At 36.3% G+C, this 288,358-nt stretch overlaps 1 protein-coding gene and 1 pseudogene across 5 annotated transcripts; one reads left to right on the top strand and one right to left on the bottom strand.

Annotated features, from left to right (window-relative positions):
• The first annotated feature begins 60,015 nt into the window (after nucleotides 1-60,015).
• On the top strand, nucleotides 60,016-272,966 carry NIPBL (NIPBL cohesin loading factor). Of its 5 annotated transcripts, none has more exons than XM_047766921.1 (47): nucleotides 60,016-60,442; nucleotides 154,618-154,760; nucleotides 156,707-156,872; nucleotides 159,439-159,566; nucleotides 165,254-165,353; nucleotides 166,118-166,269; nucleotides 170,820-170,980; nucleotides 171,915-172,011; nucleotides 175,491-176,117; nucleotides 182,303-183,928; nucleotides 198,117-198,299; nucleotides 202,658-202,855; nucleotides 203,096-203,167; nucleotides 203,264-203,353; nucleotides 205,349-205,452; nucleotides 209,256-209,342; nucleotides 212,969-213,200; nucleotides 213,973-214,124; nucleotides 214,788-214,868; nucleotides 215,313-215,413; nucleotides 216,920-217,058; nucleotides 219,053-219,135; nucleotides 219,717-219,849; nucleotides 221,374-221,517; nucleotides 224,227-224,316; nucleotides 226,673-226,887; nucleotides 226,999-227,101; nucleotides 227,724-227,822; nucleotides 228,181-228,327; nucleotides 230,639-230,773; nucleotides 231,678-231,776; nucleotides 232,723-232,776; nucleotides 247,479-247,587; nucleotides 249,086-249,222; nucleotides 252,914-253,054; nucleotides 253,176-253,269; nucleotides 253,836-253,990; nucleotides 254,643-254,733; nucleotides 257,463-257,636; nucleotides 258,007-258,197; nucleotides 260,148-260,255; nucleotides 260,744-260,944; nucleotides 263,930-264,076; nucleotides 266,713-266,987; nucleotides 269,312-269,486; nucleotides 271,230-271,418; nucleotides 271,981-272,966. In XM_047766921.1, the coding sequence occupies exons 2-47, from the start codon at nucleotides 154,697-154,699 to the stop codon at nucleotides 272,344-272,346; spliced, it is 8,415 nt and encodes a 2,804-aa protein (XP_047622877.1). In that variant the 5' UTR covers nucleotides 60,016-60,442; nucleotides 154,618-154,696; the 3' UTR covers nucleotides 272,347-272,966. The 5 variants fall into 5 exon arrangements, with proteins under 5 accessions (XP_047622877.1, XP_047622895.1, XP_047622887.1 ...); XM_047766939.1 differs by having other exon boundaries at nucleotides 60,026-60,442; nucleotides 271,230-271,459; XM_047766931.1 differs by lacking the exon at nucleotides 263,930-264,076 and having other exon boundaries at nucleotides 60,032-60,442.
• LOC125119663 (cytosolic 5'-nucleotidase 3A-like) lies at nucleotides 77,738-78,623 on the bottom strand (annotated as a pseudogene).
• Nucleotides 272,967-288,358: the final 15,392 nt, after the last annotated feature.

Genomic DNA, 288,358 nt, shown 5'->3' with positions numbered 1-288,358 from the left:
AAATATCCACCTCAGAGTACATTTCCCAGGAAACAGATCGAAGATACTAAACCAAGATAATGGGTACCCGTAGGAGACCCAGGAAACAGACCCTTAGGCTGGGATTTGGGGAACGGATCACTCAACAGCCATTAAGACCCCATTCCAATTCTTGAGACTCTTAGTTGCAAGAGATTGAGATGAAGTGCAGGTGGAAAGCAAAGAGCTGGGACCGGCTGTAGCTGCACTTCTTTGTGTTGGTCATGTTCAGGATCGTGATTGTCATGTGGCCCCAACTGTTTTGGATTTGAAAGGTTTTGTAAGGGTTAAATAGGCAGATTGTACAAGATATCATGAATTTTTTAGGTATATCCTGAATTCTTTAAATATTGATGAAGCAAAGTCTGGTCACTGCATTTTTCTCTACAGTGGATATTCTGATTCAGTGTCTTGGCTAAGGGGTTGGAGGACAGTTTCAGAGGCTTACAGAGGGACTGGTCTATTAGCACAGCAACTATCCCACCATTACCTCTCACCAAGGGACCCATTTTAAAAGTGGTGTTTCTGTGGATACATGAGCAGGAGACACACTCATTTTGTCAGATACCCGTTTGCCCCCAAACATCTAATTTATTAGATGGTTAAATGACCTTTTAGAGACACAGGCAATTCTCTAGTTCAAGGATAGCGTTCTAAGAAGGCAGAAGAGAGCACAGTCCCAAAAAATGTTGAGGAAAGCTTTGGACCAGTGACCTTTATTTGGTGCTAATCCCCAAAGGTTGGCATGCATTGAGCCAGAAAACAAGAGGTAAAAGTGAAATTAGTCCCTCGCACCATCATCACCAGTGACATCTCTTCAGATTTTGTGCTCCATCTTTCTGAAATCTTGGACTTTATCAGGTCAGATTCTTATTCTCAAGAGAACACTTCTGCTAGGATATGCAATAAGAATTTCACTGAGTTCCTGTCGTTGCTCAGCGGAAACGAATCTGATTAGCATCCATGAGGATGCAGGTTCGATCCCTGGTATCACTCAGTGGGTTAAGGATCCCGCATTGCCGTGAGCTGTGGTGTAGTTCGCAGATGCAGCTCGAATCTGGTATTGCTGTGGCTGTGGTGTAGGCCAGCAGCTACAGCTCCAATTCAACCCCTAGCCTGGGAACTTCCACATACCGCAGATGCAACCCTAAAAAGACAAAAAAAAAAAGAATTTCACTGAAATTGAAACTATGAATACCTTCTGGTGTCTTTGTGCTCCCAGGGCCAGTGCACCAATAAAGACAGAGGTTACTTTAAGGTTAGAAAAAATAGACAAAGCTCGACGTGAGAAGCCAGGCAGGATTTTTTAGCTCAAAGGATTCGTGGGGGGCATCTCCTGATTCTTCCACGCCTAGTAATACTTGTGTAGGTGACTGTAGCACCCATAGGCCACTGAGGCCATTGGTCAGACCCCTCAAGGTGGTCTTCATCCCCCAACCCAGTCAAGCAGCCTGGACTAGCTGTGGATATACAGATGGCAAACCAATATGTGAAACATCAGTAATCATTAGGGAGGTTTACATCAAAGCCACAGGGAAATACCACTCATATCCATTAGGATGGTTATTATTTCAAAATGGAAAATAAGGGAGTTTCCATCGCAGTACAGCAGAAACGAATCCAACTAGGAACCATGAGGTTGTGGGTTCGATCCCTGGCCTTGTTCAGTGGGTTAAGGATCTGGTGTTGCTATGAGCTGTGATATAGGTGGCAGACACAGCTCGGATCCTGCTTTGCTGTGGCTGTGGCATGTGGCTGTGGCGTAGCTCTGGTTAGACCCCTAGCCTGGGAACTTCCATATGCCGAGGGTGCGGCCCTAGAAAGCAAGAAAAAAAATACACAAATAAAAATAAGTAAATAAAATGGAAAATAACAAGTGTCGGGAGGATGTGAAAAAATTGGAACCCTGCGCATTGTTGATGGGAATGTAACATGGTGCAGCCACTATGGAAAATATTGTGGTGGTTCCTCAAAACATTAAACATAGAATTACTACATCCAGTAATTTCATTCCCAGTATATAAACAAGAGAATTGAAAGCAAGGACTCAGATGCTTGTACACCATTGTTCATAATAGCATCGCTCTTAATAGCTAGAAGGTGGACACAACCCAAATGTTCATCAACATATAAATGGATAAACAAAATTACGAGTGTGTGTGCACGCACATGCGCACACATGTATAATGGAATGTTAGCCTTAAAAAAGAATGATGTTGGGGTTTTTTTGCTTTGTTTTTATTTTTTTTGCTTTTTTAGGGCCGCACCCACGGCATATGGAGGTTCCCAGGCTACACGTCCAATCAGAGCTGTAGAATATCAGTTACAATGTAGATAATAGGATTCCACTTACCTGGCTTTATCTCTTCATGTGAATATGCTACATACTATTAGAATGTCATTGTATAATTAAGGTTGAAACTGATAGCAGCATTATTCACTGAACCATTGTGTATTTTATTACTCACTAATCAGCTGTGGAAGTTATACATACCAGATGAGTATAAATTTTACCAGTTTTGCATCTTTGAGGACATAGGCAGTGTTCCAAATAATTTCCATGAATAATTATCTCCTTCTGATTTAAATGCAATATGGTAAGTTCTTAGTCTAAGTGCATCATTATATTCCTCGGGAATCCCCACAGAGATTGACAAAAATGATAAACTAGCTGTTGACACAAGATCTGTTATTTTTCTTTTATGTAATTCCATAAGAAATTTCAAGGATAAAACTCTGCCCTATAACTTGTAATAGTGGAAAATATCCAGATGCACTTATAAACTAGTGCAGAGGATATGTAATTAGATCAAGTGGAAGAATTGATAAACAATATTAAAACTATGTTTTCATTTTTATTACTTAACTGAAATATTCACAGTGACACAAACATTGCTTTCGCAATACGTGGAAATTATTGCTTCTGTCTTTAGAATCAGCAATTTAAGTTATGGAATATTGATTATTATTTCCCCTGAGCTCATATAAACCATTTTAATATGGCAATATGGTTCATATTTCACTAAGATAATACTTACTTCTTTCACAATTATAACTTAGATAAATTACTCTATTTACCATCTTCCTTAGTCATCTTATTCTGTGCAATTTTACTTTAAAATTACTGCCATCCTTTGTTTTTTTCTGATAACTCTATCTTTTCTTTTGACTTTACTTTCTTACATAAAATACATAGCATATAAACTAAAACATGAAATAAAGGATTGTTCATGTCCCAGTGATGACCATGTATTATGATTAAGTCAATTCTGTTTACCTGTGATCCAAACAAAACATATATAGATAGAAATCAATGAAAGAAAGGATCAATTACTTCCAAACTGTAAGAATAAACAAGTAATAAGAGGGAAAGGAGAAAAGCACCCCCCAAAATCTATTACTATTTTCAGTTTTTTTTAAATATATATTTCTCTTCTCATTGCAGACCAGAGAAAATTTCCTCATGTGTCAGTTACTGAAAACTAGTGACCTAGACCGAGCCCCCCAGAATCCCAAAAGGGTTGGAATCTCATCCCTCAGGTTCACGTACTGTCTTTGGAATGGGGGCAAAGGGTTTGCGTTTGTCTTGACCGAGTCCATGTTCTTGAAAATTCCAGTGACCATTAGCATTATTGCTATTGCACCTCAGAAACACATGGCTTAAGCTGCATGTTAGCAGGAACCAGTCTGAAGATGTCAGTCAACAAAAACATTTCCAGAAGCTTAGCACTTAATTGGCCTTATTAGCACCATCTGCTCATCAGCCTTGCTTGTGGAAAAGTGTTTTCATCGGATAGCAACAAGTTGAAAACAAGGCACATCACCACACTTTGTTTTGAATGTGACACCACATTTTGCCTGCCTCTTATCACAGTTTTAAATCATCAAATTAAATAAGTGTGTCGAATCAGAGCACTTGCATTACAAGTTAGGCCCTGGTTTTCTCTGATCCCTCAGGCATGTACATATGTCCAGAAATCCTTTTCTTCCCAGACCTGCCTTCATCGGATTGCTGAGCCAGACCTTCGGAGAAATCTTTTAAGAGTAATATTGGAGCCAATTTCTTCATGCCCTCCATTTTTTTTCATTCTACAATCCAGTTAGGTGTAGAAGATCATATAGAAATTAAAATCAGATGCTGGGTGAAGATTTGAACTAAAAATTACTCATATTGTAAAGGCATTTTGACAACTAAGCCCTAATAATAAGAGAGTTTACTGTATAGATTTCCTGCCTTTTATTTTATTTTAATATTATGAATTTATCCATAATTTATTTAAGGTATTTGCATAATAAACTAAAGAAACACTGTAGTTAATCTTTATAGCATTCATTTCAGAATTCGATTTAAAATTTAGAAGTTAAAGTTAAGTCTTCGCATCATTTTTTACGTGGAAAAATGTGACCAAAAAAAGGATAATTTGTCAAAATGGCAGTTTAGCCAAAACACACATAACTTTTATTAAGAAAGAGAATGTAAACAGTAGCTCTTTTCTTAGCCATCTTGGCTGTTGGTGTAACTGCTTACATTATACCAAATTAGTACTTTTTATTGAAAAAGTAAAATAATAAACAAGAAAAATATATTATCCTCAACGCTCTATCCGGAACATAAAAAACTCTACCAGGAGACAACAGTAAAAAAGTGAAATTTACAAAGATGTAAATTTAAGCTTGTTCTCTTTTTTCATAAAAAAAAAGAGACACACACATTCCCAAACCCTGGACTTTAGATTATACTATGCCATCAATCATGGCAATAAAACATAGCACTTTCACAAACTGATAAAACAAAATGGATTTAGAATAATAGTTAAAAATTGCTTTGTTTCCAACCTATAAAATGTGAATAATTATATCCTCTCCTATGATTGTTGTGCTAATTACAGGAGATACTTGTAAAAGATCTGGCACATATTCAGTAAAGAGCAGCCTTTGTTATTATAAGCCATGCGTTAACGGTTTGTAGATAAATATTGTAAATAAGCATTAGGCTATTTCAGGAGACTTTCTCTACTTCCTGTTGCTATAATTTACAATTTTGGCGTTTTCTCACCAAACACCTTGCTAGTTTTACTCCACAGTGCAGCAGAGACTTATTAAGACTTACTAAAAAAGTTCCCATTACCAGAACTTCATTAACACCTAGACAAAAATAATATGGTGCACGTATTAGTCTTTACATGGTAAATACCTAAGTATTTTAAACCAATTACATTCACACATTTTAGCTTGCATCATTCTTAATTTTAAAATTTTAAAATGAGAGTACATTTCATCTCATATTAACAGCTTTGACAAAAATTGTATTACAAGCAAGAAAAGTTTTTATGTACATGTAAATTATTGAAACAAAACACAGTTATGGTAATATATTTATTAAGAGAATTTGTTAAAAAGTCAGGGAGTTCGCTTCATGGCTCAGCAGTTAACAATACTGACTAGGATCCTTGAGGATGCGGATTCAATCCCTGGCCTCGCTCAGTAGGTTAAGGATCTGACGTGGCTGTGGCTGTGGCTGGCAGCTGCAGCTCTGATTCAACCCCTAGCCTGGGAACTTCCAAAAAAAGGGGGGGGGGGGAATTCCAGTTGTGGCTTGGTGGAAATGAATCTGATTAGCATCCATGAGGATGCAGATTCAATCCCTAGCCTTGCTCAGTGGGTTAAGCATCTGGCATTGCATGAGCTGTGGTGTAGGTCACAGACATGGCTCGGATCCCGCGTTGCTGTGGCTGTGGCTCTGGTGTAGGCTGGCGGCTACAGCTCCGATTGGACCCCTAGCCTAGGAACCTCCATATGCCACACGGGAGTGGCCCTAGAAATAGCAAAAAGACAAAAAAAAAAAAAGAAAGAAAGAAAAAATCTAATTTAATACCTAAATTGAGGAACAGTCTACCAAACAACTGGCCTGGACTCTATAAGATCAGTGTCATCAAAGACAAAAAGGGCTGGGCAAGTGTTCTAGACTAAGGGAGACTACAGAGACTTGACAACCAAATGCAATGTAGAATCTGTGATCAGATTCTAAAGCAGAGTTTAAAATGATTTATATTGCATATTATTGGGACATTGGGACAATAGGGTTGATTTGAAAATAGACTTCATATTAGATAATAATAATGGATTCATGTCAAATTAATTAAGTATGATAATAGGGTTATTATTATGTAGAAAAGTCCTTTTTTCTTGAGAGATACACACAAATGGATCAGGATGTCTTCAATTAACTTTTAAAATAAGAGTAAATAAATAAATACAGAGAGAGAAGTAAATATGGCAAAATGTTAACAATTTTTGAATCCTTAATAATACATTGTTGTTCATTGTACTATTTTTTTGGCTTTTCTATGTGTTTGAAGATTTTCAAAATATTAAACTGAAAGTAAAAAAACTAAACCACCTCTTTTAAAAGTATACTGTATCTAACAACAACTGGGTGCTCCCTCCCCCTTTCTCACCCGTGCCCTCTCGCCCACATGTCCCCTAATGGTACCAGTTGTCTGTTGGCTAAATTGTCCTGTCATTGCCCAGGGTTTCTAGTGTCATGCAGAAACCGCTCACACAATAAATCCACTGTAGCCACTGACATATCCTCTTTCATAAGACGGTTCATTCTCAAGTGCACATGATTTATTTAGTTCAGACCATCTGCGCACATGCTTTTTTTCTCTTTGACCATTCAAGTCAGAACTTTTATATTATTCCAATTAAAATAAAAATCATAAAATGTATGGGGAAGGACTTTATTAAAGGTAAAAAATTCTTTATTTCTCAAATTTCCACCTTTAGAATTTAAAGGGATCACTCCCCGCCTCACAGGATTGCTGAGAGGATTAAATGAATGTACAAAAACTCAGGACCAAGAGTCTAGAATTCAGTAAATGTATTCACATCTAATAAATTATGGTGATTATTATTACCCTAACCTTAATTTAAGGAGAAGAGTCTTCTCTGTTGTTTGCAAGGAAGTAGCCAGGTATTGTGCATGGAATTCATGATTAAGTTCAATTATCATATCTAGTCACAGAAAGTGTGTAAAACCTCATAAAATCTTCTACTCTGAGCAAAAGGACCTTGATTATAGATATCATCTGGTCAATAGGAAGCTGTCATTATGAAAATTCACAAGTAATATTAAAGTACTCTAACTCGTTATATCTATAGTCTTTAATCCTAAAATTAGCTCTACCTCTGGCCTGTAGAGGTAATATGCAATGATTTTTTTTCTTGTTCATGACTCCAGCACTAGTAGATGCTCAATAAATGCTTCCAGATTAAGGTAAAGATGAGAGAACAAAGAGAATATTTGTGTGCTAATGGGAATGACCATGAAGAGAGGGAAATATTGATAATGTAAGAAAGAGAGGGAGAATTTCTGGAGATGTACTTAAACAGACCAAAGAAGACGAGATTGGCCTTTAAAGGAGCCTGTTTTGTTCATCTAAAAATAATACTTCATTTGTGTGAAGATACGAGAGGAGAGATGACGGAGGCTTAAGGAGCAAAGAGCAGGTATGAACTTGTCATCTAAGACAGTGAATGAACTAGGAGAACATGAGACAATTCTCAGAAAAAATTAAGGGCTTGATGAGGTTAATAGTCATGAATTTCAATTGAGACCAAAAGTACAGTTGTGTGTTCCCTAGCTATGTTCAGATAAGTGGGGGCAGGACTCCAGCAGCAATGGCTGGATTAACAATGGTTGTGGTTTCACAACGGCAGTAGGATGAATAAGAGAAAATCACTGCATTGGTAGTGATTTACATAGTGATTATATAGGATCAATGGACTGTATGTTCTGATTGGATCCAAAGCTTGTTAGAATTACTGTACAGAGAGATAAGTTAGAAAAGTGGAGGTCAGACAATAGTATGCAGCAAATGGAGATTATGAAGCTGTTGAAATGATTGGTAATGAGAAGGTCTATGATATAATCATAGGATGAGGAGCTAAGGTAGGATGGAAGTCAAGAATATTAGAAGAGAGATATGAAAGAACTAAGTGACAGGAAGACCTTCCCAAGAATTAAGATAGGAGTAGTGTGTGGTGGATCAGGAGATAAAACTAAGAAACAAAGGGCAGTGACTCAAGGGGTCAGGAGATGGAAGGTAGCAGGGAGAGTCTGATGATACGAGACTCACATCCAAGAATTTTTTAAGTGAAGAAAGAAAGAGAATGCTCTAAAAGCGGTGATCGGAGTTCCCGTTGTGGCACAGTGGTTAACGAATCCAACTAGCAACCATGAGGTTGCGGTTCGAACCCTGGCCTTGCTCAGTGGGTTAAGGACCCAGTGTTGCCATGAGCTGTGGTGTAGGGTAGGTCGCAGACACGGCTCGGATCCCACTTTGCTGTGGCTGTGGCTCAGACTGGCACTACAGCTCCGATTGGACTCCTAGCCTGGGAACCTCCATGTGCTGCAGGAGCGGCCCTAGAAAAAGGCAAAAAGACAAAAAAATTATTTAAATAAAAAAAAATAAAATTGGTGATCAGGAATAGGGCACATATTCCCCTCCCAACCCCAATCCTATGGGAGAAAAAAACATACTCTCACTCAATAGTATAGTAGCAGACTTGAGAAAGAGTCAGGTTTTGACTAGAGCAAGGAAGTGAGGGGAACCTTTAGAGAAGGTTGAGAATATAGAACAATTTGTTGATGATGGATCTGTAAGTTTCAAAGGACACAGTGTTAAGAAGTCAGGGAGAAGTGGGAGCAAGGAACTGAATAGAGGGTGTGAAAAGAGTAGGAATTCAATTAGGAAATGACTAGGAATGGGAGTCTGGGGCTATTTGCAGTTTTTATTTATTTAGTTATTTTAAAATTTTCTAGTTTTTTTCTTTTTTGACCACCCCGAGTCATATGGAATTCCCGGGCCAGCGATCAGATCTGAGCCACACTTTCGACCTACAGGGCAGCTACAGCCATGCCGGATCCCTTAATCCACTGTGCCAGCCTGGGGATCAAACCTGCCTCCTGGCTCTCTGCAGAGATGCCACTGATCCCGTTGTGCCACAGTGGGAACTCCTACTTGCAGTTTTTTTTTTGCACTTGCAGATTTTTGGTTTTGTTTTGTTTTGTATTTGTTTTGCTTTTTAGGGCCGAACCCACGCAGCACATGGAAGTTCCCAGGCTAGGGGTTGAATCAGAGCTGCTGCCGGCCTACACCACAGCCACAGCAACACAGGATCCCAGCTGCATCTGCGACCTACACCACAGCTCACAGCAATGCCAGATCCTCAACCCACTGAGAGAGGCCAGGGATCAAACCCGCAACCTCATGGTTCCTAGTTGGATTCGTTTCTGCTGCACCAAGACCAGAACTCCGCCTTCTTGGTTTTAGTAGATTAATTTTAGTGAGCTCAAAGCAGACACCAGTGGCAAGGCTATGATCAAGGCTTCCTCTTTAAAGATGAAAGCAAAGACCTCTAAGAAGGAATAGTATTACTGCAAACACAAGATTGCCCTCTTGGCGTCTGACGACAAAGGTTGGATTCACTGTCCTTAAAATTGCATCATGTCTGTACAATGACCTGGAGAAAATACTAGGTGCTCAATAAAATGCTAACTAATGAATGAATGAAACGTAGATGATACCTTCCTTTTCAGTCTCTCAGAGGCATTAGCCTGTTTACCCCTGAGGATACTTCTGTGTATTTCCCAAAGCTCTGACCTTGACACCCATGGGATCTCTTTCTTTCTCCTTATTGGATTTGGAGATTTGTGAGCAAGTGAATACCACTTAATTTTATCAAACAGATTTCTCTTTTAAATAAAACGCAACTCTGAGGAGGAAGGGAAGTTTTGTGACTTCTCGGTTCCTGTTCTTGAGAAAGTTAGATGTTAGTAACTTCCTGAAACGTTCAAGCTCCCACCACTGACCCACACTTCTCCCAATGCACCACACTAGCCCTAGCCCAATCTTGTGAAATGAATGCTAATTCATAATCCATTTCTGTGATCATGTTACTATTGTTGCATAAAGATCAGGTAGCATAATACAATTATAGCTATCATCACATATTTATTAGCTGAAATATGAAATAAGACTTTTTTTTTGTCTTTTTAGGGCTGCACCCACGGCATTTGGAGGTTCCCAGGCTAGGGGTCAAATCGGAGCTGTAGCTGCCAGCCTACACCACAACCACAGCAATGCTAGATCCAAGCCGCGTCTGTGAACTGCACCACAGCTCACAGCAATGCCGGATCCTTGACCCAATGAGCAAGGCCAGGGATTGAACCCGAAACCTCATGGCTCCTAGTTGGATTCCTTTCCGCAGTGCCACAACAGGTACTCCTGAAATAAGATTAAGATTACAATACTAACTTTTAGTATAACCAGACTTTGCAATCACATGATTCACCGGTCCAAAAATCATTAGATAGAAGAATAATCACTATTGCATCTGACATTCTGGACAAACCTCTCTTCAACAGTTATATCATATTTCCTCTGTTTCCCAAATGTTTTCTTCATTTCCTTATTTTATTTTATTTTATTTTTTTGTCTTTCTGTCTTTTTCTAGGGCCGCACCCATGGCACGTGGAGGTTCCCAGGCTAGGGGTCTAATTGGAGCTGTTGCCACCGACCTACGCCTGAGCCACAGCAATGCCAGATCCTAGCAGCGTCTGCAACCTACACCACAGCTCATGGCAATGCCGGATCCTTAAACCACTGAGTGAGGCCAGGGATCGAACCCACAACCTCATGGTTCCTAGTCAGATTCGTTAACCACTAAGCCATGACAGGAACTCCACCTTCATTTCCTTAAAGTAAAGCATTGTCAAATAACTGTAATAAAGTGACTGCCCTTCAGTTATAGTGATATTACTATCATTATTAATGTTCAAGTTGTTTATTCAAAACTAAGAAGAGCTGTATCTGCTACACAAATTAACCTACCATATTCGTTCATTTCCAATAAGTATTTATTATGCACTTACTATGCATCAGTCACAATGGTATTCTTACCCTACGTGTATTTACCCAAGAACCTTGTTAGAGAGCAAATTTTCCTATCCTTTTTTCCCCTTTTCCAAACTAGAACTTTTAATAAAATACTTATATTTCAAAAATTTTTTTTTTTTTTTTTTGCTTTTTAGGGCCACTCTTGTGGCATATGCAGGTTTGCAGGCTAGGGGTCTAATTGGAGCTACAGCTGCCAACCTACACCACAGCCACAGCAGCGCCAGATTCTAGCCCAGTCGGCGATCCACAACACAGCTCATGGCAATGCTGGATCCTTAACTCACTGAGCAAAGCCAGGGATCAAACCCGACACCTCATGGTTCCTAGTCGGATTTGTTTCTGCTGCACCACGATGGGAACTCCCATTACAACAATATTACTAAATGAAATGATAAATATGATGCACATACATTTTGAAGAAAACAAATATATAGACACTTTAGGACGCTTCTTATTAACATTTAACTCTCGAGTAGTGCTTAATCTATTTATTTGCCCAGACTTGATTAGAATGATGTTGTTTTTTGCTGTGGTTTTTTTTTTCTTTTTTTTTTTCTTTTAGCCTTTTGAGGGTTGTTGCCGTGGCATATGGAGTTTCCCGGGCTAGGGGTCAAATCGGAGCTGTAGCCACCGGCCTATGCCAGAGCCACAGCAACTTGGGATCCAAGCCACATCTGCAACCTACACCACAGCTCACGTCAACGCCAGATCCTTAACCACTGAGCAAGGGCAGGGTTCGAACCTGAAACCTCATGGTTCCTAGTCAGATTCGTTAACCACTGAGCCACGACGGGAGCCCCTGATGGTTTGGTTTTTTTTTTTGTCTTTTGTCTTTTTTGTTGTTGTTGTTTTTGTTGTTGCTATTTCTTGGGCCGCTCCCGCGGCATATGGAGGTTCCCAGGCTAGGGGTTGAATTGGAGCTGTAGCCACCGGCCTACGCCAGAGCCACAGCAACGCGGGATCCGAGCCGCGCCTGCAACCTACACCACAGCTCACGGCAACGCCGGATCGTTAACCCACTGAGCAAGGGCAGGGACCAAACCCGTAACCTCATGGTTCCTAGTCGGATTCGTTAACCACTGCGCCACGACGGGAACTCCCTGATGTTTTTTTTTTAACTCAACTTCTGTAGCTTAAGTTTTTATGCCATTTGACTTATGTGCTTTGGGTGTGCCAAATCAATTGCCTAAATAATTTTAAAAACCCTTGAATAAATGAGAATTAATCAGATAGTTATTTTAATTAATTCACTTTTTAATTCTTCAAAATCATATTTCAAATGATGTGAAAATTTCTCTAATCTCTCTCTCACACACACACATACTCATACAAACATAAAGACACTGCAATTTTGATTGAACTGGTTTTTCATTAAAGAGGGCAGTATAAATTTTTTTTTCTTTGTCTTGTTCAGGGCCGCACCTATAGCATGTGGAGATTCCCAGGCTAGGGGTTGAATCGGAGCTATAGCCACAGGCCTACGTCACAGCCACAGCAAGGCCAGATCCGAGCCGGGTCTGTGACCTACACCACAGCTCACAGCAATGCTGGCTCCTTAGCCAGCTGAGCGAGGCCAGGGATCAAACCTGCATCCTCATGGATGCTAATCAGATTCTTTTCCATTGAGCCACGACAGGAACCCCCAGTATGAAAAAATTAATTCTAACTATTTCAAAATGCTTAAGGTTAAAATTTTAGAACAATTAACACAGATGGAATGTTTTTTGTTTTTGAAGGAAAGAGATTAAAATCTTTACTGTTGTTTAATGGAAAAAAATTTCATGAATCCCTATAATTGGGCCATTTTCTAGGATTTATTTTCCAAAGGCAATGTTTTAGTTTAAAAAGATTGTATCACAGAATATTGTCTGTTTCTTTCATATTTCAAGATTATTGTTTCAATATATTTCAAGATATACTTAGAAAAGTTATTAATGTTGAAGTGTTTTGCATTGCATTATTTTGAAGCAACAATAATTTCCAAATTACTTAAATGAAATTTAACTTCCTCATAAAAATGTTGAAATATATTTATTAAGATATTATAATCTAGAGAAACCAATACCTATTTCTTCAATATTGTACATATCGACTTTAAATGTTTAAAATGTCGATAGTTATTGAATATACTACCTATGAAATAGAAATTCAATTTTTATAAAGTAAAATTTTCAATAACTATTAAGTATATTGACATGAATATTAATGTTTAAGTTTATTATTCTAAAATTGTTACAGGAGTTCCTGTCATGGCTCATTGGTAACGAATCTGCTAGTATCCATGAAGATGCATGTTCAATCTCTGGCCTCACTCAGTGGGTTAAGGATCTGGTATTGCTGTGAACTGTGGTGTAGGTCACAGACGTGGCTTGGATCTTCCATGGCTGTGGCACAGGCCAGCAGCTATAGCTCCAGTTCAACCCCTAGCCTGGAAACCTCCATGTGCCGTGCTGCAGCCCTAAAAAGACAAAAAATAAAATAAAATGAAATTGTTACAAAAGAAAAAATTCTTTTGTTTAAAATAACTCTAATGAGAACCAAGTTGAAAGCAAAACTTCCCAGTTACAATAATTTAGATTTGAATTTTGAAATAATGATCCTTGAATGTCTAACATTAGTTTCAGAAAATGTTAAATTCATTTTTCAACATTTTGCATTGCGTGTAATTAAGAAATTGTAACTTTGTCCTACTTAGGTGATAGCCTGACATTTCCACTTATTATTAACTGTATTAAATGCATTCTTTTAAACTACTTCAAGTATTTTTGGAAAAAAGCAAAACATAAACAAATACATTACATAGATGGTTAATATTTTTTCCCCAACTTATCTAAAATTCTTGTGTGGTCTCCAGAGTTGAAGATAAAAGCAAACACTACACAGAACTATTTACTGTAGTCTTTCAGGTGAGTGGTAAGAAACTGAAGCAATATTTTGTTTTATATTTAAGTAGAAGGTGGTAAGATACCAAATTTTTTTAAACTGATGTATAGTTGATTTACGATGTTGTGTTAATTTCCATTGTACAGAAAAGTGATTCAGTTATACATATACATACATTATTTTTAAAAAATATTCTTTTCCACTATGGTCTATCACAGGATATTGATTATAGTTCTCTGTGCTATACAATAGGAACTTGTCCTTTATTCATTCTATATATAATAGCTTACGTCTGCTAACTCCAGCCTCCCATTTCAACCCTCCCCCAACACTCTCCCTTTTGACAGCCACAAGTCAGTTCTCTTTGTATGTGACCTGTTTCTTTTTCATAGGTAGGTTCATTTGTATCCTATTTTACCTTCTACATACAGGTGATATCATACAGTATTTGCTTCTCTTTCTGACTTACCTCACTTAGTGTGAATTTTTTTTTTTTTTTTTTGCTTTTTAGGGCAGCACCTGTTGCATGTGGAGGTTCCCAGGGTAGGAGTCGAATTGGAGGTACAGCTACCTTCCTACACCACAGCAGCCACAGCAACGAGGGATCTGAGCCTCGTCTTCGAGCTATACCACAGCTCTCAGCAATGCCAGATCCTTAACCCACTGAGTGAGGCCAGGGATTGTATCCACAATCTCACGGTTCCTAGTCGGATTCATTTCTGCTGAGCCACGACGGGAACTCCTAGTATAATAATTTCTAGGTCCATCCATGTTGCTGCAAATGGCATAATTTCATTCTTTTTTATGGCTGATTAATATTCCATTGTATATATGTACGACATCTTTTTTTTTTTTCTTTTTTGTCTGTAGCCACAGCACGTGGAAGTTCCCGGGCCAGGGATCAAACCCCTGCCACAGTTGCAGCCTATACCACAGCTGCAGCAAAGCTGGATCCTTAACCCACTGCACCACACAGGAACTTCCTGCCATATCTTCTTTATCCATTCATCTGTCAATGGATGTTTAGGTTGTTTCCATGTCTTGGCTGTTGTGAATAGTGCTGCTATGAACATAGGAGTGCATAAGGATACTAAATTACTACAAAAAGCAATCCTACAGTTATGTTTTGGAAAGGAAATAACCAAAGATTTTTAGTTTAAGAAAAGTTTAGTTTAAGAAAAGTTTAAGTTTAGTTTAAGAAAAGTTACAAGAAAAGTTACAAGTGTGTTGTCACTTTCATTTTATTACTCCTTGTGTCCTTTTAAAACACTTCTAGTTCTTACCAAGGCATCCTCAACTAAGGCATGACTGACCTAAATCTCAAAAAAAAAAAAAAAAAATCCTAAGCCTTCAGTTTCTTCAGGTCATCTGCCACAGACCCACTCCCATCCCATCCCACCCCACCCTCCCATCCCCAGGAGCAATTCTGACCATAATCCCTCTCTCAATGCATACTTAGGATGCATTGACCACTAAAATCCAAAGGGTAATTTCAAAACCAAGGTAGATATAGTTGGTTGCCTACCTATTTCACCAATTCTTTAAATTTTACATATCAATTTCAAGGACCTGGAGTTTTTTTCTAGCAGCAGCATTTTCATGTGAGGTGGACTCTCCCTCCAGATCAGGGCATGGATCATAATTGGTGTAAACCAAGAGTGTAATCTCATTCTTCTTTATTAGTGTTTGGTGTGAGTCAGTTCTGGCTAGTTCTGATCAATGAGATATGAGGGGAAATCTGTTGGCTGCCCTTTGGGGAAGAATTTTGCTCAAAGAAAGATGATCCTTTCTTTCTTCCTTGAATGTTTGAAGATGCAGCTATCTTGTGACCATGAGATGATAAACCTAGAACAATAGGCCAACATTCTGGGGATGGTAGAGAAGAGTGAGCCTCCATCATGTGGAATTCCCTATCAGCAGGCTTTTTGTTTAGTGAGATAATTGAATGTCTTTGTGGATTATATAATTAATGGTAATCAGTTACTTGCAGCAGAAAATCTTAACTGATTTTCTGAAAATTGAAAGATGACACCTTGCCTGTTCCTCTTAACTTCAAGCACTATCTTAAGCCTTTTAATTATACCCTCTTTGAAGAGAAGTGTTTTCATCTCCCATTCTTTTTCCTCTCTTAGGCTGTGCACCTATTCTCATTTCTGACAAGATTTTGCTACTAGAAAGGAAGCTTTATGAAATTATAAACAATTAAGTACACGCAAAGTTCCCATTTCATGTACCCTTTTTCTCCCATTGTGATGTGCCAGCTTTTAAAGTATTCAATCTCCTCCCAAACCCCTCCACCAACATTAGAATGTGTTTTCAGGAAGGAATATTAGATAGTTATACTCTTAGTATGATTTTAAAATCAAGATGCTAGATGCTCTTATGCAGTGATTTTCCAATGTAAATACACAAATCAGAATTACCTGCAGGGCTTGTTAAAGACACTGACTCCTCAGCCCTATCCCAGAACTGGTGAAACTGGAGTCTCTAAAGGTGGGACCCAGGAATATGCACTGTAACATACTCCCCATTAAAGATTGAGATCCAGAGGCTTAAGGTGACTTATTTTGAATAGAGTTGGGTTAGAGGTAAAGGAGACTTTGAGATGGATGCCTGAGACCCTTAATAATCCCAAAATTGGCCAGCTGGGGACTTTCTTGGCCATTTGCCATGTCCTGGCCAATGAACATATTAACATCTTTCATCAGGAAGCACAGCACAGGAGTTCCCATTGTGTCTCAGAACACAAGAGAACCCAACTAGTTCCATGAACTAGTTTATGAAACCAACTAGTATCCATGAGGATGCAGATTCGATCCGTGGCCTCACTCGATTAAGGATCTGGCATTGCCATAAGTTGTGGTATAGGCTGCAGACGTGGCTCCAGTCCTACATTGATGTGGCTGTGGTGTAGGCCAGCAGGTGCAGCTCTGATTCAACCCCTGGTCTCCCCTGGGAACTTCCATATGCCATGGGCATGGCCCTAAAAAGGAAAGTACAGCACAGTAAGTCTTCACATTCTAATGGAGATATTTATGTTAATGATAACAAGGAAATAATATAGTCCATGGACTATTAGTTTTCTTAACCTATATTGAGTCATCTTTGATAGAAGCTGCCTTTCACTGCTCCACATGAAAAAGTAAAACTATTAATCAAAGATTGTCAGGTACGAAGTAACAACCACTGCCGTTTGTAGATACTTGTGCATATGGCATTCTACCCAGACAAATCTCTTTTCTTTCTGCCTTCCCTAAAAAAGGTGGTTCGGGTGGGATAGAGAGTAGGGGAATCTCTAATTTCTGTTTGTTTTTTTAAATAGTTCCACGGATAAGGAAAGAGACTTCACCCCCAGAAGGTTGAGTATCTAGCATGAGTAATATTTCCTCATTCATTAATATTATTGTGAAAACCTACTGTATAGCACAGGGAAATCTACTCAATACTGTGTGATAACCTATATGGGAAAAGCATCTGAAAAAGAATGGATATATGTATACATATAACTGATCTACTTTGCAATACACCTGAAACTAACCCAACTTTCTAAGTCAACCATGCTCTAATAAAATTTATTTTAAAAAAATAGTATTACTTTGAGTAGACACAAGGAGACTTTGCTAGAAAATAATTATGACTGATATCTGAAACTTTTACTTACCAGCCTACAAAATGACCTGTTATTTCCAGGTCATTGGACAAAAAGTCCCCCAGAACACATGGCAATCAAGGAATTTGTATCTGAGACTGAAACACAAATGAATTAACCATTGGTGAATGACTTAACCAGCTCATCTCCATTGTTCTGCACCCCCTTGAATCTTTATAAGACTCAAGAGCTAAAAAGAAGGCCTCTCAAAGTCAAGAGAAAATCTGGGCCCTAGAGAATACCAGAAGCCAAAGGGCAGACAGGTGTGATGAGTTATGGAGGTTGCCAGCTCAAGGCCCAGATGAGGATAGAGCTATCTAGTACACGAAAAATATGAGCCAGTGTAATTGATCATATCAAAGTAGAAAGAGCATTGACCCTCTCAAGTTCAGCCCAGCCAAAAGGTACCATGTGGGAAGACTGCTCAATGTGGATCAAGTCTTTGATTTTTTTAAGGGAAGCTAGAAACCTGAATGTTTATGTGAAAGCTCCTGATTTCTAAATGTTGGCTCAAAATAATTTTAAACACTGTGTGACCCAAAAAAACACATTTTCATTGTCGAATTTCAGCTATGAGCATACAGGCGCAACCATAGAGTTTTGCCTTCAAAGGTAAAATAGAAGAGTAAAAGGCTTTTGAGATTTCCAACTTAACTAGGGAGGTGATAGTTAGGTATATTTTGGAAATAATTGTGTTGGTTTTGTGTTTGTTTTTCTGCCTTTCTGAGCACATGACATTGGCCCTGATCTACTTGAAGCACTGAATCATCTATTGGCCTGGGGTGAAGATTAGGAATTTTCACAGAAAAAAATTTAAAGAGAAAGACCAAGGTAAAATTCAGCTTCTGATATTCAAAACTGGTTCTCCTCTGTCTACTATGCCAGCAATCAGTAAGCAGCCGTAAGTGAATGTGATAACCAAAAAACAGTTACCTCATATTCTAAGGAGTGAATCTTCCCACAGTTTAATTTAAATGAGCCATAGAGAATTCAGCATGTTTTCCCACTCAGTGACACTTTTTCTATAATACAGAACACTCTTCTAATGCAGAAAAGCCTAGATAATTACTTATGTCATCATGTAGCAGAGGGCAATGTTAGTGGCAAGGAGCAGGGAGTGAAAGAGCCAGGCAAACAGTCCATTTCCTGTTTCAGGAGTTTAAGGTTCAAAGTAACAGGAGTCCAGAAACAGGAATTCACATAAGAGCCAAGGAAAGTAAAGTCACCACAGGACAAAGTAGATTGGAATCACCAGGTCTCAAAAGTCATTGGAGGGAGTTCCCATCATGGCTCAGTGGTAACAAACCCATCTAGTATCCATGAGGTCGCAGGTTCCATCCCTGGCCTTGCTCAGTGGGTTAAGGATCTGGAGTTGCCATGAGTTGTGGTGTAGCCCGTAGATATGACTTGGATCTGGTTGTGGCCTAAGCAGGCAGCTGCAGCTCTGATTTGACCCCTAACCTGGGAACTTCCATATGCTGTGGGTCTGGCCCTAAAAAGGCAAAAAATAAAAGTCAATGGAAGTAAGATCTAGAACTGGCTCTATCCAATATGATAGCCTCTAGCCACATGTGGCTAGTAAGTGTTTAAGTATGTCTAGTCTGCACTGAAATGTGCTATAAATGTAAAACATAACACTGCAGTTAGAAGGCATTATGAAAAAAAGAACGTAAAATGTCTCATTAATAATTTTTTATTTTGACTGCGTATGGAAATGATAGTATTTCCTTTTGATATATTGGGTTAAATAAAATTGATTTAAAACTCACTGCACCTATTTCATGATTTAGGGTTTTGTTTTTTTTTTTTTTTACTTGTTTTAATGTGGCTACTAGAAGAATTTGTAATAACTTATGTATCTCATATTATATTTCTGTTAGTCTAAGATGTAAGCTGTTAAGGCAAAAGGAAAATGCCAAGAATCAGAACCCCAGAGTCACCCTGCTGGCAAAGCATGTGGGCCACACTCTTCTATGCTTCCTGACGAAGTGAGCAAGGAGGCTCTGCCCTGTGGCAAAGCTGGAGGGCAGCTTTAGGTCTTCACACACAGGAAGTTAGAGAAATAGAGAATTCTAGTAAAAACTACACTTGATTATGGTTAGTAAAATGATAGGAGAGCTGAGATAATAAATATTTGTAAAATTTTTTAAAAATTAAAATTAAAAGAAATGTAAATACTTAAGTATAATTAGATATATTTATTATGACTATTTAATAGGCTTTATTTATTTAAATATGACATTAAAATAGGTCTTTTCAGGGCTGCACCTGCAGCATATGGAAGTTCCCAGGCTAAGGGTCGAATGAGAGCTACGGCTGCCAGCCTACACCACAGCCACAGCAACGTCAGATCTGAGCCATGTCTGTGACCTACACCATGGCTCACAGCAATGCCTGATCTTTAACCCACTGATAGAGACCAGGTATTTGAACCCACATCCTCATTGATATTAGTCAGGTCTGTTACCACTGAGCCACAATGGGAACTCCCAGGCTTTATTTTTAGAGCAGTTTTTTTGTTTGTTTGTTTTGTTTTGTTTTTCTGGCCACATCCTCGGTGTATGAAAGTTCCCAGGCTAAATGTCAAATTGGAACTGCAGCTGCCAGCCTACGCCACAGCCACAGCTGCAGCACACAGGATTCTTGCCATGCCTGTGACCTACACCACAACTCATGGCAACACTAGATCCTTAACCCACAGAGCAAGACCAGGGATCAAACCCATATCCTCAGGGACACTAAGTTGGGTTCATAACCTGCTGAGCCACAATGGGAACTCCTAGAGCAGTTTTAGATTCACAGCAATATTGAAAGAAGGTATACAATTTCCCCATATACCCAACCCTTACACATGCATAGCCTTCCTCATTATCAACATCCAATCCAGAAGGATACATTGATTACAAATGATGAACATGCGTTGACATATCGTAATTCTCCAAATTCTCTAGTTTATATTAGAGTTCACCTTTGATGTTGTACATTCTGTGGATTTGGACAAATTTATAATAGCATGTGTCCACCACAATAGTATCATACAGAGTGGTTTCACTGCCTCCCAAACCCATCAGCCTCTGCCTCCCAGTCCATCAAAGGACTGATCTTTATACTGTCCTTATAGTTTTACCTTTTCCAGAGTGTCAAAACTGTAATCATACTGTCAAGCTTTTTCATGTTGACTTTTTTACTTATTAATGTGTATATAAGTTTCCTTTCTGTCTTTTCAGGTTTTGATAGCTCATTTCTTTTTAGTGCTGACTAATAATCTGTTTCTGGATGTACCACAGTTCATTTATCCAGTCACCTACTGAAGGACATCCTGGTTGCTTCCAAGTATTTGGTAATTATGAATAAAGCTTTTATAAACATCCTTGTGTGGACATAAATAGTTTTTGTGTGGACATAAATCTTCAGCTCCTTTGGGTAAATACCAAGTAGCATGATTGCTGGATCAAATGATAAGTATATGTTAAATTTTATACGAAATCATCAAAATGTCTTCCAAAGTGTCTGTAACATTTTGCATTCCCATTGAATGAACTCTCATTTATTGAATAAATGCAGAAGATGTAGTATATTTTGTTACAATGAAATATTACTCAGCCATAAAAAAGATGAAAATCTTACCATTTGCAACAATATGGATGGACCTAGAAGGTATTATGCTAAGTAAGTCAGAGAAAGCCAAATACTGCATGATTTCAATTGAATGTGGAATCAGAGAACAAAACGAATGAACAAACATACAAAACAGAAACAGAGTCATAGACACAGAGCAATGAATGAGAGTTCCTCTTGTTCCACATCCCTGCCAGGATTTCGCATAATTAGTATTCTGGATGTTGACCATTCTAATAGGTGTCTAAATGGGATCTCCTTGTTGTGTAGATACCATTTTCACCAATCTTTTAGACTACCACATCACTAGTAGATGCAAACAGTCCTGTGGCTTTCACGGAGTAACATGGAAAGAGCAGCTTGCCCACAGCTTGTTCTTGGTTCCAAGATCTCTACCCAGCCTGGTTCAATGTAAAAAAAAAAAATAATAGACTGCTATATCCATCCTTCTGCTAGAATTTTTGTTCACCCAGATCTTCACCCCAGCATGAAACACCTGACTCTTTCTTACCATGTGTTATTAAATATTTAATGTTTCTTTTAAAATAAAATCGAGACCTCTTACCATTTACATAATTTAGTTCTTGCCTACCGCTATAGCCTCCTTGTCTACCACTCATTCATTCTGTCACTGACATACTGGAATGAATGGCAAAATCATTTCCATGCAGAAAGTTCCCCTTCCTTTTTCCTCTCCCTGGAATATTCATCTCATGAATCTTTGTATAGTTGACTCCTTCCTGTCATTCAGGTTCCAACTCAATGTTATCTCTTTAAAGAGAATTTCTTGGTTAGTATTTGTGATGTTGCTCCCATACTCTTTATCTCATTAAACTATTTTCTTCAAAACAACTATCGCTGCCTGAAAGCCCTTTACTTTTTACATTTGTTTGTTAGTTTCCCCACTATTCCCTCAGATGTAAACTTCATAAAAGCAGAAATTTATTGCCTGCTGTTTTTTTTTTTGGCGGGGGAGCCCCACCCGCAGCACATGGAAGTTCCCAGGCTAGAGGTTGAATTGAAACTGCAGCTGCTGGCCTGTGCCACAGCCACAGCAACACAAGACCTGAGCCACATCTGTGACCTACACCACAGCTCCCAGCAAAGCCAGAGCTTTAACCCACTGAGCGAAACCAAGAATCAAACCTGTATCCTCATGGATACTAGTCAGGTTGGTTACTGCTGAGTCACAATGGGAACTCCCACTACTGCATCTTTTTTTTTTCTTTCTTTTCTAGGGCCACACCCACTGCATAAGGAGATTCCCAGGCTAGAGGTCTAATCGGAGCTGTAGCCACTGGCCTACACCACCGCTCATGGCAACGCGGGATCCTTAACCCACTGAGCGAGGCCAAGGATCAGACCCGCAACCTCATGGTTCCTAGTCAGATTCGTTAACCACTGAGCCACAACAGGAACTCCCCATTACTGTATCTTTACTGCAGGGTTATCACAACAGTTGTAAAGATTGCGCACTGCACAATCATGTCATAGTCTCTGTACATACGTATGTGGCACCTTGCTCTTTAGGTGCTTGGCATATAGTAGGTGTTCAATAAACATTCAATAAGTGAATGAAAACTTGACTTTTTGGGAGTTCCTGTGGTGGCTCAGTTGTTGGTGGCTACAGCTCCAATTTGACCCCTAGCCCGGGAACCTCCATATGCTATGGGTGTGGCCTTAAAGATATAGGAAAAAAAAGTTGACTTCATCCTTCAAGATGCCCTACAATTCAATTCTTTCAGCTCCTTTGCTCTTACCTGCCGGGGCCAGCTCAGCAGGATGGGGCTGAAGAACGGGTGCTGTGGAACTTAAGGAAAAATAGTTAACATAAAACAAGACACAGAGACATTTATCTTAAGTAGAGGTGGGAGCCGGGGAACTCAAGGTCTCAGGGACCAAGAGCGCTGCCTCAAGAAACCACACTGCTTTTATTGTGCTCTTTAGATGAGATCAAGTGAGGAGTGGCTATGGGTGGATGATACAGGCCTTGTTTACTATTATATAAGTTCTTTTACTATTTAAAAAGCCACTTAGGTGGTAAAGGGTTAAGCTCTTACTCTGACCTCTAGGCACATAACAGTTCTTAAGCTTAAGTCACTTATGCCTTTAGGTCTTTGTTCTTAAGCTTAAGTCATTTACCAGCACTGTGACTGTTTTTCCAAGAAGGAAGATGGGATAAAGTAAGACAAGAAGATGGGATAAAGTAAAGAAGGACAAGATGGAGTTTTCAAGGAAACATGTCTTGCGACGCTTACCCACGAGGATAAGATTGAAATATTAATATAGAAACGGTGATTTCTAGCCTAGATAAAATTCTTTCCAAGTATTTTTCAAACCAACAAATTCCCCAGGATCTATATTTTAAGTCTGGAGCTGTTTATTCTAGTTTGGAAAAGCCTTTAGACAATACCCGCAATGTGACACAGGACATATGTTCTTCTTATTTTATTATCAAAAACTTTATCTTTTCATAATTGCTCTTGTTAGTGCCTAGATCCTGGCAAGTTTGAACTCACAGTACTCACTATACCACTTATGTGGGAATTTTTTTAAGGAGTTGCCATATGAAATTACTATTGCTTTTGTATTTAGTATTATTTAGCACTTGTATTTTGATCTAACTTTTTTTAGCCTTACCCGTGACACATAGCGATTGAACCCAAGCCACAGCAGTGACAACACCAGATCCTTAAGCTCAAGGCCACCAGGGAACTCATCTATTTTTTTTTTCCTTTTTTTAGAGCCACACCTGCAGCATATGGAGGTTCCCATGCTAGGGGTCAAATTGGAGCTATAGCTGCCGACCTGCGCCACAGCCACAGCAACGCAGCATTCAAGCTGCATCTGCAAACTACACCATAGCTCAGAGCAAGCCAGATCCTTAACCCACTGAGCAAGGTCAGGGATCAAACCTGCACCCTCGTGGTTACTAGTTGGATTCATTTCCGCTGAGTCACAATGGGAACTCCCTCATCTAATCTTTATAGTGTGCTCCAGCCTGACCTTCTTCTACACATTGTTGAGACTGGTTATTTCACTTTTAATTCTCTAGACAATTAGTCATACATCTCACACACAGTAGGCCTTGATAAAAAATGCTATCTTGAGCTGATTTAACTTTTTAATGGCTGAATTTCTGATTCAGAATAAAATCTTTAAGAAACCAGACTCCCTTTCTCAAGATATATCAATGAAAAATACTCTATACATCCAAATGTTATTTATTTAGAGATCACTGGAGTATGGTGGATTTTTTTTTTCTTCTTCTTCTTCTTTCTGAATTTTCTGAAATTTTCCAGCTTTTTTCATTGAGGTTTTAAAAAATTTTAGTTGGAAAAATAATTGAACTACTTTATGTTTTTTAAAGGCAATACAATAATTAAACATGTCAGAACTAGGTATTGAGGACTTAAGTCCCACCCAGGAATCAGGAGGCTCTGTTGCTGAGTCCAGCTCTTCCCCCCAGGTAGCCTAGGAAGATGGTCCCAGAGTGTGACAGAGGGGAAAAAATTGGGAGGTGGTGCCAAAATTCCAGAACAAAAAGCAAACACTGCAGATCAGACAGAAGTTAAGCAGAGAGAGGCTGCTTAATTCAAAGCTGGAAAGAAGAAGGCCATTTCATTTCATTTCATTCATTTTACTGGGCATTCACTACACACCAGGCATTTTCAAATTTATGATCTTACTTTAACCCTTATACTACTCTATATAAGATATTTATATACCCATTTTCAGATGGGGACAGACCTTTTTCAAAAATATAAATAATTTGTACTAGGTCACCCAGCAAGTAAGGCACAGCGATGAGATTCAACCTAACGATGGTTCCTCACAAGATTCAAGAAAGGGAAGCTTGTGGTTCTCACCTAAGGCCACAACTGTTAACTTTCCAGAGTGATATGGCTTGGAAAAATCTTGGTGTGCTTTACCTAGCTAAGTTCAAGCATTTTAAAGGAATTCATCAAACCACATTAATTAGTTACCAACATTCTGTTCATGCATTTGCCAGCAAGTAGGAATTCTTGGGATTCAGATTCCACAGGCCTTGCTTGGTCATCACATTTTATTAGTGTTTTCCCACACCATGGGGTGGATGGGGGTGAGAGGATGAGGCACTCACAGATTTCCAAGCATCTACTCTGCCAGTCTAATACTGTGTAAAGAACTGGCCAAGAGCCCAGTCTTTGGAGGAAGGCAATCTCAATTAAATTCTCAGCCCTGTTTCTTCCTTCCTGATGACTCTTAGTGGGTACTTAATCTCTCTGAGGCTTAATTTCTCTCTCCGTATAATGGAGAAATCAGTGAAAATTATCTCACAGTTTTAAGGAGTAAATAAGATAATATAAATGAGTATAGCATTTAGTCCCGTACATGACATATTATAAGTGTTGGGTTCATAGTAGCGATTATGATCACCCCATTAATTCCCCATTGTATTCAGTCTTTGACTAGTTTCTCCTTCTGGTGATGACAGCCACTTTCGGTGCTCTGCCATATCCTGAGTCAATGCCATTGCCTCTCCAGTGTTGGTCCCAGCTCAGATGGTGAAGAAAATTTCACTATTGTGTTGGGCCTGAGTGCCTGAATTGCTGCTTCTTTTCTATTTCATTATGTCATAGGAGGTGGCAAAGTCTAGGAAGAGAATAGATGTTTAAAACCTCAGGATTCACAGCCTTAGTGCTTGGTTCTGCCACACAACCTCTGCTCTTCAGTTACCTCTGTAAAATTGTGATAATAACAGTACCTACCACCTTATTACTAGATTTAGTTTGGGAAGGTCAACTGATTAATTCAGAGAATGTGCTTAGTACAGTGCTGGGTGCCCAGAACACTCAATAAGTGATAGGTGCTGCTATGATTATGAATATGAATATGGAGCTCCTGTTGTGCATCAGCAGGTTATGAACCCAACTAGTATCCATGAAGATGTGGATTCAATCCCTAGCCTAACTCAGTGGGTTAAGGATCTGGCGTTTCCATGTGCTGTGGTGTATGTCACAGACAAGGCTCAGAGCTGACGTTGCTGTCGTTGTGGTGTAGGCTGGCAGCTGCAGCTCTGATTTGACCCCTAGCTTGGGAACTTTCATTTGCCATGGGTGCGGCCCTAAAAAGAGAAAAATAATAAATAAATAAATAAATATGCATGTGTATACAAGCAGATCAAGTTTCAGAATTATATATCTGGTAAGTATGAGAGCTGTGATTTGAATACAAGTTAGTACAGTGCTAAAGCTTAAGCCCCTGTTAGTAATTATAACCATTTCTGCAGGGAAATAAGATATTTACTTGTTATTTTAAAATGTATGACGTTTGTTTAAATTAAATGTTTATAAATAAATACATGTATGAATAGATATTATATGTATGTATTCATACTGTGTTCATTTTAAACAGTAGGGTTTTTTCCCTCAAAATAAACCTAACATGGAATTCCAATAACATTATAAGGCAGATAAGAAGTTATGTGGTTGAAGGGACAAGTAGACACAAGCAGGAAATGGGACGATCACGGGTGGACCTGCAGCCCTCCCTGGGCCTTTCCATCATGATCAGAAGCCCCTTCTCCAACCTTGGGTTTGAGAAACAACACAACTCCTGTGGCCACCACAAATTGCCACAAATTTAGTGATCAAAAGTATGAACTTGGAGTTGAGAAGATGAATAAGGGATCAGAGAGATGTGATGTGAGAAGAACTTGACCCACTGTTGCAAGCTTTGTGTGTGTGTGTGTGTCTTTTTAAGGCTGTACCTGCAGCATATGGAAGATCCCAGGTTAGGGACTGAATCAGAGCTGTAGTTGCAAGTCACAGCAACGCAAGATTGGACACAAATTTATCATTTTTCAGTTCTATAGGTCAGAAGTGTAACATGGGTGCAAATCAGGATGTCAGGAGAACAGCATTTCTTTTAAGAGGCTCTAGGGGAGAATCTGTTTCCTTTCTTCTTCCAGATTCTAGTGGCTGTCTACATTCCTTGGCTCATGACGCACTTCCATCATCAAAGCCAGCAACAGGGAGTTCCCGTTATGGCTCTGTGGTAACCAATCCGACGAGTTCCATGAGGATGCCGGTTTGATCCCTGGCCTTGCTCATGTGGGTTAAGGGTCCTTCGTGGCAGTCTAGGTCGTAGATGCGGCTCCAATCCTGCGTTGCTGTGACTTGCAGCTACAGCTCTGATTCAGTCCCTAACCTGGGATCTTCCATATGCTGCAGGTACAGCCTTAAAAAGACACACATACACACACAAAGCTTGCAACAGTGGGTCAAGTTCTTCTCACATCACATCTCTCTGATCCCTTATTCTGTTGTGAACTTTCTTTCTGATCATAGCCAGGAAACCTTCTCCAATTTTAAGGACTCAGTGATTAGATTGGGCTAACCAGGATAACTTGGGATCATCTTCTCAACTCCAAGTTCATACTTTTGATCACATCTGCACAGCCTGGGATTAGGGCATGAACATCTATGGGAGGGTGGGGGCAGTATTCTGCCTACCACAGCTGCCAGAATCCAGTATTTTGGAAACCATTGCATTAGGGTAAACATTGCTAACTTTTTTTTTCTAGTTACTGAAATTTGATGACCTTTTGATGGATTACAGAAAAATGAATCATACACAAACTGATTTTTTTCACATTAGTACATTTTAAAAAAAGATGTCACAGTAATAAGGAAACAAAAAATAGAAGAGCACTGCAGCCCAGGTTATTAAGCTAAATACAAAAATGTTTACATTGGCTAGCTAATTACAAAAGTTATGAAGTTGATTACAAAGGATACAAATTACATATAGAATGATTTTATTTATTTGTATTTATTTATACCGTATCTCATCTATAAATATTATTTAAGGCAGACAGATGATTTAGGTCTTCAAAATTTGCCACTTACATACAAAGCATTTAGCCAATAGGAGAGAAAATTGTTTTATTTATGAGTTAGTATTTCTACAGAAAAAGAAGACATTTATAGGTGCTTTTTTTTCACCAAAAAAGCATGCATAAATCATTATTCATGAAATATTAAACTCTGTACTACTTGGTATTTCTCATCAACAGAACAGCAGAAAAACTACTTCTCCTTTCATGTTAGCTTGAAAGAAATTTACCCCACTACATACTACAGATAGAAAATATATACCTTTACAAAGGTTATGCTGGAGTTCCCACTGTGGCTTAATGGGATTGGCAGCATTTTGGGAGCACTGGGACATAGGTTCGATCCCTGGCCGGCACAATAGGTTAAGGATCTGGCATTGCTGCAGCTGCTGCTTAGATCACAACTGGGCTCAGATCTGATTCCTGGCCTGGGAACTCCATATGCCGGGGGGCAGCCAAAAACAAGGTAAAAAGGTTATGCCTCTACTGTATGATATCACTTATATATGAAGTCTAAAAAATAATACAAATGAACATATATGCAAGACAGAAATAGACATATTAATATAGAAAACTAGTGGTTACCAAAAGGGAAAAGAAAGAAGGGAAGGAAAAGTTAGTGGGGAATGGAATTAAGAAATACAAACTATGTATAAAATTGACAAGCAGCAAGGATATATTGTATAGCCCATGGAATCATAGTCATTATCCTATAATAGTTTTTAATGGAGCATTAACTATAAAATACTGAATCACTATGCAGTACATCTGAAACAAATATACTATTGTAAATCAGCTATACTTCAAAAAAAAAAAAAAAAAAAAAAGGTATGGTCATTCTTTTCTCCAGCAAACAGTCCATAAAGGAGTTGTCGCATGTTCTCAAGATCTCCAGGGCAGGTGGGCTGCAGAGTAGGCCAACCTCGGTTCACTCATTAGGACTCTGTGCTGCCACCACACCACAGCTTCTGCTCACCATTTCTGCCATTTCTAACTTCTGCCCCTTCTGCTGTTATTCGCTTTACTCTCCAATCTTCTTTCTCCTGCTAACTCCCTTCACTAATCCCCTGCTTCTTGGATTTAACAAACAAAAGTTAGCAAAATGGCATTCCTGCGCAGAATTAAACAATCAGGGCACTCTGGTGGGTTTTGTTTTGTTTTGTTTCGGTTTGTTGCCTTGTTGGTGTAGTCAATCCAAGTATCACGGTGCAAAATGCATAAGCTTTGGTTTGACATTCTCTGCAATTTTATTTTAATTATGGGCTAGAGTTGTTCTTGAAGATTCAGAGTTGTTCAAGGATGGATGTTGAATAGGCAAGGATTTACAATAATTATATCCGAATAAGAAGAAAAATTCCACATAAATTGTTTTGCTAAGAAACGAGCTGCCCAATTCCTAAAGAAAAACAATGATTTTAACTTTCCCAATATTAACTGGCTCTAAAATGTGTATAAAAATAAAGCACAAAGTATCAATCAGAAATGTGACAAGTAGGGAGTTCCCTTTTGGCACAGCAGAAACGAATCTGACCAGTATCCATGAGGACAAGGGTTTGATCTTTGGCCTCACTCAGAGGGTGGGGGATTCGGTGTTGCTGTGAGCTGTGGTGTAGGTCGCAGACATGGCTCAGATCCCGAGTTGCTGTGGCTGTGGTGTAGGCCAGCAGCTGTAGCGCTGATTTGACCCCTAGCCTGGGAACCTCCATATGCCGCAGGTACAGCCTTAAAAAATCAGAAAAAAAAAAAAGAAAAAGAAGTATGATAGGTATACTTTATAGGCCTATATCCATCTTTTTCTCCATGAATCACTCATCAGAAAACAATTCTTCATTGATTAGTACATACCAACAATAAAAATAAAGGCAGGTTAAAATTTTCTTTTAAATCTATTAAAAATCTATTAAAGTATATGTTACTTTATCTATGTAATTTGGTAAAAATAAGGTAAAGTTGGATTCGAGTTTATCATAACAATTAGTTAAGTGGCACTAACAAAAGCGTTCACTGAAGAGTTCCCATTGTGGCACAGCGGAAAGGAACCTGACTAGGAGAAGGAGGGTTCGATCCCTGGTCTCCTTCAGAGGGTTAAGACTCCGGCGTTGCATCCAGCTGTGTTGGAGGTCACAAACGAGCCTTGGATCCCTCATTGCTGTAGCTGTGGTGTAGGTCGGCAGCTATAGCTCTGATTAGACCCCTAGCCTGGGAACTTCCATATGCAGTGGGTGTGGCTCTAAAAAACAAAAGCAAACAAACAAAACAAGTGTTCACTGAGATGTCATACCATTGTTAGTAAAAGAGAACCAACAATGATATTCTAGACCCTGCAGAAAAAAAAGTGAGCAGAGTTCCCTCCTGGCCCAGGGGTTATGGATTCAGCCTTGTCACTACTGTGGCTCTGACTACATTTGTGGTTTGGGTTTGATCCCTGGCCCAGGAACTTCTGCATGTTGTGGATGAGGCCAAAAGAAAAGAAAAAAGAAAGTGAGGAAATTGTTTTTTTAAAATGCTGTAGTGTTAAAGAGACGTAGTTCTAAAAGTTAGTGTGATATTCACTGGATGAATTAAGAATGTTACCAAAATAATTTAGATAACAATTCTGGCTAGATATTTTTTAAAAAGTTACATAGCAATGGATTACTTTCAAAGAGCATTCCTATCTGGTCACTGTAGAAGAAATCTAAAACCAATGTCCACAAAAGCTTCTTTGCCATATGGTTCATTATTACCTTATATGGATTTTGAATCAAACTCTACCCCAAAGAAATTGAAATAATTTACAAATAAAGGCCACAACAACTAATTCAGCCTACGAGAAAGTCCTATTTCCCATCAGCATTATAAAAGGAAACATTTTTTAAAAGTATCCTGTAAAAAAAAAAAAAAAGAGAGAGTTCCTGTTTTGGCACATCAGAAGTGAATCCTACTAGTAACTATGAGGGTTCGATTCAATCCCTGGCCTTGTTCAGTGGGTTAAGGATCCGGCGTTGCTGTGAGCTGTGGTGTAGGTCACAGACGCGGCTTGGATCCTGTATTGCTGTGGCTCTGGCATAGGCCAGCAGCGGTAGCTCCGACTTGACCCCTAGCCTGGGAACCTCCATATGCTGCGAGTGCAGCCCTAAAAAGCAAAAACAAACAAACAAACAAACAAGTATGCCATAGTATTATATAATACTATGTCACAGATACTAGATGGATATTAATGCCAAAGTATCTACCTAAAAAAAAAGTAATTTTGAAGATTAAATATGATTCCAGGGAGTTCCCCAGTGGCTCAGCAGGTTATGGATCCTGTGTTGTCCCTGCTGCAGCTCAGGTCACTGCTATGGACTGGGTTCGATCCCTGGCCCAGGAACGTTTGCATGCTGCTGGCACAGCCGAAAAAATCAAACCGAACAAAACTAAAAAAATATGATTCCAGATTGGCACTTTATTGATCATGTATCCTCCAGTTCTCGGCACAGTGTCAAACAAACTCAACAAGTATTTGATGAATTTGTCACCAAGCGGTTTTATTTTGATTTACTCATATGGCCAGATGCTAAATAAAGGCTAAAACAAGAGAATTATTTTCACATTTCAATCAAACCTTCGCATTTAGAGGAACTTAGATGAATGGATTCATCAATCAGTATTTGGGTTTTTAACATATGTGAATAATTAAAATGTAAGCATTTCAAACTGAATTATATTTATAAATACATAATTCTGCCTGGTACTTATTTTCTTACATCCCACAGCTAATCCATTCTTCAATCCTGTGGGCTCCACCTTCAAAAAATACCCAGGCTCTGTGGGGCCCTTCCTCCACCTCCACTAATCCAATCACCTTTACCTCTCACCTAGACCACCTAAGTAACTTCCAACTAGTCTCCCTGCTCCCACTCTTGCCCCCTAAACACAGCAGACAGAGTGATCCTTCTAAAATGCAAGTCATACCCCATCACTCCTCTGCTCATAACTATTCACTGGCACCGCACCTCGTACCTCGCAGAAGATAAACCTAATGACCTATAAGCCCCAAGCCATTTTGACCCTGACCGTGAATCCAACCTCATCTCCTACCATTTCATTCCTTGCAAACTCCCCTTCACACTCTTTGCTTTTTTCCTAAGCATCTCAGGGCCTTTGCAGTCACTGTTCTCCTGCCTGTTTCACTCTTCCTTAGACATCGGCGTGGTTTGTTCCCCTCTTCATTGCAGCTACTGCTCAAATGGTATCTCTTCCAAGGAGCCTTCTCTTCCCACACCCTATCTAAGAGGGCACTCATTTTTTTCTCCTCCCCCTCCTCCATGTCTGCTCTTTCCTTTGCAGCATTTATTACCACCCAACATATACTTATATGTGATGGTTTATTCATTTTATGTGTCTCTCTCCCCCTGGGATGATGTAAGTTCCTGGAGAACAGGAATTTGTCAGTTGGTTCACTCTTTTAAAAACTCCACTCTTCCAGGGAAAAAAAAATAGTTTTTCTGCTGTTCCTAAAACATGCCAAGTTCTTACTCATCTTGTACATCTTACTCATCTTTCCTCTTGTTTTCCTTCTGCTTGGAAAACTCTTCCCCAGACACTCAAATGGCTCGCCTCTCATTTCATTCACATCTCTTCTCAAATGCTGTCTTCACCTACAGACCTTGTCCTGTCCATCTGCCATCATTCTCTTTCCTTTACTTTTCTTCACAGCACTTACCATACTTACATACTCTATGCTGATTTATTCTTTTATGTACCTGACAATTTTTACCCACTAGTATATAAACAAGAGTTCACCACTGCATCCTTAGCATTTAAAATGATTCTTCAATATCTATTGGCTAGGTGTTTTAATCAATATTTATTAAACAAATGAAAGAACAAACACAAGAAATACTTTGAAAATAAACTTTTGGAATCATAGGCATAATGTATACTTAAATATTTATATATTCTCAAGATGAATGCCCATTACAGATTTATTTTACTTTGAACTACAAAATAGGCCTTTCATTTACATATAATTAAAGCAATTGAAAAGTAAAATGATAGATATATTTCATAGTAGTATAGAAAAATGATGCTCATCATTATGACTTTTGATCCCAAGCTAATCTAAAGACACTTGCAAAGTAGACGGCATTAGCCTTCATCCTCTTCTATCTCCTCTCCAAGCACCTGTCTTCCTGTCCTCTGCTCAGCCACTACCTGAAGGGCCCTTCTTCTCTATCACTTATTAGTTGAATCTCTTTTTACAACTATATGTTGTAGGAGTTCCCTGGTGGCTCAGCAGGCTAAGGATCCGGTGTCACTGCTGTGGCACAGGTTCAGTTCCTGGCCCTGGAACTTTGGCATTCTGTGGGTGCAGCCAAAAGCAAACCAAAAATCCAAGTATATTTTGTAGTGAAAATCTACCAACTAAACAATATCGAGCAAGCACCAGAAAATTAGTCTTACTGACAGTCCTTCTTTTAAATAACCATTTAACTACTTTTATTAGAGGAGTCTAGGGGCACATCAAAACATGTGTTTTCAGATGCAACTACTAGCCTTGAGGAAATGTATTAATTCAAGCAAAATATATTATTGCGGCCAGCTTGTACGCAGTATACACAGGCCTACATCCCCTAAAGAGGAGAGTGGTCCATATATTAAATGAAAAAATGATTAGCTTTGTTTGTCAACCAGGGTAAAATTTGTTAATTTATTGAGATTAAATATTTGTTATGTTGTCTCTATAAGAAGAAAAATATTAGGAAAAGTGTTAACTACTTTAAATTGAGTAAATTTCACCTTGTTCCCAGATAAGTTCTCTCTTGATCCCCATGACACTGTAATAGAAGTAAAGCATGTATTACACACAGAGGTGGTTTTACTGTGAAAGTTAAATTTCAGGACTCCTCATTTACATGATGCTTCTTTTTTTTGTTGTTTTTTTTTAGGGCCACACCCGCAGCATAGGGAAGTTCCCAGGCTAGGGGTTGAATCAGAGCTATAGCCACCAGCCTACAACACAGCCACAGCAAGGGGTGTTGCTGTGGCCAAAGCTCCGATTCGACCCCTAGCCTGGGAACTTCCCTATGCCAGATCTGAGCCGTGTCTGCAACCTACACTACAGCTCACCGCAATGCCGGATCCTTAACCGACTGAGCAAGGCTGGGGATCGAATCAGCCTCCTCATGGATCCTAGTCAGGTTCTTTACCACTAAGCCACAGAAGAACTCCCTGCATGATGCTTCTTGGGAAAGGCCTGAGGTATATGTTTCTTATTTTTCTTAATGTGATCTCCTGTAATTGTTTTTTAGAGATCCCTCCTTGATAGCTTTCACCAAACTACACAATATTCCAAGAGTCCTCTGAAGAATGAAGAAATGTCAGGTGAAAAGGAGGTGGGAAGAACTTTCAGGCAGAAAGAACAGTATATTGGGTATTAACAAGAGATTTCCTGAACTAACGTAACAGAAAGCCAGGACTGAGAACGAAACTGGAAGAGTAGACGGAGGTCAGATCACAGTGAAGCTAAAAAGCAATGTTTAGGATCCGAGACTTTTATTTAATGATTTTAAGCTTATATTTCTAAAAGATCATTCCCGCTGTAATGTGGAAATTTTTGGAAAAGTTTAGGTCCAATTCTAAATTTGATCACATGTGTGAAATGCCTACAAAGATTAAGGCAAAAATGAATCCAGGGATTGAGGGTAGATTAATGTTTGTTTTGTATTTTTTAATTTTTTTGCTCAAAAAGGTCCTTTTCTTAAAAAAAAGGGATTATTCCAGTTTTCTTCTTCTTCCTCTTCCTCTTCTTTTTCTTCTTCTTCTTCTTTTTTCTGTATTTTTAGGGCTGCACTCATGGCATATAGAAGTTCCCAGGCTAGGGGTTGAATTGGAGCTGTAGCTGCGGGCCTACAGCACAGCCACAGCAAGGGAAGAGCTGAGCTGCCACATCTGTAATCTACACCGAAGCTCATGGAAAGTCTCCATCCTTAACCCCTTGAGTCAGGCCAGGGATGGAACTCAAATTCTCATGGATACTAGTCAGGTTCATTACTGCTGAGCCTCAATGGGCATTCCTCCTACCTATTTTAAATCTCTAGAGATACAGAGCAAACTTCATCATGATTTTTTTAAATTAATGTAAAATATACACAAACGAGAATGGAGGAGTTCTTGCTGTGGTGCAGCAGGTTACAAATCTGACTTCAGTGGCTCCGGTCACTTCAGGGGTGCGAGTTTGATCCCTGGCCTGGCATAGTGGGTTAAAGTATCGGACTCAACCTCCGGCCCAGAATTCCATATGCTGTGGGTCCAGCCATAAAAAAAAAGAGAGAGAGAGAGTGAATATGGAAAGCTAAGCCATGTGGGAAAATATGAATTAAAAACTGTATTTTCTTTTATGCTTAGTATAATAACTAAAACAATTAATAATAATACTCGAAACTTTAAAAGCTGAATGGGATGAAAATGCAAACAATTTTAGTAGTATTGTCCATTTGGAGAAAATATAGTACTAGGTAACCAGAGATAAATAATTTTTTTTTTAAGGGCCTCTAGTGTGGCATATGGAAGTTCCCAGGCTAGGGGTCGAACTGGAGCTGCAGCTACCAGCCTACACCACAGCCACAGCAATGCCAGATCTGAGCCACATCTGTGACCTACACCTCAGCTCATTTCAATGCTGGATACTCAACCCACTGAGCAAGGCCAGGGATCGAACCCACATCTTCATGGACACTAGTTGAATTTGTTTCTGCTGAGCGACAGGAACTCCTAAATAAACATTTATATCCTTTGATCCAATAATCACACCTTTTTGATTTTTTTTTCAAAGACAACTTAAAAGAAAGGGAAAAGCTTTTCATAAAACAATGTTTATGGAGGTGTCATCTAAAATAGTGGCAATTGATAGTGACTATTAATATCCTAAGGTAATGAGGCACAGACCTAGTGATGTTTATCAGGATATAAGAGGTTGAAAGGTTCGAAAGCCTGATATGCTTTTCTGGGGCTGGAAGCTTGAACATAGGATGCTTTCCTTGGCCAAACTAGAGTCTGTGTGAAGTTTCTGAGTATCTGGGAAAGATGAAATAGTGTGAAAATGAATTGTCTCTTATCATATGTGAGCTATCCCTTAGATTAGGGTTACTCTCTGGTTAAATCACTGCTAGGTTGTGACATTGCAGTGAAATTTTAATGGGAATATTTTTGTAAAAATACTTTTAGGAGAGCAGAGGATAACTCAAATGAACCACCATGACATACCTCAGAAAATGGTGGAGCTCACAAGGAAAGGTGTCAACTTCATAATTCCAGGTGTCTTTTTTTTATTTATATAAAAACAAGTTCAGGAGTTCCCACTGTGGCACAATGGCATCTATGGCATCTTGGGAGCACTGGGATGCAGGTTCGATCTGGTGGCCCAGCACAGTGGGTTAAGGATCTGGCATTGCTGCAGCTGTGGCTTAGGTCACAACCGCGGACCGGATCTGATCCCTGGCCCAGGAACTTCTTACGCCTCGGGGCAGCCAAAAACAACAACAAATTCATTAAGCACTTACCTCAAGTGCTTATCCTATTTATTTTATATTTAATTATCTTTCTTTAATTAAAGTATAATTGATTTACAATGTTGTGCCAGTTTCTGCTGCACAGCAAGTGACTCAGCCATACACACACACATATGTAATTTTTTTATATTCTTTTCCATTATGGTCTATCCCAAGAGATGGGACATAGTTCCCTGTACTATACGGTGGGCCCTTATTGTAGATCCATTCTAAATGTAATAGTTTGCATCTACTAGCCCCAAACTCCCAGTACATCCCACTCCCTCCTCCCACTCCCATGGCAACCACAAGTCTATTTTCTGTCGGTGAGTCTGCTTCTATTTTGTACATAGGTTCACTCATCCCATATCTTAGATTCCACATGTAAGAGATATCATATGGTATTTGCCTTTCTCTTTCTGACTGACTTCACTTAGAATGTCTAGTTGCATCCATGATGCTGTGAATTTTCCACGTATTCTTATATTTTCAATTACAATTCTATAATCAAGTAGTAAGGATAGTAAAAATATATGGGTTTGATAATTTTAAATAAATATATGGTGGAGTTCCTGCTGTAGTGCAGTGGGTTAAGAATCCACCTGCAAGGGCTTAGGTTGCTGCAGAGGCATGGGTTTGATTCCCAGCCCTGTGCAGTGGGTTAAAGAATCTGGCTTTGCTGCAGTTTCGATGTAATTTGCAGCTGCAGCCTGAAGTCAATCCCTGGCCCAGGAACTTTTCATATTCTGCAGTGCCATCATAAAAAAATACATAAAAATTAAAAAATAAATATATGTCAAAAATACATCATAAGCAAAATTATAATGCAAATAACTTAGAAAACATGTTTGTTAATATAAATGAAGTATTTGTTAATATAAGCAAATGGTTAAAATTAATAACATACAAAGAGTTCTTACAAATAATTAAGATATTAGAGATTCTCATACTAAGTGAAGTCAGAAAGAGAAAGACAAATATCATACGATATCACTTATACCTGGAATCTAATATACAGCACAAATGAAGCTTTCCACAGAAAAGAAACTCATGGACTTGGAGAACAGACTTGTGGTTGCCAAGGGGGAGGGGGAGGGTGTGGGGTGGACTGGGAATCTGGGGTTAATGGATGCAAACTATTGCCTTTGGAATGGATAAGCAATGAGATCCTGCTGTATAGCACTGGGAACTATATCTAGTCACTTAGGATGGAGGATAATGTGAGAAAAAGAATGTATATATATGTATGTGTGACTGGGTCACTTTGCTGTACTGTAGAAAATTGACAGAACACTGTTAACCAACTATGATGGAAAAAATAAAAATCATTAAAAAAAACAAATAATTGAGATAGATAGCTGCTACAGTCGAAAAGTCTGTAAATGACAGGAAAAATGTCAGAAGATGAAATGCAAATGGACAATAAATATAAGAAAAGATATTCAGTTTAATTAATAATAAAAGAAATGGAAAGACACTGCTGGATTGTCAAAATTTAAAAGCATTTAGGAGTTGCCGTCGTGACTCAGAGGAAATGAATCTGACTAGTATCCATGAGGATGCAGGTTTGATCCTTGGCCTCACTCAGTGCGTCGGGGATCTGGAGTTGCTGTGAGCTCTGGTGTAGGCTGGCAGCTGTAGCTCCAATTCAACCCCTAGCCTGGGAACCTTCACATGCTGCAGGCGCAGCCCTAAAAAGCAATAAATAAATAAATAAATACATTTATAATATCAATGACATTGAGGGTATTGAGAAATGAACATTCTTTTGCACTTGATAGGACTGTAAATTGGTATTTCTGGAGGAAATATGTGCCAATTTTTTAAATGGATATAATTTTTTGCTCTCAGCAATTCCGCTTCTAGAAATTCATCCTAAGGAGATAACAAGTACTCAAAGATTATGCATAAGGATATTCTCTACAGTATTAATTATATACTATTAAAAAATTGGGAACAATCTAATGTCTCTAACTGGGGTTGATTAAACAGTTTATTGTTCAACCTTTGTACCCAGTGATAAAAATATGACATGAGATTAACATTATTATTTCATTAGAAAGCTGTACACAAAGCAGTATGCATATGGAAGCTCCAGTTAGGTAAAATTATATGTCAGTGTATGTGTGTTTTAACTAGAAAAATGTTTAACAAAGTTTTAGCTGTGCTTATCTTTGAGTGGTGAGATTTCAGGTGATTTCAGTTCTTCTCTCATGCCTTCGTGTTTTAATATTTTTAAACAATGATCGTGTATTATAATTAAAGTCTGAAAAATATAAAGCTATTCTCATATGAAAAAATATGCTTTATGTTTTACTCTTCACAAAATTTAAACTCTATATGCTTTATATTATGAAATTTGTGCTTTATTATTACATTTTTTAATGATTTATATTTTTTATAAAATTTATATTTATATAAATGATTTATATTTTTTATGTTTTTGGAAAATTATTCTTGGAAAGTCACTTAATTCATACCATTGTTAATCATGGAAAAAGTAAAAATAAAACCAGTTCTTTGTAGTTTGAGTATCGTAATACCAACACAATTTCTTAATATTTTCCTTTTTTCATTATTTACATGAAAAAAATCTCTATTAGAATGAGCCAACTCTTTAATTACGAAAATTGTCTTTACAAGTTTACAGCCTCTTGCCCTCTTTCTCCCCGATACACACACTGAGCCACCCACTCAGCCTCACAGAGGCCGCTGACTGAGCGAGCCCAGGACCGCAAGGACCGATCCTGGACGCTTCCATTTTCCCCGAGAGGTGTGGGGGGGGGACTCTCTTAGAGATATAACCTTCTTAGCCTTATATTTTACAAAAGAACTTCATTATCACCAATGAAATCAATAGAATAAATTACAACAAACAAGCCTGTGCAAAAAAGTAGGTGAATCTGTGGTGAAAATTTGAAGTTGGTATCCTCTTTCTCTTAATATACGACCACGCTAGGAGGAATGGTTTAATCCGAAGCTTCCCGCTCAGGTAAGTGACTTCAGTTTTCTCCTCCTGTTACTAATAATTCCCTAATAACACCAAGGTCCTCTTAGTGTGTCTCCTTCCAGAAATACCAGCACTTCTTGACCGTCTTCATGAATTTCTCCCACACCAACTACAGCTAATAGGAATGCTGAGATCTGGACCTCGTCCCTCAGGTGTGCAGAAGGTCCGGGCTGGGAGGGCACGTGGGATGCGCTCCAATACTATAAATTGAATCTGAATTTAAACTTTACATTTGAAACATTTTCGATTTCTGAGGAGGTGGCTGTGAACAATTGTAGGGGGAAAATCGTATGTCTTGGATTTATCAGGATAGTCCTGCTATCACGTAAATATACTATTTCCAACGAAGGTTACTTATTAAATGTGCAATTAAGTGAAATGTAATTTGACATTTTTGCTTTTAATGTTGAAAATAAATAGAAAAATATACACGGGCTCAGATTTTTGGTTATTAGCTGACGCCAGTCCAAAAAAAAAAAAAAGTGGCAGTTTCTACAAGGAAAGAGAGAAATGTAGGTTTGACAGGGAGATGTTTTGTTCAGTAGCTATCTTTGCATCTAACTGGGACTTTACATGCTTTATCTCATTTAATGTTCACTGAAAAAAAACGAAATAGAATTTCATTTGGAGAAGTTAATTTGCTGGAAGATCCAGAACTAGTAGAAATTACAGCATAAGGATGGGAGCCCAGATCTGCTCCTTTTAAGTCCATGTTTTTCCCACAGTATCATGAGTATCATGCTGCCTCTAAGTAAAGGACTGCAGTAGATGCTTAGGTTATCTTTCTTGTTTTAAGTTGGAGTAATTTAGCCAGAAAGATTAATTATAAATGATCAGATAACTAGTTGGTGGTAATGCCAAAAGGAAATGTAGATGAGATTCAGGCTGCTTTCCTACCACAGCTTCAAGTAATTATATCATTTTGTCATTTGCTTTTAACCAAAGCAGAATGGAAGATGTGAAAAGCATTTTTTAATCCTTTCTTTTAAACCAAATCAAGGATATTAATAATATTTATTTTCCTCTAGCACATATAATAAGCAATAGCCAAGACACCGTAGTACATATAATATTTCTATGATAACTTGGATGTAAGTAGCTGTATATAGCATGAACTTTTATTTCATCTGATAATGGATTGAGTATTAGGACTTGCGCAGCTTCTTTATGCCTTTTCCATAAATTCTCTGTGACTTGGGGCAATCATTTTCAAATAGTTTATTCATCAGTGAAATTGGTACAATTTTAGAGTAAAGTCAAGGGTGTTTCTTGGTTTATGATTTCAGTAGCATGGAATGATTCAGAAAAATCTGTGAAAAGTGGGAGTTCCTGTCATGGTGCGCGGAAATTAATCTGACTAGGAACCATGAGGTTGCGGGTTCCATCCCTGGCCTCGCTCAGTGGGTTAAGGATCTGGCATTGTCGTGAGCTGTGGTGTAGGTCGCAGACGTGGCTGGGGTCCCACGTTGCTGTGGCTGTGGTGTAGGCTGGCAGCTATAGCTCTGATTAGACCCCTTAGCCTGGGAACCTCCATATGCCTCGGGTTCGGCAATACAAAGACAAAAAAAAAAAAATCTGAAAAGTTAACTGCTAATCTTTATTTTTGGAGGAGGGGAGAAATTAAAGAAGGAAAGTGTTTTTTAAATTCTCAAATGGGAGTTCCCATTGTGGCTCAGCAGGTTAAGAATCTGACTGGTATCCATGAGGATGCGAGTTCCATCCCTGGCTTCACTTGTTAGGTTAAGGACCCAGTGTTGCTGCAAGCTGCCATCTAAGTCACAGACATGGCTTGCATCCTGGGTTGCTGTGGCTGTGGTGTAGGCTGGCAACTGCAGCTCTGATTCGACCTCTATCCCATATGCCGCAGGTGCAGCCATAAAAATAAAAATAAATAAATAAATACATAAATTTTCAGGTGGTATCTAAAATTTTTTTTAAATATTGTTTTTTCATTGCAGAACATTGACATTGTTTGAGCTCAATAGTGTTTCAAAAGTATGAACAGTGGGTTATTTTGGGTAATTTGCCTAACATCAGAATTAAAACTTGAGATAGTTCAGTAACCACAAACATTTATTTAGAACTTATTACATGCCACACATTGTGCTAATTTATTATGTGCTAGGCATTATGTCCTTTACTTCTTACCCTTAGCCATATGAGTTAGCCACAACTAAAATTTCTAATTTATAGATAAGGAAATGGATTTAGAGTTAAGTGACTATCAATAAGAGTTAAATGATTATCCCAAGTCCTGTCAATTAATTAAATCTAAATGTTTAAGGTGTGTGCTTGATGAAATTCTCTATTTCACATAGAAATGAAATTTCAAATTTATAATATAGATTAAAATATAATATTTTAAGATGTAATATTTGCTTCTATTTTATGAAAATGGCTAAATTTTGATCCATTCTTATAATACTGTATTTATTCTTCTGTGTAAATCCTGCCATGTCAAAAAATTTTTTTTAAATCTTATTGATTTTACCTGAATAAATTACTAACATTTGCACAACTTATTTTTAAAACTTAAGGTTTAAATTGTTAAGATAAAGGTAAATGTTAATATATGTTGACTTACATAACAAACTTAATTATATAGCAAAACCCCATAAGCTCTAACAACATGTAGTTAAGAGAATTGGGCCTGTTTTAATGATATGGGACAATTTGGTTGGGTTAGAAAACAAATTTTGAATAATATCCATTCACTCTATGTGGTTTTCCACAGAAAAGTACTTTAATATTAAAGATATTAATACAGGTCGTATGATAAAAGGTTTCCACCATCTAAAATATTGAATCAAACAAAATTTAACAGGTTTCTTTATTGAGGAACTTTTCAGAACATTCAATATGTTGATATTCATGATAACTCTTCAAGAGAGAAATATGGGTAAAGAATCTCTTATTTTTGGATCATTTTGCAGGGCTAATGTTCTGTGAAATAATTTGGGAAATAGTGGTATAGTGACTCAGTCTTATTAATTCATGTTAAAATTGATTAGGTACAGACAATATATTGTCAACCTGTTCACAGAAAAGTTAGTGATTTACCAAAATGTGTAATTTAGTAAATCTAATCCCAATTTACAGCCCTTGATTTTCTCCCTAGATTTATTCCAAGCTATAGAATATTTCTTGTCCTGGTAGCATGTGAGGAGACAAAACCCAGAAACTCTTAATTTTTTATTGAAATATGATTATATGGGGGTCATTCATTCAACCAACACTTGCCTAACCAGGCACTATTGCTACTGAAATTACAAGAGTAGTTGGTTGGCACGGGGGACCAGGGGCAAGTGTGGGAAGGGAGATACATATTTTTAAAAGAATAGATATATTAAGAATATATTGATTCAGTGGGTTAAAAATCCCGACTGCAGCAGCTCTAGTCACTGCAGAGGTATGGGTTTGATTCCCAGTCTGGTGCTGTGGGTTAAAGGATCCAGCACTGCTGCAGCTGCTGTAAAGGTCACAGCTGTGGCTCAGATTCACTCTTTGGCTCAGGAACTTCCATATGCTGTGGGTGTGGCCATAAAAAGAATATATTGATCTGTATATGTTAGGTTCTGCATGAACTACCAGTGAACAAATGGAAAGTCTCTGGCTCATCATTTATTACAAAAGTCTGCTTACCTTATGCCATTAGGGCAAATTTTCTATTTAGAATTTATATGAGGATTGATATTTTACGTTAATCCTCAAAATGTTGGATTGTTTGGCCTATGATTATGAATATTACAGCAATTTATCCATATTTTCTCTTTTAAAAAATTTCATACTTTTTGGGAGTTCCCGTTGTGGCACAGTGGAAACGAATCCGACTAGGAACCATGAGATTGCAGGTTTGATCCCTGGCCTTGATCAGTGGGTTAGAGATCCAGCGTTGTGGTGAGCTGTGGTGTGGGTCGCAGACGCGGCTTGCTGTGGTCTGGCGTAGGCCGGCAGCAACAGCTCGATTGGACCCCTGGCCTGGTAACCTCCATATGCCATGAGTGCAGCACTAAAAACACAAAAAGACAAAAAAAAATTTCGTACTTTTTTTAAGCTTTCAAATCCTTCCTCATTCAAAATTTGGAATAAAATTTATGTATTTTCTTTAAGACTTGTACTGCTTGATTTTATTTAATTGAAGTATAGTTGATTTATGGTGTTGTATTAGTTTCTGGTATACAGCAGGCTGATTCGGCTATGTATATATAAATAAAATAAAATATGTAATATATTCTTTTTCGTTATGGCTCCATTATGGTTTAGTACAGGATGCTGAAGATAGTTACCTGTGCTATACGGTAGGACCTTGTTATTTATTTATATACAGTAGTTTGCATCTGCTAATCCAAACTCCTAGTTTAACCTTTCCCCACTCCCTTTCCCTTTTGGTAATCATAAGTTTGTTTTCTCTGTTAGTGAGTCTGTTTCTATTTTTTAAATAAGTTCATTTGCTTCGTATCTTAGATTCCACATATATTTTCCATGATGTATATATTTCCCATACAACATTTCTTTCTGACTTACTTCACTTAGTATGAAAATCTCTAGGTCCATCCATGTTGCTGCAAATGGCATTATTTCATTCTTTTTTATGGCTGAGTAGTATTACATTGCATGTGTATGTGTGTACACACTATATATTTATGTATATATATAGCACATGGTTAAAGATGTGATATACATACATATATATATATATAGTTTGCCTCAATGTATTGGCTATTGTAAATAGTGCTGCTATCACTTTTAAGTTCTGAATAGATTATAAACATAGAAATTTGGAGTTCCCATCATGGCTCAGCAATAATGAACCCGACTAGTATCCATGAGGACGTGGGTTCTATCCCTGGCCTTGCTCAGGGGGTTAAGGATCCGGGCCTTGCTGTGAGCTGTAGTGTAGGTTGCAGACACGGCTCAGATCCCACTTTGTATGACTGCGGCATAGGCTGGCAACTGTAGCTCCGATTCAACCCCTAGCCTGGGAACTTACATACGCCACAGGTGAGGCCCTAAAAAAACCACACATAGAAATTCTTCATTCCATGAAAGTTTGATGAAATGATCTGTCAGGACTCAGTAGTATTTCAGGGTAATTTTTAAATAACATTAAAAGTATGTATCTTTGGTGTTGTTCCTGGTCAATAATTGTAAGTTTGTAATAAAAAAAGAAAGTATGGGAAGGAAAATTACTTTTAAGTCCTCCTTAAAGTGTTATCCATTCTTTTAACCAATTTTTAAATTATAAAATTGTAGTTATAATCTTTATGTATATATATATGTACTCTGATTTTTATACTGCATTACATAACTGTTCTTCTAGAATCTAGTATTTTTAAAAAATATGATATTTTTTAAAACATTCAATTGGTAAACATTTGTTTTTATTTCTTTGATGTTATAAGCGGTGCTGTTTTTTATGAGTTCCTCCAAAATATTTGTTTAAAAAGTCTGTTGACCTTCTGAGTTCTATTAATTTACCGAAGTGATCTATAATTTTTTAAATGGATCTGTTTTTTTTTGTCTTTTTGTTGTTGTTATTGTTGTTGTTGTTGTTGTTGCTATTTCTTGGGCCGCTCCCTCGGCACATGGAGGTTCCCAGGCTAGGGGTTGAATCGGAGCTGTAGCCACCAGCCTAGGCCAGAGCCACAGCAACGCGGGATCCGAGCCGCGTCTGCAACCTACACCACAGCTCACGGCAACGCCGGATCGTTAACCCACTGAGCAAGGGCAGGGACCGAACCGAAACCTCATGGTTCCTAGTCGGATTCGTTAACCACTGCGCCACGACGGGAACTCCTGGATCTGTTTTGACTTACATTTAAAATTTAGAATTTTGGACTTACCACTTTAGAGGCACATGTTTAATCCCTGGCCTGGTGCAGTGCGTTAAGGATCTGGCATTGCCACAGCTGTGATGTAGGTCAGGTCGCAGCTGTGGCTCATATTCAGTCCCTAGCCCAGGAACTTCCATAGGCCATGGGTATGGCCATAAAAAAATAATAAAATAAAATTTAGAATTTTATTTGTAATTTATTTTCATGAATATGGTAATCTAGTTTTTCATTTATTTTAAAGTTATTCATTCAATGAATATTTATCAAGTATAAAATTTGTTAGGTGCTGGTAAATCGTAGTCCCTGCTCTAGTGGAATTTACCGTTTAGATGGTAAAGACATATAAATCGAGTAATCACACCAATGTATCTGTAAGTACAAACTGATATTAGTGCCCTAAAGGAAAGGAATTGTGGGGTCCTTGGCAGCGGGGAACATGGTATCATTCAAAGCATTGGGAAGAGCCAGGCTACCTGAAGCATGGACTGCAAGGTAGAGATTAATGTGAGATAAGGCTGGAAAAGTAGGTGAGGACACACTATGCAGAGCCTTGCTCCACATTAAGAATTTAAATCTTTTTTTTTTTTTGTCTTTTTGCTATTTCTTCGGCCGCCCCTGCGGCATATGGAGGTTCCCAGGCTAGGGGTCGAATCGGAGCCATAGCCACCGGCCTACGCCAGAGCCACAGCAACGCGGGATCCGAGCCGCGTCTGCAACCTACACCACAGCTCACGGCAATGACGGATCCTTAACCCACTGAGCAAGGGCAGAGACCGAACCCGCACCTCATGGTTCCTAGTCGGATTCGTTAACCACTGCGCCACGACGGGAACTCCAAGAATTTAAATCTTTATTTTAAGAGTAATGAAAAGCATTTACAGGAGTTCCCGTCGTGGCGCAGTGGTTAACGAATCCGACTAGGAACCATGAGGTTGTGGGTTTGATCCCTGGCCTTGCTCAGTGGGTTAAGGATCTGGCGTTGCCATTGAGCTGTGGTGTAGGTCGCAGACGCGGCTCGGATCCCCCATTGCTGTGGCTCTGGCGTAGGCTGGCAGCTACAGCTCTGATTAGACCCCTAGCCTGGGAACCTCCATATGCCGAGGGAGCGGCTCAAGAAATGGCAAAAAGACTAAATAAATAAATAGAAATTAAAAAGAAAAAGAAAAGCATTTACAGGTTTTAAGTAAGAGGCTTACATGATCAAATTTATGTTTTCAAAAGATTGCTGTGGCAGCAGGAAAAGATTTGGAGGGAGTTACTGGGGATGCCAGAAGCCTAGTAAGTAAGCAGTTGTAGTAATAGGTGAGAAATGATGGCATCCACTTCTGGGTACCAATGATAACTAATGACTAAGAAGTGTAACTGGAGACAGAAAGAAGTGAACAGATTCAACAAATAATTCAAAGACAAAATGAACTGAATTGGTGAGTACTGGAGAGATGAAGGAGAGAGGCGTTAAGGGCACTAATCCCATCATAGGGGCTGTACCCTCCTGCCCTCATCTAATCCTAATTACCTCTCAAAAACCCTATCTCCTAATACCATTATATTGAGGATTAGGGGTACAACATATGAATTTGGGGGAAGATACAAACATTCAGTGCATAATAGAGCCCAAATAACTAACATGTTTATATTTTCTGTTGGGTGTTGCAAGCAGGATAACTGAATATACTGAACTTGAGATTGCAGAGCAAAAAATAAAAGAGCTGATGAATTAGTGAAGGAACTATAGTTATTAATATTCAAACCAGAACATTGGGAGTGGGTAGATGTTACTTGGAGTATGCATTCATGTCCTGTATCAGAACTGCTTTGTGCTAAAACAGAATCACAAAATTGGAAGAACTGCTGAGGCATTTGGTAGAAATAAAATCAGGATTTCTAAAGAAATTCACAAATTTTCATTAGCATGAATTATGCTTTAAGGTTCTGCAGCTGACTTTAGTGATGTATTTGAATTTTTTAAGCATCTGCCTTGTCAACATCACTCTACTTAAAGAAATACTGATTATGCCGAAAGAAAACTATGCCCACCAAGAACCCATAGTATCTCTAGGATATTGAGGCTGAATATGTACATCACACAGTACTATTCTGAAATTTCTGGCTCTGTGGCCAAATTCTTGTAATACATGAGTCTTCCAACTCTGTTAATGTGTATTATATTCCCCTTCCTGAAACCTTGGAAATCAAATCTGAGGGGTACTTTCAGTATGTAAACCTGGAGTGGAAATTGAGATGTGCCTTCTCTATATGGAGTCCTTGTTTTTTCTGCTTAATTTTTTTTTTTTTTTGTCTTTTTAGGGCTGCACCCAGGGCATATGGAGGTTCCCAGGCTAGGGGTTGAATTGGAGCTGTAGCCGTTGGCTTACGCCACAGCCACAGCAACGTCAGATCTGAGCCCCGCGTCTGCGACCTATACCACAGCTCATGGCAACGCTGGATCCTTAACCCACTGAGCAAGGCCAGGGATTGAACCTGCGTCATGGATGCTAGTCAGATTCGTTAACCGCTAAGCCATGATGAGAACTCCGTTTTTGTTTTTTTTTAAACTGCTTTATTGAGATAGAACTTATTATATATCATACAATTTATACATTTAAAGTGTTCAATTAAATGGTTTTTAGTATATTCACAGATATGTTCAACCATTACCACAGTTAATTTTAGAACATTTTCATCTCCACAAAAAGAAACCCTTTAGCTATCACCCTTCCCATCCACTCATTCCCCACACCCCCAGTTGTAAGCAATTGCTAATTGATTTCCCTATTTTGGATCTCAGTATGAACAGAATCATAGTGACGTGATCTTTTGTGACTGACTTGCCATAATGATTTCAGGATTCATCCATGTTGCAGCATGTATCTGTCATTTCTTTTAACGGCCAAATAATATGCCTCAATATGGATATAGCACACTTTGTTTACACCTTTGTAAGCTGGTGGACATTTAGGTTGTTTCTACCTTTTGGTGAAACTGAATAATGCTACTGTAAACATGTGTGTGCAAATTTCTTGGTGGACATGTTTTCATTTCTCCTAGGTATATACCTAGGAGTAGAAGTGCTAGATTCTTTGGTAACCAGCTGTTTAATCATTTGAGGAATTGCCAGACTGTTTGCCAAAGTGGCTGCACTATTTTACATTCCCACCAGCAATGGACAAGAGTTTCAGTATTTCTACATCTTTTCCAGTGCTTATTGTTATCTGACTTTTGTAGCAGTCCTACAGAGTCTGGCATTTATCAGAGGGTTAGTAGTAAGAGAAACCAGTTAAGAAAAGATCTAAGTGAAAACAGCAAGTCAGGTAGATTGACTCGTGGGTTGGATTGGAATGGTATTTGGGGATGTATAGCAGAAACATACTTGGAAAGTTTGGAAGCTGTGGCTAAACTTTCTAGTTTGGGGTTGTAAATACTATCCAGTGTTAAGAATTTCCTGCTTAAAAATAAAATGTCATTAGCCTTTTCTACTATGCTTTTAAGAAAGCAACCTTTGTTCTCCTACTCTCCCATTTTCAAGTAAAATGTAAGAAAAAGACAGTAATTGAATAACTTGCAGGATTAAAGAATATTTTATAGGTTATTGATTTTAGAGCCAAGTACCTACTATAATATTTAACTAAATGTGTTACAAATAAAAAAGTTTCTTTTCAAATATTTTAGGGGGAAGGTAGAAGATAATTAAAGATAGCAAACTTTGGGAGTTCCCATCGTGGTGCAGTGGTTGGCGAATCCGACTGGGAACCATGAGGTTTCGGGTTCGGTCCCTGCCGTTGCTCAGTGGGTTGACGATCCGGCGTTGCCATGAGCTGTGATGTAGGTTGCATACGCGGCTGGGATCCCGCGTTGCTGTGGCTCTGGCCTAGGCAGGTGGCTACAGCTCCAATTCAACCCCTAGCCTGGGAACCTCCATGTGCCGAGGGAGCGGCCCAAGAAATAGCAACAACAACAACATCAAAAAAGACAAAAGCCAAAAAAAAAAAAAAAGATAGCAAACTTTGGTAGCTTGCTTTTTCCTTACTAGTCCTTATAATTCTTTGGCTCTTTCTCATTTTATAATCTCTCCCTGGGTTCAACTCTGTGTCTTCAACTGTGATCTATATGAAAATGACTCAAGTCTTTACCTCCAGTTCTGTCTCCTGAGCATCCACACATATTTTCAGCTGCTTTCTGGATACTTCCTACTGGTAGTCTAATAGGCAACTCAGATTTAATTTATACCAAGTTTATTCTTATTCCTCTCTGCTCTCAGCCTGTGCTTTCTCCTGTGTCTATCTCATTTAATGACACCAGAGTCCATCTAGAGATTGAAACCTGACTTGTCAGTAATACTTGCGTCTTCCTCCCCACTTGATCTTACTTTACATATTCATTGGTTTAAGGAGTCCTCTATTCTAGTTTATCTTTTAAATCTACCACCTCTTCTCTAGCCAGGCTCCCATTATCCAGCCTTTGTTGTCTCATTCCAACGATTACATTAGCTGTCTTATTGACTCACATTTCTTCAGGCTCTCTCACATCCCATCCTTCTTTTGTGCAGTTGCCTAAGCTTCTTTCTGTTTTAACTGAAACGTAAAAAGTAATATAGCCACATCACGAGTCCAGTTGAGAAAGTACTATGTCAGAGAATGAATACAAAAAGTATGAATACTCAGCTGGATATATATTTCTACACTGTATGAAACTCCCAGGTTCACACTTTTACTGTTTGCTTTTTTTTCCCTCCTAATTTACTAGGTACTTTTTAAAGATAACTTGCAGAGTTGTTCTAAAATGCAAATTTTACATTATTTTGGGTGCAAGATTCTTTAATGCTTACCTGTTGAGTATGGGGTAAAATCCAAACACTTTATACTGGACTAGCAGATACCAGCCTCCTTACCTAGTCTGCATTCCAACCAAACTGATTTTCAGATGATGAAATAAAAGGAGCTTTCTTATTCATTTATACCTTTTTATATGTTCCTTTCCCTCTTTAGAATGGCTGATTTTTTCTTCCTGTCTTTGCCGGAAAAATTATTTCTCCTTCACTAATGTTCAAATTTCATCTCTGAAGCTTTTCTCAAAGCCTCCAGGTATCTTTGGTGCTTTCATAGCACTTTTGGTGCAACTTAGTTATTTATCTCACTGTTTTAAATATATTTGGTCTTGTCTTCCTCTTGGCTGTACTGTATGAAGAAAGAGACAAGGTTATTTATTTATATTCACTGTTTCCAGTACATAGGTGTTGGGCACATGCTTGTTGAATGCAGGATCTATAGTTTACAACAATAAAAATGTTGTACATTCATAACACTTTCCCTTTAACTTTAGATCTACAAATTCAAAATTTCTTTAAGAAGCACATTGAATTCTGATACTTAGAATGCAATAATATTCTTAAAAATATAGAGAATTAAAGACATTTATTCAGAGGTCATTCTTAACTCTTACCATTCCCAATATGATAGTTACATTGTAGTCAGAATAGTTTCAAACCATTTTCTGGTGAGCATTTCTTAAAAAGCCAGATCTCACAACTATGATATTTTTACAGCAATAGTATAGGTAGAATCGAAGCCCAAAATATTTGATATAAATACAAGATTAAACATTAAATCTTATCAATCACAAAATAGACATTAAAATTTTTTACACAAAGCATATAAGGTATACAGGAGGTTTTTTTTGTTGTTGTTGTTGTTTTCTTTTTTTTTCTTTTGTCTTTTTAGGGCTGCACCCAAGGCATATATAGATTCCCAGGCTAGGGACTGAATCAGAGCTGCAGCTGCCCAGGCTGCATCATAGCCACAGCAACACAAGATCCAAGCCGAATCTGAGACCTACACCACAGCTCACAGCTGTGAGGGATCCTTAACCCAATGAGAGGCCAGAGATCAAACCCATGTCCTTATGGATACGGGCCGGCTTCATTAACTGCTGAGCCACGACGGGAGCTCCTACAGTAAGTTCTTTAAATTAAAAATACTTTTGCATATATTTTTGAGTATTACTATAGCTCTTCTAAATTCATAATAAGCTGTCCTTACTTAAAGCAAGTTACATAGTTTGCCTGGATATGATCATGAGAAATCATCTAAATATATTAGAGAACGCTAATGAATGTTGATTGGCAGAATTAGGAAGAAGGCAATAGTGAGAAAACTACACTAGGGAGGTGCTTTAGAAGAGATACAGAATTCAACAGGTAAGACCAAAAGATGATAAACTAGAAACATGACTACTAAAGCAGTTTGGGTTTGGTGCTTTTTTTTTTTTTTTCCTTTTTTTCAGAGAAAATAAAGTATTCCAAATGTCAAGAGTAGTGGAAGTTCCTGTCATGGCACAGGAGAAACAAATCCGATTAGGAACCATGAGGTTTTAGGTTTGATCCCTGGCCTCGCTCAGTGGGTGAAGGATCTGGCATTGCTGGGATCTGTGGTGTAGGCCAGCGGCTACAGCTCCTATTAGACCCCTAGCCTGGGAACCTCCATATGCCGCAGGTGCAGCCTAAAAAGCAAAAAATAAATAAGTAAATAAGCAAATAAATAAGAGTAGTGTTAAAAACGGTATTCATACATGGGAATAAATTCCTGAAGTGTATTATTTTTTTTTAGAGAAAGCAGAATTCTTTACTCATACCCCTTGATTTTATTCACCGGCACTTTTTTGATACGTTTCTTAATCTGTCACCATTTCCTATTCTGGAGTAAGACAAAGTATGAGCTATTTTCTTTCCTTCCTTTGGTTTTGACTTTACAGAGCTTTATATTGTTAAATAAAACTAGATAAAGCAGAAAACTATACTATGTATTTTAGACTGAAATTTTGACTTTGGTGACAAATAGTTTTTATTGGAATTTTATGAGTTAACCCATTTTTATGCTTATCAATTAAGAAATGGTTCATGGCAAAGTTATCACCACTTTATTAATGAAAAATTTAAAAGCTCATTATAGCATTTTCCATGGGTGGAAACACTGACAAAATTAAAAATATGATAGAAAAGTTCAGGCTGTTTATGCAATTTTAATAGCCCATATTTATAGCAACTTGTGTATAAAAGAAGCACATTAATTAGTAATAATGCTGGTTGAATTATTTTTTTGGCACTAACATGTCTCTAGGGCTGATGTTAGATGAATTTAACTTTTTTTGGATATTATTGTTATGATTAACTGTTTTGACATCAGATGACAGTATATAGAATAATGTCAGTGTAATGTAGTATTACAACAGAACTGACCTATAGAGGTTTAAGTCCACCTTCTAGTACTCAGTATTAAATGACTTGTTTCTAAGTGCATTCCTTGGATTCAGTGGGTTGCATACTGAATTTCTATGACTATTCACATATTAATGAAATTAAAATCTTTCAATGAGATGTAAGAATTTTGTCTAGTCCATAATGAAGACATGTTCCATCCAATGGTGAGAGTAAGTGTCCAAGAAGTTTATTTTTGGAATGAATAATCACATAACTAAGTATACCTATAGCTAAAGTTTGCCTGAATCCATTGTCCTTCTATGCTTTGGGCACAGGTTTCCAGAAGCCTTGCAATAAATAAGTGGCTAGACTACCATAATTTAGTTTATTAAACTAAAATTGTTTGGGCCTTTAAATTTTTTTGATGCAGTTCGCTGTCCACTCTTCTGATTTTACTTACTATCAGCGATTTTGAGGTTCTTAGAAGATATTAAATAAGCTGACAGTACAGTTAGCATTTAGCTGCTATATTCCTCCAAACACATGTCACAAAAGAAGGTATTACTTTTTGTTGTGTTTATAAAGGGTAAACAAATGGAAGTTCCTGGGTCAGGGATTGAATCTGAGTTGCAGCTGCAGCCTATGCTGAAGCTGCAGCATTGCCAGATCCTTTAACCTACCTGCCAGGTGGGGATCGAACCCACATCTCAGCAGTGACCCAAGTCACTGCAGAGACAAAGCTGGATCCTTAACCCTTTACACCAGATAGGAACTCCTATCTTCTACTTTTAAAGTAAAAAATCACATTATTTCACTATAATTATCTTTTATTTAAATGTATCATTTTTTAGATTATCAAAGTGCATATAATTTTAATGTGTGATCCATATGTTTGTGCCAACTTTATCATTTTAAAATGTGCCTATTTAGAGCCTCATTTCAGCTGTCGATAAAAATGGAATTAAAAAATGGTTTACTGTTACATCTAGCTAGTAATTCATCATGGCCCTAGGGTACTATTTTCTATGGTTTTCCATCTTAGGTCATAATACAGAGACATTTCTACTTTTATATTTCTACTTGAATTGCTTCTGCTTAATGGCTGATAAGCTTATCATTGCTTTGTTCTGATCCACCTAAGTTTCACCACCTATAGTAGAAAGAAAATTAACCTAAGTTTGCATATTTTGCTGAGTTTTTAATATCTGTTTTTTAAAGAATTCTCTTTTATGTCACATACTATTACCCTTAATTTAAGCATTTCTTTAAGGTTTTCTTTCAGTTTGCTTCCTGCAAGGTAATTCTGACAGTTAAAATTGTCAGAATTTGATACATCTAATACATTGGTAACCCTTCCTTATCCTTTTACTAGGCTTTTTGGTAGGCTAAACTCAAAAAGAGAACAGCTGCCACAACTCAAAACAGGAAGTCATGTGGTCTTTCTTTGTACTCCTATCTTTCAGGACTGACTTGGCTCCCTCTGCTGGTTAGTATTATAATTCCTTTCTTAGTTCAATAGGGTTATGTACTGTCTTGGTGAAACACTTGGGGTAAATAAGCTTTGGTTCAATAAGTGAGTTAGAGATTCTCACATCAATTCTCTAGAAAATTTTATTGTTTAGCTAAGGTTTTAACCAAACCATATCTTAAATATCTATAACTGAAAAAGAGCTGGTATCACATGTCTGGAAAAAAAACTTTTATTATTAATACTCTTAAAAAAACTTACTAACAATACTGAAATCTATACTGAAATAGGTGAAACTGTAAGTAGTGAAATGTTTTAAATTTTCTGAAGTGTCTAAATTTTATTAAAACATTTCAGTATAACATAATTCTTATTTTCTGTTTGGTAGGTAATTTTCATCTCACTTATAGTATATTGTCTCCCTTTCAATTCTACACACAATTCTCTCCTTTAGAAATTTCCCCCTTTTAAATCTTGTACACAATTTAAAATACATTTATTTAAATATATAGAATGAGGAGTTCCCGTCGTGGCGCAGTGGTTAACGAATCCGACTAGGAACCATGAGGTTGCAGGTTCGGTCCCTGCCCTTGCTCAGTGGGTTAACGATCTGGCGTTGCAGTGAGCTGTGTGGTGTAGGTTGCAGACGCGGCTGGGATCCCACGTTGCTGTGGCTCTGGCGTAGGCCGGTGGCTACAGCTCCGATTCAACCCCTAGCCTGGGAACCTCCATATGCCGCGAGAACAGCCCAAGAAACGGCAACAACAACAACAACAAAAAGACAAAAAGACAAAAATAAATAAATAAATAAATATATAGAATGAATTAGATGGCAAATGGAAGTTAACTATTTCCTTTAAGAAATTGTATTTACTTTGGCTAGAAAAAGAAAAGCCTTATTGAAAGCTTGTTATTTTTCAGGAGTTTCTATCATTTTCAGGGAATAACTTGTTTGTATGATAATTTGTAAAGGTAGCAGTCTGCTTTGCACTCCTATGATAATAAACATCCATTTTAAGATCGAAGGGAACGTGGGAAGAAGTAGAAAAACATTTTTTGCCTTATATTTATTATTTTGCTGTATTGGGCATCTGAGATTAGAAAATATGCTACAACAAATCAATAAGGAAATAGTCATGGACCTAAAAACACCAAATTTAGCTCCACTAGGAAAATAATTCCGTCTCACAACTTCAACCATATTTGACATTCCTACATAGTTTTATTACCTACCCTTTACCTTAAAACCACCTTTCTGAAACCACCATCACACTCTTCTAAAATATCCTGGTGTCTCCTCTAAAATTCTTCACTATTTCTTAGGCAATCACAACTGTCTAGCATTCCTCTTTTTCATATTCTAAGGAGGGAAGTAAGGAAAACCTGAACTACAGATAAAACATAGCACTACTTTTTTTGGCATATATGCATAATAGAAAATATTATTTTACAAGGTAACCCAGTTCATACACACACATAAATGGAATGTTTATTTAAAAATACAGACTTTACCCTGTGTGATAAACAACTCTCAGATTTTCTATTCTTTCCTCTATTTCAAATAAAAAAATGCTAACCTCAACCCAATGAATTTATTTCATGACCCATAATAGCACATGACCCAGTTTTAAAACACTGGTCCTGAGGAGATGCTTTGAAATTAGCATCATAAGTACTCCCTTCAGACCTATTTTAGATATTAAATTTTTAGTGGATTTTGTATTGTTCTTTCATAGATAAAATCATTTTTTAAATGATGTTGTTGCAGATTAGTTTAGTATTAAAATGCATGTAGATTTTAATTGTTTCACATTTAGCATATGTGTAGGTTTCATTAAGATTAGGCTTTCATGAAAATTTAATGACCCCAAATAATTTTATACTGAATTTATATTTCAGAAATGCACTTTTGGGGGACCCTACAGTATACAGTGCAACTTGAAATGTAATATAACCCATAACCAATCACTTTGATTCAGGAACATAAGTTACAGATACACAAAAATATAAAACACCATAGGAAAGTTATAGAATTATAAATGGATAGTATGAATAATAAAAATCTAAAAATTTAGACAAAATCCTTAATTAGAGGCAAGAAGGATTAATGAAAAGACAAAGCTTATTCCCAAAGGCTAACATGAAGAAAGTCATCCAGGGAAAAAGAACCACTCATTTCTATCATCTTAACAAAAATGGATAAAATATGTTGAATAATCATAAACACTATCACAAATTTGATTAAGGTTTTTACTTTGAAACTTGAAATAAAAACATTTACAGACTGATATTTTTGTAGCTCACCCTCCGATCAAGTTATAATTAACTCTTTATCAAAGTTAAAATAAGTCATCCTAAAAGTAACTTTAATTATCCTCTGCATGAAATAATTTTGGTAGTTTGAAATAATCTACAGAATATACATACGTCTTTTACTTTTAAAAATTTGTTTCTGTAAGTTAATTTTATCACTAACAAATGACAGTACTTGTAGGCATAAAATAAGAATTATTTTCTAAAATTTTTCATTTCTATCATTTTATGACAGATTATCTTGAAGATAAAATATTTTCAATAAAATAATTGATAATTTGCCAATTGTACCAGTTCTTGATGATATTCAAGTTAATACTTAAAATCCATTTTAAAATATTTTATCAAATTGTTTGCAGTTTACTAATCAAGGATATATGGGAATACCCATAAATAATATTAATAATTATTAAAATAGTTATTTAATTTAATAACTGGCAAATAAAATGAGTAGTGCAACTCAATACTTAAAGCAAGGAGGCAGTATTAGTTTAGATTAAAAAGTTTATTGGGCTACCCTACAAACTAAGAATTGATAAATCAAGGATATAACAATAAAACATAAGGCCACCATAAATCAATTGATTTTGGACATAAAGATTTCCAAATGTAAGAGTAAAATAAATGGATGGTATTGATGAAAATATTAGGCAAAACAAAACCCAAAACCAAAAAAAGGGCAATTTAATAAACACTAAGATTATATTAATAGATCCTACACAAGATCTCAATTTGTATACTTTAGGCAAGCAAAACAATTAATTTAATGGAGAAATGCACTGATATGCATTAAAACAATTTCATTATCTCTATGATTTGGAAAAAAAATTGGTATAAACTGTACACAAGTTAAAACACTTAAAGGCAGAGACTATTTTTATTTACCATAGTATAGAAGGTGCCCATCATAAAGCTGATTCTAGCACCTAGTAAGTCCTTAATAAGTAAATGAGGGAAGGAACTGAAAAATATCTGAAACTTTAAATGCTACAATAATGCCAAGAATTTTGTTACCTAGACATGCAAAATTATCAGTTTACCAGAAACATTTAAGTATATAATTGTACCTCTCTAAGCAAACTGAAATATTAGTGTTTTGAAATTGAGTGAAAAACAATTCTGAGCCTGCTGTATATTACTTAAAACTGTTCTCAAGATTAATAGGTAAACTTATAATGAACAAACTTGGATTAAACAATGTTTAATTAATTGATGGTTATAAAATACCTACCAAGACCGTCCTTTGTCAAAAAAATTCCATACATAAAATATGATTATTTGTAATACCACCGACAAAGTCTTATAGCATAGTTGTTTGTATACTGACATATGTATTTTAATATAAATACCCTGTCTATCCAATCACCAGGAAATAAAATCTCTCCACCTGTTTCAGTTTTCAAAAAAAAATTATCAATTAATTTATTGGTATACCTGGTGCTATCATAAAGTAAATGTAAATGAACAGCAAACTAAAAGATGAATTAAAATATCCACACTAAGCCTGACTTCAGCTTTCACTGAACCTTTTCTCCAGAAGGAAACTGTAAAAATAAATCTCACTAGCGTTTGCTTTGCTTGACAGCATAATTGAGTAGTAACCAAAATAGCCGTATGTGGTCCTTTAAGCTTCAGAAACGCGCACCTTTTGAATCATCGTGCCGGGCACTTTGTACCTGACACACACAATTTGCTGAATGAACTTTTCCAGTAATGCTGGCTTTGGGCTACGCCAACCAAATTTTCAGACTTTAGTGAAAATAGCATTTTTCAAGAAAGAGGGCAGACAGGATGAAGAACGAAGTTTGTGACTCAGGAAGAAAGCAAAGCTAACTTGCCCAACATGAATATGATCATATAATCTAATAATGGACTGTCCACTAGCAAGCCCATTTACAGAAACCTAAAAACAAATAATTATCACTATTTTGAGGGCTTCTGGTGTTGTGGAGGGCTTTCAATGTCTAGAAGTAGTGTGTTTTCCTAGAAGTTTGTAATAAACTTGCATTTTTTTTCCCTAGTATTTTTTGTTTTCAGAAATCTTTCATAAAGTTCTCTCACATACCCATGTAAGGGACAGAGATGGGAAGTTAGTGTGTGTGGCGGGGGTAGGGGGGCCCAAGGCCCTTATAATTGTCATTCATTAACCAAATATTAAGCATCTACTGTGTGTATAACATTATTTTCTCCCTAAAACATCAGTGGAGAAAAACAAAACCTCACGCCCTCCTGGAGTTTACTTACATCATTCTCCTAGGAGCTTCCTCCCCCCTTCCCCTCCCCACCGCGCGCACGGCCTTGGGGCAGCGGTCAAAGCTTTGGCTTTTACTCTTAGCTAGATGCCGAGCAATTGCAGGGCCTAGAGTAAAAGAGCGACAAGATCCGATTTAATCCTTTGAGTGATTTTTGAGGCAGAAGGAATAACCTGTAGGCAAATTTTCCTGTTTACTTTTGGCGTAATGGTACACATACAAATACATAAACAATATAATTAACGTACAACTCAACGAAATGCATAAAAGTATACCACAAATTTCGTCCTATTTGAGTAAAATTCTCTTACCTATGCACTTTTTACCTGAAGAATACCCCCTTTTAATTTACATTAGTAAACGTTAATAGTGAACTGCGGAACGATAAAGTTAATTCATGGGTTTCAGTAAGAGACTACAAAGGGCACGGTACACATAATCGCATCTGTTCTCCAGCCTTGGCCAGTGGTACCTCACTGTTTGAAACGCAAAGAGGAAAACGGTGTCTGAAATCGGCTGGCCCCAGGCCCACCCGCGGCCCGCATTCCGCCGGCTCTCGTCGAGCGCTCGGCTCCACCCACACCTAGTGGGGGGCGCGGACTCGCGCGCTCCGGGCCCGCTGATCCGGCTCCTGGCTCGAACAGCGTCGCCTACAGGCCTTTATCCCGACTGTTAGGCAAGAGCCCAAACCGCCGCCAACAAAAAGCAAGACCAGAAAAGACCACATATTTCCAGAAATAAATGCATCATAAACGCGACTCCAATTCAATCCAGCTGAGAATCTTCATCTCCTCCAAGGGGTGCGTTCTTACTCCGCAGAAATAATGCAGAGACGGGCGTAAAGTTCGGCCTCTCAGAAGGAGAGAAGGGCGTACATTACGATACATCCATCCACCCGGCTGCAGGGAAACCATTTAAAAAATGCACGGTAGCCGTCGGACTGCGGGCGTCCTCTATGGGGCCGCCCCGAGCTCGGCTCCCGAGAGCTAATGACGAGCAGCTGCAACGGCGTGAGCGGCCTACGAGCCGGTCCGGGCCTGAGCGCCCCCCACGCACACGACCACCACCGAACTCGGGGCCCGCTCCGGTCGGCCTCCAGGAAAATAAAGAACAGGAAGACCCGGCCCGTCCGTGCCGCAGCGAAAACGCCGCTACGTAGGATCGACAATAAAAGGCAACATCCACAGCCGCCCTGAGGAGGAGAAAGGCGCAGAAGAGAACCACCGCCTGCTCTCTGCCGGCTGCCGGCCGCCGCCGGGCCGGGGTGCGGTGCGGAGAGGCGCGGGCCGTGCAGTCCGGCGCGGCAGAGGACGCGAGCTGAAGTGGTGGCGGCGGCGCGGCGGTGGCGGAAGTGGAGTGGGGAAGAGGGGGTGGTTGTTAGTGTTTGGCGCCGGCGGAGGGAGTCATTCCTGCAGCTGCACTTCCGGTCGGCATTTTGTTCTGCGAGGGAGAGACGGAACGAGAGAGAGAGACACACACAGGGCTCCTTTCCCCCCCCCGCCCTCCCCCCCCTCCCTCCGTCGGTACCGACTCACCCGACACCACCAAGCCGCAGGGAGGGACGCCCCCGCCGACAGGAGGATTGGTTCCCGGGCCGGCGGCGATGCCCCCCCGGTAGCTCGGGCCCCTGGTCGGGTGTTTGCGAGTGTTTCTATGTGGGAGAAGGAGGAGGAGGAGGAAGAAGCAGCAGCGATTTGTCTTCTCGGCTGGTCTCCCCCCGGCTCTACATGTTCCCCGCACTGAGGAGACGGAAGAGGAGCCGTAGCCACCCCCCCTCCCGGCCCGGATTATAGTCTCTCGCCACAGCGGCCTCGGCCTCCCCTTGGATTCAGACGCCGATTCGCCCAGGTAAATTCCTGCTCTTTATTTCGGCGGCGGCGGCGGCGCCAGGTCCTCAGCGTCTCTCCTCCTCGCTCCCCTCCCGGCCGTTTCCTTAGCGGCCCCAGGTCTCCTCCACGGGCGAGTCTAGAGTTCGCTCCTCTCTGGTGGCAGCCGCCCTGGGTGGCGGTGGTTTTGTACCCTCTCCCGGCCGGCTCCGGTGGCGGGGACTGGGCTCCTGCCGGGCGGCCGGGGAGGCGTAGGCCCGGCGGAGAGTGCAGGCCGCGGGCCAGCGGAATCTACTTGAGCTCGGGGATTAGGAGAGCTCCGGGCTGAGCGGAGCTACTGCTGGTCGGTGACAGGCCTCGCCCGGGAGAAGAGCCGTAGCTAGTGAGGAGGCGGAAACAATACAACTAACAGCAAATGTGCCCTGATCGTCCCCATATTTACAACTTTCCTGGTCCGGGAGTGGGGAACGTCCCAGTGAAACAAACAACCCCCCTTCTTCCCCCTGTGACCCCATGAAGGGAGGAAGTAGTTTCAGTTAGTGAGACAAATGTAAATACTCAGACACGGATCCAGTGGTAATTCTTTTCCTGTGTAAAACTTGTTTGGACGTTGGAAAGTTAATAAAGACTCATTTTCTTTTTAAAAAGAATTAAATCGTCCACATGAATATTTAATACAGAAAACCATAGTGTGGTAGACACTACATATGACCTCCCCAACCACGCAGAGAGCTTTTATGTTGTTGTTTGACAGTGTGTTGCACATGGACTTTTTATTCAAAGACAAGTATAAAGTACTTGACAGGTTTATCCTGCCACTTTATATTTGTGTGCGTTATATAAGGACAGTTTTAAACGACTTTGCATGAAACACTCAGGTACTTCCTGATCTAAACGTGTAGAAGCTTAGAAAGAATTTTCAATGTTCTGAGAATGGTAGTGACATACAGGTACAACCAATTTTCTTAAAAGGGTAGAAAATAAGTTATGCTTAAAATCCCTGGGAGGTTAAAAAAAAAAATGTACAAGGTGCCATCCTTTCATGTCAGGGCAGATCTTCTTGAGGTCCCAGGATTGCCATTGGCTGTTTGTGCCCATGATGTTTGACTGTGTAATGAGAGAGGTGTCATTTTAATAGGTCAAATGTATCTGTAATGCTGGAGAAAAATACCAGTTCTATCTTAACAAATTCTAGTTCACAAGTAAGTTAAGTGTATAGAGCTTATTTATGGTGGCGTTAGTAGTGTAGGTTGGTATAAGGCAAAAACCAATTTAAAAGTCCTCAGCCATACAAATTGCATAGAAAAATAAGTGGACCTGGGTTGGGCTATTTTGATACTTTGTCTCATATTCACTGAAGGAAAGCTTTCATTGGTTAAAATGAAGCAACACTGATCAACAAAGTCCCTTGTTTTATTAGTGGGTGTTACATATTTTGTGTCTCATTAGATATTATTGCCATTGTAGAATAAGGAAGTTTTCTGAAGATTACTTTTGAGTTTAGCCCTCTGCTTAAAATAAATTGTTGCACATTTCCTGCAAACGTATGAATAAAGTTAAGACGAGTGAAGTTAATATAGCTGTCACGTACTAGGCATGTTTTTAATGCTATAAATCCGTGTAGTAGTCAGTAGCGTGTCCGTGATTTGTATTGGTCAGGGAGCAGTTTGAATTTTAAAAAGCCTGAAGCTCCTGCTGAGCCCCAATCCCGGCCTCCCTCCCTCCCACTAATCTCCCATTCCTGTCTTTGTGCTGCCTGCTCCTGTTAGACACTGTTTGCTACAGGGCCTCAGGCCTACACTGGGTGGGGGGCACGCGAATGGGGGCTGGGGGGGTGGGGGGGTGTAGAATACCGAAGGGAGGGACTGTTCACTTCTTAAGCGGAGGGTTTGGGGGTGGAGGTGGGGTAAGGGCTTCAATATAAATGTTTAAAAGGCCCTTATATGATCCTGTGATTGTCTTTACAACTTTTATTTAAATATCATAGACTGTCAAGGGATGAACATACTTCTACTAAAGGTAATGGAAAGAGTTCTGCTTGCTTAGTTTTCATCAACAGGAGCAACTTATCTTTAGCATTTTATAGTTAAGGAGCTTTCTTACACAGATGTTTGAATCAGTATGTTAGATATCTATTTATGTAATTGATTTTTTTTATTGTGACTTTGGAATTAAAGTGAATTAGTTCTTATCAGATCTTATTTCCTTAATTCTATATATTTAGTAATCTAAGTAATATAGATGGTGTGATAGCTTTCATTAAGATAGCATAAATATTTCTTTAAAGTATATTGAAAATATTTTCTGTTTGGTCCAAACCAATTAAAGAGGTTATTTTTAAAGGAGAAGACATTGTAAAACTCGAGTAAAACCTCAACTTGAACATTACATTTTCGATAATTTAGTTGGGAGGAATAATTTGTGTTTCCCTAGAGATTACAAATAGTCTTCTCTACCTCCCCTTGTACTGGTTGAGATAGTCACCAGTGGCAAATTTTGTATTTCCACTTATTTTTAAAAATTCAATGAAAGGAGAGAACTCTTAAGTGTTCCAGAAATCTTTTAATTCTGGTTATGTTATTTGGAGAAATATTTCCTAATATACATAAAAGGAATTTCAGCAGTATGGCTTATTGTTTGTTTCTCTTGAGTCTGCAGAGTTACCAATAACTTAGTAGTAATTACTCGAAAACAGTTTTAAAGTACATCATGATAGTCTAGTAAATCAAAATTGAATATTAAATAATTATTTTTAGTGTTTTGAGATGAGTATATAGAATACTTCCTTTTGAAAGCTGTTCAGCAGATTTGTTTACTAAAGTTATTTGAAAGCTTTTCAAACCTGTGCTTGAGAGCATTATAATACTGTATCTTTAAGAAGAAAAAAGTTATATTTGAAGAAAGAAAGACCATTTCATATTGTCTTTGGGGATGAAAAGTGAAAGTTTTCAGTATGGTAGTAAACCTAATTTTGGTTTTCTGCATAGTGATCATTGTTAAATTTCAAAAATGTTATGAACAAAGCTGTATCAATTCAAATGAAATTTTCTTTATTGAGAACCAGGCTGTCAACTCAAACATGTGTTTTCTAAGGCTTCCTAAACTAATTTCATATTTAATGTTTTGACACCAATTTATCATCATACTGCTAGAGAAACATTTGAACCCATCTGTATTAGATTTTGACATATTCTATTGTGGTATTTTAACTCTCTCAAAGTAAGATGTAAAATTTAATAATACTGGAGTAAATAAAAACTAAAGAATTTAACAATTTCAATTTAAGTTTCAAATTTAAGTTTCAATTCAAATTTAAGTTTCTCCACCCTGTTGGTTATTAGGAAAGGATAATTTGTAAGTAATTCTGAAATTTGTAAAATAGGGTAATATTCAGTTTTATGCAGAGTGATTGGGAAGACCAAAGTAAATAAAATTCCTTTCATAGAAATATAAGTTCAATTCTGTTTATCACATTTATTAGCTATAAAATGAATAGGAAATTACTAAATTGGAACTTTATGGAAGCTTGGTAATTGTTTAGCTGACATGTTTAATATCCTGAGCATGCTAAGTTGGCTTTGGTGGTAATATATAGTCTTCATTGGCTTTAAAAAATCATTTAAGGAATTCCCGTCGTGGCGCAGTGGTTAACGAATCCGACTAGGAACCATGAGGTTGCGGGTTCGATCCCTGCCCTTGTTCAGTGGGTTAACGATCCGGCGTTGCCGTGAGCTGTGGTGTAGGTTGCAGGCGCGGCTCGGATCCTGCGTTGCTGTGGCTGTGGCTCTGGCGTAGGCCGGTGGCTACAGCTCCGATTCAACCCCTAGCCTGGGAACCTCCATATGCCGTGGGAGCGGCCCAAGAAATGGCGGCAACAACAACAACAACAACAACAATAACAACAAAAAAGAAAAAGAAAAAGACAAAAAGACAAAAAAATCATTTAAAAATATACTTTTTGAACAAAGATTTTTTTCTATTTTTAGCAGTTTTCATGAATAATTATTCTTTGTATTTTTCAATTGTTCCTTTTTCAAGGTGACCTGAGTTCATTTATAAATATTCTAATTTCCCTGTGAGATAAGTGACCAGCATGATTTCCATTTTTTGATGAAAAACTTGACACGAAGAGGCCATGTGATTTGTGTAGATTCATGAAGTGAGTCAGTGAGAGAATAAGGTATTCCCTGACCCTTAATAGTTTATTAGATCATGTTGCTTTAAGAAATGTGTGAGCTTTGGTCTTGAAGCTAGGCATTGCTCAGTGCTGACACTGATAGCATTTGTGGTTTTTTTTTTTAATTATCTGAGTCCAAGGTGCTTTTCTCATCTCCATAGAGAGAGATGATATCTGTCTTTGAGTTGTAGTTTTCTGGTATGAAAGTAGTACTTTTACATTAGGGATCTTGACCTTGTATGTATATATTGGTGTTTGAGTGAGTTTATTAACATATGTCTCTCCTAAGGAGTGTATGTAAATTACTATATTTGTAGTAAATAATGTCTCCTTAAAGTTTTATTTTTATTCTACTTTAAAAATACTGAAGTGGAATTTTAGTGTTTCAAATTTATTTAAAAGAAATTTTAAAACACCATGTCTCTTATTTTAAGGCTATTGTAATTTTAGAGAGTATTTTATATACTCAGAATTTTTTCTGAAGTAAGTTAAGTAATAAAAGTGATTTTAGATATGTGTCTTGTATATCATTTGGTATAAATTTGAGCCAGTTTTAATGAATTGAGTTTTGTCAGATTGCATTATGTTTTAGGCATGCTTCTTTCTATTCCCAAAGTGATATATTAGGAGAGATCAATTCTTAATATAGCATTGCCACCTAGGTAAGATTTTGAGGGCTTGGGGTTCCCTTGTGCTGCAGCAGGTTAAGTATCTGGCGTTGTCAGTGCATCCACCTGGGTTACTGCTGTGGCACAGGTTTGATTCCTAGCCTGGGAACTTCCACATTCTGCAGGCGCGGGCAAAAAAGAAAAAGATTTTGAGGGCTTCTTATTTGCCAGGAAATGTGTTAAGTGGGACCCCATAATATCTCTCATTTAATTCTTCCGACAAGCTCATTAAATAGAAACAGTTATCATCCACAGTTTTACAGATCAAGAAACTGAGGCTGGAAATGTCAGAAAATTTTCTACTGTCTTATACTTAGTCTGCTCTCAGTTTGGTTTATGTTTGTTCTTAAGGATTTGGGATTACGCATTTCTAGTTTTAGTAAATTCTTGACTTATCATTTAGTTGCTCAGTTGGTTCAATACTCAAAAGTCATGTAGTCAAGGAAATTAGGTACTTTAGGCAAAGAACTAGGATAGAATTCAGACTATATATCCTATATAATAATAATAATTTCAATAATTTTGAAATAAGCAGATCTTTATTTTACTGTTTTTAACTTGGAGTTTGTTAATGAGTCTGAATTTTTTACTTTTAATTTTTTTAAAATAGAGTTGAAATTATCAAACCATCTTTTTAATTTTTAGAAAGGGAAAATTGAGCTTTAGAGTGATTTTTTTTTCTTTTTCTTTTCTTTTTTTTAGGGCCGCACCTACAGCATATGGAGGTTCCCATCCTGGCTAGGGGTCACATCAGAGCTGTAGCTGCTGGCCTATGCCATAGCCACAGCAATGCAGGATCCGAGCTGTGTCTGCAACCTACACCACAGCTCAATGCAACACTGGATCCTTAACCAACTGAGCAAGGCCAGGGATCAAACCTGCGTCCTTATGGATGCTGGTCAGGTTTGTTTCTGCTGAGCCACAACAGGAACTCCTAGAGCGATTTTATTCATAGAAATATTTATGACCAATTGTAGTATAGTAGATGAATGTATAAATTAGTATGGCTGGTACTTTTAAAAAATTCTGGTATTTATATAGCCAAAGAATATTGATCCTTTTGAGGTCATCAACTTGGGAAGATGTGCACATCCAGAGCTACTGACATTACATGATTCCTTTAGTGAATACCTTTAGAGACTTTGAGGTAGTCTGCTTCTCATCCTTAATGGCAAATATTTATCTTCAAGGGTGAATTTGAGTTTTAGAAATGTAAAAAGTAATTTAGAACTTAGTTTAGGAAACTAAGATTTTAGATTTTTTTTTTTTTTGGTGCATCAGACTCTGTGTTGAGTGCCTTATATTTGTAATGTGTAATATTATTGAGTGATTTCCATGTGCCGAAAACTGTGCTGGAGCTTTATGTGGATTTTCATGAATCTTCAAGGTATAGTATGACTCTGGTTGTATTTATTACCCTAAGATATCTGAGAAAACTGAGGTATAGAATGATTAAGTGACTAAGGTCACACAGCTAAAGAGTGGAAGAAAGTAGAGAAAGGACTCCAGATGCTTTACCCATCAACCTTAACCACTGTCATGATTTAAACTGCCCAACTACCCAGTGAGGTTAGTGATAATGTCCTCATTTTACAGACAAGGAAATTGAGGCTCATCATGTTTAAACTTGTCCAAGGTAGCAAATCTAGCAAGTATTAGAGACAGAATTAGACATACTTGAGTTGAAATCTTAGAACTTCTGTTCTTTCCATTCTACCACCCTGCCTGTTCAAAATTTGTAATACTTTTTATTAATTTTTTTTAATAAAAAGGGTAGGCTTAGTTATAAAGTAGTGAGACTTGTTTTTCTTGTGTGACTTATAAAGAGATCCTGAAGATAATTTAAAAAGAATTCTAAACATTTTTGGTTATTTATACCAATTCATTATTTGATTATAGTCTTTTAAAACACACCTTGTTATTTTATACTGTATATAATATATGGAATGTTTCCGTGTGCAAATAAGGATTTAAATAGTATATTGAAGTTTAAATATGTGCATGCTGTATCTGTGGAATAGATAGATAGCTTTTGAAAATGTGGAAAAACCACTTTATTTTCATAATATTATTGTTACTCTTGAGTTATTTCATGCTTATTTAATAGCTTAATAGCATGCTTAATAGCATGAAAAATTCTTAAGAATATGTTAAATTTTTAACATAATTTATGTAGGTAAATTGTTTTGCCATCATACCTGTAACATAACATTTAACATGAATGTACCAAACTCTTAAAGTTTTCGTTTGTATATGTTTGCCTTTTGACAGAAGGAAAAACTTTTTCAGGATGCAAAAACATGAAAATAGTGGAGTTCCTGTCTGGCACAGTGGTCAATGAATCTGACTAGGAACCACGAGGTTGTGGGTTCGATCCCTGACCTTGCTCAGTAGGTTAAGGATCCGGCATTGTCGTGAGCTGTGGTGTAGGTTGCAGATGCGGCTCGGATCCTGTGTTGCTGTGGCTCTGGTGTAGGCTGGTGGCTACAGCTCCGATTTGACCCCTAGTCTGGGAACCTCCATATGCCACGGGAGCGGCCCTAGAAAAGGCAAAAAGACAAAAAAACCCCCAAAAAACCATGAAATTAGTAACATTAATTAATGTGTTTATTAAAATAATTTTGTATGCTTTTACCTCTCCTGAGCAATTCATAAGCTGTGACTTAATTTTAAAATATTGGATTCCTGTTTGTAAGAATTAACACATTTGGGTAACTTGAACTTTCCAATTCTTTAGTCTTGTGCCAATGAAATGCATATAAGTACTTCACAGTAGTTTTTTAAAAATAGTGGAAACGCATCCAGCTAGTATCCATGAAGATGTGGGTTCAGTCCCTGGCCTCGTTCAGTGGGCTGGGCATCCAACATTGCCTTGAGCTGTGGTGTGGGTCTGTGGGTTGCAGATGTGGCTTGGATCCTGCATTGCTGTGGTGCAGGCCAGCAGCTGTGGCTCTGATTAGACCCCTAGCTTGGGAACTTCCAAGTGCTATGGGCACAGCCCTAAAAAGAAAAAAAGTCATTGATTCTAGATAAAGCTTAAAAATTAACAGTCCTTGAAACACTATTGAATTATTAAAACTCAAACTATAGTTTACTCTAAAGATAGTAATTTTTATGTTTGTATATTTAATTTTTTTATTTACAAACAAACTTGTCCTTAAAATTAATCCTAGTGAGAAAATACATCACTGAGTTTTCTCAACACTGCTACTTGGCAACCCTTTCAGGATTTTATTTGTTGTTTGTTGTTTTTCTATATTTGCTATGTTTTATTTTTTGGTTTTTTTTATATTGAAGTATAGTTGATTTACAGTATTGTGTTAGTTTTAGGTATGCAGTATATTGATACAGTATTTTTGCAGATTATATTCTGTTACAAGGTTATTACAAGATAATGAGTGTAATTCCTAGTGCTGACTTGTATGTCCTTGTTGCTTATCTATTTTAACCTTTTGAGGATTTTAAATCCCCGTTTGGTCATCTTTTATCTGATAGGATTGTGGGTTGCCAGTTTCTACTAAAGGAACTGATCATCTGAGTTTATGCAATTTAGTTTTTCTTTTGTAATCACTAAATTGAAATTTTACATAATTTACTCTGTAAAATTTCAATTTGGTCATTACCAAAGAAATCTGGATTCTTAGTTCTTTTCTCAAAGAAAAAAGAATAATAACATTACATTTCAACTTTCAACCTTAAGCACTTTCTTAGACATAGGCAGAACCCTGGGGGGAAAAATACTACATTACGTGCATCAATTTTTTAAGAATAATATTTTTTTTTTAAAAAGGGGAGTTAGCCCTACTTTAGATTATCCTGAAAAACATATGACACGTGCTTTTTTTTCCCAGTATTTTTTTAAAGTATAGTTGATTTATAATGTGCTACTTTCTGCTGTATAGCAAAGTGACCCAGTCATACGTGTATATACATTCCCTTTCTTGTATTATCTCCAATCATGGTTTATCCCAAGACACTGGATATAGTTCCCTGTGCTATATAGTAGAAACTGTTGCTTATTCAGTCTAAATGTAATAGTTTGCATCCCTTCCGTCCCCCTTGGCGACCACAAGTCTGTTCTCTATGTCTGTGAGTCTGTTTCTGTTTTGTAGATAGTTCATTTGTGCCATATTTTAGATTTTTCATACAATTGATATAGAATTTGTCTTTCTCCTAATGACTTAATTCACTTAGTATGAGAATATCTGGTTGCATCTCTGTTGTTATAAATGGCATTGTTTCATTCTTTTTTTATGGCTGAGAAGTATTCCATTGTATATATGTACCACATCTTCTTAATCCATTCCTCTATGGAAGGATTCAGGTTTCCAAGTCTTGGCTATTGTGAATAGAGCTGCTATGAACATACCGGTGCATGTATCTTTTTTTTTTTTTTTTTGCCACCTCTCAGCATGTGAAATTGTGACAACACAGGATCTTTAACCCACTGTAGTGGGCCAGGGATTGATGACCCCGCTTCCAAGTGCTCCAGAGATGCTGCCAGTCCTGTTATGCCACAGTGAGAACTCCTGCATATATCTTTTTGAATTGTAGTTTTGTCTGGTTATATGCCTAGGAGTGGGATTGCTGGATCATATTGGCAGTTCTGTATTCAACATAAGCTTTTTATTTACCAACACTAATTTTCTCTTTCCCTTTTCTTGGGTATCTTTTGCTTTGCTCCCCTGGGCAATAGAATTAAGAGTAAGATACTGAGATTTATTGTTAGAGGGAAAGTGTCTAAATACTTATTTTAAGCTTAAGACTGATTTATTGTAGTTCTTATTTTCTTTGCTAATTTAAGTGTTATGTATAACTAGTTAAGTCAACTGTAGTAAGAAATACAACACATTAAAAACACTATTCAAATGAAATAGTTATGTGATGAAGAATTTTTTAAAAGTAAGGCTTATTGGAGTTTTCTGGTGGCCTAGTGGGTTAAGGATCCAGCATTGTCACTGCTGTGGCACAGGTTCTGTCCGTGGCCTGGGAGTTTCTGTATGCCGTGGGCACGTTCCCCTCCCCTGCAAAAAGAAAGTAAGAGTTAGGTATAAATTACACAATACAATTCACTATTGCAGGTATAGGGTTTGATGAGTTTTGACAAACATTGTCTCACAACTGCTACCTTAATCAAGATATAATATTTCCATCACCCTCCCCATTCCCTTATGTCCTTTTGTAATGTTTCCTGCCCCTACTCTAATTCCTCAACCAGATCTAATTTTTGTCCCTGTAGTTATGTGTTTTTTAGAATGCCACATAAATGGAATCATACAGTATGAAGGCCTCTGTGTCTGGTTTCTTTCACTTAGCATAAGGCTTTTGAGATCCATGGCTGTATAGTAGTTTGTTGGTGTCTGAATTTTGAAAATGAATTTAATATACTCTAACTTTGCTACTACCCTGTCCAAAAATACTTTGAACAGTTTTAGGTATTTGTTGCAGATCTTGCAGCTGCTTTATTATTGGACATAATTTTACTTGCCCATGTTTACCTCTCCAAAAGTTTTGTTTCATATTACAGTTGCATGGCATTTATTTTTTACTGCTTAATTCTGTTAGGTTAGATGTTCTACCAAGCAGATAAAATAGACATTGACCTCTTTTTCATCATAATTAAAATAGGTAGCATCATGTATTTTGAACAAACAGCACATAAAAACTGCAACAAGAAATGAGGATTGGTGTAATAACTCACTAAAAATTGCATTTACATTTTGTATGTCTAGTGTTTGTTGATGTCCCATAAATACTATACATTCAGAAGTAGTGTATAAATCTGAACTCATCCGTCAGTTCTTCCCTACCCTTACCCCCTCCCACCCAAAAAGAAAAACTATTCTTAGAACTCTGTGAAGTGGGTTAATGTTTCCACTGTCAACTCAGTTGCCTAAACTAGAAACTTGGTGATAATGCTTGACCCTTCTCTTTTAGTGTATCTCCGAACAAGTTGTTCATCCAGTTCTGACATTCATAACACCTCCCTGAATGTCGCGTGGATACATCCTTCCTTTATTGTTTAATTCTGAGATTGAGCATGTACTTACAACTTGTTGGATGGAATAACTTATATCATTTTAAGAAAGACTGAGAGGTAATTGTGAAAGATTTATTTATGTTAGGTTACTTTTTGCTCATATGCTCGGGCTCTGGTGTTTAAGGTGTAATCTTCAATAACATTCATGTTTTATAGTCTAAATGTAACTGTCTTCTGTACCCATTTCCATTTTATCTGAAATCTAGAGCTTCTTTAGAGCCCAGTATATCAAATAAAACAGTTGGAACTCAGTCTTTATCTTTCTGTACCTTACTTTTAGAGTACTACATTTCAGGAATGTATACATTCATTTCAGTACTGGGTGGTTATGTTTAGGAGCAGAGTCTGAGTTAAGCAGAAAATGAGAATGTAGGAGCAAAGTTTAAGGAAGGGATTTTTAACTGACTTTCCTATACTGTGGAAACAAATTTACTTAAATAACATTTTCACTTTTATTGCAGATAACAAAAGTAAAGCAGATGCAGTGGGGTATGATACCATTCAGTTGCTAGGCATGCAGACATTTTTAATGGCAAGAGTCAGTTATAGTGCAGCTGTATTACTTGCTTGTGAGTGAAAGTTGTTTGTGGTTTTGTATAACCTTACAAGGTTTCTTGCTTAGAATAAGAAGTTATCTCCTTCATTCCCCAGTTTGAACAAAAGGGTCTGCTAAGAGTTATTCATAAATAACCCTGAGTATCTCTTGGGAAGGGCATTTTAAAATGTGATGCTGTCTTGAAAAAAATGAAGTAAACATTTTCTTCACTGTCTCTAGAATTTACAACTAAAGAAATAATAGATGCTGTATTTTGTTTTAGTGGTAATTACTGTTTTGAGAAAATGGAATCAATCCAAAGGTTGCTTACAAAGACTGACAGAGAACCCTGCCTAGTTATTGAGGCTGTGGTGGCTTGCACATAGTAAGCACTCAACAATTGTTGAATACATGAATTTGATTTTCATTTCAGTTTTGAGATATAAGATTGATTGGAGTTATAGGAGATAGGTGAGGCTTGCTAAATATTGAGCAGATTTGACAAAAGAAAGAGGATACTGAGCCCAGAAAAGGTAGGGCAATATTTAGAGCAAAGAACTAGTGTAATTTAACTACTTGTCTTTGGACAATTAGGTTTGCTTAGTTAGAGGAAGATTTATATACAGAAGTGTTTTTGAATTCTTTCTGTTCTTTTATTCCCACTCCAGTTTTGCTTCTGGTTTACCTCTGTACTTCTATCTTTAGTGGTAAGGGATAATTTAGTAGGCTCAGGGTTAAAGTGACCTGTTTAATCCAGATATGTATATTAGGACTTGGTAGGTATTAGTGGGAAAGGGAGAAAGACATTATAGCTTTTTAGTTGTTTCCGGTTATTCATGGTTTTTACCTTAGTGCCACTGGGTGTCTTCTGTATTGAGATGAGGGGGCCTAAACACTAGAATTTAAAATTACTTATAAATTACAACAAAGCTTGTGACTTTCCTAGGAGGAAGTTCAGTATCTGAATATCTTAATATGCTATCTACCTGTTGAGCCATGTTGCCACCTATGCTGATTATCATATGGCTTTAGTGACTCTGTTTTCAACTAGAAGATAGCCACCAAAATTTTAGCATTCTTTATAAAAATTCAGCAACTCTCCAATCCCTTAGTTTTCTTGGAAACCCAAACTACTTATAGTTCTCTGGTATGTTAGGTAAGGCTAAATTGTTAAGTTTAGAACTTAAAAAATATTAAGAACCTCAAAGTTGAAGCTTTTCTCTCTTTTTTTCTTTAATTATAGAAACAATGTGGGAAAAAACCTGCATGCTATTTGGAAAAGAGGGACACATCTATAATCTCATATTTTCCCTTATTATTTTTAATAACATACTTATATGTCTGTAATTATGTTTAAATATGTATTTATGGTATGAATTTATGTTCCTAGTCCTGTTTTCTCTTAAAGTTGTATCATAAAGATTTTCCCAAATTTTTTTTTTTTTTTTTTGTTCCACACCCACGGCATATGGAAGTTCCTGGGCTAAGGATCAAATCTGAGTTGCAGTTGCAACCTACACCACACTTGTAGCAATGTGGGATCCTTAACCCACTGCACTGGGCCTGGGACCCATCCCATGCCCCAGCAGAGACCACACCATCACAATCCTTAACCCACTGTGCCACACCTAGTTTTTGTTTGTTTGTTTGTTTGTTTTTTAAATACAGTATTCATAACTATTTAAAATGTTACCCAGGATTTTGTCAGTGAATAAACCATAACTTTTTTAGTCATTTTGCTTTGGATATTTTACTTGCTTTCACTTTTTTTCTGTACAAAAATGAGGCAGTAGAACATCTTTATATGTATAGTTTTTTCCTCTTTGGGAGCTTTATTCACTTAGAGTAGAATCCCATTAGTGGAAGTTAGGCCAAAAGTTTGAACCATTTTATGGCTCTTAATATGTATCCAAAAATAGTTTTACCCTTCCATAACCTTTATTTTCATTCATGTCTTAATTCATTCAGTGAATGTGTTTCTTTCATATAGATGCACCTTTCCTATCGAAATTATTCTTAGGTCATTTCAGTGCTTCTCTTCTCCACTATTGTGGCTGTGATCGCTTTTCAATATATTTTTTAATTTCTTCATAATAAAAATTACAGAATTTTCAAACTGAGTATGCTATTTGGAGGTATTGTATAGTGAAATTAGCATAGAATCTAATCTAAATTAGCTACTAGCCAGGTGACGTTTAGACCAGTCATTAAGCCCATTTTTCAACTGTAAACTGAAGGGGTTCTCATGTTTTAGGATTTTTATGGGCTAGTAAGACCACAAAGCAAAGGAATAAAAATTAATTTAGATAAATGAAAGAAGGGGGTAGGTCCTAGAAATATAGTTGTAGTTAAAGGATCAACAGTCTTTTACCTACAGAAAAGTGGTAAGGAGATTTTAGATTGGAATGTACTAAAAAAGAAAAGTACATTTTTTTATAAGTCCTGTTATTTGCTCTTAATACTTGAGATATGAAATAGCTAGTGTGATGTGGACATGGCCATGATATATTTATTCTCTTGTTCATCAAACATCAGATGTTTCCTCTATCACAGGAATAATAAGGCATTACAAGTGGTGAAATAAAATACTTTAATCTTGCCTTCAAAGATCTTATAGTCTAATATAGACAAATAAAGAATTTATTACAATATCAAGATTAACAAAGAGGGTACAGTAGGAGCACTGAGGAGGATCACCTAATTTAGACTAGAGATGGTGTCTAAACTAAGTTTTGAAGGCCGTTAATTAGACTTAGGAGTCTGGGGCCACAGTTTGATTTGGAAACTGCAGATGCTTAGATTGTTGGAGCATAGGGCTGGAAAAGAAGCATGCCAAAAAGATTTGAAGCTACGGAGAGGGGCAAGGTTCAGATTATGAATGAATATATATGCCTTTAAGAATTCTGCATTTTATTTTAAAAGCATTGGAGAACCAAGAAATTATTTAGTAATGAATATAGTTTTTATTTGAAATGAATTTTTGGCAGCAATGAAGAAACTGGATAGTAGGCAGAAAAAGGGAGGCTAGGCTAGGGGAGCTGTCTAGGAATTGATGAGGTTCTCAATTAGGACAATGAGAATATGGATGAGGAAATCCTTAACAATATTAAGGAATTAGCCTGCATGCAGATTGGTGTTTATTTTTAGGTAGATTGAGCAATGGAGAATGGAAAGAGTTGAGGATTGATTCTCAAGTTTCCTGTTTGTGGGCCTTGAAGTTCCTTTCACTAAGATCAGAAATACAAGAGGTAGAGTGCCCGTTGTGGCTCAGTGGTTAAGAATCCGACTAGTATCCATGAGGGTGCGGGTTCGATCCCTGGTGTCATTCAATGGGTTAAGGATCCAGCATTGCTGCAAGCTGTGGTGTAGGTCGCAGATGCTGTGTTGCTGTGGCTGTGGTATAGGCCAGCAGTTGCAGCTCTGATTAGACCCTTAGCCTGGGAACTTCCATATGCCATGGGTGAGGCCCTAAAAGGAAAAAAATAAAATAAGAGGAGAGGTTACGAGAATTAGAAGATGGGAATGTGAAGCAAAGGAAGCAGGAAGAGGTGATATTACAGTTTTAGGCATATCAAGTTTAACCAACCTATGAGACATTCAGGTGTGTGGTAGATAGGGGAGTTTGGATGCTTTAGGTTTTCAGAGCTGAGAAGACATTGGGCTTTTCTGTGGCAAAGTACATAATTATGAATTGGTCTCTTAGAGAATTATAGAGAATTTTATAAGGATAACATTTCTTAATATATGTAGACTTTTAAAAAGGATGTATAAAATTTAAAACCACGTTGAAATTTAGGATTTCTTTTTTTGGGGGGGGGGAGCTTTTTAGGGCCACACCTGTGGCATATGGAAGTTCCCAGGCTACCGGTCGAATTGGAACTACAGCTGCCGGCCTACACCACAGCCACGTAACTTGGAATCCGAGTCTGCAACCTACATCACAGCTCATGGCAATGCTGGATCCTTAACCCCCTGAGCGAGGCCTGCATCCTCATGGATACCAGTCATGTTGGTTACCGCTGAGCCACCATAGACCTTTTTTGTTTTTATTTTTTTTTAATGGCAATAGCAATGCTTTGTGCCTTAACCCCCTGCGCCAGGCCGGGGATTGAACCTGTGCCTCTGCAGCAAGCCAAGTCACTATAGTTGGATTCTTAACCCACTGTGCCACAGCGGGAACTCCAAAATCCTAGGAATTCTTTATTGCCTTAAGTGAGGATATCCAAGATAATATTCATTATTATCATTTATTGTTATAGTTCTGGAATAGATAAACAAATTAAAATTGGCACATAGCTTTTTAAAGCTAATGTAAGTTAAATAACTTTGCTTAATAATAAAAATACAGTCTACCAAACACTGTGTCACTTTTCACATTTTGAATGGAATGGATATTAAAAAACTTAGTGACTTGATCATTTAGATACTAATGGTTATTGAAAATTATTTTCAAGGCTGACCTGGATCTCTCCCCACAGTCTTAAATCAGGGTTAAAAGCAGTATGGTAGATAGTGTGTTTTTGGTTTTGTTTTAATCTTACTTTGTTTAAATTACCAGAAGATAATATACCATTTCTTGAGACTTTGTTTTCCTTTGTATTGACTGTATTACTATGAATTTAGAATAATAAAATGAATGTTCTTGTATGACTATTTTCTATTGTTTAAGACTGTTCCTAGTGTATTTGTTTAGCTTAATCTGAAGACTGCTTCTTTAGTTAGTTTTATACTAAATGTATATATGTTGTGAGATCTTTAGTGAGAACTATGTTGCTTTACTCATGAGGGGATTATCTTTAAAAATATGATTTAAGGCCTTTTATTTTTTATTTAAAAACTTTTTTTGCCTCTCATGTTTATCATAGGTGCTTTATTATAGAAAATTCTGTAATGATTAGTGACATGTAGATACTAACAGATTTTTTCACATCAAATGCCAGTGTTTTTTGAAAAATATCAATTTTCACCAAACAAAATAACCAGTTCAGTTTTAGGAGATGGTAATGCCATCAGTATAATGCACCCAAATTCTGAAAATTCCAGCGCTTAGGAGTTCCCATCATGGCGTGGTAGAAACAAATCTGACTAGGAACCATGAGGTTGTAGGTTCGATCCCTGACCTTGCTCAGTGGGTTAAGGATCTGGTGTTGCCTTGAGCTATGGTGTAGGTTGCAGATGTGGCTCGGATCTGGTGTTGATGTGGCTATGGCATAGGCCAGCAGCTATAGCTCTGGTTCGACCCTAGCCTGGGAACCTCCATGTGCCGCAGGAGCAGCCATAGAAAGGGCAAAAAGACCAAAAAAAAAAATTTAATTAATTAAAAAATTAAAAAATTCCAACACTTAAAATCATGTATGTTATTTCACCATTTCATAAAACTTTAAAAATGTCTACAAATGTTCTCAGTGTAAAAAAAAAAAAAAAAACTTCTCAAAAACTTCGTAATAACATTAAGCTACAAAATTCACTCTGGAAATGTAGGGAGCTATTTTTCAAATTTTTGCTCTAAGTTTTTTTTTAAACCTGTTAAAAAGCATAATAGTGAGGAGCATGTTGAGAGAGGTGGAGAAAAAGGAGTTCCTAGTTGATGGATTCAACAAATTTGAAAATATTTCAGTAATGTAGAGGAAAACCTTCAATAGCAAGAATATATTGTAAATAAAAGTCTTTCGACAAGATGAACAGATGAGTAGCTCTTTCATCAGTTGCACCCACAGGTGACAGGTCTTTTTTTTTTTTCCCCCCTGTGGCTGCACCCGCTGTGTGTGGAAGTTCCCAGGCCAGGGATCAAACCTATGCTGCAGTTGCGACCTCTGCCATAGCTGTGGCAACGCCGGATCCTTAACCTTAATCCAGAACAAGGGAACTCTGGAGAGGTCTTCTGGAGGAATGCTTATTTATAGAATCTTCTATAAGATAGAGTTGGTTACATCCAATGATTCATCTTTTACTAGAATAATATCATGAGTCCATGTACTTTCCTAAAAGCTCATCCACTCTATCATTTAGATATCCAGTTTTCAGAATGTGTTCAACATTGGTTACTCCACATGCCATTTATAAGTCCCCTTAGGAGTCTGCCAGAATTATGTTGCTATTGTTTTTTCATTGATTGAAATATTCTGTATTCTTCAAGGAACCATCATGTTTGTTAAACACATGAATTGGTTCTCCTTTAAATCCTTTGAGCAGCCCATTGTAATAAAAATCCATGACGTTGGATACTACTTCGACATTTGGATAATAAACAGCAGCTTGACAAATAACCTCCTCTAGTATATTACCAATACCAGCTGAAAATATGAACACAGAGATGCTGTATTGTCAGAGCTTATCATATAAATTCTCATACCCTTCCTTGAGCATAATGTTAGATTCTTCCATAATTTCTGTAAGTTTGGCTTTTGGTAAAGCCTGTTCAGCAAGCAAACCATGTGATTTATTATACCATTCTACTATGTAAGGATACTGCTCTTTTACAGTAAAGAACAGGATCCATTTCAATAGTATAATACTCTTCCTTTAGCTGCAGTTAACTTTTCTTGACATTCATCTGTAATTAGCTTACAGTTGTCAGTGACATTATGACATAATGGGCATCTTTTCCCTCTGTAGGGAAATTGACTCAGTGTCATATCGAAGTCTGTTATTATCCGAAGTTTGGCAGCTCCTCCTTTGTTAAGACCACAGATAATTTCTTCTAATCTTGTGAGGGTTGATGCAAACTGAACTTTGGAATTCTGAAATCATTTTCACATGTACAACAGAATCTTGACTAGGCATTTCTTGCTTATCTAGTCTTCATCTCAGTGATCTTGGTCTTTCCTAAGGTCTACTTTTAGAATAATTAAAAATAAAAAGTAACTTTTCAAAAGTATCTTATGCAGGAATAATTATGAAGGAATCAAACTAACTTATTAAAAATAATTGGCCAGGTATCACAACGTCAAAATAAAAATGATTGCCTTCCTATCATCTAAGTACATTTAAGCAAATGTACTTTCTTTTTTTCTTTTTCTTTTTTTTTAAATTAGAGAGGTGGCATGTCAGAATCACCTAGGGAACTTGTCCAACTATAACCCTTTTAAGGAGTTGTAATTTTTAAGTTTCTCTTTTAGCTGGTCTCTTAGGTTTTTTAATCATTCCATAAGAATTAATTGAACAACTGCTATGTTCTTAGTAGTGAATTCTAAACATTTGATGCTAGGACTTTATTTTTTTAGATTCCCTTTCAAATTTTACATGGCTGCTTAAAAGATGCCTCTATTTTTTCCCCCCTGTTCTATAAAAATATCATCCATGAGACATAAAGGAGCAAGGAACCATGGTGAGTAGAGTTGTTAATGAATTAAAATTATAAATAGAGATAGAATGGAGAGGTGTGTTAAATTCTGAAGAATGGAGGGAAGTTGCTGGATACTAGAGAAGATGTAGAAGTGAGGAAAAAAGAGTAATAGATACTAGTAAATGAATTTGGCAAAAGAATTGCTGAGAAAATTGAAGTAAAAATATCAAATACAAGTTAGCAACAGTACTTAAGAATAAAATAAAAAAAGGTGAACTGACTGATCTGTTCCTAAGGGTGGTTTATGTTTAAAAAGTTTACTTAAAAGTCAAATTACCTTATTTTGTGTATGTAGGATACACATTGCTTAAGAGTGATGTGTAAAATGTTTGGAACTATGCTGTACACTTAAAGTAAGTCCTCAGCAAATATTTATTATCGATTTGATGAAAAACATTCTTGTCAAGCATATTTCTAAATAAAAATCTGTAATTTGTGACAGTGGATTTTTAGGAAGATATTTGAGAAGAAAGCAAAGTAATCAAATTGACTCAAGTTCATCTGGTATTGAATTATAAGTACACCTTCAGAGCACAACAGCCCCAAATCAAGTGAACTATCCCAAATAATTCTCCTTATACAAGGAACTTGATTTAACTCATCTCTGATATCTAAAGTTAATTATGCCTCTAAAAGCATTGCTATATACCTATACCTCTGAAGGTATTACTATGCCTCTAAAGGTATACTGTATACCTATATGTATTACTGTATGCTGTGTATGACAGTTTACATATATATATGTGTATATATACACACACTATATGCAGATACATCTACTATATTTTGATAGCTCATTTTGTAATCAAAATATTTACTTCCTTTTCTCTCCATCTATCCAAATCCTGCCTTTTTTTTTTTTTTTTTTTTTTTAGGGCCACACCTGCAGTGTATGGAAGCCTCCAGGCTAGGAGGGATTGAATCGCAGCTGCCTACCTGTGCCACAGCAGTGAGGGATCCAAGCCATGTCTGTGACTTATACCGCAACTCATAGCAACACTGGGTCCTTGACCCGCTGAGTGGGACCAGGGATTGAATCTGTGTCCTCATGGATACTAGTCGGGTTTGTTAGAGCTTAGACACAATGGGAACTCCACAGATCCTTCCTTCTTTCAGTCGAAATCTTATGGGGCTTTGGTGGTAATAGAGGGAGATAGTGTTTTAGAGCCACCTAGAGTTTTGTTTTTTTCCAAGCTTATAATATTTTCTCTCTTTGTTCTTGCCCCAATTCATGTGATCTTGTGGCATTGGTGATATGTATAGTGGTTAACACAGCTGCCTTCCCAATCATGTGATCTCTTCCTTTTCTAATACATACCTGTGTGTAGTTATATAAGTTATATGATGACTCATTATTTTTTCTTACTGTATAGCAAGCCACAGTTTATTTTGTTTCATTTTCAGTTTGTTTATATTATCAGATTATAAACTCTTTGTGGGTAGGCTCTATCTATGGTACCTTATAAACCATCTTGCCTGGAGCAGAGGTTTTTAGCAAATGTTTGCTGTTAAGTGGCTCATTTGAACTAGTTAGAAGAGGTTGGAAATTATATCTCACATTCTCACAAACCATAAAACTCTCTTTTAAAGTGTACAGTGGTAAAAATTCAGTGGTGTTTATTAGTATATTCACAAAGTTGTACAACTGTCATCACTATTTAGTTACAGAACATTTTTGTCCCCCCCAAAAGAAACTCCATACCCATTAGTAGTCACTCTCCATTATTTGCTTCCCGCAGCTCATGGCAACCACTAATTTACTTCCTGTTGCTGTGGATTTCCTTATTCACATAAGTAAAATCATACAGTGCGGCCTCTTTGTATCTGGCTACTTTCACTTGGTCATCCATATTATAGCCTATATAAGTATTTCATTGCTTTTTATGACCAAATAATATTTCACTGTATGGATATACACATTTTATTTCTTTGTCAATTGATGGGCATTTGGGGTTTTGTTGGTTTTTTTTTTTTTTACCATTTGTCTATTATGAATAATGCTTTTATGTTTTTGTTCGCATAAGTATATACGTAGGAATAGAATTTCTAGGTCACATGCTAACTCCGTATTTAACTCTTTGAGGAGCTGCTAGTCTGTTTTCCAAAGAGGCTACACGGTTTTTACATTTTCATTAACACTGAGGTTTACACTTCCTCCATATCCTCTCCAATACTTGTTATTGGCTGTTTGAGTGTAGCCATTCTAGTGGTGTGCAGTAATATCTCATTGTGGCTTTGATTTGCATTTCCCTAAGACCAATGATTCTGAGCATTTTTTCATGTGCTCACTGGTCATTTATATATCTTTGGAGGAATATTTAATTTCTTGCCCCTTTTTAAATTGGATTATCTATTCATAAATTATTGTTTTTAATATCTAATGGATACAAGTCTCTTATCAGAAGTATGATGTGCAAATATTTTCCCCCAGTCTGTGGATTATTTTTTTCACTTTCTCGATAGTATCCTGTGAAGCTCAAAAGCTTTTCACTTAGATGATGTTTTTTCCTTTGGTTGCTTGTGCTTTTGATACCATATTTAAGAAAACTGTTCCTTCATCCAGTGTTATGAAGATTTACATCTTTGTTTAGTTGCAGCTCTTTAAGTCTCTGATCTATTTTGAGTTAATTATTTGCATATGGTATGAGGTAGGAATCCAGCTCCATTCTTCTACATGTGACTGTCCAGTTGTGCAATTCCCGTGTGTTGAAAACACTATTCTTTGCTGGTTGAATTGTCTTGGTATCCTTGTCACAAATCAATTGAATGTAAACGTAAGAGTTCATTTTTGGGCTCTCACTTTTATTCCATCGATCTATGTGTCTCGCTTTATGCCAGTATCACACTGCTTTGATTACTGTAGCTTTGTAGTAATGGTTGAAAATGGGAAGTATAAGTCCTTCAACTTTATTCTTCTTCCAGATTGTTTTAGTATTCTGGATTCTTTATATTGTCTTATGAATTTTAGGTTTGGGTTGTCCACTTGTGCAAAATAGGCAGCTGCAATTTTGATAGTGATTATGAATGTATAGATTACTTTGGGGAGTATTGCCATCTTAATATTAAGTCTTCCTATCCATGATCATGGAATGCCTTTATATTTCTTAGGCCTCAATTTCTTCCACTGAAAATGTTTTATAGTTTTTAGTATACAAGTTTTGCCCTTTTTTGGTTAAATATCTTCCTAAGCATTTTATCTTTTTTTGATGATACTGTAAATAGGATTTTTTTTAACTTCATTTTTCAGATTATTCATTGCTAGTGAATGAAAATACAGTCAATTTTTATATATTGATCTTATCTTACAACTTTGCTGAACTCCTTTATTCTAATTTATGCTTTTTCTAGGGACAATTTATGTTCAGTATGGCTCATTCTCTACCCTTCCAGATACTATATGCCAACAGTAGTTACATGATAGATTTTTTTTTCTTACTCATCCAATTCTGCTTCTCTGTGACTTGAGAAAAATATGTTTACATATGAAAAGTAGGATCAGATAGTTCAGAAGAAAAGTTATGGTTACATTATGTCAAGATTTTCATTTAGTACTATCTGGCTGTAGCATAGGATTAAAAATTGAGGAATTATGGTCTAGCACTTAAAGCAATATGCTTTGCCTGTAGTAAGGGCCATCTCAAATGTTTGTTGTGGGATAAATAAATGGTTATGTTAACAATGTGTATATATGAATGCAAAATAAATTCTGTTGGTAATTTCTAAAGTCAGTAAGTGATTTTCATTAGTGCATTTGGAAAGCCTGAACCATAAAGAGGGAGAAGAAAAAGAATGACAAGGCAAAGAGGGTAAGAGAGTATTATGGAAGAGGAGAAGAGGGTAAGAAGGAAGAAAATCAAGGAGGCAAGATTAATAAGTTGTATTTTGTTAACACAAGCAGTATAATGGTGTAAATAGATATATCTGATTGGGAACAAAAGAGGAGAAATAGTGATTGTGTATTATTATTCCTCAAACTCAAAATTCTGTTTTTCTTTTCCTTTTTTTTTTTTTTTTTTTGTCTTTTTAGGGCCACACCTGTAGCATGTGAAGTTTCCCAGGCTAGGGGTTGAATCAGAGCTGTAGCCACTGGCCTACACCACAGCCACTGCAATGCCAGATCTGAGCCACTTCTGTGACCTACACCACAGCTTGTGGCAACACTGGATCCTTAACCCAGTGAACAAGGACAGGGATCAACCCTCGTCCTCATGGATACTAGTTGGGTTCGTTAACCACTGAGCCACGACAGGAACTCCAAAACTTCTGTTTTTCAAATCTTAGTCAGAATTGAGTCTAAAATGACAAGCACATGTATAAAAAGATGGTTGGAACTCCTGCTATTGCACCGTGGGTTAAGAATCTGACTGCAGTGGCAATCTGACTGCAGGCCAATCCCCAGCCTGGCACAGTTGGCTAAAGGATCCAGTATTGCCGTAGCTGTGGCATAGGTCACAGCTGTGGCTTGGAGTCCATCCCTGGCCCAGGAACTTCCATATGCCCTGGAGGAGAAAAGTAAAGATATTCAACCCCAGTAGCAGTTAGAGAAATGAAGAGGTTGATGATGTGTTCTTTTGATCAACAAGGATTAATTAAATGCGGAAGTACCTTAAAAGTGTACTTATGAAATAAGTTTCAGCTTCTTTTATTAAGGTTGTTCTCATCACTAATGTTTAGGTGTTAAAATAGATATAAAGATGGGTAGGGTAGCCTGCACCCTCTCCCTAACTTTAAACAAACATTTATCAAAAATTTTCTATTAAATTTCTATTATTCACTGTCATTTTTACATTCTTAGAATTGAAGCTTAGGAAGTCAAGGTTATACAGCTTACACAGGAGGAAGGAGAACTTTAATCCAAGTTTTTTTTATCCTAACAACTTAGCTTTGAAATTTTAATTATTATGCAAATACTGCTTCTCCATTTTCTTTGAGGAGCTTACTCTTAGGTTGATAATATTATACATAATACTTCTTGGATCTTAAAACTATAAATAACTATTAAATAAGATTTAAAGCAGAATTAAAATTTTTTTGATGTGTAGTTGATTTACAGTGTGACAATTTCTGCTTTATAGAAATTGTATATACATACTGTCATACATACATATATATATATACATTCTTTTATAATATTATTTTCCATCACAGTTGATCCCAGAAGATTGGAGGTCTGCTATGCAGTAGGACCTTACTGTTTATCCAATCTAAATGTAATAGTTTGCATCTACTAATCCCAAACTCTAGTCCATCCCATACTCTCCCTCCTACCCCTTGGCAACCTCAAGTCTGTTCTCTATGTCTGTGAGTCTATTTCTGTTTTGTAGATAAGTGCCATTTTTAATTTTAATTTTTATTTCTTGCTTTTTAGGGCCACACTTGCAGCATATGAAAGTTCTCAGGGTTGGGGTCCAGTTGGAGCTGCAGATGCCAGCCTGTGCCACAGCCACAGCAATGCAAGATCCCAGCCTCATCTGCGACCTACACCACAGCTCAAGGCAACGCCAGATCCTTACTTAACCCACTGAGTGAGGTCAGGGATTGAACCTTCATCCTCATGGATACTAGTCATGTCATAACCCGCTCTGCCACAGTGGAAATGCCCATTCGTGCCGTATTTTACATTCCATTTTACATTCCAAGTGATAATACAGTACTTGTCTTTCTTAAAGCAGAATTTTTAAGTTGAATTTTAATTTTACTTCAGAAAAATCTCAAGTCTTTGCTTTTGGAAATCAAATATAATATTTGTCCATTTTTTAAAATATTGCCATATAACTCAGCTTTTGTGGTTTGAAAAATTTCCTTAGTGTCTTCACTTTGAAAGTTGGCTCTTGAATCTCGTGGGGTCCCGAAACTGATATCGGTAAAAGAGGAGTCCTGGATTATTCCTTGAATAATTTTAGGACAAGACATTATAGTTTAAAGAGAGGATGGGGAGTTCCCGTCGTGGCGCAGTGGTTAACGAATCCGACTAGGAACCATGAGGTTGCGGGTTCGGTCCCTGCCCTTGCTCAGTGGGTTAATGATCCGGCGTTGCCGTGAGCTGTGGTGTAGGTTGCAGACGCGGCTCGGATCCCGCGTTGCTGTGGCTCTGGCGTAGGCCGGTGGCTACAGCTCCAATTCAACCCCTAGCCTGGGAACCTCCATATGCCGCGGGAGCGGCCCAAGAAATAGCAACAACAACAAAAAAAGACAAAAAATAAAAAATAAAGAGAGGATGGGTAAAGTTAAGAAGAGTAAAATAATTCTAAGCTGTTTTCTTCATTTTGAAGATTTCTGTTTTACCTTAGATCTTACCAGTGTGAAAAAATAACAAGTGCAATGTGATTACCTTATAGATGCTTAAAAATTAGTGCTGCATTTCTTTTTGATTAAGCCTCTGTAGTTTTTATATAATTTGCTTTTTTGTTTGTTATATCTTTCTTGGAGAATTCCACATTCAGTGCACATCTCTTCTTTGAGTTTGGTTTGTTGAGTTTTGAGCAGTAGGATTTTGTAGAATGAAATTTAGCTTAAAGAAATCATCAGAAACTTTGCATGTTGTTGTGCCCTTTTAAAAATGAATCCTGGAGTTCCCGTCGTGGCGCAGTGGTTAACGAATCCGACTAGGAACCATGAGGTTGCGGGTTCGGTCCCTGCCCTTGCTCAGTGGGTTAACGATCCGGCGTTGCCGTGAGCTGTGGTGTAGGTTGCAGACGCGGCTCGGATCCCGCGTTGCTGTGCCTGTGGTGTAGGCCGGTGGCTACAGCTCCAATTCGACCCCTAGCCTGGGAACCTCCATATGCCGCAGGAGCGGCCCAAAGAAATAGCAAAAAAAGACAAAAAAAAAGAATCTTTACATAAGTTTAAAAATAACCAATAATGGACTACTGCCAGAGGATTGCTTTCTAAATATCAGGTCAGAGACATGTTTGGCTCTTAATTTTGTGAACTTTTTTCAATATTAAGCCTCAGTCACCCTTTCTATGATTATTTGTTTATTTTGTCATTTCAGGCCATCACTTTTTTCCTTTCTTCTTCTTTCATCAGTTACTGCAAGTCTCTTACTTCATGTTCTTCAGAACATTTGTTTCATTTTTTGTTTTTAGTTTTTTATATTTTAGGCCCAAATTTAGTTAATTAAGGCCTTCTGCCTGAGTTACTCAGTGTTACTTCTTAAGTACACCTATACACAGAACTTAAAATCCTTCTAGTACTTAAAATCAATCCTAGATTTTGTCATCAGAGACCATGTCTGCTGATAGATTGGTGCTATTTTCAGTATTCTTTGTGGGGGAGGGCATTATGACAGTGAAGGGGTAACTAATGCCTTAATTGATAATATTATCACTTTTTATATTCTGTTAATAGAATCTAGAAAAAGCTAAACAGAAAGGAGTTCTTTCACTTCCTTATAAACAACAATTCTTTACTAAAACCTTTCATTGCCTTGTTCTTAGCAATGATGGTAAGTAATAGTGAATGCAGTAATGGCTAATATTTATAGAGCTCATTGTTTTTGGATATTTCACTTGCATGTTTTAATCCTCACTACAGTCCTTTGAGATATACTTGTAATATTATCCCCACTTTACAAATTAGAAAACTGATGCTTACAAAGAGTGTGACTCACCCAGAGGGTAAGAGAGGGGAAATCCTAGGAATGATAATGGAGTTGGCATAATTAAAATGAGCCGCATGGCTCCTCCTAAATTCAGTTAGACTCTAAGCTCCCTGAGGTCAGAGACTTAATATCATGTTTATTCCTTTCTTTCTGTTACCTAACGTGGGATTTGAGTATTGTACTACAAGTGTTTAGTATTTGCTTAGTTTTAAGTAAATGAAGTTGTGAGAGGCTGGTTCATTAGCCTTAGCCATGAGCTTTCTGGAGGGAATCCATACGAATCTCATTCTTTTTCTTAGACTATCATTTTCCCTGTATCTGGCAATATACCATGCAAGTTTCTATTCATTTTTCCCAATTTCCATCTTTTCTGCAATGCCTTCTTGTCTCTTTTAGGCAATATTTGTTGTTCCTTTCTCTATTTGCCCATCCCCCCCCCCCTTTGACTTTTATTATAATACCTATTATATAATGTAATTTTCTTCTTTCCCTATCCTAGGAGTCTTGAATAGGTCAGGACTTATTCGTCTCAATTAAATTCAACATTAAGTACAGCTTCTGGCACTTTAGGTGCTTACTACATGTTTGAGTTGAATGATTTCATGCAAACAAGCTAAAAGGTTTATAGGTGAGTGTTGAGGGACTTTGTTTTAATGTTGTCCTCTCTGAATTACTGTCATTTGCTTTGTGACTTTAGGCTACTCTTTTTTTTTTGCTTTTTAGGGCTGTACCTGCACCATATGGAAGTTCCCAGGCTACGGGTCGAATCAGAGCTACAGTTGCCGGCCTATGCCACAATCACAGCAACACAGGATCCAAATCACGTCTGCAACCTGCACCACAGCTCACAGCAACACGGGATCCTTAACCCACAGGGTGAGGCCAGGGATCAAACCTGCATCCTCATGGATACTAGTGGGATTTGTTTCTCTGAGCCACAATGGAAACTCCTTAGGCTACTCTTTAGATTATAAAAAATCATTCCTCCAAGCTTCTTTCTTTCAGAAATATTAATAATTGAAGTGATACTATAGTATCTCAAAATTGTTACTGGGGCTTTCTAAGAAGTTCTGTGACATCCTTTGGGGGAAAAGATTTAAGGAAAGAGAAAAAAAAACTTAATAAAAATGTGCTCAGGGAATTCCCATTAGCAGTAATGAATCCGACTAGTGTCAATGAGGATGCGGGTTCCATCCTTGGCCTCGCTCAGTGGGTTATGGATCCATTGTTGCTGTGACTGTGGCATAGGCTGGCAAATGCAGTTCCAATTCGACCCCTAGCCTGGGAACTCCCATATGCTGCAGGTGTGGCCCTAAAAAGAACAACAAAAAAATGTGCTCATAGATAAGCCAGATATCTAGGCATGAGCAAGTTTTTAAGAATTTGAGTATAGAAAGGAGCCTATTAGATTGAATTCTACGATCCTTAAATACAGGGCCTAAGTCATAATTAAATCTGTTCTTATACATACTACATCACATGGAGGATTGTTTATGAGGTTCAGTAGTGATAATATGAATAGAAGGGCTTGCAAATAGGATAATGTTTGTTTCTGTAAAAGGAATTTCATTAAACCATTAGTATACTGTACATTAAATGATTCTTAGGAATTTTTTCAAAAACTGTTTAAGTTATGTACTGCTATATAACGAGTTACTCCAAATTATACAGCCTAAAACAGTAAACATTTATTATCCCCCAATTCCTATGAGCCAGGAATCAGGGCACAGTTTAGCTGGGTGCCCTCTAATCTTTCCATGTCTCCCAAGGCCACAGTCCTCTTATAGTCAAGGCATCATTGAGGTCTGTAGTCATCACAAGCCTCAACTAGCAGAGGAACTGCTTCCAAGCTTACTCACTTGGCTTTTGGTGGGCTACAGTTCCTCACTGCTTATTGGCTGGAGACTTCAGTTCTTATCATTTGGTTCTCTCTGTAGAGCAGTTCACAATAAGGCAGCTGATTTACCTTAGAGTGAGTAAGAGAGGATACTCATAACAAAAGCAATAGCCTATTTGTAACTTGACCCCAGAAGGACATGTCGTAACTTTTGCTGTTCTCTTTGTTAGAACCAAATCCCTAGGTTCAGCCCACACTCGAGAGGAAGGGTTAAACAAGGGCACATATGTACCAGGAGGATGGCATCACTGGGGGTCATCTTGGGAACTGCCTGTCACAGTGCCCTATGGGATTAGTATAAGGATTCGAGTATTTCAGGAGTTAAAAAATTCAACAAAAATAAGAGCAGGGAGCAAGTTAAGTTTTTTTTTTAAACATACTTTTATTGCATACAGGATAAATTGCCAAACATTATTGTCAAGAGAAAAACATATAGTTTGTCAGGAGTTCCTTGGAAAAGGTAGTGAATAAGTTTGAGTGTTCTAAAAGTATGTCTTCATGGAATAGGGTCGTCTCTTGATACACATTTCTCATTTCTGTGTTGGTTCTGATATACAAGTCTTTTCCTGTTTGAAGGATATTCACTTGTGGAGGATTCTTATATGAAGACTTAGGACCTAATAGTGGGTTATTGAGCAGAAAAGCCTACAGTTTGCTTATAAGGTCAGAATTGGACTTGAATATGGAATACCTTCTCTAATATGGCTTGTCACATATGAAAAGGGTAGTTTCCCTGTGGTTTTCACTTTGCTAAATCAATCTTAGGAATGTATGTGACATGTAAAGAAAACTTCAGAATTTTGTGAAAGTCACAAAGAGAAAATATTTTGAAGATACCTATTTCTGAATTAATTATTGGTTTAGTATATTTTCAGTAAAAATTTGAGATGTTGAGGAAACTTGAAATAATATTTCTGTAACTTATCTAAAAAATGAAAATTTGAAAATTATGATTTAATGGGGAGGGGAAAACAGACCTGTTTTACTATATGTTAAAACATATTATCAAGTGACCAGTAGTTCAGACATTACTATACAGTAAGTCATAGATGAATCAGTGAAGCAGAGGAACCCTAAAATAATCTTACTTTCAACTTAACTCTGCAACTTAGATATATAATCAGTATCATAATGTAATGTATATAATATATAATGATTATGCATAAAATAGATAAAGGAATTGTGCATTTTTAGATTTCCCAAAATAATTTTAAATAATAATAAGTGATACTAATAATACTATGATATTTTGGGGACTGAAGATTAATTTTAAAAAGAATATGTTTTGTGTTAAGCATAATCTTGGGAGCTGTTTATATACTTCATCCTCTTTTTAAAATCATTGACTTTTTATTGAGAATGACTTCTTTTCTATCAAATTACTAATGCAGTGGCTTTTTAAAATTTATTCTGCCTGTGTTCATTGAATGAATCAATGAAAATAACCCGAGTCTTGGTGGCTCCAAAGTCTTTGGTGCTGTCCATTCTGATTCCATCTCCACTAACAACTTTGAGAGTTATTCAGTAAATAACTTCTTTGGCAAAATGAGATATTAAGGGACCAGGCTTCTACCTGATGCTGTTCCATTCAGCTCCAGGTCTTGCTCCAGTGGAAAATATGTTTATAATGGTAAAGTGATTCAGGTCCTCAAAGTCCCACGCCCAGCATACAGCATGGATTCCAAATGTACATTATAAGGCTATATCGCTTCATCACTGACCTTAAAATGATCTTAGAAGTGGAAGCCAGTAGCCCTCCTAGTTAATCTTTCTTTTATTCTCGTCTCAGACCCAGGGTTTTCTCCTCTCCTTTCTTTATGCATATATAAACATACTACTGTAACCTGAACAGATTTTGTTATACTTATTAGTAGCCTAAAATTGTTGATTTGCAGAAAGAAGTGAGGTGAAAATTTGATTACAATGTATGGATTTTTCCTCTCCCTAATAATTTTCCTTGAAATTAACCACCCACATTGATCAAATAAAACAATTAATTTTATTCGTTGCAACCTCAGTTTTCATTTTGTCAGGATGTAGTTCTCTTTCTAAGGCTTCAATAGAAAGTATAACTTAGTGATTTCTAAAAATCTGTGTATTGGAGAAAGGGCACAAAATTGAAGAGTGCAGAATTTTGAATATTTTCTAGAACTTGATACTTTATGTTCTTTGAGTGAGTGATAGCTTATTAAGCACTACCTTGCTATGAGAACATTGATTCACCAAAAATATGACTGAGTTTCAGAGTAGTGCTAAAAATGCTGTGGTTTATTTCTTTGCAGAGGTAGTGACTGCTGTAAAATGTAGATTCCACATATTTCGTTGAGCAACGTTGGGTGTCTGCATTCTGAAGGCAGTGGTTTCAAACTTCACTGCACATTAAAATCACCAGAAGGGTGACTTAAATCTTGTTTCCCAGCCTTTATGACACAGACAGTGAAATTAGTATATCCAGAGATATACTGAATACCTGTTTAAAGTTTTCCAAGTCATTCAAGTACATAGTCAAGCCTAAGAAGCACTGTTGTGAGATGCTCACCGAGCATCCTTTTTTTTTTTTTTGTCTTTTTGCCATTTCTAGGGCCGCTCCCATGGCATATGGAGGTTCCCAGGCTAGGAATCTAATCAGACCTGTAGCTGCCGGCCTACACCAGGGCCACAGCAACACGGGATCTGAGCCACGTCTACAACCTACACCACAGCTCAGCGGCAACGCCAGATCCTCAACCCACTGAGCAAGGCCAGGGATCGAACCCATAACCTCATGGTTCCTAGTCGGATTCGCTAACCACTGAGCCCCGACAGGAACTCCAGCACTAAGCATCTTTTTAAAAGCAGATCTCCAGTAAATCTGGAGTAGGGTTTAAGATTCTTTGTTTTTAACGAACTACCAAGTGGTATGATACCCCTGGTCTGTGTTCCATACTTAGAGTAGCAAGTTTCTGGAGTACTAAATTGCCTAGATGGACTTTAGTAGTCATGATGTCTTTATTCAAAAAGAACTTTAGTCTCCTCTTGGTCTCATAATGGCAAGGTATTTTGTTAATTGAGTCCCATATACTTTTTCTCTTTTAAACCTCGTAACACATCTGCAGAAGTGAAATACAGGTGCATTATGAAAAATTTAGATAAGTGATAAGAAAAAACTAATTTTGCATATGATAGCTCTGACTATGAGGTGGAAAAAGATCACATTTTGTATATTATGGGTGCTTAAGTTTGTGGGGTTTTTTATGTTTTTGGCCGTCTTTAGTCTATATCCTATTGAAATTTCCTAAATAAGAAACCAATCTTTATTGAGATGTTTGTAAATTTCCTACTATTAAAGAGCCAGCATACAACTGACCTTGTTATGTGGTACAGTTATTGTCCGGATACTGTGTAGGGAATACAAAGTTAGGACCACAAAGAAATTATAATTTTAGGAAATAAAGAGGTATTAAGTATATTACTTCAGAAATGACTGAAGAACTTTGGGCATATTTAAAAAAATAATCTGTAAGTTCTGGTTTCAATTTCTTCTTTTCAGTGTCCAAAGTTGCATCCAAAATAGTGCAGCCACTGACAAACCTATGCATATCATAAAGAGCATAAAGAGAAATAATCTATACCAGTATGCTACAATAGTAAAAAACTTTTTTTTTTTTTTTTAAACCCACCGAACGAGGCCAGGAATTGAACCCGAAACCTCATGGTTCCTAGTTGGATTCATTAACCACTGAGCCACGATGGGAGCTCCCAATAGTAAAAAACTTTAAGCAGAGAATTGCAGAAGTAGTCACATGTGGTTTCTAGAATCTTGACGCCTTATCTAAGGAACTAGGTAAAGGAAAAGAAACAAAATAGATACTTCACAGAGCTGTTATTTTATATGTATCATACCCACCTCCAGCTTGTCACTGTGTCCCCACTTGAACCTCTTTGACTGTCTTTCCAGACTTCTTACAACTGACATTGAGCAGCGTACCCCAGTTGTCTCTTTCCTAACTGGAGGTTGGGTGAGTTCTGTTGGCATTTTGGGCAAGACATTCATTGTACTGGCCTACTGTGTGGTTCAGTGTCCCACTCATTGCTGCCAGATACAACCCTCAGGTATTAGGAATACTAAAAATGCCCTCAGTGTTTTCTGTCGGTTAATGAATGTTGAATTCTATTGAGAATTTATCAATCTAGTCTCTAGAAGAATGTCAATTAGCTCTTTTAAAAATAGATCAACCTAATGTTGTATGGTTTAGTTTGAAACTTCACACTGGATATGAGTGAAAAGGATTAGGGTTCAGTATATTAGGGAAACAAATGGAAGGGATTTGAGTCTTTTTTTTTCATTCCAGCAATTGATGGTTTAGAAATGCAGGAGAGGAGGGTTATTTTGCACTTCAGTGTCAGTCAAAATTTAAAATGCCCATCATTCGGTAACCTCACTTCAAGGAAGCTGGCCTATAGAAATCTTGGAGGGCATAAAAATTCATGTTTTAGGACATGTATTTGCAGTCTTGCTAATAGTAAAATGTAAATACATTGAAGTTAAGAAAAAAAACAACAGAAAACTGCACCCCACTAAGTGGGTATACATGGTGGCTAAAAAGTTCATGGTACATACTGTCCACCTATTTTTCAAAAAAGGAAGTAGGACTCTATACTGGATAAACTAACAAATAATAATACATCGTTAAAGGAAAAAAAAGCAAATTGGAACAGTATGATTAATGCAATCCCAGTTCTGCAGTAAAAATATGTGTGCTTGCATGTAAGTGTGTATGAGAGAGACCTGGAAGGTGATTTTTTAAAATATTGTTTAAATGAGTAAACTAAAATGTAGAAAGAACTAAGATTTTAAAGATTAAGAGACAATAATACTTTTCGTTGTTCTAGCACACAGTTGGTTTCCCCCATCGTTTACCTTCATTTCATCCTTTTCCTCTTTTAGACAACCCAGTTATACTTAAAAGAGTAAATCCTGACTCTTGAACCCCTATGCCAAAAGACTTGAAAAATATCTAGTAACTAATGGATCAGTAAGCAGTACTTTCTTCATGGACACCCTAGGCTCAAAATTATTTTGACTGTTTCTCTCCATTTTGACTATATATCTCTTCACTTAAGTTGCTGGGTCCACCCGGCAAACTCTCATTTGTACCTTATTCTTATTGCTTTTACCTTAGTTCATATTCTTATTACTTTATGTTTGGATTATTATTGTTGCCTATGACACTGGTTTCCCTTCAGCTTTAGCCCATTCCATTTCCCTGGTGTAAGCAGTGACTTCAGAGCATATGATAGTTAGGACTGGTGCTCTTATTTTAAATGTGCTTATAAAAACAGTTTTGTAGTGTGTATTTCCAGATGTTACGCGTATACTCCTCCTGAAATGTTGCTTTTGCAATTTGTACTTCTTTGCTCTGTAAATAAATAAACTTTTATCTTTCTCCTTTTTTAGTAGTGGGAGAGAAGGTAAAAGAAAAGGGAGGTTTAGAAGCTGTTACTACTGGGTTTCAGTACCAGTGGTTTTTCCCTAAATAATTATTATATAAGCTTACACACTAACCACACTCTTCCAAGAGGAGATATTATAGCCAAGATTTAAAATAGTTAATATTTATGAGGAGAGCTTACAAGGTGAGCTGTGTTTTAGGATAGAAATTCTATAGTGAACAAGCCATGTCTGGTTTTGTTTTGTTTTGTTTTGTTTTTTGTGGGTTTTTTTGGCCACACCCACAGCATGCCGAAGTTCCCAGGCTAGAGATCAAACAATGCATCACAGCAGTGAATTGGGCCACAGCAGTGACAATGGTGGCTCCACTGAGCCACCAGGAAACTCCTCTGCTCTTTTAATATCTATAAATTCTTGGTTTATTTTATTCTTTTGATGTAACTCGTCTTCCCTCTGAGAAATTCTCAGCTAAACTAAGAGCAAAAAAGGGAGTTTCCGTTGTGCTAGACAAACCTGACTAGCATCCATCAGGATGCAGGTTCATTTCCTGGCCTGTCTTAGTGGGTTAAGGATCTGGTATTGCTGTGAGCTGTGGTGTAGGTCGCAGACGCAGCTGGGATCCCATGTTGCTGTGACTGTGCATAGGCTGGCAGCTACAGCTCCATTTCGACCCCTAACCTGGGAACCTCGATATGCCGTGGGTGTGGCCCTAAAAAGACCAAAATAAATAAATAAACTAAGGGGAAAAAAGGATTTTATTATTGTAATCTGTGTCTTGACTAGCATCGTATAAAGACTGTAGGAATCTGGAAAACTTGCTTGGAAATTGGTTAGGGTCCTCTTGAAAGCAGATTCCCATTTAGAGGGCAAAGGCACTTCATGGGCTTGTTCCCAAATGATACTTATCAGATTCTGAGATGACATCCTACTTATTACCATTCCGCCTTGAGAATCAGTTTTAATGAGCCATTATTACTAAAATAATATGTCATATTCCTCTTGTGTATACGGGCAGAAAGCTGATTTAGAATAGTTGCCTTAGAGAAAGTGAGTTGGCAATAACTATGATTGTTTCCTTCACACGCATGCCCAAACCTCTCATACTCTTCAAGGCTGCCAACTGCCACTTTTTCTAGGAAATCTTCCTTGATTTCCTTCCAGCCTTTCCCACTCAGAAATAACTTCTCCCTCCTCTGAACTTACTTGGATCTTATTTCTGACCCTTGTACTTTTCTGCCTATTTGGAATTGTACCTTTAAAAAAATCTACATTCTGTACTGGAAACTTTTCCTAGAGCAGAGTATATGTTTGCCTTTTCTTGTATCATTCACAGTACTTAATACAATGCCTTGCACATAGTGCAGAGGCTAAGCAAATATTTCCTGTTCAAACTATTTGTTGTGAAATTTATGTAGAATAAAGTTAATGAACTTCATATGTCATGTTCTTCTGTCTCCATGAACTGTCTTTTGCCCCAGAGGAAAATATTATGGCAAAAGTTATAAAGCTGATAGCCAATGGCTAAAGTAAAGAAAAGCAATGTAATTGAGAAAAACACCAAGTCTAAGTCAAGAAGTGTCTAGAGATGTAGATAGACAGTCAACTTTGTAAATACTGATAAGTGATGCTGAGTTTGAATTCTGTTATGTTCCTTAAAGAGGAACCATAGAAAGGTGTTAAGAGGTCAGTCATTTGATCAGATTTGTGTTTTGTATACATTTGTTTGATACAATGAAGGAGGTATGTCTAAAGATGGTAGGATGAAAGATGAGATCCAGTTAAGCTATTGCAAGAGTCTAGGAAAGAAAAAATTCTAAAACAAAGGCAGCGTAGTTGGATAGAAGAAAATCAATTTAAGAAATAAAGATTAAATTGATAGGTCATCTTGGTGTCTTAGTTGATGTGGGTTAAGGCAGAGGGAAGTCTCTTGGCTAGGCTTTAGAGATTGGAGGAAGTGCTGATTTTAAGTTAGAGAAGAAATATGAGAGGAGGGAGAATAGCATGAAGTTTTGTGCCTGAGATGAGTTTTGAACATGTTAAATTTGAATTGTCTGTAGGACATCCACTTGAAGATGTCCAGCAGTCAGTCAGTTGTATAAGCCTCAGTTTTAGGGAGAGTTTAAGAGTGAGAGTCAACAACATGCAGGTTTAAAATAAGAGTGGTTAATGTTTGCCTGGAGAGTATGTACTGTAGGGTTTAACCCATTTCTTCTTCAGTGCTTTTAGTGATGACCCCACTAGCCAAGATTTGTTTTGGTTTACTGTATATATTTTTATTGTAAAAAAACAGTCTCTTTTAACCTGATTCTAATCATGAGGGGAAAAAAACAACAAAGCAATTAAAATTAAGAAAGACTCTATAAAACAATTGACATTAAGTCTTCAAAAATATCAGTGTCTTGAAAGATTAAAAACATAGGTTGGGAAACTATTTGGGGTTAAAAGAGACTAAAAGAGACACAGTGACAAAACACAGAGTGATCCTTGATTAATTGATTGACCTTGGATTGCCTCTTTAAAGGATATTTCTGGGGTGACTGGGGAAATTTGAATGTAGGCTATAAGATAATTTTACAAAGTTAACTTTGAGTAATAATTTATTATTGTGTAAGAATTTTCTTGGGATGAGGTATCATAGTGCAACTAAATCAGATGGTTGAGCATGTAAGTGTATATATGTAAAGAGGAATGTGTAGAACAAATTAAGTTTGTATTATGAGTTTTTACTTATGTGAAAATGTACTTTATTAAAGCGCCTAGTTTTCCTAATATGTTTTTCAGTGTGGTTGCATATTAGAAGTTGAATAAGATTGTGTTTACTACGTGTTTGTGCTTTTCTCTGTTGATAATGGGAAATAATAGTTTAAGACAGTAAGTAATTGACTTATCATAGGGTTCTTCTCTTTGAAGCTAAGGTACTAAGTAAATGGACTGGAATTGTTATAATCTATTATCAATAAATCTTGTATTAGTCAAAATAGAGTAGATTAACACTATAGTCTTAGCACAACCAAGGTTTATTCTTGCTCACCTTACTTTGGTTGCTTTATTGGTTTATTGGTTGTTTGCCTTGGTTACCTTATTCTTGCCCACCAACACAGTTTGTCAGGGAAGAGATCTATCTACTCAATAGCTCATGAAGCCGGACTGATGGAATTTCTGATGGTGTGTAATTGCACTTCTGGTCTCTGCTGCCAAAGTGACCACCACTGGGAAAGAAAGAGCTGAAGGTTCTTCTATTGGCTCATAAATATTTCAGCCATGAAATGACAAAGAGGTCATTTCTACTCATAGCCCGTTAACCGGAACCAATTGCATGGCTCTACCCTATTGGTAAGGATTTGGGACATGTGCATAGCACATGGATACTTGGTGAGCAATAAATGTCTCACATTTTGTTGTTCACCTTAAGATATAGTGAGTGTCGATAGTCTTTAAACCTATGGATAAGGGCCATTGTTTCCATAACTCTGCTTATTAAACTCCAGGAAAAATTTTTTATTACTTTTAATGCTAGGAGGTAGCTTACTACTTTTATACTGACCATTTTTCACATAATCCACATAATTTATTACCTTCACATAATCCATTTATTTATTACCTTCAAAACTGTATAGTAAATACAAACTGAATTTGAGGGAAGCTTAGTAATTTGCCTGGTTATATAGAGTATATCATTTGGAGAACTTGTGGAGTTTTGAAATACTGCTTTGCCATTTTAATTTTAATGATAACTGCTTTTAAATACTATTTTAACCTCAAACTTTTTTGAGATTTTTTTTAGAGGGTTTCCTTAGAAAGATTTTATTTTTCATTTAAAACTTTGTATTATTTACACTTAAAATAACATTATGTGTGTTTTTCAGAGTATGGTCTATTGACCATTTGTATATAACCCATAAATAATCATTCCTTATATTCCTGGGCATTTAATTGGACATTTCTCAGAGGTATGCATTCTAATGTATTTCTGAACAGATAGCCAAGTGTTTATATTAAACACATTTGAAATGTCTACATTATTTAAACCCATATAAATAAACTTTAGTAACATTTGTATTTCTGAGGTATGGTTCAAAATTAATTTTCATTATTGAAATTTTGGATAGAACTGTAAACAATAGAAAACTTCATTTCGAATATTTAATCTTAGAATGTTTGTTCTAAATCTATTACAAAGTCAGTTATCTATTACCAGACTCGTCAGTTGACTTGATCCCTAAATTGACTCTTCCTGCATACATCTTTTTATCAAATAAGGTAAATTATGGGCCAAAAGCACTTGTTAGATGAAGTTCTAAGGTCAGTACAGGTTCAGTGTAGTCTTTTGCCTAGTAATTCTTGATGGGAGTGTTATTTTCAAAACAGTACCCTTATGAAAACACACTGAAGCTGTATCATAATTGTAGAATCAAAAGGAGAGAGTTATTTTAATATTTAGAATGTATTAAGTTTATTTATTTGTTTGTTTGTTTCCTTTTCTAGGGCCGCTCCCGGAGCTTATGGAGTTTCCCAGGCTAGGGATCTAATCGGAGCTGTAGCCGCTGGCCTATACCACAGCCATAGCAACATGGGATCCTCCGCGTCTGGCACCTACACCACAGCTCAGAGCAACGCCAGATCCTCAACCCACTGAGCAAGGCCAGGGATTGAACCCGCAACCTCATGGTTTCTAGTTGGATTCGTTAACCTCTGAGCCACGACGGGAACTCCTGTATTAAGTTTTACATGCTTGAAACCGTTTATTAGCTCAGTAACTTTCTTTACTATTTGTTTATTCATAGTCAAAAGAGGATTTTTAAAAATACCACTCCTATTCTTCATTCTCATTTAAGTGGTTTACGACCTTTCTTTTGACATAGAAAGATAATATAAATCTTATGACTGGTTTGTATGCGACAAAACATGCCTAAGGATCTCCATGGCATGCCTTCATCTTTTGTGGAAGTGATGCTAACTAAACACACCAGAAATTCTTTGCATTTATATCAAACTCCCTGAGGATCCAGCTGTTACTTATAAGTCAGTGGAATCATATTCCATCATTTATTATCATTGGTAAAAACAGAGTAAAAGGAAATTCATCTGGTATCCATTTCTTTACCATATCACTATCTGCAGTGGAAAAATATATGTGAAATGACTGCACTCAGTTGCAGATGAATTGTCATTGTCATTTTATTTCTGGTGATTTTCCTTTTTTCTCCCCAAACCATCTATTTCCTGACCAAAAGGAAAATTAGTGAAATTTCTTCTTTCAGTATACTTTATCCAAATTTGAAGTTTCCTAATAAAAGTAGATAATTACCCCATGGAAGGTACGTGTTCATTTGGATGTTTGAATTTGTTTTTCTGATAAGTTAGATAACCCCTATTTTCAAAGTTACTTACTATATTATTGCTTTAATTGAGAAGAAACGGACAACTTTCTTTGAAACTTTGAAAAATACAAGTAAGCACCTGGACAAAGTAAAGCCATCTCTTCATTTTCTGTATTGGAACTGCCAGCGAGTTTAACACCAGTGTTTCACTAGATGGAATTGTGGGACAGAATTGTTACCTCTCTCCTCTCCTCAGGGGAGATATATTTAATGTGAAAAGGGTAGAGTAGGATATAACTTCACAATCAAAGACAGTCCTTCCATATGTCAGTTGGCAGTATCACATTGATATATTTGTCTTGTATTATCTTTATTTCTCTTGTTTCACCATGTCCTTCTGTAAACTTTATTTTCACCCTTATTTGAAAAGCATGAGTTTAGACACTGTAATGAGAGTTTACAGTTCTTATTGCAATAGAAAGGGAGCTTTTGATTTTGTAGGGAAAGGATTTATATGGCAAGTACATGACTAGGAAACAAGGTAATTTGATGTGAAGTACATTTGTTAACATAAGCAGAGAAATCTCAGCTTTTTTTCTAACACAACAATGATCCATATGCATGATGAAAAAGCCTCTAATGACACTGACATACAGATTCTTGTTAATTGCAGTGTTCATAAGAAATAGGATTTTTTAAGTACCATGCAAACCAGGTGTTTCGTGGCCATCAATATGAGGCTTAATACTCATTAAGCTGAATATAGATAGACTTTAACAGAACCATGATGGTTATCTTCTAAATTATCTTTTAAAACTTGTTGTCACGTATTCTAGTTTATCTTATGAATTCTAAAATGGGTTGTGACAGGGAGTCCATATTAGTGTAGTGTTTAATGACTTGGACCCTGAAGCCAGATTTCCTGGGTTTGAATCCCAGCTCTACCACTTATTAATTGTGAAACTTTCGTTAAAATGGATTGTTATATTTGAAACTCACTAAAATTTCTTTTGTTATTTGATGTTAATATTCTTTTGCCATTTTCAGGAGATAGGCTCTCATCATTTTTAAGCTGTTACATTAGGCAGCTTTTTTTGGAAGGGATGGGGATGCAAATATGAAAAATATAAATATTGCACATTACACCCCTGATTTCATGGGTAAAAAGGAGAAGTTAAGAAAAGCAGCTTTACAAGTGACACAGATGCAAACATTTTTGAAGTCTAGGAAGGAATAGATGATGGCAGAACTTGAAAGGGATTTAGGTTTGTGCCACTTGAGAAGAACTTTTTACAGCATCTTAACGATTTGTGCGAGTATTTCAACAACTAGCCATTTTAAAGAAAAACATTAAGTAAATAATGGTACACAGATGATACTCAGATATGGTGAAATCATACAAATAGACCTTGAATGAAAAGTGAACAGATTATTTTAGGACATATGTGACTCATAACTTTTGATACTTGACTGCGTAAATTTAGAGTTGATGCTTTAATTTTTTTTAGTAGGCTGAATTTGGGAATCTATTGATTGATATTCTTTTTGATAGTAAAGAACGCATTAATGTAGAATAAGGAACAATGTTCTTAAATGGTAATTACAAGACTGTTTCATACCTATTTTGAAAAATGGACACAGCATATTATATTTTTTGCTACCAGTGGCTGTTTAAATGGACTCGTTTTTATAATTGTTTTTCATCAGAGATTAATGTTGCTCATTGCCATGGCTGTCACAACCATTGTGCTCCTCATCAGCTGGTTGGCTGTCTTACATATTTTCAATGACATCTTTAACCTGTGTCTGAGACCTTACATATCTTTTTCTTTTTTTTGTCTTTTTGCTATTTCTTGGGCCACTCCCACGGCGTATGGAGGTTCCCAGGCTAAGGGTCCAATCGGAGCTGTAGCCACTGGCCTACGCCAGAGCCACAGCAACGCGGGATCCGAGCCGCGCCTGCAACCTACACCACAGCTCACGGCAACGCTGGATCGTTAACCCACTGAGCAAGGGCAGGGACCAAACCCGCAACCTCATGGTTCCTAGTCGGATTCGTTAACCACTGCGCCACGACAGGAACTCCTTACATATCTTTTTGTTAGTTTCTTATATATATTTTTTTGCAGACTACCTGAGTTTATTCTCTTAAAGTACTTTGTTGACTAGCTTTAGCAACTTTTGGAAAAGTTTAAATCATAATATTTAGTCATAAGTTTTGACCATAATGCTTAAATCAAACTTTGAAAATGTTTAAGTCATACCTAGACTTGGAAGTAGAGATATGTATTCCCCAGTGTCTTCTCTACATGTCACTATAGCCGCTTTGTTCTCTACTCCAGTTCTTTATTTTGACTGCCTCAGAATTATCTTTTGTTCTCACTATTTTGATTTTGTCATTCTGGCATTCTGGGCCTATAGATTACATTTTAGATCAGGTAAAATTTCTATTGCTGCCTATTTCCTACCCTCTTGTTTTTTATATAGTAGACCACGGATTTCGACCCATTTCTTAAAAATTGGATCTTTATTATAATTTCTTTACTCTTGTATCTTACCCTGAACATATCTTCTGTTAGTTTGATTTTTGAAAAAGGAAAAACTTGCTATTCATAGTATAGATTAAATCTCATTTTGAGGTTACTCAATTTGAGAGTATATTCTTTGAAATTTTTGAGGCTGTGGGAAGTACATGTGAAACAAAACTGAAGTTCAGTTTTCTTTTGGCCATTAGTGAGTCTTATCTTTTAAACTAGGATGAGCTGTGGGAAGTATCAAGTACACTTCTGTATAATTTCTCTGGGTTCACGCTGACTTTTTGCCTGTGGTATTTGGGATTACTGCCCAGTAATATAACATTTAGGTTTTATTCTAGAAAGTTCTGGATTTGACTTTCCTGGTTACTCATTTTATGAAGTTGGGCAAGTAACAGCCTCTCTCAGATTGATTTTTTTGAGGAGTGGTTTGCTTTTCTCATATATCATTTAACTTTCCTGGAAGGGTTCTTATGCCTGGACCTGACAATTTTATATATCATGGCAGTTTTGTTGAAAGGTAGAATGAAATGTCAAAAAGCAAACCTTTGTAAATTGGTTTACCTTTCTTCGATAAAGGGAATTCTAAAGAGTGAGTGGTGATAGGGTAGGCAGTGTGTTTGTAGATTTGAACTACTGTTTTCTTTTCTACCACCTTTCAGTACTTTTAGGTACTTTCCAGTAAAATCTCTGTAGACAGAGTTAAAGGAAAATACATTTTAAAGAAAAGATTTGTTGTAACTAAACTAATTATAAGTTGGCTTCTGTAGGCCAGTGATGCTATTCTCTAAGTCGATGCTGTTATCTTTAGTGATACCTTAATTTGGTAACCAGGATAATCTTTGAATTTTTTTGAAAAGGTTTTTATTAAAAACTGCTTATCCAGATCATCTGCAGAAATTGACCACTATCTCTCTTGCACATTCATTTTTTTTTTCTGTGACCTGAAACATATGGTATTTGGTTATATTACTTTACAATTTAGGAGTATTCTTATAAATACTCTTCCTTATGAAAACTCTTATCCAGGAAAAAGCTGCTTCTGTAGGCACAGAAGTTACTTATAACTTAGTTTAGTCTTTAGACCTATTTTGACTTTCTGTGTAAAGTTTGTATTATATACCAACTCTTTGGTCTATAAGGGGATATTTATTAATAAGTGATAAAACCCAACTAACACTGGCAGCTCACTGCTTTTTGTAGAAACTTGAAATATATTAGTATATGAGAATTATAAATAGAGTCCTGTCAGTTTTTTGTGTTATAATGTGTAAGGGAGATCCAGTCTTGAGTGTTTTATTGATTATTTTCCATTCTAGTAATTCCTAATGAAGGTGGTTAAGAATTTTTGCAAGTTCCAAGTTAATTATCTGCGTTCTACTATATGTCCTATAGATGGCATTGTTAATATTTGTCTGTTCATGTCTTTGCTTTCCACAAAGATCCATTACTGTTTCATCTCTAGGATTTTTTGATTTGTTAAGGCTTTGCTTAAGTGATTAATCAAACTAAATCAGATCATGTAGAATTCTATGAACATAGCTGTTAATTTTAGTTAACAACTATTTTTTCCTAAATAGTTATCTGAATTTTTAATCTCGTAAGTGTTAAAATTAGCACAGAATATTATTGAATTAAAATAAACTAAAACTATTTCATAGTAGTTATTAATAAAACATTTGAATAGTGTGATTTTTTATGTTTCTTGAGGAATTTTATATAAGTTCATTTAGTTTCATAGTTTGTAAGCATTATAGAATTTTTTATTGTGTTAGGTGTAGTGGTTAATTACATGGGTTTCAGATTTGAGTCCATATCCTCTCCCTGTCCCTTATTGGCTGTGTGATTTTAGTCAGATTGGTTAACCTCTTTGAAATAGGTTCAGTTTATACAGTAGGCTGCAATCTGGTTAGGGCAGGGACACTGTGTATCATTGTATTCATAGTGTCTGACACCCAGTAGATACTCAATAAATTTTTGATGAATAAATAATACTGACATTGTAAGATTGCCATAAAAATTAAATGGTAATATGAATATAAAGTACATAGTAACTCACCTAACAGTTGTTAGCTGCTATTGTTATCAAAATAATAGAAAAACCCCAGGCTAGCTGATACATGAAATAGATTTTTTTAGGATTCTCATCGCTAATATTCTCTTTCAAGATTTGCTTTCCTCATCACCATCCTAGATATTTTCATTTTGTTTCTGTTTCCTGTGATATTTCCCAAGGGCCTCTGCCAAAAGGTCCTTTTCTTTCCTACTTTCAACACACCAGTATCTTGGTTAATGTAATTTTATATATCACATATCCTTAATATAATCAGGTTAAAAAACAATAACTACGTTTTTTAAGGAAAAATATATTACAATCTTATTAGTAGTTATTTTGTCCACTTAATTCAGGTATTTCATAAATGTAATGTGGAAAAGTTAAGACACACTTTTTCTACTGTATCATCTCAAAATTATTAACAATATTTATAACTGTGAATTGGGTACTGTTAGCCTCACTTCGTATTTGAGAAAACCTTTAAATAGACTAAGTAAATAAGCCAAAGTCATTCACTAATAAATGGTAGAATTATAATTAAATATAATATAATTATATTCCATGTTGTTTGAAGGCTGTTTCTTCTTGAGGCTGAGCTAAGAGAACGTACCATACTACATAGCTTTTGGTTCCTGTTATCTGTTCATTTTCCCATGTTCCACTCACATTTCCTCCTTTCTTTTTCTTATTTCCACATGTACCAAGAACAGTATTCCATATTCTGTCTTCCAGACTTTTAGGTTATACTTTTTTTTTAAATCTCTTTAGGGCCACACCCACGGCAGTTGTAAGTTCAGGCTAGGCATCTAATCTGTAAGTTCAGGCTGGGGGTCTAATTGTAGCTGCAGCTGCTGGCCTAAGCCTCAGCCACAGCAACACCAGATCTGAGCTGCATCTGTAACCTAGACCACAGCTCACAGCAATACCAGATCCTTAACCTATTGAGCAAGGCCAGGGATAGAACCCCCATCCTCATGGATACATGTCAGGTTCGTTACCACTTAGCCACAGTGGGAACTCCTTTTTATATTCTTTTCCATTATGGTTTATCACAGGATATTGACTCTAGTTTCCTGTACTGTACAGTAGGACCTTGTTGTTTTTCCTTCCTGTAGATACTAGTTTGCATTTGCCAATCCCAGACTCCCATTTCATCCCCCTTCCCCCACTTGGCAACCACAAGTCTGTTCTCTTTTTGTGTGAGTCTGTTTCTGTTTTGTAGATAGGTTCAATTGTGCCATATCTTAGATTCCACATGTGATATCATATACATCTTATGGTATTTACCTTTCTCTTTCTGATTCACTTCACTTAGTATGATAATCTCTAGATCCACCCATGTTGTTGCAAATAGTATTATTTTATTCCTTTTTTATGACATCTTTAACCATTTTTATCCCACATCTTTATCCAATCATATGTCGATGGACATTTGGGTTGTTTCCATGTCTTGACTATTATGACTGCTATGAACATAGGGGTGCAAATATCTTTTTGCATTATAGTTTTGTCTGGATGTATTCCCAAGAGTGGGATTGCTGAATCATACTGCAACTCTACTTTCAGTTTTTGTTTTTTGAGGAACCTCCATATAATTTTCCATACTGGGTGCATCAACTTATGTTCCCACCAACAGTATAGAAGGGTTCCCTTTTCTCCAAACTCTCTCCAGCATTTATTTGTAGACTTTTTTTAAATAATAATTTTTTAAAATCTTGTTAGAATATAGTTGACTTAACTGTGTTGTATTAGCTTAAGGTTTATAGCAAAGTGAATCAGTTATACATATATCCGTTATTTTTTCCCATATACATTATTGCAAACTGTAGAGCAGATATCTCTATGCAGTATGGTAGGTCCTTGTTAATTATGTATTTTATACAGTAGTGTGTATATGCTATTCCCGTCCTCTTAATTCACGCTCCCACCAGCACCGTTTCCCCTGTGGAATCCATAAGTTTGATTTTGAAATATGTGATTTTGTTTCGTTTCGTAAATAAGTTCTTTTGTATCATTTTTTTTAGATTTACATATGAGTGATCTCATGTATTTGTCTTTCTCTGTCTGACTTCACAGAGTATGATAATCTCTAGATGCATCCATGTTGCTATGATGGTATTATTTCTGTCTTTTTTTGTTATTTGTAGACTTTTTAATGATGACCATTCTGACCTGTGTGAGGTGGTATCTCATTGTAGTTTTGATATGCATTTCTCTAATAATTAGCAATGGTGAAAATATTTTCATTTACCTGTTGGCCTTCTGTATGTCTTCTTTGGAGAAATGTCTGTTTAGGTCTTCTGCCTATTTTTTGCTTGGGTTGAAGGTTGTCATTGAGTTGTTTGAGCTGGTTGTATATTTTGGAAATTAAGCCCTTTTTTGTTGTATTCATTTTGCTACTTCTTCTTGATCGTGTCAGTTTGTTTTCTAAATGGAAGGAAGTTACATCTTTATGCTTTAGTCAATTAAATATTTTTAAGTGGTGAGAAGTTGCTTGTTTCTTTGTAATTTATAAACTGCTCAGTGTATAGGATTCTCTTTAAATACAAAATGAGATTAGGATTTTTTTGCTGTTTAAAATATTTTGTTACATTTTGAAATTTGTTATGTAATTGCAAAAAGTTAAGGGTTAAAGTAGTTATATTTGTCATTTAAGTTTTAAGGAGTAAAGTGAGAAATAAGGTTAAAATAGTACATAGATTTGGTTTCCAGAGTAAAGGAAAAGAAAGTACTAGGTTATTACTAAATTTCTTTGTTGCTAGTTTAATTAAAATATTACTGACTATTCAGTTATCTGTTACTGTGTAACAAAATACCCTAGAATTTAGTGTGGCTTAAATTAAAAAGCATTTTCTTATGTCTCAGAATTTTGTGGGTTAAGAATTCAGGTAGGGCTCAGCATCGTTAATGTAGTGTTGATGGAGATTACTTGGGAGATGTTCAACTGAATGGTCTATATGGTCCAAGATGAGTTTATCCAATGAATGCCACTTTGGTGGAGTTGGCTAGGTTAAGTTTAGCTAGGACATCAGCCAGAGTACAGACTCACAGAACATAGAATACCAGCATGGCTGTTTCATGGTAGTCTATAACATTTGACATAGTGGATTAGAGTTCCTAAGGGGTATAATAAAATGCTTGTGTGAAAGCTGCACGTCTTCCTAAAACTTAGCCTTGGGAATCCCAGGTCATTTCTGCCATATTTTGTCATGAAAGTTACTGAGGTCAGCCCAGGTTTAAAAGGAGGGAAATTAGACTTCACTTCAATATGAGGGTTATTAGCAAAGAATCTGTGGCCATTTTAATCTGCTGCAGTGATTATCTGAGATTGTGTAAACTGAAGTGAAAAATGAATTGGTGGTAGAGAGAGCAAATGGTTTCATGTATTTTCTACTATGAACAGATTTAAGCAATTGTTAGAATCAGAGCAACTGTATCTGAAGTTGATTTTTTTACTGGAAGTAAAAAAAAAATGTTTATTGGTTTGATTTGAAAGGAGGTGGTTTTTTAATATTAGAACTATAAATCCTTTCCCCTATAAATGTGTATATTCTCCCTCTAATATTTGTTTTATAATTAACATTACAACTGTAACAGTAAGTACTTTTATCTCACGTGTTGAGTTCAAGAGGTATGGGCTCTGAAGAAAGACAAAGAATCTACTCATTTCTTAGCATCTGAGCCAACATTATATCTTTTCTCCCCAATTTATACAACACTTAAATATTATAAATAATGTTTCCTAAAATAAGATTCAAGGTAGTATTTTACTGAGAAAAGAAAAGAATATCAAAGCACATTTCTGTTTAAGGAACACTGTAGTTAATATTCAAAATTTTTATTTTATTTTATTATTTTTTTTTAAGGGCTGCACCCATGGCATATGGAGGTTCCCAGGCTAAGGGTCTAATCAGAGCTCCAGCTGTTGGCCTGTGCCACAGCCACAGCAATGTGGGATCCCAGCCACATCTGCGATCTACATAACAGCTCATGGCAACGCCAGATCCTTAACCCACTGAGAAAGGCCAGGGATTGAACCTTCAACCTCATGGTTCCTTAGTTGGACTTGTTTCCACTGTGCCATGACAGGAACTCCAGTATTCAAAACTTTTAGATCATTTTAAAGATTTTGGTTTTTATTCTGAATGAGAAAAGAATTTACTGAAGGATTTTGATCAGAGAGGAGTGACATGATCTGACTTATATTTTAATAGAATATCTGGCTACTGGGTCAAATTGACAAGGAGTAGCAAGGGTAGAAAAGATGAATTAGAAGACTATAATAAAGGAAGAACCTTGGAAATGGTTGAATTCCAGATATATTTTGAAGGTAGAGGCTCAGGATCCAAAAGTGGAGTGAGAAAAAAAAAAAAAAAGGAGTTCCTCATGGCCCAGCGAGTAAAGGATCCTGCAGTGTCACAGGTATGGCTATGGCACATCCCTGGTTCATGAAGCATGCTCCATGTTTGGCCAAAAAAAAAGGGGTGGGGGGGGGACAAAAGTGAAGTGAGAAAGATAGAAGTCAAAATAACACTAAGATCTTTGGCAAAAGCAGCTAGAAGCATGTGTTGTTGAGAATGGATTTGCAGGACTGGTATGAAGAATAATATAAGGAACTTGTTTTGGAAATATTTAAGCTGAAAATGAATACTAGACATCCAAATGTGGATGTCAGATGATTGGATATACCAATCTAGAGTTAACAATACAGGTCCAGGCTAGAATCATTAGCATATACATGTTAATGCTATGCCACGACGGAATCCCCCCCCCTTTTTTTTTTGCCTTTTTAAAATTATTTATTTATTTATTTTTAATACATTTTTAGTACTAGACAGACCTAGTAGACACAATACGGAGGTTAGAGGTATTAAATAGAGTAGTTAAAAAGCTCAATAAAGATATATTCAGAAGTTTAAAAATTTTAAGTGAAAATCTCCCTGTTAGTCTCAGAGGAAAAGTTTGAATTTTGCTATCTTTTACCTAATTCTATTTTTTATCTTATAGTAAGAAATGGCCCTTTATTCCTTCCTTTGTCACATGGACATTATTAATGCCAGTCACATGATACACTTGATCACAATAGAGTAATGAATACTATGTACCCATTTTCTGGCCTCTTAGAATTTGATATCCAAGAAGGAATTTGTTTTTAAATAACTTGTTATAGAAATGGCTATTTTATTTATTTGTTTTGTTTTGTTTTTTGTTTTTTGTCTTTTTAGGGCCGCACCTGTGGCATATGGATGTTCCCAGGCTAGGGGTCCAATTGGAGCTGTAGCTTCTAGCCTATACCAGAGCCACAGCAATGATGGATCCGAGCCTCGTCTGTGACCTATGCTACAGTTCTGGCAACTTAACCCACTGAACGAGGCCAGGGATCAAACCTGCAACCTCATGGTTCCTAGTCGGATTTGTCTCCAATGCACCATGATGGGAACTCCTTATTATTGTTTTGATAGGTGCTTTTGGAAAGAGCACAGAGTACTTGAGAATATGTTTTAACAAAGAACATCATCTACTCTAGGGAAGATCCTGGAATGCTTCCTTGAGTCAGTGACCAGAGTAGGAATTAGACAGTATGAAGGATTGGGGAAGAGGTGGTTTATAGTTTTCCAGGCTGAAGACTTATAAAGGCGGTGAAGCAGGAGGAAGAAAACTTTCCGGAACTCAAAACCAGTGTGATTGCATCGTATTGAAAGTAGAAAGGGTTGTGTGGATATGATCCTGAGGAAGGAGGCAAGAAGTGAGGTTTTAAAATAAAAGCAGTATTTGGAATCCTAGAACCAAACCAAATAATCTGTCTACAGTCAACTGGAGATGCTGTTTTGGGCATCCATTCTTCAGCTTGCCACTTCCTTCTCCTCATATATTCATCTTTTCATTTATTTATTTTTCTTTTTTCTTTTTAGGGCTGCACCCTTGGCCAGTGGAGAGATTCCCAGACTAGGGGTCGAATTGAAGCTGCATCTGTCGGCCTACACCACAGCCACAGTACCACCAGATCCAACCCACATCTGCAACCTACACTGCAGCTCATGGCAATGTGGCATCCTTAACCCACTAAGTGGGGCCAGGGATCAAACCCGAATCCTCATGGATACTAGTTGGGTTTGTTACCGCTAAGCCACAACAGGAACTCCTACTTTCATTCATTTAGAGTAACTTCATGGACACTATAGGTATTTGAGTTTGTAGCCCCTACTTTAAATATTAGTACATGTATATGCCTCAAGCATTAGGAGCTCTAAACAGAGATAACACAAGGAAAGAGTCTTTTTTGATCAGATAATCCTATTTTGATAGAACATTAGACAATGTCTTTTTCAGAATTCAGTTTAGTTGTATATCATATGTGTAAGTATTTATTTAGCACACCAGCAATTAAGCACAACATTATGGGAGTTTCCATTGTGGCTCAGTGGTTAACAAACCTGACTAGTACCCATGAGGACGAGGGTTCGATCCCTAGCCTTGCTCAGTGGGTTAAGGATACAGCGTTGCCACGAGCTGTAGTGTAAGTTGCAGATGTGGCTCGGATCTGGCGTTGCTGTGGCTGTGGCATAGGCTGGCAGCTGTAGCTCTGATTCAACCACTAGCCTGGGAACCTCCATATGCCGAGAGTACAGCCCTAAAAAGACCAAAAAAAAAAAAAATTATGTGGCATGTACAACTGCCAGTTAGTGTGATAGGCACTGGGAATATAAAAGTAAATGGTAATAGTCGTGCCATCAGGTAGTTCAAAATTTAACATGAAACTCAGAATTTCATAAATTACAACATGGTGTAAATGTAAGGATAGAAGTATACATTAGGTACATGCGTTAGCATGAAATTACATAAGCAAATCAGTTTTAGAAGAATAACTCAAGCAGTGATTTTAAAGAGTAGATGGAGCAGGATAGTTACTTTGGCAATGTTGTTACTGGAATTGCTCGTGAAGATCTGTGTGAGGATGCCTGGTGAGTAATTGCATATATAGTAATACCCTAAATAAATTATCAGGGATAGATTAAAACTACATTACTGACAGTGCTACTTCCTATTTTCTATAAAGATAATTATATAACGTTGTTGTATCAAGTGGTTAGGCCATTTAGGGAGAGGCATTCTGAAAATCAGTGGTTTGGGCTTTAAAAACTTCCTTAGTAATGTCTTTCATGCTTTCCTCCGTTCTCCTCCCTCCCTCCCTTCCTGCCTTCTTCATTTCTCTCCATTCTTTTCTTCCTTTTCCCCCCTTCTTTCCTTCCTTCCTTTTTTTTTTTCTTTAACTGTAATTGTCTTGAGTCCTACTGTCTACAGTAGTTTGTACTAGCACCAAAATTACTACAATTACTAAGTCTGTTACAGTTTTCGGTCTTGTCTTTGGATGCCCATCCTGACCAACAGCAGTTTTTTCCAGCTTTGCTTTTGTCTCTTTCATGTTTTGAAAATACTATGGGAATTTATTCAGGAAGATAGACCATCTTGGGCAATAGAAACATGCTTTATCTTTAGTTTCTTGAGGTATTTTTTAAAATCTCTGTGATTTTATAGTATAAGTTTTGTGGAAGATATCTTAGAGAATGTGTTCTCAACAGGGATGCTACCACACCAGAGGGGTTGGGAAGGAAGCCTTTTAGATAGTTGAGAAACACTGGTTTATAACCAGTGGCTGTGTATCAAATTTATAAGAGAACAACTTTGATTAGGTAGGAGAAAGAGTCTAACATTTGGAAGGATTTGGACAGCAAAAGCTGAATTCGAGAAGCAATGTTTTACTTTACACTGAATTGCACTTCATCTTGGTAGAAGGAGATCCAAAGCCAGATTTATTTAAGCATCTTAAGCTAGATAGAAATGTTTTACAGCACACTTCTTTTTTTGGCTGTGCCTGTGGCATGCAGAAGTTCCCAGACCAGGGGTCAAACCTGTATCACATAGCCACCCAAGCCGCTGCAGTTACAACGTTGTATCCTTAACCCACCACACATAGGGAACTCCTTTTCTTTTTCTTTTAGCAGCACACTTCTAATAAAGTATATTGTGGAGTCATTGAATTCTAATGGAGCATATACTGTAACCTGATTACCACCTTCCTGGTTTCATATAACACTGATTGACAATCGTCTCAAGGGTTTTTTATTTAGCTCAAAAAAAAAAAAACAAAACAAACAGTACTAACTTAACCTTAAGAGATTTCCTGCTGCTTTTATTTAAAAACCAATGTTAATGTTATGGAAGTAGATCTTTTATTCTTACCTGTTTTTTCCCCTATCTAAACACTATAAACCTTTTGAAAAAATTTTCAGTCTGTCAGAAACATTATAGTTTTAAATTCTTTGTACAGTTTCTTCACAGTCATTTAAAAACTTGATTTTTAGTATGTCCAATGTTATTAATAGAGCTATTTGAGATTTTTAAGTGGATATAATTCCAATTCAAGAGCCTAGACCATGGGTCAAACCTGTATCTACTCTAGGAATAGAGTAAGAATAGAAAACACAAGGTTAATAGAGGAATTAGTTGAATTAGAAATACAGGAATTAAAGCTTTTAAAATTTTAGGAGTTCTCTGCTGGCTCAGCAGATTAAAGGATCTGGGGCTGTCACTGCTGCTATGTCATGGGCTTGATCCCTGGCCCTGGAACTTCTGTATGCTTCAGGAATGGCAAAAAAAAAAAGTAAAATTTTAATTAAAAATTTAAAAGAATAGGATTTCCTGCTGTGGCTCAGTGGAAGTGAATCTTACTAGCATCCAGGAAGACAAAGATTCGATCCCTGGCCTTGCTCAGTGGGTTAAGGATCCAGCATTGCAGTGAGCTGTGGTGTAGGTTGCAGATGTGGCTCAGATCCTGCATTGCTGTGGCTGTGGTTTAGGCCAGCAGCTACAGCTCTGATTTGACCGCTAGCCTGGAAACCTCCATATGCTATGGGTGCAGCCCTAAAAAGACCCCCCCCCCCAAAAAAAAAGATTTAAAAGAATAGAAGAAAAGGATAATGATATTCAGTTCTGGACTAACACAGTAGTATCTAGTATAGTGGTTTCCAAAGTGGTGAATGTGTACTGGGAAAGATAAAGTAAAGTGGGACTGGGGATGTGCAAAATAAGTTAAGCTTGTTGTATGAAGGAAATTAGAACCTATGGACATCTTTTTTAAATCTTATCCTTTTAAAATATCAATTTTTCTTTTCTAATACAGTTTTTATATATTGGAAATGTAAGTACAAATAATATTTATTGAAAGGAATTGTTTGGATTACTACTATAAAATGTCTGAAGTATGGAAAAATGGGCACAGGCTTTGAAATAAAGTAAATTTAGTTTTTAAAATTCTGGCTTTCAAGAGTGCCCTGGTGGCTCAACAGGTTAAGGATCTGGTGCTGTCACTGCTGTGACTCTGGTTACTGCTATAGCATGAGTTTGATCCCTAGCCCAGGAATTTCTGTATGCCATGGGCATAGCCAAAAAAAAAAAAATTCTGGCTTTACTATTTATAAACTTTGTAATAACTATGGCAAGTTAATTGTTTTGAATCTCAGTTCTCTTCATGAGGTTATTTTGAGTACTAAATGACATAGTAAATCTGTAAAAGATTCTCTATAAAGTTTCCTTCTTTTCTTTTTTGGCTGCCCTTTAGCATACAGAGTTCCCCGGGCCAGGGATCAGATCCCAGCCACAATGCTGAAGCCTTAACCCGATGTGCCAGGCCAGGCAACGAACCTGCATCCCAGTGCTGCAGAGACACTCCTATTCTGTTGTTCCATAGCAGGAATCCTTCCTTCCTTTTTTTTTTTTAGAATATAAAAGGAATCAATATTTGGGGCTACAACAGATTTGTTCATAGGGTAAAAAATTAATCATTTGCTCCTTAGCTTTTGTCTAGATATCTTCTCTGTGGTTATTTTTCATAATCTTCTACCATGTTTTTCTTTCAGTAAAACTATAGTCGGTGCACAGAATAAGTAGGAAAGTCAGGAAACTAGGGAAAGATTGGGAAGCTTTGCACTTAACTTTGAAAGTGTTCTATTGAATATGTCATTTCATTTCTTTGCTCATATGTAAAAAAATAGGGATTGGACTGGGTTATTAATAAAGATGCCTTCCTTCCCTTACGTGTAATTGATTCTGTTGAACACAATGTGATTATGGAGTTTCTGTCGTGGCTCAATGTTTAATGAATCCGACTAGTATCCTTGAGGACGAGGGTTTGATCCCTGGCCTCACTCAGTGGGTTAAGGATCCGGCATTGCCGTGAGCTGTGGTGTAGGTCATAGACACGGCTCAGATCCCCCATTGCTGTGGCTGCGGTATAGGCCGGCGTCTACAGCTCTGATTCAACCCCTAGTCTGGGAACCACTATATGCTATGAGTGTGGCCCTAAAAAGACCAAAAAAACAAAAACAAAAACAAAAAAACCCAATGTAGTTACATTGAATGTTACTGCCATCACAGGATAAGTTGAAATAGTCTTTACCTGCAGGTGACTGTGTATGAGCTTGTTTAAATAACATGATTCTCTCCTAATTCCTCACAAGAAGGTTTAGTCAAATGCAAGTCAGTGCCAATTAATGTCACCAAATCAGTGTGTTTGAATTCTCAGAAATAGTATATGACTAATATATACAATAAGTTTTTTAAAAATTATGTATGATTAGCTTTTTAAAGAAAAAATATTGAACTGTGGGAAAATTTTTATAGCTAGCTAAAGGAGAGTAATTTCTCCAATTGCATTTTTACAACTTTATTGAGATACAGTTTACATAATAAAAAATCCACTTGTGAATATACAATCTAATGAGTTTTAGCAAATATATAGAGTTGCGCAGTGATCAGCACAGTCCAGTTTTAGGACTTGTCCATCATCACCAAAACATCCCACAAAGCTGTTTGTGGTCAGGTCTCACTCCTACACCCACTTCCCCAGCCTCAGGTAACATCTATTTTCTGTTTCTGTAAATTTTTCTGGACATTTAATCTAAAAGGAATCATACCATATACATAGTCTTTTACACTTGGCTTCTTTCACTTATAATGTTTTTGAAGTTCATCCATGCCATAGTGTGTATCAGTATTTCGTTCCTTTTTATCGCTGAATAATATTCATTGTATTGATACACTGTTTTGTTTATTCTTTCATTGGTTGATAGGCATGCGGATCATTTCCAGTTTTTGCCTGTTACAAGTAAACGTCTCTTAAAACATTCATGGACAAGTCTTTGTGTGGACGTATGTTTTCACTTCTCTTAGATTCCTAAGAATGGAATTGCCAGATCATATAATAAACTAACTCTTTAAGAAACTGCCAAACCTTGTTCCAAAGTGGTTGTACCATTTTACCTTCTTACCACCAATGTATAAGGGTTCTGATTTCTCCACATTCTCACCAACACTTGGTATTATCTGTCTTTTTGATTATAACCAAATTAGCATGTGTGTTATAGTACACATTGTGGTTATAATTAGCATATTCCTAGTGACTAATGAATGGTGTTGAACACTTTTTTGTGCTTCTAAGTCATTCATGTGTCTTCTTTGGTGAAATATCCATTCAAGCAGGTCTTTTCCCTTTTTATTTTATTATTTATTTACTTTTGCTTTTTAGGTCCACACCCATGGCATGTGGAAGTTCCCAGGCTAGGGGCTGAATTGGCGCTACAGCTGCCAGCCTACACCATAGCAACGCCAGATCCGAGCCACATCTCCATAGACCTCAGCTTACGGCAACACCAGATCCTTAACCCACTGAGCAAGGCCAGGGATGGAACCCGCAACCTCATGATTTCTAATTGGATTCGATTCCGCTGCTCCATGATAGGCACTCCTGGGTGGTTGTCTTAATCAGTTGTGAGAGTTGGTATCTGTATTCTGAATATAAGGGTATTGTCCCTTATATGACTTGCTTATTGTTTCTCCCAGTCCTGTCTTTTTCTTTTCTTTTTGGTGTCCTTTAAAGTGCAAACCTTTTTAATTTTAAGGAAGTACAGTTTTATCAGTTTTATCCTTTATGCCTCATACTTTTGTTGTCTAAGAATTCTTTGCCTAGGCCAAGACCATGAAGATTTTCTCCTATGTTTTCCTTAAATGGCTTATTGTTTTAGCTCATACATTTAGATCTTTGATCCATTTGAATTAATTTTTGTGTATGGTGTGAGATAAGGGTTTTGGGGGGCAGGTGTTGCTTTTTTGAGTGTGATATCCAATTGTCCCAAAACCATTTGTTCAAGGACTGTCTTTTCTGTCTTGACAATTTTGTGAAAAATCAAACATAAGGATGTTTTTCTGGATTCTCAGTTTTCTTGGCTGAACTGCCCTTACACCTATCCTTCTATTAATGCTACACTGTCTTGATTACTTAGCTTCATACTATGTTTTGAAATTGGGTAGTGTAAGTCCTCTAACTTCCTTCTTTTTAAAATTGTTTTGGCTCTTCTAGATCCTTTGATTTCCCTGTAAAATTATGATCAACTTATTTCCATTTTTTTAAAAAAGCTAGCAGAGTTTTGTTGAATCTGTAGATCAATTTGTGAAAAATTACCATATCAACAATTTTGAATCTGTTGGTCCGTATCATGGACTGTTTCTCTGTTTATTTAGATCTTTTTCTCCGGCAGTATTTTGTAAATATTGTATAAATCTTGTACTTTTTTTTTACATTAAAAAAATTTGAACTTTTGGAGTTCCTGTTGTGGCACAGTGCTTAACAAATCCGACTAGGAACCATGAGGTTGCGGGTTCGATCCATAGCCTTGCTCGGTGGGTTAAGACTCCGACATTGTTGTGAGCTGTGGTGTAGGCTGCAGACGCGGCTTGGATCCCGCGTTGCTGTGGCTCTGGCGTAGGCCAGCAGCTACAGCTCCGATTCGACCGCTAGCCTGGGAATCTCCATGTGCCGCGGAAGCGGCCGTAGAAAAGGCAAAAAGACAAAAAAAAAAAATTGAACTTTTAATTTTGTGATAATTGTGAAATATCACAGGGAGACCTCTTATACCCTTTACAGTTTTTCCCAATAGTAACATCTTATAAAACTATAGTACATTAAGTATCGCAAACAAGTACATTGATATTAGCACACTCATTGTACAGAACATTTCTATCAGCACAAGGATCCCTTTTATTGCCCTGTAATAGCCATAACTAACTCTCGCCTCTCCCTCAAAAACCTTGTACTTTAAAATTTTTCCCTAAAAATTCTTCATGGTGCTATTTAAAAAATTTGCTAGAATATGGAAATGCAATTGATTTTTTGCACAGTTATATTTTATCATCTGAATTCATGTAATATTTTTAAAATTTTTTAAATTTAATTTTTGAAGTTTGTTTTTTGGCATTACAACACTAGCTAGAACCCACAATACAACATTCAGTAGAAATAGTAAGAGCAGACATCTTTGTTGTTATGTTATTTAGGAGAAAGCCTTCATCATTAAGTATGATGTTAGCTATAGTCTTTACATAGATGTCCTTTAATAAGTTGAAGTTCTCTTCTATTTCTAATTTTTTGAGCATTTTTATAATGAATGGGTTATTAGATTTTGTCATGTGCTTTTTCTGCATCTTGTTGAAATGATCATGTGGTGTTTGTTTTTTATTCTCTGTATATAATGTTTTACATGAATTGATTTTCAGATACTTAACCTATCTTGTATTCTCAGGATAAGTCTCACTTGGTGATAATGTAGAATCCATTTTTAATATGTTTGATTTAATTTGCTTTTTTTTTTTTTTTTTTGCTTTTCTTTTAGGGCCGCACCCAAGGCATATGGAAGTTCCCAGGCTAGGGGTCAAATCAGAGCTGCAACTGCTGGCCTATGCCACAGTCACAACAATGCAGATCTAAGCCTCACCTGAGACCTGTACCACCACTCACCACAAGGCCAGATCCTTAACCCACTGAGTGAGGCTAAGGATTGAACCCACATCTTCACGAATAGTGGTCGGGTTTGTTACCCCTGAGCCAGGATGGGAACTCCGCATTTTGCTAATTTTTTAAGGATTTTTATATCTATGTCAATAAGGGATATTGATCTAGTTTTCTTCTGTTTTGTATGTCTGGTTTTGGTATAAAGTAATGCTGACCTCATGGAATGAGTTACATACTTCATAAGCTTCACCGATTAGGTTATGTATTTCATAGGCTTTTCTTAGTGTGAAGTGTTTTTTTTTTGGTCTTTTTGCTATTTCTTGGGCCGCTCCCGCAGCATATGGAGGTTCCCAGGCTAGGGGTCGAATTGGAGCTGTAGCCACCGGTCTACGCCAGAGCCACAGCAACACGGGATCTGAGCCACGTCTGCAACCTACACCACAGCTCACGGCAACGCTGGATCGTTAACCCACTGAGCAAGGGCAGGGACCGAACCCGCAACCTCATGGTTCCTAGTCGGATTCCTTAACCACTGTGCCACGATGGGAGCTCCTGAAGATTTTTAATATGTAGCTCGGTGTCCTTAATTGTTACAGATCTATTCTCCATTTCTTGTAGTCAGTTCTGATAGTTGTGTCTTTCTAGGATTTTTTCTTTTTAATATAATTTCTCTGATTTTTTTATTATAGTCCCTTATGATCATTTAAATTTCCATAGGGTCAGTAGTGGTTTCTTCTTTTCCATTTCTGATTTTGGTAATTTTTGCCTCCTCTTCACATTTTTTTGATCATTATAAGCATTTGTCAATTTTGTTAAATTTATTTTTTCAAAAAACCAACTTTTGAATTCACTTATATTTCCTTTTTGTTTTTCTGGGTTTGTTTCATTTCTACTCTTTCTTGCTTGTTTGCTTGCTTTCCTATTGCTTTGGATTTAATTTTTCTGGTTTCTTAGGGTGTGGAAACTTAAGTTGTTGATTTGAGGCTGTTCTTTTCTGATATAGGCATTTGAATCTATAAATATTCCAATAAACACTGCTTTAGCTGCATCCCATAAAGTTTGTTGTGTTCTCATTTTTATTTCGTTCATAATATTTAATTTCCTTTCTGTTATCTTTGACCCAGGAATTTTTTCACAGGTTTCTTTCTGTTAATGGATTTTTAATTTTGTTCTGTTATTGTCAGGGAACATTCTTTTTACGATTTTTAGATTTGTTTGTGGCCCAGCATGTGGTCATTTTTGGAAAATGTTCTGTGTATGCTTAAAAAGAATGTGTAAACAGTCTTTTCAGTGTAGTGTTCTATAAATGTAAAAAGTTAGGTCAATTTGGTTAGTGTTATTAAGTCTTTTGCATCTTTGCAGATTTTCTCTCTAGCTCTGTTCATTAAATTCAGGTTTGGCTTCATGTATTAATTCTATTGCTAGGTATGGGTGAATACATTTATAACTGTTGTAGCATCTGATATATTTATTGACTCTATTATCATTATGAAGTAATCCCTCTTTGTCTTTATTACTGTTTATCTCAGACTTTGTTTCATCTGCTATTACTATTAGCCACTTCAGCATTTTTACTATTAGTGTTTATATGGAATATTTTTTTCATTCTTTTTCTTCCAACCTGTTTGTATCTTAGAGTCTAAAATATATCTTTTGTGGAAGTAATGTTAGTTGAGTCTGGATAGCTTATCCATCACTATAATCTCTTGCCTTTTGAGTGGCGTGTTTAATCTAGTCTCATTTAATGTAATTATTGATATGTTGGATTTATGCCTGCCATTCTTTGATTTCTCCTTTTGTGTTAAATATTAGTGTACCATTTTAATTCCTCTTTTGGTTGGTTGGTTTGTTTATTTTTACCACTTTTATGACTTATTTTCTTAGAGGTTGCTGTATGGATTACAATATGCATCTCAATTTATCACAGTCTACCTTTATAGTTGAATTTTTATCCCAATATAATAGTGAAAAATGAAAGTTAAGCTAGGTTTGTCTAGAATGGTACTACTAAATTATTTTCTAAATAATCCTAGATTTTTATACATTGATAATTCTGCTTATTTTTATTTCTTTTTTGTTTTGTTTTTTATTTTGTGTTATAATTTATAGTATTATGTGTCAGATGTGTAACAGTGATTTACAATTTTTAAACGTTATACTCCATGTGTAGTTATTACATAATATTGATTATATTTCCTGTCCTGTACAGTATCTCCTTGTAGCATATTTTATTCAGAGTACTTTGTATCTCTTAATCTCTCTGCCTGTCTTGCTTGCCTCCTTACCTCTCCCCACTGGTAACTACTGGTTTTTTTCTTTAAATCCGTGAATCTGCTTTTTTTTTTTTTTTTGGTATTTTTAGGGCCACATTTGTGGCACATGAAGGTTCCAGGCTAGGGGTTGAATTGGAGCTATAGCTGCTGGCCTACACCATAGCCACAGCAACAAGGAATCTGAGTCAGGTCTGCGACCAGCACCACAGCTAATGTCAACATGAGATCCTTAACTCATTGAGCAAGGCCAGGATCAAACCTGCATCCTCATGAATGCTAGTCAGATTCATTTCCGCTGAGTGACAGACAGTGGGAGCTCCAGAATCTGCTTTTTTGTCGTATTCACAAGTTTGTTTTATTTTTTAGACTCCATGTATAAGTGATATCATACAGTATTTTTCTTTCTCTGACTTATTTCACTAAACATATTCCAAGTCCATCCATGTTGTTACAAATGGCAAAATATCCATTCATCTTTTGATGGATACTTAGGTTGCTTCCATATCTTGGCTATTGTAAATACTGCTGCTATAAACATTGAGGGTGCCTGTATCTTTCAAATTAATGTTTTTATTTTCTTTGGATATATACCAGGAATGAAATTGTAGGATCATATGATCTAGTTTTAGTTTTTTGAGGACCTTCCATACTGTTTTTCACTGTGGCTCCACTTACTTGCATATCCACCAACTGTTAACAAGGGTTCCCTTTTCTCTACATCCTCGTCAACAATTTGTTATTTATGGTCTTTTTGATGATAGCTGTTCTGCCAGGCAAGAGGTAATATCTTGTGGTTTTGATTTGCATTTCTCTGATTTAGTAATGTTGAGCTTCTTTTCACATGCTTGTTGGCTAATCGTGTGACTTCTTTAGGAAAATGTCTATTCAAGTCTTCTGCCTGTTTTATTTTGTATTTCTAAGCTATGATATTGTTAGTTCTAGTGTGTTTTCCATGGTAGTTAATGATACATGTCAGTATTTAATAGAATTTATATCTAGCTTAATGTGGTGTCAGAAATTTAGAATAAATTCCCAGTTTCCCCATTGCAACAGCTATAGTAATAACATTTCTCCACAGTACTGCTTCCCAAAAGTTTTTTAAATGCTCACCATACCTGTTTCTTATATAAAATAGGCAAATTGGACTAGTAACTCTTAAATTTTCTTCTGTTTTTAAAATTTACTAATTCTATTTAGTCAGAAGTATCTATGGAAATTATAGTATTTAGAATATTTGCATAGTGGTTATTTAAAATATATTCATCCATTGTTGGCCGATATCTAATCAGCCAGCAATGGAGACACAATTCATTTCTGGGCTTTGGTCTTAGAGAACTTAATCTCTTTAATTTCAAAAAGAAAAAGGATGCTGCCAAAAGTAGATGTTTATTTTTAATGTCAACTTAATGGTAATTTTTGATAAAAATTTAAAATTTTAATGTAATAATTAAATCTAAGACTGAGCAGATTTAGTTGTGGTTTCAGAAGTCAATACTGAAAATTTTCAGATTTCAGAGTTCCCTTTGAGGCTCAACAGGTTAAGAACCCAATATAGTGTCCCTGAGGATGCAGGTTCGATTCCTGGCCTCACTTGGTGCATTAAGCATCTGCCATTGCCATAAGCTGTGATGTAAGTCAGCAAATAGGGCTGCGATCTGGCATTGCTGAGGTTGTGGTATGGGCTGGCATCTGCAGCTCTGATTTGACCCCTAGCCTGGGAACTTCCATTTGCCTTGGGTGCAATCATAAAAAGAAAGAAAAAAAGTTGAAAATTACCAGATTACATTTAACTCAGCACAGGTAAGATACCAACTGAATTTTTTTTTTTTTTTTTTTATGTCCACACCACAGCACGTGGAAGTTCCTGGGCCAGGGGTTGAACCCATGCCTTAGTAGAGACCCAGGCTGCTGCAATGACAACCCCAGATTCTTAACCCACTGCTGCTTCACCACAAGAGAACTCCTAAATTTGATTTTTTAACCTTTTTTTTCCCTTGTCAGCTCTACAGCATTTCTGTTTGATGAGTAACAAGAAGTTAATAATATTAGCTTTTTATGTAGTTGTTCAGCATTTCAATCTAGATTTTTCCAAGGATTTTAAATTACCAATCTGTGTAAAAGTTCAACTCTAATTTTTCTATTCTCCTTAATAAGATTATTGAAAAGGGGGAAATGAATTCTAGAGTTTAAATGATAGATTTCTCCTAAAATGTTGTTCCCTTTCCCGTAATAACAACCATGAAGCAGATAATATAAGCTTAACATGTGAAGATCATAGTTTTAAGATCACATGATTATTTTCAGTTATGATTCCCTTATATTACCTGAACTTTCTCAGCATCCGTATTTCAAATTCTTTTTATGTAGTGTTTGATTGTGTAAGGCCTTGAGTTGTTTGTCTAATTTCATCTTTTAGCAGTTTCCTATTGTTATTCTTTCACTTTTAACCTGCAAACCAAATGACCATCACCATGTTAGATCTTAATGGAAAGACAGAAAAAAAAATGAGATAAGATTTCACCCTTTAGGTGCCAATGAAATGACTGGAGAGAGTATAACTGAATGCCCATATCCCGACTTATGTGCATGTAATACAGGAACTCATTAAAGGAAAGGATTATAAAGTTCAGTGATAGGGGAAGTTTTCAAGGAAGAGGTGGAGCTTGAAGAATGGATAGAATTGGTTAGCTATAGAGAAAAGGAAAAAGAACAGTATAAGGAAATGTATTGGTGCAAGATTCAACAATGGCGTGTTTGGGTAGCAGTGAAAAGACCAATCTGACAAGAATGGGCAGTTTATGTTGGAAGAGAGGGAATATAATTGGGGAAAAACTAAATCATGGAAAAGATTGATTGTGAGGATAAAGGCTTTGGAATTAAGTTTATAGATGTTTTATTGGAGTCAATTATGGTAGTAAATAAAAACAGTTGTTTAAAGACAATTCATTGCATACTTAATGAAGGACTAGCTCAAAGTAGAGAAGGATTAAAGTTTTGTTTTTTTTTTTTAAAGGGCTAGCTAATTGGTAATTAGAATAATGCAGGTGCCTAAGAGTAAGATTTTTTTTTTTTAAATAGGGGTTAGAGCAGTGGAACAAGAAAGGGAGTACTGATTAATCTAGAGAGATAACAGTTTATTTACAAATATTTATAACCCAGGAGTTTGGATTACTAATGAATGGGACTAGTGATAGACATTGTAAGATTACAGGAAGTGGTTTTCATTTTAGAAATGTTATTTCATGTGTTGACACTTTGAGGGGAATGATTATTGAATGTCAGATGTATTGACACATTTGTACTGTAAGAGTTTGAAGTGCCAATGAAGAATCATGAATTCTCCAGTAATGAAGCCATACATATCTTTCAGAGGCCATGAAAATAAATGAATTTTAGAAGAATTATATATTGGGTCAGGTAGCTCAACTTGAAAAGTGATGAAAGGTAGTTAACCTTTGGAGAAAGTGGATAATTGAAGAGCTAATCAGTAAGGTACCAGTGATAGAGTTACAGAAGCCAAAGAATTAAATTGTGGTGGGATGGAAAGACTTATCCATAACAGGTAAAGTCCAGTATTCATAGGAGATTAGTTCCAGGACCCACCACAGATACCATAGTCAGCCTTCCAAGTACACAGTTTCACACCTCTGGATTCAACCAACTATGGATCATGTAGTACTGTATTTACTACTATTGAAAAAAGTCCACTATGTAAGTGGACACCCCCCCCCACAGTTCAATCCTGTGTTGTTTAAGGGTCGCCTGTATTGAATGTTGCAGTACTGGTTTTCTTCCCCCTGATACCCACATTTCTCTCCTTATACCTTAAATTCAAAGGTCAGTCATAATCACTCTTTTGCATACATCTTGAGTTCTTTTGCCCTTCTCTGTCTTGGCAAAACTACAACTCTTACAGCTGAATGGGACTGGAGAAAAATTTTAGCTGATGAACTTACTTCCTGTAAGTGAGAATATTGAAGCAAACAGAAGAGAGTTTTCACAAATACCTGACATTGCATTTATTTATCTACTTACTACTCCCTATACTTGTATGTATTCTTCTTTCCCTTCTGTAACTATAGATGAACTGTCCAAGTGCCTAAAGCCAGCCCTTCCAATAGGGTCTCACTCTCTTGCATACTCTAAGATATCATATTCTTGTAATTCTCACCACCTATATTATTTTTTCTTCTCTTCACTTGATCATTTATTTTCATGAGCATACAAACATTATTTCTTCCATTTTAAACAAAACCTCTTCTCTTGACCTGTCTGCTAGTGCCCAAAATCTCAGCTCCCTTTTATAGAAATTTGTCTGTAATCGACTCTTATTCCTCTCCTCCTGTTCTCTCTTAAGCCTATCCTAAACAGGTTTTGCTGTTACATTCCATCACTTTCAGAATCGGTCATCTCAGGGTTATAGGTAACTTCCATGTTGCCAAATCCACTGGGCAGTTCTCAAATTGCAATAGCAAGTGACACGGTGGATGACTAACTTGTCCTGAAAGATGTTCACTTCGCTTCCAAGACCATATTTTATTCAATTGCTGTATCAACACCACTGCCAAAATAAAACACTCTAGGCAAGTTTCAAGATTTCAGTCCTTTCTGTCCTGAGAATATACCCCAATGTATTAATTTACCAGGGCTGCCGTAGTAAGTTACCACAAATTCAGTGACTTGAAACAACAGGAATTTATTCTCTCTCAGTTCTAGAAGCCAGAAGTCTAAAATCAAGGTATTAGCAGTCTCATTCTCCCTTCCAGAGGCTCTAAGGAATTCTTTTTTGCCTCTGTTCCAGCTTCCAATGGCTCCAGCCACTCCTTGCTTTGTGACTGCATGACTCCAATCTCTGCCTTCATCTTCATGTAGCTTTCTTTTCTGTGTGTCAGTGTGTCTGTCGTCCAAATTTAGGACATGTTCATTGGATTTAGGGCCTACCCTTAATACAGCGTGATCTTATCTTGAGGTCCTTAAATTTGAATGACACTTTTTCCAAATAAGGTCACATTCATTGGTGTGTGGACTTATTTTAGAGGAGGCCGCAATTCAACCCACCACACCCAGTGATGGTACATAGTCACAGTACTATGTCAGAATTACTTGGCTTTAATTTTTGTGTGTGATTATGTTATTATTTGATAGTATAGTTATGCTGTTGGTTTTGCTTTAGGATTTGCTTTTTTTTTTTTTTTCTTTTTAGAGCCGCACGCATGGCATATGGAAGTTCCCAGGCTAGGGGTCGAATCGGAGCTACAGCTGCTGGCCTATGCCACAGCAATGCCAGATCCCAGCTGTGTCTGCAACCTACACCACACCTCACAGCAACACTGGATCTTTAACCCACTAAGCAAGGCCAGGGATTGAACCCACATCCTCATGGATACTAGTTGGGTTCACTACCCCTGAGTCACAACAGGAATTCCTAGGATTGCATTCCGTAGGTAATAGTTTGCATCTGCTAACCCCAAACACCCACTTTATCCCTCTCCTGCTTCCCCTCCCCAGTAGCAACCACAAGTTCTATGTCTCTGGGTCTGTTTCTGTTTTGTAAATAGATTCATTTGTGCCATATTTTAGATTTCATATGTAAGTGATATCCTGTGGTATTTGTCTTTCTCTTTCTGACTTCATTTAGTATGATAATCTCTAATTGCGTTCATGTTGTTGCAAATGGCATTATTTCGTTCTTTTTATGGCTGAGTGGTGTTCCACTGTATCTGTGCACCACATCTTCATTCATTCATCTGTCTGTGGACATTTAGGTTGTTTTCATGTCTTGGTTATTGTGAATAGTGCTGCTATGAACATAGAGGCGCATGTATCTTTTTGTATTATAGCTTTGTCTATATGTATTCCCAGGAGTGAGATTGCTGGATCATATGTTAATTCTATTTTTCGTTTTCTGAGGAACCTCCATACTGTTTTTCATAGTACTACATCAACTTACATTCCCGTCAACAGTTGTAGGGTATTGTATTGAGGATTCCCTTTTCTGCACACCTTCTCAAGCATTTGTTATTTATAGACTTTTTAATGATGGCCATTCTGACCAGTGTGAGATAGTAGCTCATTATAGTTCTGGTTTGCATTTCTCTAATAATTAGTGATGTTGAGCATCTTTTCATGTGCCATCTCTATGTCTTCTTTGAAGAAACATCCATTTAGGTCTTCTGCCCATTTTTTGGATTGGTATTTTGGCTTTTTGTTCTTGAGTTGTATGAGTTGTTTGTATATGTTTGGAGATTAAGCCCTTGTTGGTTGCATCATTTGCAGATGTTTTTCTCCTATTCCATACATTTTTTCTTTCCTTTTTTTTTAAATTTTCCTTTGTTGTGCTAAAGTTTGTAAGTTTGTCCCATTTGTTTATTTTTGTTTTTATCTTATTGCTTTGGGAAACTGACCTAATAAAACATTGTTTTGTTTTGACTATGTTCTCTTCTAGAAGTTTTATAGCTCCATGTCTTATGTATTAGTCCTTGAGCCATTTTGAATTTATTTTGTGTATGGTGTGAGGGTATATTCTAACTTCATTGATTTACATGAAGCTGACTTTCCCAGCACCCCTTGCTGAGGAGACTGTCTTTTTCCCATTGTATATTCTTGCCTCTTTTATCAAAGACTAATTGACCACAAGTGTGTGGTTTATTTCTGGGCTTTCTTGTTCCAATGATTCATGTCTGTTTTTGTGCCAATACCATGCTGTTTTGATTACTGTCACTTTGTAGTTCTGTCTGAAGTCTGGAAGGGTTACGCTTCCTGCTTTGTTTATTTGTTTTTTGGTGGTTTTTTTTTCCTTGGGGTGTGTGTGTGTGTTTGTGTGTGTGTGTGTCTTTTTTAGGGTCACACCTGCAGCATATGGAAGTTCACAGGCTAGGGGTCAAATTGGAGCTGTAGCCACAACACAGCCACAACAACATGGGATCCAAACTGAGTCTTCAATCTATACCACAGCTCACGGCAAACTGGATCCTTAACCCATTGTGCAAGGCCAGGGATTAAACCTGCATCCTCATGGTTATCAGTCCAATTTGTTTCCACTGAGCCATGACAGGAACTCCCTTCTTGCTTTGTTCTTTCTCCTCAGGATTGCTTTGGCAATTCTGGATCTTTTATAGTTCCATATACATTTTAGGACAATTCTAGTTCTCTGAAAAATGTCATGGGTGCTTTGATAGAGATTTCATTAAATCTGTAGATTGCTTTGAGTAGTATGGCCATTTAAGCAATATTAATTCTTCCAATCCAAGGGCATGGGATATCTTTTTCTATTTCTTTGAATCATCTTCAAGTTCCTTAACTAACGTCTCATAGTTCTCAGCATTTAAGTCTTTCAGCTCCTTGGTCAGGTTTATTACTGGGTACTTTATTTATTTTTGATGTAATTTTAGAAGTTTTTTTTTTAACATTCCCTTTCTGATATTTCATTATTAGTGTAAAGAAATGCAACCAAGTTCTGTGTGTTGATCATGTATTCTGCTACCTTGATGAATTCATTTATCTGTTCTAGTAGTTTTTGTGTGAAGTCTTCAGGGTTTTCTAAATATAGTGTCATGTCATCTGCATAAATGACACGTTTATCTCTTCCCTTCCAATTTGAATACCTTCTATTTCTTTATCTTGTCTGTTGCTGTGGGTAGGACTTCCAATTCTGTGTTAAATACAAGCATTCTTGTTCCAGATTTTGTTGGGAATGCTTTCAGCTTTTCATTGTTGAGTATTATGTTGGCTGTAGGTTTGTCATAAATTACTTTTATTTTGTTGAGGTATGTTCCCTTTATACTGACTTTGATAAGAGTTGTTTTTTTAAATCATGAACCAGTGTTAAATTTTATCGAATGCTTTTTCTGCATTTATTGAGATGATCATGTGGTTTTTTGTTTTTTGTTGATGTGGTTATATGATTTGCGTATGTTGTACATCCTTGTGAACTTGGGATGATCTATCTTGGTCACAGTGTATGATCTTTTATGTGTTGTTGGATTTGGTTTGCTGATATTTTCTTGAGAATTTCTGCATCTCTGTTAATCAAAGATATTGGGCTTGTAATTTTCTTCCTTCCTTCCTTCCTTTTTTGTCTGTGCCCATGGCATGTAGAAATTCCTGGGTTAGGGATCAAACCCACACCACAGCAGCAACCCAGTCCATTGCAGTGACAAATGCCAGGTCCTTAACCTGCTACATCACAAGAGAACTCCTATAATTTTCTTTTTTGGTGGTAATTTCTGTCTGGTTTTGGTATCAAGGTGATGGTGGCTTCTTAGAATGTTTTTTGGGGGTGTTCTCTTCATTCTTTTGGAAGAGTTTGAGAAGGATTGGTATATGTTTGGCAGATTATGCTTTGAAGCCATCATGCCCTGGACTTTTATTTGTAGTGAGGTTTTTTATTTGTTTGTTTTTTAAATTACAGATTCTCTCTCTCTTTTTTTTTCCTTTGCTTTTTAGGGCCTACCCGTGGCTTATGAAGTTCCCAGGCTAAGGGTCATATCGGAGCTACAGCTGCTGGCCCACACCACAGTAACAGCAATGCAGGGATCTGAGCCACGTCTGTGACCTACACCACAGCTCACAGCAATGCTGGATCCCTAACCCACTGGAGTGAGGCCAGGGATTGAACCTGCATCCTCATGGATACTAGTCAAATTTGTTTTTGCTGCACCACAAAGAGAACCCCGCAGATTGTATTTCAGTTCTAGTGATCGGTCTGTTCAAATTGTGTTTCTTTTTTTTTTTTTTGTCTTTTTGCCATTTCTTGGGCCGCTCCCACCGCATATGGAGGTTCCCAGGCTAGGGGTCTAATCGGAGCTGTAGCTGCCAGCCTACGCCAGAGCCACAGCAATGCAGGATCCGAGCCGCGTCTGCAACCTACACCACAGCTCACGGCAACGCCGGATCGTTAACCCACTGAGCAAGGGCAGGGATCGAACCCGCAACCTCATGGTTCCTAGTCGGATTTGTTAACCACTGTGCCACGACGGGAACTCCCAAATTGTGTTTCTTGATTCATTTTTCCTGGGCTATATATTTTTAGAAACATCTCCATATCTTCTAGGTTGTTGAATTTGTTGGCATATAATTAATTGTTCATCATATAATTTTTTTTGTATTTCTGTGGTCTTGACTGTTATTTCTCCTTTTCATTTCTTATTTTGTTTGAGTCCTCTCTTATTTTCTTAGTGAGCCTGACCAGAGGTGTGTCAATTTTGTTTAGACTTTCAAAGAACTAGTTCTTGGTTTTATTGATTTTTTTTTTTAAATCTCTGTTTTATTCATTTCTGCTCTGATCTTTATTATTTCCTTCCTTCTGCTGACTTTAGGTTTTGGTTTTTTTGGGTTTTTTTCCTAATTCTTTTAGATGGTTAAGTTAGGTTGTTTGAGATTTTTCTTGTTTTTGGAGGAAGGCCTACTTTACTATGAACTTTCCTCTAAGAACTGTTTTTGCTGCATCCCATAGATTAAATGGTTGTGTTTTCATTGTCTTGAGGTGTTTTTAAATTTCCTCTTTGATTTCATTGCTGACCCATTAATTTTTTAGTAGCATGCTGTTTATTCTCTGTGTAATTGTTTTTTGTGTTTGGGTTTTTTTTTTTTTTCCCCCTCATTTCTTTCTCTGGTTGATTTCTGGTTTCATGACTTGGAGTCAGAAAAGATGCTTGAAATAATTTCTATACACTTAAACTTGTTGTCTTGTTTTTTGTGCCCTAGCATGTGGTCAATCCTAGAATACATTCCATGTGTACTTGAAAAAAAAATGTGTATTCTTGTTTTTTTGGATGTAATGTCCTGAAATTATCAATTAAGTCTTAACTGTCTAGGATTTATGTTGCCTTATTGGTTTTCTGTCTAGAAAAATTTGTCCATTACTATGAGTGAGGTGTTAAATTCTCCCACTATTATTGTATTCATGTCATTTTCTCGCTTTATGTCTTTTAGTACTGTTTTGTGTATTTTCCTATATTGTGCATATATGTTGAGGAATATAATATTCTCTTCATGTGTTGATCTTTTTTATCAATATATGGTATCTTTTAATATTGATTTTTTAACATGACATTTACATGGTTCAAAAGTCAAAACTGTATTAAGAAAGCATAGTCAGAAGTCTTGATACCATTCCATCCCCACCTTCCCAATGGATAAGGATTTCATTACTTCTAAGTTTATCTTTCTTAATTTCTTTTTATGATTAATATATATATTCTCATTTCTCCTTTTTTATTAGAGGAAGGTTGTATTCTTTGCAAACTTATTTTGCACCTTGCTTTTTTCACTTAGTTTATCCCAGGAAATTACTCCATATCTGTTCATAGTTATCTCTCATTTTTAACTGCTATATAATATTCCTTGATGTGGATTTACTGTGGTTCATTCAGTTTCCCAGTTTTCCATGCTTATACTTTAGATTGTTTCTAAATTTTTACATTTAATCAATGCTTTTATGAATAACATTTTGCATGTGTTTTACATATTTGTGGAGTGTAAATTTCTAGAAGTGGGATTACTGAGTCAAAAGTTTATGTAAATGCATATGTAATTTTTTTAGATATTGCAAAATTCAACTCCATTTTGCATTCTAATCAGCAGTGTATGAAGAGTGCCAGTTTCTCCACAGCCTCAACAACAGAGTGTTTTAACATTTCTCATTTATCTGGTTGGCCATGGTTCAAAAACTTGCTATCTTTCTAGTCTTAATTCACACTTCTCATATATAGAGGGAGTAAGATTGAAGATCTTTTTTTGTGTTCAGGAGCCATTTTATAACTTTCAAATATGAATGATGACAAATTGATTTTGAATACTGATTCTGCATCTTACCTAGTTATTATATACTTGGAGCAGTTCATTTACGTTTGTTCTCTTCCCATATGTAAAAATGAAGATAATGAGACTTGTTGGGTTATTATGAAGATTAAATGAAAAATAAAAGAAGAAAAATGTAAGGCAACAAGGCACAGTGCCCAGCACATGGCTAGCAAGTCGTAGATACACATTTTTTTCTATATATATACCTCAGAATATAGGCTACATACTGCCTACCATTAGGCAGCCTAGTAAATAATTGCATACACACACACACACACACACACAGTCTTCTCTATAAGGCAGAATCTGTGATAAGTAGTATAAGCAGTATTGCCTGGAGAAAGATGCTTTATTAATTTTTTGGTTTTCAGATTCTGAAAATTGAATTTGTATTTAGTAGAAATTTGTAACCATGATCCACTCATTCAGCCATAAGTTAGAGCAGCATCAGACTTTTTTTTTTCTTTGATGAACATTCTTACCTGACTGAGGTTTCTATGTAGAAGAACATCCTTGTGTAAGCATCTTTAACTTCATAAAATTATCTTCTCTTCATTTTCCTTGCCTTGATTGTTTGACTGATAAAATATTTATCACTGCCCTTAATGAAACTGCATGTTTGCCTTCCACCATGTACTCTGGACCATCTCAATTTTTCAAAAATCCAGTTTTGAGAAAATGTAGTAATGGGGACTGCCTAATTAATGTCAGCATTTTGCCCATTCCTCTAAATATTTAAATTTTTACTCTTAGATTAAATCATTCCAGTAGAGATCTATTTACCTGGATTGCTTTATTTTGGTCCCTTTAGATTTGCTTTTACTAAATTGTGCATTTAGGATGTGATTTTTCTAAAAGAGAAAAATTAACTTAGATTTGGGGGTTTTTTAGGAATACATTCGGGGACTTTCCCTATTAAATCATCCAGAATCTTTATGAGGACTCATCAGTGAAATTTCTCTCAGATTACACTATCTTAGAAAAGCTGTACTTCTTCTGAGAAACTGATTCACTTTTATCTTACAGCTATTGCGTATTTCCTTTTTTGCCTTGCTAACTAGGAAACTTAAGCCACATTTGAGGACCAACTCTTAGAGTTTTGGAGAGAAATATACTGTGCTTTACTCTGTGCTGTTTTTATTTCCTTTAAACCAGTGTACCAAGTTTTCAAAATTTATTACAGGTGACATCTTTCTCAGAAGGTTTTCTCTGTCTCCTAGCCCAGTAGTTACCAATATGTCCCTCAATCACTAGCATTAGCACCATCTTGGAAATTTGTTAGAAATGCCAAATCCTTGGGTACTACTCAAGATCTAACTAAAATAGAACTTCTGGGGGTGAAGCCCAGCAATCTGTGGAGGTCAGTGGTTCTCAGACTTTAGCATGCATCAGAATCACCTGGGGAGCTTGTTAAACTATCAGCTTCCATTACTGAAGAATCTTGGATTGGGTAGGTGTGATAGATTGCATTAATAGCCCCAGTTCTTCACCCTTCCCTACACCCAAGCCCTTTCCCAAGTGACTGTGTAGTTGCTTCCGCTCTTAAAGAGGCAGAGAATCCCCTTAACTTTGTATTTGGTCATAGGACATGTTCTGACCATTAGAATTAGTATGTGTGACATGACCAAAAAAAGCTTGAAAAACATACATAGGATTGGGTTTGCACTTTTTGTGCCCCTGCCATCTCTAAAGACCAACATGAACATCCTGGCCCACTGGTTCTAGGAGGAGGTTGAGAGACCTTATTGTTGTAAGCCACTGAGTTTTCTGTTGGGTATGTACCCAGGAGTGAAATTGCAGGGCCTACAGCAGTCACCTAGCAGGCAGTGTCAGTTGTCCAAAGCAGTTGTACCAATTTTATATACTTCTACCAGCGTTATGTGAGAGCTTCTATTTACCGTGCTCTTATTCCAACAGTTGAATAGTCTTTTTAATTTTAAATGTATCTCATTACAGTTGTAATTTGCGTTTTCCTAAAGACTAGGGAAGTAAATTACCTTTTATTATTATGATCTAAGCTCTGTGAGGGCATACAGGGACTCTTGTCTGTTTTGTTCACTGCTGTATCCCTGGCCACAGCAGTGCATTGCACATTGTAGGCATTAAATAAATATTTGTTGAATAAATAATATAAGAACAGAACTGGATGAACATTGAATTGAGAATTTGGTGACTTTGGCTGATAATTCATTCTGTGACCTTATTCAAGGTACCTAATATAGCTAGTTCTTGGTTTTCTTGTCTAAATAAGGTAACTTATTAAGGTAACTTATTATCCCTGAGATATTTTTCACCTGTGAAATTATGTGATTCTGGAATTTATAAATAACTTTTTATGTTTATATTACTTTGGAACCCATGCTTTCACATACTTATTTTCTCTTTAGTCTCTAGTTTTCACTAATATACTTGCTACAGCTTGACTTACAATGATATACCAGTAGCAGAGATCACAACTAGTTCTGTATCTAAATATTATTCTCCACTGAATAAAATCAGAGCACCTCTCTAGAAAAGGCTGATTTCCACTGCTAAGACAGAGAAAGTATGAGATCAAGATGAAACATCTTATTGCACTGAAAAAGCAGGGAATCTCTAATAAAAGAATGGTAGGACTGCCACTGGCCAAATCTGGGACAATTTGAGCATCAAAATAAATGAATAGGAGTTGCTGTCATGGCTCAGTGGGTTAAGGACCCAACATTGTCTCACTAAAAATGCTGGTTTGATCAGGCCTTGTTCAAGTGGGTTTAAGGATCCAGCGTTGCTATAAGCTGCAGCGTAGGTTGAAAATGCAGCTTGGATATGGTATGGCTGTGTCTGTGGCTTAGGCCTGCAGCTCTGATTCGACCCCTAGCATGGGAACTTCATATGCCACATGTGCATCCATTTAAAAAAATACTTTTTAAAATAAATGAATAAAAATTGATTATAACCCATTAAATTTTAAAAAAGTTCCCCAGTCCATTCTGATAGGAATGAACGAATGGATGAATAGAAAAGAAGGGACTGTTCCATTGTGGTAGCATGCCAACAAATAAATATAACAGATTGATAGAAAATCATTAATGGGAGTTCCTGCTGTGGTAGAGTGGGTTAAGGATCTGGTATTGCTGCAGCTGTGGCATAGGTTGCAGCTCTGGCTTGGATTCAAACTTCCATTTGCCACAGGTGTGGCCAGAAAAAAAAATTATTGTTAAATTAGAAGTAGTAAACCACTATAATGGAAAAAATAAAAGTCATTCAAAAAATTAGAAGTAAAAATATTCGGTGGGAGTCAGACATTCACATAGTCTCTCTCAAAGTCTCTCTCCACAAATTACTTATTAACTAGCTTACAAATATAACTTTATAGTGGAGAACATGGCCCACACCACCTTAAGTGATCAAAGTTAATATCACCAAATTAGCAAAAAATTGGTATCAGATGTTTCCTGATATAATGCACTCAGGACCTCTTTGATATACTTAACAAAAACACATCACCTGAATCTAATCATAACATCAGATAAACCCAAATCAGAGGATTCTACAAAACAGGTCAATAAATTCAAAGGAAGTCCAAGGACATAGTCAGGGTTCAAGAAGAACCAAAACCTCATGACACTAAATGCTCTATGTGGTATTCCTGCTGTGATGCAGTGGGTTAAGAATCCTATTGCAGTAGCTCTGGTCGCTGTGGAGGCATGGGTTTGATCCCCAGCCTGGCGCAGTGCATTAAAAGATTTAGCGGTGGGATAGGTCACAGCCAGCTTTGCCTAGGATTTCAATCCTTGTCATGGGTGTGGCTAAATAAATAAATTCGATATGTGATCTGGGTTGGTTCCTGAAATGAGGGGGGAAAACAGTTTTTTTTTAAAAAGACTGTTTTGGAGACGATTTAGATAGATGATATCATCATCTTGAATTAGATACCATTTTATAGATGTTAAATTTCCTGATTTTGTTCACTGTCCTGTTAATCTAAGAAAATGTTCTTAGGAAATAAGTATTTAGAAGAATGTGCTGTATGATACTCCACCTTGCTTTCAAATAGTTCAGGGGCTGTGTACACACACACACTCACACACACACACACACACACACACACACACGTACACACAGTAGGGCCGGGAGGAGGGATGGATTGTGAATGAATATTAAAGCAAATGGGGCAAAATGTAAGCAGTTGCTGAATCTGGGTAAAAATTGTGGCAGTTTCTTGTACTTATATAGCAATTTTGTGTTAACTTTGAAACTTTTTTCTAAGTTTGAAATTATATAAAAATTATCTCTTCAACCTAAAACAACTTAGAAAATTAAAAACTTTCAGAAAAACTTTAAAATTTTTTTTTAAAATAAAAATTTAAGAAACAAACTTTCTGGAGTTCCCGTCGTGGCGCAGTGGTTAACGAATCTGACTAGGAACCATGAGGTTGCGGGTTCGGTCCCTGGCCTTGCTCAGTGGGTTAACGATCCGGCGTTGCTGTTAGCTGTGGTGTAGGTTGCAGACGTGGCTCAGATCCCGGGTTGCTGTGGCTCTGGCGTAGGCCAGCGGCTACAGCTCCAATTCCACCCCTAGCCTGGGAACCTCCATATGCCGTGGAAGTGGCCCAAAGAAATAGCAAAAAGACAAAAAAAAAAAAAGAAAGAAAAAAAAACCTTTCTGCCTATAAATGCTTTGTAAAGTTTCTAAATCAGCTAGTATGAACATTGTGCAATAATAAAAGCCTGTAAAGTGAATGAACTAGGTAATGTATGGAACACACAGACAATAATTGCTTTTTAAATTTTTTTTTAATTATTAGAATGTAGTTGACTTAAAATGTTGTGTTAGTTTCATGTGTACAACAAAGTGAATCAGTTATACATAACATTTATGTGTTCCTTTTCAGATTCTTTTCCTTTATAGGTTATTACACAGTATTGAGTAGATTTCCTATGCTATACAGTAGGGCCTTGTTACTTATCTTTTATATGTAGGAGTGTGTATATGTTAATCTCAACCTCCTGATTTATCCCTCCACGCAACATTTCCCCTTTGATAACCATATTTTATTTTGAAATAATTGTAGATTCATAGGAAGTTGTTAAAAAAGTATGGGGGTAGCATGTGTACCCTTATTAATCTGGCCTCCCCCGATAGTAACATTGTACATAACTCTACTACAGTTTCAAAACCATTGGCATTTGTATAATTCAGGAGTTTATTCAGATTTAGCCAGCTGTGCATGCACTCTCTGTGTGAGTTACTGTAACGTTTTATTTATCATTATATGTACCCTCTACCGTACTCAATATACAGAACTATTTCATCACAAGTACCACTTCTTGTACTATCATTTCATAGCCACACACCTGTACTCCCCAACTGCAGCTTCTCTGGCAACCACTGATCTGCCCTTCATCTCTATAATGTTGGTATATCAAGAATGTCCCATAAATGGATCATACAGTATATAGTCTGGAGATTGGCATTTTTCACTCAGTATAATTTCCTTGCAATCCAGCCAAGTTGTTGTATGTGTGAATAGTTGGTTCATTTTTACTACTGAGTGGTATTCCATGGTATAGATTTACCACAGTTTGTTTAACCATTTGTGCATTGAAGGAACATTTGGGTTATTTCCAGAATTTTTTGGCTATTACAGATAAAGTTGATATGAACATTGATGAGCAGGTTTTTGCATGAAAACGGTGTAGTTTCTTTAAGGAGTATGTGGAAACTGTGTGAAAAGGGAGAAGTGAATTCAAAGATGAAGCAATTACAGTTGCCATGTTCAGTAACTAAGATATGTGTGTAAATGGCCAATAGATCACTTTTTTCTTTTTTTTTTAGTGGCAGGAATCAAAATCGAAAGCCCCTTGACCTGGCCTATCAGGCTAGGGGATGATCTAATGTATATACCTTTTCTCCCTAATCTTGCATGAGTCCATCATTATGTACCAGCCACATAATCTTTTCCTTTTGTGCTAGGCTCTGTCCTTCTGTAGGGATTTGAACATGATATTCACCCCCCCCACCCCACCCCCACTCTGTCCTCCTTTCTTCGCCTTTTGCCTATCTAACTCTTATTCATGAAACTTTCTTAATGAGGCATTGTTATTGTCCACCCCCAATATAAAGTTGGTCACAGTCTTTTCTTTCAAAATGCCCAATTCTTTTCATTTAAAAAAGAGCAAGTACTCTAGAGTGTTAAGAGCAGGGACTCTGGAATCAGATCTGGGCAAATTACTTACCTTTTTATGTCTCAGGCTTTATTATCTTAAATGAAGATATTAATAGTGCCTATTTAAGAGAGTAAGGATTATCTGAATTAGAAGATGTAAATGAATGAACTAAATATAAGTTAATATGGAATTAAATATATAAATTCCTTAGAATGATTCCAAGCATATATAAGATGCTAAGTGTCATCCATTATTACTGTTACAGAATTTATCACAATATGTAATTATATATTACATGGTGATTGTTTGTATCACTCCTACTGGAGTCTCTAGCTCTTTGAGGATATTAACTGTGGGCTTGGGAGGTATTAAGCATACTTAATGTTATTGGGTACTGGTAAAAAGAAGATAAACTACTTCGAGTTTAGGTGATTTAATATTCTGATTGAGATTAAAGGTGTTTTATTTCCTTTTTTAGGTCTAGTTTGCTTTTGTGTTTATGTGAAATAGTGACTTGTGTTAAAACATTATTTGAGAAACCTATCATTTTACGTCCCTTCTTTCTGCATTATCCCCCCCCATTTTACCTAGATTTCTTAAAGAACAGTAAAAATGCTCTGTAACACTCAGTCACTTGGTTCTATATTTCCATTAACCTTCTACCTCAGGATACATTTGCTGTTTTACTTTCTTCTTAATAATCTTTCATGGAAAGTTTACTTTTGTGTAACTCATCATTATATAAATCAGAAACTGCACTTAAAATTTAAAAACTTACTTTTTCTAGTGAAAGATTGATAATGACTAAATTTAAATGACTAAAAAATCTTTTTCATTTACTATACAGAAAGATACGGCATTTGATGTTATGAAAAGCTGCATTTTGTGAGTAGTTCATTGAACATGAGCTTATTAATTTAGGAAAGCACACATTCTGAATTTATATACTTATGTCCTATAAAATGGCATAGTGGGAGGGACCTAGTAAAAATTATATAAAAGGTTACTGTAGATAATGTGAATCAGAAATCGCTTTTCTCTATTTATTACTTCTTTTCCTATAAATCGAACTATTTAAAATAATTTTGAAGTTTAGTTCCTTAGTAAGGAGTTGTTTGTTATTGGCTTTAATTGACTTTTTTTTTAAAAAAATTGAAGTATGGTTGATTTATATTGTTATGTTAGTTTCAGGTGTATAGCAGTGATTCAGTTATATGGACATACATTCTTTTTCAGATTCTTATCTTTTTTTTTTTTTTTGTCTTTATGCCGTTTCTTGGGCCGCTTCTGCGCCATATGGGGGTTCCCAGACTAGGGGTCTAATCCGAGCTGTAGCCACCGGCCTACGCCAGAACCACAGCAACGTGGGATCCAAGCCGAGTCTGCAACCTACACCCCAGCTCACGGCAACGCCGGATCGTTAACCCACTGAGCAAGGCCAGGGATCAAACCCACAACTTTATGGTTCCTAGTTGGATTCGTTAACCACTGAGCTACAACGGGAACTCCCTCATGTCCCATTTGTTATTACAAAATATTGAGTATAGTTCCCCGTGTTATATGGTAGGTTCTTGTTGTTTACCTGTTTTATATGTAGTAGTGTGTATATGTTACTCCCAAATTTTAATAGACTTTTTAAGAGGTTATCTTCCCTGAAAAGTTATCCTAATGTCTTTTTTTTCACATTCATAGTTATATTATTTAATATTGTACTTGGTTCTCTTGAATTGTTTTGCTTTTTTTGTTGTTTTTTTTTTTTTTTAATACCAGTTACAGAAATAGAGCTTGAGGGGAAAATGGTGTCTTCATCCATTCAGACCGTTATAACAGAATAACATAGACGGGGTGGCTTATAAACAAGAGAGATTTATTCTTACAGTTCTGGAGTCTGGGAAGTCCAAGGTCAAGGTCCCAGCAGATACAGTGTTGTAAGAACCCACCTCATGTTTCCTAGACCAACTTACTGCTGGGTCCTCACATCATGGAAGGGACAAAGGAGTTCTCTAAAGTGTCTTTTATGAGGACATCAATTCCATTCGTGGGAATTCCACCCTCACAACATAATCACCTTCAAAGGGCCCCTCCTCCAAATCCCATCTCATTAGGGATTAGGTTCAGCATATGAATGGTGGGATTGGGGGGGGGGCACATTTCACTTTGTAGCACATTGTTTAGCAGTAATAGGTCTGATAAAGAGAAGGCCTTAATTAATCTTCACCTGAGACAGTGATGTTTTGTACCCAATTTAAAATTTCCCTTAATTTAAAAAAATACTGTTTATTATGGAAAAATTTAAATACATTCAAGGTAAAGAGAAGAATATAATGAATGCCCAGTATCCATCACCCACCTTCAATAATAAACATGTTGTCATTTTAATTTTATCTATATTTACACTCATTCTCTACTGCTAGGTTGCTATTACTTTTGCAGTATTTTGGAGTTTGGTAATATTTTTACATATTGAAAAAGAAAAATCTTGGATATACTCACATAACTAATATCCCTTCATGATATAGAAAATTTTCATGAGATTAGAAAGTTTCTACTTGCTGCTTTGTAGTTAAATCCCACCACTACCACCATAAAAGAACATGAATAAATTAGACCTCATCAAAATTTCGAAGATATTAAGAGAATGAAGAGGCAAGCCAAAGACAAGGATAGGAGTTCCTATAGTGGCTCAGCAGTAACAAACCTAATATCCAAGAGGACACTGGTTCGACCCCTGGCCTCACTCAGTGGGTTAAGGATCCTGCGTGGCTTTGGCTGTGGTGTAGGCTAGCAGCTACAGCCCCAATTCAACCCCTAGCCTGGGAACTTACATATGCAGCAGGTACAGCCCTTAAAAAAAAGGTAAAATATTTGCAAATAGTATCTAACAAAGAACTTTTAAAATAAATATATAAATCATGTTCTCAGAGGTCAGTAGTAAGATTGCCAGTCTCTACTCTAGACATGTACTTACTGCACATCAAAGATGTTGAGTATGTAGTTGGATATGTGCGTGTAATGTACAGGGGAGAAATCAAAGTAGGAGATATAAACTTTAGAGTCATCAGAATACAGGTGCTATTTTAAAATCATAAAATCAATAGCAGAGGTATAGGACAAGAGGATGGGAAGGAATCAGAATAGGATTCAGTGGCCTGCGCCATGTTGAGGAAAAACCAGAAGACTACGTTATGGAAAACAAAGAATTGTTGGGCGTTTCCTGGTGGCCTCATGAGTTAAGGATCCAGCATTGTCACTGTTATTACTCTGGTCACTGCTCTGGTGTAGGTTTGATTCCTGGCACTGGAACTTCCTCCTGCTGTGGGCATAGCCAAAAAAACCCAGATAATTCTGTTTGAACATAAGAGAATGATCAACTCTGTTGAATGCTAGGTCGATTCAGATGTGATCTGAGGTTTTTCCATTGCACCTAACAATGTAGTCGCATGCCATTACTAACCATGGCAAAAATTCTGGTGGAATGATGACAATAAAAATACATATAGTGTGGTTTCAAGAAAAAGTAAGAGAAGAACTGGAGACGAATATAGATAACTGAGGGCATTTTGCCTTGAAAGGAAGCAGAAAATTAAGCAATTATTTGAGGGGATATAGGAGTCAAGGTGTTTTGTTTTTTTTTTTTCTCTTTGTGGGAGTAGGAGTTATCAATATTTAGATGTTTATATGCTGATTGGAATGATCCAATGAGAGGAAAAATTAATGATGCAAAAGAGAGGAGGAAGTTGCTGGAAATGACATCTTTGAATGGGTTAGGGCGGAAGAGCAGTCATTAATGCACATTATACATGAGCAATATGATTTTTTTTTAACATACTTCTATGTATACACTTTCTTAATTGCTCTTGTAAGTACTTTAATGATCTTAAGCTGTCGAATTGGAAGAATTCTCTAAAGTACCTAAAACATATTTCATTTGTCCTACTGAGTTGTCTTAAATAACACATTGTTCCTAGGAACTGTATCACATAATGAAGATCAGAATAGCCAGACAGAGGACCTGGATAGGCATTTCCTCAAAGAAGACATATAATTGGCCAAAAGGCATGTGAAAAGATGTTTAACATCACTGATCATCAGGAAAATACAGATCAAAACCACATTGAGATACCGCTTTACACCTGTCAAAATGGCTATTATCAAAAAGTCAACAAATGAGGGAATTCTCATGCACTGTTGTTGGGAATGTAAATTGGTATAGTCACTATGGAAAACAGTATGGAGGTTCCTCAAAAAATTAAAAATAGAAGTACCATACAATGTAGTAATTCCACTTCAATAGCCAAGGTATGGAAGCAACCTAAGTGCCCATCAATAGATGAGTAGATAAAGAAGATGTATTATATATGTTCTCTCTCTCTCTCTCTTTTTTTTTTTGGACAAGCCTGCAGCTCTTATACATTTTGTTTATTTATTTATTTATTATTTTCAGCTGTGCCTGCAGCATGTGGAAATTCCTTGACCAGGGATCACACCTGCACCATAGCAGCAACCTAATTAAGCCACTGCATTAAGAATGCTGGATCCTTAACCCACTGCACCACAAGAAAACTCCTATATATTTCTTTTTATTTTTTGATAGCCCATTTTATTGATTATTTTTAATTGAAGTAGGTTGGTGTACATATTGTATGTTAGAGGTATACAGCATAGTGATTCATAATTTTTAAAGGTTGTGCTCCATTTATAGTTATTATAAAATATTGACTATACTCCCTGTGTTTATATCCTCATAGCTAATTTAATTTATACATAATAGTTTGCACCTCTTAATCTACTGCCCCTATCTTGCCCCTCTCTCCTCCCTCTCCCCACTGCTAACCACTAGTTTGTTTTCTATATCCATGAGTCTCTTTCTTTTTTATTATATTCATTAGTTTGTTTTAGTTTTCAAATTCCACATATAAATTATACAATACAATATTTGAAAAGGTATATTCCAGGCAGAAGCATATTGTCACTACTTTAGCTGTATTGAGTATCAATTTAAGAAAATTTTTAAAATATTGTAAATTTCTTTTGAGCACACAATGTAGACTGGGTCAGATATAGTACATTCTGAAACAACTTTAACAGATAGGCAAGTTTAATCAGGCTTTATAAATACCCAAAACACTTTGCTTTTCTGTATTACTTTAGGATTTTTCCTCTTATTTCTATAATTAGAAAGAGTTGTTCAATAAAATAGTGCAGAGAAGCTGCTTTTCAAGTTCCACAGATTTGATGTTTCTGTGCTTAAAATTAAACATGGTATTTCTTTTTAATTTTTGTTCTGTTTAAATAAGTCATATTTAGAAATTACTGATTTCGTATGTTCCAAAATGAGAGATGTCATACGAACAACTTTGAATTTATGGGAACCATTCAAAATTGATTACATCCTCTGGGATATGTTGCATATTCCAGCCAAGTAAACAGTCTTAAATATTTGATGGTATTGGTGTGATAATGATGACAGTGGAAGTGAAGGTGGTATTGGTGATGTCATTGCCTAACCACTTTCTTGGCTGATAGGATCTCCCAGTGACATATATATTTTTTTCTTCCTTTTTACATCTGTGCTTGTGGCATATGAAAGTTCCTAGGCCAGGGGTCAAATTGGAGCTGCAGTAGCAGGCCCACGCCACAGCTACAGCAATGCCGGATCCTTAACTCACTGAGCAGGGCCAGGATTGAATCCACATCCTCACAGAGACAAAATTGGGTCCTTAACCTACTGAGCCACAATGGGAGCTCCTTGTCCTTTCCCCCCCCCCCCCCCCCTTGGCTTTATTTTTTTTCTTTTGTTTCTTTTTTTAAAATTGAAGTATAGTTGATTTTCACAATGTTGTATTAGTTTGAGGTATACAGTAAAGTGATTCATTTATGCATGTATGTATGTATTCTTTTTCAGATTTTTTTTCCCCTATAAGTTATATAGGATGTTATACTAGATATTATACTATATGTCTGTGTAACACATATATATGTAATATATATGTATGTGTATACATAAGATATCAGCCATAAAAAAGAATGAATTCTTTCCCGTTGTGGCACAGCAGGTTGAGAACCCAATTAGTATCTATAAGGATACCAGTTCGATCCCTGGCCATGCTTATTGGGTTAAGGATCCAGCATTGCTGCAGACTTTGCCATAGGTCAAGGATGTGGCTCAAGTCTGATGTTGCTGCGGCTGTTGTGTAGGCTGGCACACACAATTTGACCCCTAGTCTGGAAAACTCCATATGCAGCAGGTGTGGCCGCTAAAAAAATAAAAGAATGAATTGTCATTTGTGATATGGATGGACCTAGAGGGTATTATGCTTAGTGAAATAAGTCAGAGAAAGATAAATACTGTATGATTTCGCTTGTGTGTAGAATCTGAAACACACACACACACACACACACACACACGAACAAACAAACCGAAAAAAAAGGAAACAGAGGAGTTCCCGTCGTGGCTCAGTGGTTAACGAATCCGACTAGGAACCATGAGGTTGCCGGTTCGGTCCCTGCCCTTGCTCAGTGGGTTAACGATCCAGCGTTGCCGTGAGCTGTGGTGTAGGTTGCAGACGCGGCTCAGATCCCGCGTTGCTGCGGCTCTGGCGTAGGCAGGTGGCTACAGCTCCGATTCAACCCCTAGCCTGGGAACCTCCATATGCCGCGGGAGCGGCCCAAGAAATAGCAACAACAACAAAAAAGACAAAAAAAAAAAAGGAAACAGAGCCAAGCATGCAGAAAACAAACAAGTAGTTGGCAGAGGGGAGAGAGGTAGAGGGATGGGTGAAATAAGTGAGGAAGATTAAAGAAGTACAAACTTACCGTTACCAAATAGGTGAATCACAGGTGTGAAATGTACAGTATGGGGAACAGGGTCAATAATTATGTAATATCTTTGCATGACAGATGGTAACTAGACTTAGGATGATCATTGTGAAACATATAGAAATATCAAATTATTATGTTGTGCACCAGGACCTAACATAGTGCTTTGGTTAAACAAACTCCTAGAAAAAGAGATGAGATTTTTGGTTATCAGAGGCTGGGGATAGGGGGTGGGGAGTTGGATGACTAGTGTCAAAAGGTACAAACTTCCAGTTACAAGCTAAGTAAGTAAGTACTAAGGATATAATGTGCAACATGATAAGTATAATTAACATGTTGTATGTTATATGTGAAAGTTAAGAGAGTGGATCTGAAGAGTTTTCATTACAAGGAAATTTTTTTTTCTTTTGTATCAATATGAGAATGATGGGATGATCACTAAAACTTACTGTGGCAATGCAACAACAACAACAACAAAACAAAGTAGCCAGAGTTTTTTGAAGATTCTTAGGGCAGTGAAATTCCAAAGAGCTTACAGGACCAAGATGGCTGATGAAACTATTGCATACTCTTGGAGTTCCCGTCATGGTGCAGTGGTTAACGAATCTGACTAGGAACCATGAGGTTGCGGGTTCGATCCCTGGCCTTCCTCAGTGGGTTAAGGATCTGGCATTGCAGTGAGCTGTGGTGTAGGTCGCAGACATGGCTCGGATCCCATGTTGCTGTGGCTCCGGCTTAGGCCGGTGGCTACAGCTCTGATTCGACCCCTAGCCTGGGAACCTCTATATGCCACAGAAGCGGCCCTAGAAAAGGCAAAAAGACAAAAAAAAAAAGGGGGGGGGGCCTATTACATACTCTTCTCATTTAATATTAATGTAGAAGTCTTAATGTATTCAGACTTTTATTTGCATCCCAAAATTTTTCTTGTATATTTTTAAACAAAAAGAATTAAAAACTTCAGAATCTGTTGCTTTCTAATGGTGTTGAATAATGAATTCAGAAATATCTGGCCAATCTTCGATGGCCTAGTTAAAAAAACAAACAAACAGAAATTGAAATGTTTTACAGTAATTGAAAGTATGCCCTCTTGTGGTTTGTTCAGTAATTTCACATAAAAGCATTTTCTCTCGTATTTTACGTTAAATTAATTGTGTATCATTGTGTGTTTGAGGCCTACATCTAAATGTTACAGTTCTTTAGGACCTCAGCCTTATTTAGAAAGACATAAAGTGGCCATTGTTTGATTTTGTATTTCTCATATCATTGCATAGAAAATAGTCTTGTGATATAAAAACCAGTCCTAAAGTTTATTAGGAATTTGAGGTAGGCTTTCTTTTGCAGTGGAAAAGAAGGTGAGCAGTAAGTTTTTTGTGTGTGGGGAGGTGTACTAGGAACCCAAAGAGCTAATTATACATCATGTAACCACTCTGCAACATCTGTAAGTCAATTTAGCTGTCGTAATCATGTGGGACCTTTGAAAATAATACAGACTTTCCAATAAAAATATATGTGAAAAATGGGAGTTCCCATTGTTGCTCAGAGGTAACAAACCTGACTAGTATCCATGAGGATGTGGGTGCTAACCCTGGCCTCGCTCAGTGAATTAAGGATCCCGCATAAGGTTTCCATATGCAGCACCTGGGTCCAAAAAAAAGTGAAATAAATTGGTAAGAACAAGGAATAAGACTGTTTGGAGAGATAAAATTTTACTAATTGTTTTATGTCTCAGTGAACTTATACATATTCTATAAACTGCTTTTGAGACATCATAAATTTCAACCAGATTTATTTCTTAGTGACTTCTTTTTCTCTTTATAATAGTACTCAATAATGTAGCTGTGTTCTCCTATTACATATTAGAGATGTTAAGATATTATTGGAGTGCACATTATTGGTATCCAGCATGGTTGATGAAGAGAGTTCAAGATTTCAAAAGCAAAATGCATTCAAAGAGAGCTTTAGAGAACTTTCTTTTATTTTGCGTTTTTCTTATTTAATGGAAATAATTTAGAACTAGAGAGAAGCAGAAATGTTTTAAAGAAGTGAAAATTTTCACAGTTCAGCTGATTGGGAACTGTTTGTTTTTGAGCTAGGATTTGAAGATCTTTTAGAGGTATCTTTAATGTGAAAAGGAGGCAGCAAAAAGGAATCTGGAGATAGCTTGATAAAGTAAAAGGACTCTGCTAGAGAGGTGCCACTCTAGGGAGTTACTGTTAGCTATTTAAAATAGTAAATAGTACAACATAGATTCATTTGTTTACTTACCTAGCTACTTAGGATGTATATTCCACCTATTTCCCGAAAGAATTTGAGACAGCTTATTCTGGTAAATATTGTATAATCTGAGACCATAAAAATATATTTGTTTTAATCTCCCTCCTCACCCAAAAAAAGAGAAGAAGGAAAGGAGGGAGGGAGGAATTAACATTACCAAAGAAGAAAAATGCTATTTACCTAATAGATATTCTACACATACAAAATGTTGGTTTATTCAAAATAATACTATAATCATGTAAGACAACATAGTGTAAAGAATACTGAACTAGAAATCCAAACATTTGTAATCTCGACTAGGTCAATTACAAGTTGTGAGATTCTGAACATTTATCTTCTCTGAGGAACATTTCCTTTACCTTTTATTGGCTTGTCTCTATGTCATAGTAATGTAGAGATATGCATGAGAATGTAAGATTTGGTTAGAAACATCTTAAGTTCAAAAACCCAGCTCTGCTGTGTGCTGTCCGTGTAGCCATAGGCAAAATATTTAGGCCTTTGTTTTTATTTTTGCATTTGTAAAAAATTCTTGTCTTTTTTTTTTTTTTTTTTGTCTTTTGCTCCCGCAGCACGTGGAGGTTCCCAGGCTATCGGTCGAATCGGAGCTATAGCTGCCAGGCTACGCCCGAGCCACAGCAACTCTGGATCCAAGCTGTGTCTGCGACCTACAACACAGCTCATGGCAACGCTGAACCCCTAACCCACTGATGGAGGCCAGGGACTGAACCTGCGTCCTCTTGGATGCCAGTCAGATTCATTTCTGCTGAGCCACGACAGGAACTCCAAAAAATTCTTAATATAAGTTTCACAGGTAATTGTTTAAATATCCTTGAGAAATCTATGTACATATAGTAGCTCCTATTAGAAGACTCATTTGATGTTTTTCATTTTAATATATACTTTATATCATTCTTTTTTGATTTGTAAATAGTAGTCTCATGGTTTTTTAAATCCAAGCAATATAGATATAAATACTACAAAAATAAGAATTCCCCCAAATTCTAGAATACGTCCCACTCTCTAACCATTGTTAATGGTTTAAGAATATATTTTTATAAGAAATTTTTTCATGCCTAAACTATTATCATTTGTATAAAAATGTGTTTTAAGCAAAAATGGGCTTGAACTGTATACATTGACATTATTTTCAGTTAGCGGTATATCATGTATATCTCTTCATTAATTTTAATAATCGTTGCCATTGTGGGGGTTTTTGTTTTGCTTTTTGTTTGTTTTTTGGTGTTGCAGGTGCAAGTTCCTGGACCAGGAATTGAACCTAAGCCACATCAGTGACCTGAGCCACTGCAGTGACAATGCAGGATCCTTAACCCACTGCACCCAATTGTTTTTTAAATAATTTTTGCTGCACATCATGAAGGGATTAAAATACAGTCACAGTAAAATTGGTTCCAGTTTCTTTTTTCTTCCAGTTTTATTGAGATATATCATTATGTGTGTTTTGTTGAGATTAATTACTGTAAGTTTAAAGCAAACAGCATGATGGTTTGATTTAGATATATTGTGAAATGACCTCCATAGTAGGTTCAGCTCACATCTGTCTTCTCGTATAGATACAATAAAAAGAAAAAAAGAAAACAATAAAAAAAAATTTTTTTTTCCTCTTTGTGTTGAGAACTCTCAGGATTTTTTTTTTTTCTTCTTATGGCATGACCCATAGCATGTGGAAATTGCTGAGGTAGGGGTCGAATCAGAGCTGCAGCTGCTGGCCTGTGCCACAGCCATGGCAACGCTGGATCCTAGGTACATGTGCAACCTATGCCACAGCTTGCAGCAATGCCGGATCCTTAACCCACTGAGTGAGGCCAGGGATCAAACCGGCATCCTCACAGATAGTAGTCTAGTTCCTAACCTGCTGAGTCACAACCGGAACTACAAGATTTGCTCTCTTAACAACTTTTCTATATATTGCACTGCAGTGTTAGCTATAGTCATTATGTTGTACATTACATCTTACTTACAACTGGAAGTTTGAACCTTTCGACCACCTTCCTCCAGTCCTACCACTCCCCCACAACCACCCCCCCACATCCGGTAACCACAACTTTGATGTCTTTTTCTATGAATTTTGTTTTGTGTTTGTGTGTGTGTATGTATTTAGATTCCACATATAAGTGAGATCAGACAGTATTTGTCTTTTCTGTCTGATTTATTTCGTTTAGCACAATGCCTTCAAGATCCATCTATGTTGTTGGCAAATGCTTGAGGTTTTAACTCAGTGATTTTTTTTTTTCCCCCTTTCCTTCTCCTAGAAGATATACTTCCTTTACAACATTCCCATGGCCAAACTCAAATATTGAAGGGTAGAGACTATTTCCATCTTGTTAACCATTGCGCCTAGCGAGTGTAGTGTCTGACACAGTAACACAAATATTTTGGATGCATCCATCATGAGGGGCTAAATTAGAAACATAGTATGTTTTTTTGGGTACCATTTATAACTCAAGAGTACCTATATGAGGTTGGATGAACTATTCATCTAACCTAGTACGACATATTAAAACTATTTTAACTATCAGGTAAAAGGAAAATGCTTTAGTTATGTCCAAAAATAAGATGTGTGGAGAACAATACAAAGTAGAATTTAAAGGAATTTCAGTTATTATTTAAGGCAGGCTGAATGGTTGTTACAGAAAAATTACCAAATTTATATCCTGCACTTAGCCTACATTTATCTCATTGATAAGCTCAGAAATGGAGAAACTAAGAGGTTTGTGCTTGACAAGATTTATTTATTAAAATGTTATTACTATATTACCAGGTTTGAGAAGTTATGAGCTTAACATAAAAAGTCTGAGGCTGTTAACTTATTCATTATACTCCTTTATTAAAAGCTGATTTTCTTCTAAATGAGTTTTGCTTATAGCCCTATACTCCAGACCAGGAATAAAGTAAGAGTGCTCGAAGTACTATAGAAATGTGAAACAAGTACAAAGTAGATGTGGTTATAAATTGTAAGTTCTGATTTATAAAGCTGGTTGCTTTGTTTTTTATTTAAAATGGTATAGTTTACTGAGTAGTTTTCATTTAAATTTGATATTTTACTCAAGCTATAAAATAATATTGGAAAAAGAATGAGACATCTGCATTTATGAAAGATTCCTGAGGTAATGTGACAAAAGTTTCCTCATTAAACTGGAATATTAGTTCCTCAATTTTACGTAAGAATTGAATGAGAATACATTTAAAGTGTTTGTTACCATTTTTTATTGTGTAGTAGGTGCTCAGTAATTGTTAGTTATTTCTACCAGTTTTTCACTACAGAGGGGTGAAATTGTTGAGACAAGATTATACTTTTTTTTTTTTTTTTTGTCTGTAGGCTACAAAGTGGCTTTCCAGGAAAGTTTATCTACCACCAGATTATGAGATTACCTTTTATTTTTAACTTTTACCCAATACCTTTTTATTTGCATTTCAGTCATTTACATGAAGAAATCATAAATTTTGAAATGAAATTAAATGAGTGAAGAACTAGGGTCTTTAAAAAACCTTAGCAAGTGTTCAGAAGTTTCCTTTAGACTCATTATAATGGGCTGAAATGGGGATTTAACATAATATCTTTTGCTGATTAACCATTATTTTAATTAACCCTCAAGCCATTCTGTAATTATGTTACTCATGATTTAATTTTTAGTGTTCAATTTAGTTCTTAGTATTACAACAGTTAGATTTGTTCTACTTTTTATTGCCATTATTTATTTCAACGACCTTATCATTTAAAGTAATTGTAGATGAGCATGCCTAGGGCTATTATACATATTTGTAATTCTGGGTTAAAATATATACTGGAATTTGAAATAATAATTTATAATAGGCATTTCAGAAGTAGGGATTACTTGTATTCAAAAGGCGCCTTTTCTCCTCTTTTCCTCTGAAGTGTTTTTCCAGTCAGCAATCACACTTCACTTTCTGAATCATTTACTGTGTGTGAAGTAGTATGTCAGGTAATTTGCGGGCCTTATCTTATTTCATTCTCAGCACCACTACTTTCTTTACTCTTTACTTTTTTTTTATTCCTTACTTTACTTTGGGCTCCTTTTTTTACTCTTCCATTCCTTTAAATCAGCAGCTTTCAAACTGCTTTCATTTGGTGACCCACAATTAGACATGTTATCTAGACTCATAAAATAATGTGCAGTGTAGCCTTATATTTCTTTTCCCTCCATCCCTCTCAATATTGATCTTAACCCTCTAAATTTAGTTTACAATCCACTAATCAGTCACCATTCACAGATTATAAATAAAGCACTGCCTTAAGTGACAGTTCTAAAGCACTTGTTATAACCTTTCCCGTCTGGTTATCATTTCATTCTGGACACATTCTTCCCCAGAGTTAATGACTTTCCCTTTCAGTTGCAGCACTTTCAGCAAAGACAGTGTACTTTCACAGAGCCAGGGGAACCAAACATTACCCAACCCAGAGTTAGAAATGCTGTATATAATTAATTAATTAAGAGTGGGTATATTCACCTTTAGAGTTCTATGAATGTTGTTTCTTGATTGACTCTGGTCACCTTGTAGCATAAGGCAGCAGCATTTCTATAGATTACTCATATTCATCAAAATCTATGACCTTAGCTAAAATAAGACCATTTCTACAAGTATTCTGTTCTTCAGAGTCTTCCATAAAATTGTCATAGTTAAGCAGTAAATGTATTTGTCAGTAATCATCTGCTTAATCCATAGTTAAAGCACCAAACAAGAATTGTTGCTTCCCCTTCCTCCCTTCTTACTCCCAGTTTTGAGTCAAAATCAGAGTGACATAATACCTTTTTATGTCAACTAAGAAAAATATTATGGTTTGATTTATTAATCTTTGAATTCATATGTGGTAACTAATTATGTAAATCGTTTTTAGGCTAGATTTGAGTTTATTTTATGTGTTACTCATCTGAGATTTAAGAAAATAGAATAAAGTCAAACAGCCACAGTAGAATCCCCTAGCATGTTGTTCTTTATGGGTTCCTAGCCTCTGAATTAAATAACTAAACACAGTCACTTGTTACTTAATCTGCTTGAATAAGTCATTTTATATGTACAACAGTGAATCATATATGAATAACAGGAGATTTTGTGCTGTCCTATACACAATTTGCATTCAAGGATTTTTTTCCTCATTGATTACTAAGCATAAATTGGAACTAAATTTAGAAAACTTCATTCACCTTTTATTTTATTTTATAATGATTTTTATTTTGTCTATTATAGCTGGTTTACAGTGTTCTAGCAATTGTCTACTGTACAGCGAGGTGACCCAGTCACACATACATGTATATGCATTCTTTTTTCTCACATTATCGTGCTCCATCGTAAGTGACTAGATATAGTTTCCAGTGCTATACAGCAGTATCTCATTGCTTATCCATTCCAAAGGCAATAGTTTGCATCTGTTAAACCCAAATTCCCAGTCCCTCCCACTTCCTCCTCCTCACCCTCCCCCTTGGCAACCACAAGTCTGTTCTCCATGTCCATGATTTTCTTTTCTGTGGAAAAGTTCATTTGTGCCATATGTTAGATTCCAGATATAGGTGATATCATATGGTATTTGTCTTTCTCTTTGACTTAACTTCACTTAGTATGAGAGTCTCTAGTTCTGTCCGTGTTACTGCAAATGGCATTATTTTGTTCTTTTTTATGGCTGAGTAGTATTCCATTGTGTATGTATACCACATCTTCTTAATCCAATCACCTGTCGACGGGACATTTAGGTTGTTTCCATGTCTTGGCTATTGTGAATAGTGCTGCTGTGAACATGCGGGTGCATGTGTCTTTTTCAGGGAAAGTTTTGTCCGGGTATGTGCCCAAGAGTGGGATTGCTGACTCATATGGTAGTTTTCTAAGGTACCTCTATAGTGGTTGTACCAATTCACCTTCCCACCAACAGTGCAGGAAAGGTCCCCTTTTCTCCACACCTTCTCCAGCATTTGTTATTTGTGGACTTATTAATGATGGCCATTCTGACTGGTGTGAGGTGATAACCTCATAGTAGTTTTTTTTGGGGGGGGGTTTGTTTTGTTTGTCTTTTTTCCTTTTCTAGGGCCTCTCCCTGCGGCATATAGAGGTTCCCAGGCTAGGGGTCGAATCAGAGATATAGACGCCGGCCTATGCCAGAGCCATGGTAACTCAGGATCCAAACCGCCTCTTTGACCTACACCACAGCTCACAGCAACGCTGGATCCTTAACCCACTGAGCAAGGCCAGGGATCAAACCCTCAGCCTTATGGTTCCTAGTCAGATTCATTAACCACTGCGCCATGACGGAAACTCCCTCATAGTAGTTTTGATTTGCATTTCTCTAATAATCAGTGATGTTGAGCATTTTTCATGTGATTGTTGACAATCTGTATATCTTCTTTGGAGAAATGTCTATTGAGGTCTTTTGCCCATTTTAGAAAAATTTCATTCCCTTTTGGTGACCTCTATCAATTTTTAAATTCTAACCAATTTTTTAAGTGCTTGATGCAACTGCTGAATATACAGTGAATCTTTAAACTTCTTTAGTGATTGATTATTAAATAATCAAATTAATTACTTCAAGTGTAAAGTCAATAGCAAAAGGAAAAATACAGGATAGCCAGTAGTAATCATATCTTTCCAGTACTATTTCCTGTGCCATTTCCCTACAGTGGGCTTCTACTAATAAGTATTATGTCAGTCATTCGTCAAAGGAACACTATTTTTTTCCTTGGCCAGCTATTAGAAAAGAATTTACATATGAAGGTCATTAAAGGAAAAAGGGAAAAAGAAATGATTACTGAAAAGACAGGATAGGAAGTTCCTGTTGTGGCTTAGTGGATTAAGAACCTGATGCTCTCTCTCTAAGGTATGATCACTGGCCTTGCTCAGTGGGTTGAGGATCCTGCATTGCCACAAGCTGTGGCATAGGCCTGTAGCTGCAGCTCCAGTTTCACCCCTAGTCTGGGAACTTCCATATGCTGCAGGTGAGGCCATTAAAAAAAAAAGAGGGTAGTTGGGAGTTCAAGCTCTAGCACAGTGGGTTAATGATCTGGCTCATCTCTGTGGCTCTCCAGTTCGATCCATGGCCCGGCGCTGTGGGTTAAGGATCCAGCATTGCCATAGCTGTGGCATAGGTTGCAGATGTGGCTCAGATAACATCCCTGGCTGGGAATTTCCATATACAGCAGGTGCAGCCAAAAAACAAAAAACAAAAACAAAAACAAAAAAACACATGATAGTTATCTCTAGCAGGTGCTTAGATAGACTGCTAGCCTTCCTGATTGTGGTTCCATGGATGCTTGCTTTATAACTATTAAACCATACATATATGTTTTGTCAGTATGTCTCATATTTATAATAAAAGTGAAGAAAAAGAAAATTCTTTTTTTTAATTACTCAAATGAATTTATCACATCTGTAGTTGTGTAATGATCATAACAATCTAATTTCACAGGATTTCCATCCCACAGCCCAAGCACATCCCCCCACCCTCCAAATTGCCTCCTCCAGAGACCATAAGTTTTTCAATGTCTGTGAGTGAGCATCTGTTCTGCAAAGAAGTTCAGTTTGTCCTTTTTTCAGATTCCACATGTTGGTGAAAGCATTTGATGTTGGTGTCTCATTGTATGGCTGACTTCACTTAGCATGGTAGTTTCTAGGTCCATCCATGTTGCAAAAAATGCTGGTATTTCATTGTGGAAAAAGAAAATTCTTAACTATCTATATACGTCTACTTGTTTAAAGAAAAAACTTTGCAAAGTTGCATTAAGATGTATGAGTAAGGGAAGTTAGTAGTGTCAGGTCATTACACTGCTTTGAAGTTTATAATTTAGAAAACCTGGAGGTTCTCTTAAAAATTCCTGACTAGCATATATAACTCAAAAAAAAAAGAGAAACATTTAAAACTCTTTAGAAATTACAATTCAGTTTTCTGTTTCAGCCCTATGTCTTAGATAATTGATACAGAGCAGACTTCTCTTTGCTGTTTAGTTTATAAAGCTATTTAATAAAGACACTTCTGTTAATGTGCACATTACTTACTAAAAAGGCAAGTTGAAGCTAAATTCTGATGCTTTTATGATGTGGAAAAGAACATAGTGCTTGTCAAAACTGAGTATCCCTATGTAGTAATATAGCCTACTAGGTACACAGACTCTTGAGCCAGCTTGCTTGGGTTCTAAATTTTGGTCCACAGCTTACTTTAAACTTCCTGTAAATTAATTTCCTCATCAATAAAATGTGGAAAATAATAGTACCTACCTTGCTTGGTTGTTGTGAGGACTAAATGAGTTATTGTATGCAAAGAACTTTGCAATGTGTAACATAAGGTAAATAGTTTATGCATAATGACTATTGCTATGTAGGTTGAACGAACAAAAGTAGAAAAATTTTAAGCATTTCACCAATACTTTTTGATATATTTCTATAAATAATTTTCTGGTTTTTGTTGCAGTGTTTGGGAAATGGGAAGTAATGACAGCTGGCACCTGAACTAAGTACTTTCATAGACAACACCATTCCAGAATTTCAGGATGAATGGGGATATGCCCCATGTCCCCATCACTACTCTTGCGGGGATTGCTAGTCTCACAGACCGTAAGTTTAGTTAATTTATCTAATTTACATTCTACTCTGTGACATTGATTTTTAAAGTGAAAGAGTAGTTGTTTCATAAATAACAAAATGTTTAAAGATTTTAGATTTTGAATGACAAACATTATCTTCTTTGATTTATTGGCATAAATGTGAAAGTAACAAAATTAAGTTTAGTCAACTAGTAATAGATAAGACCATAATTTCTGCTTCATCCAAAGGACCCATTAAGAAGTAGTACTGTATGTTTGTTTAAAGATCTTACATGATAAATGGATAAATGCAAAACTAAGGATCAAAGAAGATGAAACAGAGCATTAAGAAAAATTAAACTGGAGAACCATGGGTTTGCATATAGGAACTGTCACAATCTTTTAAAAAGCGTTTATGAAAACAGTAACTGAAACTGCCCTTCAAAGAATAATTCTATAGCCCAACTTAATCTGATTTCTTAGTGATGTTTATTTTGGATGTCATGTTTAGTAATCTTTTGGAGTTTGTCATAGATGGCAGGCCTATTTTACTCTCACAGTTAAGTTTAAAGAACATTGTTATTCTCTTGAGATTTACTTAGTGTAGCACAATATTTGAGGGACTCATTCCTTTGGTAAGCAACTCTAATTCTTAGTCCCTGGGTAACGGTGCAGAAAGCTACTCACAGTGTTAGTCCCTGTGCTACCTGAATATATAAAGAGAAAAAAGAGATGTAGAAAGGAAAGGAAGACGGTGAGGACTCTTCTAAGTATAGCAAGCATTATATAAGATATGGGGCTTTATTAAAGAAACTATGAGAAAATAACCTCAAGAAATGTTTTTATTTATGTTCCCCCAAATACTTTTTTCTGTTGTTATTTTCCAGCTGGTTTAAGTGGGGAGAAAATAGATAATAGCATACAGCTTTGTGGTTAGGAAACTAGCAGGGTTAGTTTATAAAATCTGAAATAACAAAAAAAAGTAGCTGGTGAGCTTGTAAGAAAGCTTTTAAAACAGACATTGCTTTTGCTTATCACTTTGTTACAGGTAAGGCATAAATTCGTATAGTATGTAGGAGTGCAGAGTCAGATATACCACCAGGAATTCCTTTTTTTTGGCCTTCCCATTGTCTCAGCTGTACCTCATTTAAAAATTTTGTCTGCCCAAACCCTACTTATTAAAGTAATAATTTGTTTCCTGTGTTTTATTAGTAGAAACCCATTATTATCCATTGTGGCTGAGCAACATGATGGTTATTCTGTATACATAATAATTAATCCAAAAACAAAGACATTTTAGTTAACTTTCTTAACTTTTAGTTTAGACAAATGGACAGATTTCATTTATGTGAAGAGACATCAAATAGCTGAATTTTAAACTACTGTAAAACATTTACATTTGTTTGCTGTTAGAATAGAATGGAGAGAGACTATTTATAACTTAAAGCAAAATTCCCTAAGATGTTTTTCTGCCTTTAGAATCCTATAGATGTTATTCTCCTGCTAAAGTTAGCTGTTTATTTTTGTATTTACTTAAGTTTTTATAAAGCACATTACTTATCTATCTGGTAAAGAGTCAGATACCATTACTTGGTTAATTTATGTCAGAATATATTGATTCTGTTAAGGTTATAAACACAAGTAATTAATATATTCTCAATTCTTATTAGCTTTTAGCTCTACCTTTTGGCTATTCATTTACTAAATTAATAAATATTTAAGACACGAGGAGTCAGCACAAATAAAAAGGAACTGAAATTTATTCTTGGAGAATAGTATAGGCTATTTTGATCTAAATGACATTTTGGGAGTTTTTCAGAGTTGTTTGAGGTTTGTTGGGGTAGAGGCAGAATGTCTTTTAATAATTCGTCACATTGATATAAATATCAACTTATTTTTAATCCTAAATATATTTCAGTACTAAAGAGATTTCTTGCTGTCACTCAATTTCTAATAATCTGATTTTATTCCACATAGTCCTGAACCAGCTGCCTCTTCCATCCCCTTTACCTGCTACAACTACAAAGAGCCTTCTCTTTAATGCACGAATAGCAGAAGAGGTGAACTGCCTTTTGGCCTGTAGGGATGATAATTTGGTTTCACAGCTTGTCCATAGCCTCAACCAAGTATCAACAGATCACATGTAAGTACAACCTAAAATGAAATGAAAAGTTTTGGTCTTACTAAAAGAATCAGTATTCCTGGCTTATTCAGAGAAATTTAAATATATAGTTTAAGTTAATCAATATCCAAATGAGAATATTGCCTTACTGTGATGAGGTATCAATGAGATACATATAAGCCATAGTTTTTTTTGGGGGGAGGGGGCTTTTTTTTTTTTTTTTTTTTTGGTTTTGGTTTTGGTTTGTTTGTTTGTTTGCCTTTTCTAGGGCTACACCTGCGACATATGGAGGTTCCCAGCCTAGGGGTCTAATCAGAACTGTAGCTGCCAGCCTATGCCAGAGCCACAGCAGCGCAAGATCTGAGCTACATCTGCGACCTACACCACAGCTCACGGCTATGCCAGATCCTTCACCCACTGAGCAAGGCCAGAGATAGAACCCGCAACCTCATGGTTCCTAGTCAGATTCATTAACCACTGAGCTATGACAGGAACTCCAGCCATAGTTATTTTGAGACAGTAGTTCTGACCCATGTAGTTCTGTGAAGATCTGTTAAATTCTTGTAATAATCTTGAGATTCATCAAGATGGATCTGTGCAGAGGTCTAAAGTTGATAATGAAGTCATCTCCCTTTTTCCTGGAGTTGCTAGAGTAATTAGATTCTTAGGCACTAGGGCCTTTACTGCTGGCTTATTTTGAAGTAGGCTTATATGCTTTTCGTCTGAAGTATAACAAGAACTCAAAGATTAACTCCAAAGGAGGCAGCTTCAAAATTTTTTATTGTACTATCTGAACATATGTGTGTATTTTCTTACAATAGACTTTAAAAATAATATAAAAATAATGTAAACTTAAATTACATAGCTTATTACAGAATTTTTACATGACTATACTTTTTAAAATTTACTTTTACTACAAAAGCAGTATATACTTATAATGCCACAACACAAAAATATATAAAAAGTTCACAGCCCACTACACATTGGTACTCATTGTCCTTCTATTTTTTTTCTAACTTAAAGAGTCATTATTTAAGGAAATGAGAATAAAGAACCATATAATAGAGAGATCTCTACATTTAGATGCAACACATACTTTAGGACCATTTTTAAAGTTGATGACTTTATATGAAATTCTAAATGTGAATGTTCTGATGAAAAAATTGAGAAAATGATTGGTTAAAATCAGAAGGAAGTATAATGTATCATTCTAGAAAATTCAACAATGTCTTAATATTATGTCAATTCTTATACCTGTATATTCTTAATCAAAAGTTTTCACCAGGGAGTTTCCATTGTGGCTCAGCGGAAACAAACTCTACTAGTTTGGGTTGGATCCCTGGCCTCGTTTAGTGGGTTGGGGATCTGGTTGCCGTGAGCTGTAGTGTAGGTCTTAAACTTGGCTCAGATCCTGCATTGCTGTGGCTGTGGTGTAGGCCGGCAGCTGTAGCTCTGATTCAGCCACTAGCCTGGGAGCTTCCATATGCTGTAGGTGTGGCCTTAAGAAGACCAAAAAAAAAAAAAAAAGTTTTCACCACATCTTTAAAGAGATAAGGGAAATAGCACATATACAGGTATAATTTATATTATGGAAAGCTGCTTTAAGATTGCCCTCAGAAATTTATTTAATCTTATCATTGGATACCATCTTTATAAATCTTTCTTATTAGATTTAATGAGGGGAACAGTGATGTAGAATATAAAATTTTATTTTATTTTATTTTGCTTTGCTTTGCTTTGCTTTTTGGGACCACACCTGCAACATATGGAGGTTCCCAGGTTAGGGGTCTAATCAGAGCTACAGCTGCCAGCCTACACCACAGCCACGGCAATGCCAGATCCTTAACCCACTGAGTGAGGCAACCTCATGGTTCCTAGTTGGATTCATTTCCGCTGTGCCACAACAGGAACTCCCTAGAATGTAGAATCTTAAATACTACCTGTATTTAGTTTTATCATTTACCTTCCATAGTTGTGAACGTAATTTGCTCCTTACTAATTACAACTGTTCTTAACTACTTGCTTGGATGTCTTTGCCTCTGATGGCTTTATTTGAGAAAAGAATAAAGGGGGGGGGAATTACATAACCTTTGAGCCTTGTCTTAACCGATGCAGCAATATAATTTTATTCAGAGGACATTCTCAAAAAGGTAGCCTCACTCATATTCAGATGTAAGGGAAAACATATATTCCAAGTCCAAATTAGCAACTTCTGGGTGTAATTATCACCTCCATCCTTCCATTACTTTGAATAGTTTAGAGTAGACACTATTTTCTACTTTAATATGAACATTTCTAAATAAACTCATAATTCCATAAAATAATGTTTTGGGTTCTTTTTTTTCTGTTTAAAATAAAATGGGAAAAAAGGTTTTGATATTTTTAATAGTTCTATTTCTTCTAGTATTAGCATTTTCACAAACCCGTGAAATTGTTAGACATGTGTGTAATTTATTTTTATACTGTAAGTATTGTTGATTTTCTGCCTCAGCCTTTTCTGAATTTAACTGGTAAATTGCTATCTAATATAGAATATAGAATTCTTAATCACTGTTTTAATTTTTTTAATTTATTTTTTCAATGCCAGAGAATTGAAAGATAACCTTGGCAGTGATGATCCAGAAGGCGACATACCAGTCTTGTTGCAGGCCGTCCTGGCAAGGAGTCCTAACGTTTTCAGGGAGAAAAGTATGCAGAACAGATATGTACAAAGTGGTGAGGTTTTAATAATTGAATTTATAGTATATTTTTTTCAGTGGGTCCCACATCAGAACTCGTTTCACATGTAATTAAATTCAGGTGTCTCCTTTAAAACCTAGCCTGTCATCTATGAATCTGTGTTGATACCTTGAATAAAGCCAAGAACAAAAATGAAACTAAGTGGATGTTAACATTTTTGCAGTTTAATAACTAAATTCCTTGGCAATTAGGCAAAGCCTAATATGTAGTTTGCTAGAGATTTCAGAATGTATTAGTTTAGTCAGTGAAAGGGCTTTAGGAATTTTTTTTTTTAATCTTAGAATTGATATGAAAGAAGTCTTTTCATTAATTAAATAATGAAAGTATCTGCAGAGCTTTTCAACACAAAGTAAATGTATAAATAATTTTGCCAGGTATTAGTTTTAGTACTGATAGTGATTATATTCATGGTTGTATAGAACACTGCTGGTGTCTTAGCAATAGAAAAAATAGGCATTAAGGGAAGTTCTGTTTATAATAAGCATAAGAAAAATAAAATTATGATATCCAACACAGATATGATTTTTATGTAGTCAAGTAGAACTTATAAGTTAGGAGCATTGTTCTGGTCTGACTGAAGCTTACTGAATTTAGCAAGCCCTAGTACTTGCTTCATTCTCAAGATTAAAATAGAAAGGAGTAGTTTAGACAAGTCAGGAAGGTCCAACTTATTTAATTAATTACTTACTATTATTGATTACTTGTATCCAAGAATATTGCCACACTTATTGATAGTACCTCTATGAAACTCACCATTCCATGTCTTAGTTTTGTTTTTATATATTCATGTGTGAATTGTGTTTTTGAAGCAATTGCGTGGTTACTATTCATTCCCCAAAGTGAATCCAGGGAAATTCCTTTGCTCAACTCACCTTTTAGCTAATGAGAGGCAGGTATGCAGGGCAAGACTTTATCTTAATCAGAATAAGCTAGGTTGCAGTAGTAGGAGACAAATAGGAATGGTAAAAGGAAAACTAGAATTATACATACTCTGGAAGAGTGTTGGAATGAAAGAAAATATGGAGACGTCATTGATTGGAAGAAAGACTATAGGCATACCTCTTTTTATTGCACTTTGCTTTTACACTGCTTCTCAGATATCAGCTTTTGTACACATTTAATGTGGCACATTAAATTTTGTATACATTTAATGCTGTACGTCGGCAAGTCCGTCATTACCATTTTTCCAATAGCAGTTGCATACTTCATGTCTCTATGTCACATTTTATTATTAATTGCAGTATTACAAACTTTTCATTATTATTCTTGTTATAATGATCTCTAATCAGTGATTTTTGAAGCTGCTATTATAATTGTTTGAGGGCACCACTAAACAAACCCATGTAAGACAGTGAACTAATTGATAAATTATGTTCTGGCAGTTCCCCTGTCTTCAGCCTCCCTATTTCCTGAGATACAACCATATTGAAATGAAGCCAGTTAATACCTCTACAATGACCTCTTCAGTGTTCTCGTGAAAGGAAGAGTCACATGTCTTTCATTTTAATCAAAAGCTAGAAATGCTTAAGCTTAGTGAGTAAGACATGTCAAAAGCCAAGATAACCTAAAAGCTAGTTGTCTTGTCTCAAACAGCCAAGTTAGGAAAGGAAAAATTCTTGAAGGAAATGAAAAGTGCTACCCCAGTAAATACTTGAATGATAAGAAAGCAAAACAGCCTTATTTGCTGATATGGAGAAAGTTTTAGTGGTCCAGATAGAAGATCAAACGAGCCAGAACAACCTCTTAAGCCAAAGCCTAATCCAGAGCAAGGCCCTAACTCTCTTCAGTACTGTGAAGGCTGAGAGAGGTGGGGAAGCTGCAGAAGAAAAGATTGAAGCTAGCAGAGGCTGGTTCATGAGGCTTAGTTGTCTCCATAATGCAAGATGAAGCAGCAAGTGCTAATGTAGAAGCTGCAGCAAGTTGTCTAGAAGATCTGACTAAAATAATTAATGACAGTGGCTATGCTAAACAAAAACTTTCAGTAGACAAAACAGACTTCTATTGGAAGAAGATGCCATCTAGAACTTTCCTAGGTACAGAGAAGTCAATACCTGGCTTCAAAGTTTCAAAAAACAGGTTGGCTGTCTTGCTTGGAGCTAATGCAGATGATGCATTTAAGTGGCAGCCAGTGCTCATTGATCATTCTGAAAATCCTCGGGCCCTAAAGAGTTATGCTAAATCAACACTGCCTGTGTTCTATAAATGGAACAACAAATCTGAATGATTAGCACATTGGTTTACAACATGTTTTACGGAATATTTTAAGCCCACTGCTCAGAAAAAAATACTCCTTTCAGTATATTGCTGCTCATTGATAATGCATCTGGTCACTGAAGAGCCCTGATAAGTGATGTACAATAAAATTATTATTATTATTATTAACTTTTTTAGGGCAGTACCTGCAGCATATGGAGGTTACCAGGCTAGAGATCGAATCGGAACTACAGCTGCCAGCCTATGTCACAGCCACAGCAGTGCAATATCCGAGCCGCATTTGCAGCTTGCACCACGGCTCACAGCAACACCGAATCCCCAACCCACTGAGCAAAGACAGGGATTGAACCCATATCCTTATGGATACTAGTCAGATTCATTTCCACTGCACTACTTTGAGAACTCCTAAATTAATGTTGTTTTCATGCTTGCTAACTCAGCATCCATTCTGCAGCCCATGGATCAAGGAATCATTTCGACTTTTGAGTCTATTTAGGAAATACACTTTCTTAAGCCTGTAGCTGCCATAGATAGTGTTGGGGTTCTTTTTGGGTTTGGTTTGGTTTTGTTGGGGTTTGGTTTTGTTTTTTGTTTTTGTTTTTTTCTGTTGTTGTTTTTGGTCTTTTTAGGGCTGTATTTGCTGCATATGGAGGTTCCCAGGCTAGGGATTGAATTGGAGCTGTAGCTGCCAGTCTATACCACAGCTACAGCAGGATGCAAGCCACATCTGCAACCTACACCATAGCTCGCAGCAATGCCAAATCTCCAACTCATTGAGCATGGCCAGGGATCAAACCCATATCCTCATGGATATTAGTTGGGTTTGTTATCACTGAACCATGACGGGAACTCCTGATAGTGATTTTTCTGATGGATCTGGACAAAGTATGTTGAAAAAACCTTCTGGAAATGATTCGCCATTCTAGATGCCATTATGAACATTCATGATTCATGGGAAGATGTCAAAATATCAGCATTAACAAGAGTTTGGCAGAAGTTGATTCCAATTCTCATAGATGATTTGGGAGGGGTTCAAGACATCAATGAAAGAAGTTAGAATTAGCAAGAGAACTGGAATTAGAAGTGGAGGAGCCTGAAGATATGACTGAATTACTGCAATCTCATGATAAAATTTGAATAGATAAGGAGTTGCTTCTTGTGGATGAATAAAGAAAGTTGTTTCTTGAGGTAGGATCTACTCGTGGTTAAAATGCTGTGAAGAGTGCTAAAATGACAGCAAAGGATTCAGAATATTATGTAAATTACTTGATAAAGTAGCAGCAAGGTTTGAGAGAATTCAGTCAGTTTTGAAAGAAGTTCTACTGTGAATCAAATGCTATCAAACAGCATAGCCTGCTACAGAGGTATCGTTCATGAAAAAGTCAATCAGCACACCAGATATCATTGCCAATGCAACCAACTTCATTGTTACTTTAAGAAATTGCCATAACCACCCCAACCTTCAGCAACCATCATTCTGATCAGTTAGCAGCCACCAACATTGAGGCAAGACCCTTGACTAGCAAAGAGATTACAACCTCACTGAAGGCTCAAGTGATGGTTAGCATTTTTTAGCATTTAAGTATTTTTAAATTAAGGTATATACATTGGGTTTTCAGACATAATGCTATTGCGGCACTTAATAGACTACAGTATATTATAAACATAACTCTTTATGTGCACTGGGAAACCACAAAAAAAATTCGCTTAACTTCCTTTATTGCAGTATTTGGTTTATTGTGGTGGTCTGGAACTGAATGTGCAATATCTCCAAGGTGTGCCTGTAATCAGATAAGAGCATTAAGTATATGATAATGTGAGATATAAGATTGAATAAAGGAAGTCTTCCAAGGCTATTTATACTGTATTTTTGTGACATATCCCTAATAAGAAACTTTTGAATATTCACTTCTGTCACATAATTTGTTTTATACTATTTATGCTTATTTTTAGTCTCATTTATAAAAACATAAACTAGTATAGGAATTGATTTATTGCATGATATTTTTTCTAAGCATTTTCCTGATGATATTTGGCTTTAAATTTTTTAAAGGTGATTTTTGATTGCTAAATGTAAATGTGAGTCACACATATGGAGAAAATTTAATAATATGCAAATCACTTGATCCATAGTTTTTTGGGGACTTTGAGAGAATCAGAAAGGACTGTTAGAACTTCATTTGTCCCCTTTACTTGTAAAGCCATTGCTTCCAAACTAGTAATTCCAGCTTGTCATAGTGATAATTGTTAATTTAGGGGAAAAATATTTTTTAACTCCCATCTTATGGAGTCTTGCCCCTTTCTCTCTCCTCTAAAAAAATTAGCAATAGTAGCTATAGTAATTAAATTATTAAGCCATAGAATATACGATTTAGAGCTGAATTTGAGTTGGGAGAGAAAAATTATAAATTGAAATTTTGACTACGTATAAAAGAACATACACTGTTAAATTAGTGGTTGACTTTGAGATGATTTTTGAGCTCTTATCTCATTCAACCATTGTCTCAGAGCTAGAATCCTTTCTGTAGTTCCTGGAAAGTGAACAGGTAGCTTCTGTTTGAATATTTCTGATGAAAGGCACTTTTCATACCAGCAGCAGGAAATGAAATTTGGGAAAGTAATGTGATGCTTGAAGCTCCGCAAAACATTGACTATACATATCATAAGAAAAAGGTCAGAGTTAATCAGAGATAATCATAATTGTCTTTGATTTTAGATGGGCTAAATAACTGAATTTGTCTGCGTATCCTGTAAAACAAAATGCCATTTATGTACAGTTGAAGGAACAGTGTCTAATTTGAAAAGAAATGTGAGAATCTGAAAGCTATCCTCACACATTCATTCATTAATAAAATATTCATTTAATCTCTATGACAAAGATTTATTGTGGAAGAAAGAATAGGAACATTTTGTTTTGTGTTAAAAGACTTTCAAATGATAATTTTAATACCTCAGACTTTGGACCCCTGAATAAAGTACTTTTTAAACTATAGATCTGAATCACAATGAAATAAATAGTCTTGTGAAATTAAGGGTAGCAAATGTGTGTAATAAAGTATTCCATGTAATAGAAAAAAAATCCAAAGGCCTATTGTAGACAGAAGTGTGTGGTATTTGGTAAGGGGTTAGATAAATTTCCTTCAGAAAGTTCTCTTCAATTCTAAGACTAAATGATAGGACAGTAACTAAACAAGTAAAAATTTTTAAAAGTAATTAAATCTCTTCTTCTGGTCCTGGATTAGTTATATGCTAAAAGAATCATTTGGCAAATTGATTATACTTGAACTTTGTATTTTCCATATTTTGCTCTTCAAAATGAGGGTGTTGGTCAAAAAGAAAAGAACGAAGAATTTCTGAGGGTTCATGGGAAATGATTGATTTAAATCATTTAAAGAATGCTTTACTATTAGAGGAAAATAACATGTTTACCATTTTTGTGTGTTGTGTAGGAATGATGATGTCTCAGTATAAACTTTCTCAGAATTCCATGCACAGTAGTCCTGCATCTTCCAATTATCAGCAAACCACTATCTCACATAGTCCCTCCAGGTAATATATTAAGTATTGTTTTCTCTGGTGAACATGCTTGGAAATAGTGTATACATAAATTTACATAATGGTGAAATACATATGGTTAAAAAGTTGAAGTGTTTAGCCTTAAATAGTAACCCGCATGAATATTTGCCTTAAAATGTTATATGTAGAAATGTTCTTATATACTAATTGAAATATATATCTTAGTAACTTAATTTCATGTAAAAAGAAGGATGTGTTGAGAGTTTCCATTGTATGCAGTAGAAACGAACCCTACTAGCCTCCATGAGGATGGGGGTTCAATCCTTGGCCTTGCTCAGTAGGTTAAGGATCTGGCATTGCCACGAGCTGTGGTGTAAGTCGCAGATGGAACTCTGATCCTGTGTTGCTATGGCTGTGGCATAGGCTGGCAGCTGTAGCTCCAATTTGATCCCTAGCCTGGGAACTTCCATATGCCTTAGGTGGGGCCCTAAAAAAAAGAAGAAGAAAGAAAGGATGTGTTAAAAACAAGTGTGTTTGAGATCAATAAGAAACTTCAGGAGTAGAATTTAGGGAGCATGTAAAATAAATGAATTAGTCCAGTTTTTACAAACTGCTTTAGTGTAACACTTAGATTACAAAGTATGAATGACTTTTGTATGTTATCTTTTTCAGAATTTTTCTGTTTTCATAAATTTTATTTAACATAAATTAAAGTTTGGGGAATTTTATGACAGTAAAATGTCAGGGAATATCATATTTATCCCATTTCCTGATATTCTTTGGATTTTGGATTTTAGCCGGTTTGTGCCACCACAGACAAGCTCTGGGAACAGATTTATGCCACAACAAAATAGCCCAGTGCCTAGCCCATATGCCCCACAAAGCCCTGCAGGATACATGCCATATTCCCATCCTTCAAGTTATACAACACATCCACAGATGCAGCAAGGTAAGAAAGTTGGTTGTTTATTTATAAGAAATGCCTGTGGTTCCAAGAAAATTAATTTTTTTCTTTTATAAATTTTAAAATATACATACTATACTGTATACTTTTTTGTCAGTAAACATTTCTTTTAAGATATGACATATTAAAAACACATTTATTATTTGGAAATTCATTATTTGGGAAGTAAAAAGATCAGTGTAACTTGGCTGTTTGGATTAGTTTATTGTACAACTGAGTGTCTCTAGTTATGAAATTAGAAACCACTTTATTTAATTGGGCTTCTTACAGTAGCACTAAGTCAAAGATGAATTACATTTTAATTAGTAAATTATACATAGTGTAAAAATTTTAATATGAAGTAGATATTGTACAAGTTAGAGGAAAATTAATCTTAGATATAATTTTTTTCTGGAATTAGATTATTAGTTTTCACTTGAAGTCAATTGTTAATAATATGTCTTTTAAAGATCATATTGCCTTGGGGTATATATTATGGCTACTGAGTAATTTATTTACTAGTATAAATTTACTTGTACTTTTTTGGAGAAATTTTGAAAAGTACAAAAGATAATATAACAAACATCTATGTTTCTGTCCCCCATAATTAACAGCAAATTTTTTAACACAGTCAGTCATTAGTTCCTATTTGTATTCTTGGTTTTATATTATGTATGGAGTCTAAACATCCTTTACTTATAAACTTTTTATCTTATAAACTTTTAACCTAGTATCCTCTGTTTAAACAGCCAACTTCTGGTCTCCCAAAGCTAGATAATGAGATACTAGATTGAGTCTGTTTCATGTTGTAATTCAAGGGAAAACATGGAGGCAAATCACACATTTGGAATAAACACCTCCAAAATTATAGAATTTTAGTGTGAGAACTGAACAGAAGTATGCATGTGTATAGGCTCTTGATACTTGTGAAATATTAGTATTCAAGAGTTGGAGTTCCCATCGTGGCGCAGTGGTTAACGAATCCAACTAGGAACCATGAGGTTGCGGGTTCGGTCCCTGCCCTTGCTCAGTGGGTTAACGATCTGGCGTTGCCATGAGCTGTGGCTCAGATCCCGGGTTGCTGTGGCTCTGGCGTAGGCCGGAGGCTTCGGCTCCGATTGGACCCCTAGCCTGGGAACCTCCATATGCCACGGGAGCAGCCCAATAGCAAAAAGACAAAAAAAAAAGTTATGAGGAACATTTTAAATGTAATTAATAAGAGGAAAAATGTTGAAAGGATGTATTTGTATCGTAGGGAAAAGTCCACATACACATAAATATGTGTAGGAAAAAACATACGTTTTTACTCTAAATACTATTATTTTATAACAAGATAAACCCTGCTTTTTCAAAAGAATAAGTGGAAGTCACAGAATCAAAAGAAAAATGTAGTTGAGGGCCTCTTTAGTAATGAGTCATTTCTTGGAAATTCTCAGATACTTGAGTGATCAAAAATAATACTCAGGTAGTAATTAGCCCCACACAGATATTAAGTTATTATGAATAAGAAAATTTAATGTGGTAAGGAAGAAATGGATAAGTAAATGGGACAGAATGTGTTCCAGATATAAGACAAATGTTTGTGGGAATTTAGAGTTTGCAAAAGGTAGCATTTAAAAATACTTTTTAACTGTCAAAAAGTTGTAAGAATAGCGCAGTAAACCACTTCCCCAAGAATTGTCCTGTCTCTATGCCCTTAAATACATCTGCTAAGAAGTCATTTCCAGTTCTCCTTTCTAAACACCAAGTATAATAATTTACCCATACCAAAATTAAGAACATTTAGGTGTTATCATCTGATGTCCAGTTTAATTCAGTTTTCACAGTTTCCCCAAAGATGCCTTTCATAATCTTTTTTCCCCCATTTATGATTTAATCTAGTTTCTCACATGTTGCATTTGTTTTTTAACATCTGTTCTGGCTCTTTTAACCTAAAAGCAGTCCCTTAGCCTTTCACCATGACAGTAATTTTTGGTTTTTTAGAGGAGTCTATGCTACTTCAGTTGTAGAATATTCTATTATCTAGACTTCCCTGTTTCCTTATTGTGTTGTTTAATGTGCTTGTACATTTTCTGTGTTTCCTACCAACTGGATGTAATCTTTAAAGGCTTTATTTTTTTCAAGAGTACTAAATAAGTAATGTACACTTCAAATTGATCACATCAGAAGGCATATAATGGCAAGTGAATTCATTATTAGTGATATCTAGGTGGTGATGTAAACACTTCATGTATTCATTGTAAAAATACATAGTTTTTCCTTTGGAATTAGAAGGAATCTGTCAGGTGATGCTTTGAGGTCTGTTTCATATTAATCTTTACCCTGAAGTGTTTAGCATGCAATAATGATTTTTATTTTATCAGTTTTTACACTGGTCACTGGAAAATGGTGATTTTCCAGTTCTGTCATTCTGAAGACAGTATTTTGAATCACTATGCAATGAATTGTTTATTAAATCACGTTGGATTGGTTGGCGAGGCATTTTGAAATTTTTAGTTGGATTCCTACATCATCTAGCGCAAAAATGTTCTCAATGGCTGGACTATATGTTTATGTGTATTTTAAGTCATAAAATTAAAAGAAGACGACATAGGGTGAATTGTCAGTAATCTTAGGGTCGAGAAAGACCTTATTTCTAAGCAGGCCTGGATTCTAGAAGTGGGGAAAAAACGTTAATTATAAATTTATGTGTAAGAGGAGAGAACAAATAAGGACAAATAAATTTAGAGAAAGAAACATTTTCAGAATTTATTACAAAGTATTAATTTTAAATATATCAAGATTGGAGTATCCTTGTGGGTTAAAGATTTGGTGTTGTTACACATTGGCTCCAGTTGCTACTGTGGTGTGGCTTCAGCCCCTGGCCTGAGAACTTCGACTTGCTGTGGGCATGGCCAAAAAAATAAATAAATAAAAATATGAAGTAAACAGACAGTTTACTGAGAGAAAAGCAGATTGGATACAGAAAGGTTTAATATATATATGTGAAAATATGGTTAACCTGGCTCACAATTAAAGAGTGCAGATCAAACTGAAATAAAATTTTATGTCTGTCAGATTAGTGAACATTTTATAGTGTACAAGGAAATTTGAACTTCATACAGTCTTCATAGAAATATAAATTTTAAAGAGCAGTTTGACAGTATCTATTTCAATTTAAAATGCAAATACCTCCCTCAGTTGTTCAAAATCTTTCTCCCTGATAAGTAGAAGAGGGACACACTTAGATAGTTTTATCTTAAGTTCTACCAAGCATTCATGGAAAAGATATTCTAATTTTATACGGATTAAAGACATTTGAAAAAAATGAAACTATAAAACTTTTGAAGGAAAATATTGGAGAGTATTTTTTTATTTTGTATTAAGGAGGGAACCTGAATGTCCAAGACACATGCTTGGCTTCACTATTAATTTAGGAAATTCAAATTAAAGTGGCAATCAGAGACATTTCCCATCTTCAGATTGAAAAAAAGTCATTCACAAGGATATAAATCAGTAAGGACACTTATAGATACAGTAGAGTACAAATGGACCTAAATAATTTGGAAAGCTGTTTTTTAATATTTAGTAAGGTTTAAAAACAGGACTGTCCAGCAGTTTCACTCCTAGACACATTCATTTTAAAAAGTCATGTACAAGAATACAAATTACAGCATTTTTTTAACTCAGTGAATTTTATTACATTTATAGGTGTATAGCAATCATCACAACCCAGACAGCATTGTTTTTTATAGCAAAAATTTTGAAGTAGTCTATGCCACTAACGTAAGGATGGAGAAATTATGTACATTTTACAGCAGAATATATATATGTAATTATTTAAAATAAATTAATTTAAAATGACATATGTAAAAATGGATACATTTCAACATGGTATTGAATTAAAAGCATGTTATAGGAGTTCCTGTAATGAACCTGACTAGTATCCATGAGGACTAGGGTTCGATCCCTGGCCTCCTTCAGTGGGTTAAGGATCTGGTATTGCCGTGAGCAGTGCTATAGGTCAGAGATGCAGCTCTGATCCCCTGTTGCTCTGGCTATGGTGTAGTATGGCAACTACAGCTCCAATTCGACCCCTAACCTGGGAGGTTCCATATGCCGTGGGTGTAGCCCTAAAAAGACCAAAAAAAAAAGGGGCAAGTTATAGAAGGAAATTATATATATGTACCATTTATACGAAGTTATAATATGCAAAACTGTGCTATGTGTTATTTAGGGATATATTTGTTGATACCAAATGTATAAAGATATTCATAGGTAGAGTGGACTCTAAATCCAATATAGTGATTACTTTTAGAGAATAAGGGAAAGGAAATAGAGGAGTATGCAGATAGGTGGAGAGCTTCAACCTTATCTAATGTCTTGTTTTCAAAAATCAATCTGAATGATATGTGGCACAATGTTAAGGTTTGTTCAAGCTCTGGATAATCAGCACATTATGTTACTCTCTATAATTTCTGTATGTTAAAATATTATTTGTGAATTATTATTGTCTTCTAAGAATTTTAACAGTTTATTTTTATAAAGCTTTTTAAAAAAATTCTTATTAATTTCAGCATCGGTATCAAGTCCCATTGTTGCAGGTGGTTTGAGAAACCTACATGATAATAAAGTTTCTGGTTCGTTGTCTGGCAATTCTGCTAATCATCATGCTGATAATCCTAGACATGGCTCAAGTGACGACTACCTACACATGGTGCACAGGCTAAGTAGTGACGTATGTAATGTATTAGTTATCATTAAGGTAATAAAATAGTTGTCTCATAACCTAGTATCTATATTCTAACAATTTAAAGGATGCCTACCATTTATCGAGGATTATACTAGGTCTGAGAATCTAGCTATGAATAGTATGGTTTCTATACCCACAGAGCTTAATCTAGAGCAAGGTTGGTAAACTGGCCAGTAAACATACACAAACTAAGACTGACTTTCATATTGGTAAAGAGTTTAAGAGAACATCAACAGTAAAGAACATTATGTAACAGAAACTGTATATGACCCATAAAGCCTAAAATGTGTATTATCTGTCCCTTTACAGAAAAAGTTTACCAACCTCTGGTCTAAAGGTCCTTAGTGAAATATACTTCATTTTAAAATATTTAAAATATTTTAAAATATTTGCTCACATAAAAATGTTCTCTTAAATAATGAGCCTTTATTTCTTAGTACTTATTTTTTTCTAAGACTTGTATGAAACTTTTTTTCCCTGAAATTTAATGGTGCTTTAATACTATTGAAATATTCCACATACTGGAAGTTTGTCTTATTATTGGCTTGGTGGTATTATCATTTAAGTTACATTTACCTAAGTTTAACGAAGATGACATTGGACTCTGCCTTCAAGACATTTATGTTTACAGCCCAGTAGGATGTTCAGAGCTCCTTTTGTACAAAATAGCATACAAAAATGGAGCATACTAGTAATAACCAGTTTTTTTATTCATTGCCATGCTTAGGCTGTTGATTCTTTTGGATACAATTTCAATTCTTCTAAGATATACCATGAAGAAAACAGGAAAGTGCAGAAGAATTATGCTTTTGAAATACCAACACTTTACCTGTCAGTAATTTATGTCTTTTATTGGTTCTCTTAAAGATTTCTATAAAGCCTCTTCTGTCATTCAAGCTGTGTTATATTCTGTTTCTAGGATGGAGATTCTTCAACAATGAGGAATGCTGCATCTTTTCCCTTGAGGTCTCCACAGCCAGTGTGTTCCCCTGCTGGAAGTGATGGAACTCCAAAAGGTATTGAAGTAATTTTAGTTTCCTTCAGTGTTTCATATTTCATGTTGAGTAAAGAACCCAAACTTGGAGTTCCCGTCATGGCTCAGCAGTAACGAATCCTGCTAGTATCCATGAGGATGCCGGTTCAATCCCTGGCCTTGCTCAGTGGGTTACGGGTCTGGCATTGGCCATGAGCTGTGGTGCAGGTCACAGATGCGGCTCAGATCCCGTGTTGCTGTGGCTGTGGTGGAGGCCAGCACCTGTAGCTATGATTAGACACCTAGCCTGGGAACTTCTATATGCAGCAGGTGCAGCCCTAAAAAAAAAAAAATAGAAATGAAAGAACCCAAACTTAGTAATGCAGTTACCAAAAGTTACTCTCTATTGTTTTTCACTTGTCGTAGAAAAAAATAACCTGTACTTATTCAATGTTTTCAGATATATACAGTATCATTCTTACTGATAATCCAATGGTCTCTTCAAATTGCCTCCTTTTTAATCTTTCTTAAATATTTGAAATTATTGATCAGCTTTCCCTAAACTTCATCCCTCCTAAACTTATTTCATATTAAATCTCCTAAAATCTTCCATTGCACTTTTTTCTTGACTATTTTACTCAGTTTTGGTAGTGGCATTAATTATTACTGTTCACTTTTGTGAATAGGACTTCCAAATTAATGTCTTTTATCAAAGTCTCCAGTCCTGTCTCTAAAGTTATAATGTTTTATTTCCAGATAAAACTTCCTCATATCTAGCTGGTATTTCAAATTCATGTTCCGAATTGTTTTCATTGTTCATCTTGCCATTACTGTTTCTCTTAATGCTATTCCAATCCTGAATTGTCCTAAAGTCTTCTCTTACTTCTTGGTCATTTATCAAGATCTGTCCTGTTCTGTGTTAATTATTTCACTAAATCTCTCTCCTTCCCCGCCCCCTTTTTGGCTATACCTGCAGCATACAGGTATCCCTGGCCAGGTATCAAACCCAAGCCACTGCAATGACAATGCCAGACCCTTAACTCACTATGCCACAAAAGAACTCCTAAGTCTCTTAAATCTACTTTCATTCCTTCTTATTAAAATCCTATCAATTCTTCAAGTTCAAAGTTAAATGGATGATCTTCTATGGATTCTCCCCTTATCTCCCCAAGCCATTAGTTTATATATATATTTTAATAACTTGGACTGTCTTACAGTATGTTGTTTTCCTTCGAATTCCCAAAGAACCTTCCCTGATGTGGTCTTCTGTGTATAATAGAGTCACAAAATGGTGAATTTATGTCTCGATTGGAGCTATTTTTTAAAATAGTTAAAAATTAAAGTCTGATAATTTGAATCACCAGAGCTTGTTCAAAGAGAATGTTGTATCCACTTTGAAGAGTTAGCTTTTAATTAATTGCAACATAGCTGATAATAAATTTTATCTATCCATGAGAATTTCTAATTATGCCCATCTGAACAATGGGCTGGTCTGCCTCTTGTTGTAAAGATTTTTTTTCATAGATTTTGTTCCAGTTGTTTGGTCAGAGATATTCTTCATGAAATGGAAGTTGACCTTTTATGAGCCATTCTAATTCAATAATTAGAATTATGAGCCATTCTAATTCTATAATTCTATGAATTTTCAGAGATTAAAAATACGGGGCTTCTGAAAGAGAGAACAACTTCCATAGTAACTCTGTAGTTTAGGTGTCAAAGTTAGGTACATATCTCACAAGTATTATCCATGTGGGAAATATTCAGACTGGCAGAGAAGAGTAACAGTGGATAGCTGTTTGATCTAAATAACCAGCCCATTTTCGATCTTACTTTTGAGGATGGCTGGCTGGCTGGCTGGATAACTTTAGATATAAAGAGAAGAAACTTTACAACAAGTAACCTCATGAACACATTACTCATCATCAGCTGCTTCTTCTGTTCGTGAGGTTGTTTTCCAACTGATTTTGAAGGTTGAATGCATCTTCAGTTAATCTGATTTAATTTTTAGATAAATTGTTGGAATTTATAATTTGTTCTAAAATATATACAGTTTGTCACATAAATTTTAAATACGGCAGCAATATGATGTATTACAATTCAAACATTAGATAAATCTGGGTTTAAATTTTTGGTTTGCTAGCTATATAATATTGGGAAATTTTCTTAACTGTAGTGGTGGTAATATTTGTCAAATAAGTTAAATGAATTGATGTATGTAGCACTTTGTAGAAGTTCTGACACAAAGTAAATGAACCCAAAATGCTAGTTTGATTTCTTTTTTATTTTGCTTTGCTTTGTTTGTTTTGGGTTTTTTTTTTTTTGAGTAGTTTCATTTCTTTTTAATGTCCCATATAAGTGCCATCTAAAAATACTATCTATGATAGAAATTCAAACTAAAATTTATAGTAAATTGCTGCAATAGCATCTTTATCATACTTAATCCAATAGATGTATTCTCTAAAAACTTTTATTTTTATATATCACACTTTAAATTTATTAACGCTGCTAATTAAAAGTACAGATTTATATATCATGGAAAAACCACTTATGTATTGATGTATTTAAACACTTCAAGACAAGTCTAGGTTTAAATTCTTTCTATAAAGCATTTTTAGCTTAACTGATTTTTTTATAATTTCCTATGGGTTTTTAAACTTTATAGTCTAATTGACAAGAAATGTATATATGTATATATTATTCAGATACAATTATACTTTTATTTCTGAAGTATATCAATGCTGTATATATATACTTTTATTTCTGAAGTATATCAATGAAGAAGTTTCCCGTTTGATTAGCTTATTTTTAGCACTTCCTTATAGTGTTTGTTAGCTTAATGGGATTTAGGTTAAAATATTTTATTGAGCCTGAAAATTTGCTAGACTTGATATTTTCTAATAGAAGCATTAGCAAGCTGAAGAGAGTATGCGAATGTTATTAAGTAGAGGGAGAAAGTGAAGACCCCGTAAAGGTGTAGAACGATACTTTACCAGTTTCTGAAGTAAGTGAAGACTCTGATCATTATAATTTTTCCCACTTTCTTTTTCTTATACTAGTAAGTATTCTTCTGAGTGTAGTGTCTATGATTAATTTTTTTTGTAATTTGGCAGACTTGCTCTTACTTTAAACACTCCAGTTTTCATAGATAATAAGTAAAAGAATAGAGATCATCATACCCCAAATATTTGTGTTACATCTTTAGAAACGATGAATGAACTCATGCTCTTTTCAAGCTAAATATTAATATTTTTTAGGCACAAAAATAGAAACAATACTGGTCTGAAAGATGGAGTATTCATACTTCAATTCAAGCCTGGATGATCTACCAGCAAGCTTTTTAAAAGATCATGGGGGACACGTCTTCAGGCTTTCTTTTCGTATTTTGTAAAGAAGTAGCTGGGATAATATAATTTAATGTTTTCCCTAGCAGTACTATATTGCCACTTATTTAATATGTCTATCACAGTGTATAAAAATGTGAAACTAGCACAACTGTTCATTCCTATTGAATTGTTTTCCTAGGATCAAGACCACCTTTAATTCTACAGTCTCAGTCTCTACCTTGTTCATCACCTCGAGATGTTCCACCAGACATCTTGTTAGATTCTCCAGAAAGAAAACAAAAGAAGCAAAAGAAAATGAAATTAGGCAAGGATGAAAAAGACCAGAGTGAGAAAGCTGCAATGTATGATATCATTAGCTCTCCATCCAAGGACTCAACTAAACTTACGTTAAGACTTTCTCGTGTAAGGTCTTCAGATATGGACCAGCAAGAGGATATGCTTTCTGGTATGGAAAATAGCAATGTTTCAGAAAATGATATTCCTTTTAATGTGCAGTACCCAGGACAGACTTCAAAAACACCCATTACTCCACAGGATGTAAACCGCCCACTAAATGCTGCACAGTGTTTATCGCAGCAAGAACAAACAGCATTCCTTCCAGCAAATCAAGTGCCTGTTTTACAACAGAACACTTCAGTTGCTACGAAACAGCCCCAGACTTCTGTGGTACAGAACCAGCAACAGGTATCACAACAGGGACCTATATATGATGAAGTGGAATTGGATGCATTGGCTGAAATTGAGCGAATAGAGAGAGAATCAGCTATTGAAAGGGAGCGTTTTTCAAAAGAAGTTCAAGATAAAGGTAAAATAGTCTTATTACTACTACTTCATACTCTGGGCAAATATGTAACTATAATTTCAAAAATGTTTTTTAAAATTACTCTTTTTTTCTTTTTATATTTCTTAATTTTTTATGCTTCTCCTCATAAATGTTTTTATTACTCCTTATGTTTTTATTACTAATGGCTCATTCCTCAGAAGTTAAATTCTTAAATTTTTTATCTAAAGCAACTAAGATTGATAATTCTATATAACAGATCTGTCGCCTTTACATACCAAGTGATTTTTATCTCTGTTTGTCTACTAAAATGAACATTAGCATTTCTATATTACATGTATTTTCCACAAGTTAATATATAGTTTTGCATCCTCACCTTTTTTTCTGCAAAAACAAGGTTATCTGCTTGTTTTGGAATTATTTTGAATCAGTACATTTAAGAAATGTCTGTGTGTATGTTTTTCATGCAATTAGATTTTTTCACTTGGTATCTGATACTTAGAAATCATTTCTTAATGTGATTTTTTTTAATAAAAAATAGGGAAGAATTTTGTTAATTTTACATAGCATATCTTAAGAATCAAGGATCTTTTGTTAGTGATTTCAGTTAGGTATTCCCTTTTGTCTGTCTAGTGTATTAGGATGGATTTTCAAAACACTTGTTCTGTGAGTTTATGGGCTTTTTGTGTGCTTTATTGAAAATTATAATCAAAGTAATTTAAGTTCTTGATTATTTGGTGAACATTATCTACAAAATCTCCTGAAAATTTTGACAGAGACTAATGAATCAGTGATTGAATTTAGTAATTTATTTATGAATTTGATGTCTCTACTGCAGATGCCATATACATATTTGGCTTTCCAAACCAAAGCATATTTTATGATTTCATCTTAGAGTTAAATATTCTGGATTGATTTATAGTTCTTACAGTTTCTTTTTGGTTATTTAAAAAATGAAACTTCTTGATATTGCATAGAGCTCATTTTTATACATGATCTTGTTCATTATGTGGCAAGATCATTTCTAAATAATTGTGTTCTATACTAAGAAACATGCTGAAGATTCCCTGTCTATCATGATGGTTCTTTTTAATGATACTGGAAGAACAGATTATATTCAGTAATTGTTGTGCTACAGTGTTTGCCAAGTGCATAAATCACAGGTTTGTAAAGAGATTGCTGCAAGTCTTCATTTTATTGGCTAGGGACCTGTTTTTTGTTTTTGTTTTTTTTTTCCTAATTAGCAAATCATTGATGTTAAAAGATGAAATAAAGTGTTGCTTGTTCTATTTCTCTTTGCTTAGTAGTGTGGGATTCAGGAAATAACTCTTTGGGTTCCAAAGTGTATCTCTTCCTCTAACCTCTTACAAAAGTATATGCATGTCAAAAAAGATAGCAATATTATTCAGCTGTTTTTGATAATATTAACCTACCCCAAATTCCTGAATTCTGTTACTGTTTTGCAGAAAGCATATAAAATTGTAATTTCTTGGCCAAAAAATACTAGTTGCCTTGAGAGCTGAACTTTTTGCATAACATTTTAATCTACGTTTTGAAAAGTTATGTTCTTCAAAAAAAGTATAATTTTTTAATTGTTAAACAAAAACAGGAAATGGTGAACTTTTTTTGCCTCCTTTTCTGAACTTTTACGCCATCATATTTGTTGAAACCAAAATTTTTACTTTTAAAAACTGAATGGAAATAAGGATTATAAATAGGACTAATTGCATGTTAGCAAACTTATTTTAGTCTACTAACTTTGGGAGAATAAAACAAAATCAACCAATAGCATACTGTTTGTCCTGAAATTAGTTTTTTATAAATATGTATGTGTGTGTACATATATATACGTGTGTGTGTGTATTTATATATATTATAAAACACACACGTACACACACACGTATATATATGTATATACGTGTGTGTGTATTTATATATATTATAAAACTTTTAATTATCTAATCAGTTTTCTCTGTAATCTGTGATGGTATGACTATTACAAAGATCACTGAAAAGTTGAGTGAACAAAGTTGAAACTGTAAAGTTGACTTACAGAGGTATCTGGTGCTATGAGGATTTAAGGGAAAAGATGCTCATTGGAACTATTTGATTTTCAGTGTGATTTAGATGATTTTTCCCAAATTGGTTATGCTGATTTGGCTGACCTCATTTTAGTGCTGTCATATTAACCTGTCTCTTGAAAGCCATGTTCTCACGGCTTTATTTGGAATTTAGGTACCGCTTAACACCTTTGATCTGAATCTTGTTGTTTTGTATTCAGTTTCTGTGTTGTGCGATGAGATAGTGTTTTATATATATAAGCAGTTCTCCTGACATTTTGTAAAGATTAAAGGTTTGGTATGTTGCTCTAAGTTTGTAGGCGAGATCATAACATAAAAGTAAAGTTTTCTGAAGTGGTATTCTGATAGTCGGCCCTTGAAAAAATGAAATGCTTCTTTGATATGAATTTATTATTAGTCACTACCACATTTTAGGACTAAATTTTAGATATTTACTGTATTCTAAGGTTTGGCATTGAGAACTTTTTAATCACTATTTTAGTGATGGTAGTAAGGATGCTCCAGGTTCTGAGCTTGTTCATTTGTTTTGAATGAATGAAGCATTCCCCTCAAGACTAGATCAAAACCTATACCTTGTAAATAAGATCAGAAAGTTCATCAAACATGATTTTTTGATAATTGGAGAATTCAATAAAAGGAACACAATTTATGTAGGGTTTGGTATAACCTAATACACCTCTTTTCCACACATAGAAGACACCTTTCTGGCTGCTAGTTATTTATGTCCCTTTGGCCTGTTCTTTCTTCTTTGGATAGTTTTACATACACTGATAGGTTAACTCTGTGCAACCTAATGTTTTATAATGTTCTAAAGGATCTTCTTCTCAATCTTTTGCTCAAACTTTTAACATCTGTAATTACATAAATTAATTTTAAAAGGCAATTTATCTTTGCTTCTGGGATGAGCTACCAAAGACATTAATATCTCCATGTGCTGAAAATTCCTGCTTTCTCTTATTAAAGAGGGGGTTTCTTTGTTCATCTTTGCCTATTTCATCTTTTCCCAAGGTCCACTTTCCATGTTAGCAAGTATAAGGAATGGCCTAGCTTCACTAATTTTTTTATGATAAGATATTCTTGTACTATAACCTTTATAAGAAATAAATTATTACCTATTTGCATTTGGAATAGGAGATTGGGATTTTGGACAGAAATAGGACAATTAGCCACTTAATCTGTACTGTGGTTTAGGGATGAGACGTTTTCATTTTTTATAATAGATTATTGTGTGTACAATTGTTGGGTTTTTTGCTTTAAGTGTTTTCAGTTATCACTTGTGATATGACAAGTTAAGCAAGTGATATAGGTTGTTTCCTACAAGCATAATTGAGTGCACAATTTATTTAAAGCTCAGATCTTATTTTCAAAATATCAGAATCAAGATGACGTGTTGTTGTCTTAAAATTGTGATATCTTTTTTTGTATGCATTTTCTTCAGGAATATATGCATTCTGATAGACAATCTTATGTTCCTCAGTGCTTAAGAGGGCTTATAGGTAATAGTGTCCCAAATATTAAAATTATTCTTCATAGAGATGGCTTTCCATCATTAGGTGAAGGTTATGATGTAATGAAGACTGATAACAAAAGTGGATAGACAAAAGTGACCTGTGCAGATTCAGAGCCACTTTACAGGAATAAGTTCATGTGGAACTGAATCAGATCAAGTGAATCAGAACCTGCGTGCTCTTAACGTATCCAAGAATCCTTGCAGCAGTAATGGAATTTTTCCGGTTTTTACAGAAGAGGTGAAGTACTTTTCAATAGTTGAAAAATTAAAACTTTGTATTTAGCAATATTTTATGCTAGTAGAGAAATTGTAAGATCTTTTCCGATCTTAATACATCACTCACGTGCAAATCCTTTTTGTTTTATTATAATCATAGCATCTTTAGTTTAAAATAACTAAGTCAAACACAATAATTTCTTTGAAATTAACTCTTCGCTAAATTTTCCGTTTTAATAATGAAAAATAAATTGGAATTAAGTTAATGATCTATTAAGTATTTTATAATCCTTTAAAATTTAGCCTTCAAGACGTTTTGAATGTTTTTTTAACAGATTGTTCATATCAGTAAAAGAATGAGCCACAGATCTCTGAAGAGAACTCTTCAGATGCAGGAGATCTGTGTTATTATAGTTCCTAATTATGCTTAGGTTTCCATTTTAATGACTTTATAAAGCATATTTAATTGAAAAATACAAAAATCAGATTAGATTACACTATTTAAATTTATAGATGCTTAAAATTTTTTTCTAAATGCTTATAAAAATTTAAGCGATAAGTATAAGGTGATACAGCATCTTTTTTATTTATTTTTATTTTTTTATTTTTATTTATTTATTTATTTTTTGTCTTTTTGCCTTTTTCTTGAGCCACTCCCGCGGCATATGGAGGTTCCAGGGCTAGGGGTCTAATCGGAGCTGTAGCCACCAGCCTACGCCAGAGCCACAGCAATGCAGGATCGGAGCCGCATCTGCGAGCCACACCACAGCTCATGGCAACACCAGATCCTTAACCCACTGAGCGAGGCCAGGGATCGAACCCGCAAACTCATGGTTCCTAGTCAGATTCATTAACCACTGTGCCACAATAGGAACTCCAGCATCTTCTTTTTTAGATAATAGTTATTTGTTGTGCCTTATGAGAAGATATAAAGATTATTTTGTATGGCCTAAGTTTCCAAAGTAAAATTCTGTAAGGTATCATTCTGAGTGCTTTTTTCTTAGGTGTTGATGCAGAAAGCTTCGTATAAGTTCTTGAATTACTTTTAACTATGGGAAACAGTTTAATGATAATATGCTTTATTATCATCATGTAGTTATTTTGCAAATGGAGCATATGTTATGATTTGATTTCTGAATCACTGAAAAAGCAGAATTACTTAGTTCTACAAAAAAAATTACTGGCAAATATCTGAAGTAAGTTTTAGTAATACTTAATTAGATTTTAAGCTGCAAGGGACTCCTCCTTCTCACCTTGAAAACAAAATGATGGAACTTTGGTGTGTAAAAGAATCATTACTATTAAAATCTTTTTTTCCAGGACTTTGTTCCATAGTATTAAGGGGCTGTTTTTTTGGTGGTCAGTTTGACTTTTCACTTTGTGATCCTGTTTGCTTAAATGATAGATACTTTATCACATTAATGAATACCGTAAGAGAATCTAACGGTTATCCTGAAAAAAATGTTTAAAAATGACTTTTAAAACCGCCAGGCAATTCAGCAAGTGTTATTAAAGCAGACAAAAATCTCAAGGTGCTGTAATGTTATAGTTGTAAATCACATTATAATTCCTAAGACCTAACTGAAGATTCAGTTTATAGAAAATGACCTTAGGAGCCTCTTGGGTCAAGTGGAATCATGCACAGAAATACCTAGCTGTTAAAAATACCATGACATTTAATTAAAGTGATAGATTTATGTTTGTGTGTATTTTGTCTTTATATTGTGGAATACTGTAAATTATTTCTTACCGAGCCAATATATAGACCCCCTAGACCTTATGTTGAAGAGCTGAAGCATTTTTCTTCAGTTGAAGTTGCTTGAGATAGGATTTATCTAAAAAGTTCTTATTATATGCTTCTCATTTCTATACTTGTGTTTTCCTTATCTAAATATGCTTCTGTGTGTTAGCTTTTAAATTCCATTTGTGCTGTTGACACCTTGAAGAATTTGAATCCTGGATTAATAATAAACTATTAAATTTTTCTTTTTCTTTATTACTCTCCTCATTCACCTTTTTTTCAGTGGCATGATTTCTATTTTATTTTAGGTTTTATTCTTTTCCATACTTCTCTTACTTGTGGCAAAAGTTTAATTTCCTGTTTAGTATGTGGGCAGATTTGGAGCTCTTTGTAGTTTTTACTAGCTTAGCAGTTTAAATGATCTTTTTACTATAGTCACTAATACCTACTGAGGTACAGCAAGCATGAATACTTCCTCAAACCTTGTTTGAAAAGTATTATGCCATTCGTGCTTACTATTTTATGTATGCCTGTTGACATTTGCATTCACCACATTTGAAAAACATTGTGACTTTAAAAACTAGTCAAAGTCCATAAGGTTTTTAATAAGATAAGAATATTTGTCTATTACTGATACTGAATATTTATCTTTGAATTTCAGATAAGCCTTTGAAAAAAAGAAAACAAGATTCTTACCCACAGGAGGCTGGGGGTGCTACAGGAGGTAATAGACCAGCTTCTCAGGAGACGGGTTCTACGGGAAATGGGTCAAGGCCAGCATTAATGGTTAGCATTGATCTTCATCAGGCAGGAAGAGTGGACTCTCAGGCTTCTGTAACTCAGGATTCAGACTCCATAAAAAAGCCTGAAGAAATCAAACAATGTAATGATGCACCTATTTCTGTTCTTCAGGAAGATATTATTGGAAATCTTAAATCTACACCAGAAAACCATCCTGAGACTCCTAAAAAAAAGTCTGATCCTGAGCTTTCAAAAAATGAAATGAAACAAAATGAAAGTAGATTGGCAGAATCTAAACCAAATGAAAACAGATTGGTAGAGACAAAATCTAGTGAAAGTAAGTTAGATACTAAAATTGAGATACAAACAGAAGAACCTAAACAGAATGAGAGCAGAACGATTGAATCCAAGCAAAATGAGAGCACCACAGCCGAGCCTAAACAGAATGAAAATAGACTGTCTGACACAAAACCAAATGACAACAAACAAAATAATGGTAGATCAGAAACAGCAAAGTCAAGACCTGAAACCCCAAAGCAAAAGGGTGAAAGCCGACCTGAAACTCCAAAACAAAAGAGTGAGGGGCGTCCTGAAACCCCAAAGCAAAAGGGCGATGGACGGCCTGAAACTCCAAAGCAGAAAGGTGAGGGCCGACCTGAAACTCCAAAGCAAAAAAATGAAGGTCGTCCTGAAACACCAAAACATAGACATGAAAATAGGAGGGATCCTGGAAAACCATCAACAGAGAAAAAACCTGAAATGTCTAAACATAAACAGGATATTAAATCCGATTCACCTCGGTTAAAATCAGAAAGAGCTGAAGCCTTAAAGCAGAGACCTGATGGGCGATCTGTTTCTGAGTCACTAAGACGTGACCATGATAGTAAACAAAAGTCAGATGACAGGAGTGAATCTGAGCGACATCGAGGTGATCAATCTAGGGTTCGAAGACCAGAAACATTGAGATCCTCTAGTAGAAATGAACATGGCATTAAATCTGATGGTTCAAAACCTGATAAACTAGAAAGAAAACACAGACATGAATCAGGGGACTCAAGGGAAAGACTGTCTTCTGGGGAGCAGAAATCAAGACCTGACAGTCCTCGTGTTAAACAAGGAGATTCTAATAAATCAAGACCTGATAAGCCTGGTTTTAAATCACCAAATAGTAAAGATGACAAAAGGACAGAAGGTAACAAGAGTAAAATAGACAGTAATAAAACGCACCCTGACAATAAGGCAGAATTTCCAAGTTATTTGTTGGGGGGCAGGTCTGGTGCATTGAAAAATTTTGTCATTCCAAAAATCAAGAGGGATAAAGATGGCAATGTTACTCAGGAGACAAAGAAAATGGAAATGAAAGGAGAGCAGAAAGACAAAGTAGAAAAAATGGGATTAGTTGAAGATCTAAATAAAGGAGCTAAGCCCGTAGTTGTTCTGCAAAAACTGTCTTTGGATGATGTTCAGAAACTTATTAAAGATAGAGAGGATAAATCAAGAAGTTCCCTTAAACCTATCAAGAATAAACCATCAAAATCAAATAAAGGTAAGAATACTTATTCTGTCATCTGTATTCTAATCAGTTTTCTTTTGATTTTTAGGGTTTCTATGGATTTTTCTGAAAGGGAAATTTACAAAAATCAAATACTACTATATGAAAATAAAACTTTTATATAAAACAACAGTGAATTATTTACAGTAATGTAGATAAAAAGTTTTCCGTGGAAATTCTTTTTTCCCAGTCTACTTGAACTTCTTTCTCACCATAGTTGTGATTTTACTATTGGTACACAGAGAAAAGGTTTTTTTCCTGTTTAATTGTTTCATTAGTTTTGAAAGTTGCTTTCTAATCAAGTGAATGACTAGAATGAATGATTAAAATAAATTATTTTAAGAATATCCAGTGTCTCAATACTGTTTTCTTGGAGACCTATCACTAAGAGTTTGAAGTATACAGTTTAGGAAGTCATATAAAAGGTTATTTCATCTTTTTGTGGAGAAGGTAGTTATGAATAATGTATTTTTTGAAATACATAGTTTTGCCCTTTCCTATGGAAAAGTCATAGGAAATGGAATTTAACCTTCTTAAATTGACTTCAGTCATCAATTTGTAAGGCTTTTTGGTACTTTTGTTTGGGTGGTTTTTGTCTTTTTTTGGGGGGGGGGAAGGGTTTGGCATGATTTCTAAGTTCTCTGGTTACTTGAGTGATATTGTTTCTGGGGGTGTCTTAAATGCTTGAATATTTTCTGTACAGTGGCAGTTTGTACAAAAAATATAATTTTGTGTTCCTTTATATATTGTCTTTTACACACACACACACATAATTTGATGATGCTGTATGGTAAGATTTATTTAGCCTGTGCAATATAAATAGATTGGTATATAGTTTAAACTATGTAAAATTTAAAATTTATATCCTCAATAGCTATATATGACATGTTGCTTCCCTTATTGCAGATAGAGAACATATGCATCATCACAGAAAGCTGTGATCTATTGCAGTGTATTAGGAGATATAGAAGGTATATTGGAATTTTTGTAGAATGCTATTATACCTTCTCTGTTAAAAATAGCTCATTGAAAACAGAGTATTACTACTTAGAACTCTTTATTCAAAGAAATAACTTTTCATGACTAATCTGTCTTTATTCTTAGATGGTCTTCTCAAATGTTTGCTTTTTTCACTATTTACTTAGTTTTGTCTTTCAAAAATGAAAAGATTGCCTCTGAGTCATTAATATTTGTATTATTTTATTGAAGCTTTCAGATTTTGAATTATGCCAGTCAGGCCTGTGGAAATTAATTAAAACTCTAGCTTTAATTGGTTAATAGTCTTTAGTATTTTAAGTTGAACGCCTCTTTTCAGAATTGTTTATGTAAAAGAATTTTGTTAGAATGTAGTGGTTAGCACTATAATTGTTTTCTTTTAGATAAAGATTGTCTTTAATAATTTTCATGAAAATTTGGGAGTGGCTTATATATATATATAAACTTAAGACTATAATTATACAACTTTAGAGAAGTCAGTTGGAAAGATGGAAAGTGGTACCCTCTTGTCCCCTTCATCTGGACCATCTTTTTCTCCCCTGCCCTCTGTCAGCTTATGCCAGCCTCGCTTTCTGAGCTCTGTTCTAACAAAGAATCCTTACAGCTGAACATCAAGAAATGAATATAGCTCTTAATTAGTAACTGCTGTGTTATTGCCCCTGTTTTTTTTTTCACATATGATTTCATTGCTTGTGAATATAAACTTTTTGATACTAATCCACTCTTTCTCCTAAATATACCTTTAACACAAATGTATATACTTGATATGTTGGTGTTAGTAACTAATCTGGGTGTGTCTGCCTGTTAGAATATGATGTTTGTGTGTAAGCATGTGCATGTATGTAAATACACATATTAATATGTATACAAATATAAAAAGTGAACCTTTTCATCAGTGCTTAGATTCATTTCATGATCCCACATAGATATCTTTTGGCTTTATTTATGCCATAGCTTTAATAACTGTTTTTCAGTAATGTACCAATTTTAGCTTTATTTTAGATCTCTGCTACTCAGCAATAGCAGAGGTACATAATTGTGGATTTTTAAAATTACATACATAGAAAGGGCCAGTTGTGGATTACTACTTCATAGTGCACATTACTTGGGATTGTCTTTGGATAGTTACAGAAAATGACGTATTCAGATACATTGGTGTTTTCCTAAGCAAAAACTGAATATTGCCGGGATACTTTGTCATTGATTCCTAGGGCCAAAATTCATGGTACGTTTCCTTCCTTGGAAGAGCTTCAGTGTTTCATTGTTTAAATATTTTACCTGATATCCATATTTAAAATATTCTCTCAGGTAAATTTTTATGACAAGTTATAGTTTGTGACTTTATTTAAAATTTTGTATTATAGTTGATTTATAGTGTTCTGTCAATTTCTGTTGTACAGCAAAGTGACCCAGTTATACATATATATGCATTCTTTTTCTCACATTATCCTCCATCATGTTCCATCACAAATGATTAGGTATAGTTTCCTGTGCTATAGAGTAGGATCTCATTTTTTATTCACTCCAAATGCAGTAGTGTGCATCTACTAACCCCGAACTTCCAGTCCATTCCAATTCTTCTCCCTCCCCCTTGGCAACCACAAGCCTGTTCTCCATGTCCATGAGTTTGTTTCTTTTCTGTAGATAGGTTCATTTGTGCCATGAATTAGATTCCAGATATGTGATATCCTATGGTATTTGTCTTTCTCTTTCTGACTTCACTTAATGTGAGAGTCTGTAGTTCCATCTAGGGTAATTTTAAATTCTTTGAATATGCCTTAAGCCGATAAATTTTGAGTGGTAGGGCTATAGGTTTATGACTCCTAGTATTTATTTTTGTCTTTTGTATGAACATTTTAAATGTAAAGTGACATTGTTGTATTTAATTTTATTTCTCAGGGGATATGTGTATATCCCTAGAACCTAGCATAATACCTAGTACATAAAAAGCACATTAAATTCCTGTTGAGTGAATAGACTCTATTACCACCATGTTAGAAAAGGTTTTTGTGTGCAGATTAAAATTGTGTATTCATCTTTTATGTTCCTACCAGTATATAGCACAAGAGTTACATAATTTTCAACTGTTCCCTGAAGTTTCTAATAATTCTTTCTACCCTGACAACTATGTAGTTCTTGTTATGATCCAAAGACCTATTCATGTCTGTTTATTCTTTGTCTGTATTTTGCTGTATAGCTTTTACAGGATTGGCTCGGAATCAGTTCTGTTCTCATATCCTACTCTGTCGTCTTCTCAGTCTTTTTACCATCACCATGTTTCTTCCTTGCCAAGGGGGAATGGGAGTGGGGAGTCAACATAATATTTATAAAACCTTTAAGTTTTTAAAAATATCTTCCATCTATAGTTCAGGCAGTGTATTAAATGTGAAAATAATATCTTTATGGTTAAAATATTTTTAGTCATAATATTACCCTAATATAGCCTGATGCACAGTTTGTCTCTAAATTTAAAAAATAAACATGCCATCTTCAAGCCTAGGAATGATCATCAACTAACATGTCTTATATGTCATTAACAGTTTATTATTAGTAATTACACACTTTAACAATTCGATTTTGGGTTTTCACAATTCCAGAATATTTCAAAATACCTTAGAATTATATCCACGGAAATCGCTTGAAATATCCCATACTATTCATTATTTGAGATCATGTCCTTTAAACTAAAGAATTATCTAACAGCTCTGATAGTCAACAGTGTTAAGGTGTAGTGCTCATTTGATTAGGTAATGATTACAGTCATTATTAGAGACAGTCATTTCACCTTAATTATTATTGTAGTAAAAAGTTGATCACTAAAATACTGATTGCCTTTTATGTAGCATTGTATTTAGGACTCTAGGATTCTCTAAATCTGAGAGAAAGAACTTTTTCTGAGAGTGAATTTTTGGTAAAGTTTATGAATTCCTAAGTTGAGAATTTCTCAGTAAAGCAGATGTGATTTTATTATTCAGACCCCTTAGTAATACTGCAGCAGAAATTTATTTTGGCTCATTTGAACAATACTATGTCCATGCTTTCTGTTCATAGAATTCCTTTGGCCCAAATTTTGCTTAGTAGATAATTAATATTACTATTCACTTAAAGAGATTCATTAAGTACAGTTTTTTCATAAAAGTTAAAGTTTTCCTCTCTGTAGAAATAGATATGTGATTGAGAGGTGAAAATATAACAAATAATTAATCCTGAGAGAACATCCTTCTGTGTATGAAATACACATTACTCTAACATACTGAATTTTTTCTTATCTAAAAAATGTTATTGAAACTTTCTGCTGCAGGAGCCTGATACAAATATTACGATAATTAATACCTACTTGATAATGTAACATAGTGTAGTATATCATAGTAGTATATTAAATAGTTAATAATATAATATGTGGTATAATGTATCATAGTATGTAAAAATACATGATATGATGTATTATACTGTAGTATAATATCAAGTAGGTATTCATTATCTTAATAACTGTATCATGTTCTTAAACAGGGAGGTTTTTCAAAAGCTTATTTAAAAATAAGATAATTCAATATTTTAGGGTAATGTAAATTAGAGTAACAGTATACACTTCAGAAATTAACAGAACATTGTAAATAACTATACTGCAATAAAATAAAATACAGTCTTTAAAAATAGCATATGCTATGACATATGATACAATGTAACATGAATTTTTTTTTAACATGGATCCCCTTCTCCACCACAGAAAATTGGCATTTTCTGACTATTAATGTACTAACTTTTGAAAATCTTCCATTAAGCCCATTTTATTATTGTAATTCCAAGAGCATTAGTATCTGAGCCTTGACCAAATCCATATAAAAAAATTCACTCATCTCATTTTTAATTGAATTTTTCTAATGAAGAAAATAATTTTTGGAGATAAGTCTCACTTTTTTGTACATACTTTATATTCAGTGTATGTCTGAAGACATTGCTGCCACCATTTATTACATTCCAGTTTTACTGGGCTGTAATTAACATAGAACATTGTATTAGTTTAAGGTTATAAAATAATGAATTGATATGCAGTTATTCCTTGGTATCCACAGGAGGTTGGTTCTAGGGCCCCTCACAGATATCAGAATCCAAGTATGCTTTCATTTCCCTTATATAAAGTGGTATAATAGTACAGTCAGTTCTTTGTATCCACAGGTTCCCCACCCACAGATATGAAGGACTGACTGTATGTATCTATTGCAAAACGATTGCCACAAGAAGTTTAGTTAACATCCATCACCTCGTGTTGTACTTTGCATTCCCAGAGCTTATTTCTCATATAACAGAAAGTTTGTACATTTTGACTACCATTACCCATTTCACCTACCTCCCACCTGTGGCAACTATTAGTCTGTTCATTGTTTCTATGAATTCTGGATTTTTTTAATTCTACATATAAGTGAGATCATACAGTATTTGTCTTTCTCTGACTGACTTATTTATCTTAGCATAATACCCTCAGAGTCCTGCCATGTTGTTGCAAATGGCAGGATTTCTTTCTTTTTTTGGTTGAATAATATCCACAGTGCACACACACACACCACATTTTCTTTAACCATTCACCACCCATCAATGGACTAAACAACTTAAGATTGTTTCTATGTCTTGGCTATTATAAATAATAGTACAATGAAAATGGAGGTGCAGATATCTCTTCGAGATAGATGTTTTGCTTGGATATATAACTAAAAAAATTGCCCAGTCATATGGTTGTTCTATTTTTAATTTCTTTAGGAACTGCCGTACTGTTTTCTGTAGTGGCTGCATCGACATTCCCACTAACAGTGCACAAGGGTTCCCTTTTCTCCACATTCTCACCAATACTTCTTTTGTATTGTCTTTTTGATAATAGCCATTTTAACTGGTATGAGATGATATCTCATGGTTTTGATTTGCACATCCCTCATGATTCGTGATATTAAGCACCTTTTCATATACTTCTTGGCCATCTGTATGTCTTCTTTGAAAAAATGTCTATTAAGATTCTCTGCCCTTTTTTTAATCAGATTGTTTGATTACTTTTAGTATTGAGTTGTATGAGTTCTTTACATGTTCTAGATATTAGCCCCTTATCAGATACTGGCTTTGCAAATATTTTCTCCCATTCACGAGGTTGCTTTTTTGTTTCATTGATGGTTTCCTTTGCTGGGTAAAAGCTTTTTAGTTTCATATAGTCCCATTTGTTTATTTTTGCTTTTGTTGCATTTGCTTTTGGTATCAATTCCAAAAAATCACTGCCAGAACTAATATCGGGGAACTTATTACTACCCACGTTTTCTTCTAGGCGTATAATGGTTTCTGGCTTTGCATTCAAGTCTTTAATTCATTTTGAGTTGATTTTTATGTATGGTGTTTAATAGTGATCCAGTTTTAATCTTTTGCATGTAACTGTCCAGATTTTCCCAACACCATTTAATGAAGTTACTATTATTTTACCATTGAATATTCTTGGCTCATTTTTTGTAAATTGACTGTGTTCCATCAATCTATGTGTTTTCATTGCCAGTACCATACTATTTTAATTATTATAGCTTTATAATATAGTTTGGAATCAGGAAGCATGGTGTCCCCAGCTATGTTCTTCTTTCTCAAGATTGCTTTGGCAATTTGGCTGTTTTGTGGTTCAAACAAATTTAGGATTGTTTGCTCTATTTCTCTGAAACATGCCGTTGGAATCTTGATAGGGATTGGATTACACTGAATCTGTAAATTGCTTTGGGTGGTATGGACTTTTTAACAATATTAATTCTTCCAATCCATAAGTGTGCAGTATTTTTCCATTTATTTGTGTCTTCCAACTTCTTTCTTTCTTTCATCACCTATGTCTGATAGTTTTTAGTATACAGATCTTTTACCTTCCTTGGTTAAATTTATTCCTAGATATCTTATTGGTTTTGATGTAGTTGTAAATGAGATTGTCTTAACCTCTCTTTCGATAGTTTACTGTTAGTGTATGAAAACATACCTGGGAGTTCCCTGTGGCCAAGCTGGTTAAGAATCTAGCATTGTCACTGCTGTGGCTTAGATTTGATTGCTGGCCCTGAAACTTTCACATGCCTTGGGTACAGCCAAAAAAAAAAAATGGTGAAAGCTGAAAAGAAAAACACAACTGATTTTTGTATATTGATTTTCTGTATTGCAACTTTACTGAATTTATTAGTTCTAAAGTTTTTGGTGGAGTCTTTAGGGTTTTCTGTATATAACATATTCTACAAATAGAGACACTTTTAGTTCTTCTTTTCTGATTTGGATGCCTTTTATCTCTTTTTATTGCTAATTGCTCTGGTGAAGACTTTCAGTGTTACATTAAATAAAAGTGGCAGGAGTGCCCATCCTTATCTTGTTCTGATCTTAGAGTGAAAGATTTCAGCTTTTCACTGCTAAGTATAATGCTAACGGGGTTTGTCACATATGGCATTTATTGTGTATGTACATTCCCTCTACCCAGTTTGTTGAGAGTTTTTATCATGAATGGAAGTTTAATTTTGTCAAATGCTTTTTTGCATCTGTTGAGATAATCATTATTTTAAATCCTTCATTTTGTTAATGAGGTGTATCATTGATTGTGGACGTTGAACCATCCTTGTATCCCTGCAGTAAATCACATTTGATCATGATGTACAAAATCTTTCATGTATTGTTAAATTTAGTTTCCCAATATTTTCTTGACAGTTTTTGGATCTCTGTTCATCAAGGATATTGCCTTGCAGTGCCCTTGTCTGATTTTGATATCTAGGTAATGCTGGCTTTGTAAAATGAGTTTGGAAATGTTTTCTGTTCTATTTGTATAAGAGTTTGAGAAGAACTGGTATTAAGTCTTCTTCAAATGTTAGGTAGAATTCACCAGTGAAGCCATATATCCTGGGCTTTTCATTGTTGGGAGGCTTTTAGGACCAGTCACCTAGTAATTGGTCTTTTCTTCATGGTTTGATAATTTTTGTTGATTATATGTTTCCAGAAATTTATTCATTCTATTTATTTGGGTCTTCTTTTTTTTTTCCATCAGTCTTTTCTATTCTCTTTTTAGTCTCTATTTCATTATTACACTTCTGGTCTTTGTTATTCTTTTTTTTTACTGGCACATCCACAGCATATGGCAGTTCCCAGGCCAGGGGTTGAATCAGAGCCACAGCTGCAGCAATGCCAGATCCTTTAACCCACTTCACTGGGCTGGAGATCAAGCACTCCCCTCCACAGCAGCCCAAGCCACTGCAGTCAGATTCTTAACCCACTGCACCACACAGGAACTCCTGTTATTTCTATCCATCTACTAGCTTTGGGCTTACTTTGTTCTTTTTCTGGTTCTTTGAGGCAAGTTAGGTTGTACTTCTACCATCTAATTTTCTCACTGTGTATTTCTATCAAGAAAAGGATCATTTAATCCCTGCTCCTACTTTCTATGTTGGGTAGTTGTAAATTGTCATTTACATAATAAACTTCCTAGAAAACATGTTTCTTTTCATAGTTCTTCCTCATAGTAATTTGACTGCTTCACATTCTGCTAGTGTCAATATCACAACCATGATGCTTAAAACAAGATTTTTCTTAAAAATATTTTCTCCTGGAGTTCCCGTCGTGGCACAGTGGTTAACGAATCCGACTAGGAACCATGAGGTTGCGGGTTCGGTCCCTGCCCTTGCTCAGTGGGTTAACGATCCAGCGTTGCCGTGAGCTGTGGTGTAGGTTGCAGACGCAGCTCGGATCCCGCGTTGCTGTGGCTCTGGCATAGGCCGGTGGCTACAGCTCCGATTCAACCCCTAGCCTGGGAACCTCCATATGCCGAGGGAGCGGCCCAAGAAATAGCAACAACAACAATAACAACAATAACAACAAAAAAGACAAAAAAAAAATTTTTCTTCTGCATGCTTCATTTATAATAGTGTTCTTTTAGTTGCTATAAACTAACTCCTTGGTATTTTGTCTTCATTAAGTCAGTTTGCAATGAGCTGAACCTTGCAGAATATAACTCTATAGTGATTGCACTTGCAAGGTGGGGGGGGCACCTTGTTTGATATTGGATAAAGTATAACATAATGTAGATCAGGTGTCAGCAAACTTTTTCTTAAAGGCCCAGATAGTAAATATATTAGGTTTTGCGGGCCACTTGTTTCTGAAATTATAGTGGGAAAGCAACCATAGGCAGTATATAAATGATTGTGTGTCACTGTATTCTAATGAAACTTAATATACAAAAACAGGTGGTGGGGTAAATTTGACCCCACAGACTATAGCTTGGTGAGCATAATATAAATATAAAATTGAAATTTTGTATAAATAGATCTGATAACTAGATTCCTTATTCTGTAGCAAATAAGATCTAAAATTTGTATATCCCACTGCCATTTGAGTATTTTTATGTGTATATAAAAAGACTAATAACAGAGTTTTGAATTTTCCACTTTTATCTAGTATTTCTTAGTATGAAATTGGCCAAATATAATATTTTTGCCAGGATATTTAATATTTGTGAGTACTTATTTTTATATAGCAAAATTATATATAAATTATTAATATATAGTTGATATATTAAATATAGATATTTACCAAATATGTTCAGACAAGTTACTTTTAAAATATTTTATACTTGTTGCATGTCAATTATGGAATCTCATCTCCCAGTCTTTTCACTTTTTGGATAACTTCTCTATAGTTGTCAATATAGAACAACTAAGAATTATTTTCAGAATTTAGAATTTTTCAGCTAGAAAAATTTCTTGGAAGACCATAAATTTATTCTAATAATTACACTAATCATTCAATAAATATTTCTGGCCATCTTCAACACCCAATGCACTCTTTTAGATGCTGCAAATACAGCCAAGTCTATGACTTTATCAAGTTTATGACCTCATGAAGAATATGGATAACTAAAGATACAGTGTCAGTGTAGTAGTCTTAAGAGGAAAGTGCTATGTGAATCCAGAGGAATGGGGGGGGGGGGGAATCACATGTGTTTTTAGCACAAAGGCAGAAGAAAAAAGCAACACAAGTTTAAAGAAGTTAAACGTTTAAACATTGTTTCTTATAGCCCTTGTTAGTAAGAACATAATCAGAAAATATGCAATTCCTAGCTTTGTTAGAAAATGTTTTTCTGAAATATTATAAATCTTACTAGGAGTTCCCATTGGCTCAGCCCATTAAGAACGTGACATAGTGTCTGTTAGGATGCGGGTTCTATCCCTGGCCATGCTCAGTGATCCTTAACGTTAGCGAAGGATCTAGCCTTGCCACAAGCTGCAGCACAGATTGCACATACAGCTCGGATCCCAAGTGGCTGTCTGTGGCTGTGGCGTAGGCTGGCAGCTGCAGATCTGATTTGACCCCTAGCCTGGAAACTTCCATATGCTGCAGGTGTGGCCCTAAAAAGAAAAAAATAATGTTGCTAAAATTCTCAAATCAGCCTAATGTAATAGTAGTTAATCAAATGGCTAATAACATAATTTAATACTTGATCAGATTAATTAAAATACTTAACAAATATCCACGTGTGAATTTTGTTTGTGATTTCATAGTTTCTGGTTTCTTCATGATCTTAGACATGTTAAATATTTAACAATATCTTGGGCCAAATATTCCTTTGTAAAGTTTGGTTATGAAGAGTACATAATAGTAACATTACCACTTTTCAAAAATGGTTAAATTCATGGCATCTGCTTAACTATTCTCCCATCTCTTTAGGAGAGACATTGAATAACTCTTAGAAAATTTCCCTTCTAATGTCTTTCCCCTACCAGTCCATCCCACAAATTAGTTTTAGAGTAATATTTCTAAAGCCTCTTTACTTTTACGAGCTTACCTTCTTTTTCTCCCCACTGAACATCTTGCTCTGTGTTACACAAGGTCCCTCAAACTTAATCTTCTTGGAATGCTCTAAAATGGCTACTGACTCCTAGTTCTCTGTTCCTGTTCTTGGCCCTCCACCTCACTCCACCTCATCTCTGTTGAAAACCCACTGTGTTCATGAAATATCTCCTATTCCCTCAGAAATAGTCATTCACCTTTTTCTTATTTCCATAAAATATAACTTGCATTTCCTAGGAAAATTCATCTCAAGTTAGTGTATATATATATATATATATATTGGTTTTTAGAGTCACACCGATGGCATATGGAAGTTCCCAGGCTAGGGGTTGAATCAGAGCCACAGCAATGCCAGATCCAAGCCACGTCTGTGACCTACAGCACAGCTCACGGCAATGTTGGATCCTTAACCCACTGATCAAGGCCAGGGATCGAACCTGTGTCCTCAGGATACTAATCAGATTCATTTCCACTGAGCCATGATGGGAACTCCAAGATTTTTTTTCGTTAAGAGAGAATGAAAAGAGCAGAGCCCTTATTCTCAGAATATAATAAACCATTGTAAAGAGAGTGCAAGTACCAATATATCTTACCTCTTGATTATTTATTGTATATTTATCTGCAGGGTGATTCTGTAACATTATATCAAGTCAGTATAACTTTGTGAATGGGAATCTAATCTAAGCAGAACATAATCAGGTCAATCTGCTTCTTAAAAATTTTCATGATAGAGTTCCCTGGTGGCTTCTCAGTTAAGGATCTGATGTTGTCACTGCTGTCACTCGGATTTGATCCATGGCCAGGGAACTTCCCATATCCCACGGGTGCAGCCAAAAAAAACCCGTAATGAACTAAAAGCCAAATACTTTGGATTATCAATATTTATAGACCCCAAAAGGTTATAACATTTTATGTAGTACAGAAAAAGAAAGACTTTCCATTTTTAAAATATTTGGAAATAGCTTAGGTGTATAAAATATTGCAATTCTGGGAGTTCCCGTCGTGGCGCAGTGGTTAACGAATCCGACTAGGAACCATGAGGTTGCAGGTTCGGTCCCTGCCCTTGCTCAGTGGGTTGACGATCCGGCGTTGCCGTGAGCTGTGGTGTAGGTTGCAGACGCGGCTCGGATCCCGCGTTGCTGTGGCTCTGGCGTAGGCCGGTGGCTACAACTCCGATTCGACCCCTAGCCTGGGAACCTCCATATGCCGAGGGAGCGGCCCAAGAAATAGCAACAACAATGACAACACCAAAAAAAAAAGACAAAAAAAATATTGCAATTCTTAAAGTATACAAGAAGGTCATCTGTAAGTGAACATAAATTGTGAACTACAGAGTCAGAAATCATTTACCAACTATCTGTTTATACAAACTTAATATTATAGGTCTTATGGAAAGGGGAAGCTATGTACTATGATCCTTCCATCAAAAAACCACCTCTTTAGTTAGAAGTATTCAGAGCATAAGGACTTGTAAATGAGATGCAGAGCATGTTTACCTTGGGGCCAAAGATACTGATAATCCAAAGCTAATGTTGATCTTTATTTTCACCTCTATTAATATTCTAAAAAGTGGACCTCACTGTTAAAACACAATTGAATTAAGAAAGCCAGAGCAAGGAAATGTTACATGATTTGAAAATGACACAGATAAGTTAAACTCAACATTAGGATGTCATTCTAAGCAGTGAAGTCTTTGGACTGTTACTAGTTACAAATATTACATCTTTGTTGGGAGAAATAATTTCTATAAGCATCCTTAGAAGAATAGAAGACTAAAAGTTACTGAAATAACTGCTTAACGATGTTGAAAAGTTTCATGATAAATAAAAAAGGATTATTGGAGTTCCCATTGTGGCTCAGTGGTTAACGAATCCGACTAGGAACCATGAGGTTGCGGGTTCGCTCCCTGGCCTTGCTTAGTGGGTTAAGGACCTGGTGTTGCCGTGAGCTATGGTGTAGGTTGCAGACGTGGCTTGGATTGCGTGTTGCTATTGTTCTGGTGTCGGCCAGCGGCTACAGCTCCAGTTGGACCCCTAGCCTGGAACCTCCATATGCCGCGGGAGCGGCCCTAGAAAAGGCAAAAAGACCAAAAAAAAAAAAAAAAGGATTATTCTTCAAATTATTGAGATTAATTTGTTTCTTATTCTTAAGTTATTAATATTGTATATTCTTGAGGCCTTTGTTTTAAACAGTACCCATTTATTTTTGGAATGATTTATTTTTATTTTTTATATAAGCAGTATTATCATTTGTTTATCAGTCTTAATGTTGATTATAGTTATTACTGTTTCCTGCTGTAAACCACTAAGGTACTCTCTGCTCCCAGTTCTTTAGCAGGTAAAAATTAGCAGGTAAAATTTAGCAGGTAAGACATCATTTTTATACTGCTACTCATAGATTTGCATGGGTAAGTAAAGTAAGTTGTAATCTTTAGTAGTCATGGACAAATTAACCTGAGTAAATAACTTTTGTTACTTCTTTATTTTTAAGTTCTCAACAGGATGTTAAGAATTTATTTTTTCATAACAGCTGCTTATGTGTTTGTGTATATGGGTATAGGAATAGATAGTAAATATTATGTTAATAATTTTAATTGTATCATATTGATACACTTATCCTGTCTTTACTCTTTCATGGGAAAATATGAATTTATTTTATAATAGACTTGAATTTATAATTTTCAGTTATAGATATTTATATTTTAAAGTATTTTTTCTATTTATCTTGTCTTTCATGTCTCTATTATCTTCTGTTAAATGCACATATTGGTTTATCTGTTTGAGGAAATTTTCTGTAATGGTAAAGGCATTACCCTGCCTCTCAAATAGACAGTGATAGGTAAAATCATCTGAAACTCTTGTCCTAGCCACCAAACTCAACCACCAAGATCATAGAGGAAAAGAAGGAAGTGATTAGTATCCTCCAACACTTCTCATTTTTACTGAGGAATAGAATTACTTTTCAACTAACTACTCCAGGCTTCTATAAAGCAAATTTAGGTGCTACTGAGAATGTGAGATGTATCTCCTACTACAAATAAACCTAATAATGCAAGTGGAACTCTAGTTTCAAAAAGTTTTTAGTCAGTGCAGACAAATGAAGGCATTAATTACATCAAAAATTGATGATATAACTACCTTCCATTGCTATGATAAGTACCATATTTTTAAAGTTATTGTATAATGATGTCAGCTTAGAGTTAAGACTTAAAGTTGTAAATATGAATGTGGATGTGTTTTATTAAAATACAAAAATGACTTAGAAAACATACATAAATATTAATTTTTCATTTTCATTGTGCAAATTTAGTTACAATTTCCCTTTTATCTTCAGATTTATATTTTTTCTTACCTTTTATTAATAGGTAGTATAGATCAATCAGTGTTAAAAGAATTACCCCCTGAACTCCTGGCAGAAATTGAATCTACCATGCCACTTTGTGAACGTGTGAAAATGAATAAACGCAAGCGTAGCACAGTTAATGAAAAGCCAAAATATGCTGAAATCAGTTCAGATGAAGATAATGATAGTGATGAAGCTTTTGAATGTAAGTATCACATAATTTTATTATTACTTTGGAATTAAAAAGCAGATTGATGTGTTTGTCTCGTAAGTTTTGGGGTTAGCAAGAGTATAATCTTAATTCTTAATAATTTAGTATAGCAAGTTTTTTCTTTATACTTAAAAACATGTGAAAGATGAGATCAGTTGGCACCAAGAAAAAAATTTTTAATGAGTTATAATTAGTGTCAAATAACATGGGTATGTTTCTATATGCACTTAGCAAATATATATTGAGCTCCCACTATATGCTAGGCAGTGAGAATAAAAATATAACCAATAGAATGTGGCCCCTATCTTTGAAGAACCTTGAGTCTAATGGGGGAAATATGTAAACAATTGTAGTACAGTAAGAAGAGTGCAATGATAATAGTAAATCCAGGGTGCTGTGGGAGCACATTGGATTGGCATCAGAATTATACTGGGGATTCAAAGAACGCTTACTGGAAGAGGTGACACTTGAGTCTTGAAGGACACGTAGGAGATAGCCAGATGAAGAAGTATTTAAAACCATACTATCACTAAATTATGAATGGATTAGCCCACATTGCCAATGATCTGTGTGGTTTGGACCTGGCTTCTCCTTTTTGCCCAGCTGTGTCCTGGAATTCCTCCCTTGTTTCACTGTTTTCCAGAGCTGGCTTCTTCACTACACAGCTACCTCTCTACAACACTGTGATCACCTGTCTTTGCACTAGACTTGCTATACCTCGCCTGTCTTCCTACTGGTCCACTGAAAAAGTTCTTCTCTTTTATCCCTATCTTCCTTCTACTGGAGCAAGAGAATTGAGCCTAGCCAAGAGGGGTCAGCAGCCTTGTTTGACTTAAACGGCATTCAGTGGAAACAGACTATGGGAGATCTTCACTTGTGTGCCAACTGACTTAGTCATTATGACCAAAAGAAGTGGGAAGACCATCAGTGTGTTCTACCTATTTCTCCTAGTGTCCATAGATTGAGGTGTGACAAGCAAGGGCAGGAAGGACAGATGCATGCTGCCATTTTTAAATGTATATCGTTGATGGAAGCCCTTCACCTCCTCCAGAGTTTTTAATCAATGTTCATTTACTCTGATTTTCTTAAAATTGTGAGCTCTCGAGCTATGAACAGTAGACTATGAATACTGAACAAATCTGAACAAAGTTTTAAAAGTGAAATAAAATATATAGCAAAGTTAATCTGACATATTTATATGTATAATTGTTATACTTTGTATTATCGTAAGATGTATTTACATGCAGTAATTTCAATGGCTAAAGCTAATACTTTTTTTATCATAATAAGACATTTTGTTCATGTGGGAACATATGATCCGGAAAGGGAGAGGAGAAAGGAGACCTGGTGGCCCAGAGACTCACTCCCCTTTGTGTATATGCCTCTCCTTCACGCTCCTTCCCCTCCCCTAATATATCACCATTTCTAAAAGGAACAGCTAAGAAGGAGTTCCTTAATTGCAGACTGATTTCAAATCACACGTCAACTCCAGTTAATTGAGAGTGGCTGACTGCGTTGCTAAGCTGATGAGAATTCTGAAGCTACCACCCAGTTAAGTTAAAAGGACAGCATAGTCAGAAAAGCCCACCGAATATAAAATAGAGGAGAGAGCCACACATGCCCCGTATTTGTCATCATTGCAGCCATGATTCTTTTCCTTACATTGTTATGAGAGCTGTTGCCTCGTCTTATGGGAGTACATAGTTTCATGTTAAAACCCATGGATCTCATTATATCTATGCCCAATACATTGAAAGATAATATTAGTTAGAGCTGCAACCCATGCTGGAAAAATGGGGAGTTTCTCTGGGTTTTTCAAGAGACCTTAGAATAGCTTCCTGGTTTTTTGGTGGTTTTTTTAGTTTTTTAGTTTATTTCTGTACAAGTAACTATAGGAAAGTTGACTCTGTGGCCACTGATTTGAGTGATGGAAGAATTCCAATTGGTAGTTGATTTAAACAACCAAGTATTGTTTTACCGTAACCAGAACAATGTAATAAAAATATTGGACAAAACAAAATGTAAAAATATTATGAGAACATAAGTAGCAAGCATTATGCTGCTTTGAGGAAGAAAGACCTTTTTAAAACAGTTTTACTGCACTTTAATCAAAGTGGTTTCCTAAAAATCTAAGGAAATAGTTTTGTTGGAGGACAAGGGAAATATTGAGGGGTAACTTTGAAAGTGGGGCCACACAGATTTGGATAGTCATAGCACAATTATAAAGTCTCTGAGTTGCTTGTAGAGGAGAATGGGGGATATAAGAAGCTAAAGAGACATATAGGTAAAATTTGGAAAGGGGGGTGGAAAACACCCAAGTCATATTTTACGTACCTCTCTTTTGAGCTCTTCCCCTACTTCTGCCAGGGTATCAAGAGAAATAGACCATGAACAAGCTAGTCATAATGAATTGGGATCCTAATAGAACCTTGTTGCAATATACTATGAATATATAAAAGTTGGTGGGGGGGTTTCCCCTGATTTACCGTTCCATTTTTAATAATTGCTTAGTTTAATAAATGTGAAACAAAAATCTTCAAGAACTATAAAAACTACCACCAATACAGCATATCGTATGTACTTACTAAGATTTTTTTTTAGCATTTTCTACTCATAGAAGTTAAGACGAAATTTCTTATGAAATTAATTACAATTCAAAAAGACTAAATAGGTCATATTTGAGGTCCTAGAATACTACTTTCTGAACAAGTTTGTTGTCATTCTTCAAGTTAGGTATTTTCAGTACATGTTAAAAAACATTTAGTGAATGCTATATATAAATAACCCGTTTCTCTGACACATACATTCACACCTTCTTATTTTATGAGGCATTTCCTCACTAAGAGAATGTTCTGGGGCACACTAATCACAAAAGGAGGGGAATCCTGCCTCATATTGTAGTCAAATTTTTACCTAATTATAATCATTGAAGATTTAAGTAAATCCATTTACATTTGTCTTTTTATGAAACATCTTGCTATATGCCAAGCCTACAAGCACAAAGAAGAGGAAACAAAATTATCTTTTTCTGCCAAGCTATCAGTAGATTCTTGAATAGGAATAGCTAGGACAGCATATAAAGGTGAAATTAGCCAAGGTATAAACATTAATTATCAACAAAAGGACACTGGCACAAGCACGGATAGAGTGCATGGGACAAATATTGGCATCCTTAAATCTAAGCCACGTAGGGGTCTAGGGACTCAAGCAAGAGTTTTGTCTTAAGTTCTTGGGTATTGATCATAGTTAGGAATTCAGAATAGAAACAAGTCACAAGAAATCAAGTCCAATTGAGTCCGCTTCAGATCAACAAACTAAAAAGTAATTCACTCTCGACAACAAGTGGTCATTCCAACAACCAGTGTGTGATCCCAAGAGGTAGGACATACTAGTTCTTTATCCTGGTTTTAATTTGCTAGTGATATACCCAAGAGCAGTTATGGTAAATATTTTTCACTTGTATTCCCTCTAACACTCACTGGACAGACATTTCTAATCAGTCTTTCTTGCTGAAATACAGTGCTTTGTCTCAGGGCTCAGAATTATTCTCAACATTATGCTCTAGGCAGCTACTACCAGTTGATCAGAGTTGATGTGTCAGATGAAATCTGTTTACCAGTTCTGCCTAGAGCCTCCTGTCAGTACTGGTGATTTTAGCAGAATGCTTAGACTTCTGGAAGGATGGGGAAAGGATTGAAGGTAACACATAAAAATGTTTATCTAGCATGCATAAGCTTAAATGCTGTCTCCTTGAGTTTAAACAAGTGTATTGTTGGAGAACTGAATTCAGTATGTGAGTATTTACAACTATACAGGTTTATTTTGTCTTTGTAGCCTGTTATGTTAGGTTATCAGAGTCTGTTGAATTTATAGCTAAGATGTGGACTTAACTTGGCTGTTAATTGATAGTGTATATGGTTACCCATGTGCTGTAACACTCAGAAGTTTACTCTTCCTTGAAACCCCGCTCCCCATCCACAATTTAAATGCTTAAAGTTGTATCTGCTTTTCATCCAAATTCTAGATACAGTTTATTTTACATGTCTTAATTAATCCTGAAGTTTAGATATTATCTATACTGACTCATTGAATACTTCTTTGAGCACTGTGGTTTAATTCTCAGAACATTCCTATCTATATTTATTAGCAAACCCGGTTTATGTAAAACATTTTAAATCTACGTGAATGCTAAAATAAATGATACCATTTCTGTACCATAATTTATTTTTCTGGTTAAACAGAATGACTCAGAATTTCCTAGACCCACATAAAAAAGTGATTCATTTTTAAAGTACAAGTTTTAATAGTCTTTTAAATGAGGTAAATTATTTGTCATGGGGATTTGCTTTTAGCCTCTAGGAAACGACATAAAAAAGATGATGATAAAGCTTGGGAATATGAAGAGCGTGACAGAAGAAGCTCTGGGGATCATAGGAGAAGTGGCCACTCTCATGAAGGAAGAAGGAGTTCGGGTGGTGGTCGTTATCGAAACCGAAGTCCATCAGATTCTGACATGGAAGATTATTCTCCTCCTCCCAGCCTTAGTGAGGGTAATTCATCAGTGTCAACAGATTTCTTACATAAGCTGATTTAAATTTAGGGCTTTAACTTTGAAGAATTTTCATACCTTTTTATGAGTTAATTAACAACTAATTTTTAATCAAGACAAAAGTTTGGATTGGCAGTGGTTATTGTTAAAGTATTTAATATTCAGGAAGAAAGTAGAACCAGAAATAGAAATATTTCAAGTTGTTGTTCTTGCATTCACTATTTCTTTTTGTTCATTTTAGTTGCTAGAAAAATGAAGAAAAAAGAAAAACAGAAGAAGCGGAAAGCTTATGAACCAAAACTAACACCTGAAGGTAACATTTTAGTTTGTCTTTATTCATAGTCTTCAGCTTCAGTATTCTACTTGGAATGTGGATAATAAGTTTTGAGTTTTTTTCCTTCTCTTGTAGAAATGATGGATTCTTCAACTTTTAAGAGATTCACAGCCTCAATAGAAAATATTTTGGATAATTTAGAAGATATGGATTTTACTGCATTTGGTAAAGTCATTTAAAAATATATTTATTTACCTCTAAATATAAAGTCAATTTAAAATATATTGGAGTTCCCATTGTGGCTCAACAGTTAATGAACCCTACTAGCATCCATGAGGACGCAGGTTTGATCCCTGGCCTCTCTCAGTGGGTTAAGGATCCGGCATTGCCATGAGTTGTGGTGTAGGTCGCAGACATGGCTTGGATCTGATGTTGCTGTGGCTGTGGCATAGGCCGGCAGCTACAGCTCCGATTCGACCCCTAGCTTCAGAATCTTCATATGCCATGGGTGCGGCCCTAAAAAGAGACAAAAAGACCAAAAAAAAATGCATATATATATATATATATATGCATATGTGTATGTATGTATGTATGTATTTACCTATGTGTTTAGCTTTCTGCCAGTTACTTTTCTGGTTACAGAGGCATGATTTGAAATGTAGCTGTGGGGTCAAGTCTAGTCTGTGTTATGAAGCAACTGAAAACTTTGGTGTGAAAACCAAGTATTAAATTAGCTTAAAGGAGTTCCCTGGTGGCCTGGTAGTTCGGGATCCAGTATTGTCACTTCTGTGGCTTGGGTTACTGCTATGGCACAGGTTCGGTCCCTGGCCCAAGAACTTCTGCATGCTATGGGCACGGCCAAAAAAAGAAAGAGAAGAATAGAAAAAATAATAATTAGCTAAGTACTAATAGTGTTTTAAGAATCCTGAGATTGCAGCTATCACAGCAGATTAATTAGGGAAGGCTTTATGCAATGAAACTTGAGTAGGCCCTAGATGAGGAGGGTCCTAATATGAGCAAAAAACCTATCTATCAATTTATTCTGAAAGCCAATATTTACCAAATGCTTACTGTATGTCAGTGGTATATTAAGTGCTAGAGATGCAAATATTAATATCTTGGTTTTAAATATAGAATCTAATATGGAAAACAAAACAGTAAAGCATTTAGAATACAGTAGGAATAATTTAATATTACATTTACATTAATATGTAAAGTTCATATATATAGATCTAAAAATGTTAGGTTTATTAAAAAACACTGCTTACAGTATTTAGAGCTACTTTCAACAATTTTATGCCACTTTCAGCTGATACAAACACTAGTAGTTAATATATACAAAAGCTAGATGGCATACAATAATTCTGATGTGAGTATATCTATTTGAAAATGTTCGAAAAGGTATACCACTTTGTATTTTAAAAGCATTTGTTTTATGACAATTACTTGCCTAAGTATCATTAATGCGTTTTCCCATTATTTGGAATATCTGTTTCCTCATTTCTAAAACTTTTCCACTTCTATGCTGAGAAACTGTCTTCCGTGTCATTTAAGATCCCAACCAGCAGTCGTATGACACTCTCAAATTAGGATAATTTGATAGAGTTATTTACAAAGAGCCTGATTATAAAGTTAGGAGCAGAATATTACTGAAAATTGGGATTAATTTAAATTCTGGGGTTCAGAATATTACTGAAACCTTTGGGGTTCCCAGAGGAACAAGGTGCACAGAGAAGTCAGCAGACTCAGTCAGTTAGGGAAAAAAATATTGTGCAATGGGTTGCCTTGAAAAAAGAAGTAATCTTTTGGTCAGAGGACATAGGCAGCTTGAGGAGATCTTGCAAGGAAGAAGTTAGGGATGGAAGAACCCTGACGTCACTCTCTTTGTGACAGGACACCCTAGTGGCTGAACCCAAACAGAAACCAGAGGGCATGAAAGACTGTTGAGGTAGTCTCTGTAGGTTAACCTTCTGGGCAGAGAGCCTGGTTGAGAAGGATCATATAGTAATAAAGATAACTATCTCTTCTTCTCATCTTAGAACTCTAATTTTAAATGTCCTTTCATTCAGGGTTTGTTTGAGGTTTACAGAGGCTTCTTAGAATGTTGTTTAGTTTGTTTATATTTGTTTGTGTATCCAGAAATGTTACTAAGAAGTAACACTTAACTGTTTTGAGCTATTTCTCTTGCTTACACTGTGTGTGTTTGAATTGGTTTTTCAGGTGATGATGATGAAATCCCTCAGGAACTGCTCTTAGGAAAACATCAGCTTAATGAACTCGGCAGTGAATCTGCTAAAATTAAAGCAATGGGTATAATGGATAAGGTATCTCACTAAAAAATTATAAATTTACATACTATCTAATGTTTGAAGTTAAAATTTTAAGGGTAGATGGCAAAGTTTACATAAAGTAATAATAATGAAAAGGCATGGTTGCCTTTAGAAAGTCTAATAGATTTATTTCTTTTAAAAAAAACAAAACTTGGAGTTCCTGTTGTGGCTCAGCAGTTAATGAACCCAAGTAGGATCCACGAGGATGCGGGTTCAATCTCTGGCCTCACTCTGTAGGTCTAGGATCCGGCATTGCCGTGAGCTGTGGTGTAGGTCACAAACGTGGCTCAGATCTGGCATTGCTGCGGCTCTGGCATAGGCTGGCAGCTGTAGCTCCGATTTGACCCCTAGCCTGGGAACTTCCATATGCCACAGGTGCAGCCCTAAAAAGCAAAAACAAAACAAAACAAAACAAAACTTGGATCAAAGAAATAATCTATAAATCATTCTAACAAAAATCAAATTTTTCATTGTCTCAGACATTCAGATTATTTAAATGCAGGTATAGGAGAGTTTCTTGGTGGCTCAGAGATTTAAGCATCCGGTGTTGTTATTGCTGTGATGCAGGTTCAATCCTGGGCCCAGAACTTCCACACGCTGTGGGCGTGGCCAAAAATAAAAATAAATGTAGGAATACACTAAATTTTTCTTTGATAGATCCTTTAGTCATTGACCTTAGTGAAAGAGTAAAGCTACATTTTCAATACATTAATTATTAATAAGTATATAACTTCATTACTTTGGGCTTTATAATACCTTTTGTAAGCTGTCTTTCCCATAAGTTCTCTGTTGTTAAGTAATCCTGTTACACTAATGTAGTAGCAGAATATTTTTCCATTAATAATAGCTTCAAGCAGTAGCAATGGCATCAAGGCCTAGCTTCCTGTAATCTTTATGGGCCCCTAATCATTCCCTAAATTACTGAATGATTGCTATGCAAATAAATTTCAAAAACAGTCCTCTCCTCTTCTAACCAGGGTCCTCTTATGCAGAATTATCTGTCTTAAATTTCTTAGTCTGCAATATAGAAATAATGATTTGTTTTCCAAGGATAGCAGACAAAAACTTAATAAAAGATCATGTTTATGGATGGACCCAGAGATTATCATACTGAGTGAAGTAAGCTAGACAGAGAAAGGCAAATGGCATATGATATCACTTATATGTAGAATCTAATTTTAAAAGATACAAAACTTATTTAAAAAACAGAAACAAACTCCCAGATTTCAAAACCAATGTTATGGTTACCATAGGTGAAACCCAGGGAAGAATTGGAAGGGTGGGACTAACATATACACACTACTGTATAAAATAGATGAGTAATGAGAACCTGCTGAATAGCAAAGGAAAATCTACCCAATAGCTTATAATTAACCTATATGGAGAAAAAAGAATGGATATGTTTATATATATGGCTGATTCATTTTGCTGTACACCTGAAAATAATACAACATGGTAAAACAACTATACTCCAATAAAATTAAAACATTTTTTAAAAGGATTCCTTATGAGTTCCTGTCGTGATTCAGTGGTAAGGAACCCAACCAGTGTCCATGAGGACACAGGTTCAATCCCTGGCCTTGCTCTTTGGGTTATGGATCCAGCATTGCCGTGAGCTGTGGCGGAGGTCACAGAGGCAGGTGGGATCTGGCATTGCTGTGGCTGTGGTGTAGGCCAACAGCTACAACTCCAATTCAACCCCTAGACCAGAAACTTCCATATGCCACAGTGTAGCCCTAAAAAGACCAAAAAAAAAAAAAAAAGGATACCTTAACACTTAACACTGTTTATAAAAGAGTTTTATCTTAGATCCTTTGTGGTTAGCTTAGATTTAAAATAATAGAAGGATTAATATCATGAACTCATAAAATATTTTTAAGCTAGCAGAATTATGTGAATCAGTTCAATTTTGAAATTAACACACACAAAAAAGAAAAGATCGTATTTACCTGAAAAATTTATTCTCAACAAAGTAAACTCAATTTATTTCATCTTAAAAGTAGACTGGGAAAATTTTTCATGTTTTTTTACAAAAATAAAATACTAATTACTCCTTTTTTGTATTCATTTATATTAGTTTCAAGTGCACAACACAACAATTCTATATTTGTATTGCAAAATGATTGTAACAGTAAATCTACTTAATATCCATCAGCACACATAACTTTTTTCTTATGAGAACTTTAAGTTCTGTTCTCTTAGCAACTTTCAAATGTAAACTGTAGTATTATTATCTATAATCACCATGCTATACATTACTTTCCTAGGACTTACTTATAACTGGAAATTTGTACCTTTGGAGGACCTTCACCTATTTCACCCATCTCCAGACTCCATCTCTGGCAATTGCCAATCTGATCTTTGTATATATGAATTCTCTCTTTAGTTTCCACATATATATGAGATCATATGGCATTTGTCTTTCTCTGTATGACTCATTTCTCTTAGCATAATACCCTCAAGGTCCCTCATCCATGTTGTCACAAACAGCAAGATTTCCTTATCCATCCATCTGTCAGTAGACACTTTGGTTGCTTCCATGTCTTGGCAATTGTAAATGATATTACAGTGTACATGGGGATGCATAAGTCTCATAAAGTTAGTGTTTTTGTTTCCTTTGTATACATACCCAGAAGTGAAATTGATTAAATGATAGTCTGTTTTTAATTTTTTGAGGAACCTCCATACTGATTTTCCATAGTGGGAGCACCAATTTACATTCTCACCAACAGTACACAAGGGTTCCATGAGTTTGGTTTTTAAAGCCAGATGTACATATCACATAATTAACCAAAAATTAATGTCTTGTTAGTTCACATTTATTGTGTGTAAGTGGTATATTGATTTATTTTGTGTAGAGGAATATGGTATCAGTATTCTGAAGTGCCAGTCTTAGTTTTTACAAGTTCCATAGTTACATATAGCCAGTGTTTCTGTTTGACTAGATAAATTTGCAAGTATTTTCAAAGCATGGACAGTTTACCTAAAGTCTCCGTAGTTTAATCTCTTTTGAACTTATCTAAAGCAATATTTGGGGGAAATTTTTTCTGTACTCCAACATGTGTAATCAAAATGTACTTAATGTCAGTTACTCTCTTTTTCCTCCCATTCGACACCTCTGGCTGATTCCATTGAGATTCCTAGCTGCATGATAGGAATCTTAAAGGAAACCTATTCAGTCAAGGGAATGAGTAGTAAAAATTGCCTCCTGGCAAAACCTCTAAATTGACTAGTAATTTTTTAAATATAGAAAACATTATTTGTAAGAAATGAAATAGATATATTAAAAATAAGAAAAATTTCTACTAAATAAAACAGTATTTTATTGCATTTATAACTTATCATTTCTAGTTTTGGGCTTCTGTTACTCAGAATACTACCTCGAATTTTTAGACACCTGTGGAATAACATTCTGGTATGGAGGCCATGTTATAATTAAATCAACAGATGAGATATAGAGAGAGTGTGTGTTTGTATGTGTGTGTTCATAGGTATATTCAGTGTCACTTTCACAAGAGCAGGGTGCCAGACATCAGAACAAATGCAGTCTTAATTAGTTACATGGCAAGATTTGAGTTAATAAGATACATGTGTGCCCATAATGTGTTTTTCTCTTCTGTCTTTTAGAAACAAGTAATGAGTTCTCTACATAGTTCAGATTTGAGTAGAGGATATAAGTGGGAAAATTTTATTTTCCCATTCTTTAACGGGGTGTTAATGCTATATATGCCATAGGCCAAAGGCGATAATTATACACTTTTACCAAAATGATAAAAGAATTTATGCTTCTCTTTTAGCTTTCCACTGACAAAACTGTGAAAGTCCTAAATATCTTGGAGAAGAATATTCAAGATGGGTCAAAGCTCTCCACTTTGTTAAATCATGTAAGTTTAAGATCCACATTGTTAATTTCAGCCTTATTATTGTTAATATGCACATTTTTTAACAAGTTCAAATTCAAACTTTGATTTATAGGGAAAATTGCAAATTTCATTAATTTGAGCTTTTTAGCACATTTACTAGTTCATATTTATTTAGCCTTGCAGTTAGAATTGCATTTTTAGTGGTTTAAATTAATGTTACAGATTGTCAGTTTACACCTTTGATATAAATAAAAATAATGACAGATATAAATTCATTCAATTCAAAGGACTTTTTTTTTTTTTAAGGGCTGCTCCCATAGTATATGGAGCTTCTCAGGTGAGGGGTCAAATTGGAGCTACAGCTACCGGCCTATGCCACAGCAACACGGGATCCGAGTTGCATCTGTGACCTACCCCACAGCTCAGGGCAACACCAGATCCTTAACCCACTGAGCGAGGCTAGGAATTGAACCCAAAACCTCATGGTTCCTAGTCAGATTCGTTCCCTCTGCACCACTATGGGAACTCCACAAAGGACCATTTTTTAATCTTACATTATACTGCTCTTTCTGTAAGTGTATGAGTATTTAAAATGTCCTTTCAGGAGTTCCCGTCGTGGCGCAGTGGTTAACGAATCCGACTAGGAACCATGAGGTTGAGGGTTCGGTCCCTGCCCTTGCTCAGTGGGTTGACGATCCGGCATTGCCGTGAGCTGTGGTGTAGGTTGCAGACGCAGCTCGGATCCCGCGTTGCTGTGGCTCTGGCGTAGGCCAGTGGCTACAGCTCCGATTCGACCCCTAGCCTGGGAACCTCCATATGCCGCGGGAGCGGCCCAAGAAATAGCAAATAGACAAAAAATAAATAAATAAATAAAATGTCCTTTCAGGAGTTCCCGTCATGGCCCAGCAGTTAGCGAAACTGACTAGTATCAACGAGGACGCAGGGTTGATCCCTGGCCTCACTCAGTGGGTTAAGGATCCAGCATTGCTGTGGAGCTGTGGTGTAGGTCACAGATGTGGCTCGGATCCCATATTGCTATGGCTGCATATGCTGGCAGATTGGACCCCTAGCCTGGGAACCTACATATGCCATAGGTGCGGCCCTAAAAAGACAAAAGGACCAAAAAAAAAAAAAGTCCTTTCATTTATAAAATGTTAGTAGGTAGTAACTCTTTTTCTTGACCTTCCTTGGAGAAATAGTTAGCAACCTTATGGTGATTTCTAATATATACTATAATGTTAATCCTTATGTATTATTTTTATACCTAATTCAAATTGTCATTGAAAAGATATTAAATAAATTAATTCACATAGAATTCTTAACAGTGCCTTGCGCATGATAAGTTCTTTTTTTTTTACTCAATGAATTTTATTACATTTATAGTTGTACAGCAGTCATCACAACCCAGTTTAATAGCATTTCCATCCCAAATCCCCAGTGCATCCCCCCACCCACAGATAAGTTCTTAATAAATCTTAACTGCAATTGTCATTAGATTTTAGTATGTTTTTTTCAAGAACAGTAGCAACATGGTGTAATGATTTATGAACTGATTAAAGTAGGTTACCTAGGCTCTCCCTTCCTACTGTATTATAGCGACTTTCAAAATCATATGTGCATTTGAATTGATCTTGGTGTCTCTATCATTAGTGAATTCAAACAGTAATGCTTATAGGAATTTAGTATAAGAGAAGGATTTGGGAACATTTGAGTTATTTTTAAATGATTACAAAAGTAATGTATTACAATAAATTTTCAAAGCACTCAGCAATAACCACTATTAACAGTTTTGATAGATAATACTTCCATTCTCACATATACATATAAGGGATTAGAGAACCCATAGTGGCCATATACTACATCCTTAGTCTACAAGTTTTATTTAAAACACTTTGGCAAGACTTTGTGGTAAATATCATCACGAATCGAGAATTCCAGAGAACTGGCTCAGTCTTTTCTTTCTTTTTCCCAGCTGCACCTGTGGCAGATGGAAGTTTCCAGGCTAGGGGTCAAATTGGAGCTGCAGCTGAGGCCTACACCACAGCCATAGCCACAACAACACCGGATCTGAGCTGCATCTGCGACCTACACAGCAGCTTGTGGCAACACAGGATCCTTAACCCACTGAGCGAGGCCGGGAATTGAACCCATACTTTTACAGACTATGTCATGTTCTTAACCTGCTGAGCCCCAGTGGGAACTCCATGGCTGACTCAGTCTTAATTATTTTTATTCCTTAGAACCTTAGCACTATTTAGTGTGTTGCACTTAGCCTTAATGTTTGGTATGAGTGATAACCCTTCTTAACTGACTATTCTAAACAGCAATTTTAATACCATAGAAAGTCACTTTACCTTATTTTTTAAAGTAGATATGTAAACAGTAAAAGCTAGAGATTGAATTTTTAGGCATTAGTGATATAGAAAACTCTTCTCTGCTTTACATGTATTATATTTTTATTTATTCCTTTTCCTAGTGTTATATGTGCTTTGAATAGCATGCAGTCAAAAGCATTCCTATAATATAAAGTTGATATTTCATAGCTAAGGATGTGATAGAAGGATTTTTTTTTTTGTAATTGATAGTTCTTTTCTTTTTTCTTTTTTTTTTTTATTTTCCCACTGTACAGCAAGGGGATCAAGTTATCCTTACATGTATAGAAGGATTTTAACTTTAAAAACATTTTTCCCCAGTTGTAATGCATGTTGCTGATGTGTAAATTAAAATATAGTCTGTCAGTTGTTGAATTAGCTGTTTTAGAAGATAAATTATGTTTTCAGTAGTTTGCATAATCATCACTTTTTAATCTCAGTTTTAGAAATATAGTATTGTTGAAAAACGGGTGTTAGGAATGATTCAGTCAGTAACATCTTACTACTTTTTATTTTTTTTGTTTGTTTGTTTTTTGTCTTTTTAGGGCTGCACACTCAGCACATGAAGGTTCCCAGGCTAGGGGTCTAATCAGATCTGTAGCCACCAGCCTACGCCAGAGCCACAGCAACACCAGATCTGAGCCATGTCTGCAACCTACACCATAGCTTACAGCAACGCCAGATCCTTAACCCACTGAGGAGGCCACGAATCAAACCCGCAACCTCATGGTTCCTAGTTGGATTCGTTTCCACTGAGCCACAGCAGGAACTCCCCCATTTTACTACTTTTAAATAAGATTCTATCCTATGATGTTGGAGTTCCTGTCATGGCTCACCAGAAACGAATCTGACTAGTATCCATGAGGACTCAGGTTTGATCCCTAGCCTCGCTCAGTGGGTTAAGGATCCGGCATGGCCATGAGCTGTTTATACCCCAAACACAAAATGATTTATATATAATTATAATCTTTAGCTAAAATCATAGATTTGGATAAAGAACACAGAACTTAAACATAACTATAACTTTGTCTTGGAATATCATTTACTGGTGAAATGAGATAAGATTATATGATGATTGAAAATACTGAAACAAAAATTGCACTTAAAGTAGTATAAGTATTTGTACTTCATTCCCAATATTCTTTAAATATAATTCTTTAAATATACACACAGCAGAACTTTTACCACGTTTCCCATCAGTAAAAAATCAAATATAATTTTTAAAAATTTAACCTCTAAATGTGTTTATTGTGTCAACAATATGCTGTTTTATAGAATAATGATACTGAAGAAGAAGAAAGGTTATGGAGAGACCTTATTATGGAGAGAGTGACAAAATCAGCAGATGCCTGTCTTACAACTATCAACATTATGACATCCCCTAACATGCCAAAAGCTGTGTATATTGAAGATGTAATTGAAAGAGTTATACAATACACTAAATTTCATTTGCAGAATACACTTTATCCTCAGTATGATCCTGTCTACAGATTAGATCCTCATGGAGGTTTGTTTTTTACACTGATAGTTTTAGAATATACTATCAAAATTACATGTTATGTAATTTCATTGTGTTGGTTAGGTCAGAATGCAATGACTTAAAATGGCACCAAAATTATTAGATTATATAAATTGTAATAAATACTGGCTTTGATTTGTCTAGAATATAGAATTTTTTTTGATCTGGTACTTGTTCAATTATCATTTCTTTAGCAACTATTTACATACAATAAGTAATTTCTACTGATCTGGGAGCATCCCAGATAATATTAGCTTCTGGTTACATTTATCACTTTCCCCTAATTTTACCCAAAATATTATCTGCAAAATGGAGTGAGTAAAGATGTATATTCTTCTTTCTCTTAGAACCTTTATAAATGAGCCATGTATGTTAATGTGTATACATTTGAAGAAGAGAAACTTGTTTCATGAATAATCTACATTTAATTACCTGTTGTTTAATAACAGCAAGATGATTTAAAGAGAAATATAGCCTTACTACTCTGCTCCATGGTTAAAAAAGAGAGAGAGGAAAATAGAAATAAACTAATAATTTAGATATGAGTTTAATAGACAGTGAAATGTGCTATAGATTATCTAAGAATATTGACTTTTTAACTAAACATTCACTAGAGAATAATTTTCTCTTTTCATAAAAAATTAGGTTGTATTTTTATATGGGGAAGGAATGTGTTCTTTTAATTCAGAAAGCAACTTTATTACTATTTATTTAAAATTATTATATATTCCTTATTTTGATTTTTCTTTTTTCATTTTAGGAGGCTTATTAAGTTCAAAGGCAAAACGGGCTAAATGTTCTACCCATAAGCAGAGAGTAATAGTAATGCTTTATAATAAAGTTTGTGACATTGTTAGCAGCTTATCAGAATTATTAGAAATACAACTTCTTACAGACACAACAATTCTTCAGGTAAGTTTTTTGGAGCATTTTCTATATTTTTAGACCAAACAGTTTAAGAATGAAAAACCTAGTTGAGTTCAATATAATCTTGATCACTCAATAGTAATACCAACACTATGTTAATTTTTTTCATTCAGAGTATATTATATCTAAATGGAAGAAATGAAAGCCCAGGGAAGTTTTAGGAGGTCCTTTATGGCACATTGGGTTCAGGATCTGGTGTGTCATTGCAGCAGCTTGGGTCACTGCTGTGACATGGATTCAGTCAAGAACTTGCACATGCCATGGATGCAGCCAAAAAAAAAAGAAATGTTTGGGGTAGAAGATAAGTGAATGTAGTATAAATTCTAAACTCTAGACTATTTGGAAGATAAATGATTATTTCTTTAAAAATGTCAGGATATTTCTTCCAGAATAGCAAACTTTTTTTATTTTTTACATTCCTATGACATTTATCAATCCAAAAGGTGGAGATTAGAGGATTGGCAATAAGGCACTAATTTGCTTGAGGATGAAAGGGTGCAAAGAAAAACTAGGTGCTGATTGATGAGGGTAAAGAAAATGCTCTCCCAGTGTTTTCCTATAAGTTTGTGAATATCTTTGGGATTTAATAAGATAGAATGTTACTGAAATCTATTAGAGATGTGTTCTAATTACTCTCCATGTGTGCAGGTATCATCAATGGGAATAACACCATTTTTTGTAGAAAATGTCAGTGAACTACAATTATGTGCCATTAAGTTAGTCACTGCAGTAAGTATAATCAGTTTTCATTTTTAGTTAATATCATTCAATATGAATTTGCAAAAACTAATGCAGATTTGAGCTTTTCATTGATTCATTTCAACCTAAGAACTATTTTAGAGTGCCTTAGATTTCAAACACTTCTAAATATTTTAAATGTTTCAGTTAATAATTCCTTAATATTTACATTAAAATAAGAATTATTTAACATGTTTAAATATTGTCCTACTTTCCATCCCCCAGATAGCATATTCTTCAAATGAAACTAGTATACTATGACTTACACAAGAATGTTATAACTAAGGTTAGAAAAGTTGAGCAGATGAAGCAATTGCCATTAAAGATGTTGAAAACATTTTCATTCTTGATAATATTTTTATCATGATGTATCATTCTTGTTGTTTTCAAATAATTATAACAAACTTAATTTGGAATCTTATAATTACTAAACAGGTATTCTCAAGATATGAAAAACATAGGCAGTTAATTTTGGAAGAAATTTTTACTTCACTTGCAAGACTACCTACCAGCAAAAGGAGCTTGAGGAACTTCAGGTAACCAGCTATAGCAAAGGCTAAGTATAATAAAGAATTCTGTTATATTGTAGACATCATACATTTTGTTTTCATTTCTATCTGATTTTTATTTTAATAATCAAATAAAAGAGAGGCAGTTCAGTCAGAACAGCATGAAGAGTAGCTTAGACATGTGAAATAACAGTGCACATTTGAGAAACTTAGAAGTTTGGTAATTCTCAAGTATAAAGATCTATAGCCAGAATTTTCAGTCTCGGCACTATTGACATTTTGAGCCAGATAACATTTTGTTTGCAGTGCTATCCATTGTAAGATGTTTAACCGCATCCCTGACCTTAAGTTAATAGATACCAGAAGAAATGTACCCTTTTCCAATTATTATCACCAAAATTTTCAGTAGACACTGGCAAATGTCCCCTGAAGGGCAGATACATCCCCACTTAAGAACCACTTGTGGAGTTCCCTAGTGCTGCGGGGAGATAAGAGTCCAGCATTGTCACTGTTGTGGCATGGGTTTGATCTGTGGCCCCAGAACTTCCGCATACTGCAGGTGCTGCCAAAAATAAAACATTTAAAAAATAAAAAAGAACCACTGGTCTCTGAGAAGAGCAACAGGAAATATAGCTCCAAAGAGTCAGAGGCAGTCCAAGAATAGTATAAACCTTGCTAAGGAACTTGAAGTTAATCTTTTACACAGCAGGATGTCCTTATGTAATATTTTTAAAAGAGAACTGAAAGATTACTCTAAAGCAGTATAGAAAATAGACATGAAGATTAAATGCTTTTAAATCACTAAGCACAGAGTAACTAGTGAATGTTATCCACTGCTGTGGTCAGCATTACTGCCTTTGTTGGCATAGGGAATCTTCATCGTTATCGTGACTATCATTATAGTATGTATTCCTGGATAATCAAATGTGTTGACCTAGCATATAGAGTTTTATTTAGAGTGTTTTGGAGGCTGCCTTCTGTAAAATAATTTTTGTCTTAATTTTTTGGACTGTGTATTGATGCACATTTATTGTTTATTAAACCTGAAGAAAATCTATTAGCATATAAAGAAATTCTTTTCATTTTTTTAATTACCCTTAAAACATTTGGCTTTTCATATTCTATGTCACTGACCTCATCCTCTAACATAGATGATCAAGAGCCAACCATGTAAATTTTAATAAGAAAATGAATACCAGAATGAATGAGCATTGGAAAATCTTGAAGACCTCTCATTGTAAAAATTTGATATTTTTCATTATAATTTTTTAATCTGCAGTACATATAAAGGATAGAATTTTGTATTAAATATTGCATTTTTCCTTTGACTATTTTAATTTCCTGTGTATAGGCATTTAGTTGGTATTTTTCTAACATCAAAAATAGACCTAAGGACACTATTATAAGCACTAACTATAATGCCTAGAAATATCGGTAAAGAAAGCATCTTGAAACTTTCAGATGATAGATGACATGTAAAATGACATTCTCTTCATACTCTGTATGATTAAAATGTTTTCTTCTGCATTAAAGGTTAAATAGTAGTGATATGGATGGAGAGCCTATGTATATTCAGATGGTTACAGCACTGGTTTTACAACTGATTCAGTGTGTAGTACACTTACCATCATCAGAGAAGGACTCTAATTCAGAAGAAGACTCAAATAAAAAAGTAAGGAATCTTTTCTAAGTTTTATAACTGTGCTTTTGTAGGAGGAAGCACCTATATTCTTCGCCATTCTTGTAAAACTGAAATTCTTAAATTAGGGCTTCATGGCTGGGCTTTCATATCCTTGTAGAGCACTAGACTCTTTTAGGAGACTTGAGTTCTGGTCCTGACTATTATATCTACCATTCATAAAACATACAAGTTTTTTTAATCTGCGTTTGTTTCTTCAGCTATAAAATGAGGATGATAATATCTAACAGGCCTACTATACCAAGTTATAAGACTCCACTGAGGTATTGAATGTGAAAAATGAATTATTATAATATGTAGTCTATAATCATGCATAACATAATTGTAATACAATTAATATTAAATTATGTAGAGAATAAGTTTATGCCCTACTATTAACTCATAGCTAAAATTTGCATTTGGTTTTGTAGCTTTTACCTATCAGCACTTTAAGAATTTCCAAGATGTATAGTTTTACCTCAAAAAATTTCAAAAGAATGAGGAATAATTTTATTTTATTTCTTTATAGCCAGATGTGTGTGTGTGTGGGGGGGGGGTAATAAGTAATAAAATAACTGGCAGAGTTCCCAGCATGGTTCAGTGATAATGAACCTAACTAGGATCCGTAAGGATGCAGGTTCCCTCTCTGGCCTTGCTTAATGGGTTAAGGATCCAACATTGCCATAGAGCTGTAGTGTAGGTCGCAGACATAGAGAGCTGCATTGGCTGTGACTGTGTCGTAGGCCAGCAGCTGTAGCTTCTATTCGACCCCTAGCCTGGTAACTTCCATGTGCACAGGTGCAGCCCTAAAAAGTAAAAATAAATAAATATAAGTAAAGTAACTAGTTAATAAATATAAAATGAATATCAAAAAGTCAAGGCCCTGTTGTTTCTCCCCTATCTCATCTCATTGTACTCTTTTCAGCCTTTCCATGCCATTGGTAAATGTTTTTCTTCTTCCATTTATTTATTTTCTGCACAAATTTTATATAGAATTTTATAATTTATATAAATGATGTAACATAGTTACAGCTAATTTTTTCACTCACCACTATTTTTAATACATGTAACCTAATAGATTCTTTTTAACTTGGGTCAAATGGAGCATACATTATAACTTAAAGCAGAGGTTTCCCTAGATAAACTTAGAAGTATAATATTAAATCGTAGTGTACATGCACTTTTTTTCTTTTTGGCTGCCCTGTGGCATATGGAGTTCCTGAGCCAGGGATCAGATCCAAGCCACAGTTGTGACCTATGCCACAGCTGTGGCAATGCCAGACCCATTGTGCTGGGCCGGGGATCAAACCTATGTCCCAGTGCTCCAGAGATGCCACCAATCCATTGTGTCCCAGCGGGAACTCCCTATACTGCACTTATAACTTTATTAGAATTTGTCAGTTTGTTCAATAAAATGGTGTTCTGATTTATACTCTTACTTTTTGATTTTGCCTAATCTGGTTAGTATGAAATAATACCATGTTTTATTTTGCATTTTCTTGGTTATTAGTGAACTTTTTCATAGATTTATTCACATTTTGGATTTTTACAACTTTGATTTGTCTATTCATATCCTGATCCTTGAATTTCTAATGAGGGAATTGAATTTTCTTTGGTATTCCAGTGTTTCATAAACTTTTTGAGCTTGGAATTTTTTTCTAAATTCTTTTTTTGTATTTTCAGTCAAAATTGTCTGACCAAGATCATGTTAAACAATGATCGATGTTTCATTCGTTAAACACATTTGTTATCCTTAAATTTAATAAGTAAAAATGAACTCTATCAATATTTGTATTTAGTTTTATGAAGTATTGAAATGTGTTTAGTATACTATTTATAGCTTATCTTTTTCTATGTAAAAGAATAGTTAAGAATTTTAGTACTTAAATGTATCGCCCCCATTCAGTAACAACATGACATTAGCACCTGAAGTAATCCATTTATTGGTTATCCTTGATATCTGTATAAATTCATTTTTCCCAATCTAGGTTGACCAAGATGTTGTCATTACCAATTCTTATGAAACAGCTATGCGAACAGCCCAAAACTTCCTTTCCATTTTCCTTAAAAAGTGAGTAAAATTAATATAACCTGATTTTTATTTTCCCCTATATAAAGAATAGCTCATTTATTTTATGTAAAAGATTAATCCAACTTCCTGCCATAATCTGAATTTAGACTGTATTTCACTCACCCTTGATTCCTTACCTTTAAAATTAGGTACTTGGAATACTAAAATTTTTAAATTTTATGAACTTGATTGTATGTTGGACTCCAGAAGTTAAAGTACAGGATTAAAATTCTGTAATTTCTTCAGTGAATTTTGTGACATACTAATTTAATAGGAAAGTTTGTGGAGAGAGGTTTACTTAGCTTTCATAAGAATTTATAATAATCTCATAGAAAAAATGGTCATTATTTAAAATGTCTTATACTTGCTATAAACTGATGTTACTAATAGTTAATAATTGAATCCCTGTAGTTGGAGAAAAAAAATTGTTTGAGAAATAGGTTCATTTTGAACCATATTTTATTTACTGTACTTTCTTATACCATGTTTAGAGAAAAGAAAACTCATTTAACAAAATTTCAGTCATTTTGGTGGACATGTCACCTAAATTCACAGCCTTTTCATTGTTTATCTTTGAACAGATGTGGTAGTAAGCAAGGTGAAGAAGATTACAGACCCCTATTTGAAAATTTTGTTCAAGACCTTCTTTCAACAGTCAATAAGCCTGAATGGCCAGCTGCTGAACTACTCCTTAGTTTGTTAGGGAGACTGTTGGTAAGAGTATAGCATTTAAAGATTATTAGATTACTAGAAGACAACATAATGAGGATGTACTCTGATTCACAGATGATGAATTCTTTAAAAATGTGTAAGGAAACATGACCATTGCATCTCTATTTTTGCATGTGCATAACTATACACAATACTGTTAGTACCTTGTAAAAAACCTTGAAATGTTGTGACTTTTAGTGTTTTCATAAGATAATAGTGCTTTAAAAAAATTTTTTTTTGTTTGGAGGTGTTATTGTTAGTTAAGAACATCTCAACACAGATGTAAGTTACTGTAGTTAATTCATTTCAAGGCATGAAACTGATTAATGTGAACTCTGTCATCTTTAAGAGTATTTCTAAGAATAATGACACATTTTAGACCTCATGTAATATTTTACATGTATTAGGGAAATGCAAAGAAATACTATTGTAATTTTCTTTTTAAACTACATTTGGACTTGAGCAATTGTTACGAAATTTTAGGGACTTTTCTGTCAGCTGGAAAATGTTCTAATACTGTTCTGAAACCAAAATAACTTTTCATAGGCATCAGAATTCCAGCCTAAGAAATTCCTACTCAGTAATAATCCCATTTTATATAGTTGAGCCTACATTTAACAAAAGTGACTGTGGGAGTTCCCACCATCATGCAGTGGGTTAAGAATCTGACTGCAGTGGCTCAGGTCGCTTGAGAGGTGTGGGTATGATCCATAGCCTGGTGCAGTGGGTTAAAGGATCTAGCATTGCCACAGCTATGGCTTAGATTTGATCCCTGGTCTAGGAATTCCATGTGCTCTGGGTGCAGTCATAAAATTAAAAAAGGGTGTTCTGATTGTGGCTCATCAGGTTAAGGATTCAACATTGTCTCCATGAGAAGTGCAAGTTCAATCCTTGGCCTCGCTCAAGGGGTTAAGGATCTGGCATAGGTTGCTTATGCAGCTTGGATCCAGTGTTGCTGTGGCTGTGGCATAGGCTGCAGTTGCAGCTCCAATTTGACCCTTGGCCTGGGAACTTCCTTGTGCTATAGGTGTGGCTGTAAAAAGAAAAAAAATTTTTTTTTAATTTTTTTTTATGAAAATGTTAAAATTCCAGAAACTTGTGGGTTTTTTTGGGTTTTGTTTTGTTTGTCTTTTAGGGCCACACTCGCAGCATGTGGAGGTTCCCAGGCTAGGAGTCCAGTCAGAGCTGTAGCTGCTGGCCTATACCATAACTACAGCAATGTGGGATCCAAGCTTTATCTGTGACCTACACCACAGCTCATGGCAATGACTGATCCTTAACCCACTGAGCAAGGCCAGGGATCAAACCCTCGTCCTTATGGATGCTAGTCAGGTTCGTTAACTGCTGAGCCATGACGGGTACTCCCAGAAACTTAAAAGACAGTTATTTTGTGGTACAATATCACAAGGGACAAAAAATGTTTAAATTTCAAATACTACAACACAGATTTGGAGTTTATATGATAAATTGCTATTTAAAATATATTATAAACTGATTAAGTTAAAACAAAATATTTTTCATGTGTAGGTTCATCAATTCAGTAACAAGTCAACAGAGATGGCTTTAAGAGTGGCATCTCTGGATTACCTTGGAACTGTTGCTGCACGACTGAGGAAAGATGCTGTTACAAGCAAAATGGATCAAGGGTCTATAGAACGAATTTTGAAACAGGTATTGAGATCACGAATTTTAATTCTGGGTATAAATAATAGTTAAGTACTTGCTTTAGATGTTCTTATGTTAGTGTTGCGTTTCACTTTGTAGATTCAAAATAAGATCTTCTAAAAGTATGTGTTTTCAAAAACCTCACAGAGAAAATTTATACCTTAGGGTGAATAGTGTCTAACAGGAACTTTTAAATGATATATATAAATCCTTCTTTTTGTAAACTACTGTTATGAATGATACTATTTTCTATTTGGTTTAAAGTAATAAGTTTAACTATAGGTGAGGTTATACTAAAAGTTACTTAAGAAAACTGAAAGGTAAATGATCACTAATCCTACCATATACAACTTTTTCATTTTCTGTCTGCATTTTTATTTTTGTTCCTAACTATATCCATGCTGGCCATTACAAACACCTTGATTTTTTTAAACTATACTTTGTATTTTGAAATAATTTTAAACTTACAGAAAAATTATAATAGTGCAGAAAGCTCCCATAAATCTTTAACCCAGATTCCTTAATGGTTGACATTTGCTTTATCATTCTTTGTCTAAATATATATGCATGTGTATCTTTATATGCATGTTTATTTTCTTCTGAACCGCTGGAGCAGACAGGATGCCCCATTACCCCTAAATTTCAAAGTGTGATTCCCTGGATAAGCAATACCAACATTAACATTCGTGTAGGAACTTGGTAGAAATGCAAATTCTCAGGACTCTGTAATTACTGAATGAAAAACTCTGGGAGTAGGGACCAGCAGTCTGGTTTAACAAACCCTCCAGATGATTCTATTGAATCTTGAAGTTTGAGAACTACTGCTTTCTCTGTATTTTCTACAAACAAGAATGCTCACTTTAATATCCACAGTATAGCTATTAAAAGGGAGAGATTACCATTAATACTGTCTCCTAATGGAATACTACCATTCCTGTTGTTTGTAGAGGTTATCACTTGTTGCTGTCATTATTGTAGTGCTCAGACAGACCTATACTTAACCAGTGAGAACCCCTTTAAGCTCCCTTTTGTATCTTTTTGGTATCTTCCCATCTTTCCTTGAGGAGTGTCTTACTTTGTGGCACAGTAAGATGGTTCAGGCTCATCTTTTACTTTCTTTTCCTGGAATCAGCCATTTCTCCAGGTACTACTGATTCTTTTCATTGAAGAATGGTGATTTAAGTGCTAGATGATTTTCAGCATTTCTGTGAGTAGGTCTAGGACCTCTTATTTGCCACATGTGGCATGTAGATTGTCTACTGTAAAACTCAAGAGGAGCAGTCATTGGTAAATGTTTTTATGACTCATGACACACTTCCAAGTTGCTTTTGGAACTTAATAGTGTACTAGTTTACGGTGCTATAACTAATTTATAAATGTATCCATTTCACCGTACCCCAAGAATATAAGGTTATTCTAATCTTTGTTTTCTATTTAAATATATTCTAAACTACATATTTGGCATTTCAGGTGTTAAAACCAGAATATAAGCTGTAGACATGAATGTCAACTCAGAGTTAATTTCTGGCTCCGAATTGTTATTGACAGGACCTAAAGATTCAGTCCCTTTCTGATTCCAGAGCAAGAGAATAGCTCAAAACAGCTCAAATATACCTACTGTTTATTTAATGTCCTACATGAAATAAAGTATTTTTTTTTAAACAAAAGTTTGTTCTTAAATGTACAGTAGGTTCCAAGACAACACTTCAGGAGTTCCTTTTGTGGCTTAGTGGTAACAAACCCAACTAGTATCCATGAGGATGCAGGCTTGATCCCTGACTGCACTCAGTAGGTTAAGGATCTGGTGTTGCCATGAGCTGCATTGTAGGTCACAGACACAGCTTAGATCAGGCATTGCTGTGGCTGTGGAGTAGGCTGGCAGCTTCAGCTCTGATTTGACCCCAGCTGGGGAACTACCAAATGCCACAAGTGTGGCCCTTAAAAAAAAAAAAAAAAAGACAGCAATAGATGTTATGCAAGCATCCAGATGTTTAAACAGGACTGGAATTAAGGATCATCGTTGCCTCAGGCACAAGGAACAGCTTACTTTTTGCCAGATTTCTTAATTCCACCTGTGGCCAGAGGGTATTTATATCCCTGAGGTCTTCATTTTTAGCTCCTTGATTTTCTTCTGCTCTTCCTTCTGTTTCTTCTTGAATGCCTTATCTTCCTTGTCCATTTCCTTGGACTGCTTCAGGGGCTTCTTCTTGCCACCTTCACGGGCTGACATGGGTGCCTGCTGCCCCTTCTCCAGACCCTGCCACTGATGCCTAAAGTACTACAAAAAAAATTTATATTAACTACAAAAAAATTCCCTTGCATTTCCCAGAGACACCAATAAAATATAATAATACAGATAATAAAAGTTTCCATTTATTAGATTAAAAGTTTGGAGTTGTCTCTTTTACCAAACAGAAAACCAATGCTAGGACATTTCTCTCTCTGAAGCTTTATGCATTGTTCTAATAATTATTATGTCAGCTACCTATGAGCTTCTTCAAGGAAAGATAATATGTAGTTCGCAAAAATAAAGGCACACCTCATCTGTCAATGTGTAATATGTTTTTGAAAAATAGTATTCTTTTCTTTCTTCCTTTTAATTGCTGTATTTATATTTCATTTTTATCATTTATCAGGTTTTTTTTTTACAACTGGATGATTTATTAAACTACATTAGTAATATCTTATTTTGTTCTTACTTGGTTTCTTTTGTAGGTTTCAGGAGGAGAAGATGAAATCCAGCAATTGCAAAAAGCATTGCTTGATTACTTGGATGAAAACACTGAGACTGATCCTTCCCTAGTGGTAGGATTCTATTTCTCCTTTTTTATTTTTGGAGAGTCCACATGTTTTTTAAAATTGGGTCTGAAAGAAAATTGGGAAGTACTATGTAGAGAAAAGTTGTGTAGGAATGTTTATTTTTGAAACAAGGATACTTGATAGTCTAAACAGAAAAGAATGATTATGGATTGATTTGTCTTAAATTAAATTCTGATATGGACATTGTAGTCTATTAAAATTGTGTGACACAGGAATTATTTGGGAATCTTTCCCTAGGTTATCGTTGAGACTAGGCTAGATCATTGGCCCAGGTAGAACATAAGATGATCTATTTGCCTATAAATAAAGAAACTATTAGGAATTTCCTGTTGTGGCTTAGTGGAAACGAATCTGACTAGTATCCATGAGGATGCGGTTCAATCCTTGGCCTTGCTCAGTGGGTTAAGGATCCAGTGCATTGCCATAATATGTGGTATAGGTTGCAGATGCAGCTTGAATCTGGTGTTGCCGTGACTGTGGTGTAGGCCAGTGGCTACAGCTCCAATTGGACACCTGGCCTGGGAACCTCCATATGCCACAGGTGCAGCCCTAAAAGAAAAGAAAGAAACTACTAGAATTTTTATGTATATTTATTTTCAAATCCTTAATTCTATTTTTATGTGTACTGTGTTGGGTATCCAAAATTTTAGTATACTAAGTTTATATGTAAAATTTATACACTATTTTATGGAACAATGTGCATATATTGGGATACTTTTTCATTTTTTTTTAACTGATGGGATATGCAGTCTAAAGAAGTTGGAGATAAGTAAGTTGTTAAGCCCACTACTGTAGGTTTTCTTTCTTTATGGAAAGGTACAAATTATACAGTGATGTATGTCATTTCACAATAAAAATGAAAAAAAGCAGCAAATTAAAAGAAAGATTATAGGGGTGCCTCAGTGTTCATATATATTTCAGTAAATTGGCTATGTATTTCTTGAAGAGGTAAGATGAAATTTTGGAATTAACTGGAGTCTTTTAGCTTCAGCATTTTATCCCTTTACTGTAACTTTTCTAGTTGACCCATTAGCTCTCTAAATTTAATGACTCATAAGATAATGTCCTAATTAGTTTAGTAGTTGATAGTAATAATATAGACTTAATACAATTGTGTTTATAAAATTATCTCTTTTTTTTGGTCTTTTTAGGGCCCCACCCAGGGCATATAGAAGTTTCTAGGCTAGGGGTTGAATCAGAGCTATAGCTGTCGGTCTACGCCGCAGCTCACAGCAATGCCAGATCCTTAACCCACTGAGCAAGGCCAAGGATTGAACCCATGTCCTCATGGATACTAGTTGGGTTCTTCGCTACTGAGCCACCATGGGAACTCCTTAATCAAATTACTTTTTTTTTTTTGGCTTTTTGGCTTTTTGCTATTTCTTGGGCCGCTCCCGCAGCATATGGAGGTTCCCAGGCTAGGGGTCGAATCGGAGCTGTAGCCACCGGCCTACGCCAAAGCCATAGCAACGTGGGATCCGAGCTGCGTCTGCAACCTACACCACAGCTCACGGCAATGCCGGATCGTTAACCCACTGAGCAAGGGCAGGGACCGAACCTGCAATCTCATGGTTCCTAGTCAGATTCGTTAACCACTGCGCCACGACGGGAACTCCTTCAAATTACCTTTTGACATTTTAAAATAACTGTTAGGACAGAGTGAAAAGTTTTCAATGATTTAGATATTTTAAATGTTCCAGCTTTCTTAAAATCCATTTTATGTTTTGTTTTTTACAGCCTCACCTGCAGCATATGGAAGTTCCCAGGCCAGGGATTGAATCCAAGCCACAGCTAAAACCTCTGCCACAGCCGCAGTAATTCCAAAACCTTTTAACCCACTGTGCCAGGCTGGGGATCGAACCCATGCCCCTGCAGCAGCCCAAGCTGCTTCAGTTGGATTCTTTTTTTTTTTTCTTTTGCTTCTTATTTTTAGGGTTGCACCTGCAGCATATGGAAATTTCCAGTCTAGAGGTTGAATCTGAGCTATAGCTGCTGGCCTACACCACAGCCACAGAAATGCAGAATCCAAGCCATGTCTGCGACCTACATGCAGCTCATGGCAACACCAGATCCCCAACCCACTGAGTGAGGCCAGGGATTGAACCGGCACCCCCCCTGGATTATGGTCGTATTTGTTTCTCCTGCACCACAGCAGGACCTCCTGCAGTCAGATTCTTAATCCTCTGTGTCAGGACGAGAACTCCTTAAAAGATCCGTTTTCATTTGATGAAGGTTTTTAAAAAATAAACTTGGATATTTGTATTCCTAATTGTAAGCACTTTATCATTGGGTTGAAAATTTTAATTTCATAAAACTCAAGTCTTAACTAATTTCTTTTCAGTTTTCTCGTAAATTCTATATAGCCCAGTGGTTCCGTGATACAACACTGGAAACAGAAAAAGCAATGAAATCACAAAAAGATGAAGAATCATCTGAAGGAACACACCATGCAAAGGAAGTTGAGACAACTGGTCAAATTATGCATCGAGCTGAAAGCCGGAAAAAGTTTCTTAGAAGCATTGTTAAAACTACACCTTCTCAGTTCAGCACATTAAAGTAAGAGCCAAAGAGAAAACATCTCCACTTTTTCAGTTATCTCTTTGATATGTATTTAACTACTTTACAAAAAAACTAAATAAAGTAAGTTGTAACAACTTGTTGTTGCAGGATGAACTCTGATACTGTGGATTATGATGATGCTTGTTTGATTGTGCGATACTTGGCCTCTATGAGGCCGTTTGCCCAGAGCTTTGATATTTATTTGACACAGGTAAAGTGGACCAACATTCCTTATATAATGATACTGATTTTTCTAATTCTGATTCCTTGTGTTTCTGTATGATGTCTGTTCATTTGTTGAGAACAGATATTTTTAAAATCCACGAAAGTAGCATTTGTTTCTGTGTTCCATACTTTTTAAATTATCTTCTTTCTGCATGCCTTTACCTGTTGATTCTTGTTTTACAGATAAAAGGATATGTATCTGTATGATACAGGTAGAGTGATGGTATAGATAGAGTGATTGATGTTATAAAAATGTTATTCAATTACCAAGTTATTTAAGTGATACTAAACATCCTTGATTAAAGTTACACATAGGAATGTTTCATTGGGGCTACAGGTTCTTGCAAATGAAGCATAGCAATAAGAAAACAGGTTAATTGAGAATACTAGGATAAAGGAAAGGCCCTCAAATGAAGAACATATACCTAATGTGTATTGACCTTTAATGTAAAACTCTGGATCAGTGAGATAACAGATCTTTTACACACTTAAATAAAAATTAAAGGAAAGTAAATACCATGTTTAAGTTTTTTTCATGTTTTCTTTCTGTATTTTGTTAAATTTTATATGCTCTAAAAATTATGAAAATATCAATGTTTGCTTGGCAGATTCTTCGAGTTCTTGGTGAAAATGCAATTGCCGTTCGAACAAAAGCCATGAAGTGTTTATCTGAGGTTGTTGCTGTAGACCCCAGTATTCTAGCAAGGGTAAAGAGAAAAATGAATCTTTTTTATTTGAGTTTTCTATTCAAATTAAAACACTAGCTCTACTTAGTATAAATTATATTTTCTTGGAAGTTCCCTCTGTGGCTCAGCAGAAACAATTCCAGCTAGTATCCATGAGGATACAGGCTCGATCCCTGGTCCTGCTCAGTGGATTAAGGATCCGGCATTGCCATGAGCTGTGGTATAGGTTGCAGACGTGGCTCAGATCCCAAGTGGCTGTGGCTGTGGCGTAGGCCAACAGTTGTGGCTCCAATTGGACCCCTGGCCTGGGAACCTCCATATACCCCGGGTGTAGCCCTAAAAAGCAAAAAAATATATACATATATTTATTTTTCTTTAGCTGGATATGCAGCGAGGAGTTCATGGTCGATTGATGGATAATTCCACCAGTGTCCGGGAAGCAGCAGTCGAATTACTAGGACGATTTGTCCTTTGTCGACCTCAGCTTGCTGAGCAGTATTATGATATGCTGATTGAAAGAATATTGGTATGCTTGTTTTGTCATTTGTCTTTTTTTTGTAATTTGTGAATTGTGCCTTCATAGTATTAGTTCTTTTTTTATTTTAAGCTAGAAAAGTAAATATCTTATTATGTTTCTATTGCATAATCTATGAACTATAGCAACCTTCTAATGAAGGACATCTTTCAAGAGGAGGGCTGCTCAGTATCACAAAAAAAAATTTGGCAAAAATTAGGTTATTTTTCCAGGTTACTATTGCTTTTTGATTATGCCAGTTTACAGTGAATAAATGATAGGAGCTACATGGTGTAGTTAAAAATTTTGGACAGAAATCTAGAGTAATTATAATATATATGTATGTATATAAACAGGAAGAGTTATTTCAATGAGACTTAGGTTAGAACTTTGTTGTCTGGCAATATCTGTGGTCATTATGTGTATCTGCATATTTCCTTAAAGCTGAATTATGGGAGTGCAGTGGATTAAGGATTCAGCGTTGTCACTGCAGCAGCTTGGGTCACTGCTATAACATGGGTTTGATCCCTGGCCCAGGAATTTTTATATGTTGTTGGCATGGCCCCCCAAAAATGCTGACTCATCACAAGCTCAGATACCTGCAAGTTAAACAGGAAAGTCATTTGAGTCTTAAGAGCAAACTTAAGAAATACTATTCTGGAGTTCCCATCGTGGTTCAGCGGTTAGCAAACCCGACTAGCATCCATGAGGTTATGGGTTCGATCCCTGTCCTCGCTCAGTGGGTTCAGGATCCAGCATTGTTGTGAGCTGTGGTGTAGGTCGCAGACATGGCTTGGATCCTGCATTGCTGTGGCTGTGGTGTAGGCTGGCAGCTGTGGCTCCAATTCAACCCCTAGCCTGGAACCTCCATGTGCCATGGGTACGGCCCTAAAAAGACCAAAAAAAACTATTCTAAGATTTTTTTTTTTCCTATATCATTGAATTCTCTGGCCCTTAAGTATTTCCCTGGAAAGTGAAAGGAAACATGGGCATTTCACAGTATCTGTAGACTCACCATACCACTCACTGCAACTTCAGGCATACCGACTTCTGTAATTGAGCAGAGCTGCGTTAGGTACAAGATTGAGTATTCACGAATGAGTTTATCACCTTTAGCACAGTATCAGAATACTGTGGGGCTGAGTATAGATAATTTCATCTTCAGCTAGTATAAAATCTTGTTGGAAACAAATTTAAGGAAGAAATGAAAGAATTTTTTCCCTTTCGGTGCTTCAGTCTTTTCAAGAGTTAAGGGCAAAATCAATAGGATTTTCAGATATAATGAACTCTTGACAGCATCTGCCTTAGCAATATATCATAAAAATATGTTCAGGATTGCCAGACTGAATAGTGGAAATAATTTTCACAATTGTCCATGCTTTTTTATTTATTTTTAAAATGCTTTAATTATGAAAATTTGTGAAGTTAAAGAAAAACAGAACAGTGAACACCCATGTGTCTGCCACAGTATGTCATCTCTTACTTAGAGTATTCTCTAACTCTCTTTTATACACTTCCCCCATGACATTGACTAATTTAAAAAGAACAGGCCAGTTTTGTTTCCTCATAGATTTGTTGCATTTAATTTATTCCTTTGCTTCTTATATTTATTATAAATCATAAGATAGTGAAAGTGGTTTGAAAGATTTAGGTTAAACATTTTTGTTAAAAATTTTTGTTAAAATTTAAAGTATTTTGTTAAAAATACTTAATATGCTATTTTAAGTGTCCTAACAGTTTCATGTTTGTTATCTCACTTAATTTTGACAAATTTATACTCCAGTCTTGTATTCAGTTGTATTTATTCTTTTTTCAAGTATTGGATATTATATTTTAAAAGCAAAGACAGCATAATAAAACAACACATTTATCGTAACATTAATAAAAGAGCATATAAAAAAACATATAGACCAGGTTTGTCATGTTAATAAATAGACTATATACTGTTTGTGTTTTCCTAATTTCATTTTATCAAATTTCATACATCTAGGCATCTCAATTTTTCTGACATTTAAAATACCTTTCTGTGCAGTTCCTGTCGCGGCTCAGTGGTTAACGAATCCAACTAGGAACCGTGAGGTTGCGGGTTCAGTCCCTGGCCTTGCTCAGTGGGTTAACGATCCGGCATTGCCATGAGCTGTAGTGTAGGTTGCAGACGCGGCTTGGATCCCGCATTGCTGTGGCTCTGGTGTAGGCTGGCAGCTACAGCTCCGATTCGCCCCCTAGCCTGGGAACCTCCATATGCCGTGGGAGCGGCCCAAGAAATGGCAAAAAGACAAAAAAATAAAAAATAAAATAAAATAAAATACCTTTCTGTTCTTAGGATACTGGTATCAGTGTCAGAAAAAGGGTAATAAAGATTCTAAGAGACATCTGTATTGAACAACCAACATTTCCAAAAATTACAGAAATGTGTGTAAAAATGATTCGCAGAGTGAATGATGAAGAGGGCATTAAGGTAAGATTAAAAAGTTAATTCCTTTAAAATTCATTTTTCATTGATGTTTTAAGTAATTGATTATTTTATACAAATTTTGTTAATTTACATATATAAAAACTATCAGGAGTTCCTGCTGGCGCACAGCAAGTTAAGGCTCCGGCATTGTCTCTGTGACAGCGTGGGTTCAGTCCCCGGCACAGTGGGTTAAGGACCTGGTGTGCTGCAGCTGCAGCATAGGTTGTTGTTGCAGTTCAGATTTGATCCCTGGCCCAGAACTTCCATATGCCATGGGTGTGGCCATTTAAAAAAAAAAACTTTTATAGATGAATCAACATTTTAGATTATAAATTCAAGAGAAAGACATAGATATTTTTATTCATAGGTCTTGCGTTAATTAATAAAATCTCATCTTACCCAACCAGTGTAGCAGTTATAATGTCATTGTAGACATTTCATTGTATTAGGAAGGTTATTACTGAATTAAATTTATTTTCATTTTCAAATGGCATGTGCTTGGTTTGCTAAATTAGTAAACACTTTGTTGAAAGTTTAATCCAGAATTCGTTAGTGAATTTGCATATGTACAATTGTATCTGTGTTTCTCTTTGGTTTTTTTAACAACTTCTCCCCCAAAATAGAAAAGATGTTTTTTAGTTTGATCAAGAGGACTTGAGTGTGTACTATCCAGAAGTACTATTCTAGGCAGAGTATTGCCCCTTTAAATCTTCAGTAAATTGAAGAAGATAATTTTTATCAATTAATTGGTGATTTTTTTCTTAAACTGAGAAGTTGTGCCAGAAAATTCCAGTAACTTGTGTTTTGTTTATTTATTGTTTTCTCTTGAGCTTTAGTGAGAATTTGTGATTAAGAATTTTGCCATGTTTGTTGTAGTTAATTAGGTTGAAATTTTTCTTTCTTCTAGAAATTAGTAAATGAAACATTCCAAAAACTCTGGTTTACTCCAACTCCACACAATGACAAAGAAGCAATGACAAGGAAAATTTTAAATATCACTGATGTGGTAAGAGGGACTGAAACAAGGGTAGTCTGTGGGTGCAAACTCGTTGAGGCCTACCTCGTCTTACAAAGGGAGAGACAGTGATGAGATGTTTGGTTATTCTCTACATTTAGTACTACTTCCCTTACTTTATATTTCTGGAGATAGTCAAGGGATGCTAGTAGATGAGAGTGGTGTCTCTACCTAGACCCACTTATTGGCATCCACTGAATGAAGCACTGATAATGAAATTCTCCAGATTCTTCCAAGGATTGAAAACTAAAAGGGAAAGGAGACGTGAATAAAAAGATACAATAAGAGTTCCCATTGTGGCTCAGCAGTAATGAACCTGACTAGTCTTGATGCGCGTTCGATCCCTGGCCTCACTCAGTGGGTTAAGGATCCGGCACTGCCATGAGCTGTAGTATAGGTCACATATGTGGCTCAGATCTGACTTTGCTGTGGCTGTGGCTGGCAGCTGCAGGTCTGATTCATCCGCTAGCCTGGGAACTTCCATATACAATGGGTGCAGCCCTAAACAGCAAAGAAAAAAAAGATACAATAATCCAGGGATGGCAACCCTAAATGAGATAGTAATTTCTACCTTTTTCAGAAAACATGAATTCAGATCAGTTTCATTATGTTTAATTATACACAGAAGCTATAATTTTCTTTTGACCCAGAATACTTTCCATGTTTTGAACATAAGAAATTTCATATTATGGATTATAAGATGACCTGTTTCACTGATGTCTTTAATCTTTAAATCTTCTATCTAGAAGGAAATATGGAGCAAACGTTTCCATTGTTGTTGTTTTAGACCTTACACAGATTTTTCTGTGTGTTGGTTCAAGATATTATTCAAAAATGTAATACCATATTTAATTTAAATACATTAAACTAGTTTCTTGAATGTCTTTAAGATATTTTTAGAATAAAATTCTTTAACATGGTATGTATTTCCCCTTAGGTTGCAGCATGCAGAGATACTGGGTATGATTGGTTTGAGCAACTCCTTCAAAACGTGAGTGTTTTTAGATTTTATGACTTAAAAGAACTTTGTCAGTTAAGTATTGGCTTTGTGACAGGGAAAAGGTATTTATTAGGCTGAGTATTTCAATTAATATCCCTATTTAATCAATTGTTCAGTTGCTTGTTACCAGTAAGTTTTCTAAGTCATTGACTGATATCCTGTCTTTCCATCTTTCAAGATAATTTTTTATCCCTTTAATATAGATGATAGACATGGGATCTATAAATATATACACATTGTTGACATATTATAAAATATGTAGAATACATTTATAAAATATATAGAATATATATATAATATTTCCTATAGTAATGTAGGATTAAACCACAATTAGTGTTCTTTAAAAATTTATAGGGAGTTCCCATGGTGGCTCAGTGGTTAACAAATCCAACTAGAAACCATGAGGTTGCAGGTTCAATACCTGGCCTTGCTTAGTGGATTAAGGATCCAGCATTGCCATGAGCTGTGGTGTAGGTCACAGACGCGGCTTGGATCTGGCATTGCTGTGGCTCTGGCATAGGCCGACGGCTACACCTCCGACTAGACCCCTAGCTTGGGACCCTCCATATGCCACGGGTGTGGCCCTAAAAAAGACAAAGAAAAAAAATTTTTTTTAAATGAAAATACTTATCTCCCTCTAAATTTTTTATTTAAGAGTTTTCAAATAGGAATTCCCATCATGGCGCAGCGGAAACGAATCTGACCAGGAACCATGAGGTTGCAGGTTCGATCCCTGGTCTTGCTCAGTGGGTTAAGGGTCCATTGTTGCCGTGAGCTGTGGTGTAGGTCACAGATGCAGCTTGGATCTGGTGTTGCTATGGCTGTGGTATAGGCCGGCAGATGCAGCTCTGATTAGACCCCTGGCCTGGGTACCTCCATATGCCACAGGTGCAGCCCTAAAAAGACAAAAAGACAAAAAAAAAAGAATTTTCAAATAGATGTGAGGACCAATCACCCAGCTTCTTTAATTATTAGCATTTTTTGTAATATTTATCTCTATCTCTCCCCCATTTAAAAAAAATTTTTTTTGGATGTAGTACTTTTAAAGTAAATCCCATACTTTATATCATTTCACCCATAAATACCTTAGTATCTGTCTCTAACAGAAGACTTTAAAAAATATAACCAGAATACGATTATCATCTATATCAAAATAAATAGTAATAAATTATTTCCTAATATCTAATACCTAGTCATTGTTTGCTTTTCCCTGATTGTCTCAAAAATGTATTTTTACAGTTGATTTGCAGTTGTTTGGCTTTCAAGTCTTGGTCTTTAATAGTTGACCCTTCTCTTCTTTGTTCATGCCACTTAAGTGTTTTCCTATAGAGTGTTCTACATCCTAGATTTCATAGCTCTCTTCTTTCTGGTGTCCTTTAAGTTGCTCCCTCTGTGTACCATTTTTTTCTGTAAACTCTTAGTTAGATCTAGAGGTTTACTAATATTGAAGTTCAGTTTTAGGAGTATAAACAAGAATATTCTATAGGTGATCCTGAATATTGTTGCATCACATCAGGAGACATATGTTTGATTGCCCCATTTTCAATGATTTTGAGTGCCTGGTACTTCTGTTATAATGTTTTTCAGGGTTGGTTTTACATGATCACTGCCTAGATTCATTATTTTCACTAGAAGTTGCAAAACACTAATTTTTTTCTAATCATTTTATTTCTTCCATACCAATTAGAATTCTTTAAAGAGAAATTTTGTCCTGATTATTTGGTTAAGATTGGTTATGGTTTGTGCAGAAAATACAGGAGAAATGTTTTATTTTTTTTCATTACTTAGTTTTCAGAATGAGTTTTCATAATAATGAGTTTGTTCGTTTTTTAAAATCAGTCTCAACTAAAAGATTTTTTTATCTTTGTTAATTTATTCCAGTCATAATTCTTTTTGAAACCCAAATTGTTCTATCTTTGCCCAGTAATAGTCCCTTCAAGTCAATCTTGTATCTTTTTGATCTAACCTCATTACTCTTTTGTAGCCTGATTACTTTTGTCTCTGCAAGATGCCCCAGATTCAACTTGTATGTTTTCTGTACCAAACCTGATATCAGCCATTTTCTCCGAAAGCCCTAATACCCTTTAGTGGAAATAATCTGGGTGCTGTGGATATTCCCTGCTGATGGGTTATCTTTAGCTTTGGGTCTTTTCAGAGGATAGAGCTAAAACATATTTTTTAGAAAAAAGAAAAATAAATCAGAATATATATTGATGTATTTAATTCAAATTTAAGATTATGAGATTCTGCTTCATTGATTTTCTTATTTCCTTTAGGCTAAAAATCTTACTTCCAAAGGAAACAAACATAATTTCCTATTTGCTTTGCTCTGTTATATTAACAGTAAGGTTACTGGATAGTTTAATTTTTTTTTTTGCATTTCTTTTTATTTATAGCTCACTTAAGATATACCATTAAAAGTCTACTTTGAAAAAAAGCTTAAAGTTCTATCTTGAAATAATTTTTTGATTATGTCAATAGTATACTATCTTTTGTCTATTTACTTTTTTATTTTAAATAATACTTTTAGTGATTAAACTGTATGTAGCAATACTTTAACAATCAAGCAAAATTATTTTATTAAGACATAATTTACATGCAAAAATATTCACCAATTTTAGGTGAACAGTTTGATTATTTTTAATAATTATTTACAGTGGTGTGAGACTATCACTCTTAAAAGCTTCCTTTTTCCTCTTTGAGGTTGATTCGCTCTCCCTGGCCCTTGGAAACCACTAAGATTCATTCCCTTTTTGTCACTATGGCTGTCCTGTTTGTAGCATTTCATATCAGTAGAATCATACAGTGTGTAATCATTTATGTTTGACATCCTTTAAATAGCAGAATGTTGCTGGTATATTAATACTTTATTCCTTTTTGTTGCTGGATATTATCAGTAGTATGGATGTGTCATAATTTCCTTATTAATTCACAAATTTGTAGACTTTCCGGTTGTCTCCAGTTTGGGTATTATGAATAGTGCTGCTGTGAATATTTCTGTGCAGGTTTTTGTTGGGGATGTGTTGTTTTCATTTTTCTTGGGTAAATTCCTATGATTGTGATTGCTGGGTCATATGGTGGGTGAGAAACTGCCAAGCTGTTTTTCCAAAATGGCAGAACCATTTTGCATTTCCACCAGCAATATTCCAGTTGCTCCACATCCTCACCAGTACTTGATATTGTCAGTCTTCTTAACTTTAGCCATTCTGGTGGTGTGTGGTAATATGTTGGCTTTTAAAAAATTTTTAGATGCCTTTTTTAAATGTCCTCATTGTGTTTGCTTATGTGATCCAGTCTATAATAGCTTAGAGTCTCTTAATCAGCCATGTTACATTTTATAGTTTGACATGATATATTTGACATCCTTTCCCTCCTAAATCTAATAGATAGCTCCGTATCATAGAGCTTTATGGCCATCTTATATTTACATTAGCCATTCTAAAAGGGACATAATAATTTCTGGAGAGCTCTACAACCAAGTATTATTATAATAAATGTTTGGGAGTTCCCCTTGTGACGCAGTGGAAATGAATCTGATTGGTATCCATGAAGACGAGGGTTCAATCCCTGGCCTTGCTCAGTGGGTCGGGCATCCGGCTTTGCTGTAAACTGCGCTATGAGTCGCAGACACAGCTCGGATCTCATGTTGCTGTGGCTGTGGCGTAGGCCAGCAGCTGCAACTCCAATTAGACCCCTAGCCTGGGAACTTCCATGTGCTGTAGGTGCGGCCCTAAAAAGTAAAAATAAATAAATAAATAAATGTATGTTTAAGAATTAAGTACGGCTATCAGAAGTGACATTAGTTAGTATTAATAAAAAGAATCTAAGACAGTATCACTTTGTGCTATTGGCAAGTTAGAAGTAGAAAAGAGAGCACTGGAGAGTTCCTTGGTAGGACTCAGCACTTTCACCGCTGAGTTCAGTCCCTGGTCTGGGAACTAAGGTCCCATATTAAGCTACTGCCTGCTGTGCCAAAACTGATGGTAATAATAATAATAAAATAATAATAAAATAAGGAGTTTCTTTTAAAAAGGAACAGAGAACACTAGATTTATAATTCTTGGCAGTGGCTTTATATCTTTTATATCTTTACTCTTAGACCTCTTTTAGTTAGTTATCAATTCAAGCCTTTCTCCCTCTTCATGTAATGCTTTCCTACTTTATTTTCTGCCAGCAATTTAGTTTACCACAATGACATTGTAACTTTATGATGCAGTCATTAATTAGACTAGCAGAGTTGAATTTAATGAAGTTAAGAAAACTAAAAAATATATAAATACATGTGAGAGAGATATAACCACTCTTAGCAGTTGTAACAACATTGTGCATAAATTTTAAGAGAAGCAGGGAAAGATACAAAGAATAGACTACTAGAAATATCAGAAATTCTTTTTTTTTTTTTTGGAAATTCTTGAATCGAGAATAATTAGCACTCTTACTGTTCCTACATGAACTCATGTATATGCACTCCATTCCATCCAATTTCAGATACTTCATTTTTGTACTGAGTTGACTTTGGATAGATCACTGATTCCCAATTCATAGAATGTGGTTTTTTTAGGGAAACTTGAAGTAGTACATGAAATAGCTTCTAATTTACACATGTACTCTGTCCACTGACTACATAATTTTGTTAGTATGTCAAATATAGGAGCACACATTCACATGTACACGTTTTTTAAATGTGTAGAGATTTCTGTCTTTTATAACTTTTAATGAATTTATAACTTTTTATGATTTTTCAGTAATGTGTAAAATAATTGTCATGAAAGTCCCTACTTTTTTTTGGTTTGTTTCTAAAAAGTGGTTCAGTTCATTTAAACCACTATCATAACCTAAGATGGGTACACAAAATTAAATCAGTTTTACAGTACCACTCATTTTCATCACTTATGATTTAAGATAACAGCCCCTTTTTTTTGTTTGCAAAAAAAAAACAGGCAATGAAAAATCTTGAATAACCTGTTTCTTCTATCCCTGGCCTTTGTAATCCAAAACAAGATCTCGTTACATTCAAATACTACTCCATCAGTCTCCATCAATCAGTGAATGAATAGAAAAACTGTTATATCCATACAGTTTGATAGTGCTTCGCATTTTACTTATTTATTTATTCTTTTTAGGGCCGCACCTGTGGCATATGGAAGTTCCCAGGCTAGGGGTCCAATAGGAGCTGTAACCGCTGGCCTATGCCACAGCCATAGCAACGCAGGATCTAAGCCACATCTGTGACCTAAAGCACAGCTCATGGCCAGGCCATATACTTAACCCACTGAGTGAGGACAGGGATCGAACCCACATCCTCAGGGATATAACTAGTTAGATTCGTAACCCACTGAGCCACAGTGGGAACTCCCAGTGCTCCGCATTATAAAGGAACAGACTACTTAAATGTACAGCAACATAGATGATTAATAAAAACTATTCAGAGTGAAAGAAGCCCTACACAGAAGAGTACATATTCTGATTGCATTTATATGAACTTCTAGGAGAGGCAATACAGATTTTTTTCTGTGTTGGAAAAAAAATCAGGAGAGTGATTGCAGGGGGCCAGGGATTGTCTCAAAAGGGACATGAAAAAAATAAATAAATAAAAAGGAGTTCCCGTCATGGCCCAGTGGTTAATGAATCTGATTAGGAACCATGAGGTTGCGGGTTCGATCCCTGCCCTTGCTCAGTGGGTTGACGATCCAGCGTTGCCGTGAGCTGTGGTGTAGGTTGCAGACGCAGCTTGGATCCCGTGTTGCTGTGGCTCTGGCGTAGGCTGGTGGCTACAGCTCCAATTCAACCCCTAGACTGGGAACCTCCATATGCCGTGGGAGCGGCCCAAGAAATGGCAAAAAGACAAAAAAAAAGGGGGGGGGGGGGACATGAATTAGTCATGTTTCTCCAGAGAAGCAGAATGAACAAGATGGTGAGAAAGGGAGAGAGAGAAAAGATTTATTATAAGGAATTGGCGCATGTGATTATGAAGGTCCTTCAGTCCCACAATCTGCTGTCTGCAGACTGGAGACCCCAGAAAAGCTGCTGTGTCCTAAAGCCTGAAGCCAGGAAGCTTCGATAGTGTAAATCCCAGTTTGAATGTGGGAGGAGACTGTTGTCCCAGCTCAAATAGAGAATGGTCGATTTCTTTTGTTCTTTTCAGGCCCTCTGTGGATTGTGTGATGCTCACTCACATTGGAGAGAGTAGTCTACTTTGCTGCCAATCCAAATGCTAATCTCATGTAGAACCACCTAATTCACCAACACACCCAGGAATAATGTTTAACTCATTAACTGGACGTTTCTTGGTCATGTTAACATTTAAAATGAACCATCACAATTCCATCCTTTGTTAACTGGGCACCATATACATCTCCTTAAATCATACCTAATCTCCAAATAAAGACAGTAACAAGGTCATGATTCTACCTACCACAATACAACTATCCTGCATACAATCAGAAATGTGAGGAGTTCCTGCTGTGGCACAGTGGAAACAAATCTGACTAGGAACCATGAGGTTGCAGGTTCCATCCCTGGCCTCGCCCAGTGGGTGAAGGATCCAGTGTTGCTGTGAGCTGTGGTGTAGGTTGCAGACACGGCTTGGATCTGGCATTGCTGTGGCTGTAGTATAGGCCGGTGGCTACAGCTCTGATTCAACCCCTAGCCTGGGAACCTCCATATGCCGAGAGCGCAGCCCTAGAAAAAAGATTTAAAAAAAAAAAAAAGACTAAAAAATAAATAATAATAATAAAAAAAGGGAGTTCCCGTCGTGGCGCAATGGTTAACGAATCCGACTAGGAACCATGATGTTGCGGGTTCGATCCCTGCCCTTGCTCAGTGGGTTAACAATCCGGCATTGCCATGAGCTGTGGTATAGGTTGCAGACGCTGCTCGGATCCAGCATTGCTGTGGCCCTGGTGTAGGCCAGCGGCTTCAGCTCCGATTAGACCCTAGCCTGGGAACTTCCATATGCCGCGAGAGTGGCCCAAGAAATGGCAAAAAGACAAAAAAATAAAAAATAAATAATTAAAATAAAAAAAAAAAAGAAATGTGCTAACCCCTTCCCCAGCAGAAGTCCTAGAGTGGTGTTTTCTTTTCTCCTTCATATGCCATAATTCAAGTACTATGAGGTCAAATTAACAACACTTAAATACTATAATATGAAGTCAATACATTTTTATTTTACATGGTAAGGGAATAGGGGGATATTTTCTCACTTTCCATCTCAATCTCTTTCCCTGTTCCTCTTCCCCTCCTGTACACACAGTAGAGAGAGACACACACACACATTCATAACAAAATAAGTGGGACATACTCCTGACAATTTTTTTTTTGTCTTTTTGCCATTTTCTTGGGCCACTCCCGCAGCATATGGAGGTTCCCAGGCTAGGGGTTTAATCCGAGCTGTAGCCACCAGCCTACGCCAGAGCCACAGCAATGCAGGATCCGAGCCGCATCTGCAACCTACCCCACAACTCATGGCAACACCAGATCCTTAACCCACTGAGCAAGGCCAGGGATGAAACCCAAAACCTCATGATTCCTAGTCGGATTCATTAACCACTGAGCCACAACGGGAACTCCTACTCGTGACAATTAAAGTCCTTGTTTATATAATTGGTAATGTGATCATGGCTGGTATTTATAACTACCTTCACCACTGCTGAATCTGTATTTCATTTGTCTTCAGCAAGCATTACAGATGGTTCCTTGTTTGGTGAGGTGACCCATACCTTTATTCCTAAAGGGTCTATGCCATTAGTAGTCCCGCCTGAATTAGGTTGTCCTAGTTTTCCATCGACCTTAATCAGAGGACATGGTAATACTAAGAGATGGCCTGAGGTACCGTCTGTATTCCATACCTTTTCTTCCATACCTTCATTTTTCAATAGTACTCCAGTGTCAACTTGGTAGTCAGGATCAGTCACTCCATCCAGCACCCTAACTCTCTTCTTTGTCGTCTTTACTTGTTGATTCAGAGACATAGGTGACAGTTTTAATTTTCAGTTCAGTGAAATTGTTGTTTCTCCTAGTAGGAGCATTACTCTCTCTGGAACCTCTTTCTAGGCCAGCAGAGCATAAAGTTGCTGGAACAGAAGCAAAAATTTACTAATGGGTCACTAGAGGTGGTAGTGAGTGATGCCCCTCAAATTTCCACACCTTGAATCCTGGACCATGAATCCTAGCAATTGACTAAACAGCACCATATATTGGATGCTAATTCAGAGCATCAGAACCTGCTAGAGAATCTTACCCATCCATTCCAAAATATTACCACCTATCTGGTTTTGTAACTGAGTCTTTTAAAGGCCATTCCATATTCTTTCGAGACAGCTGTTTCAGAATGGTGGGAAGCATGGACATGAGCATGGGCCCACTGCTGTACTTCTTTTGCTATGTAGTAAGTTTCTTAATCAAAAGCACTGCTATATGGAATACCATTATGGCACATAAGCTACTCTATAAGTCCACAAGCGGTAGTTTTGGTAGAAGCATTACATGCAGGAAAGGCAAATAGGGTAAGTATGTATTCCAGTAAGAACATAATGCTACCCCCTTCCACGATGGAAGTAGTCCAGTGTGATTGACTTGCCACCAGGTAGCTGGTAACCCAGGGAATCATTCCATATCAGGGACTCAGTATTGCTCTCTATTGCTGGCAGATCAGGCACTCAGCAGTGGCCCTAGCCAGGTCAGCCTTGGTGAGTGGAAGTCCAAGTTGCTGAGCCAATCCATGATCTCTGTCCCTGCCACCATGGACACCATGTTCATGAGCCTGTTGTATGATGACAGGAGTGACTGGGGAAAGAGGCTGATATCCTCAGAAAAGTGTTTGCAAAACAGGTCATCCTGCTTACTTGCCTTTTAAAATCTTGTTCTGTTGAGGTCATATGCCTCTTCTCCAAATTTCCTTGTCACAAACATTCCAATCATGTTCCTTCCAAGTCCCTGACCATCCAGCCAAACCATTGGTCGTAACCCATGAATCAATATATAATCACACGTCTGGTCATTTCTCCTTCCAAGTAGAGTAAACAAGCAGATGCACAGCTTAAGGTTCTTCTGCCCATTGGGAGAATTTCTCTTCACCATTGTCCTTCAGGGATGTCCCGGAAAGGGGCCATATTGTAACAACTGTCCACTTTTGGGTGGTACCTGCACATTGCACAGTCCCATCTGTAAACCAGGCCCAAGTCTTCTCTTCCCCTGTCAGCTGATTGTAGAGAATTCCCTATAAGGCCATAGATAGAGGCTGGGAGGATGAAAGTAGTGTAGCAGAAGTGGGAACCATAGGCATTTGAGCCACTTTTTCATGTAATTAACTTGTGCCCTTTGGCCTCCTCTGATCCAGTCATGTATCTTCCACTTCCATTTGATGATATAGTTGCTGCTGTGCACACCCACGTTTATGGCTTGGTAAGGCAGATATCACCCAGTTCATGATAGACAGCTTAGAAGGCATGATATTTTGGTGGCCCATGACTAGACACTTAGTATCTACTAAGGCCCAGTATGCACTGGGAGCTAGTTCTCCAAGAGTGTTATCTGTAGAAGATTGATTATAGGGTTTGCTCCAAAATCCTAAGGACTTTTGTTGCAGTTCATATATAGGGGCTGCCGTAGGCTCCAAACAGCATCCTTACTGCCTTTGACACTTCAAGCATCACTGGATCTGCTGGATTACATGGCCCAAGTGGCACAGCACCTTGCACAGCAGCCTGGACCTATTCTGTTCTGGGCCCCACTGAACACCAACAAATTCTTAGGTCACTCAGTAAATGAGCCAGAATAATACACCAAATTGAGAAGTGTGTTGCCTCCAAAATTCAAAGAAACCGACTAGGTGTTGAACCTCTTCTTTGATTATAGCAGGGGCCAGATGCAGCATCTTATTCTTTACTTTAAAATGGGTATCTCAGCATATCCCACACCACTAGGCCCCCAGGAATTTCTTTGAATTAGCCCCTAAATTTTTGTTTGATTTATTTCACACGTATCTCACCATTAAGTCTAGTATTGTTGCTACTTTTTGCTAACTACATGCAGTCAGCATAAGTTTACAATCAAATACTCTGTCTCCATCAGTTAATGAACCAGTAAAAAACCTGATGTATCCATATAATTTAATAGTATGTCATATCATAAAGGAGCAAACTATTGATACATATAGCAACGTAGGTAAATAATAAAAATATTATGCAGAGTGAAAAGTACCCTGTAGGAGTTCCCGTCATGGCTCAGCAGTAATAAACCCAGCTAGCAGCCAGCATCCATGAGAATGCAGGTTTGATCCCTGGCCTTGCTCAGTGGGTTACAGATCTGGTGTAGCTGTGAGCTGTGGTGTAGGTTGCAGATGTGGCTCAGATCCCACGTTGCTGTGGCTCTGGTGTACACCGGGAGCTACAGCTCCAATTTTACGCCTAGCCTGGGGACTTCCATGTGCCATGGTGCAGCCCTAAAAAAGACCCCCAAAAAAGAAAGGAAGAAGCCCTCCACAGAAGAGTAGATGTTATGATTCCATTTATATGAAGCTCTAGGAGAGGCTAAACAAATCTATATTGGAAAAAATCAGAAGAGTGTTTGCAGGGGCCGAAGATTGAATGGGAAGGAACATGAGAAAACTTTCAAGGGTGTTGGTATTGATCTATATCCGTGGTTCTGAAAGTATCAAGATTCTCATTCTAAGCGAAGTAAGTCAGAAAGAGAAAGACAAATACCGTATGATATCACTTATACCTGGAATCTAATAATACACACAAACCTTTCCACAGAAAAGGAACTCATGGACTTGGAGAACAGACTTGTGGTTGCCAAGGGGGAGGGGGAGGGCACGGGGCGGACTGGGAATCTGGAGTTAATAGATGCAAACTATTGCTTTGGAATAGGTAAGCAGTGAGATCCTGCTCTATAGCACTGGGAACTGTATCTAGTCATTTATGATGGAGCATGATGGAGGATAATGTGAGAAAAAGAATGTATATATGTATGTGTGACTGGGTCACTTTGCTGTACAGTAGAAAATTGACAGAATAGTGTAAACCAACTATAATGGGAAAAAAATCATTTAAAAAGTAATAAAAGTTATCAAGATTACCTGCGATTTGTTAGAAGTAAAATTCTAAGGCTTTACCCCACACCTAATTAATCAGTAGCTCTGAAGTTGGGGCCCACCATTCTGGGTTTAATAGAGTCTGTGGATGATTCTGATATAAATTAAAGATGAAGAAACACTGTACTTTATCTTGGTAGGGAATTTGAATTATATAAGTGAATGCACTTAAAACTGGGCAAGTATACACTAAAGATTTGTACATATCACCTCATGTAAATTTTATCCCAAAAAGAAAAAAGGAGTATACTGTTGCATACAATTTACTTTGAAATACATCAAAAATAAGAATGGATGGAGGTGTATATATGTTCACATATACATGTGTTCATATATACATATACCAGTGCATGCATATCACTAGGCTGATTTAATTGTGTGTGAGAGAGAGTGTGTGATTTAACATTAAAGAAAAAATAATCATCTCAGAGGACACAGGAAAAATCTTTGATAAAATTTAATGCCTTTGAATGATAACTTCTAGTAAACTAGGAATAAAGTCTGACAGAAAACAAACTATAAAACCTAAAATGAAAATCATTCAAAGTAGGAAGATGTTAAAAGAGATTTCCTCAAAATCAAGAATAAAAAATATTCATCCAACATGTCAAGGTGATTATAAAATGTAAATGGAAGAGTAAAGAGCTAAAAAAGTAATTGTCACTTTGTGAAAATACAGGAGCATTGATCTGCCTTAGCAAATATCAGGACTTATCTTTAAAAATACAGTAATTAAGATAGCATAGTCTTTTCAGTAAATGTGGCTGAGACAACTAGCCATCCATAAGGATTTTTTTTTGTCTTTTTGCCTTTTTCTGGGGCCGCTTCCTGTGGCATATGGAGGTTCCCAATCTAGGGATCTAATCGGAACTGTAGACGCTGGCCTATGCCAGAGCCACAGCAACTCAGGATCCGAGCCAGGTCTGCAACCTACACCACAGCTCACGGCAACGCCAGATCCTTAACCCACTGAGCAAGGTCAGGTATCGAACCCGCAACCTCATGGTTCCTAGTCGGATTCGTTAACCACTGCGCCACCATGGGAACTCCATGGATTTTTTTTTTTTTAATGCTAATTTCAATTTAGCAATCAACTCCATGTAGATTAAAGGAATTCTTTATAGTTTTTTAGATGAAAAAATATATATGTAAATATACTTTTTACCTTTCTAATTTTTTTTTCCTTTTCATGGCCACACCTGTGGCATGTGGAAGTTCCTGACATAGGGGCCAAACCTGCGTCCTCATGGATGCTATTCAGGTTCTTGACCCACTGCGCCACAGTAGGGACTCCCTATTTTTTACCTTTCTTAGGGAAAAATTTATCACAAAGGCCATTAATCTAAAGAGATTGATGAATTTCGCTGCCTTAAAATAAAGAATATATATGAATCAAGAAAACGCAAGTCACAAACTTGGAAAAATATTTGACATAGATATAATTGAAAAAGGGTCATTATTAAAAGTATATAAAGAAGTCACCTATAAACCAATATAAGGCAACAGTCCTGGTAGAAAAACAGGAGAAAGTCATGAATAAGTATTTCCTAGAGGAAATAGCACATATTGGCTGATAAGCTATTAACCTCATTAGTAATATGGGAAGTACAAATCACATTTTACATCCATTTGGGGGCATAAGTTGAGAAGTCCGGTGATAAACGAATAAGGGAGAAAAGATGTATTAAACAGTAACTCTTAAACACTGGTGCTGAGAAAATACCACAACAAAAGCTTTCTAATTTAGATAATTTCATTAAGTTGAACATTCATATATCCTATGACCCAGTCATTCCAGTCCAAGGTATATAATCAGGAGCATCTTACATATATGCACCAAGGAGATGACTAAAAGAATGCTCATTATGCCACTAAAATTGTAATTAACTTACCTCCAGAAAAGTGGATAAAGGAATTGCAGTATAGACACACAACAGTGGTTGTATAACAGTAAGAATGAATAGAATACAGTTCCATGAACCAACCTAGATTACAGTTAGTGACATGTTGAGTGAAAAGGGAAAATCCTTGAAGACTACATCCAGTATGATCACCTTTTAGAATTGAAATCCAGCAAAACTATCAACAGTATATAGCTTAGGCAGGTTTTTTAAGCAGAGAAATGGTAAAATTCCTGGTAAGTGGTACCTTGAAAGTGAAATAGGAAGGAGCACATTGAGACATATAAGTTACTGGAAATATTCTTTTCTTGAGTTTATAGTGCATCATTATATTTATAAGTAAATAAAAGGCAGTGTTTATGACTCATACTTTTGCGTATATTTGATGTCTTGGAGAGCAAAGAGAAAAAACAGAAGTGAGGGGGTTGTTTTCTCCTTCTGCCTGAAAAAGACCAGGTAGCATATAATTTTATGAGCTAGTTGTTTAGGGTTGAGTTAAGGAGCAGGACAAGGAGAATTTGCTGTTCAGAGTTGAAACCGGATAAATTGAAGTTATTTTTTTTTTCCCCTGTCATTTTAGGGCCGCACCCATGGCATATGGAAGTTCCCAGGCTAGGGGTTGAATTGGAGCTGCAGCTGCAAGCCTACACAACAGCCATAGCCACTCCAGATCCAAGCCACATCTGCGACCTATACCACAGCTGACGGCAATACCAGATCCTTAACCCACTGAGCCACAACAAGAACTCCAATTGAAGTTTTCTTGCTTTGGTTTATTTCTTTAAATTGGAGAGAGCAGGGGAAGTGTGTGTGATATGTTATTCTGAATGCTGTCACTTTTAATCATCCATGCATCTTGTAGTGAAAATTTAAACTTGTACTGTCCCATAATAGCCACGACTTTTTTCATTTAAATTAATTTGAATTTTTATTTAATTTTAATTCCTGAGTCATACCAGCCACATTTCAAGTGTTTAGTAGCTGCATGTGGTTTGTGGCAGCAGTATTGGACAGCACTAGAACTATTCTCATAAATTACACGTTTCAACTTCTTTTAATATCCCTAAAGAATGGTATTAGCTGATCTTTATTAACAAACGGGATATACGTTGGAGGATTTTACCATTGACCTCTGATTATGAAACACTGGATTGGTTTTATTTTTTGGCTATAGTTAGATTGGTCTCTTTTCCTCATATCATTATTCATGACACTCTTCTAACATTGTTTATTAATACTTTAGTAAAGGATAATATAGGGAGGAAATCCAGCCTTATGTTTTAATTGAGAATTTTAAGATGCAATTCAGATGTAGTTACAGTTTTTAAAATGTATTTGAGACAGCAAAGGACTTGAAGTAATGAGGAATGGAATTGTAATTCTTTAAAATCATTTAACTAGCATTCCTCTTAAAGGAATGTATTGTTCTCATTTCTTTCATAATTCTACCTTAGGCCCTACACATAGCAATTTAAACTTCATACTAAAATTGATTGAAAGTACTTATAAATTACTGGTTTGTAAGGCTATTTTAAAATATTTGTTATACATTTTTGTTTGTTAATTTGCATTTTCAGTATTGTTGATGAAAAGTTGAAAAGTTTATTACTTGACACATTTAATGCATTTATGTTGTTATTGTCTAATGAATTAATTATACTGGGATTTTTTTTTTTTTTACATATATACATATATAGTTGTTGAAGTCTGAAGAGGATTCCTCATATAAACCTGTGAAGAAAGCTTGTACTCAACTTGTTGATAACCTAGTTGAGCACATTCTTAAATATGAGGAATCTCTAGCTGGTAAGACATTTTATATATTGGTCATTAAGTTGATTTATAAAATATTTTAAAATACTTTGGGCTAATTTCTCATTTTTGCCTCTAGCTCTATTTAGGCTAACAATCAACTACTTCACTTTTAGATGAAATCTGTTTTTTGTTTGGTGTTGAATTCTGAGTTATATTGTTATGATTGATTAATACTATCTAGAACAGTTCAATAAAAGCATAGGCCTCATCTCTTCCACATATCTTTCAATAGCACATAGTTTTAGATGTCATAATGAAAAAGAATTAAAGTAAGTTTGGGGGCTAACATACATTAGCCAAATGCACTCATCCAAAAATTATTTGATATCCTTTAAATCATATAAAATTTTATACCAAGATGAAATTTTTAGTTATTATAAAAATGTTTTTAAAAATTTATAGTACATTTCTAATATCATTTATAATTATTATATAAAGTGTGCTTAATCTTGATCTAGAAAGCTGTTAATATTTTTTAAATTGACAAATTCCTTAAATATTTACTGTTTTAGATTATCTGTCACACTGTCAGTCACAAAATTGAAGTTATTAATGAAAATATAAATAATTATTTAAAACCATAAAGTCATAATTGATATCTATTGCTTAAAAGCACACAAGTCTAATATTGTTTTCCATCCCCCAGTGTACATTAATGAGGAACAATAGTCAGCCTCAGTCAGTTGTCAAAATTGGGGGCCAGTTGCCTCTTAACAGAGGTGCCATTTATGGTGACATAATTGTTGCTGTCCTTCATATTTTTATGCAGTTTTTTCCTTTAATGTATTTTTTTTTCATGTTTACCTCTTTTTCTTTTTAATCTCCTCTTCTGTTTCCTCTATTTTTTCCCTATCCTAGATTTTAAGGGTGATACTATTGTCACTCAATGTTTAAAAGTTGCTAATCTCCTCTAAAAACTCCTAAGAACCATTGTATCTCCTAACTATCAATATTTCCCTCTCACTCAAACAACGTGATATATATCTTTCTAATATGTAGCAGTGGTCCAGCTTCTTTTCACTCCCATCTTCTAACATTCTTCTACAGCAGCATCTCTTTTGTTTTCCCCCAGTTCTTTAAACACAGTATCACCTCAGCTAAGTTACTTTTGTCCCCCTTTGCTTATTTTCTTTCCTATACTCATTTCCATCTAGTTTTAGATATAACCAAAACCATGTTTTTTTCCCAAAATCCCATCTCTGAACTTTCCAACTTCCATTCTGCTTTTTAACTTCAATCCTATGCCCCTCATTGTAAAACTTGCCTTCCATAGTGTAGCTTCTTGTCCTGTATCCTTAATATATGTAATATTATATAACAAAGAAAAAATGAAATGTAGGAAGTCTAGTATCATAAGAAGTGCTAATCTGTTACATTGAAGCATGTACTGAATCTATTCAGGGGATAGTATTGAGTAATTTAAATATTCTATATAATTTCCAGTGCCTTATCATATTTTAGTGTCTTATTTCTCTGTTTGTTTTTCCAGACTCTGACAATAAAGGTGTGAATTCTGGAAGATTGGTAGCTTGCATAACCACTTTGTTCTTATTCAGCAAAATAAGACCCCAGCTCATGGTTAAACATGCCATGACTATGCAGCCATATCTTACCACTAAATGTAGTGTAAGTATAGAGCTGTCCTATTTTTCTCTCTTACATAAGCCATATAGTAAATATTTTAAAATTCACATTGTGTCATCCACATTTTCCCTTACAAATGATAGTCATTTTCACTGACATATCACCTGGGTCGTGTAGTCAAATGTATGTTCTAATAATTGCGGCAAGTTATCTATAAACATCATTTTTCTGATGTATTACAAACAACATTCAGGCTCCATTTCTTGCTAAGCTCCTCAGACTAACCCCTTAGTAATGCTTAGTAAACATTGTAACTATTGTTAGGACTTAAAAGGTGATTGAGGCAGAGTTCTATCACTGAGAAATTTACTATCTTTTGGGTTCTGATTTTGCTTTTCATTTGCCATTTTTGATATATTTTATTTATTTTTATAACATATCAATATATTGAATATGGAAAATCTAGGACCATCAGAGATGTTAGGCTATTATTTTAAGTTAATATTACACATACTCTGTTTTCCTAAGATCAAATGTAAAAGATTAAATATTGTTTAAGATAAACCAACTTATATGATAGTATGGTAAGTTAAGTGGCTTAATACAAAAATATAAAAATTATAAGACATCAATCATGGTGAGTTAAGTTGCTTATTAAAACACTAAATTTTAAAATACTCTAAAAACCTAAAAATAAAATTTTTTTTTTTTACTTACTTTGTTTCCAGTGTTCCTAAGGAGCTAATTTAAACTGTTTACTGAATTTGTTTTGCTGTTATGGTCAGGCTTTTTGGTGATCTAAATTAATAAATTCTATGTGAAAACCTCAGGATATCCTGAGAAATTTTAAGAACTGAAGAAAATACCAGAAGATAAATACGTTAAAACCAATATGTATAATACTTATGAAACAACATAAAAAAAATAATTCTGTCTTTAGAGCTTCTATTATATCCAGAAATAAACTGATTCATATGTAATCTATGGTTAATGATAATAGCTAATATTTATTGAGCACAGTGCCAAGCACTGTGAAGAATTTTACATGCATTTTCTCATTTGCATTAGTTTTACAGATAAGGAAATGAAAGCCATATAGAATAAAAATAATTTGCCCAGGGAGTTCCCGTCGTGGCGCAGTGGTTAATGAATCCGACTAGGAACCATGAGGTTGCGGGTTCGATCCCTGCCCTTGCTCAGTGGGTTAACAATCCGGCGTTGCCGTGAGCTGTGGTGTAGGTCGCAGACGCGGCTCGGATCCCGCGTTGCTGTGGCTCTGGCATAGGCTGGCAGCTACAGCTCCGATTCGACCCCTAGCCTGGGAACCTCCATATGCCACGAGAGCAGCCCAAGAAATGGCGAAAAGACAAAAAAAAAATGATTTGCCCAGTGTCACACAGCTAATGAGTCCCAAAACTAGAATTCCACCCCATGTCTCTTTGCCTCTAGAATCTGGATATAAAGGAATATTGTCCTTGTTTCAGTCACTGTTTTTGAAAGCAAGTTTACTTTGAAATACTTTGTACAATTTGTTATGCATATATATTTTATATATACAATTAATACAAAGTTTAATATAAATAAGGCCCATCTCATATATGATAGACATCTTTTTAAATGTTTTGTTTTCTATATCCTAACCCCCATCTTTATTCCTCCTCGTCTCAGGATAAGCAGTCTGCAATATTCTTGCATACTTTATCCATGTTTCTGTAATTGCAGACAAACGTATGTACATATACAAATGGTTAACCAGGTTTTTTAAAAATCAGGTCATGGTCCATACATATCTGTTAGGCACTTTTACTAATCTCCAATTACCTGTTATATATTTAATTTATCCTCTTGAATGGCTACATATTATTAATCTTATGGCTGTCCTGTGATTTATTTAACCATATCCCATTTCTGCAGGTATTTACATTGTTTTCTATTGTTAGCCACTACAAATAATTCCTTAATAATCATCCCTATTAATATACTTTTAAACACTGCTGCTTTTTTTCCTTTGGGATAGATTCTGAGGAATTGCCTTATCAGACTGAGAGAATGGTTTTTTTAGTCCTGATTTTGGTTTTGAATAGGTCTTGCTATATTGCTGGTGGACATGTTTCATAGCCTCTTTGGAAACCAGTACACGACAAGCTATGTCATTTTTGTACTCTTTGCTAGTCTAACAAGTGTAAAAGAATAGTTCATTGTTTCTTCAACTTCCCTCTCCTGATTTCCAGGCAGGTTGAGCATCTTTTATGATATTAAACAGTTGGACTTGATTTTCTGTGATTTGACTATTCTTATCATTTGCCCATTTTACCTTTGAATTGTGGGCATTTTTTCCCTTAAAAAAAGAACTCTTTAATCTGAATGTTTTAGATATCGAACTGTCTTATGTATATTCATTTCAAATATTTATGTGGCTCTTTTCCTTCATGATTTCCATATTCATTAAAATTTTTCTTATAGATTTTAAGATACTTCACTTACTTGATTTTTCAAGCCAGTGATGTTAAGAGTAGTTTCAAAAACTTTTTACATTTTTTTAAAGTAAAATTTTCGCAATGATTATCAAATGAATTTATCTTACCTGACAAAAGCTAATTTATCCCTAGACCCCCTTTAACTCAACCCATTAAAGGAGGTGGGAGTGGAAGATGACAGAGAACAACAGGATTTCCATGTTACTTGGAAAGAAGTATTGATCTTACCTATTTTTTTATTTATTTAATACAGTGGGCATGCTAAAGGAAGGATATATATAAGGTCAGAAAGTTTTTAACCAGTGTGGCAATAAGTTCAAAGAGTTCAAAATGAGTGTCAGTAACCTGTTGCTAAGAATAAGGCGTGAATGATAGCTTGGCTAGATAAAAAACATGTTAAAAACTTTAACGTGTTCTCCCCCTCCACAGAAAAATTACAGTTTTGGTTGCCTGTGGCAGGGGTAGGAAAGACTTTTTATTGGAAATTATTTAATACCTTGTAATTTTTTTAATACTCTTGTTTTTTTTTAAACTGCTTAGTTTTTCAGTTTAAAACTTTTAAAGTTTAAAAAGTTTGTAATATGACATTTAAAATTTTTTTTAAATAAGCTTTATACCTAGTTCTGGGATCTACATTTTCATCTGTTGTAAAAAGGATAACATAGGGCTTCTCAGCCTCAACACTCTTGACATTTAGGGCCTGATGAATTTTGTTGTCAAGAACTGTTCTGAACATTGTGGGATATTTGGCAGTATCCTTGGCCTCTATCCACTAGATGCCAGTAGGACCCTCCACAGCCCTGTTGTGACAACCAAAAGTGTCTCAGTATATTGCCAAATACTCCTTGGGGGCCAAAGTCACTCCCAATAGAGAACTACTGGGTTAACGTACCCTAGTTTGAAAAATACTAATCTTAAAAACTATACCAGTCTTTTAAAAATACTGTTAATATTTAGATACCATTGTTTAGAATTGACTATTAGTGTATTTTAGGGAGAAAAAAAATAATGGTAGCATTGTGATTAATTTACCCAAAGATCACATGGTAAGTCAGTGGTAGAACTAAAATCCAGGTTCTTGGCATTTGTTGTCTGCTGCTCGCCTAGTCATACTTTAAAAAAGCTCTTTTCTAATAATGTTTTAGGTTTTTTTTTTTTTCTTTACATATATAATACCAAAACTCCCAAATATGTAAGCTGTATATAGTTTCTTTTCAGGTTTTGACATTCATAAAGCACTAATTTTATCCTTACAGACACAAAATGATTTCATGGTTATCTGCAATGTTGCAAAAATCCTAGAGCTAGTTGTACCACTGATGGAGCATCCAAGTGAAACTTTCCTTGCCACTATTGAAGAAGATCTAATGAAGCTTATCATCAAATATGGCATGACTGTAAGCATTCAGTTTACCATTTGCATTGATCAGCGTATAATTCACAAATGATAATTTAATCGTGTGTTTTTTACTTTTTTCTATAACTATTATCTAAACAGTAATATATTCTTTCTTTTAGGTAGTACAACATTGTGTAAGCTGTCTTGGAGCAGTTGTAAATAAAGTGACACAAAATTTTAAATTTGTATGGGCCTGTTTCAATAGATACTATGGTAAGTTCAGTACCTGGCCTTTAAAGATTTTTCTGCTTGGAATTCCCTGGTGGACTGGCAGTTAGGGCTCCAACATTATCACTGCTGTGGTTCCAATTCAGTCCTTGGCTTGAGAACTTCTACATGCTGTGGGCGTGGCAACAGAAAAAGCAAAAATTATTTTGCTCGATTCTGCAGTGTGTCCAGTTCTTTTTTAACACATCTGGTAAAGGGTAGAATGAAGGAATTTATAAGAGGTATGGTTGTTCTCTGTGGTCCACTCTCAGAAGCAGTATTTTCTAGTATCTTTTGTATTATCTTCATAACCCAATATCATTACTTCAGAAATTCATCTCCTCATAAGTAAATGTTGGTAAGTTTTTTGCTTACTATGTAAAATAAAATTTCATTATCGTTTTTGTCATATATTCTTTTAGGCTCTATAGAATGCCCTCATAATTCTAGACATATTTAACACTTTAGAACCATTAGTAAAATTTAATTTTAATTTATTAGCAGTAATTATTTGAACATAATAACTTAAGGATAGAGAGTTTATTATAAACAAATACTGTTTATTTTATTAGGTGCCATTTCAAAATTAAAGAGCCAGCACCAGGAGGACCCAAATAACACTTCACTTCTAACAAACAAACCAGCACTTCTTAGATCCCTTTTCACTGTTGGAGCACTATGTCGGCATTTTGATTTTGATCTGGAAGATTTTAAAGGCAACAGTAAGGTAAAGATCCTAATATTCATGATTTAGCATGCTGAAAAAATAAAACTGTGGCCCTGCAAATTGAAAATGACTGTAATGACCCGGGATGGAAGGCAGCATTGAGGAGGCAGGTTCAATCTCTGGCCTCGCTGAGTGGGTTAAGGATCCAGCATTGCCACAAGCTGTGGTGGAGGTTGCAGACACGTCACAGATCCCGGCATTGCTGTGGCTCTGATGTAAGCCAGCAGCTGCAGCTCTGATTCAACTCCTAGTCTGGGAACTTCCATTTACCGCAGGTACAGCCCTATAAAGACCAAAAAAAAAAAAGGTAGTCTGATTTAATTCTGAAACAGCACTACTCAAAACATGGTCCTCAGACTGGCTTCTGATCCATGAATTGTTATTGGTCTGTAAAAAGATAAGTTTACACAGGTTATATCAGTTTTGAATTAGTAGGCACACTATGACAGGAGCTGACTGTTATTTTTAACTTAATAGATGCCACTGTACTGAAATTTATGGATTTATAAATGTATTGGTGATTTGTTCTTTAGTAAAGCTCACATGTGAAGATCCTTACTGTTTGCTTTTAGGTATTTTTTCCTTTATAGTTGAAAACTGATCTGAGTTACTCTACCTTATACACGTTAATGTGTTTCCCCCCCCCCCTTAGGTTAACATAAAGGATAAAGTACTTGAACTATTGATGTATTTTACAAAGCATTCAGATGAAGAAGTACAAACAAAAGCCATCATTGGTCTAGGTGAGTTAAGTCTTAAATTTCTTTAGAGTTTTTGGTTTGAGAGGTTAAGCAAATTTTAAATTTTTGTGAGTCTCAAATGTTGATTTATTTAAGTGTGTTTCTGTTCAAAGTAGGATCTCATATCTAGAATATAGGTCAGGGGTTAAACACCTGGGTTCCATTCTTGGCTCAGCCAGTGACTTCCTGGGTGACTTTGAGAAGGTCATATAACTTCTAATCATCAGTTTCCTCACTAGTAAAATAGAGAATACAATACTTTCTTCGACCCCTACATCATGGGGTTTTAAAAATTCATTAAAGTACTTTAATAAAGAAAGAAGATATAGAAGGATTTTGTGCTGTTGCATATTTTTTATTTATTCTTTTGTTTTTTTGCTTTTTAGGGCTGCACTCACAGCATATGGAGGTTCCCAGGCTAGGAGTCCAATCAGACCTACAGCTTCTGGCCCATACCACAGCCACGGCAACATCAGATCAGAGCCATGTCTGTGACCTACATCACAGCTCACATCAACGCCAGATTCTTAACCCACTGAGTGAGGCCGGGGATCAAACCCATATCCTCATGGTTCCTGGTCGGATTTGTTTCTGCTGTGCCACGACTGGAATTCCTATCACATATTTTTTAAATTGTTCTTTTTCCTCGCAAAGCTTTTTCATTATATCTGTCTGCCTCTTCTAGTCAAAACAGTGGGCAGTCTACACAGATTTTTATTTATGTAGAAGCACATGGTAACCATCTCAATAGGAATAATTCGGATGTATACTTTTTCTGTATTTTTCTAGGAGCATTAATGTAATAAATATATGTCTTTGCAGAAGATTAGGTCTTTGTGACTTATCTAGAAAGACATTGGAATAGTGAAGAAATATGAAAAGGATAGCATTATAGTACCTGAATTGAATGCACTTTTAAAAACTAGAAGAGCACTCTCTCCAGGTTTTTGTGTTGTTTGTTTTTGTTTTGTGGAAATACATGTAAAGTTTACTCAATAAGGATAATAACTTATTTATAAATTTTATTTTGGTAGGATTAACAAGGTTTATAATTTAATATTCGTGGACAATCACTGACGTTATTAGTCTTTTCAACAAAAAGGTTACCCAAACCTCTTTAAATGTTTACTGATTTCTTTAAATAAATTTAAATCAATGTCTGGAGTTCCCGCTGTGGCCCAACAGGATCAATGGCATCTTGGGAGCACTGGGATGCAGGTTTGATCCCCACCTTGGCACAGTGGGTTAAGGATCTGGTGTTGCCACACCTGTGGCCTAGGTCACAACTTCAGCTCGAATCTAATCCCTGGCCTAGGAAATCTATATGCCCCAGGATAGCCAAAAAGAAAAAAAAATTAAATCAATATCTTACTCCTCCTTTATCTCTTTTAGAAAATTACATATACCAAATATAGTAAAAATTCAGATATCAATTACTAAGGGAGTTATGTTGGTAGAAGTATTACTTTTTAAATCAAATGTGTACCTTTGAGTACTCAGTCTGGACATACATTGTATAAAGTGGCCAAGTGTTATTTACTAGATATTCAGAGAACAAATAATGTAACTTTTAACTTGAAGCATCACTATCCAGAAAATAGTTAATAAAAGACAGCTTGGTGTTCTCTTATGGTGCAGCAAGCCGAGGATCCAGTGTTGTCACTGCAGTGGCGGGGTCACTGTTGGGGTGTGATTTCAGTCCCTGGCCCAGGAACTTCCACATGCCCTAGGCATGGCCAAAAGAAAACAATAAATTAATAAATGAAGACATTCTTTTGTGTCTTTTTAGAGCTGCACCCATGGCATATGGAGGCTCCTAAGCTAGGGGTCAAATCAGAGCCATAACCACCAGCCTACTCCATAGCCACAGCAACTCCAGATCCAAGCCACATCTGCGACCTACACCACTGCTTGACAACCCTAGATTCTTAACCCACTAAAGACATTTTTAAAGAGACATCTTGCCTCGGCCATAGTTATTCTGTGTCATCATGGGCTAATTATCATTTTGTGCTTTGAATTTAGTTTATTATTTGGCATTCATAATACTTGCTATCATCAAGGATCTTCATTTTTTATCTTATACATAATATTTTGTGCAAATAAATATGGATGGTATTATTTTGCTGCTTATTAACTTGGGGTTATAGAATTCAGCATTGCGGCTTCATTATAATGCCACATGAGAAATAAATAGAAGACTTTAGAAATATTTCATCAAATGGATATATGTTTTTTTAATAGCCCCAAAGTAGTACCTTCTGCTAGGGATCTAAAAATGTTTGCAGATATTACTTCTTAGATCCTGAAAAATTCCATTGCGATAGGTGGATGGTAAATATTATTGTCCCCATTTTACAGATGGAGAATTGAGGCATAGAGAGATTATGTGACTCACCCAGGGTTATACTACAAGTCAGTGCTGGAGCCAAGAATAGAACCCAAGATTCCTGACTCCTAATCCACTCTCCTAGCCACTAGGCCCTGCCCCCTCCTCAGGGTTTCCTCTTTGTGGAATGCTCCTTTGAAATTCAATTGCTTGTTTTTAGTTCATGGGGAAGAAGTACCTACACTAATACTTCTTTAGCTAAGGTCACTAGTATAGTCTTCCAGTCATTTTAAGTTTTAATTTTTGAAATAAGGAGTTTCTATAATTTTATCAACATTTTAATTAAATTTTGTTTAATTTTAATATGAATATATCAAGAGAATGTTTTTTCTGTCTTCTTTAGGATTTGCCTTTATTCAGCATCCAAGTCTAATGTTTGAGCAAGAGGTGAAAAATCTATATAATAACATTTTATCTGATAAAAAATCCTCAGTAAATTTAAAAATACAAGTGTTAAAAAACCTCCAGACCTACCTACAAGAAGAAGATACACGTATGCAGCAGGCAGATAGAGACTGTAAGTGAAAATATGTTTTTAGAATTCACAGTGTGGCTGCAGTTAGCATACTCTATGACTCTTTTTTAATCCAGACGTCTAAATTTCCTTAGCTATTGGATAAAGGAGTTCAGTTTAAGAAGAATCCTTCATAAACTCTGTAAAGTAGTTTATAAAATTTAACGTATTTTAGACATTAACATTTTTGATGGAGGGGAGGGGATTATAGTTCTTATCAGATTCTCTAAGGGGCCTCTAACAGACAAAAAAAGAAAAGAAATTAAGAACATTGGGCCAGCTCTAATAAACTGTGTTTCTGTTTATGGCCTGATTTAGTGTTTTTAGTGAGGTTAATTATATATGTTCTAAGTATGTTTACTTCCTTTTGTAGGGAAGAAGGTTGCAAAACAGGAAGATTTAAAAGAAATGGGTGATGTTTCCTCAGGGATGAGTAGTTCTATCATGCAGCTTTACCTCAAACAGGTGCTTGAAGCGTTTTTTCACACCCAATCAAGTGTACGCCACTTTGCCCTAAATGTCATTGCATTGACTCTGAACCAAGGTCTTATTCATCCAGTTCAGGTAAGTATGTTTTACAGCAGCAAGACTTAGCAAAAGAGATAAGTTTGTTGTCTTTTGAAGACATTGTGATTAGAGAATAAGTAGGTCTTTATTCCTCTTCATTATAGATTTTTTTTTGTTCCAAATTCTCAGGAATTCAAGTTTTAGTCCATCTTCTAAGTTTTCTTTACTACACAAAATATTCGTAACATTGTCTCTATTAAACAAATTTCCAGCTTACATTTGTTGAATATGTACTCAGATTTATTTCTTCTAATTAGATATGATAGATTTGTTTCAGTCCACAATGACTCTTATTCTTAACCAACAGCACACAATGTCAAGAGAATTAACTGGGCTTAAGAGTATAATGTAATTGTTAAACAAGGTGGATTTTAATCCACAGAAAAATCAGCTATATAGACTGAACTCAGCTCCTTCATCTTTGATGGGAAGTAATATCAAAAACCCAACACCTTAAAACATTCATGTGTAGGCTAGATGATGTACTCAAGACATCCTAATACTACGAGGCAGCTAATGTTGATGTAGTTAGTATTCACCATCTGATATGTTCAGGAGCGTGCATAGGTTGCAGAAGTGAATTTGTTAAATAACCAAAGCCTATACCCTTCAAGATTTTTATTTTTGGGTATATTTTGTGAAACTTTCTAAAGCATGCTCTGTGTTTTTATACTTTGTTCTTCCCTATATGCTGAATGAATATTCCCTATATGCACACTAATGAATATTTAGTCTCTTCTTCATGACTCAGGGCAAGATTACTTGATAAAATGTACAATAGCATGTTGATTCTCTTCAATTTTTTTTCTTTTTTGGCAGCACCAGTGGCATGCAAAAAGTTCCCAGGCCAGAGATCAAACCCAAGCCACACCAGTAATCCAAGCCATAACAGTGACAATGCTGAGTCCTTAACCAGGAGGCCACCAGGGAACTCTAGTACTCTTGAATTTTAAAACTTTAAATTTTTCACTTCTAAAAAGAATTGCAAGAGTAGTACAATAAATTCCTTTATACCCTTCACCTATTATTAACCATTTGTTAATAACTTTTGCTTTCATACGTACACTTTTTTCCAAATCATTTGATAATAAATTTTAGATAACATGATTCTTTACCTCTAAACACTTCAGCATATATATTTTTAAGAACTAGAACATTCTTTTAGAAAACCATAATGCAGTCATCAAATTCAGGAAATTTAACATTGAATTAGTATTATCTAACATATAGCTCATTTTCATATTTTGCAAGTTAGGCTACTAATATTCTTTGTGGAGTTTTTCCCCTGGATTTAGGATTTAATGCATGATGACCCATATCAGTGTTGTGTTTACTTTTTTAAAGTTGTTTGTTGCTTGTTATTGTTTCTCCAGCCTCCTCTGTTTCAGATTCATTTAACAATAATAGTGGTGTTTCCTGACTTTTTTTTTTTTAAGTCATGAGTACATGAGTGTGGCTGTCACCAAATTAATATCTGTCTGACAGTTTGAAGCCATATCGTATCAGTGAAGCCATATCTAAAATCAACCTTGAGGGGAAGAATTTATATTTTTCTAGTTTTGTGTGTGGAAGACAAATTGCTTTTTCCCCGGTATTATCTTTTACATAGAAAATTCAGTCAGGTTAGAAAAGTTATTTGTAGTATATATTATAATCCTAAATGGATATTCTTATTTCGAAAGTCCTTTAGTTTTAAAGAACCTTAAATTTCACGTCGAAATTGTTTAAATTTCAGCACATCAGTATTTTTGCTAATGCTCCAATGCTCTTTTGCTTTAAGCTAAATCTAAGGGAAGATTGATAATTTTTAAATGAACGTGGCATTTATAGGAAGGCCCATACAGCTAAATTTGTATGTCCCAGATATACAGTGAGTTTTTAAGTATGTCAAGACATACAGAGCTTTTACTACTGTGATGTCTTATGACTTCTTATTTTTATCTCCAGTGTGTGCCATATTTAATTGCTATGGGCACAGACCCAGAACCAGCTATGCGGAACAAAGCTGATCAGCAACTTGTGGAAATAGACAAAAAATATGCTGGATTCATACATGTATGTATTTTTAAATTGTATAACCTAAATTTAAACATCGTACTTTGGTAAACCATTTCGTTGGCAAATGTCCTGCTTAGATTCATTTTAGAATAAATATTTTGCTTAGTAATTACTTCTAAACATGCAACTAACTTTGTCCCCCAGGTGTTTATTCTTGTTTAAAATTTACTCAAAAGATTGAGCTAGAGGCGATATAGTCCAGCACACCTGCTGGATAAAAATGAGGATGCATGAGTTCTAGTCCTTATTATGTCATCTTGGCAATGATGGCTTTTCTGTGTTTCCATTTTTTTTCTTCTGTAAAGTGAACAGATTGTTTTCTTCCAATCTCCAGTGTTTCTTCCAACACTTGCAGTCTATGATTTTGTATTATTTGAAATAAGACCAAATAATAAAATTAGCCTTGTTCCATAGTGCTCAGAATTACATTTTTAATTTAACTCTTTTAATTTCCATGATAAAAATAAGGCTTTTATTGATTTCAGATGAAAGCAGTGGCTGGTATGAAGATGTCTTACCAGGTACAACAGGCAATCAACACATGCCTAAAAGATCCTGTGAGGGGTTTCCGACAAGATGAGTCCTCCAGTGCTTTGTGTTCACACCTTTACTCCATGATCCGTGGAAACCGCCAACACAGACGAGCCTTTCTAATTTCTTTACTCAACCTCTTTGATGACACAGCAGTAAGCATAAAAAATTTATTATTTTAAGAAAATAAGTCCTATAAATTTTATGCCTAAAGTAGTGTACATTTTTTTAAAAACGTTGCCATTTTAATAAATAATAGTGACTATATTAAGTGTGTCTCTTTAAGCCTATGTTAATTACATGGGATACAGTCAAAATTTAAGGGGAAATTTTCCATGAAAATAAACACAATGAGAGGTAAAATAAAATCGTGTCTCCATACTGAATATCTTATAAACTTTGATAACAGTTCTTTTCAGCATACCTTTAAATAAACCATGTTACTAAACTATCACTTCAAGAATAAATCAGATAGATAGATAGATAGATAGATAGAGTGAAATTTCACTTATTTCTGTCAGACTTGAATATTGTTAGAGCAGCAGTTCTGGGTTTTTGGCTGCTGAGATCCCTGCTTGCTCAACTTGACCTCCTTAATGAAGAGTCTGCTTAATTTTTTATTCATTTTACATCAGCATTTATTCAGCATATACTCATCATAGCCACTGTGCTAGAGATGAAGGTAAAACAGCAAATAGGACAGATGTGGTATCTTTCCACATAGAGCTTACCAATTAGTGTATGTGTGTAAAGCTTTAAAAAAAAATTTTTTTTTTCTTATTTTAATCACTTTGTGGCTTGACTTAGTTGCTATTCCAATACCAGCTTTTTTTCAGTAAAGCAAAATTTAAATTACCAGGATATAGATGCCTTACTAGATCTCTTCTTTGCATGAAATTTAGGGGTCTATTACCTAGTAAATAAGTACTACAAACTTCTATTTTAGAAATACTTGGAATGCAATTTAATCATCACCAGGGCTGTCATGAGTATTAAACTTTTATTGTATGTAGGACATGTTGATAGGAATTCAAAATGGTAGTATATGGTGCTCTTGCCCTCATTGAATCTTACCTTCAGCTGGGGAGCTAAGATACAAAATAAGGAAGTAGCAGTTAAAGTTAGCATAGTCTGAGTCCCAGTGGTTTGTATTGATGATACTACTCTAATCTGTATCTCCTTCCTGAGCTTTACTCCTACATGGTTTCATTGCCTGTTGTATGTCATTAGCTGGAAGTTCTGTCATCTTAGCGTGTGAAATGTTAAATAGAAATCCAGCTCTCAGAATGCGGTGCTTTCTTCTGACTACCTCCAGCAGAGGCTGTCAGAGGAGGAACACATTAGTATAGGCTTAGGGGCATTAGATAAAATGGATTTACTGTTTAAGGCAGGGGTTAAAACATGAATAAATGTACAATGTTAATTTATGGGAAGTCATGAGCAGATTATTATTTAACTGGAACAGTAAGGTTACAGTGAGGCATGTTTATGGAGGATCTTGTAGACAGCAGAAGACTGTTGAAAGTGTTAAATAGGAGTTCCCATTGTGGCTCTACAGGTTAAGAAACCTCCTTGTATTCATGAGGATGTGGGTTCGATCCCTGGCCTTACTCAGTGGGTTAAGGATCCAGCGTTGCCACAAGCTGTGGTGTAGGTCACACATGCGTCTCAGATGCAGTTGTTGTGGCTGTGGCCGAGGCTGGCAGCTACAGCTCTGTTTTGACCCCTGGTTCAGGAAATTCCATATGCCGTGGGTTTGGCCCTAAAAAGACAAAAAGAAAAAAGAAAGAAAGTGTTAAATACAATGATGAGAACAGGTAACAAAGAGCATTTTTAGGAACACAAATTTAAATGAGACTTTGTGAGAAGAATAGCCAAAGGATAACTGGAATATTTTTGCCCCAAGCACCTAAAAGAATAATAGAATATTGCTAAAAGCAGTTTGAAAAGGAGTTGGTTTGAAAAGGAGATGGTAGAGGAATAGTCAAAAAGCTAGGAAGGAAAACCTAAGGAGGAAGGTTTCAGTAAGGAGAGGGTGGTTGTCTGTATTTACCCAACTTTAACATGTGGGATTGTTATATATTTAAAAATGAAAAATAGAGTGAGGATCTCATGAATACAAATAGCAAGTTTATTCCATCTGTTTTATGGGATTTTTGTTGTGCTATGGCTGATACTGAATTTTTACATTGTTTGAACAGCAGGATAAGGGAGATGGTAGGAAGGAGTGGGGTTTTTTGGTTGGTTGGTTGGTTCGGGCCATGCCTGTGGCGTGTGGAAGTTCCTAGGCCAGAAATCCAACCCATGCCACAGCAGTGACCCAAACTACTACAGTGACAACACTGGATCCTTAACCCACTGTGTACAAGAGAACTCCAAAAAGGAGTGTTTTTCATTGCCCATTTTTCCTCTTTTTTTTTTTTAAGCTGTAAATGTTTTAAAGGAATTTAATAACATGTCTTTCTGTTTATATTCTGTATGATCACGAAATGCTGAAAGTCTCTGTTACTTTCTTTTAAAGCAGACAATTAGTAGTAGCTATGATTTGCCACCATCAGAGTTTTTATGGTGTGAAAGTGGTAGCACTGTCAAAATGAATCTGATATTCTAAATTACTTATACACAGGAAACTGACCACTGTTTTGTAAGTTCATGAACTTTATTTTTTTTAACCCACATATTATTGCTATAATTACCACTTACTTTTGAAAGTAGAATAGTAACTGTGTGTAACTGATCTCCATATGGGTTAAACTTTTAGAACCACACTGACAAATTATGAATTCATATGTGTACTTTCTGATGTGGTATGGATTTATCATAAAGATTTTATATACTCCTATAAGAAAACCAGGCACTCCCACTTGGGTGCACTAAAAAATTTCACCTCTTCCTTTCTTAAGGTACCGTGGTTTAAGTTATTATGAAATCTCTCAAAATGGGTTTAAGATTAGTCTCTAAAATCCATTTCTTTTCCCCCTTCTCCCTTCTTCCCTCCTTCGCCCCCCACCCCCACTGCCTTGCCTTGTGAAACATTAACTGAGGTGAAAGTGCCCTGTAGTATTTCTTCTAAAAAGACTTTTTGGGATGGATTTCTAGATTATCCACTAAACATGTGTACCTTTTTTTAAAATTTACAGAAAACAGAAGTGAATATGCTCTTGTACATAGCAGACAATCTAGCCTGTTTTCCATACCAGACACAGGAAGAGCCGTTGTTTATAATGCATCATATAGACATTACACTCTCAGTTTCTGGTAGTAACCTACTGCAGTCATTCAAGGAGGTAAGTTACACACATTACTATTCTTAATGCATCTTTCAGAGTGCAGGCATGCTTTTTCATTGTTTTGTTTCTCATTGTTTTTTTTTCTTTTCACAGGAATATAAAAGCTTTCTAAATAAACTTCATGAAATCTGGGTCGTGCTTGAATTGGGGGGAAGGAAGTGGGTTGCCATTTCGTTTCCACTAAGAAAGACCTTTAAACCATTTCATTCCAGATCATTTAGGTAGAAAAAAAAATATACACACACATATAGGAATTGTTCTGTTAATAAGCCATCCCACTCCTTTATTTCTCTCATTTTAAGCACTGACCTTAAGTGTTTGGTGTCCATTCATATATTCATTTAAACCCCATTTTAAAACATCTTGCTATTTTATAAATCTGGTAATGCTGTAGATAATACTATTACATTTGAAGAGATACAGATATATCTGTAAGTAGCTTATTTAGCAAGGAATCACAGAAAATCTGCAATACTAATGATGTCCTTACCCCTGAACACCAGCATCCTAATGGAGTTACCATATATTATGCCCAAAATCTTTATTAAATTTCTCATTATAAACTTCTTTTTTTTTTTTTTGGCTTTTGTCTTTGTTGTTGTTGTTGTTGTTGTTGTTGTTGTTGCTATTGCTATTTCTTGGGCCGCTCCCTCGGCATATGGAGGTTCCCAGGCTAGGGGTTGAATCGGAGCTGTAGCCACCGGCCTACGCCAGAGCCACAGCAACACGGGATCCGAGCCACGTCTGCAACCTACACCACAGCTCACGGCAACGCCGGATCGTTAACCCACTGAGCAAGGGCAGGGACCGAACCCGCAACCTCATGGGTTCCTAGTCGGATTCGTTAACCACTGCACCACGACGGGAACTCCCTCATTATAAACTTTATATCTTTTCTTTAATGGTTTTAGGAGGAAATATACTTAAATTGTAAAAATACATGGTGTATCACTTGGGCACATAGTAGGTACAGTTGGTAATTTACATTCTTTGTAATTTAATTGGAATATTTTCATGTACCTGACAATATAAGTAAATCTCTCATTTTATATCTTAGTACTCATAATTCAGCCTAGTGAAACTCATAAATTGAAGAGATTATTTAAAACCTAAAGGTTGTAATTACAGAAGTATCTTAACACTTGTTACTTGATTTATACACCCAGGCTACTAGCACTGGCCTCACCTGAGGACTTACTAAACCTGCAGAACCTCAGGTCCCACCCTAGATCTGCTGTAACAGAGTCTGAATTTTTAATAAAATTTCTAGGTGTTTTAACATGCACATTAAGGTTTGAGAAGTTAATAATTTCCCAGGAACTAGATCCATCATATTTTCTTACTCTGCTTACTTATGTAAATATACTCGTACATGTTTCTCCTGTTTTATTTTTTAACAGTTACATTTTGAATATTGCTTTGTAGTCTGGTGTTTTCCACCTCTTGAAGCCAGCTGACTTGGTTTTTTTTTAAGAGCTAACAGCCTCATAAAGCACAAAGAAACAGAATTTGGAGTTCCCGTCGTGGCTCAGTGGTTAACGAATCTGACTAGGAACCATGAGGTTGCAGGTTCGATCCCTGACCTCGCTCAGTGGGTTAAGGATCTGGCATTGCCATGAGCTCTGGAGTAGGTCAGAGACGGGGCTCGGATCCCAAGTTGCTGTGGCTCTGGCATAGGCCAACAGCTACAGCTCCGATTAGACCCCTACCCTGGAAACCTCCATATGCTGCGGCTGTGGCCCTGGAAAAAGACAAAAAGACAAAAAAAAAAAGAAACAGAATTTAAGTATTTAAGTTGTACATTATCTTACTGAAACATTCTTTAAAGGGACAGTTTGAAGCTGGGGGAATTCAAGCCTATTATATTCTCCTCAGTTAAATTATAATTTTCTTCTATAATGGCTTACCCATATACCAAATTGTTACCTCTATAGCTAATTTATCTTTTATTACTATCCTATAAGAAAATCGTGGAATTTCCTCATGGCTTGGTCGGTAAGGATCAAACATTGTCACTACTGTAGCTCTGGTTACAGCTGTGGCATGGGTGCAATCCCTGGTCCAGGAACTTCTGCATGCCACAAACGCAGCCCAAAAAAAAATTGTTTCCCTTTGAATGTTTATTTCAGAAGGGTTTTAGAAGTGCAGTGTAGTAGTTGGAGGATTGGATTTTATTTAGTGTTGGAATGAAATTTTTCCCCCAAGGGTTACATCCTCAGTTTTTTTATGGAAAGTCGGGGTTTTGATATATAATTTTTTTTTTTTTTTATGGCCACACCTGTGGCATATGGAAGTTCCCAGGCTAGGGGTCAAATTGGAGCTACAGCTGCCAGCCGCAGCCACAGCCACAGCAGTGCAGGATCCAATCCGTGTCTGTGACCTACACCACAGCTCACAGCAATGCCAGATCCTTAACCCACTGAACGAAGCCAGGGATCAAACCCACAACCTCGTGGTTACTAGTCAGATTCGTTTCTGCTGTATCACAACCAGAACAACAATATATAAAATATTAAAATTTAAGGATACTTTGGAAACTGTTGAATGGAGTATATGTATAGTTGGTGGTGGTATTTTGGATTTATTATTTTCAGACAGAATAATTTCCTCCTTTTTTTTTTTTTTTTTTTCAGTCTATGGTAAAAGACAAAAGGAAAGAGAGAAAATCATCTCCTAGTAAGGAAAATGAGTCAAGCGAGAGTGAAGAAGAAGTCTCCAGGCCTCGGAAGTCACGGAAACGAGTAGATTCCGATTCCGATTCCGATTCAGAAGATGACATAAATTCAGTGATGAAATGTTTGCCAGAAAATTCAGCTCCTTTAATTGAGTTTGCAAATGTCTCACAGGGTATTTTATTGCTTCTGATGTTAAAACAACATTTGAAGAATCTCTGTGGCTTTTCTGATAGGTAAGATTATATAAGCATTGAAAGAAAACACTTTATTCTTTTCAAATAATGAACAAATATAAAACCCTTTTTTTTTTGTCTTTTGTCTTTTTAGGGCATACCCGCAGCACATGAGGGTTCCCAGGCTAGGGGTCAAATCAGAGCTGTAGCTGCTGACATACACCACAGCCAGAGCAATGCCAGATTTGAGCCACATCTGCGACCTATACCACAGCTCATGGCAACACCAGATCCTTAACCCACTGAGCAAGGGCAGGGACTGAACCCGCAACCTCATTGTTCCTAGTCGGTTTCATTAACCACTGAGCCACAATGGGAACTCCTGAAACCCATTTTTGATTGCATGCTGAATATTAAAAATCCTGCTATTTAAAAAAGGAGTTTGTTCCTTTTTATTGCTATATAGCATTTTGTTGTATAATATGACATACTACTATCCAATCTGTTATTGGAGAAAAACCGTATTCTCTAACTGAAGATATACATTATAAATTAAAAGCCTTATTGTGTTGATTTCCTTTAAAAGAAATCCTTTTAAATCCTTTCCTATTAGAGAGTTAGGCTAATCTTAAAATAGATTGCAAATTTAAGTTTTTAAAGAGCAATGAATGAAGACCAGCTAGACTGAGTTCTAACAGAACCCAGTAATCTTTAATATGCTCTAGGAGATAAAAAAGTACTAATAAATTGAGAATGCCTTATAAATTTTACCCACCAGTAGTCACTATAGGTATCTCTTTTCTCCCTGTACCCATGGAATTTTGGACATTTTTCACATTCATTGAAACCTTCTGAAGTCAAGTGTTCATAGGGATGATAGTGCAATGAGTAAAGCAGACCTGATAGAAGATCAGTGGCAAAATGGAAAGAACATATTGCATCCAAAGGGTTCAGATGTTACTCAGATGTTCATCAGTTTGTTCCCATGAAAGAGTGGGTACAGTGTGGCCAGAGTTTCCATCTTTTCAAGAGAAGCTGGATAATCTAGATTTTCATGAGACGTGACTTGATGTTAAATGTTGGCAACTACAGGCATACCTTGTTTAATTGCATTTTGCAGATATTGTGTATTTTTTAAAAATTGAAATTTTGAGCAAAGTGTTGGGCAAGTCTAACGTCACCATTTTTCCAACAGCATTTGTTCACTTTGTGCCGCTGTGTCACATTTTGGTAATTCTTAAAATATTTAAATGTTTTTCACTACTATTAAATTTTTTATGCTGGTCTGTGATCCTGATCTTTGTTGCTATTGCAAAAAGATTACAATTCACTGAAGGCTCAGATGATAGCTTTTTTTTTTTTTTTTTTGTCTTTTTGCCATTTCTTGGGCCGCTCCTGCGGCATATGGAGGTTCCCAGGCTAGGGGTCTAATCGGAGCTGTAGCTGCCAGCCTATGCCAGAGCCACAGCAACGCAGGGTCTGAGTCGTGTCTGCGACCTACACCACAGCTCACGGCAACACCGGATCCTTAACCCACTGAGCAAGGGCAGGGATCGAATCTGCACCGTCATGGTTCCTAGTTGGATTCGTTAACCACTGCGCCACGACGGGAACTCCCAGATGATAGCATTTTTTTAGCAGTAACTTTTTTTTTAGTTAACCTGTATGTTGTTTCCAGACATAATGCTATTGCACACTTAATAGACTAGTATAGTGTAAATGTAAATAATTTTTATACACACTGGGAAACCAAAAAATTTGTGTGATTTGTTTTATTGTGGTATTTGCTTTACTGCAATGATCTGGAACCAAATGCACAATGTCTCCAAGGTATGCCTGTTATTCAGAATGATTTAAAACATTGTTAAGTCTTGGGGAAGTACTAAGGAGTTGGAAAGATTTTGAAACAGTTGTTAAGACTGTGAAACAGGTTTGTAAACCATCACTCTGGTTGCTGTATAGAGAATGAATAGTTGGGGCACAAAAAAGTGAAACAAGGTAAATCAGTTAGGTAGTACTGAGAAAGTATATTAAAACTGTCCCACATGGAATTACCGCTCCGGCATAATGGGATTGGCGGTGTCTCTGGAGCACTGAGACGCAGATTCGATCCCTGGCCTGTCACAGTGGGTTAAGGATACAGCCACAGCTGTAGTGTTGGTTGCAAGTGTGGCTTGGATCTGATGCGTTTTTTTTTTTTTTAACCTTTGTTTTTATGTATTTACTTTCCTTTTTTTAATTACACTTAATGTTATATATACAGTTTCACTGGTTGAAATCTAAATGATAGAAAGTTTAATTATAAGTAAATTTAACTGGAATCAATTTTAATGTAAGTACCTGGGAAAAAATGTTAAATTAATGATTTTATTTTCCCAAAACAGTAAAATTCAGAAATACTCTCCATCTGAATCTGCAAAAGTGTATGATAAGGCGATAAACCGAAAAACAGGAGTTCATTTTCATCCCAAACAAACACTGGACTTCCTGCGGAGTGATATGGCTAATTCCAAAATCACTGAAGATGTGAAGAGGAGTATAGTAAAACAGTATCTAGATGTAAGTAGTAAAACTGAAAAATATTTCCTTCTGATAATAGCATGTGTAAAGTAAATTCTTTTGAGAGAAATAGCTACCTCCTTTACATTGAAGGTAAGCTTTATGAACCATTAATTTTATCTCTATAGTTCTAATGAGTTACTTTAAGCTTGCCTTTCCCATTTCACCCACTGCCCCATCATTGTTTTTTCTTAGGAAATGCCAGCCTACCACTAACTATTTTAGTGAAAAGTTTTTTGTTTTTGTAGCTTATGGCAAAGACAGAAACTTCACCCACTGAATAAGACCCCTCATCGTCACAGACACCACATTGGGTTCTTTTTTTTTTTTTTGGCCACTCCACAACATATGGAATTCCTGGGCCAGGGATCAGATCTGAGTCACATTTGCAACCTGTGCCACAGCTACAGCAACACTGAATCCTTAACCCACTGTGCTGGGCTAGGGATTGAACCTACATCCCAGAGCTCCAGAGATGAGAACTCCAGTAAGCTGCATTGGGAACTCCATATTTTAGCTAAAAGTTTTTAGGCAAGTTTTAGGGAAAAGCTATGCCCATATATGTGTTTGTTTGTTTGTTTTAACATAGTGGATTACATGGTTTGTACTTCATAAAAGAAAAAACCATGATAAGTCATCCTTCTACCCTCTTCAGCCATGAGGACACTGGTTTGATCTCTGGCCTCACTCAGTGGGTTAAGGATCCGGTGTTGCTGTGAACTGTGGTGTAGGGCTGCAGACACAGCTAGAATCCCACGTTGCTGTGGCTGTGGCGAAGGCCAGCAGCTACAGCTCCAGTTCCACTCCTAGCCTTCCATATGCTGCAGGCATGGCCCTAAAAAGATTTTTTTTTTAATTAAAAATTAAAAAAAATAAAATGTCTTCTAGAATAGGCAAATTTAGAGAGTAAGAGAATAGAATAGAGGTTACTGTATTAGGGCCCGGGAAGGAGAGAAGAATGGGGAGTATTGAGTGGGTACAGAATGAGTTTCTTTTTGGGATGATGAAAAAGTTTTGGAAATGACAGTTGTGGTGGTTGCACAATATTGTGAATATACTTAATGAATTAAATAAACACTTTAAAAATGGTAAATTTTATGTTATGTATATTTTACCACAATAAAAAAAAAATTCAGTGTTTTAAAAAATGCTTTTCAAGATTGTCCTAAAATGTAAAAATAAAGATTTTTTAATTTTAATCTACTTATGACTGAACATAACTAACAGTGATTTTCTGGACTAAGAATGTGACCTACACAGTGGTTTTCATATTATTCCTATGCAAACCTTTATACTCTAAATTTGAAATTTATTTTAGTTCTTCTTTAAAATTCTTCATCTTTTCCTTCTTCTTGTATCCTCTCATTGGCAGAAAGCAAAGGAGCAGAAAATGTTTAAATGTCTGTCAGTAATTAGTAATCACCTGGCTACTTGATAACTTGGACCAAAATCAGCAAGATCTGGCTTTGTAGGCCAAATCTGGCCAACTGCCTGTTTATGTAAAATCAAGTTTTATTGAAATAGCCAGGCTCATTCATTTATGTATTGCATTTTGGCCAGCAAAACCAAAAAACACTCAATGTCTGGCTCTTTACAGAAAATGTTTGCCAACCCCCAACTTGGACAATAGCTAAAGTCTATTTCACGCACACCAAAAATTACTGCCATGGAAAACATTTAGGAATCTGGCATCTTGTTTGAAATACTTACTTAAAATTCTAAATTACTATCTAATTTTTGTAGTTCAAACTTCTCATGGAACATCTGGACCCTGATGAAGAGGAAGAAGAAGGGGAGGTGTCGGCTAGCACAAATGCTCGAAACAAAGCAATTACCTCGCTGCTTGGAGGAGGCAGCCCTAAAAATAATGCAGCAGCAGAGACAGAAGATGATGAAAGTGATGGGGAGGATAGAGGAGGAGGCACTTCAGGGGTGAGGCGGAGGAGGAGTCAACGTATTTCGCAGCGTATTACGTAAAATGATTTTTATGTGCTTATATATGTCAGTCTATTAAATGTACACCAAGTAATGTAATACTTATGAGAAAAAACATTTTGTAGATAGAGATTCTCTACTTATCCATTTATACAACCTTTTGTAGAAAGTTTAACATAAAAGACAATAAAAAAGAAAAAAACAGAAATGAGATTTATCCAGCATAAAGGGTTATTAATTTTTCTTTGGACTGTATTAATGTGTGTTATCCTTTTTTATTGTTGCTAAGTTTTATGTAGCTTTATGGTTCATATGTATATATAATTTTATATATCAATAAGAGTAAAGACACGGGTACAAATTAAGAGTTACGTGGTTTTACAAGTATATGTTAACCCCTTGGCGCTGGCGGTCACGGTGCGTCTCATTGCCGGCAATGGAAGTGTGCTGGGAAATCCCAACTCCCGGCGTCAAGGGATTAAAAGCAATAAAAACAATAATTTCACTAAAATTATTTTGTGTAACACTTGGTCTTTTTTCCCCCCTCCCAATGTTTTAGTCATTGAGAAGGTCAAAACGAAATTCAGACTCTACGGAGTTGGCAGCACAGATGAATGAAAGTGTTGACGTCATGGATGTCATCGCTATTTGCTGTCCAAAGTACAAAGATCGACCACAAATTGCAAGAGTAGTACAGAAAACCAGCAATGGCTTCAGTGTTCAGTGGATGGCAGGCTCCTACAGTGGCTCCTGGACTGAGGCTAAGCGCCGTGATGGCCGCAAACTGGTGCCTTGGGTAGACACTATTAAAGAGTCAGACATTATTTACAAAAAAATTGCTCTAACGAGTGCTAATAAGCTGACTAATAAAGTTGTTCAGACTTTACGATCCCTGTATGCCGCCAAGGATGGGACTTCCAGCTAATGAATTTGTACATGCAGCCAAATTTACAGGAGTTTTTTTAAAGGCAGAAAAACTTGAAATATCAACATTCTGGCAAAAAAAAAAAAAAATCAGTTTTATGAAGAGTAAGAATGGAACCTGGGATGCAGGAACAAAAGAAGGAAATGTTGGGCAAACATTTTTGTGGGAGCTCCCTTCGCTGTTGTGCAGCAGAAACAGATTCTCAGTTCATTTTTACTCCCACTGTATTATAGTTTAACAAAAATTGTTTATATCTTGGAAAAAAAACTTTCTGTTTAAAAAATAAACAAGTGAATGTTGGAAATTAGTCTGTTAATGTTCTTAATAAAGTGTTCTTGGAGTTTAACCTAGCAGCGGATGGCTTTCTTTAGCTTAGCCCAGTTTCCAGGGAAGCATTGTTTTTTCCAGGCTGTAAAATGGCAGAATCTCCTGGATATATAATTTATTCTGTTGGAAAAAAAAAAAAAAGCATGCAGTATCTATGACCTATCTGCAGAAGGATTTTTTGTAAATGTAGATTTTGATGTATTAGGTCACCCTGAAAACAATACAAGAAAAGGGATCCCCAGGCAATCTGGTGGAGCGAATACTGCAATAAATTTTTTTACTTCTCTTTGTTACTTGTCTGTTTCCATTTGAATTTCTTATTGTAAAGATCTGTTTAAATCCATTTATATTATTTTGCAGTCTTTTATGTAAAATTTATTATATCACTGGTTTTCAAACAAAACATAAAATATTGTTTATACAGTTTGTATAGGCTGACTTCTGAATAATTGGTATCTATTATTTTCATTCCCATAAGAGGGTGTAAACAATTAACTCCAAGGTTTTATTGTATCCTGCAATATTTAGTATTAACTATATATGATTTAGCACTGTGCCAAACACATTTTCAAGAGTACATTTTGATATAAAAAGAAACTATAGTTTATTCCTTGTATGCTTCAATTTCTTTCTAGTGATGTCATGATGATGGTAATATTTATTTTTTAAACCTCGGGAAAAGGTAACAGTCTTGGGAAAAGGTAACAATCATGCTATTTTCGGGAACTAGCATTTCTCTTAGTTAAAATTATGTCATGTGTTATTTTAGAAATAGAATTGAGATGAATATGACACTTCGTAATAACATTACATTTTTCACAAGTTATTTTTTAATGCTGAAAAAAGGAGTAATTTTACTAGTTGAGATGTTTATTATTTTCTATTCTAAATGTTTTATACATCTTTTGGGAGCAGTTGTCGTTTATTTGTTTGTTATTACAGATGGGGAGGTGTGGGTATTTAATCAGTTGATTTGCATAGTTGATGCTCAGAAACAGGAATGCTTAAAATTTACAGGGGATGAGGTCTGTTTCAAATTTAAATCTTTTTAAAAATATGTACTATTTTTTAAGTCAGCTTTTTAAAACTGACCTCCAGAATGTTAAGTTTTATGACATTGGCCAATAAATGAAGATTATTTAATTTGTGAGGAAGAGTGACATTGCCATAAAATACCTTTTTGTGAACTCCTATTAAACCACTATGAAATAACTTTACAGGATCTATTTCCTATGTGGAATTATTTCAGAACATTTTCTTGAAGGAAATGTTTTCTCAGTCTTCCTTTTTCTTCCACCAACTGCATGTTTCCTCTTCCTTTTTATCGTGAACTATGTTGGACAAGATCAGATTTGGTTTTTCCCCTTTGGAGTTTATTTTATCAGCAAAAGATTTGAGGTGGCTTTCAAAAACAATAGTGATATATCAGTAAGAGTAAAATACCAATTAGGAAAAATAGAACATAAAGTCCAGCCTCTAGAGTTCTAAAGATAAAAGATATGGGAAGAAAAGCCAATTTCGAATGCTGTTGTGATCCTGACATTTAATGATGCGTGCTGTCTCTAAAGTTTTACAAAAACTCTGCTAGTTAAATATTTTATCCCCATTTTGTAGATAAGGAAAACTGAGGTTCAGAAGGATTCAGTAATTTGCTTGTAAGTGTCATAATAAGGATTTAAATTTGGAGTTGGAGTAATTGCATCTCGCTAAGCTAACTGAACATCAAGCATTAAAGGAGATGATCCTTTTTGAAAGTAAACAAGTTCTTAAAGGATCCTTAGAGTAAGTATACACGTACTTGGGGATCCTGTTTAGAGTAAGACCTCTGCTACCTCAGTTAGTCATAGATGAATTGCTGTGTTCAGCAGTTTTCCATTTGGTCTAAGCTCTAATGTTTTAGCTGTTACTATAAACCAAATATTGATATAACTGATGAAACCCTTAAATATACAAACCAAGGTTTTCAAAAAGTAGGTTTCTCAAATAAGATTTTAGGTCTTAACACTAAAATAAAGCCTTGGCAGTCAATTAGACAAAGTCAAAGTATATTGGAAATTCCCCGATTTCAATCTTAATCTATAGTTTGTTGATTCTGTGTAAGCCATATCATGTTTTATTGATTTGTATTGAAAAGATGTTATATTTGAAATGAAAGTTTTCAAGTATGTCTTCACTTTAATATATTAATATGAAATTTAGTATTTTCTCTTTAAACTTTTGGCAAGAATGGGTAAGAATTTTCTTTGGTTTTTTTTTGTTTTTGCATTTGTTTTGGCCACTCCTGAGGCATGCGGAAGTTCCCGGACCAGGGAGCAAACCCACGCCCCAGCAGTGATAATGATGGATCTTTAACCAAAGGCCACCAGGGAACACCAAGAATGGATAGTTTAAGAAAAAAAATATATATACCAAAATACAAATACGGCACATAGAATTCAGTAATCTCTAGTTGAAGAAATTCTGAGCTTTTAGGGAAAAGTAGTATATAGCAATTCTGTTAATATGTTGAGTGTTTGAATTGTTAGCAGGTAACTGAAGTACACAGGCAGTTTCTAACAACTATAGTTTATCTCATGGAGACAGGTAAGTCAAACTTTTTTCCCCCACACTTGTTGCATGTGGAAGTTCCTGTGCCAGGGATCGAACCCACGCCACAGCAATGACAACACTGGATCCTTAACCCCCTGTGCTACAAGAGAAATGTCTGAAAATTGTTTTAAATGCACTCCTTGTCCTATTGGACTCATCTGAGGAACACTTAACTGTCAATTTGGTGTGATATAAAGGTCCCTGATCAAATTCCAGTTGTATAGTTTATTGACCAAGACATAAAAGCCTCGTGTGTTTTGCATGACAACCAAGCAAAAACCACCAACCTACCCTTCGTTTTTAAGACTTCAGTTGTGTGTGGCTTCATTGCTCAGAGTGATGCTGTATGCACACATTTTTTTTCTCATCAGAATTTTTTAAACTATTTTCAACTTACTGTTAATGAACCCACCATGTGCTCATCACTCAGTTTCAATCAGTTCTGAATTCCTGATCAGCTTGTTTGAGCTATACCCTATACATTCCCCTCCTTTTTTTTTTTTTTTTTGGTCTTTATATATTTCTTCATCTGTCTTTTATACTTTGCAAATTTTTTATGAAGAAACTGGTTTGTCTTTGGGTTCTTATGAAGAGAGTTAATTCTAAATAGAGGAATAAGTTATTTTCTAGTCCATAATCCTTTTCCTTACCTGAATTTATTACAGGTTTGAGAGGCATTGTCTCTTATCCAAACTTACATGTATTGATTCTTGAACTGCATAATTAGAACAGAGGTACCATTACAGAGATTTTGAAGATGATGATTGGTAAACATGCTTTGTATTTTAGTTGGCAAATGCCAAGCAGGCAATTGGAGATTAAGAACTGCAGTAAGAGAACAGAAGTTTAAGGAGATTAACAGAGGATACCCTGTGACTATAGTTCTTTAGTTAAACTGTGTTAACTATTGCTTGAAATGATCGGACTGCAGGCTGTGGTTATTTTTACTACATAATTCATAGACATTATGGTTTTTGCTGATTGGAAGTTTGCTTCTGTCTCTGTAGTCATGACTTTTTTCAGTCACTGTTTAATCTCTACCACTTGGAACCTTAGAAATGAAAATTATGTTGTGTTACTTTGTCAACTTCATCTTTGACATTACTAGTCTTTCTTCTGCTAAAATGTGTCTGTAAGTTTGACTTGAACATAACTTGCCTAGAATTATAATTTAGGCTTTACCTTTATTAGATATTGATCCTGGAACAAAGAACAGGAAAAAGTAATTAGAATCTAAGTTTGTCATAAAAGGTAAACCAACAGTGGATCTACACATTCCATAGTTTTAAAGCTATTTATAGAATTATACAGTATGAGCAATGTCATATCCTTTAATCCAGATGTTCTTAACTACTTTGGAATGCATGAACCTCTGTGAATCTAATGAAAACTGAGCAAATTTATACCCAAAGTTATGCATGCAATTTCAAGGGATTCATGGTCACCCTTCTTAGGTCTATGTAGGAATGACCTGACTTGAAAATCTGCAGATTACAGGTTAAGAAGAACTTTCTGATCCAGACTCTTCTTTTTAAAAAGATGAAATTGAGGCTCAGAGAGGTAACCCATCTGTTACCTATCTACTTGGTGTCAGAGCCGAGAGCATCCCTCAGGGCTCTTAGCTCCCAGATCAGTTTTTCTTAGAAGGAAGATTTCAAGATCCTTTTTCAGTCACCTGTCAGGATCTGAATGTAGCCCACTTGATGACTAAATGTAGATTTTGAGATGGATACCATCCTGTTAGATAAGAGGACATGGTAAAACGTAATATTTTTGGTGTTCTATTCTTGGTTTTCTTTTACATTACCTGACTTGATATAGAAGAGGAGGATTGATGAGAAGTCAGAAGACAGGCTAAAGGCATGTGTTTCTAAAATAAGTGTTATATGAAGTTTAGTGAACAGAATCACTTAGCATGTTATGTAGAACTTAAAGCATGAGCAGCACAACGTGTGGAGGGTAGTAAAGTGTCAAAAGATGAAGCTATGGAAATAAAGGGAGGTAAGTATACAATTTTGAGAACTTAAATGTGTGGCCAGTGGGAGGACCTTAAGCAAAGGATTACTTCCTGAAAGCACTCTGGCTGCTAGGAGAGGATGGATCTGAGGGTGTCAAGAAAGGACACCAATGCAGTAGTCTCGGGGATGGTGAAATCCTGAACTAGGGTAATGATGGTGATAGAGATAGACTGGAGAGATTGAAGATGTATTTAGGAAATAAAAGTAGCAAAACTCAACAGTTGACTGATGAAGTAAAAGGACGGCAAGTCGAGGATAGCTATCTGGTTTTTCTAAATGACTGGGTTCTTTTTTTTTTTTTAATGGCCAACCCACAGCATATGGAACTTCCTAGGCCAGGGACTGAATCCAAACCACAGCTGTGATCTACACTGAAGCTGTGGCGACACCAGGTACTTTGTAACCCACTGCACCAGGCTGGGGAGCGAACTCATGCCTCCACAGTGACCTGAGTCACTACAAATGGATTCCCTTTTTTTTTCTTTCTTTTTTTTTTTTTTTTAGGGCTGCACCCACAGCATATTGAAGTTCCCAGTCTAGGGGTCAAATCAGAGCTGCAGCTGCCTGCCACAGCCACAGCCACAGCAACTCAGGATCCGAGTCACATTTGTGATACCACAGCTCAGGCAGCGCTGGGTCTTTGATCCACTGAGCAAGGCCAGGGATTGAACCCTCATCCTCTGGATGCTAGTCGGGTTCGTTAACTGCTGAGCCACAACGGGAACTCCTGCAGATGGGCTCTTAACCCACTGCTCCACAGCAGGAACTCCTAGGTTCAATTTTAACTACGTTGAAAGAATGCTTGAGGGATATTCAGACGATGCCCACAAAATGGGGACATACACAAGCATGACACTCTCAGGGGGCAAGTTTGGACAGGGGCTACATTTGGGACTCTTTAAGCATGTATGCTTTAGTAAGCAGCACAGAGCCAAAGAAGGACATTGGAGACTCCAAATACTTAAGGTGCAATGAGAGAAAAAGGCATTTGTGGAGGAGACAGGAGAAATGACTAGAGGAGTCTGGGAAGAATCCAGAAATTAAGGGATTTAGAGAGTTTCAAGAAGGTAGAGAGCAGCATATATAAGATGAAGACAAAAATGATCCCACCCTTTGGGATATAAATGGTAAGCTTTAGGGGAGAGTGGTTTCAGAGAGGTTAAAAGCAAAGCTAGATTGTAGTTGGGTGAGAAATAAATGAGAATCGGGGAGAGTGGAGTGTAAGAAGTGAGGCAGCAGAATACTGAAATCCTGAGTGGTGAAGCTGGAGAGAAAAGCAGATAACAAAGGACCTAAAAAGCCATATTTAAGAGTTTGGAAGAGCTTTCAACAGTAAATGTTCTCAGGGTTGTGGTTCAGAAAGATGGCTCACTGGCCGCAAGGTGGAAGACTGCGCTGTTGCCAACCCGCATTATTTTTCTCCATCTGAGCTCAGCCGCTCAGTAGGGGCTGAGCCAGGAGTGAGAGTTTATTAGGTGGTAGTAGAAGAGCCAGATTGAGAGAAAATGGAAGGATCAACGTTCAGAGGTCTCCACGAGGTGGAAGAGCAAGCAGAATGAGAGTGGCAGAAGTGGAATGGTGGGATAATAAAGCCAGAGAAGTGTGTGCAATTTCTGAAGTGGAGTTGTGGAAACCAGGCACAGGTATGCGTGGTTTACTCCCAGGAATGGGCGAGAAAAGTGAAGTGGTGAAGTTATTAGAGAGATGAAGGAATCAGAGGTGACATTCTGCCCTCCTTTCCGGAGCTTAAAACATTGGATCCTAACTCTTTCATGGCGCAGTGTTTGTCTTGGAGATCACTTGGTACTGACACTGGTTCCTTTTTAGTTTTTGTAGATGCAATCATTTGCCATGTATTTGCTGAGTGCCTCCTATGAGCAATGAACTGTGCTGGACCCATTGACAACAGGCTTGTGTTTTAGCAGGAGAGGTAGGAAATGAACCGCAAAGTGCACAATTATACAGTTATTACCTTATAGTTGAAATGAGTGCTTAAAAGGAAAAGTAACAGAAGCCATGAGAGTACGTAGCCCTGAAGTACTGGAGGGCTCAGGGGGACCAGAAAGTCTTTCTTCTCCAAGTGAAACCAAAGCCTGACACGTAATAGATAAAACCACCAGATAGTATTGGCCGAACCACTGCAAAAAGGAAAGTGGGTTTTTTTTTTTAATTGCCCCCAGAAATTCACTCCTTAGGGACATGAATCTGAAGGAAAAAATAGATGGAGGAAGGGGATGTAAGGAGAATCCAAAGTGATGACAGCATAAGCAAAGGGCCTGAAGAAAAAAGCATATCACTTTTAGAATCTTTGCAATTCCTGTGAATGGCAGAGGATAAGTGAGAGTAGAATGATGAAGCTGATAGAATAGATAGGCCAAATCATGCATTTGTAGGTGACATTAAGGATGTCCCATGAGCAGTGAGGAGACATTAGGAAATTAAGTGGGAAGTGGAACAAGGATTTGCGTTCGTGAAGTCAGATTTGCATTTTTTTTGTCCATACCCACAGCATGCAGAAGTTCCCGGGCCAGGGATAGAGCCCATGCCATGGTGGTGACCCAAGCTACTGCAGTGACACCAGATCCTTAACCTACTATGCTACAAGGGAACTCCAGATTTGCTTTTTTTTTTTTTAAAAAAAAAAAGCACTGACAATGATATGAGGGGGGCCATGACGCCCTGTGGAAGATGATGACAGCTTGGGCTAGGGTGGAGGTAAATGCAAGGAGAGAAATGGCCTCATTTGTAGTGTCTAGGACATTGAAATTGGTCACATAGCTTTAGTCACCTAAAATAATGGCCAGCAATTAAAAATTAAATTGTAGGAGTTCTACTGTGGTGCAACGGGATCAGCAGCATCTTGGGAGCACTGGGATGCAGTTTCAATCCCAGGCCTGGGACAGTGGATTAAGGATCCGGCATTGCTACACCTGTGGTTTAGGTCCCAACTGTGGCTCCTTTCTGATTCCTGGCTCCAGAACCCCATATGGCTCAGGACAGCCAAAAAAAAAAAAAAAAAAAAAAAAAAAAAAAAGATTTGATGAGTGAGACAAGTCTCCCTGAGTAGATATCTCCATAAAGGATAACATGACTTACTCCTGGTTCATCTGGAGGACAGCCCATGAGGAGTGACCGTGATTTGAAGTGAATAAAGAAATCAAAAGATGTGACAGAATCCAAAAATAAGAAAAGTAGCCTTGGTGGATTTCTGCATCACTTAAAACCGTCAACTAGGAGTTCCCGTCGTGGCGCAGTGGTTAATGAATCCGACTAGGAACCATGAGGTTGTGGGTTCGGTCCCTGCCCTTGCTCAGTGGGTTAACGATCCGGCGTTGCCGTGAGCTGTGGTGTAGGTTGCAGACGCGGCTCGGATCCCACGTTGCTGTGGCTCTGGCGTAGGCCGGTGGCTATAGCTCCGATTAGACCCCTAGCCTGGGAACCTCCATATGCCGCAGAAGCGGCCCAAAGAAATAGCAAAAAGACCAAAAAAAAAAAAAAAAAACCGTCAACTAAATATTTAAAGCCTTGTAATCCCAAGATAAAAATTTTAATGGGACACACTTTTAATGCAGCAATCAAGTTTCAGAGTTCCTTTGTGGTGGGTTAACCACCTTGGTGGATGGGTTCAGAGTGAGTTAAGGATCTGGCACTGCCACTACTGTGGCTCAGATCACTGCTGTGGCACAGGTTCCATCCCCGGCCCAGGCACTTCCGCATGCTACAGACAAGGCCAAAAAAAATCAAGTTTCTGTCATTTAACAGTTTAATTTTTCTAATTTAAAGAAATAATTCCTTTCATACAGGCAACCACTCTGAACTCTAGGTAGTTACATCCATATTTCTAAGGGATATACTACTACAATTTATTAATTCTAGACCTTAGATATTGAATTACGTTATCTATTGACTTTTTAATGACATGAGGACTTGGCTGTAATACTCTTTCCCTCTCCTCCCAATATGGACATCCCCATATTTAATGAGCATTTATGTAACATAAAACTATGCCTAAATATTTTTCAATCAGAGTTAATGTTTATGCACTTTGAGTACATTTCCTTTCTTGTATATTCTTGTTTTTCCTTTAATGAAATTGCTTTTGCTCTTGCTTTTTGGCCGCCCCATGGCATATGGAGTTCTGAGGCCAGAGATCACATCTGAGCCACAGCTGGGACCTACGTGGCAGCTGCAGCAACGCCTGATCCTTTAACCCACTTCGCCCCCCCGACCAGGGACCAAACCTGTGTCCTGGGGCTGCAGAGATGCTGCCGATCCTGTGGCACCACAGTGGGAACTCCTGAAAATGCTTTTTCACTCCCATAATTTCCACATAGAAATTTGAAATTCTTTTGGAGCTCTTTCACAGCATTTGTTCGTTTGAGTCTTCCCCCGAATGGTGGGGGAGATGGGGGGAGGACTCTATTCCTCCATCTAGAAACTCCTTCCTGCAGCTGATCTTACTTTTACACAAATCTGGACTGATTTTTCTGGACCGCCTCAAAGGTGTTATACCAGACTTTTTATACCCTTCTTCTGGTTGGATCCAGAACCCATGTCTGGAACCTGAGCCTCCTTCTGCTTAAAAATGTTCAGTTTGCTTGAACATATCCTGCAGTGGTTTCCTATGGATACATAGGGAAAATTTTTTGATCATTTGATGTCTGAAAATGTCTTTATTCTCATCTCATGACTGATAGCGGGATCTAGAATTCTACGGTGAAATTTTTCCCTTTGAAAGCATTTTTCATCATTATCTAGGCTTTGCTGTTGCTATTGAGAAGTTTCTGTCATACTGATTATTGTTTCTTTGTGTTCGACCTGTGTTTTTCCCTCTCTAGAAACTTAGGATGTTTTCTGTATTTCTCATATTGTCAAATTTCACTATGATGTTTCTTAGTGGATCTCTTTGTAAATTTTTTTTTTGTCTTTTTGCCATTTCTTGGGCTGCTCCCGCGGCATATGGAGGTTCCCAGGCTAGGGGTCCAGTCAGAGCTGTAGCCACAGGCCTATGCCAGAGCCACAGCAACACTGGATCCGAGCCACATCTGCGACCTACGCCACAGCTCATGGCAACGCGGCATCGTTAACCCACTGAGCAAGGGCAGGGACCGAACCCGCAACCTCATGGTTCCTAGTCGGATTCGTTAACCACTGCGCCACGATGGGAACTCCTCTCTTTGTAAAATTCTGTTTGCAGGGCATGTTAGAAACTTTTAACGTGTTCTCAGCTATGGAGAATTTTCTTTGATAATTTCCTCCCCTTTAGTTTCTTTATTCTAATTCCTATTAGTCAGATAATACTCTTCTTGGACTGATCTACTCAGTTATGTTTTCACTCATGTGTTTGTGGGGAGGAGTATCTTTGATTCTATCTTTGAGTGTTTTTCAACTTAACCTTAACCTTAAATTTTTTATTTCAGGAGTTCCCGTCCTGACACAGTGGAAACGAATCCAGCTAAGGAGCCATGAGGTTGCGGGTTCGATCCCTGGCCTCCATCAGTTGGTTAAGGATCTGGTGTTACCGTGAGCTATGGTGTAGGTCACAGACGCGACTCGGATCTGGCACTACTGTAGATGTGGCGTAGGCCGACAGCAACAGCTCTGATTAGACCCCTAGCCTGGGAATCTCCATATGCCGAGGGTGTGGCCCTAAAAAGACCCAAAAAAATTTTTATTTCAGCTTTATTTTATTTTATTTTATTTTATTTATTTTATTTTTTTGTCTTTTTTTGTTGTTGTTGTTGCTATTTCTTGGGCCAAACCCTCGGCATATGGAGGTTCCCAGGCTAGGGGTCTAATCAGAGCTGTAGCCACCGGTCTACGCCAGAGCCACAGCAACGCGGGATCTGAGCCGCGTCTGCAAACTACACCACAGCTCACGGCAACGCCGGATCGTTAACCCACTGAGCAAGGGCAGGGACCGAACCCGCAACCTCATGGTTCCTAGTCAGATTCGTTAACCACTGCGCCATGACGGGAACTCCTCAGCTGTATTTTAAATTTCAAAGCATTGTTTCTTATTCTCTGATTACTCCTTTCATATGGTAACTTGTTCTTATTTTATGAATGCAACATCTCATATCTATCTGTCAGACTAAAAAGTAGAATTCTCAGGAGTTCTCTTGCGGCTCAGTGGTTAAGGATCCTGCTGTGGCAAGGATCACTGCTATGGGAGGGTTGGCTCCCTGGCCTGGGAACTTCCAGGGTGCAGTCCCCCCCCCCAAAAAAAAGAAAAAAAAAGGTAGAATTCTTACTTCCCATTTGAAGACCTGAGCTCAAGCTACAGTTGTAAATGTTTACATCATGTGTAAAGATTTAAGGAGGCTGATAATTCACATTCCTCACTCCTTGGAGTTCTAATTAGAATTTTACACCGGAGTCAGACAGAGATAAAATTAACAGCTTTATTGCCAGTAGAGCCGGCGCAGGAAACGTATTATACCCTGAACCAGCAACTGCAATAAAGCGTGCTGCCATTGCCCCAGATCTAGACCTTGACATCCGTGTGCCGGTGGAGTGTCCTGCAAGGCGAATTCTATATCCACTTAGACTCCTGAAAGAGAAACTGCTGCCCCACACTCATCAAGAGCCACAAGCAGGAATGGAGGAATGAAGACACACGTATACTTGGTTAATACATGTATACTCTTTTTTTTTTTGTCTTTTGTCTTTTGTCCTTTTAAGGCCACACCTCCGGCATGTGGAGGTTCCCAGGCCAGGGGTCTAACCAGAGCTGTTGCTGCCAGCCTACGCCAGAGCCACAGCAACGCCAGATCCAAGCTGCATCTGTGACCTACACCACAGCTCATGGCAACACTGGATCCTTAACCCACTGACAAGGCCAGGGATCGAACCCGCAACCTCATGGTTCCTAATTGGATTCCTTTCCGCTGCGCCACAACAGGAACTCCTATGTATACTCATATTTTAAATGGGTATGAGTTGATGTTGATTGGACGTTTATTACTTACCAATCAAAAATATAAATCCTCTTTATTAATAGAAATAACGTCATGGAAATGTGGGCACAGGGCTGCCTCTGTCATTAGCCAAAACTTCCAGTTTGTTAGTTAAAAAAAAAAATCATCTGTTTCCTGCATGACCTGTTTGTTATTTTGCTCATTTAATTTGTACTCTTCCTTTCATAAAGAGGGCTTTCCCTGTGTGTCAAGTGATGCTTATCTGTCCATTCAGGGTTTAGAATAAGGTACTAATAGTTCACTGAAGCTCTGGATGTAGAGGTGGATTTCATCTGGCGGGCTCCATTCGAGGACAATGGTTGGCAGACTTTCTGTAAATGGTCAGAAAAAAAGTATTTTAGGCTTTGCGAGTCATGTGGTCTATGTAGCAACCATGCTGCTCTGCCACTGACGTGCAAAAGCAGTACAAATAACACAGGAACAGATAGGCAGGTTGTGTTTCAGTAAAACTTTATTTATAAGAACGGAAAGCAGGCCAGATTTGCTGCTCTCTGCTCTAAGGCAATCAGATGGGAAGCTGGACTCCTGCCTGGGGCATAACTGCTGGGAGGTCTTTGCACAAGGGTTACAGAGAGGAGGAGGTGCATCTGTTCTAGGAAAGACTTACAGCAGGGCTGTCTCACCCTGCCTCTGTTTGTGCTTGTGAGTGCTGAGTCTTACGTTCTCTTTTCATCACTATCCTCTCTTGCACAGATTATATTATGGCTTCCTGCTCCCTTTTCCACCTCCTGTAACGTCTCATCTGGTAAAATCTCCTCTCCAGTTCTCTTCATTTGTATTGATATATACAGTTTAAAATTCCTTTATTATCTTTTCACTTAGGTCTTAGAAGAAGTAAAACTAATTTATCATGGAGTTCCCATTGTGGCTCAGTGGCTAATGAATCCAACTGGGAACCATGAGGTTGTGGGTTCGATCCCTGGCCTTGTCAGTGGGTTAAGGATCCAGTGTTGCCATGAGCTGTGGTGTAGGTCACAGATGCAGCCCGGATCTGGCATTGCTGTGGCTGTGGTGTAGGCCAGGAGCTGTAGCTCCGTTTAACCCCTGGCCTGGGAACCTCCATATGCTGCAGGTGCAGCCCTAAAAAGACAAAAAGGCAAAAAATAAAAATTAAAAAATAAAAACTAATTTATCAATATACTACCTAGAAATGATTTTTAAATTAATACCAAATTTTTTATTACTATTATTATTTTAGGGCTGCACCCACAGCATATGGAGGTTCCCAGGCTAGGGGTCATATTGGAGCTGTAGCTGCCGGCCTATGCCACAGCCACAGCAACGTGGGAGGGACCTGAGCTGCGACTTCGACCTACACCACAGTTCATGGCAATGCCAGATCCTTAACCCACTGAACGAGGCCAGGGATCGAACCCACGTCCTCATGGATACTAGTCAGATTTGTTTCCGCTGAGCCATGACGGGAACTCCAATACTGAAATTATTTTAATTAGTTTGTTTTTACATTTACTGGCTTTGAATATATTTTAAATACTTTTTAAATTAGTATGAGGAGTTCCCATCATGGTACAGGAGAAACAAAACTGACTTGTATCCACAAGGATAAAGGTTTAGTCCCTGGCCTCGCTCAGTAGGTTAAAGATCTGGTGTTGTCGTGAGCTGTGGAGTAGGTCGCAGATGCGGCTCGGATCCTGTGTTGGTGTGGCTGTGGCGTAGGCTGGCAGCTGTAGCTCCAGTTGGACCCCTAGCTTGGGAACTTCCATATGCTGTGGGTGCGGCCCTAAAAAGAAAAATAAATAAATAACAATTTTTAAAAATCCTCCATAAGGTTTTCCCTTCAGCTAAGCAAATCCTGCCATATAGGCCCACATATATAGAGATCCATTCCTAACCTACACCCCAACCTTGCCTAACAATTCTCTTCCTCCCAGATGTTCCCCAGACTCAGTAGTTTTACAAAAATGAAAGCATTAGTTTCCCTTAGGGTCTCCTTGATGACGTGAGACCGGAGTCCAGATGCTGAACACTCCTGACCGGTCAAGGTATAAGCAATGCTTAAAGGAAAGTGGAGCTCTGCAGGGCTACCGGTAGGACCTCTGCACAATTACCACTTGCGTATTCCTTTTTCTCATATTTCCTCAGGAAGGTCCGAGGTTTGATTTCTTACAGAAATCTAAGCAGGACTTAAAGCATGATACATAATAATTACTTGAATTATTGAGAAAGGGAAAATGGTATAAGTTATGTCATGGCTTGTCGGGAATTAAACATTTGAGTACCATGGGCAAGAAACAGTGGGAGCTGAAGTAAGAAATGCTGAAGTTGGTGTTTTTAAGGTAGGTCCAGGGATATAATTTTTTCTTTTTTTTCTTCTTTTTTTTTTGGTTTTCAGGGCCGCACCCACAGCATATGGAGGTTCCCAGGCTAGGGGTCTAATCGGAGCTGCAGCCGCCGGCCTAGACCACAGCCACAGCAATTCGGGATCCAAGCCACGTCTGCAACCTACACCACAGCTCACGGCAACCCTGGATCCTTAACCCACTGAGTGAGGCCAGGGATCGAACCCGCAACCTCATGGTTCCTAGTCGGATTTGTTTCCGCTGCGCCATGATGGGAATTCCATGGATATAATTTCTTAGCTGAAGCTTTGAGCTTTTTTTGCCAAGAAATTCCAAACTCAGCCAGAATAAAGGGTACGAAACTCAGACGTGGCTTTTGTTTAGTGATACACAATACTAAATGCTCTATAACATATTTTCTAATAAAAATAAAAAGTTTTGAGAAATAGGGGAACCCTGTTGATAACTGAAGTTGTTCCTGAGCGTGATAAATGCTCAAAATCTAGATATGGCAACTGCTTCTTTTAACCCATGTTTGGAAGGCATGGCGTCTAGACCCTTGTTTTTAAGTAGAAAGGTCAGAAACACTCAGATGTTTCCTCTGTGTCAGGCACGTCCCAAAATTGTCATACTGCAGCTTTTTGAAAACTGTAAGAACATGGTCAAGCTAGAGGTTGGAGCCTGCCGAAGCTCTCAGTCCTGGGCCAATGTGTTCCACGCTCCTCCAGTCCTCAATTTCAGGTTTGCTACATGGATGGAAAGTTCACTGAGAGCAAGAGAAGACTTTAATTTCCAGCCCGGCCAGAGTAACAGGCATGTGACTAGCCTGCCTGCCTCAACCATGAACTTGGACGAAATACATGGGAGACACCTGCTTTGAGTTGCTGGACAGCAGGCAGCGAGACGGTGATCCCCTCGGGAAGGGACACTCATGAGGTAAGTCTCATGAATGCTTAGCTCTCTGCTTAAGGATGTTATCCCGACTTGAGCCTGACGACCCGTGTCCAAGCAGACCACAGTGGTCCCACTGAGCTGAGGAGGCACAGTGAGGTTCAGGGCAGGAGCAGTGGCCAGGCTCTGCAAGGCAGGGCATCGGAGAAAAGGAGGCTGCACAGAGAGGATCCCTGAAAGTTTGTGCGTGGACTGGAGCTGAGCTGCTCGTACTCAGTTCAGTGCAGAGTACATGACGCTTCACGAGAAGGCAGTTACTAAGAGGCTGAGAGACCAGCAGAGTCCACGGGGTGAGCAGCACTGGGAGATGTTGGAGGCCCAGCTCAGCTGGAGGGGAGAGATCTTGCCAAGAGCTTATTAGCTCTCCAGGCATCCAGGTAGACACAGGAAAGGCCGTTTCATAGAAAGAAAGACCTTGTCCTAGAATACATGCTGCAAAAAAATCCCTTTCAAAAATGAGCATGAAAGCTACAGTTCAATGAAACCCAAGAGAATTCACTGCCAGATGATCTGCTCCAGAAGAAACGCTAAAGCGCTTCAGGCTGAAGGGAAATACTAGAGAGAAATCTGAATCTACAGGAAGAAATTTAAAACATTGGAGATAATATCTGTAAAAGACACCTGAGTGTTTAAGCCAGGAGTGAGCAGGTAAAAGGAGTTGTACTTTTATAAAACCAGTTTGTTTGTGAAGTAGTGGGAGTGAAACGTCAAGGATAAAGTTGTACACCACTGACTCGATACAGTCTGTGAGTTAAGAGCTCACATCGGTAGCCCTAAAGCAGCAGGTCTCAAACTTTTCAGTCTCGTTATACTCATTAAAATTATTAAGCCCAAAGAGCTTGTTTCT

This window comes from Phacochoerus africanus, chromosome 1 (assembly GCF_016906955.1).
Source record: "Phacochoerus africanus isolate WHEZ1 chromosome 1, ROS_Pafr_v1, whole genome shotgun sequence".
In the NCBI taxonomy this organism is placed as follows: domain Eukaryota; kingdom Metazoa; phylum Chordata; class Mammalia; order Artiodactyla; family Suidae; genus Phacochoerus; species Phacochoerus africanus.
The sequence above is the reverse complement of the archived record's forward strand: the minus strand, read 5'-3'. Positions and strand labels throughout refer to the sequence as shown.

Excerpts from the sequence above, each read along its gene's own strand:
- NIPBL (XM_047766921.1), top strand. The coding sequence starts at position 154,697 with ATGAATGGGGATATGCCCCATGTCCCCATCACTACTCTTGCGGGGATT. Across the intron at positions 166,270-170,819 it reads ACATCCACAGATGCAGCAAG|CATCGGTATCAAGTCCCATT; the intron begins GTAAGAAAGTTG and ends TATTAATTTCAG. Across the intron at positions 247,588-249,085 it reads ATATGAGGAATCTCTAGCTG|ACTCTGACAATAAAGGTGTG; the intron begins GTAAGACATTTT and ends TTGTTTTTCCAG.